General features: G+C 45.4%; 1 protein-coding gene and 2 long non-coding RNA genes across 6 annotated transcripts; 1 reads left to right on the top strand and 2 right to left on the bottom strand.

The window, feature by feature from the left end:
* The first annotated feature begins 69,347 nt into the window (after positions 1-69,347).
* On the top strand, positions 69,348-251,836 carry TBL1XR1 (TBL1X/Y related 1). Of its 4 annotated transcripts, none has more exons than XM_081862565.1 (16): positions 69,348-69,938; positions 156,016-156,080; positions 212,247-212,349; positions 219,329-219,459; positions 222,374-222,593; positions 227,892-228,024; positions 229,524-229,665; positions 231,835-231,898; positions 232,063-232,160; positions 233,695-233,755; positions 235,624-235,745; positions 237,261-237,335; positions 239,871-239,998; positions 241,552-241,717; positions 243,166-243,267; positions 245,300-251,836. In XM_081862565.1, the coding sequence occupies exons 3-16, from the start codon at positions 212,292-212,294 to the stop codon at positions 245,324-245,326; spliced, it is 1,527 nt and encodes a 508-aa protein (XP_081718691.1). In that variant the 5' UTR covers positions 69,348-69,938; positions 156,016-156,080; positions 212,247-212,291; the 3' UTR covers positions 245,327-251,836. The 4 variants fall into 4 exon arrangements, with proteins under 4 accessions (XP_081718691.1, XP_081718688.1, XP_081718689.1 ...); XM_081862562.1 differs by having other exon boundaries at positions 69,350-69,938; positions 219,314-219,459; XM_081862563.1 differs by lacking the exon at positions 69,348-69,938 and adding an exon at positions 70,839-70,949 and having other exon boundaries at positions 219,314-219,459.
* On the bottom strand, positions 139,214-237,159 carry LOC309342458. Its single transcript, XR_014156836.1, has 2 exons — positions 236,945-237,159; positions 139,214-139,267 (listed from the first exon to the last, which is right to left on the bottom strand). It is a non-coding gene; the product is annotated as an uncharacterized lncRNA (long non-coding RNA).
* Positions 193,281-227,283, bottom strand: LOC309342400. Its single transcript, XR_014156775.1, has 3 exons — positions 226,518-227,283; positions 225,782-225,847; positions 193,281-194,924 (listed from the first exon to the last, which is right to left on the bottom strand). It is a non-coding gene; the product is annotated as an uncharacterized lncRNA (long non-coding RNA).
* Positions 251,837-288,358: the final 36,522 nt, after the last annotated feature.

Here is a 288,358-nt window from a genome sequence, read left to right as displayed (position 1 = left end):
GCAAACAGGATCTGTTCCGAAGGCCCGTTCACAACATGAGCAGAACGCAACCCTCGTCTGTGCGGGTCGCAATTTGCCGTTTCTGCGCATGTGCGTAATGTCATTTTGCGCGTCTGCGCATGCGTGAGCGGCGAAACCCGGAAGTAACCCTTTCCAGTACTTCAGGTTGCTGCAGGATGCAACCTTAAAACGTTCAACCTGAAGCAAACATAATATGAGGTATGCCTGTAACCCATTCCGGTACTTCCGGGTTGCCGCGGGACGCAAGACGAAAACACGCAACCTGAAGCGGACACAACATGAGGTATGACTGTAAGAGTCAAGATATTGGCCCATCTAGTCCAACATCTGTTCTCACGGTAGCCAACCAGGTGCCTGTGAGAAACCAGCAGCCAGGATCCGAGCGCAAGAGGACTCTCCTCCTGAAACTTCCAGCAACAAATTTTCATAAGCGTTACCTGCTCTGACTGTGGAGGCATAGCTATTGTTGGTTGCTTATCCTCCATGAATTTGACCTTTCCTGAAGCTACCCAGGTTGGTGGCCATCACTGTCTCCTGTGGGAATGAGTTCCATTAGTTTATGCACTGTGTGGAGAAGTCCTCTCTTTTATATATCTTCCAACCTTCAGGCATTTCAGCCTGCCAAAGTTTCCAAGTTCCAACATTGCCGAGAGGACAAAAGTGGATGATCCCAACATCAGCCTGAGCTGCTCAGAGGGGTAGAGGACTCAGATCATGCCAATGTCAGCAGCTGAATTCATGCCTCTTTATCCAGGGCTTTGGAAGACAGTGATGATATTCAGAAGTTTTTATTGCCTGGGTTCCGTCCCCCGCCCCTTAATCTTTGTTGCTGTTTTGCATTTTCAATGTGGAATTTTATAGCGTTCTCTACTATTTTATTCTTCTTCTTTGATGCTTAATATATGGCGCATCTCTTGCCCTGGGAGGTTTGGGCGAAGGGCAGACTAATAAATAAAGCAAAATAAATAAGATGTGAAACAGACATCCTCCATCTTTGCTTCATTGCATGCTGATGCCAGAATTACTGCAAGACAACTTAAGCCTTGAGGCTGCCCATAGACTAGTTATAAAGCCCATTTATGCCCATGAATGTCACAAAAGTGGGCCTGCTTGCTTCCTCAATATTGACTGATTTGTAAATTATCTGAATGTCTCTTGCTGCCACCCCTGAGGAAGAGAGCTTGACTTGAAATGTCTTAGGGTGGGTACACACTATATATTTAAAGTGTGTGTAAATGACATGACTTTCCCTAAAGAATCCTAGGATCCGTAGCTTGTTAAGGCTGCTGGGAATTGTAGCCCCAAAGAATCCCAGGATTTGGGGGAAGTCCTGTAGGGCTTTAAAAAAAATTTAATTATATATACCATATTTTTCGCTCTATAAGACGCACCAGACCACAAGACGCACCTAGTTTTTGGAGGAGGAAAACAAGAAGAAAAAAATTCTGAATCTCAGAAGAAGAAGAAGAAGAGTTTGGATTTGATATCCCGCCTTTCACTCCCCTTCAGGAGTCTCAAAGCGGCTAACATTCTCCTTTCCCTTCCTCCCCCACAACAAACACTCTGTGAGGTGAGTGGGGCTGAGAGACTTCAAAGAAGTGTGACTGGCCCAAGGTCACCCAGCAGCTCCATGTGAAGGAGCGGGGAAGCGAACCCGGTTCACCGGATTATGAGTCTACTGCTCTTAACCACTACACCACACTGGCTGCGCAGTGAAAGCAGCAATCCCTCTTGCTGTTCTGGCTTCTGGGATACCTGCGCAGCCTGAATTCGCTCCATAAGACGCACACACATTTCCCCTTACTTTTTAGGAGGGAAAAAGTGAGTCTTATAGAGCAAAAAATACGGTAATTCTCAGCACCTTTGGGGTTCACTTCTACTGGTTTTTATTTTGAGAGCTCAGCACAACACATCCACACATCTCCCTTTTCCTCCTTCAATCCCATCTTCCTTTGTTTTTAAGTGAAATCACAGATCCTCCTGCAAACTAATAGGATGTCATCACTTAAATTATAATGATGACCAATTACAACTAATTCCAGAATTACAGGAACTTTGCTTTCTCCAGTATTGCTTTGCCCATATTTACAAGTTCACCCAGATTGATGCACATGTTCATTCAAGACCAGCGCTTGAAAGAGACGGTGGTCAACATTCCCTGCATAGTGAGGCTCCTTCCTTTTTCTCAGCCACCTGGGAAAGAACATCCACCATCTACCCCGATGAAACTGCAGAATTGGATGGTGCAGCAGCCAGCTCATATGCTTTGGAGGAAAATGCCTTCCAATTTCCCTGGTTGCTAAGGGAGTTTCAGCTGTGGGGGGACACCACTGCAGGAAAATCTTCTGTTTCCATTTATTCCCTTCATTAGAATTTAATTTATCTGCAGAAGAAAATATAAGCAGCAGGTGCAGCATTTTATAAATAAGTCCGTGTCCAATATATTTCAAGTGGCTTGCTGTTTTGGTGGCAAGTATGTTGTGCTTATTGCAGGTGCGCTGTTGTGCTTATTAATTTCTCTTGGGGGCAAGAGTGAAAGGTGTACATTATTTTTCTTCTGTGCTTTATTTCTCTCCATATCTCTCTCTCTCTCTCTCTTGCTCTCTGTTTTCCTGCAAGTAAAGGCACACAAGAGTACCTGATAAAGGAGAACAGAAACATCAGTCCATTCTGGTTATATATTTTAGCCTCGTCTTCCTTTTGCTTTGGACATAGGAAGATGTCACACTACCCTGGTCCATCTAGAGACTCACCTCCACGTAATGGATGGAGTCAGGAAGCCAAGGAGGACAGGAGACAGAGGAGAAGATGCCAATATTGCAGGGTTGCCATACATCTGGAATTTCCCGAATATAGTCAGGATTCTGCCATCTGAAACAGTGCCTGGGCTGAAATGTCCAGGAAAATCTGGACATATGGCAGCCCATGTCAGAAGTGTAGCTCAAAAGCCTTGGGGGGGGGCGAAAGCTCAACAACTTTGCCATCATGCAACAACTTTGACCACAGCCATTATAGCTGTGCATGAGGGCACGGGGAGGATTAAATGCCCCCTTGCCCTGTCCCCATTGATGGATTCTCCATAGGGAGTTCCCCCAGCCCTGTGCACATATAGGACACTGGCTTATACTCACCCAGACCACTGTGTAATCTATATCAGTGTTTCCCAACCTTGTGCCTCCAGCTGTTTTTGGACTACAATTCCCATCATCCCTTGCCACTGGTCTTGCTAGTCAGGGATGATGGGAGTTGTAGTCCAAAAACAGCTGGAGGCACAAGGTTGGGAAACACTGATCTATATTGACCAGCAATGGCTCTCTGTGGTTTCAGACAGGGGTATTCCTCAGCCCTTTCTAGACACACAGGGGAACGAGCCTAAGACCTTTTGCATGCAAAATGTTCTCCGCCACCAAGCTATCGTTCTCTCTTGGCAAATGCAGGTCTGGGAAGGCAACATTGACAGAGTAACATGTAGTTCTTCCGGCCCAAAGGCCCGCTGACTTCAACACTTCACAGATCCAGTGTTCCTCCTTCTGTGCAGGAAACTGGGGCGATGAAACAATCCCTCCTGCAGGCGAAAAATAGAACTGGGTGACTATAGCGAAGTCTGCTTTCCCTCTGGCCTCTTGGCTCTCACCCTGTTTGAATTCCTTCCTTGGGAGAGGCTTACCTGATTCTGAACCTTTGAATGATCTAGCTTTTTGCAGTGGCTTTTTCCCAGTTCACATCCCTCCTCTGCTGGAGGAGGGGCTTCCTCCACCCTCCAAGCTGTAACATCTCCAATTACTCGCCAGGTGGACCGGTGAGATATCATGCGAATCTCCGCACCTCTGCTCCAGTGCCACAGGGCAGGGCGTGGAGAAGCTCAGCCCAAAGGCACTGAGCCAGGAATACTGGCAATAGATGTTATAATCGAGATGGGGCGGATTTGCTGCAGGGAAGATTACATGTCTGTGTAATCCTCATGTGATACATTTCTTGCCACAAAGGACAAGGATCACATTACATTTGAAGCGTATTTAAGACACATAGCTTCCCCCTCCAAAAAAAAATAAAAAATCATGGAAACTGTTGTTTGTTAAGGGTGCTGGGAATTGTAGCTCTGAGAGGTAAACTACAGTTCCCAAGATTGGGGGGGGGGAGCTATGTGCCTTAAATATGCTTTACATGTGTGGTGTGGATGTGACCAAGAATAGTTCCCTCCAATGAGCTATCATTGCTTCAAGCAGATGTCTTGGTTCCTAAGAGTTATACTGTCAGCCCGACCATAAGACATAATGAGGCATTCACTGGCGAGGTGCTAAAAGACAAAATCAGTGCCATTTTTCTAGAAAAAGAGGTGCCAGAACTCATCATGAATGCCCTTCTTGTTCTGTTATAATGGAACCCACCTGAGACGTGCCGGAACTGAGTTCCGGTGAGTTCCCGCTGAAAAAAAAGCCCTGGACCAATCTGTTGGTGCTTCACAGCCCTGGACCCACTAAATTAGCCTGCATCCCTCACGTGTGGTGGAGGACTATGTAAGAAGCGGCAGTAAGATTCAGGTTCTGGTCCAGTTGGCTTTCATGCACCATCTTGTCATTTACCTCAGGCAGCAAAATGTTTTGGGTTGCCAACTTAGCTCTTATCAGTTGAGCCAATATGGCAAGTGCTCTCTAGAGCTCCCTCATTCTCTGCTGCAGTACGTGTTTTCAATTGGTGGGCCGAACCTTCCAAATGGGCCACACCCAGATCCAAGGTGGGCTGCATTCAAGGCACAACATCCTCTGCAATTGGCCGGCAACAGAGAGCCTCTAGATTGCCCAGGTCTGTCATCCATACAGTGAGCTATCATCTTCATAATAGCCAGTGTGGTTTAGTGGTTAAGAGCGGTAGACTCGTAATCTGGTGAACCGGGTTCGCGTCCCCGCTCCTCCACATGCAGCTGCTGGGTGACCTTGGGCTAGTCACACTTCTCTGAAGTCTCTCAGCCTCACTCACCTCACAGAGTATTTGTTGTGGGGAAGGAAGGGAAAGGAGAATGTTAGTCGCTTTGAGACTCCTTCGGGTAGTGATAAAGCGAGATATCAAATCCAAACTCCTCCTCCTCCTTCTTTTTCTTCTTCTTCTCTTCTTCTCTTCTTCATCTGCCTGCCAAACTTCATTCTTTGGCTTCTGTGGAAGACTACCTGAGCTGGGAAACATACTCTTTAGGTTTGAAATTCAGGTGTGGCCACTCAAAGCCCTAGGCTGATCCTGCTGATATGGAAGCAAAACATCATTGCAAATCACCACTGTGAAAACTGTGAAAACACCGGAAGAAGTGTTTCAGGGGAGAGTGAACATGTGGCCACAAATTTTTCCTCCTGGAAAAAGCAACAAAGAACAAAATTTCTGGCAGAGATCGCTCACTAATCATCACGTATCAGCAGGAACGTTATAAAAGGAATCGCCTGGAAGGAGGAAGTTGGTCTCTGAACTTCATATCCTCACAGGAAGATAATGTCCCCCTCCTCCTTCCAGGAACTTTGCCATAGATTTTGTCACAGTCTATGTGTAAGCGCTTGGCGGAGGAAAAGGATCTGAGCTTTTTCTATATCTGATCACTGAGAAAATGGAAGAGCAGAACCTTCTGTTTATATTTCCAGAACTTCTCCCAGACACACGTCTGTTTTCCTCTGATTTGGCCTGGATCATGTCACGCACAGGGGCGTACTATCCTAGTGGCGATGGGCAGATGATTCTATTTGTGCCTGGAAGAACAGGAGGAAAGAGCCCTTCTATGTTTTGTGCTTTCATCTGGAGCATCATTTTCTGACCCCGAATCTTCAGTGCTGTTGTTAAAGGCAGCCATGATGTCTGGGGTGTTCTTGCCCCCCACGCAATTGGTAACCTTTTCCCACTGCATAGCAGCAATAGCAAATGTTCACCTTGACGAGTTTGCTAAGAATTCAGTCTTATGTTAGGACTGTGCTAGGGGCTGAAGATTGTCAGGAGCCAAGAAATGGAGTCAGAACTGGAGAAGAAGCCATGAGTAGCGAGGGAGGAGAAATTCAATTTCGTTCTTGTTCAAAAGTAAACCTGCCTGATTCTCACTTTCCAAAACAATAAGAGGTGAAAAATAAACATTGCTCAAAATTTGCTTTTCTCTGAATTTTGTAATACAGTTCTTTGGCCAGGTAACGTGCACAGAAATGCATGTATTAGGGTAAAGTGCCCATAACAAATGCACATATTAGTGAAAATAATATGCATTATGTTAAGGAAAGTTGCTTTGAATATAAAAATGTGCAAGTGAGAAGAAATTTGCAATAAAATGCTGGTGAATTTTCACGAGGACTTTTTAAAGCACAAACTGGTGTGGAAATTGTGAGGAACTGAACTTAAGATTGGGGAAATAAGAAAGGGGGAGAATTCAATACAGTCAGAGTCACCCACCCTTAACTGTTACTCGGGGCAACAGAACAGCCAGGCTCAGAAGGGAAACTAGAGAGCAAGACCAGAGAACATGCCAGGAGTCAGGGCTGAGGAGCAAACCCAGAATTGCAATGCACAATTCAGCTCAACGAGACCTTGTTGCTCAAGCAAAGCTTCCCTGGAAAAGGAAGTTCACCTAAACTCTTTCCTGTCCCAAGGGGTGCCAATGAGTGGGTGGAGCCTGAGTGGGTGGAGTCAGGCCAGATCTGGAAGGCTCTGCCCTGAGAGACGCAGTTACACACCTCACCACATGGAGCCCCCAGAGGGTTACAAAAGAACCAGAAAAACAGGGGCCCTTCCAACTCTAGAATTCTATGATTCTATACTGCACATCTCACAATTATGTATCCTGCCATGGGTTCACTGGCTTGATGAATGGAAGCTTGAAAAGGAAATAAATACTAATATAAAGAAGCGAGGGGGACAGGAACAGGTGGACACTTGATGCATTGCTGGAAAAAACAGATGTGTATCCCCAAAACAGTTGCTGAAAGAGGATATGGATTTGCATAAAATTTGCACAGGCTGATGTACAGGTGCAAATACAGTGGACACTCGGGTTGCGAACGTGATCCGTGCAGGGTGCACGTTTGCAACCCGCAGTGTCTGCAACCCGCAGCAGCATGTCTGCACACACATGGATGGCAATTCAGCACTTCTGCGCATGCACAAAGCACAATTTAGCGCTTCTGCGCACATGCAACCGCCGAAACCCGGAAGTATCCCATTCCGGTACTTCCGGGTTTCGGCAGTCCGCAACCTGAAGCGTCTGTAACCCGAGGTATGACTGTATATATTTTGAAACTTGCTATAGTTTAAATGGAAATTCAACACATCTTGCCTCCGTTGGGAAGACCATGACCTGGTGCCAAGTGTTAACTGCCCAGGAGAAAGCTGTGGGTGGGTATATTCACGGTACCTGCTTGCCCAGGAGGCTCCCAAATGACTGCCAGGCAGGCGGATGGTGGCAAGCTACAGTGTAGTGTTGTTTGTTGTTGTTGTTTAGTCGTTTAGTTGTGTCCGACTCTTCATGACCCCATGGACCAGAGCACGCCAGGCACTCCTGTCTTCCAGTTTGGTCAGATTCATGTTTGTAGCTTCGAGAACACTGTCCAACCATCTTGTCCTCTCTACAGTGTAGTAGGAAGTCATAATTCCATTTGTGGGGCTGCACCCTGTGGTGGACAGGTTCCTGCAAAAAACCTCACCCAGGGAGCTCCTCAAACCTAGCAACCTCTGAAGCAAACAATTGACTTCCAAAGGCCAAATTCTATTTGATCATTTTGGGGGAAATAACAGATTCCCTGCAGCTCTTATGAGTGGCTCATTCTAGAGGCTAAGTTAATCAAAAGAATGCCCAGGCAACCAAATCTCGGTGCGTATGTGTTTGTAAGCTGTACAAGTGAATAAACAAAGCAATGAACACCATTAGCCTACGGCCCGAATGGAATGGCTCGCTGCCATCAATTCTTTTTGAAGGTGGCTTCCACTTCCTGTTGGAACCTCTCCCACTTTGTTACAGCGCCAATCCATTGGGTTGCTTATATTAATTAAGGCGAAAATAATTTAGCTAGTCTGGGAAGGACCGGCTTGCTCAGCGTGGAGTCGGCTTCTGCTAATTTCCTATGAAATCCACGTTACACGTTCTTTGGGCCCAATTGCACCAGATACCACCTAACGTTCAGGCCCAATTCAAGCTGCTGGGGTTGGCCTTCAAAACTAAGTGATCTGGATCCTGAAAACCTTAGAACAAGTGCTGGTGAAAGGTCAATGGGCAGTTCCATTTACTGGTATGCAAGGGCTCTGCGAGTCTCTTTTTCGTACGAATTAAAATCCATGAAACAAATCTGTTAATAGATTGCTAAATGACTAAATCAGGAAGGAGTTTCATTTTTAGCCTGGATGTTTAACAATAGCAACTTCCCCATCCCAAATTACCGACCATCCAAGTGTTCCTATTTTCGAGGGACGTCCCTGATTTAGAGAAGCCATCCCAGTTTCTGATTTGATCCCAGAATATCCCACTGTTCCTTAAGCTGTCCCTATTTTCATTGAGAAATGTTGGAGGGTATGGCAGGATGTCCCTATTTTCATTGAGGAACTTTGGAGGGTACAGAGTTATCTGACCCCCCAAGCCATCTGAAAGCAATCCTGTATATGGAAGTTTTTGAATGTTTAATGTTTTCTTGTGTTTTTGTATATGTTGGAAGCTGGCCCGAGTAGCTGGGGCAACCCAGTAAGATGTGTGGGGTGCAAATAGTCACATTATCATTATGGAATGGGACGTCCCTATTTTCATCGGAGAAAGGTTGAATGGTATGAAATTAACCCTATTCAGGCTTTACTGAAAATGGAAAGTCCACACAGGAACAGAGGAAGCTGCTATATACTGAGTCAATCTAGCTCAATATATACTGAGCTATCAGTATATATTGATATATATCAATATATATATATATATAGCTCAATATTTTCTACAGTCCTTGGCAGCGAATCTGCAAGATTCCAGGCCCTACCCTTGAGATGCCAGGGACTGAACTTTTGCATGCAGAATAGATGCTCTACCAATCAGGAGTGGAAGGATGAGCATGCTAGCTTCACATTTCTACCCCTATTGCCCTCCACAAGTTCAAGGGACAACTGTCTGAAGTGAGGAGCCTGCCTGCTTGTACTGGTGTAGACAGTGGCGGAGGAAGCTGGTTGGGCACCTGGGGCAGCACGCCCAGGGGCAAGGCGAACCATCCATAGGGACAGGGCACACCGCAGAGCCTCCAGAGTCTGCCTGCCTCCTCCCAGTCAGCCACCCTATAGCTGGCAGGGGAGGCAGCGGGTGGACAGTTTGGACAATGTGGAGCCTGCGGTGCCCAAGCCACCGTGTTTCTCCCTGGAGAGAAGCATGGCTCGGGTGCGCTGCAGGCCCCATGGTGAGTGCCGCCCGGCATCTTGTCACCCCTCTCAGTGGTGTCACCCGGGGCAGCCCGCACCCACCGCACACCCTCCGCCCCTGGGTGTAGATTCCTTGCAAAATGCAAAATGCAAAATTCTGATTTTGCAGGGTCGTACATCAAGGGTGGTGCTGTGGGTTAAACCACACAGCCTAGGACTTGCCGATCAGAAGGTCGGCGGTTCAAATCCCCGTGACGAGGTGAGCTCCCGTTGCTCAGTCCCTGCTCCTGCCAACCTAGCAGTTTGAAAGCACGTCCAAGTGCAAGTAGATAAATAGGTACCGCTCCAGCGGGAAGGTAAACAGCGTTTCTGTGCTCTGCTCTGGTTCGCCAGAAGTGGCTTAGTCATGCTGGCCACATGACCCGGAAGCTGTACGCCGGCTCCCTCGGCCAATAAAGTGAGATGAGCGCTGCAACCCCAGAGTTGGCCACGACTGGACGTAATGGTCAGGGGTCACTTTACTTTACCTTTACATCAAGGGGAAGCTTCAAGGATGCAAGAACCAAGAGGTTTCCTTGCTCCAGTCAATCTATGGAGGACGGAGGAGCAGAGTCTAAGGAAAGAGTATGGAGTTGGACTTTTCCCCCTCGTGGTACGAACTCGAGGGAGATCCGGACAGTCGTTTTGTAAGAAGGTTGGCTACAAACATACACTCGCTTCCTAGAAGGTTTGCTACTTTCTGTGTTGATTCCCCCGTGACATTTATTAGATCGAGTCTACTTTGTTCTTTTGCCGTTTGTTCTTTTGTTTTTTTAATTGCAGCTTTTAGAGGTTAGTGGCTTTTTGTTTTTGTTTTTTTAATATGCTCCACGTCGCCTTAGCACTCCTGCTGAGTGGGAACGTGACTCGCCACTGCTGCGGATGAATGGATGGATGGATGGATAAATAAATAACATTTTCTAAGAAATGAGATTGCACTGAAATAACCAAATGAGCCTCAGGCACCACATCTGCAGTATGGGGGATAATATGCTGACCTATCGTACAGGGTTGTCATGTTCTAAGCCGGGGTGTAAACAGCAACAGGATTCCAACAGCCCCGAGAGCCTAAAAGTACTACTACTACTACTACTACTACTACTACTACTAATAATAATAATAATGTTTATTGCCTTCTAAAGTACTATCTCTTCTTTAAAAATAATAATAAATTTTATTTGATTTTTTTAAAAATATAAACTTATAACAAAATCAATTAAAAATCCACATAAGGCAATTACTCTGAATCTCATAACTCCCTCCCATCCATGGGTCCTAATGTCAATATTTACATCTGCATCTCAGTCATTATCCACTTATTCTTTTATCCATCTAAGTTGTCCATAGTCTTTGTTTCCTTACAAGTGAGGTTAAATTCCTGCAAATAAAAATAAAAATAAAATATTTATTTATTTATTTATTTATTTAATCTGCTTACAAAGGTCTCCTAAATAAATTATAATTTTTTTCCTTTTCTTTTTTAAAGTTGTCTTCTTGGTCCCTGAGCTTTCCAGTTAACTAAAGCACCATCTCAAGGCAGTCAGTTTACATATATTGCAGTCGTTAAGAGTCGTCAACAGGCTCATCACAGCTATCTGCCAATCACCCAATCCCACCACCCTTCTGAGTAATACCCCTCCCCACCTTCTCACTATATAGAAGGGTCTGGTGACTTCTGTTTCAGTGTATCTGAAGAAGTGTGCATGCACACGAAAGCTCATACCAAGAACTAACTTAGTTGGTCTTTAAGGTGCTACTGGAAGGAATTTTTTTATTTTGTTTTGACTATGGCAGACCAACACGGCTACCTATCTGTAACAGTTTACATATAAGTTACGGTCAATATGTGCACAACTGCACACACATGCATTCCACCAAATCCAGACGTGACCCAAAATTGTCACAAAAAGAGGCAGCAGAATGGGGTGTTTGCAAGCTTTTTCAATGGTGGTTCAAATATAGTAAAAGTAAAGTAAAGGGACCCCTGACCATTAGGTCCAGTCGTGGCCAAATCTGGGGTTGCGACGCTCATCTCGCTTTATTGGCCGAGGGAGCCGGTGTACAGCTTCCGGGTCATGTGGCCAGCATGACTAAGCCGCTTCTGGTGAACCAGAGCAGCGCACGGAAACACCGTTTACCTTCCCACCAAAGTGGTACCTATTTATCTACTTGCACTTTGAGGTGCTTTTGAACTGCTAGGTTGGCAGGAGCAGGGACCGAGCAATGGGAGCTCACTCCATCGCAGGGATCTGAACTGCCGACCTTCTGATTGGCAAGCCCTAGGCTCTGTGGTTTAACCCACAGCGCCACCCGCGTCCCTTGGTTCAAATATACACAATTTCAAATATACACGTGCCTTGAAACGTACCCCCGCAAAAACAACAATTGCATTTATGACAAATCTAAAACAATGTCTTCACTTCTTTCTAGAAACTGCAGGTTGTGAGTACCTGGATTTGCTAAATAGCATTATTTTCCTTGTCAGGATTCAGCCCTGTTGAGACCTGTAACCAGAGGACTCCTTGTTAGGGGATCGAGCTTCAGATAACGTTTAAAATTATTTTTAGAATGTGTTTTTAATCATTGCCTTACCTGCCAACCTGGGCTCCCTTGGGACGAATGGCAGGTTATAAATCAAAGCAATTAATTAATCACCATCGCCCGCCCTACACCAGCAGCTCCCAGAGCAAGTGACAAAAATTTTAAATATTAAAAATAGCTAAAATGGGTTACAATCACAAGAACAGGATAGGCCTTGAAAACTCACGTCTCAGGTGTTAAAGGCTAGGGTGAAGAGGTGCTTCTTAACAACAACAACAACAACAACAACAACAACAACAACACATGAGGCCTCAGGCCCTGTCAGAAATTGCTCTGCTCAGGCACAGATTTGCCACCTCAGAGGGGGGCCACTAGGGGCGCATTGGAAGATGGCCGACAATACCATCTCTCCGACCCACACGGGGTAATTAAGAGGCTGTTATGGGAGTAGGCAGCCTCTCTTGTTGCCCCAAGGGAATGGGGAACACTGCCCTTGCCTGCTGTGCCCATAAATCACCCCCAAATTTGAAAGAAGGGGGTGAGGGCCCTAGGCAGAATGCCCCTGTGTGGACCTCGGCTCTCCTGGACGCTGTCTCTGATCGCGCACTAGCTGCAGCAATTTGGAATAATTAATTACAAAAGAAGCAAATGCACATATTTCAAGTGAAAAGGGGGAGTGAAGACTGCTAATTTAAGTGACCTCTGCGAAAGAAGACGACGGGTTGGAGCAACAGGAATATTTTATGATGAAGATACACCAAAGGCTGGGTATGTCAGCAACGGGGCTGAATGGGGGGGGAACCTTTTTTACTTTCCTTCTATGTGATTTACCAAGAACCCCTCCTCATTAGAACTGTCGGTTTAACTGACCCAAGCAGAATGATTAAGGTCTGTGTGGAGATAAACTTTAACCAAAAGTATGCTTTATGGAGATCGAGAAGCAATAAGAGCTTTTGGAATGGCGCAGCAATTAATTCAGAGTCGCCATCTTGCCAAAGGATTTATAGCCGGGAGGAGGAACGGACTTGTTTTCAGACTGCATTCCTGGTGAATCTCCTCAGAGGTTTGAGAAAGAAGGCAGATTGGTGAAGATTAATGACGCTAAGACTGTTTTGATGTATGGAAGTGATGTTATACGGAAAACGTCTGGATATGGCTACTGGATAAAAATAATAATATCCACGCAGGATTACAAACTGTTTTAACCAGCTTGTGGAGACTATCAGAGGTCACAAAGAGAAAGGAAAAATATATGAAAATAACAACAAGAGATGTGGAAAAACAACAAGAAAGGACTGGATAGTACTGTGAACATCATATGGTTAGATTTGTGGACATTAAAACAGCAGCAAGAAGCAAGAAGTTGATTGGATCCCCTTCGGAACTTGAAATATGGGTACCCCCAACAAAAATTCAGCTGTGTAATTTGGAATTTATGTAATTTGGTTTGATTTGATGTGATTGGTCAGTTAATAAAAAATTATTCTTAAAAAAAAAAAGATTTGCCACCTCAGAGAGCCGATCTGCCACCTGTGATCAAAATGGGTGTGCAGGTCCTTTGGTTCATCATCCCGTCAAGCGGATCAAAAAGAAAGGGGAAAAGACCTTTATTGAGCACTTCTTGAAAGAGATTGTGAAGTCGCTTATCCAGAGTTGCATAGGTGAATGTGTATGAGATGATGCTTCTTCAGAACATAGGTTTTTTGTAATAATAATAATAATCCTTTGTCCCTGCCACAGTCTCAGTGAGAATCACCATCCTGCACGTCTGCCTCACCAGAACCAGGGCCGTCTTAAGCATATCCGGTGCCGTGGTGCAAAGCTACCTCCAGCATGCCCCCGTTTCCCAGAGTTTTTTAAGGAGGACGGAACTGCTGGCGGGACTGGAGGAAGCGGGCAGAAGAAGAAGAAGAAGAAGAAGAAGAGTTTGGATTTGATATCCCGCTTTATCACTACCCGAAGGAGTCTCAAAGCGGCTAACATTCTCCTTTCCCTTCCTCCCCCACAACAAACACTCTGTGAGGTGAGTGGGGCTGAGAGACTTAAAAGAAGTGTGACTAGCCCATGGTCACCCAGCAGCTGCATGTGGAGGAGCGGGGAATCGAACCCAGTTCACCAGATTACAAGTCTACCACTCTTAACCACTACACCACACTGGCTCTTGGCTGGACACGGATCCTCCTGGCTCAGCTGGCCACTTCGTGCCGTGGTGGCCATGGCAGACGAAGGCTCTGGGCGCAGCGCTGCTTCGGCGGAGGCAGGCAAGGGCGGCGAGCTGATGCCGGGAGGTGCCGCATGCAGCCTCTGCCTCTTCCCTGGCACCCTCCATAACTTGGTGCCCTGGCATCCCACGCCACTAGCCTCTATGGGTAAGACGGCCCTGACCAGAACAGCCCCCCAAGCTCCCCACAGTGCCCCCTCCAACATACCAGACCAGAGTGAGTTCTCTTTAAGTTTCTCTTGTAAGTCCCGGAAATTGGGTCTGGTTTCAACCTTCATCAGGCCAGGTTGGGAAAGGTCTTGAGCTTGATAGTATTTAAATCCCCTTGCTGGCTGAGCCAGCATTTTACAATAGAACGTGCCATTCCCCGAGGCTGCTTCCTTTAGTCCTGATCCCCTTCGCTTCCTTGCTGCTGGCTCAGCATTCAGACCGCAGCAACATCACACACACACATATCTTTGGAAGTGCAAATAGGACGGCCATTTCAAAGCACAACGTACCCCACAGAGCCGGTGGGAGGCAAGAATCGGGGGGAAAGATTCTTTTTTGCACGGCAAAAATATTGAAAGAAATGGTAAATAATATTAATAGCAGAGAGGCAGGTATCACGGGTGTTTCTGCCCACTTTCCGCCATTGGTGCATGGGCACATGCATACGCATGGCCGTGCATGCGTGTAACAGAGAGACTCGTCTTCATAATTCATAGCCTGCTTGTGAAAGGTGGGGGGAGTCATAAGGGCAGAGTGTAATATGTCAAGCATCTATAATTCATAGTCCTGGGATCACACGGCAGCCGTGCAGCTCAGCTTCACGCGGCAGAGTGAAATGTTTGTAATCAATCTACAAAAGAGAGAGAGAGAGCGAGAGCGAGAGAGAGAGAGAGCGCGCGCTTAAGAAAACGCAGCAGCTGGGAGGCAATAAATATGAAACGGAACTGGCGAGGTTTACTCAGGTGAAGGTATTGCCTTGAGCCTCCAAGGAGGCCTGTTGACAGTCACAATCTCTAATCAATAGGATTAGAGTAACCAAAGCAGGGCTCAGCGCAGTGAGAACTGCGACGACCCATTTTGAAAAACAGAGATGGAAGTTCTGTCTAAATCTATACCATAGACCAGGGATGGGGCACAAATGTGCCCCCCCCGAGGCATTTCCCTATGTCCCTCTGAATTCTCTGCAGGCCACAACCCTGTCCAGCCCGGATTTCACACGCCAAGTGTTTTTGCCTGGCTGGAACGTGTCCTTGAACTCTGAACATGCCTCTTGCTTGCCTTAGAGGCAAGATAAGAATAGAAGAAGAAGAAGAAGAAGAAGAAGAAGAAGAAGAGGAGGAGGAGGAGGAGGAGGAGGAGGAGGAGGAGGAGGAGGAGGAGGAGTTTGTATTTGATATCCCGCTTTATCACTACCCAAAGGAGTCTCAAAGCGGCTAACATTCTCCTTTCCCTTCCTCCCCCACAACAAACACTCTGTGAGGTGAGTGGGGCTGAGAGACTTCAAAGAAGTGTGACTGGCCCAAGGTCACCCAGCAGCTGCATGTGGATCAGCGGAGACACGAACCCGGCTCACCAGATTACGAGTCTACCGCTCTTAACCACTACACCACACTGGCTCTCTATTATAGAACAGAACAGAACAGAACAGAACAGAACATAATAGAATAGAACCACAAGGATCATCTAGCACAACTCTGTACAATGCAGGAATCTTTTCCCCAATGTGGGGATCAAACTCACAACCCTGAGATTAAGGGTCTCATGTTCTACCGATTGAGCTTGTGACTTTACATCCCTTGCTGCACCCACTTTTGGCTCTGGTCCCACTCACCCCTGCTATGTGTTCCCCACTGACAACTGCTCCATGACAGTTTGGAGAATGGGATATAGATTTGTGGTGTAAAGAGTGCCCTCTCGCTTGAGTTAGGAAAAAAAGAAAAGAATCATAGCGTTGGAAGAGACCACGAGGGTCATCTAGTCCAAACCCCCCCTGCAATTTTTGCCCAACTTGGGGTTCGAACCCACGACCCTGAGATTAAGAGCCTCATGCTCTACCAACGGAGGTAAGCTGCCCTTCACTTTTCTGCAACAAATAGAATGTTAAGATTATTCCGTGTGCGTGGGATGTTGGAGAGATCATTGAACATTATTCCGCCACCCTCATAAAACCAGAAGCAGCAGGCACACAGAGAAACTGGTTGGCAGAATTTTCAGGACAAAAGACAGAGTAGGACTTTCCCACAAAGCATAGAATCAAGGTAAAAAAGTCACAAAAATGTAACATCATCAATATTAGTAGTAGTAGTAGTAGTATCCCGCCCATCTGTCTGGGTTGCCCCAGCCACTCTGTGCAGCTTCCAATGCATATAAAAACATAATAAAACATTAACACTAAAAAAAACAAAAAAAACACTTCCTTATACAAGGCCCCCTTCAGATGTGTTCTAAAGACATCTTAAGGCAGCCCTGTTCAGGGAAGTTTTTAATCTGTGATATTTTAATGTATTTCTGGTTTTTATGGAAGCCGCCCAGAGTGGCTGGGGAAACCCAGCCAGATGGGCGGGGTACAAATAATAAATTATTATTATTATTATTATTATTATTATTATTATTATTATTATTATTAAAGGTTGTATAGTTACTTATCTTCTAGGCTCAGGGAATCTCATAACTCCATACCTTCCAACGTTTCTCCATTGAAAATTGGAACAACAAAAAAATGCCAATTCTGGAAAACGAGTTGGATTTAGCAACAATTCAGCGCTCATTTATGTTAATTGCGGCGGGGGGAGGGGGATCCATTTGCAACCTCTATTGATTCAGAAATTTGTGCAAGTTCCACATTGAAATTTCATGCGACGAATGTTGAGGCGGTCTTTCGACATACCATTCTTCCCCGCCATTTAAAATGTAGCAACACGTGGTGGTATATCAAAAGCCATCATTCCATAACGCAACAGTGTGGAAGGAATCTGTTTATCTACAAATTTCATAAAATTTAAACACTGCTTGATTGTGAAAACAAACAAACACTCCTTAAATCAAAATGTTAGAATTTGGGACAGTAATGCTAGCATTATAATTAGAAAAACCAACACAATGTTCCCTATGTCTGAAGGCACCCATAGTGCCATTCTGAGTGCATTGCTGGAAAACAAACAAATATGACTGCCATGAAAAGTGTCATTTTCTTACTCCAAACCATATGCAGTAAACAATCCCAAACATGTCCGCTGGGCTATTTGAGGGAGTGCTATGGCAAGAAAGAAAGAAAGAAAGAAAGAAAGAAAGAAAGAAAGAAAGAAAGAAAGAAAGAAAATTTTGTGTGTCAGGGGGTGTCCCCTGTAGCAAACTCTCTGCCCTTCTAAAAACATGTGTTTTTTTCCTGCACCCCTCTGAAAACTGCCCCAATCTCCACCCCACCCTTCTTTCATGGCCTCCAACTGGCCCCTGGAAGTAGGAAATCAAATGTGGCAGGTTGCTAGTTTAGGCCCCACCAAGATCAATCTGAAATTACAACCTTTCTTTTTTAAAAAATAAAAAATCCTAACACACAGCACTTGGCATGGATTTGCAAATGGGTACAGAATTACAACAGGAGTTTCAGGAGATCGAGAGCGAAATGGCTTCCCGCCTCCGCGAACATGGAATAAAGGCCCTTTATTTTCTGCTGCACCAAAGCGAATTTGTTTTTAAGAAGGGTTTGAATAACCAGACGTTTGGATGAGCAGCAGTGCAGTTTACATCCACGTGTGAAACAAACAGAGTGCAAATTAAGTGGCTCACGAGGACTAGATAACAGGAAACAGAAAAAGAAAATAATAAAGAGGCCAAAGGAAAAACGCCCAAACTCCTTTTTTTTTAATGGACATTTTTTAAAAAAATGGGTTTTGTTCTTATTGTTTGAATCCTACCCTTCCTCTCAGAAGCTGAACCAAGGGTAGGACACAAAGGGTTAAGATTTTTTGATGGTTGATGTTGTATTGTGCTTTTAATATTTTGTTGGGAGCCATTCTGAGTGGCTGGGGCAACCCAGTCAGGTGGGGATAATATAATAATAATAATAATAATAATAATAATAATAATAATAATAATAATAATAATAATAATAATAATGTGCATTGAATGTGTGGCCAAATCCCATCCAGGGAACTTGTGGGAGACCGGGAGACCTTGAACCTGCCCTCTGGGATTCTAATCAGTATGCTTGCACTCGGTTTTTAAATCCCTCCCCCCCCCAAAAAAAAAATACCCTTAAAACAACCCTATGATGTGGTGGGGTAACAGAACTTTTCAGAAAACAGGAAACAAAACAGCCACATCAGATCCCAAGCTGTGAGGGGGGTGGGGGGGGAGCATCGCTGTTTTCATATATTAAAAAATTGTCCTTTCCCCGCCATCTGTCTAGAAAAGAAGGATCTTGCGAAACACGCAGTGCTCCTCTCTTAGGCGGCCGTGGGCAGGCGGAGTGCTCCTCTCTTCGAGGACGGTGGGTACTTTTTTGAAAGTAGCCGTGTAATAATACACAAACCACTGATGATGTCAGCTTGTTATTGACTTTCCAAGTCTGAATGACTGAGCAAAGGAGAGGGGGGTGGGGTGGAATCAATCTATTGCAGGCGGAGGAGGCCGGCCGAGCGAAAATGAGCTCTCAAGGTTGCGCCGGGGAGGGTGGAGGATGGGCAGCAAAGCTCTTCTCCCTACAGTTCCCCCTGCTTGCTTGCTGCTGCTGCTGCTGCTGCTGCTGCTGTAGCTGCCGAGAGATTGCCTTTGAAAGGGGCTGTGGGGGAAGGGAGGTGGGCTGAGGGAGGGGGGAATCAATGACAGCCCCAGAATAGGCTGCTGGGGGTGTGGGAGGGGGAAGCCCTCCAGGATTCGGAGAGGCTGACATTTTGTGCAAAGCTCCTCAGATGCAAAATAAAATAAAATACAAGCACATACAGGGAGAGCTTTGTGGCTGGGAGGGAGGCAAGTTGAAGGCCGTGGCCCAGGGAGCAAGGCAGCGGGGAGAAATGGCGGGGGCTTGCTGTGTGGTCCTCGCCACAACCAGGTGTTTTTCCTCCGACAAAGGCCTTAATTCTTTCCGGCGTCTAGGGGGTTTGGTTCCACCACCCCGACTGCCAAAACACACCCTTCTTGCAAAAAAAAGGAAGCAGGGCAATGCTGTTGTTTTGATGGTTGTGTTCGAGCTGGAAAGCAGTTGTTGTTGTTAGGCTACAGTTTAGTTGTTTAGTCGTGTCCGACTCTTCGTGACCCCATGGACCAGAGCACGCCAGGCACTCCTGTCTTCCACTGCCTCCCGCAGTTTGGTCAAACTCATGCTGGTAGCTTCGAGAACATTGTCCAAGCATCTCATCCTTCTCCTTGTGCCCTCAATCTTTCCCAACATCAGGGTCTTTTCCAGGGAGTCTTCTCTTCTCATGAGGTGGCCAAAGTATTGGAGCCTCAGCTTCAGGATCTGTCCTTCCAGTGAGCACTCAAGGCTGATTTCCTTCAGAATGGATAGGTTTGATCTTCTTGCAGTCCATGGGACTCTCAAGAGTCTCCTCCAGCACTATAATTCAAAAGCATCCATTCTTTGGCGATCAGCCTTTTTTATGGTCCAGCTCTCACTTCCATACATCACTACTGGGAAAACGATAGCTTTATAGCACTGGACTTTCCTTTCGCTTCCAGGCATATCCACAACCTTTCGGCTTTGGCCCAGCCGCTTCATCAGCTCTGAATCTACTTGTCCTCTGCTCTTCCTCAGTAGCATGTTGGACGCCTTCCGACCTGAGGGGCTCATCATCCAGCGTCATAACTTTTATATGCCTGTTGTCTTTGTCCATGGAGTTTTCTTGGCAGGGATACTGGAGTGGCTTGCCGGTTCCTGCTCAAGGTGGATCACATTTGGTAAAAACTCTCCACTATGACCTGTCCATCTTGGGTGGCCCTGCACGGCATGGCTCATAGCTTCTCTGAGTTATTCAAGCCCCTTCACCACAGCAAGGCAGTAATCCATGAAGGGGACTGGAAAGCAGGCAAGGGTGCAAAACCAAAGTTTGTGTGCCCTCCTTTCCTTCCTCTCACCTTTTCTGGTCCTGCAAAGCAAGGGTGGGAGACAGAGATCAAGGGAAAGGTCAAGGATTTACCATTCCTGGCGGGTTCCCAGCAGAAAAGGAGCTTCACCAGAGCTTCCTCTCTTTTGGAGAAGGAGAATTAGCTGGATAGCATCCAGGTCTCCAGTGCAGGGTCTGGTCTTGCATGTAACCTGCAAGGTCAAAGGGCACAAGATTTGGGGACGCTTGTGGCTGGATTGCCTGGCCTTTTTAGAAACAGTGTGGTGCAGTGGTTAAAGGGATAGACTAGGGGAGACCTGGGAGACCAGAGTTCAAATCCATGAACCATGAAGCTCACCGGGTGACCTTGGGCCAGTCACTGTCTCTCTGCTCACAATGAATTTACTTATAAAAGTATTTCCTACAGCGCCGTATCGTAAAATACCAGGGCGGCGTGCAACGTTTAAAGGCGAAACACAATTTATTTATAAATGTGGATAACTGGTAAGGTGGCTGGCTGATCAATAATAAAAATTGAATAGTTGCAAAGGCCTGTCATTATAAAAAAGGTCTTCCAGAGTAAAAAAAAAAAAAAAAACAGGAAGAATTGGGGATGCCTGCCAAATCTCTGCTGAAAGGGAGGGTACCATGGCATCAGAGCCACAACGCTAAATGCCCAGTCATCAGGCCTCTGTAACATTGTTGTTGTGGTTGTTGTTTAGTCGTTTAGTCGTGTCCGACTCTTCATGACCCCAGGGACCAGAGCATGCCAGGCACTCCTGTCTTCCACTGCCTCCCACAGTTTGGTCAAACTCATGCTGGTAGATTCGAGAACACTATCCAACCATCTCGTCCTCTGTCGTCCCCTTCTCCTTGTGCCCTCCATCTTTCCCAACATCAGGGTCTTTTCCAAGGAGTCTTCTCTTCTCATGAGGTGGCCAAAGTATTGGAGCCTCAGCTTCATGATCTGTCCTTCCAGTGAGCACTCAGGGCTGATTTCTTGTGCCCTCCATCTTTCCCTTCTCCTTGTGCCCTGCATCTTTCCCAACATCAGGGTCTTTTCCAAGGAGTCTTCTCTTCTCATGAGGTGGCCAAAGTATTGGAGCCTCAGCTTCATGATCTGTCCTTCCAGTGAGCACTCAGGGCTGATTTCCTTCAGAATGGAGAGGTTTAATCTTCTTGCAGTCCATGGGACTCTCAAGAGTCTCCTCCCGCACCAGAATTCAAAAGCATCAATTCTTTGCCGATCAGCCTTCTTTATGCTCCAGCTCTCACTTCCATACATCACTATTGGGAAAACCATAGCTTTAACTATACGGACCTTTGTCGGCAAGGTGATGTCTCTGCTTTTTAAGATGCTGTCTAGGTTTGTCATTGCTTTTCTCCCAAGAAGCAGGCGTCTTTTAATTTTGTGGCTGTTGTCACCATCTGCAGTGATCATGGAGCCCAAGAAAGTAAAATCTCTCACTGCCTCCATTTCTTCCCCTTCTATTTGCCAGGAGGTGATGGGACCAGTGGCCATGATCTTCGTTTTTGTTTTTTTTGTTTTTTGATGTTGAGAATCAGACCATATTTTGCGCTCTCCTCTTTTAGCCTCATTAAGAGGTTCTTTAATTCCCCCTCACTTTCTGCCATCAAGGTTGTGTCATCTGCATATCTGATACAGAGGATAAAATGGGGAGAGGGAGAAGCATTTACACCACCCCAAACTCTTTCACGGAAAGGTGGGGTATCAATGCCTTGACACTGGGGTTGACGGAAACCGAGTGCCCAGCAATGGTTCTGATTCCTGTTTGCTCCTGGCAGAGATGTGCTCTGTGGAGTTGACAAGGTGGGCCCAAGTCTTAGGAACCCCTTTTCTTGCGCCCCTGACATTACTGCACCTCAGCACAGACTTATATAGGATTCCACTGGAGAGGGCCTTCTCTGTGGCAGCCCCTAAGTTGCAGGATTCACTCCCTACAGAGATATATCTGGCTTCTTCGCCCTACAGCTTTCTGCAGATGCTGAAGACATGCCTCTTTACGTGGCCTTTGACATCCGAGATGTGTATTTTCAGGACCCCCCCTTTTCCTGTGACCGAAATCTGTTTATAGCTGTTTTTAATTCTGAATTGGAACAGACTGCATAACTTCAGTTCCCACAAGAACCCTGTGAGGTAGGTTTGGCTGAGCAGTAGGGGGTTTGGGAGCACATTTGGAAACAAAAGAAACTGATGCGAGTGCTACAAAATGCCCATTTCGTGGTAGAAAAACCTCTGGTGTTCTGATCCTCACCCACTCGACAAAAATTCAGGGAAGTCACCTTCCAACCCCCAACCCCCAAAAAACATGAAACAGCCAATCAACTAAACAACCAGGGGGAAAGATCCTGAATTAAAATAAAAATTTGAGAAGGATCTAGGATTTTCGCTGGTTGCAAAGACCTGTCCTATGCTTTGACTTTAACTTGAATGTTACTCGCAGAGAACAAAACATTTCCCAAGAACATTCCAAGGACCTGGAGCATTTGTTACTGCAGACACAACATTGCTTCTTTTCTCTCTGCTCTTGTTACTTCCTCTCAGCAGCAGAGGGGTGGAAGGCATGGAAATCTGCATTGTCACTGAGTATTTCCTTCCTTGCTCCTTTAGAGCAATTTGCAAGAAAAGCGGGCGTTCTGGAGTTCTGCATAAATTCAGATCTGTGGAGATTTGGTGGAATTTGACTGAATGTGGCAGTTTATTTTATTTATTTATTTATTTAGAGCATTTGTACCCTGATGTTCAGCCAAAAAAAGACTCCCAGAGTGACTGATATAAAATCAAAACAAGAAACTCCCTGCCCACAGCCCACAGCCCACAAGCAAAACAAAACAAAACCCACAACACACAAGGGAAAGGGGACAAGAAGGGAAGAGGAAAATCAAAATCGAAACTCGGGTGCCAATTTCTAGACAGCTGAAAAGCAACCATACAAACATAATTAAAAACATCATAAATACAGATTGTATTTATATTTATATACAATATATGCATATATATATATATTTATATTATACACACACACACACATGGAACAAAGATCATTAGATTCGCCAAAACTTTCTAATGTTTCTTTACCAGCAGTTAATGGCCAGATGTCCAAAAGCTGAAACTACATCCATAGTAGGGAACCGACTCTCTAAAACCTGGCATCGTTTGATAATGGAGAAACACTGACTAATTAAATGTTATCATTTAATTAGATTTATTTATTTTTATATTTAATATAAATGTTGATTAATTGAGTTAAAATTATTTATATCCCACTCTTCTGCCTAAGGAGATCAGAGGAGGGTACGTTAAAAACAGTAGTAATAATAATAATAATAATATGAACATAGTTGCAAGAAGTGAAAGCACTCCGTAAACATCACATGTCTGAGCATGCATGCTTAAACATTTTTTTTTAAGCAGCTGGTGAAAACTGTACAGCAAAAGCCTAATATCAGTGGGCAAAGTATACCTGCTGCCACACTGGAGAATAGATTTCTTGCAACTGCAATTAATTTAAATGTTTTTGGAATTTTAAAAAATCAGTGAAACCAGAGGCCTTTCTCCTGGGTATGGTCGGCCAATTGGGGCCAAAGAAGGACAGAACATTTTTTATGTATGCGACAGCAGCAGCAAGAATACTTATTGCAAAGCACTGGAAGACGCAAGATCTACCCACCTTGGAAGAATGGCAGATGCAACTAATAGACTATATGGAACTGGCAGAAATGACCGGCAGAATCCGAGATCAAGGAGAAGAGCAGGTGGAAGAGGACTGGAAGGAGTTTAAAGCGTATTTACAAAAGCATTGTAAAATTTATGAATGCTGAAGGCATTGAAAATGAAAGTGACTAAGATAAGGGGACTAAGGGTTCTAGTGACTAAGATAAATAAGAGTACAAAGGGAGGGATAAAGGATGAAAATGAATAATGCATGAGCTTGCTGAAATAATTTTTAAAGTGGAATACAAGAAAGAAAGGCGGGTGGAAGTAAAGAAAATAAGGTTTTGAAGGTTATTAAATTGAAAAAGAGATTTTTTTTTTGTTTTTTTCCATTTTTATGTTAAATCTTTTTTATGTTTTCTTTTTTATTCCCTGTCTTGTTTGCATTTTTGATGTTTGTTGATTGTTAATTTTCTGTAAAATTTAATAAAATATCATTAAATAAAAAAATCAGTGAAACCATATAAACTTCCTGATAACAAGGATGACAAAAAGAGCAGTGAAGGATTCATCAGTGCGGGGGTAGGGAAGGCACTAAACGGCCTCGGTCCAGTATACCTGAAGGAGCGTCTCCTGAGGTCCAGCTCCGAGGGCCTTCTGGCTGTTCCCTCACTGCAAGAAGTAAGGTTACAGGGAACCAGGCAGAGGGCCTTCTCGGTAGTGGCGCCTGCCCTGTGGAACGCCCTCCCAGCAGATGTCAAGGCAATAAACAACTATTTTACTTTTAAAAGACAACTGAAGGTGGCCCCGTTTAGGGAAGTTTTTAATGTCTATTGCTGTATTGTTTTTAATATTCAGTTGGAAGCCGCCCAGAGTGGCTGGGGAAACCCAGCCAAATGGGCGGGGTATAAATAATAAATTATTATTACATTATTATTATTATTCACACAACGAAAGACTGGGTTGAGCATGCAGGGATGATGTGCCAGGCGCCCACTGGAAGTGACCTCAAACCATTTCACCACTTATATACCCAACTGTTCACAGCACCCTGCAGGAAAGGGCACTCCATGTATGCCAAGAGGAAGTCTGTGATGAAAAGGTCAGAATCGGGCCACCTAACCTTTGGCATTCCCTCTTTGTTACGTAGCAGCAGCTCTCCATCATCTCTTTGGTGCCTATTTAAGACGTTCTATCCATAGCTGTCAACTGTCCCTTATTTGGCGGGAAACTCCCTAATCCCAGCGCTGTGTCCCGCTGCTGTCCCTTATTGATGATGCCCCTTAAATTTCACGGGTTTCAAAGGAAGCAGCTCCTCTCCCTCCCTCCCTGCCGGCCAGGGAGGAAGGAGGCTCCAACTGTGTTGCTTGGCTGTGTTGCTCACCCAATAAGGAGTCTAAGAACGACTGGGGGGGTGGAGCTTGCATGCCTTGTGCCCGGCTGCGTTGCCTGGGGACTCGCCTTTGCTCAGCGCTTCCCAGCGGAGAGGTGACGGTGGTTTTCCTTGCTGCATCCCCTTTGCCGGGTTGCTGCACTGTGGGAACCACCGCTTGAGGCTTCGTTTGGCTGCTGTCTGGGCTTTCTGCCTTTGGCTCAGAGGGGCTCAGAAGTTGTACATACCTGTGCCTGGAAAATCCCTTATTTGGGCAGCTGATTCCTTATTTTCGAGGCTGCTGGTCCCTTATTTTCAAATCTGTAAGTTGACAGCTATGGTTCTATCCCTGACAAGTTGTTTATTTATTTATTCCATATATATGCCGCCTTTTCTTCCAGGGAGCTCAGAGTGGTAAATGCGGATTCTCCTCTCCCCCCATCTCATCCTCACAACGACCCTAAGAGGGAGGTTAGACTGAGCTATTGTAGACTGGCCCGAGGGCACCCAGTGAGCTTCACAGCTGAGGAGGAGATTCATAGAATTGTAGAGTTGGAAGGGACTGCGAGGGTCATCCAGTCCAACCCCCTGCAATGCAGGAATCTTTTTGCCCAACACAGGGCTCAAACTCACAATCCTGAGATTAAGAGTCTCATGCCCTTACTGACTGAGCTATCCTGCTGTCAAACCCTGGTCTCCCTGGGCCAGCACTCTAACCATGACAGTCTCTGTTGGATTTGGAATGGTTGTCGTGTTTTGCATTTCTCTAATTGTTTGTTGTAGTTATAGCTATGGTTTTCCCAGTAGTGATGTATGGAAGTGAGAGCTGGACCATAAAGAAGGCTGATCGCCGAAGAATTGATGCTTTTGAATTATGGTGTTAGAGGAGACTCTTGAGAGTCCCATGGACTGCAAGAAGATCAAACCTATCCATTCTGAAGGAAATCAGCCCTGAGTGCTCACTGGAAGGACAGATCGTGAAGCTGAGGCGCCAATACTTTGGCCACCTCATGAGAAGAGAAGACTCCCTGGAAAAGACCCTGATGTTGGGAAAGATGGAGGGCACAAGGAGAAGGGGATGACAGAGGATGAGATGGTTGGACAGTGTTCTTGAAGCTACCAACATGAGTTTGACCAAACTGTGGGAGGCAGTGGAAGCCAGGAGTACCTGGCATGCTCTGGTCCATGGGGTCACGAAGAGTCGGACATGACTAAACAACAACACCAATTGTTTGTTATGTGTGGAATTGTTCTCCATTATTTTCCATATGTATGGAATTGCCTTTGTTGTTGATTTCATCTCTTTGGGATATTTGGCGGGAATCGATTAGTAAATGGAATCTGTCAAACCAACCAACACACAATCAGGGCGCTGGTTTCCATGCCAGCCTCACAGTCTTTCGGGAAAGGCAAAGCCAGCGAAGTGAACACTGTGGATTCTTCCCACACATGATGCTCCTAGTGTGGTCCTGTTCTTAAAGTATGCTGTACAATACTTTATGATCCTTTTATTGTTTCACTGGCATGGGCTCTGTTTCATTCATTCATCTTTGTAGTCCGTAGATGGGTTTGTAATGGTGATTGAAACCATGTTACCTTGTTTATGGAAATGCAGGGCTATTGTTGAACTGAATTGCTATTTAATTAAGGGATCATGAATTTTGATAGGCACATTGCATTGTGATATTCTTTTTATATTAATTTGTTATAGCTGTTGAGTTATATTTTATTTCCTGCTTGATATATTGTGTAATATGCCTATTATTCTGGCATTGTTATTTTGCAAGTGTTCTGCCGCCACCATTAACCAACTGCTTTGGGTTTCCTTTGGGAAAGAAAAACGGCTAATAAATATGATGTCGGTTCTGCAACGAAATGTTGCAGCATGCAGTGATCTTGTTCCAAGATTCTGGCCAGTCAGCAATACTCCTCAGGATGCTCTAGGAGCCCATCTTCCCCCTTTTCCACTTTTACTTCCACCAGTCAACATTTCGTATCCCCTCCATGCTTAGTCCTGTTTAGAGTCTCCCCACCCCTGATATTTTGTAAAGTGGTGCCCCGCAAGACGAACGCCTCGCAAGACGGAAAACCCGCTAGACGAAAGGGTTTTCCGTTTTGGAGGTGCTTTGCAAAACGAATTTCCTATGGGCTTGCTTCGCAAGACGAAAATGTCTTGCGAGTTCCTGCGGGGGGTTTTTTGCTCCCCCCCCCTTTTTCTAAGCCGCAAAGCCGCTTATCTGCTTATCCGATAAGCCGATAAGCCGCTAATAGCGCTAATAGCGCTAAGCCGCTAAGCCGTCAATGGGCTTGCTTCGCAAGACGAAAAAACCGCTAGACGAGGAGACTCGCAGAACGGATTAATTTCATCTTGCGCAGCACCACTGTACTTTTGCAGATCTGTGGTTGGCTAATACCTCCCTTTCATACACTGATGGTACCATTTGGAGTACAGAAGGCTCCACATTCAACTAATGAGTTTGCTATTCATAGAATCATAGAATTGTAGAGTTGGAAGGGACCCCGAGGGTCATCTAGTCCAGGGGTCAGCAACCTTTTTCAGCCGTGGGCCGTTCCACTGTCCCTCAGACCATGTGGTGGGCCGGACTATATTTTTTGGGGGGGATGAACGAATTCTTATGCCCACAAATAACTCAGAGTCTCTGAGTCAGAGATGCAGTTTTAAAAAAAGCACACATTCTGCTCATGTAAAAACACCAGGCAGGCCCCACAAATAACCCTGAGATGCATTTTAAATAAAAGAACACATTCTACTCATGTAAAAACACATTGATTCCAGGACCATCCGTGGCCCGGATTGAGAAGGCGATGGGGCCACATCTGGCCCACGGGCCTTAGGTTGCCTACCCCTGATCTAGTCCAACCCCCTTCAATGCAGGGATATCAACTAAAGCACCTGTAACAGATGATTACCCAACTCTGCTTAACAACCTCCAAGGAAGGAGAATCTACCACCTTCCGAGGGAATCTGGTCCACTGTCGAACTGCTGTTACTGTCAGAAAGCTCTTCCTGATGTTTAGTCGAAGTCTCCTTCCTTGTAACTTGAATCCATTGATTTGAGTCCTACCCTCCAGACCAGGAGAAAAGAAGCTTGCTCCATCGTCCATGTTAAAGCCCTTGAGATATTTGCAAAATATTTCAGATATGAATATGAAAGGATGACGGAGTGAAATTGAATCGCACTTTTGGATTTGTTTTTGCAAGAAAAGCCACTCTGAAATGCAAGAATATCGATTGAAATGATCCAGAATATGTGATTGACACAGAAGGGGAAAGCCCACAATGCTGGGATAACATTAATCAGCCCAAAATCATGTCCCACACTGGGTGATGTATTATTCTCTGCAAATGGGGGCATGCATGCAGCAAAATGCAAGTCCCCCTGGGATTGGTTCCATCTGGGAACACCTGGGCGGAGCTGATCCCTGCAGAAGGCAGGACTCCCCATTAGCTCTGATCTAGAAATGCTCTGGAATGCTCCTGCCCCCAACTGAACCTTGTTAGGTTCATACCAAGTCCTAGAACGATGAAGGCATCACCCCAGAACAGTAGCATAGCATGGGTTGCCAGAGTCCGGGGCTATGTGGAGTGGAAGGGAGGGAAACAAATGGAGTACACATGCTAATCCAATTGTCTAATGACGTTAGCATCACCCCGGAGATCACAGCCGCCGAGATAAGAAACGGAGAGCTGTTCTATTGTTTGGAGAGCTCACTTCCTGGTTCAACGGAACCCAGTGACAGAAGCACACAGCTGTCCTGAGGGTGATGAAATTTTGCACACCTAACAATTTTGCCCCCGGGCAACTGCCCCTGTGCCCCCCGCTCCCTGCTACACCACTGCCCCAGATCAGTGTGGTAGGTCTGGCTCGGCAGTCTTGTCTTGAAGGAAAGATCCAGCAATGTGGCATTCCAAGGCACATTTTTGTTGTAAGCCACCAAAATAGGTTACTGCCATTTGAATAGCTCCTGCTCTAGCTGAAGACAAAAAGGATGTCAAGTTGGTTTTGTCCAGAGGAGATTTTGGAACAGACACTGAACATGCTGTGCTGGACATGTTTTGTTGTACATTAGCCTTGGCTTGGAGACATTTTGAAAGCTACGACTGTCCCCTCCAGAATAGATGGCAGCGCAAAGTCTTCATTCATTGTCCCCATGCTGCCATCAGACGTTAAGAGCTCCTTTCTTTCTTTCTTTCTTTCTTTCTTTCTTTCTTTCTTTCTTTCTTTCTCATCTCAGCTGCCTAGCAAAATCTATCTTCCTAGGCAAGGGGAAAAAAGCCAAACCTTCAGCTGGTGTCATTAACCAAAAGCTCTGTGAATGTAACTCATCTAATTTCCCGTTAAATCAGTAACATTACCAATCTCAGCCACTCTATTACACTTTGCTTTTTTTTCTTTAAAAAAAAAATTGCTTAAATAGGACTGTGACTGTGGTTGCTAGGAGCTGAGTGTAGACAGGCAAGCGAGAATGTATAATTATTCGCACAAATTAATGATAAACGGAAGGCATCAACATCTGGAGAGATAATAGGTTGGGTGTACAGAGGCCATGTGTGTGATGGAGAGTTTCATCAATGGGCCCCTTAACCAGTGTTCCTCTTTGGGGCGAGGATATGGATGGGTCAGGGATTCAGTCTGATTCACATTTTAATGTAAACCTACCCACTTCACACTTCCTGGAACAATGCGCAAAACGAAATGCAAGTAATCCTTCGAAAACATGTACTTTGAAATCTGTATTCCGTTTCCCGGAAGTTTACCTAACTGTTGATTTCTGCATCAGCTTTCAGACAACATTAAGTCAGTTACAGATACCTAGTGTAGTGGAGATTTCATGTTTATTTCTGTGTTGCTTCTGGGAGGGGTGGGATCCATTCTCAGCTCCGTTAACCCAAGCAAGTTCTTTCCTTCCATTTTCATTGGGGGGGGGTGGTCATGGGAGAAGCAAAAGGACACATGCGAGGGAGTCACAACATTGTGCAATGACATTCACTGGTGTGAATGAAATTTAGCATGATGGTATATCGGTCAAAAACCAACAGTTCCGTAACACAACAGGTACTGCAGTATGGAAGGAACGTTAAGATAACAGGACAGATAACACCCCAAATTTTGTGATCTAGTTCTCATACGAAATACGTGGCAAAGAGCATGTGTTTGGGGAAAGCGTATGTAAACACGCATTCATGAAAATAACACATGGAAACGTATTATTGCTTGCACAAATGCACATGTTAAAAGAAACACCCGCAAAAAAAATGCTGGTCAATTTCGTGAGGACTTTAGAAAAGAAATTGCAAGCTGGTGAGGGAAATTGGAGAACTGCATTTAAGACTGGGGAAATGAGAAATGAAGAGAAGATGAGAATGACAGATTTGTCCTGTCGTACTTAAGAGAGAAACAGCAGGTGCTACGATCCATCTCAGACTCCTTCAGGTTAAGCGAGAACAGGGATGACCATACTACACCCACCACTTATTCCCTATCACCCTAAGACCATAAGGAGAGACTGCAGGATCAGGCCAATGGGCCATCTATTCCCACATCCCAGAGGCCTACTGCTTCTGAGATTCCACTGCTGCTCGATTTGCCTCCTTGAACGGTCCTCTCCATTTCCTGAACCCGCATCCATGTCCAGCCACTGCCAGCAAATTGCCACCCATGCTGAAGCTCAATGGGACCCGAATAGGGGATAGCGGGGCAGGGAGGAAACACACATTTATCTCTTACTAAAATGCAAGTTTGTTTTGGAACAGGCTGGAGTTGTTCCAGTAAGGTTACAGACAGTTCTCTTTAAACACCACTGCTTTTAACCGCTGTCCAAAATGATCCTGTTTTGAGTTGTTCCCTAAAACTCTGGGCAGTGCAGAAGCCTATCTGCCGTCGTGATTTAGCAAGGCAAGAGGACCAGAGGGAAAGGGCAGTGCAATTTTGATTAGCACTTGGCTCACCGTCAACGTCGCTCATTCCCCAAATAAATCAGCAGGGTCTTTAGTGGGGGTGGGGACATCTCCTCTTGCTTGCTACTAAAATAACATTGGCTGCAAACAGAGGGGCAGTGCAAGAGAGGAGTTGTGTGCCACAGCATGCAAAAGGTGTTGCTGGTGTGAATGGCCTAGCGTGCCTGCACAGTGTTTCCTGGTCAACTGCACTCCATATGGCAGCATCCCTAAGGGGGGGCTGATTATGCATCGCCAAAAAATAATAAAAAAAGAGTTGACGGGTCACCCGAAAGCAGACAAGAGATGACACCATGGATGCAAAACTGAGAAATGCGAATGGGAAAATCATTGCACTCTAATTGAAATAGCAACACAATGTATCTTAGCCTTGGAAGGGAAGACTGGGGATTCAGCAATACAGCTGCAAATAAAACATTTTAAATGGGTTGTAAAGGCCAATATGCAAATGTGACACTAGATGGCGATAGCGAGCTATGCAAAACTCAATGTATTTTTCAAAACTTTTTTTTAAAAAAGCATTTCCACAGCGTTTTTAATATGTGTGTAGATTCCATCTGCATTTGCGAGGCAGGTGGATTTTTTCACGAATGCAATTGCTGCTCATAGAGCATGTTGCATGGAATGCTGCACTGTAAGCCCCCAGTTGATAGCATGCATCTGAGGACAGATGCAAAGCACAACCCATATGCATTTAGAGCACACAACTTCCTCCAGATACCTTGGGAACTGCTGTTTCTCCATTACAAAGCTACAGTTCTGCAAAGAAGAGTATGGGACTGTTTGCAAAAGGGGCTTTTAAACAGCCTTGCAATGTTGCATGCAGCCATCACTACCTACAAGCTTTCTTGGCTATTGGTAGCCACTGATAGTCTTATCCTCCATGAATTTATCTACCGTAATCCCTTCTTAAAGCTGAATTGGTGGCTATGAGCTTATCTTGTGGTAGAAATTCCAATAGGTTAACAACAACAACAACAACATTTTTTTTTTGTACTTGATTGACCTAGCCACTCTGGGTGGCTTCCAATAGAATATACAAAAACACAACAGAATGTCACACATTAAAAGCTTCCCAATACAACATTGCACTAAAGAAATGTTTCCTTGTGTCTGTTCCTGAATCGCCAGGAGCTCAGCTTTGCTGGATGATCCTGATTTCTAGTACAGTGGCACCTCAGGTTAAGTACTTAATTCGTTCCGGAGGTCCATTCTTAACCTGAAACTGTTTTTAACCTGAAGCACCACTTTAGCTAATGGGGCCTCCTGCTGCTGCCGCACCGCCAGAGCACAATTTCTGTTCTCATCCTGAAGCAAAGTTCTTAACCCGAGGTACTATTTCTGGGTTAGCGGAGTCTGTAACCTGAAGAGTATGTAACCTGAAGCGTATGTAACCCGAGGTACCACTCTACTATGAGAGAGAGAAACTTTGAAATATACTCGGAATCGAGAGTGGATTTCATGCTCTTTATTCAGCTTATAGTGGTGAGGAGGAAATGGAATATCCCCCAGAATGTCTGCTTTATATACATTATTTATACAATGGGCCCCACGTGATTGGCTAATTCCGGGATTCTCCTGTAGGCCAACCAGGTTGCGGATTCACTTCCACCTGGAGCTGGATTGGGTGGCTCCTGCGGACCAATCAGAGTGCTGCATTCTGGATCATATTGTTCTAGGACCAATCAGACTGCTGCATTTTGGATCCTATTCAACTCAGTACATAACAAACCTCCTTATCCTTTTCTTCCACATAACCACATTATACATATCTTCCATGCTCCAATCATTAATCTACCTAAAGGGAAAAGGGGGGAAAGCCCCAAATGTTGAAAACTTTCCTCATATGTGAGTTGTTCCAACCCCTCAATTTTTTTGGTTGCACTTTCCTATAACTAAGTGTGGGTGTGTTTGGGTGAGGTGGAATTTGAAATCAGGTCTTGTCCAAAGTGTCCAGGCCAAATCGGAGGCATGGACAACCGTGCCCAAGATCTGGACCTGGAAGCTGGTTACTCTGAGGTCTGGTTCTGGTGCAGGAGTGTGGCAAGCAGGAAACCTGGAAGCTCTGTTGACCAGGCAAAGATACAATACCAACTTTCCCATTACTGCATGGTCTCATCTGACATTGGGATTTCGTTCCAAGCATGGCCGGCCCACCCATGAGGCAAGGTGAGGCAACTGCCTCAGGCAGCAGGGTCAACAGATGCAGATCTCCTCCCCTCCCCCCCGTTCCTGATGTAGAGCTTTCCTCACCCCTTTTTCCCTGGCATGGAGGGAGGAGCCATTTTGGCATCCATCTTGGGTGCCAAATTGTGATGGACCAGCCTTGGTTCCAAGGCTTCTTGTGCCAGACCTCCCAACCATAATTTCTCAACCTGAATCTGCCAGTAAGCGATTGAATCCCGCCCCTGAAACAGCAGTGGTCTGGAAGCCTCCCCCGATTGGGAAATTTTGCGAGAAAAAAAAGCCTTTGTAACACCTCCCACCAAAATGAAATAGAGAAGGGACTCTGTGCAATTCTTAAATGTGTGCATTTCGCAAGCCTCTTGTTGTCCTCCTTAAACCCAAGAAGCAATTTCGTTTCCTCTGGAGGGAGTCTCGTCTTAGATTGCATAGAGGGAAGCACTTTAGCATCTCTTCACTTCCTCATCCCACTTCAGCCAGGAAAGATTGCAAAACAAAAGGCAATCTATGCAGCATATTGAAGGTCTTGCACTTGGAACAAAGAGCTCAAAAGGAAAATCGCAACGCAAGGCCCAGTGGCACAAAGGTTGTTGAGCTGGCACAAGCAGCCCTGTGTGTACTTTGTACTAAAGGAAGATGTCTACATCCTTCACCCCAATAAAGTCAGAGGCCATAAAGCAAGAATGAGGACTCACAGCCCTCCACATGTTGTTGAACATGGGTAGGCAAACTAAGGTCCAGGGGCCGGATGCGGCCCAATCACCTTCTAAATCCGGCCTGCGGATGGTCTGGGAATCAGCGTGTTTTTACATGAGTAGAATGTGTGCTTTTATTTAAAATGCATCTCTGGGTTATTTGTGGGGCATAGGAATTCATTCATTTCTTTTTTTCAAAATATAGTCCAGCCCCCCACAAGGTCTGAGGGACAATGGACCGGTCCCCTGCTGCAAAAGTTTGCTGACCCCTGTTGTTAAACTTCGACTCCCACCATCACTGACTGTTGTAGTTCAACCGCTGACTGCACTTAGAGCACATACCTGCATAAATAACCTCTATTCAGAAGGATCAGTGAAAAAGTCCAGATGAGGCAAGCACCTGCGATTCCTGAGCATAGCTGTCGACTTTTCCCTTTTCTTGCGAGGAATCCTATTTGGAATAAGGGAATTTCTATGTTCCTGAGGCCTCCTCTCCATGCGTTCATTGTACATGGTATGTTGTCTCCACTGGGCTCTGAGTGATACACATTTGTACATAAACCAGCTGGGTTTTGATGGCCGACCTTGGAGAGCTTCTACGAGTCAGAGTAGGTAATATTGGGCTAGATGGGCAAACAAGCAGATCTGACATAAGCCTGGTTCGTATCTTTCCTATAAAAGTTCAGTTGTTCATATGGGATAAGTCTACTCTATCAAATGCTTTACATAAAAACATAAAAGTGTGAAAAGTTCATGGGATGGTTGTAATTTAGACCAAAGTCTCGGGTTTTACAACACAGGGAGTGCAGTTCAGAGCAAGGTTATTTATGCAGAATGCACAACTCACCAAGATAAGGACTCCACTAACTGGATTATCTAGGTATTCTAGTTACAAGAAAACCCTTTGAAATCAGGTAAGATGTTTCCCTTTTCCTGGGTTGCCCCACATCCCTCTTGCCCCCTTTAATCTTTTAACTGTGGCAGAAAGTTCACCAGCTGAATTTGGCCATCTGCAGAAAATCCCAGCTGCCATCCTGACTCGTTCTCATTCTCCAAAATTTATTTGTTTACCACCAGGATTTGAGAGGGAGAATGCAATTTGTGTTGAATATTCTGGTTCCAAAACACCTGAATCGTAACCTGAAAACACTGGAGGTCATTCTGAAATTCGCAATGCTTCCAATTAAATCTCTCCTTTTTTAAAGTCAACTTTACATAATTAAGGATTATGTGTTTGCATGATAGTTCAGCCTTTTTGCACTAAACCTTCTGAGTAAAACACACTTGCATGAAAATGATACTTCAGGCAGTTTTTAAGCTGCAAGCCTTATGATGTCGTGAGCCTGCAAAAAATAGTGCTGTAGTAATGTTTGAAGCATGGGACCTCATCATGACAGCCCCCATAGACCCCCCCCCAGGAGAGTGCAAAAATGCAGGTAGCTGTGTTGTGTACCACTTTAAACAGTCATGACTTTGTCCCAAAGAATCCTGGGAAGTGTAGTTTGTTAAGGGCACTGAGAGTTGTTAGGAGACCTTTAATACCCACCCAGAGCTGCTATCATCATCATCATCATCTGAATTTATATACTACCCTATAGGCATAGGTCTCAAGGTGGTTCACCGCATATAGTACAATGTAAAACGTACAAAATACGTGATAAAAATAATTTAAACAGTTAACAATGCTAATGCGTATAAAATAATGAAAAATACATTCCCCAACAAAAGCCCCTAAGCAATACCCCAGCCTACAAATGCAAATAGATACAAAATCCAAATGAACATTTAACATTAAAAAACACTTTTAAACAACCCCCATCCCCAAATGAAACAACACTCACCCAAGCTGAAACCCCATCCCTGCTAAAACATACAATTAACAGAGTGGTTTCACTATCAATCCCTATTTCCAAGGAATTCTGGGAACTGTAGCTTTGTGAGGTGAATGACTACAGCTCCCAGAATTCTTTGGGGGAAGCTGTTTAAAGTAGTATCGTAGTATTTCAAATGTATATTGGGTAGGAGCCAACTCCTAGGGGCCGATGTCCCTTCAGCTCCCCCCAAAACATTTGAGGGGGCCAAGCCCACCAACCCCCCAAAGTTGATGTGCGTTGCCTTTCAAATGGTGTGCATACCTTCTGATCAATTTTGTGGTGTGGGGCTTACCTGCCCGCTAACCCAATATTTTATTCAAGCAGGACCCCTTGGTATGGTGTGAATGAGACCATAGACTCTCATTTCTAGAGCTCATTGCAAGGTCACTCATTCATTAACCATACTTTTCATACCACAGGCTTTCTTCTTTTATTATACAGAGAGTCAGAGCTCAGAAAGATGCTCTCCACGTTAGATGCTCCAGGAAAATTGCACATGAAACTATTCTGATGAGATGCCGGAGGCCGGCTGCATTGTGCGCAACACACAACAATCCCACGTCGCGGGATTTGTGAATGTTCATAATGCAGATTACGGGAGTGGTTGGAAATCATGGCATGAGCAGATGCTGTAGGGAAGAAGGGGGTTGGGCGGAAAACAGGGTAGGGATTACAGATTGTTCTTCTCTATGCATATGATAAGCCTCTTTTGCCTTTCTCCATCCCATCTGAGGATCACTAGTGAAAGACCACAAAATCCATTCATGTTTCATGCAAGACGAAGGTTGAATTATAGAACTGTGGCGTTGGAAGGGACCCCAGGGGTCATTTAGTGCAAACCCTGCTAAGCAAATGGCCCTGATGTGTGCAAACAGGGAATTTTGTGGGATGTTTGGTGGCAAAGGAGGTCTGATGCACACATTTGCATGTGAGTAGGTGCAGTCTATGGGACGTGGGTGGCGCTGTGGGTTAAACCACAGAGCCTAGGACTTGCCGATCAGAAGGTCAGCGGTTCGAATCCCCGCAACAGGGTGAGCTCCCATTGCTTGGTCCCTGCTCCTGCCAACCTAGCAGTTTGAAAGCACGTCAAAGTGCAAGTAGATAAATAGGTACCGCTCCAGCGGGAAGGTAAACGGCATTTCCATGAGCTGCTCTGGTTCACCAGAAGCGGCTTAGTCATGCTGGCCACATGACCCGGAAGCTGTATGCCGGCTCCCTCGGCCAGTAAAGCGAGATGAGCGCCACAACCCCAGAGTCGGTCACAACTGCACCTAATGGTCAGGGGTCCTTTACCTAGGTGCAGTCTATGAGATTCATCCATCCACTGACATCAGTCTGTTTCTTTTCTTTTTACTTTGGATGGACCTAGTGAGTGAGACTCACTTGTATTTTTAGCAAGAAGCATACGTCCTGGTGGAAACAAAAGCCATTGACAGCCCAAACCCTGCCCTAGTCACATGTTACATTGCAAGGACATAGGAAGGGCCCTCCTGAATCTGGTTCTCGTGGTGTCCAACAGATTCTCTCGTGTCAAGGAGCTGTCCAATGAGCCAGGTCCACCACAGGGTAAAGGATCGGAACCACACTGCAGTCTTCTGGTTCATATTAATCTAGCTGAGATGTTGCTGAAACTGACCACTGACCCCACGCTTCCCCCCTCTAGCCCCTCACTCTGGATTCCTCCCAAGCAGATGAAGGCTGTGTCAAGAGGGTGGTCTCCTCCCCTGGGCTTGCCTGGCCCATTGGTCAACAATGTGCAGGACTTTTCTCAGTTGAGGAGTCAGAGGAGCAGGTAGGGTTGTCCTGCTGCTGTGTAGCAGGGTCAACCTCTGGCTCCTCTCTGAGTCTGCACTCACACTGTGGCTCTCAGCCTCTAACCCTGTCCTAGAAGACCCTCATTCTCTTGACCTCCCACCCCTCCTTGATCGCTCAGTCCTCCTGCTTCTAGCACCTCCCAGCTCATCCCTTCTGCCAGCTGCTCTTCAGTGTCCCACCACTAGAACCCGGGATCTAAGTCCACATCTGGGGGGCTCTTGGATGGGTGGCTCCCACCCCTCTTCCTCATTCACCCAGCCCCTAACATTGTGGGGCCTGCATGCAATTGCTCTCTCCCCCACTTGCAATGCACCAAGCTCAACATATGCTCAGTATATGCAAGAACTGCAATGCATAGCATGTACTTTAATTAATTTCTGTTTTGAGAAAGATTATTATTTAATCCTCCCTCTTTTTTTGCAGCTGTTTCTTTCCAAAGCAGGTTTGGCTTGGGGGGGGGGATTCCATTAGAGAATTTAACAGATGTAATTTGCTAAATCAAGAACCTCGTCTTGGCTAAATCAAGAATCTGTTAAAATGGGGAACTCGCTGGAGTCGCAGCCTTTCGCAAGTCTCTACCTACCTTCTGCAACTGCACAGAGCAGAAATTCAACGGGGTGGTGGAGGGGAGGCTTTTCCTGATAATGGTGGTCCCAAATCAGAAAAAAAGCTTCATTCTGGCTTCATTATCTGGGGAAGTGGGCGCAGTCAATCAAATACAACAAGAATCACTGGGATGGTGTCAACTGTACGGACTGGCTGGGATGTGCATGCAATGAGTATGTGTGTTATGTATGTGTGTATGTGAATGAGGTTTTTATATGTGTTAAGATCACAGAATTATATAGATGGAAGGGACCCTGAGGATTATCTTGTCCAAACACCTGCAATGCAGCTGTCCTGCAGGGTGGTCAAACCTGCGACCTTTGTGTTATCAGCACCATGCTCTAACCAAATGAGCTATGTGTGTGCATGTGTGAACAGGTGTGCACGCATGTGCATTTGCCTCCCCGCCGCCACTGGCATGTACCCTGGACCCCTTTTGGTAGTGGGGAAAAGGTCCCCCAGTCCTGGTCTATACAAAGCCAGTGAGGGGGGGGGGAGAAGAAGAAGAAGAAGAAGAAGAATTTGGACTTGATATTTTGCCTTTCGCTTCCCTCAAGGAGTCTCAAAGCGGTTAACATTCTCCTTTCCCTTCCTCCCCCACAACAAACACTCTGTGAGGTGAGTGGGGCTGAGAGACTTCAGAGAAGTGTGACTGGCCCAAGGTCACCCAGCAGCTGCATGTGGAGGAGCAGGGAAGCGAACCCGGTTCACCAGATTACGAGTCCACAGCTCTTAACCACTACACCATGCTGAGGAGGGTCCCAACACACACATACACATACAGAGAAGGCCCTGAAAGGGTTGAGGTATCATTGCAGATCAGGTCAACGTAGCTCTGGACTTGGGGAGGATGCGCTTCATATGCAGAAGGAACCAGGTTCAGCCTCAGCGATCTGCAATCATTGCTGCGGAAGACCCCTGCCTGAACCCCTGGCGAACTGCTGCCAACCAGTGTAAGACAGCATTGAGCTGGATAATAATAATCAGTGCTATTTTTCTAGAAAAAGAGGTGCCAGAACTCACCTTGAACACCTCCCTTGTTCTCTCAGAATGGCAATGGAGCTCACTTGAGAAGTGCCGGAACTGAGTTCCTGCGAGTTCCGGCTTAAAAAAGGCAACAACAACAACAATTTTATTATTTATACTCCACCCAACTGGCTTGGTTGCCCCAGCAACTTTGGGCTAATTATATTACACCTAGTTTCCACCTAGTTCTATATTTACACCATACAGAATATGAAAAAGGTACAGGTGCCTATATATTTGCAGGATCCTGACCTTCTTCTCTCTCTTTTTGCGCTCAGTAAATAAATAAATAAATAAATAACCAAGCCCTTGCGTTCTCTGTAGCCGAACTGTAAATAAAATCATTTCCCAAAAAAGAGCACTAATTTAGAAGAGCGTGATTATTAAATGCATTGCCAAAATCTGGTTTGGTTAATATATTGCTCAGTCCTTGAGCTGAAGTATCTAAAAAACACACACACAAAGAGATGTGAAAGGAAAGGAAATCAACATCTTGCTAAATTGGATGGTTTTTTTAAAAAAAAATCCTATAATTGAGGCTGCTACTTCATTTCCATTTGTAAAACAGATTGAGTTTCCCTTCTATCTACTAATGGATTTGGTTTATCTCATATACTAATTACTGGCATTTGCATGGTTGGTACAGACCATTTGTTAACAGGAGGTTCACTCAGGAGAAGTCAGGCTGACACAGTTAACTCCTGAATGGCCACAGAGGAGACCTAGAAGCATAGCTGTCAACTTGCAGATTTGAAAATAAGGGACCAGCAGCCAAAATAAGGGACCTGCAGCCTCACCTGTTCCAGGTATTCCAGTCTTCCTGTCCTCCTGCAGTCTGGTCAAACCCATCCTGGGTAGCTTCGAGAACACTGTCCAACTAACTTTGTAACCAGAGGTTCAACTGAATAGAATCTGAATCACATGCACCACAAGGCCTATGAAGCCTCAACTTAAGATGGCTCCCTGGCCTGGCTTTGCACTGCAAAGTTTGCAGCAGCACATGCAACAAAATGGCATCCAGCATTCAAAAAACCCCTCAGCTTGCATTAACTAGCATGCAAGCTCCACCCCCCAGTCGTTCTTAGACCTCTTATTGGGTGAGCAACACAGCCAAGCAACACAGTTGGAGCCTTCCTCCTCCCTGGCTGGCAGGGAGGGAGGGAGAGGAGCTGCTTCCTTTGAAATTTAAGGGACATTTAAGGGACATCCATCAATAAGGGACAGCAGCGGGACATGGCACTGGAATAAGGGACTGTCCCTTCAAATAAGGGACACTTGACAGCTATGCCTAGAAGCTTGTATGCAAATAGGCACTTTCCCGCTCACAACTTAAATAGCAGCCTCCCTTGTTCTGCTATTTGCAAAGTATGTATAACTGTTGCTTTTTAGGATATCTCTGCTTTTCTTCCTTTAAACCCATAACTGAGCTATGATATCGGCAGAAATGTTCAAAGCCTTGCTGTGAATATTATAATTTTGCACAGTCCAGATCACAATGCCCCCACTTGCAATTGCTAATTATTCTTGCTAATAGTAATATATTTGTGCACAAAATTCACAATGGAGCATTTGAATGCACACCACATTACATAACAATTCATCTTCCACACAAGGCACATTTTAAAACAAAAACATGAATTTTTAAAACTAATTGCACCAACTTAATAAGTGTGTGTGTGTGTGTGTGTGATATCCTAGATATGCTTCATTTGGTAAAGATAAGTGATTAATACAGAGGAGCAGCATCAAGCCTGCTTGATGCATTTTTTATTTCTTTGGACTCATGCGCTAACTTACAAGTTCACCTGAATGGTGGAAGAAATGGATTCTTCCTATTCACGTTTTCCCCAAATTCACGCATGCATTTCCTGTTGTTTAATGGCGTCATGGTACCAAGATGGGCACTCTGTTTGTAGAATGCGCTTTTCAGGGAGCCTCATCTGACAGCTATGGAGAAGCTACTTCGTATCTGGACATCTCCTAAGACCATCAAGGCCACCTTTTGGGAAGAAAAAGATAGATGCAGAGAGAAAGAAAACGGAGGAGAAAAGACAGTGGAGCAGACAGTGGGGGCACCTGGGTGGCAGCAGGGAAAGGAAGTTGAAGCCCCATTGTATGAGCAGAGGTCCACTTGTGTAGCATTAGATTTTGCCCAGAGGGAGAGAATAGCAGATTTAGACTGATACACCACAGATAGAATTAATGAACTGGACGTGGGTGGCGCTGTGGGTTAAACCACAGAGCCTAGGACTTGCTGATCAGAAGGTTGGCGGTTTGAATCCCTGCGATGGGGTGAGCTCCCGTTGCTCGGTCCCTGCTCCTGCCAATCTAGCAGTTCAAAAGCACGTCAAAGTGCAAGTAGATAAATAGGTACCGCTCTGGCGGGAAGGTAAACGGCGTTTCCGTGCACTGCTCTGGTTCGCCTGAAGTGGCTTAGTCATGACCCGGAAACTGTACGTCGGCTCCCTTGGCCAATAAAGCCAGATGAGCACTGCAACCCCAGAGTCAGTCACAACTGGACCTAATGGTCAGGGGTCCTTTTATTCAATTAGTGAGTCCCACTAGTGCAAGCTGGTCTGCTAGTGCAGTGGAGATTTTTGCCCCTTCTCCTGCCCCCATGTGCTCCCCCCGCCCCCAAATTTGGGTGTGTGAGTCTGGGGAACCCCCAGAACATTGTGCAGGGTGGAGGAGAACGGAGATCGTTTTGTTTGGCAAGCCGCAGAGTTTGCACTGATGAGACCGTCTCCTTAGTGCTACATTGAATTCTTCTCAATATGAAAGACACCCTTTTTAAAAAACAAGCAAAAGCATCTTAGACTGGAAACATTGATGCTGCAAAATGTTTTCAAAGTAGCTTCTGGATCTGAATGGAACAACTGCAGGCGGCTGGTTACGTTAGCCAATGTAGACTCTTTGAGACTGGTGAGTCCAAGTAGGAATCTGAACGCATCGTTTTAGCTGAATCCCCATGTGATACAGCATAGCATGTGTTTTACCTAGCTTCTGCCATGGCGTGCCGCAAACTATGTCAGGAGGTTGGCTCAGTGGCCTCTCGGCTCTGTGCTTGCCTAAGTGTGCTGTATCCCTGGCCAAATATGGATTATTAGACACATCTGAGGAAGGGCTGTGGTTCAGTGGCAGAGACCAGGCTTTGGAGAGAAACCTGCCTGAAACTGCTGCCGGTCCGTGTACAGAATGCTGAGTTGAGTGGACCAGTGACCTGACTTAGTACAAAGCAGTTTCTTATTTCCTAAGATTCCATGGGACAAAACAGACAACAGGTGGAGTGGAGGGCACAGCAAATTCAGTTTCATCAAGTTCTTAGCATATGGCCAATGACAGTTAGCAAACTAATTGATTTTTCACGGATTAATTGCAGACTGGGGATGGGGCCAGTTCAGACAATCACCTAAGTCATGATTCAAGCTCACCAACTCCCCTCTCTCCCTTTTGCAGGGTGTCTGAACTTAAGGAACAGCAGTTTGTGCTCACCCAAGTTGTTTAAATGAGCTTGTGTGTTAATTTTGTAGCCGCAGCTTGAGAATGCCTCATTCATTTCTTTCTCCCTTGACTGTTCATCCTAAGAAGGTTCAGGAATCCCCAGGCCATGCTTCTTCGAAGGAACATTTCAGCCAGTTTAGCAAGTAAACAAACAAAAGCCAGATGACCCTTTCCTTTCATCCAGTTTGACCATTTCAAGGACACCATATGCAATTTCTGTGACAAACTGCATAAGGCATTATCGGTCTGTGGATACATATTTTCTAATGTGCTGGATGGAACCAGAGCAAGCTACAGGAGATATATTTCACACACAGAGGTACCTGTTCTTAGAAAATAACACAGGGCTGTTACAAATTCTAATCTCCTTGACCATAAATTTCAGCCGCACCTGACTGAAGAGCTGTCTCCATAAACGAGGTCTCTGTTGTTAATGATGAAGCGTGTCCCTTAATGTCGCAGCAAGAGAATCATGTAATGAGCATGAAAATAACTGGACGGTAGAAACAACAGGCATAGCAGAAAAGCTGTATTGCTGGCAATTAACAAGGCCCTCTGGTGCCCCAAAAAACATGCAGCAATTATGAGGTTTTTTTTTCCTTAAAGGAAACTTGGGACAGTTCGGAATATCTAATTCCCACAGTGCTTCAGGATTTGGGCCTCTGCCATTGGCCCTTGAACTCTGAGTCATGATTCGCAGCTTGGAAGTTTAGGTAGCCAATCACGTTGGGAGTGGGAGTGGCCCCAGGCTTTCAGGAATGTATATAAGCAGTTGCTTTGCCCCTGTTTCCCAGTTACGTAGTTCAATAAAGGTTCTTGCTGTTATCACTGTGTCTTGCCTCGTGGGATCTACACGTCAGGCCCCGTATGCACCATAAATTTCAAGCAAAATTACACCACTTTAAACAGCCATGTCTTCCCCCCAAGAAGTGTTCAGAAAAGGACAACCAGAATTATTAAGTTTTTTGGATTTTTTTTAGTTTAGGGGAAAAGCGAGTAAGAGGCAACGTGATCGAAGTTTATAACATTATTTATGGCATGGAGAAAGTGGAGAGATGATCTGCCTGTGTCCTATGAGCACCCACAGAGACCTGAATGATAAAGAAATTGAGGAAACGTAGAGAAAAATATAAGGGTCGGGGAAATCCATCAGAGACCATTTGTATTCCAATGTCCCAAGGGGAACACCCTTCTGGCCAGCTTCAGTTCCCACCGGTTTCCAAGGAAAGCAAGCAGATTTTTTTAATTTTTTTTGCAATGTTTTATTATGTGTAAGAAGAAAAGGAGCACTTGCAATTTCAAGAACAAATGAGATGTCGGCCATTAGGCGCTGCGCAATAATGCCACCTCTAGACTTCCCATTCTTTAAGATTAGAATGGATTTGTAACCGTCTCGCCTGGGAAATTTCCTAACATTTTTTCTCTATGAAATAATTATTTCCAGAAAAGAGGGAAGTATCTCTCATGGAGTTTAATGGCGTTATAGCCAGAAGGGCTATATTTTAAGTACAGCAGGCGGGTGAGGGGTGGGGGGGGTGGGAGCCACAAATATACATTAAAAAAAATAATAATCAAGGTTTGAAGTGGCCAGATTCTGTGCAGCTGATTGTTTTCTTTATTGATCACATTTCTACTTCACCTTTTTCTCGAAAGAGCTCAACGCGGTGTACTTTTCCTCATTTAATCTCCACAACAAGCCTGTGAGGTAGGTTAGGCTGAGTGTGAGTGACTGGCCCAAGGTGAGCTTCCTGGCTGAGTGGGGATTCAAACCCTGGGCTCCCAGGTCCTAGTCCAACACTCTAACCACTGCGCCACAATGGCTGCCCCTTTCGGCATCAGAAGTTTAAAGCAGCAAAGTGTGGTGAAGCTAACCAGGTTGGAGGTGGGTTTTGCTTCTCTCCCACTTATTTCCTTTAGGATAAAGAAAGAGTCACCTATTGCTCTTGCATGTTAGCTAAGCAGACCAGCCAGGACACATATAGGGCCGCACTGTAAATAGTTTGGAGGCTACCCAGGGCATAAATAACCAATCCAAAACAGTTGTCAAAAGAAGAGGACAGGCAGGTGCTCAGCATCATTTTAGGGGAATCGGGGTGGGGACCAGATTTTTAAAAAATATATATATACATTTTAATTAATTTTTTAACATATCATTTCCAACTGTCATTTAACATACCTTCTTATTATACAATACTTTAGACTTCCGTCAACAACCTCTGAAGATTTTCCGTTCTTTATCACTTATTCTGCATTTCTTAATTTCTCTATTACTTTTAATTCTCCTTAACTAATACGGTAATTCTCTTCATAGTCTTCCTTGCAGTATTTCATATAATCCTCCTTACAGAACTTCTTGCAGTCCTACTAGCGTAATCTGCTTATTACAATTGCTTTGCAAATAGTTCAGATATTTACTGGGGACCAGATCTTGACCCCGGATCAGGAGAGAGTTACACTGGTGATTCTGGAGCTCTGCCTAGCAAGTAGATAGATCTTCTCTTCCAAATACAGCATACTGGTGCACAGTTCACAGTGCAATGGTGTACTGGTAAACTTTGAAGTGCAAGAAGTTATCATGACAGTCCCCATTGCTATACTTTTAAGGAGAGTCTAAAAATGAACACAGCTGTGCTGGCACCTCTTCCTCCCTCTCTCTTCCTTCTTACACACACCAAACAGCACGCATACGATGCACAATGCTCGATTCATTAGGATCAGCGTGGCTGCAATTGCAGGCATAATTTCCCGAGAGTAAACTCTACAGCCAGCTCAAATGCCACCTTTTGCATTTAGAAAATGAGAAATGCAAACCATCTTGCAAGGAAATGTTATCGTTTAAACTTTCAGTGTGAAGCAGGAACCCCATGAAAGGAAAGGAAAGAAGTAACCAGCCTCTGCTTCACTGGTTCCTCCTTCTCTGTCTTCTTAAGAATACTTGAAAACCTCATTCTTACCTCATTCACGTGCTGGAGCCCATCAGCACGTGCAAATGACACCGCCATCTCTGCCTTATCATTATCCCATTTCCATCATGCCGTTCTTCCAAGGTGCTCATGGCAAAGTACATGGTTTCCCTTTTTTAAAAAATAAGATATTTATTGAAATTTTCCAGAATAATACATTATAAAACAACAAAAAAGAAACAACAAAAATACAAAAAATACATATATATATGTATTTATATATATACACACAACTAAAAAACACATAAAATTTCCCTTTACCTATTTTCTTTTAACTTATTTTCCGGACCTCCTCATACCTCCCTTTCTTATATTCCAATTCAAATTATAAATTCAACAAATCCTCACCATTATTTTTTACTTAATTCAAAACCTTATTTTCCATATCTCTTAAAACATTACAGCTGGAAACCACTTAATTTCTGTCCAACATCATTCTAACATTCATTAATTTTACAATATTTCTGCAAATAGTCTTTAAACTTCTTCCAATCTTCTTCCGCCGACTCTTTTCCCTGGTCTCAGATTCTGCCAGTCATTTCTGCCAATCCCATATAGTCCATCATCTTCATCTGCCATTCTTCCAGAGTGGGTAGATCTTGTGTCTTCCAATATTTTGCGATGAATATTCTTGCTGCTGTTGTCGCATACATAAAAAAAGTTCTATCCTTCTTTGGCACCAATTGGCCAACCATGCCCAGGAGAAAGGTCTCTGGTTTCTTCAAGAAGGTATATTTAAATACCTTTTTCATTTCATTATAAATCATTTCCCAGAAAGCCTTAATCCTTGGGCACGTCCACCAAAGGTGAAAGAATGTACCTTCAGTCTCTTTACACTTCCAACATTTATTATCGGGCAAGTGATAAATTTTTGCAAGCTTGACTGGGGTCATGTACCACCTGTAAATCATTTTCATAATATTCTCTCTTAAGGCATTACATGCCGTAAATTTCATACTGTGGTTTCCCTTTTTTTAACCCTTGCATGAACCCTGTGAGGTAGTTTAGACCAAGAATTGCACATTTGCATCTACCCATATATTAAAATGTCTCTGCATGTGCAAAACCAGCATAGCGGGAGAATTGCTATTTCCCTTTTCCTGAAATGCAATATTTACACGTATAGATGGTTGTTGTTCTGACATATGGGAAGCATTTGGAATGCCTTTCTGCTGTCTGACATGGAGAAGCCCAACCCAAGGCAGTTTGTGCGGATCTGCCGATACCTGAAGGAATGCCCCTCCCCATATAAACTGTCCCGGATTCTGCGTACATCATCTGAGGCCCTTCTTCATGTGCCTCCATGTTAGGTCTGGAGGGTGGCAGCATGAGAATGAGCCTTCTCTGTGGTGGCCCCCCATTTGTGGAATGCTCTCCCTAGGGAGGTCTACCTGGCGTCTTCATTATATATATTTTAGGTGCCAGGCGAAAACATTCCTCTCCAACCAGGCCTTTGGCTGATTAAGATTTTATGGGAAGGTGGGGGGGGGGTTTATTGCTTTGCTGTTTTGTTTCACTTATTTACTTGTTTTTATCCTGTATTTTCTTCCATGAACCACCCTGAAATCTTATGATGAATCAAATGAATGAATGAATCATGTTTTGGCTGTAAGTCCATTATTCCGATAGGAGAATGCAGAAATAAACATAACGGCAGAGGTCATTGATGCAACCACGATCCTTTCATCCTGATCCAGTGAATGGCAAAGGCATCTGCTGTATCCAAATTGCGCCATTCAGTTGATATTAAGATCCTCCTTTGCATTCTCCATGGACTCTGTGGCCAGCATTCTTCTGTGAACTCATCATCTCCAGAGTACGTGTGTCTAGACAGCACAGGGATGATAAGGAGCCGAGCGAACACTATCATCCCTTTTCAGCCACCAACTGCAGCATGTTCTTGAGTGTTTGCTATCATCTCTGTACAAGTGACTCATGCGATGGGATTTCCATGGTTCCTTATGGGAAACTCTTTGCGTTCAAATAATTTAGACAATCTGGAGATTATATATATATATATATGCATAGAGAAGAAAAGAGAGCTAACTTCCAGATTTATTCTATCTTGTTTCAGACCTCATGCGTTACTCATCCCTTCCCCTCCCTCCCTCTAACATCCCTTCTCAAAATGAATGCCGAGGAAAAAAACCTGGTTTATTTGTGTCAACATGTAAGAAGAAGAGGAGGAGTTTGGATTTGATACCCCGCTTTATCACTACCCTAAGGAGTCTCAAAGTGGCTAACAAACACTCTGTGAGGTGAGTGGGGCTGAGAGACTTCAAAGAAGTGTGACTGGCCCAAGGTCACCCAGCAGCTGCATGTGGAGGAGCGGAGATGCGAACCCGGTTCCCCAGATTACGAGACTACCGCTCTTAACCACTACACCACACTGGCTCCTGTGGTGATCCTGCCTAGCTCTCCAAGACTCACATATAACAAAAGCAACAGCAAGCGGGACACACAGCGAGGATGTTACAGTGGTGGAGAGGACAGACAGGTCTAGGGGACTCTTGTCAGTGGATCCCTTTTGGAATGTGGATCCTTGCAAAAGCTAAGCAGATCCTGGTCTGGTCAGTGCCTGGATTGGTGACTTCTTGGGAACCACATGAAGCCTTGGTTTCCATGATGGGAGAAGGGGAGGAGATCAGTGTTAGGAAGTAAATAAATAAACTTTGCATTGGAAGACAGGAGGAGGAAAGTCTGCATGAATGGATACTATTGCAGAATTGGGAGGGCTCCCCACCCCCAGCCAGAACTCACCTGAGCTCAGATCTGGCACCTCTCAGGTGGGCGCCATTGCCATTCTAAGAGAAAGATAGAGGTGTTCATGGCAAGTTCTGGCACCTCTTTTTCTAGGGAAATAGCACTGGGAATCGCAGATCCTCCAAGTGTCCCTACTTTCCAGGGACAGTCCCGGATTTACGGAAGCCATCACGGTTTCTGAATTGATCCCGGAATGTCCTGCTTTTCCTTAGGATGTCCCTATTTTCATAGGAGAAATGTTGGAGGGCATGGAATTGCGCGACCCACTGAGCCAAGGAGATAAGTAACTATACAGAAGACATCTGAAGGGAGCTCTGTATTTTATTTTATTTTTATAATAATTTTTTATTGATTTTCCAACACAAATTATAAGCAAAACAACACACACAGAAAAACATACAAAAACATATAAACATGTATAATTTCAAACCCTCTTTTTCATTAACCTTGCTTCCCGGACTTCCCCTTACCTCCCCTTTTCTGCATCCTGTTTTAAACTTTTTTCCAACAACTCCTCAAATCAATCAAATAATAACATTTTCTTATTTTAATTTCATTCCAATACTTAATCGATTACAGCTGTAATTCTATAATTTCCTTTCCCTTGACATTTTAGCCCTCATTAATTTTGCAGCAGTTCTTAAGATATACTTTAAATTTCCTCCAATCTTCTTCCACCGTCTTTTTCTTGGTCACGGATTCTGCCAGTCATCTCCGCCAGTCCCATATAGTCAATCACCTTCGCTTGCCATTCTTCCAGCGTGGGTAGTTCTTGTGTCTTCCAATACTTTGCTAAGAGAATCCTTGCTGCTGTAGTAGCGTACATAAAAAACGTTCTATCCTTCCTTGACACCAATTGGCCGACCATGCCCAGGAGAAATGCCTCTGGTTTCTTATGAAAAGTACATTTAAGTACCTTCTTAATTTCATTATAAATCATTTCCCAGAAGGGGAGCTCTGTATTTTTAAATGTTTAATGTTTGGATGTATTTTTATATAGAGTGGACGCTCGGGTTGCGAACGTGATCTGTGCGGGAGGCATGTTTGCAACCCATAGCGCCGTGTTTGCGCACGTGCAGGTTGCAATTTGGCATTTCTGCGCATGTGCAAACCATGATTTAGTGCTTCTGCCCATGCACGAGCGCCGAAACCCAGAAGTAACCCATTCCAGTACTTCCGGGTTTCGGCATGTCCGTAACCCAAAAACACACAACCTGAAGCACCTGTAACCTGAGGCATGACTGTATGTTGGAAGCTGCCCAGAATGGCTGGGGCAACCCAGTCAGATGGGTGGGGTGTAAATATTATTACTATTACTATTGAAAAAATGTTGATGGGTATGGAATCGGGGTTCAATCAGAAGGCCCAGAGAGGACCTGGAATGCGAAAGTGAGATGAGATAGCAAATATGAAGCCTGATGCTCTTTCTTGTATGGATGAAGTTCTTTCTGGTGCTATACCTTGCTGACCCCTTTCTGCTGAATGCATTATGTACCATTTTGGAAGAAATAATGTGGAGGGGGTTTAGTATGCAGCCCCAATTGTCAAAGGCATCATGTTATAACTGTCCTTGCCAAGGGCGAGGTACCTACTTTTGTTTTTGGCTTTGGTCTCTGCATCAGATAGAGTTTTTACACGAACACAAGGATAAAACGGGACCACACGCAGACTGGGAAGAGTACACAACACATCAATAACAGCGAAAGCACCTGCGATGTGTTGTAGGGCAAAGCTAATGGGAGGCACGTGACCTCTGGAAAATGCTAACTCCAAAATCCATTGGGGGTGTTTGTTTCTTGTTCTGGGAGTATAGCTCACAAGACATTTGTTTCTTGTTCTGGGAGTATAGCTCACAAGACATTTAAAGCTCTAAATGTAAGTGCTAACACCTTGAAATGATGGTTATGATTGTGGTGACATGACTATGGTTATAACTGTCTTCTGGAGCAACTGCTGAGAGGAATAGTGAGAGCAAAACAACACCTCATGTTTCATGGGGCCATGGGTCTTCCTTCCTTCCTTCATGGAACTGGGAAAAAAAGCATTGGATTCTTCTTCACTCTAAGTAGTATTCAACCCAAAGCTGCTGGCTGACACAGAGGAGGAGGAGAAAACCGCTCCCAGTACCCTTGCTTGATCACTCCTGGTGCAAAGTATGGGCTGTGCCCTTGCCAGAGAGCAAGAAAGGAGAGGAGCATTAGCAAGGAGATGAGAATGCAACATTAGCCTTCGGTGTTTGGTTTCGACTGGGGTGAGGGGAGGAAGGGAAGAAGGAGGCAGTTCCATAGAACCAAAACACACACACACACACACACACACACACACACACACACACACACACACATACACCTCCTCAAATGGTGCTATCCTGCTGGGCCTCTCTGAAAACAGTGCCCCCCCCCTTTGCTCTCTCTCTCTGCCAGATCTCTCACCGCTTCCACAGCATCTAGGTCATCACCCATCTCTTTCCACCCATCCCGTGTCCTCACTTTGCACGGCTGCAAGACACTGAGCTGATGTAATGGGATAAACTGAAGCCAAATGGCCCAGTTTAACACAGCCGAGCCATCGGCACAGATCTCTTTTGGAGCTGCATTGCAATGGTGTGATTTAAAATCTTACTTGCATTTTTAGTTTAGAATAAGGCAGGCACACACACACACACACACACACACACAGAGAGAGAGAGAGAGAGAGGGAGGGAACACCCCCGACCCTCGAAATATTTTTAAATTCATTTTAAAGTTTTATAAATTAATGATGAACAGGAGGATTCCTATCTATCTATCTGTCCATCTGTCTGTCTGTCTATCTATCTATCTATCTATCTATCTATCTATCTATCTATCTATCTATCTATCAACTATCATATATGTATAAAGGTAAAGGTAAAGGGACCCCTGACCATTCGGTCCAGTCATGGCCGACTCTGGGGTTGCGGCGCTCATCTCGCTTTATTGGCCGAGGGAGCCGGCGTACAGCTTCCGGGTCACGTGGCCAGCATGACTAAGCCACTTCTGGCGAACCAGAGCAGTGCACGGAAATGCCGTTTACCTTCCCGCTGGAACGGTACCTATTTATCTACTTGCACTTTGATGTGCTTTCGAACTACTAGGTTGGCAGGAGCTGGGACTGAGCAACGGGAGCTCACCCCGTCGCGGGGATTCGAACTGCTGACCTTCTGATCGGCAAGTCCTAGGCTCTGTGGTTTAACCCACAGCGCCACCCACGTCCCTATCATTCATATATATATATATTCTTGCAGGGTGTGGTGTGAGATGGGCTATCAGCAGAAAATGGGATACATATGCAGTATGATACCACTTTAACAATCATGGCTTCCCCCAAAGAATCCTGGGAACTGAAGGGTGCTGAACGTCCTTTAGCCTCTTCCAAACCCACAGTTCTATGATTCTACGACGACTAACCTCCTCTGATATTCTACAAGAAATCCTCAAGTGCACCACTTCAGCTGGGCCCCTATTCGTTCCCACCCCACGACAATATTGCCTTCCCCAAGCAGCCATTTGCATTCTTTGTGCACTCAGCCAGCCCTGCATGTAACATTAGGAAGCATTGTTCTGTGTGTCCAGGCCAGGGTGCCTTCGGGCCACAGGGACCATTGTTTTTTCTGCTTTGTGCCTAGCCTTGTTTCTGTAGTCTCATGCTGCCTGGCTTGCATCCAAGAATTGGCTGCTGCTTATTCAGAGTGCTGAAGTTCTGCTTTCCCTTCCCCCAAGGCGAAGACAGAAGGCATCTCAGATAGCCTGCACTAGGACTGCTTTCTAACCACCTCCTTCCATCAGTGCAAGTGCTTGTAGAAAAATTGTACTCCCAGACGCCTCTGTGAGGCAGCTATTATGGGCAGTGAGGGATTAGCTCCCAGGATGGGATGATCACAGCATTTTCATTAGGCGTATCAGTTTCCTGTGGGCTCAGAACATACAGACTATCACTGGACCTTGCAGTGCTGAGATTCCTGATTGGCTGGGAAGATCCTACATTTAGATTAGATGCTGATTGGTGGTGCATGGCTCCATTAACCTTTCAACCTTAAAAAATTCCTCTGTAAGTTTTGAGCAGCGGCCACTACTGGTGAAAAACAAACAAAATACAGTGTTACCTCAGGTTAAGTACAGTGGTACCTCGCAAGACGAATGCCTCGCTAGACGAAAAACACGCAAGACGAAAGGGTTTTTCGTTTCTTGAGTTGCTTCGCAAGACGATTTTCCCTATGGGCTTGCTTCGCAAGACAAAAACGTCTTGCGGGTTTGCTTCCTTTTTCTTAAAGCCGTTAATACCCAGGGAATCCGCGCTCCGCAAGACGAAAAAATCGCAAGACGAAGCAACTCGCGGAACGAATTAATTTCGTCTTGCGAGGCACCACTGTACTTAATTCGTTATGGAGGTCTGTACTTAACCTGAAACTGTTCTTAACCTGAAGCACCACTTTAGCTGGAGCACAATTTCTGTTCTCAACCTGAAGCACTATTTCTGGGTTAGCAGAGTCTGTAACCTAAAGCGTATGTAACGTAACCTGAAGCGTAAGTAACCCGAGGTACCACTGTAAAACAAAACATGGTTAGTTGGCTGCACATGCCCCGCATGTTATTCTCCTTGTTCCTCATGGGTACCTCAAAAAAGTAAATAGAACATATACTTAGAGATAAAGAAACACTGGAAGTGTAGGGATTATGATGTTAGACGCGCATGAGGCAAATCTGAGGTGCCTTGGGTGGCCTTAAGCAGCCATTCTCCCTTTCACAGAAATAATCTCCCTGTCCATGGAAAACTAGTATATCAAGGAAAGAAGCACTCTCCTGACATGCTAGCGTTTTGCATGCAGGGAGTGTTTAATTTTTTGAATGTGGAGAAGTATATAAACATGTGAAGTTTGATATAGTACAGACCTAGGAATTCCTGGGTCTGCACTTGTAGATTAGGTCCTGCACAGGAGAACACCCAGTCATTTCTTCTCTGGGGCTGGGTCAAGGACCTGAACGAAGAGTCCTTTACAGATGGTACAATTACATCTATAAACTTGAACGTCTCCCTCCTTGCAGTATTTCCGGCACTGTGTGGTGCCTTTCGATAAGATAACAAGGGGTAGGGCGAAAGCTATTTTCTGATTTTGGAGATACCATAGTTTGACTTCCTTCAAGCATTTTCATGGCCCGCCTTTTTCTTCCTTTGCGTTATGCGACAAACACATTCCACTTTCCCATTAGTAAAACAGCGGCAGAGTGACAGTTACATGTCAAATGTTCGCCACCAAGAGCCAGAACAATGCCAAAACTATAAAGGATTTTGGAGGTGTCAACTGGGCCTGTTAAGCACTTTTTGATGCACAGTGCCTCTGTTTAGATGATATCAATTATGTGTCCGTTCCTAATGACACAGCAGGACTTTAGCTGTGTGCTGTACTTCAGGCAAGAAAATATCTTGGTCCAGCAATGATAAGTCTTCTCCGCAAGCCCATCTCTTGATCCGCCTACTTTCATCCTGTGAGGAATGAGGATGTTGCTTTTCCACTCTGCCTCCTCAGAGCACAATTCCCTGAATTTTCAAGATTCGGACACGAGGAGAGGACCTGGAGTGATCTCTCAGGGGTGGTATGTGCTGACTGAGTGCACCTGAGACTCCAAGCACCCCAAATCACCCTAACCTGCAGGCCGGCAGACCAAAGACTTCACTTATTCCATCTTCCCCCCCACTTTCCCTGTTTCCCTCCCAGCCACCGCAATATGAATCATGCTGTTCCGGAAAGCACGTTTGCGAGCGATGCAAAAGAAGCCAAGGAGCTGCAGAAATAATTGCCTTTGACAGTGGATATGCTTTGGTCTCTTGAAACGCATCGCAGGAGCCTGGAAAACAACCAGCGGCTCCTTAAAAGCTTCCTAAAAAACCCGACTCTGTGTGTCGCTGGCAATAGTGACTCAGAGAACCCAATGGTTGATTCTATCTAGATGATGTAACAAGGGGTTAGAAGGCTTAGGAGGGAATTAAAATACCGCTGCAATTAGAATAAAGCCGTGTGTGTGTGTGTGTGTGTGTGTGTTGGCGCACAAACGCAGAAAGAATGGGGCTTTGCATTTATTAGAGGGCTTTCTTATCAGTTGGTGTTTTTCTTCCCCCTTCCCCCAAATCACAGATGCTATTGAAACCAGAGGATTAAAAGTGTAGCAAGCTCTTCAAAACAGAGCTGATCTCATGATCCGCTGCCTTAGAATAGGTGGCGAGTTCAGTGGTATTCACTGACTGTTGTGGTGGGGAGTGTTTCTATAGCGCTAGAGGCCACTACAGCTTTTCACAGACATAGAAGGGAAACAGAGAGAGAAAGAGAGAGAGACACTGAGGTCCAGCGCTGAGGGCCTTCTGGCGGTTCCCTCCCTGCGAGAAGCCAAGTTACAGGGAACCGGGCCTTCTCGGTAGTGGCACCCACCCTGTGGAAGAACACCCTCCCACCAGATGTCAAGGAGAACAACAACTACCAGACTTTTAGAAGACATCTGAAGGCAGCCCTGTTTAGGGAAGCTTTTAATGTTTGATGCATTACTGTATTGTAATATTTTGTTGGAAGCCACCCAGAGTGGCTGGGGAAGTCCAGCCAGACAGGCGGGGTATAGATTAATAATAATAATAATAATAATAATAATAATAATAATAATAATAATTTTATTATATTACCCTAGAAAGCATCAACACCCTGCACCTGGCTTTGACCACGGCATATGACAGTTTGGATGCCATTGTTGGGGATGTTGTTGTTACAGGCAACGAGAACGTATTCGGACAAACTGCTACTTGAAAAGTTGGTTTGATTACCAGGTACCCACTTAGTGTGGCAAACACTGCAGGGCTAACTAAAGTGCCCTCTGATACCTGCCCCCCAGCAATAGTGATTTGCCTTTTGGCCCCAGTGGGCCCCACTGACCACAGTGCTCTTCCAGTGGCAGCGTGTGGTACTAGTGTCAGGAGTTCGTCCTACACTCGAGTAGGACCCTGGCAGAGACACATGCCCGACTGGCATGTTCTCTCCCTCCTGGTCGATCGTTCGGGAGCTTCATAAGCTTTCTTCAGCCTGAACATCACAGCGATCAATGCCAACTGACACCGCCACACTTAGGGATCCGCAGAATTTGCACAACTTGCGTGACAGACCTCAGCAACTCAGCATTTTGGCTAATCTTCTTCATTTTCATATAAACACACATGGAGCACTGCAACATGGCTCCCTCTCACTCTAGCATCAGACAGCAAAAAAAAAAAGAAAAGAAAAGAAAAGAAAAGAAAAGAAAAGAAAAGAAAAGAACAGAACAGAACAAAGGACAATAGTCCCACTTCATGGAACACAGTAACACAAACATCCTGTTTCCGTCACTTCCCACTCTGTGGAGTCAAAACATATACCGTCATGTGATAGACAAAAATCCCATGACTGCAAATCATGGAGCAGGAATTCTAACAGAAGTGTGTGGTACTAGTGCCATGATCTGTGGTGGCTGGTTGCAACCAAGCCGCCTTCCACTTTGAATTTTCCATGGTTCACTTCTGTTTGAGACAAATCCCCAGGAACACAAATGTTTCTGATCCATTTGCTGATTCTACACACTGCGTGGCTTTTGTTATAAACCAGGCCTGGAGGCCTCATGGCCTGCCAAGCTGACCGCAGACCACCAATCAGAAGGAAAGCAGGTGGGGGCAGGCTGAAGTTGGTGCGGCAGAGCCCCTACGGTCCAGCCTCCGCTGACTGTACCCCAGATCCATGAATCTGCTGCCTCCATTGAAATTAGCATCCCTTCCAAATGCCCTGTTTTAAGTGGGATAGCCACGCTCTTCTTTAAGGTGCCCTGGGCTCTGCCTTCCTCCTGAGGTGCCCCAATTTTGTGCTGCTTGTGGATGGGGTAAGCAGCTCTGGCAGCAGCATGGGGCAGGATTGCTTCCCTGGCTTTGGGGGAAGGCGGGGGGGGGGCTCTTGTGCTCTCTCCTTCTCTAACCTGGGCAGAAAGGCAGAAAGGAGGCACAAAGTGCGTGTTCCAATTGTTATCAGCAAAATGTTGGAGAATGTGAATTACCAAGGGCAGCCCTTATGAAGGAGAAATCAACAGGTGTGAGTGCACGTGCTTGTAAAAAGCTGCAGCAATGGGGTAATAATTTTCTTTTATATTTCTTTATTCAGTGGCCCAGATTCAGTTCCCTTCATCTGCATTTTGTTTCTGGCTGGCTGGGCGATGCGTTCCTTATAGCAACCGTGCCTGATTTCTTCCCACTCACAGCGCCTTTTCGGTAAATCCCCCGAAGTATTTTACGGGCCTCCTCGAAATGCCACATAGCGAAAGCTTACCACAGGTCATGAAATTTGATCTCATCCTGGAAACATTTCCTGGGAACCGGCTGCCTTAATATACCACAGCTCCAGTGAGTCGTTGCTGCCGATTTGCAGCGCGCAATTTTTTGTGTGACCAAATCTGTTCTCCCTTTGCAGGCTCTGTGAGCAATGCCGGGACAGCTGACGGAGCGAAACAGATTAAAAGCGCCGAAGGAAACTGGAGTCGCTCCTGACAAACACATCTGCCGATTTGGCCTACCTGAGGTCCTGTCAGAATACGAACCAGGCTGCGGAAGCACTGCAACCACCTAATGATGTTTAGGAATGACGGCTTGAATACTGAATCAAATTAACATCAGGGTGTGGGGAGAATTGAGAGAGAAGGCATTGTTCCACGGCATGCTTGGAACATGGTGTATACGCTGCTTTGTTACTCAGCGGTAGCTGTAGTCCTGTGGTAGCACAACTGCTTTGCATGCCGAATGTTCCAGGTTCAATCCCCGTCTCCAAGTAAGGAGAACACATGGCTGAAATCCCAGAAAGCAGATGATACTGAGCTCTGGAGGGTAGGACTCAAACCAATGGCTTCAGATTATGAGAAAGGAGATTCTGACAAAACATCAGGTAGAACTTTCTGATGGGAAGAGCTGTTTGACAGTGGAATGGACTCCCTCAGAAGGTGGTTGACTCTCTTTCCTTGGAGGTATTTAAGCAGAGGTTGGATGGCCATCTGTCATGGATGCTGTAGTTGAGATTCCTGCATTGCAGGGGGTTGGACTAGATGGCCCTCGGTGTCCCTTCCAACTCTATGATTCTGTGAGCACAGTGTAAGACAACACTGTGCTGGATGGACCAATGGTTTTGCTTGGCATTAAGGTCGCTTCCCACGTAGTTCTATATTTATACCATATAGAATATGTGAAAGGGCCCTACTGAGGCAGAAGCAGCTCTGGTGACAACGCCATCTCCTTCCACCCCCCCCTTTTTTTGCCCATCACATTGGCTTCCGCTCCTGGCAGCAAAACCAAAGCTAACCTTCGACCATTAATTTAAGTTGCAAAATAAACATTTTATACCTCCGAGCTTGTTTATTTTATAGTAATTGCTATCAAATACCTGGGACTGCACTATGAATCATGACAACATTTAAAATATTGAATTTTCCCGTCGCAAGATCCTGGCTGGCATCCTGAGATAATCTACTTCAGCCTCCCTTCGAAGCCGCTTGGTCCTTGACGGATGAATGAGTGCCACGCTGCAACCTTTGTTGCAATGTTACTGGAATATCAATGCGCACACGGGCTTGGGTTTCTTAAGGGGCTTTGCAACGTTCCTTTCACCTTGCTGCAACTTCTGCAGGGTTGTTTCCTTATTAAGGTTATCAAGCGCTACTACTTCCAATATTGGAGGCGAGATACCCTCAATCCAAGTTCTGCAGGTTACGAGTGGGAAAGTTGCTATTGTACATGTGTCCTGTCTGCAGGCTTCTCATGGGTATCTGCTTGGCCCCTGTGGGAACAGGATGCTGGCCCATAGCTGTCAACTTACAGATTTGAAAATAAGTGACCAGCAGCCTCAAAAATAAGGGATCAGCAGCCAAAATAAGGGATTTTCCAGGCACAGGTATGTTCAACTTCTGAGTCCCTCTGAGCCAAAGGCAGAAAGCCCAGCCAGCAGCCAAACGAAGCCTCAAGCGGTGGTTCCCACAGCGCAGCAACCCGGCAAAGGGGATGCAGCAAGGAAAACCACCGCCACCTCTCTGCTGGGAAGTGCTGAGCAAAGGTGAGTCCACAGGCAATGCGGCCAACTTGATCGGCACAAGGCATGAAAGCTCCACCCCCAAGTCGTTCTCAGACTCCTTATTGGGTGAGCAACGCAGCCAAGCAACACAGTTGGAGCCTCCCTCCTCCCTGGCCAGCAGGGAGGGAGGGAGGGAGGGGAGCTGCTACCTTTGAAACCCAGGAAATTTAAGGGACATCATCAATAAGGGACAGCAGCGGGACACAGCGCTGGGATAAGGGAGTTTCCTGCCAAATAAGGGACGGTTGACAGCTATGTGCTGCCCTAGATAGGCTGTTGGCTCTTCTTACAACAACAACAACAATTTATTATTTGTACCTTGCCCATCTGGTTGGGTTTCCTCTAGCCAGCTCCCAACAGCATATTAAAAACACGATAAAACATCAAACATTAAAAACTTCCCTAAACTGAGTTGCCTTCAGATGTCTTCTAAAAGTCAGATAGTTGTTTATTTCCTTGACATCTGATGGGAGGGCGTTCCATAGGGCAGGTGCCACCACTGAAAAGGCCCTCCCTGTAACCTCACTTCTTGCAGTGAGGGAACCACTAGAACATAGTTGTCAATTTTTCCCTTTTCTTGCGAGGAATCCTATTCAGAATAAGGGAATTTCCCTTTAAAAAAGGGAAACATTGACAGCTATGTACTAGAAGGCCCTTGGCACTGGACCTCAGTATCTCAGGGCTGAACGATGGGGGTGGAGATGCTCCTTCAGGTATACTGGGCCGAGGCTGTTTAGGGCTTTAAAAGTCAGCACCAACACTTTGAATTTTGCTCGGAAACGTACTGGGAGTCAATGTAGTTCTTTCAGGACCGGCGTTATGTGGTCTCGGCGGCTGGTCCCAGTCACCAGTCTTTGGGGGGGGGGAGGAGGCAGAAGGGCTCTCACACTCCATCAGTGCATCGCGCCTAAGCTAACCAAACACTCCCAGGTTTGGGGAAGGAGGCACGAGGCTCTGACAGGTTCCTGGAGCCCTGGTGCCTCCTTAGTAAAGCTAGAATTTTTTTTTAATGTAATTGTTTTTCCTGACCCTGAATAAATTTTGTGCCCAGGGCAACTGCCCAGAGCACCAGCACCAATTTTGTGTGTAAAAACAAAGCACTTTCTGATGCGAATGATGGAGAGGAGCGACAATTTTTCATGACGTCTGAAAGGTCAGGTGCAAGTTGGATAAATGGATCTTTGTTAAGCCTTGCAGGACTCCCCAAACAGACAGGTGTTATCTGGAAGTCAGGAGGGGGGCGGTTTATTTCACTGCTAGCTTACTGTATCATACCATCTTCGCTCTTCAAAGGGCTGGGCTGCCAGCTTCTTTTTTTAACCAGCTCCTCTTGGTGCGAAAGATCCTTATTGTGATTTCATTTGCTTTCATTATTAACGACTCCATTCATTTAAAGAGGAATTCAGTGGACTAATTAATTTGTTCCCCAGCTTCATTTTGAAGGTTGTTTGGAATTGTTAAATTTGCTTTTAGCTTTATGTTAATATTTTGATGGTGTGTTTAATTGGGGAATTTGCCTGTTTTTGTATTGTTCTGCTCATAGTTTGCTTGCTGCTTTGAGTATCCATGAGAAAACTTGGCAGATATAAATTTCATTATTAATTCCTTCACACCTTTTAAATGTTTTATGTTTGATTTTTAAAAACCAGGATACAAATATATACACTAAGAGCAAGGGGAAAAAGAGAAACTATACATTAAGAAAGAGCAAAGGAGGTATAAGGTTGAATATTTCCCAGAAAATCACAACTAATAGATCTTTCAATAGATCTCTTCCTCTGTTGCTCATTACAGAAATGTTTTATAGCAGGTTAGCTTCAATAATAGTTACCGGTATATTCCAGAATTTTGAGATCCATTCGCAAATTGACAAAAGAAGACTTTTCCAAATTGCTCAGAGGGTTGTAGGAAGGTTAACAACCATTTCCAAGTCAGTATCAATAATTAAATCCTTAAGCTAACCCATCAATAGAAACAACTGCATGGCCATTCACTAAATTTTCAGTTGTGTCTGAATCACATTGTTGTGAAATTTATTTATCTCCTGCCACACTCAACGTGGAACTTAATTGATGACATGACCTGGGTATTTACTACAATACTGCCCCTCTTGCCTGGAAATATGAAAACCTCTGTGGTCTTGTCCCCCTCGTGACCTCTGCCATCTCCTCAAATGTTAAAATACATTGGCCATTGGCCACTCTTTCTGTTATGTACTGAGTTGAATAGGATCCCAAATGCAGCAGTCTGATTGGTCCTAGAACAATAGGATCCAGAATGCAGCAGTCTGACTGGTCCACAGGAGCCACCCAATCCAGCTCCAGGTGGAAGTGAATCCACAACCCGATTGGCCTACAGGAGAATCCTGGAATTAGCCAATCACGTGGGGCCCATTGTGTAAATAATGTATATAAAACAGACATTCTGGGGCAACTTTCATTCCTCCTCACCACTATGAGCTGAATAAAGAGCATGAAATCCACTCTCGACTCCGAGTATATTTCACTTTCAATTAGGTTTAAACCAGATAGTTACCAAAGTTATGTACGTCCTACCACGCCCAATGTATATAAACAGCACCCAGTAAAGAAAATGGAGGTGTTGGGTGATAATATGGGACAACCAAATTTTATAACCAAACTTCTACACAAAACTACTGAGCATAAACAGGTATAGTTGTGCTCGTGACATTTGTCGGGTTCTCCTCCTGTTGCCAGTGTTGCACTTTTCAGATCTCTAAGAAGCATTTCCTTCTGCTTCTACTGATTTATCTGGGATGTGCCAATGATTCAGAGACACCACCTTCATTGCATAATTACCATATTTTTCCGTGTATAACATGCCCCCGTGTATAAGACGCCCCCTATTTTGGGGACTCAAAATTAAGAAAATGGGGAGAGATTGCACTTGTGTATAAAGCTACCCCCTTTTTTAACATCATTTTTTAGTAAAAAACAAAACCCTAGTCTTATACATAGAAAAGTACGGTATTTACCCCTGTCTAGGGATGTTGGGACACGGGTGGTGCTGTGGGTTAAACCACAGAGCCTAGGACTTGCCAATCAGAAGGTCGGCAATAAGAATTCCCGTGACGGGGTGAGCTCCCGTTGCTTGGTCCCTGCTCCTGCCAACCTAGCAGTTTGAAAGCACATCAAAGTACAAGTAGATAAATAGGTACCACTTTGGTGGGAAGGTAAACGGCGTTTCCGTGTGCTGCTCAGGTTCGCCAGAAGTGGCTTAGGCATGCTGGCCACATGACCCGGAAGCTGGACGCTGGCTCCCTTGGCCAATAAAGCGAGATGAGTGCCGCAACCCCAGAGTCGGTCACGACTGGACCTAATGGTCAGGGGTCCCTTTACCTTTACCATATATAGACACACACAGCCCAATATGTCGCCGCACACAGTCTCTTTCTTGGTATACACAGACACATCTGCACCTTCTAGGGAGAGTGAGAAAGTCTCCCGGTTGTTGTTTTTGAAGGGTTGGGCGTAAACATGAGGCACATTTGCACAGAGGCAGAGAGAGAGATGCAGAGAAAGATATTCCAGCAGTCCTTTAAATGAGTGAAACCTGCCAGTGATATTATCTGTCATGTCCCGAAGTAAACTGGCTGCCTAATTGCAACAAGACTTTCAAGACATGTTCTTCTCAGTCTTGAATTACTGGATAAGCAGCAATAGATGCTCTTCGTCTTACCAATGACTTACATATTGCCTTGGCATTCCTTTTTATTTATTTATTTTTAAAATCTGAATTTGTAGAGAGGCAGTGTGGTCCTGTGGCTAGGGGTGTGGCTTTGGTTGCAGATGGCAACCTCTACCCTACATCACATTTCAATACTATAATAATATCAGGCTTCATTGAACCGTTCCAAGCATGATTTGAGACCCACAAACCCACGGTAAAAGCTGAATCCTCAACAATCCCGGGAAATGTTCTGGGGTTCCAGCATGATTGATCTTGTGATTTCTCCTTTGATGGAAGAGGAGCTGCAGTCCCATGTGAGCTTGAATCTCTTACATCGCGCTGCTCACATGAGCAGGCTTGTCATCGGAAAAGTTTACATTGCAAGCTGGTTCCAAGCATATTGTCAGACCTGATTGGAAGACAACTTGAGAACAGAGCCCCATTTATCCAAAATACCAAGCATCAGGCTAATGGTAAATTGGGACACATGAGTAATTGGTCAGGGCCATCCATTTGGAAATAGTTTCATGAAGGTCAGATTGGACAAGGATGGCTGCACCATGTTCATCTGATGCAGCAAAATAAATTAAGACTCCCACAATTGCATGCTTTACTTATATCATGCTTTTCTTCCATCATGAACCTCAGTGCAGCAGATGACCGGTTTACTGAGCATCCATCCTCCGCTTTGCTTGGAAGTTTGGTCCCTCTGTCTCCAACTGCTCCCTGTTTTGCATGTGTAATGAATTGCTCCATAATTGTCCTGTAATTACGCATTCCTGCTTCTGGAGGACAGCAGGGCTCAAATGATTCCTCTCTCCTAATTTTCATTCTTTCTTATTGCCAGAGAATTCTATTTCACACTAAAAAATGAAAACACTGTGAGAAGAACCAGTCACTTGGAACAGGAAGCAATGAGATGCAGAAGTTCCAAGCTGGAAGCGTAGCATTGAAGACACAAATCTTGCCTCTGCTGCCTTCCCTATGTTTTAAGCGATTACTGTTTTTATCTGCAATATGCCCAGAGTCATGTCAGGGAAGAAAACGGGGTATATATACTCTGGTTTCACCTCAGATCGTATAAATCTTTCGCCCTTTTGAAAACGGGGTATAAATAAATAAATAAATAAAAAGTAGCTCTGCTGGTGGTGGTGTCATTGTGACAGGGTCTGCAGCTGTGTGGGCAGACTCCATGGACACAGTGTGTATAGTGTGGTCTCTTTTAGAATTTTGGCTGAATGTGTGCACAGGGCAGAGCCAGTAAACATGAGATAGAGATGGAGCAGAAATTTGATTCAGTCCACATTTAAAGGTGGGCTTACCCAATATGCAATTTCCCAAACTTTATGCAAGCTGAAGCCCTCCTTTGATGTTCCGCCTCTCCTGGGTCCTTCCCAAGCAATCTGAGACTATGCCGGTATGGCTGTCTCTGTTTCCCCCTCTTCATACCTCTTCTGGTACTGGGAAACCGGGAGAGGGCAGCTGGTTGCAGCAGGAGAGGGAGACAACCTGGCTTCTTCACCAGCCTGACTCATCTCTGCCTTTTGATCTCCCTCCTCTCCAGCTTCCAATTCTGGACTTCTCTCTGCTAACAGCCTCTTCCGGCTCACTAAACCCTGTTGCCTCTTCAGCTTCCGACACCTCCTCCTCCTGGTCTGCTCCGCCTTCTCTCTCTGACTCCTCATGGTCATCCCACCGCTAACGCCCAGGATCTGAGTCTTCTTCGCTTGGGGGGTTCCCCAGCTGGTGCATCCCACCATTCCTCTGTGTCCAACCAGTCCAGGACAGCATATCAGGCAAAACAGAATACAAAACTGTGTGTATTGGGAGATACTCACACTAAATTGCTGATGAGATTTCACGAGGACTTGTTTTTTCTTTTTTAACGCAAGCAGAGGTGGAAGTGTAGAGAACCAAACTGAAGTTTGGAAAAGAGAGAAACTGAATGGAGTCAAAGTTGACAGATTCACTGGCCCCTACCTTAACAGGGGACGCGGGTGGTGCTGTGGGTTAAACCACAGAGCCTAGGGCTTGCCAATCAGAAGGTTGGCGGTTCAAATCCCTGCGACGGAGTGAGCTCCCTTTGCTCGGTCCTTGCTCCTGCCCACCTAGCAGTTCGAAAGCACGTCAAAGTGCAAGTAGATAAATAGGTAAATGGGAAGGTAAATGGCGTTTCCGTGCGCTGCTCTGGTTTGCCAGAAGCGGCTTAGTCATGCTGGCCACATGACCCGGAAGCTGTACGCCGGCTCCCTCGGCCAATAAAGCAAGATGAGCGCCGCAACCCCAGAGTCGGCCATGACTGAACATAATGGTCAAGGGTCCCTTTACTGACCTTAAGAGGACTCAACTCTGTTCCTGCCTGCCCCTCGCCACTGCCCCAAATGCGTGAACAATATCAAAATGATGATTCTAGTTACAGGAAGGTAGCCGTGTTGGTCTGCTGTAGTCGAAACAAACAAACAAACAAACAAACAAACAAGTATCTGAAGATGTGTGCATGCACAAGAAAGCTCATACCAATAACAAACTTAGTTGGTCTCTAAGGTGCTACTGGAAGGATTTTTTTTTTCTTTGAAATGATGATTGCTCAACTTTCATTGTAGGGGAGAATTCTTCCTGTAGAGAGGGGACTAGAGTTGTTGAAGAGGCAAGGTTTGTTTGCTCTTCTAAACAAGCACATGCACACACAAACACACTAATCCCTAGGGTAGAGAAAAGCCTACCCTCTTCAAAGAAAAACTAGTAATATAAAGACAGAAAAATCTTTTGCAACCATGGCAAAACCCCTAGGGGAAGATGTCCATATACAGCCAAATGGTTTTGAACAATCCCTGAAAAAGAAAGAAAGGATCTTCTTTACGAGCCCTTAATTGTTACAAATGTGTGTCAGGGTTAGGCAGCAAATTCCAGAACAGCAGCTAGAGATAAGAAATGTCGTCCTACCAGATACCTGTGTTTTCCTAGCAGCTATGGGTAACTGCCATCTGAGTTTGAAAGACACAATGCCCCTAGTGTTCAAGAGTAAATAATTGTTCTCCTCCTCCTGAGTGCAGGGCGGGGAAGGAAGAAGAGAGTGGGCTGCAGACCCACTTGCACAAGCAGCCCAGATTTATCAGGGTTCAAGGGGTATTGATTAAGACGTGTGAGAGTTGTGCCTCTTCAGTCTGAGTGGTGCAAAGGATGGAGAGCAAAATGTCTGGGCTGTAGCTCCATGTGTAGAGCATTCCTGGGTTCAGTCCCTGGCACCTCCAGGCAGAGATAATTATTATTATTATTATTATTATTATTATTAATACCCCACCTATCTTGCTGGGCTTCCCCAGCCACTCTGGGTGGCTTCCAACAAAATATTGAAATACAGTAATGCATCAAACATTAAAAGTTTCCCTAAACAGGGCTGCCTTCAGATGTCTTCTAAAAATCTGGTAGTAGTTGTTCTCTTTGACATCTGGTGGGAGGACGTTCCACAGGGCAGGTGCCACTACCGAGAAGGCCCTCTGCCTGGTTCCCTGTAACTTGGCTTCTCGCAGGGAGGGAACCGCCAGAAGGCCCTCAGCGCTGGACCTCAGTGTCTGGGCAGAATGATGGGGGTGGAGACGCTCCTTCAGATATACTGGGAAGAGGCCGTTTAGGGCTTTAAAGGTCAGCACCAACACTTTGAAATGTGCTCGGAAACGTACTGGGAGCCAATGTAGGTCTGTAGGATGGTGGGAGCTGTACCCCAACACATTTGGAGGGCACCACGTTGGGGAATGCTGATGTACATAATACGGAGCTAGTCGTGCCAGCGGCCTGACTTGCTGTAAGGCACCTTCCTAGGTTTAAACAACAACAACAGGAGTCCTGCTTCTAGATCTTTGACTTTCAAAGATGGAACTCACGTTTAGTTCTCTGTCTACATTTGCAGAGGGGAACATTACAGCGGTACCTCGGGTTAAGAACTTAATTCGTTCTGGAGGTCCATTCTTAATATCTGTAACCATTCTTAACCTGAAACTGTTCATAACCTGAAGCACCACTTTATCTAATGGGGCCTCCCACTGCCGCCACTGCGCGATTTCTGTTCTCATCCTGAAGCAAAGTTCTTAACCCGAGGTAATATTTCTGGGTTAGCGGAGTCTGTAACCTGAAGCGTATGTAACCTGAAGCGTCTGTAACCCGAGGTACCACTGTATAGATGTTTGCATCAAAGTTATGCGACCCCCGAGCCAAGGAGCTAAAAAACTATACAACCTTTAGAAGACATCTGAAGACAGCCCTGTATAAGGAAGGTTTTTTTTAATGTTTAATGTTTTATTATGTTTTCATAAATGCAGGAAGCTGCCCAGCAGAGTGGCTGGAGGAACCAAGCCAGATGAGTGGGGAATAATAATAATAATAAAAATAATAGTGGAATAGGACGTCCCTATTTTCATAAGAGAAATGTTGGGGGGTATGCCGCTCCCTAAGTCCATGTGTGTATTCGAAAATTGTCCACAGTGTTCTGAGTGGCTCGTGCGAAACACGACGGAAGCAGCTCTCTTCCCCAAGCTGTGTTTCGTGCCCCCTCCAGTTTGGTTTCCTGTGAGGAGTGGGCAAGGAGGGAGCCCCCACCTTCCCTGTTGTGTCACATTTAGCTGTACAGCCAGATCTTCTGCCCTTGGTTTGTTTCTCAAAGCCGCATTTCGCAGATGGGGCGTGTTTTTCCTGTTAGAACTGCCCCCCTCCCCCCCACCCTCCGTGGTTCTTTATCCTTCCTTGCCCTCCTACACGCTCTGTGGCTGGTTTGCACATTTCATTTCAAATGTGCAGAACACCAAATAATGACTTGATCTGCTTAATGCAATTTCCTGGTTCCCTCTCTCTCCCTCTGACAGTAATGGGAGTTCCCATCCCCCACCCGCTGTTTCCTCCACTCCTGCTGTCTCCCCTTTCTGAACAGCTCCTGCTTTGATTATTTGTATATTTCACTTGAAGGTTTAGAGACAATGCTTCATCCTCTGGACACGTTTTTTTGTTTTTTACTCCCCACCCCCACCCTGCCTTTCTCTTTCTGCATATTTCCCCACATACGCAAGCAAACATTCAGATCCAGAATTAGGCCTCTGTTGAAGCTTGGGAAAGTTTCTGGAGTCTTGCTTTTCCTTCCAGCGCTTAAGAAAGTTTTTACTCTTTTTGATGTCTGCTGTTATCAGTACTGCCAACTCTGGCTGGCAGAGTCCCCCCAAAGCATCAGAGAAGGTCCCCCCCCATCTCCTTCTTCCTGATCTTATTTAAATCGAAGGCACCAAGATTTTTATCTTTCTATTGCATTTCTACCCCACCTTTCCCTTCAAGGTCAGCAAACTTTTTCAGCAGGGGGCCGGTCCACTGTCCCTCAGAGCTTGTGGGGGGCCAGACTACATTTTGAAAAAAAGAAATGAAATAATAACTATGCCCCACAAATAACCCTGAGATGCATTTTAAATAAAAGGACACATTCTACTCTTGTAAACCAGACAGTCCTCACAAATAACCCAGAGATGCATTTTAAATACAGCGGTACCTCTGGTTGCGAACGGGATCCGTTCCGGAGGCCCGTTCGCAACCTGAAAAGAACGCAACCCGCATCTGCGCGGGTCGTGATTCGCCCCTTCTGCGCATGCGCGTGACATCATTTTGCGCGTCTGTGCATGCGCGAGCGGCGAAACCCGGAAGTAACCCTTTCCGGTACTTCCAGGTCACCGCGGGACGCAACCTGAAAACGCTCAACCTGAAGCAAACATAATATGAGGTATGACTGTTAAAGGACGCATTCTACTCATGTAAAAACACGCTGATTCCCGGACCATCCAAGGGCCGGATTTAGAAGGCGATTGGGCCGGATCCGGCCCCTGGGCCTTAGTTTGCCTACCCATTTCCTAGTCCGACACTCTAACCTTGCTGGCTCCCAAAAACTCACTGGGAATTCCTCAATAGTTAACTGGGACTTGGACCATGCCTTCTCCGTTTTCGAGAATGCTGGTTTTTCTACCAGTGCATGTCAGAATGGGCTGTTTTCCCCGCACTGGTATAAAAATAATAACCGTTTTTATTATTATTTACACCCCGCCCATCTGGCTAGGTAACTTTTAATTCCAATTGACAGATAACCCCTTCATAGTTCCTTCCATTTAGAGGGGTTTCCCTTCTGCTTTGGGGATGGCGCTAGAGCATTTGGAAGCAGGAGGGAAATCCCCCTCCCCACACTTTTATCCCTGCTTTGCAACCCCCATTTTACCTACCCCTGTGCAAACTCTTCTTTTCCAGTATTCTGATGGTGGCATATTTTGCGGAGGGGATCTCCTCCACTCCCCACCCCCCTACCCAAAAAATCGCTGTGCTCCATATATGCTTATTCTGCCCCCTCCCCCGCCTTTTAGGGTGGTGTTTGACAGACCTCGCAGAAACAGTGAAACACCCTCAAAAACAGGCCCCTGCCACGCACCTCTTGCAGGTGCTTCCCCTCTCCTCCCCAAAGACTCATGAATTTTATTTCTCATCTTTGCGCCTCCCCCACCTTTTCACAGGGCTGGGAACTTTCCCCCCCTCCCCAAAAAAGACGGAGAAACAAATGCAATTCCATTTCACTCTCTCTTGCTCTGCTTCCTCCTGGTTTTTGGGGTTTTTTTTGCATGCATGCATGCATGCAAACCCCAGGTTTGTTTGTGTGTTGTTGTTTTTTTGCAGGAAGCAAAAGCAACAGAAAACACAGCCAGGCCTCGCCTCGCTCCCTTCCCCCTTTCTCTGTGTATATCTGTGTGTCTGTGCGTGTGTGTGTGTATATATGTGTCTCTCCTCTCCTGCTCATTTCTGTATGGCTGGCCACATTTCTCTTTCTCTTTCTCTCTCCCCCCCCCCCCAAGTGCTGAGTGTCTGAGAGCCGTTGGCTGCTCTGAACCGTTTTGGCTCCTTCCCTTAGTAACAGCTTTAACATTCTGCCTCAATTCCTCTTCCATCTAAATCACACTCACACTCACACACACACACACACAGAGATTGCTTATTATTAATATTAGTAGTATTATTACCTCCTCCTTCCTCCTCCTTCCCTGGGACTGTGATCTGTAATCTCTCCACCCCCCTCCTCCAACAACCACCCCCCCTTTTCTTAAATCCCCACCCCCAATACACACACACACACACACACACACACAGACAGGCTCGGGATATAATTGAACACATTGCATTTTTTGGGTGGCTTTTTGCGGTCTCTATTTTTTTTCTTTTTTTTTTTGGAGGCGGGGAAGAAGGGGGGGGGGCGCCCGGAGCTGCTCCTGCAACTGCAGACCCGTCTTTTTTTTTTTGTTTTGTTCCTACATGCCTTACCTAAATATATATTTGTATTAAAAGCCAAGGGGGGAAACTGCATTTCCACATCTCTCTCTATGTTTTTTTTCCTCTCCCTCTTCTGCCTCCATTGCAAAAGGAGGGGGTGAGAACGAGCTTTAACGGAGAGCCATCAATTTGCAAGGTAAGGAGAGAGTGGTTTTGTTGTGTGTGTTGTGTGTGGTTTTTTTTTTGCGCGTGTGTGTTTTAATCTTTGCTGCTTTAAATGTATACCCTTTGCAAAAGCAGAATATCTGGGGCGGTGCGCCGAGGGGGGGGGGTTGGTTTGGTTGGTTGGTGGAAGGAAAGCCTCGCATAAAGTAAATGCAAAAGCCTTATTATTCCCGGGTGGGGGATTTCAAAGGGGGGGTGTGTTGAGACCAGAGCCTGGGGGGGGGTGGGTTGGGGGGAAGGGCGCCTGTGTTTGTAGAGAGTTGGAGGAGGGAGAGTGGGGGATGGGCAGGAGTGTAACATGCATTTTTCAACTTGGCCCTCTGGCTTCCCTCCCCCCCAACCCTGGGTCTTTTAACTTTAAATATATCTCTCCCCCCCCCTCCCATGGCTGGGGGCGCAAAGTGTTGATTCTCTGCGTTTTGAAAGCACAAGGTTGGGTTGGGTGGGGGTGGGGGCGCAGGAAAAGGACAAAAATAAAATAAAAAAGAACCAGGAAGGGATTTGCACACAAATAAATGCATGCAAGCCAGCAGCCATTATGAAGCAAGCTGGTTTTATAGCCTATTTTTAGACCGATTTTTTTTCCTTTTTTTTTTTTTTTTGCAAAGCAGAAGAGTTGATGATTTCCGTGCATTTCTTTCCTGCTCGATTGAAGACGCACGCCTTTTGTATAATATAAAGATCGGAAGTGTGGTTTTTTATGTTTATTATTACTATTATTAAAATAAAATGCAAATAAGGTCAGTGGGGATTTGGGTTTGCTGGAAAGCGGGCCGGGTCTGGGAGGGAGGTGAAAGTTTTCTTTGGGAAGGTTTTTTTTTGCGCCTGAAATGCCTGTTTGCAAAAGGAGAGGTTGGGGGAAGGGAAGCTGGGCTTGGAGCTGAAGCCCGGCTGAAAGCGGGGGAAGGGACTGGTGTGAAGAGGGCCTTGCCTGGCGCTTTGCTCTGGAGCGGCTTTGCAAGTGATGAAAAACACAAAACAGGTTCTGCCTTTTGCTTTTTGCATTTATTCCTATTGGGGGCGATTCGATGAAGGAGGGTTCTGTTGTTCTCTGCTTCACCTGCTTTGGAAACTGGGGGAGGGGAGGTGTCTTTAAAAACTCCTCCAAAGTTGTTGTGGACAGATTTCCTGGGTTTTAAGTTCTGGGGGAGATCCGTTGCATTAGTATTTTATTTTATTTAGTGGACAAAGCACATGGGTGCATCTGCTTTAATGTTGTCTAAAGCCCCCCCCCCCCGATTTGTGCAGTCCGTATTTTTCACCAGTTGTTTTTGGGGAGGTCCACGTGCAGAAAAGCTGCCTCAGGAAACTGGAAGAAGGCGTGTGTTTCTTTTCTCCTCCTTTTACATCTTTTATTTTCTTGCCTTTGCCCAGCTTAAAAAAAAAAAAAAACACGGGGGGGGGGAGATGTGTTTCCAAGGCTACTTATTATCAGGGTGTGGTTTCGCCTTCTGTCAGCAAAGACAAAATATCCATGTTTATTATTATTATTCCACAGCCATGGGGAGGAATGTATCAGATAAACGTTGGGCAGCGTGGCTTGTCAAATGACTTTGGAGGTTGGGTTAGGGCAAAATACAGAAATAAAGCCAGCGACACACACACACACACACACACGTGTATAAAAGTTTAAGGAAACTCAAAGAAGTTTTGGTCAGTAGATTGGTGCGCAGAAGTTTTTTATTTTGCACGGTGTCCCTGAGTTTTGCCTACTGGGCTTGCTGACTCTCTCGCACGTGCTTTTACTTCCTCAATTTTTTCCACCCCTGCTTGTATAAAGGAAGTTATAGCTGATTTATATAAGGCACCACACAATTCTCATTTTTTAGCAATTTGGGGGCAGGGGAGGGAGCAGGAAGAAAAGGGGACTTAATTACTTTCCCCCCCTTGCGCCTGTGGTCTGCTGCAGTGAATATATGAGGGTACTGTAACTCTAAATTTTATGATTTCTGGTGATTTCTAGTGTCTCCTTGCAGTTTGGAGACAACCTGCACCAACCAAAGTTTAAGAAAAAGTTCAGTTTTCAAATTTAAATTTGTGTTTTCAAGCTAGGCCGCATGTCGGGGCCTTATTGGCAATTTTGGTAGAATTTTTATAAACTTGAAGCTGTGCCCGTGTGAGGCTTCCTGTTGGGTTTGACTGTGACCCTCATCTCCCTAGAGAGTAAACCCCATGGAACTTTGTAGGCCATACTTCTGAGTAAACATGCACAGGAGTGCACATTTTTGGCCAGACGTGTGTAAACAGAGGCGAGTGTGCGTTCTTGGAGATATCCGTGGGGCTGTTGGCGTGAATTTTGCGTTAACTGAGCGGTGGCTTCTGGGTAAAAGTTGGACAGGTTGCTGATTAGTTGGCGGCACTACTCATTTGAATAAAAAACCGTTTGAAGATTATTCATTCTTAAGCATATTGTGGTTTTTATAGTAGTACGGGTTTATCGTTTTATGTTTGCATTCTCTTTTATTTGTACGGTGCCTAGAGAGTTTTATGGGATGTCTCCATAAACAGAACAAATAAGTAAATAGATGTTGACAGCGTTGTCCGCTAAGAAACTTGGGAAATTTTGTTGGAATGCATGTGGTTGTAAACAAGGGACATGTCATTCCTGAATGCTGAACAAGTATCTGGGATGCTATTTGTGTATATAGTTACGAAACGACGGATTTGATTCGACCTGGACATTTTGGTGACGTTTGCGCATCGCATGAGCCACGGTTTACCATCCACAAGTGCCACTCTGATCCTCCCTGCTTACACTGGGAGGAAACCAACCTCAATCCGTGGTTTAGTGTTGCATCCAGACCAGGAAGTGTGGTTTGTTTTGCTGCAAACAAACCAAGGTTTGCCGCTGCCTTACCAGTTAAACCAAACCTAACTCCTGTTTCAGATGTAATGCCAACTTAGGAATCTTGGCTTGTTTTTCTCTCTCCCAACACTCCCGGACTAAAGGGTGTGTGATTTGCTTGTGCTCTGTAAACTATGGTTTGTGGCTTACTGTGGCATGCGAATGAGGCCATTGGCAACTTAGATAGCTATTACTGTTCGCACTCTTTGTAATTGGGTTGTACTGTTACTTGAATTTAAAAGTGTATTTGGGGGACATAACATTCAGTTCATTTTCTTCCAGTGAAAGCATATTTAGGACCACCTTATTCTTCCTTTAAAAGAAAAAGGAAGGGCTCTGGACTAATGAATTTGGTCTTGACCAATGTTTATTTTACCAGTGGGGTGTTCTGTTTGCGGAAGCAGAAGAAGACCACTGCAGGGTGATCCTATGCATCCAGAAAGTGTGTTTTCAATATATTGTGGGTGGGGGTGATGGAGTGGCTTGTTCCCACCCAGTTGACACCTGCCCACACATACATAATTGGCGAATACACGCATCCTGCCCAGAGGCATAAGATCGTACATTCCCCAGGGAATGATTTCAACAAAACTTGGGATGTTAAGAGACAAGGGCTTTGAATAGCATTTTTAAAGAATTGCAGCAATTATTTGAGACGGCCTAATGGCCATGATAACTAAGTAGAACCTCCATGCACAGAGCAGTCTACCTCTGAATGCTCGGATGCTGGGGGCATAAAACCGGTGGTGAGAGGGGAAAGTAAACTTCACATATCATTTGTTTGTGAGCATCCAGAAGGCAAATGGTCAACCACTGTTGGAAACGAAAAGTTTGATGAGAATGACCACGCTCCCATCTTGCTTACTTACAATATTTACAGGCTGCCTTTCAACAGAAGGCAGTTCACAACAGTTAAAATAACAATAAAGCTTCCCCTGGGAAGAATAAAACGTTGGAATACGATTTCTGATTTGGATAAAATGCTGTAATAACTAAATGTGGTGCATATTTCCTCCTCCCCGTCCATTTAGTCTGCCACTGCCCCCCCCCCAATAATATTCAGTTTCAGGTATTGCTCATTGTTTGCCCAAGAATCCTGAGCTATGTGTGCTCTTTCCCCTTCCCTAGTAACTTACGTTAGTTATAGAAGTGCAAGGTTAACGCTGTAAAAATTGAAGGCGTGCGTGTGATTTTGCATCTTGGGTAGGCTCCCAGATGATTATGAAGAACACCTGGAAAGTGTTTAGTATTCTTCCTTTCTGAATGCGTAGGTATAGGAGTAAGGGAAATATTAGCGGGATGTGTTTGGGCCTTAGGTGGCTATTCGGTTCAGAGAGGTACCTTGAGACCTAACACAACATGTGTGTTTGGGAAGTGGGTGCCTTAAATTACGTGGAGGAAACATACGGGGATTCTGCAACAGTTAGGTGCATAAGCTACCCATCCCAGAGTTTTAGGGCAACTTCTCAAAAGGCCAACTGTTTTACAAGGCCGTGGATTCCTCTATGTGGCGGTAATGATGAATGCCTTGTGTAGTTGCTTTGAAGTTCTAAGGTGTTGCTGTAAAACTGTAAGTGCAAAAAGCATTGTAAAACTTTGATTCTGGCTGTGTAGTTATTTCTTCAGCCACCTCAGGTGGTAGCCGGTGGGGCATGTATGGCCGACTCGCAAGAATTGCTTAAAAGTTCAGAACTGTGTGTGTGTTTGTGCGTGCGCTTGTTTGAGCAAGTAAAAATTAAGCATACAGAATGACTTCATTTGGCACAAGGCTGTGAAATTTTGCTCCAACATCTGGAATATGCTGCAGGGAGAAGCTGATAAGCAATGGTAGCATGATACTGTAGATAGCCCTCAAAAAGTCCCAGCGTCTCCATGGTGTAAGTGGGGTTGTGTGAAGTATGTTTTAGAGTGAGACTTGAACTCTGGACCTTGTCACTCACATGAGTCAGCCATGATGCTGCGCCAGCTGTTGTAAATAGTCCTGTGTAGAATACTAGCCTATCTTGCTTTTTACAGTGGTGCCCCGCAAGACGAACGCCTCGCAAGACGGAATACCCGCTAGACGAAAGGGTTTTCCGTTTTGGAGGCGCTTCGCTAAACGAATTTCCCTATGGGGTTGCTTCGCAAGACGAAAAAATCTTGCGAGTTCCCGCAGGTTTTTTCCGCTCCCCCCCCTTTCCTAAGCCGCTAAGCCGCTTATCAGCTGTTCCGCTGATAAGCCGCCTCTCACCTGATCACTAAAAGCCGCTAGACCGCTAATAGCGCTAATCTGCTAAACTGTCGATGGGCTTGCTTCGCAAAACGAAAAAACTGCTAGACGAAGAGAATTGCGGAACGGATTCTTTTCGTCTTGCGAGGCACCACTGTACATGGAAGTAACACGGGTGACGCTGTGGTCTAAACCACTGAGCCTAGGGCTTGTCGATCGGAAGGTTGGTAGTTCAAATCCCTGCGACGGGGTGAGTTCCCATTGCTCGGTCCCAGCTCCTGCCAACTTAGTTTGAAAGCACGTCAAAATGCAAGTAGTTAAATAGGTACCACTCCGGCAGGAAGGTAAACGGCGTTTCCGTGCGCTGCTCTGGTTCGCCAGAAGCGGCTTAGTCATGCTGGCCACATGAACCCGAAAAACTGCGGACAAACGTCAGCTCCCTCGGCCAGTAAAGCAAGATGAGCTCCGCAACCCCAGAGTTGTTCGCGACTGGACTTAACTGCCGGGGTCCTTTACCTTTTTAAAAAGTCATTTGAAACCGGTAGACGTTCTGCATAAACGTGGTGAGGTCTAGATTTACAGAATCGTGGAACTGCAGAGTTGGAAGCCCCCTGCAATACAGGAATATGCAACTGTCTTGTCTTTACTCCCCATCCCCCACTGGGGGTGTTTATTTATAATAAAGTGTCCTTAGTGTCCAGGGGCTAGAGGATTCCTGTGAGATACGTAGATGAACACTCAAAATGCTTTAAAAAGAACAAAAAAACTAAGCATTGTTACTAAGTTGTTTAGGAATAGCAGGCTGGATAGCTCAGTCTGTAGAGCATGCGACTTTTAATCTCAGGGTTGTGGGTTCAAGCCCCGCACTGGGCAAAAGATTCCTGCATAACATGGGGCTGGTTGGAATAAATGACCCTTGTGATCCCTTCCAACTCCTCCAGTTCTTGAAACATGCCCTATCTGTGTTGCTGGAATGCTCAGGAGCACAGTCACACATGGTGGGGAATTTTTTAAAGGGACATAACTGTCCAGGTGAACCTGTTGACAATCTCCAAACCTGCTTTTGAGTCGTAAGGATGTAAAACAAGAGTACAGCTGCTCTATATCAAATGTAGAGAATGGCTATTTTGTGCACAGCAAGAGTGTTATAATAACATGCTTCTCAACGAGCTCTTGAGATCAGTGTATAATACAATCTCCATGGACCAGCTAGTCTCTGTATGTGCAGAATCTTTCCCTGTAGCACTTATAAAATGGGTTAGAAGCTCCAGTTAGTACACATGCCAACTGCCCATTTACTTGCTTATCTGTTCAGCTTCCTATTAGGTGCTGGAGTCAACTGTGTTTTCCTCTTGAAACCCTATTTTTGGCTAATGTGCTTTTTGTGGCGCTCTGAGCGTGGTCTTCTCAGTTGTGGCACCACAGCTATAGGACAGCTTCTCCAAGAACGCCTGCCACACCCCTTCTCTTTCCTCTTCTTGCTCCATTTAAGTGTTGGTCTAAAAACACTGCTTTCCAATGTTGCAGCACCTGAGTATTTGTTGGATTAAGAAAAAATGTAATTGGATTTACAGTTGAAAACGGTTATTGCACATCATTTGTCTGCTTGCAGAAAGATGATTCATAAATGTTACCTAATACTGAAATACATATTTTAATTGCCTGAATGTGAATAAACTTAGTATGTAGTGGCCATAAATGGTCCTCGTGAAGCAGGTGGAAGAATTAGTCTTTAACTTTTACCTCCTCTTCTGAAAGAGCCACATCTTATTTATGTAAAACATTTATATCATACTTTTTTAAAAAAACCACGACCACCCAAAATAAATTCAGAGTGGCTTACATCTATTGACGACCTTACAATAAATAAATGTCATATAACACAGCAAAAAAACAACAACAACAAACCAGTAATGGAGATAAACATCATGAACATTTCAATGCCAAGTGAGCAATAAATTACAAAACTTCCAGAGCAATCATGTCTTTGCTACAGGTTGGCTGTTGCAGAGGAATACAAAAGCATAGGTCAGCTTTCCCTTATTATTCCAGCTATTTTGGACTACAATTCCCATCAGCCATCACTGACCGGACTGGGCTGATGGGTGTTGTAGTCCAAAATGGATGGAGGGCACCAAGTTAAGGAAGACTCAGCAAAGTTTTGAATTGCGTATCTCCTAAAGTAGAAGGCACTTGTGACAGTTTTTCTGCATGGAGCATCTCTTCCCTGTAAAAGAAGAAAATAGAAAACCCAGTGATACCTGTTTAGGGTCATGTGTGAAGTGGTTTTCAGGTAATGATTGAGGAACACTTGTGGAATTTTTTTAATGTTCCTGTGAAGTAGGGGCATCCTTACAATTTGACTACATAACTGTGCGCAGATTAGTGTCTTTCAGAAACAGAAAGCTTTGCCCATATTTATTCCCCCTGCTCCGGGGCTTTGTTGTACTTCAGAACCTGGTACAGTGGTACCTCGGGTTAAGTACTTAATTTGTTCCGGAGGTCCGTTCTTAACCTGAAACTGTTGTTAACCTGAAGCACCACTTTACCTAACGGGGCCCGCTGTGCCGCTGCTGCGCAATTTCTGTTCTATCCTGAAGCAACGTTCTTAACCCGAGGTACTATTTCTGGGTTAGTGGAGTCTGTAACCTGAAGCGTCTGTAACCTGAGGTACCATGGTGTTCCTCCTGAATATTTCTGCTCCTCGGTGTGTTGACTGACGATTCGGATGTGCGGTAAAGCACTGCTTTGATGTTGATTTCGCTCTTAGCAGACCATTTGTCCATCTAGCCTGGCAGTTTCTCTATTTTGATTGGCAGCAGCTCCCCCGAATCTCTGGGAGAGCTGCATTTCACATCACCTGCTCTCTGATCCTCTTAACTGGAGATGCCAGGATCGAACGCGGGAACTTCTGAATATAAAGCATTCCCTCCGTCGCTGAGCTGTGGTCCTTTCCCGTCAAGAAGGGTACAGAGCATCTTGCTGTTTCAGCAGAACTTGGTGTTGAACAAGGTGGTTTGTTTTTACTTAAATGTTAGGGAAATTCCCTGGCGGTCCTCGTTCTACAGTAGAACAGATTGCCTTGCTAAGTCGTGGACTTTAATCTATCTTCTGGGGTTTCTAAACAGAGGCTGGACAGTCAGCTATCGGGGATGCTGTGGTCTGTGAATTCCTGCATTGGCAGGATGTTGTGTTGTGTTGCGTGACCTTCCAACGTTTGGATTATGTGAGATTCATGCTTGGAATACCTGCCACAGAGTGTGGAGATGGCTGCTAGTTTAGATGGCTTTAAATCCAAATTGGAGAAATTTCTCTGTCCATTTTTCTTTCAAAATATGGTATGTCTCTCTGATTGTACAAATCTTGGACTTGAGAGATTTGTTTTGTTGTAATGCTGGCTTGCGACTCGTTTGTGGTGGTGTTGAATTCTAGGCCTAATTAGTCTGTGTCACCTCAAATTCCTCGGCACCAGTATCAGTTTTGTGTTGACCAGTGTCACGTTCTTCAGTGTCATCTATTTATAGCACTGAATAAATATTTCAAATTCCTAAGGCCTGGCATTAAATTTATAGGTTGATGAATGAAAAGGAGGCCTGATTATTTTAGCGGGCATGCAAACCGGGAGGAATACACTTAAAGGAGTAACAGTGTTAATAAGTCCAATAAGCCGACATAATTGTTAGGCGTACTGTTTGGCTAAGTTTTAGTGAGCATAGACCCGTTTGCAGTTCACGAACACGACTAAGTTAAATCCACTAACTTCTTCGGATCTGCTCTGGGTAAATGGTAGCGGAAGACCACGTATGTGAGTTTGAGGGAAAACAAACCTTCTCGCTACTCACTTTCCTAACACCCATCCCCTGCTCTGAACTTCAAATGACGGTTCATATTAACAGCATCTGCTGTTGTAAGAAAGGTTTTGTTTGTTCCCTCTGTTCCTTCCAGAACTTTCTCTTGAGCACCAGCATGTTGGCGGCCACCTCACCCCTTCTGTCATTGTGAGGCATTGATGATGTACTGAGGATAATGTGAGTCCAGTTCTTTTTAAGGATGGTTTGGGGGTTCTCAATGCTTCATTTTTCTTTTTAGGGGTTGTCACTGCATCTAGCTTTGAATGGATGTTTAGGGACTGTCTTTCACTCTGTAATCATAATCTATAATCATAAAGTTCATTGGGGTCTTGTAAGGCAGCGCTAGAAATTTGGATATACAAGCTAGGCACCAAATGGTTCCTTGAACCAGGGTTACAGTCGCCAAAACGGAATCCCTAATTGCCCCTTTTGGGCCAGGCGGCTCGGAAGTCTTATTTTTGAAGTCAACTTTTGGGTTCCTGAAATTTGTTCTGATTGTGCTGATAAAATCTAACGTGTAGAATTCTACAGGACGTGTTGCTAGTGTGTGAAAACAGTCAAGATCCAAGGATCCCCAGGCATGTGCCTCCAGATGGTGGAGACGTCTGGCACCATCTTGGCGCCTGAGCGTCATCACTTGGTTGCAAGTGGCCGATAGCCAGGTGTAAAATGCACCTGGCGAATTCTGAGCGCTGCTTGTTTCCTATAGAAGAAGAAGAAGAGTTTGGATTTGATATCCCACTTTATCACTACCCGAAGGAGTCTCAAAGCGGCTCACATTCTCCTTTCCCTTCCTCCCCCACAACAAACACTCTGTGAGGTGAGTGGGGCTGAGAGACTTCAGAGAAGTGTGACTGGCCCAAGGTCACCCAGCAGTTACATGTGGAGGAGCGGAGACGCGAACCCGGTTCCCCAGATTACGAGACTACCACTCTTAACCACTACACCACACTGGCTCTCTATCCAAGTTCTCAGAGTTGCATACAAAGCCAGAATGTCAGAGCAGCCAACAGTATAGACATCTTCATGCTGAAGGTTCCAGGTTTAGTTCTCTGCATCTCCATGTAGGGCTGGGAAAAACCCCTTCCTGAAGCCCTGGGGAGTCATGGCCTGTGTTCACAGTTGTTTTGGGTGGCATGGTGTGGGTCTATTCTCTTGAAGTTCTACTCTGGCCTCTGAAAGCCAGCTTGCTCCAAAAGGTCTTGGCAGCACATCCAAAAGATGTCCTAGCCATCGTTCTCCAGACGTTCCACAGAGCAGCGAGGCGCCCCAGTCTCCCGGTCTGCCCTTGCTCTCAGAAATGGCGCATGGATGGAATGTTCCAAGAGGATGCTTTGTTGCTCTGAGAGATGATAAAAGCACAAAAGGAGTTTTTTTTCCTTCCTCCCTTTGTCTTGATTTCTATTTTGCAGGCCTGAGGGCAAGGCACGTCTTGTTTTCATTTACGTGGTGCTCACCAGAAACATTGTGTATTCAGTTTTAATTGGTGTGAGACACTTTGGGATACAGATTTTTCCCCCTTTTTTTTAATTGTCAGAAAAGCTGGGTACAAGTACAATAAATACGTCTGACGTCTTGGGCATTTGGCAGTTTAAGGCCTTATTAGTCAAAACGTGTCAGCAAGTTCTGTTGTGCCCAGAAGGCAGGCGGCATGGATACTGCCGCCAGGACTTTTCCTGTCCCTGAGCGGCTTTGCCACACACGGTCCAAGGTGAGCGTCCTTATTATTTGCAATGCTGCATGAGATCCTGAAGTCCAACATTCCGATTTTGCGGACGCCCACTTATTATTTATTTGTTAGATTTATATACTGCTCTTCATCATAAGGCCTCAGGGCGGTTCACAGAATAAAATACAGGATAAAAAGAAGTAAATAAGTAAAACACAGCAGCAAAGCAATAACCTCTCTTTCCCACAGGCACATTTAAAAGGCTGTAGAATCTCAATCAGCCAAAGGCCTGGTTGAACAGGAATGTTTTCGTCTGGCGCCTAAAAATATACAATGAAGGCACCAGGCGAGCCTCCCTGGGGAGAGCATTCCACAGACAGGGAGCCACTGCAGAGAAGGCCCCGTTCTCGTGTTGCCACCCTCCGGACCTCTCGAGGAGGAGGCACACGAAGAAGGGCCTTAGATGGTGAACACAGAGTCCGGGGTTGGTTCATATGGGGAGAGGCAGTCCTTGAGGTATTGTGGTCCTGAGCCATTTAAGGTTTCACAGGTCAAAACCAGCACTTTGAATTGGGCACGGAAACTAATTGGCAACTGGTGCAGTCAGGCCAGTTGGTGTAGTATGCTCAAACCTATGAAATGGTGCTGCTTCCAGCAGCCCCTTGAATTGTCTTGGTTCATGTTTATCTGATGTTCATTCATCCCCCTCCCTGCCTCACTCACCTGTGGGTGTTTTTTTGGCGGGGGGGAGAGGTTGCTTATTTCATTCTGCACCAGCTAAAGCGTTAATTCTAAGGTGGCAATGTTATAAAATCAGATATAGAAGGTAATCGCCAAATGGCACCTTAAACATAGGTTGCAGTTGCCACAACGGAATGTCTAGGCGCCTTTTTTGCAGTGGGCTTTATGATGATGATGATAGCGTTCAAAATTCGCTAGGTGCAGGAGCTAAGGGCCGCTTGCGACCAAGTGAAGATGCCCAGGTGCCAAGATGGAGCCTGACGTCTCCACCACCTGAAGGTGCATGCCTGGGGGATCCTCAGATCTTGATTATTTCCACACACTAGCAACACATCCTATATAATTCTATCCTTTATATTTTATCTGTGCAGTCAGAACGAATTTCAGGGATCAAAACATTGAGTTGAAAAATGCGACTTTCGAACCGCCTGGTCCGAAAATGGCAACTAGGCATTTTTGTTTTGGCGACTGTAAGCCCTGGTTTAAGGAGCCGTTTGGTGCCTAGCTTATATATATTGAGTTTCCACCACTGAAATGAATCACTGGAAATTGTTCTGTTTGACATCGCTGCCGTTCTTTAAGGGAAGCCACCTGTAGTGTGTTCTATAGAAGTCTTGCGTAGAGGTTATGAAAGCGTGAATGACATGGAGTGCATTCCATGAATGACTTGGAAGTACATAGAATCATTATCCCGGTAGGGTTTCCGGTTACCAGTAGCAGCCTTTTTTTTGCTAAATATCACGTGGCATTGGAAGAGTCAGCAACTTCTTCAGAGCACCTTGGTGGAGGCTAGTGCTGTGTCGATAGCATCTAAGGAACGGATTGAGGTGAATTCAGAGAAAAATCTATTTAAGTCCAACCCAGCCTGGAAAATGAAGCAGCTAAAAAAATATTTCATACTAGAAAGAAGCATCCGTCCGACCCATGTATTCTGATTAAGGCACGTTGGGATTTAGCCATTGCTAGCGAAAAGATTGGGAGATGAAAAATTTGTGCAGACGAGGAGGTGATTGACCGCACACAAATAAAAGAGAAGCAGCGTAAATTTCCAAGGCTGGAGGAGAAACTCATTTGGCCCATATTTTAAAGCATGTTGGGCCTAATTCTCTGTCCTTGAGTTATATGAAGATTGGATCACGGCTATACATTGGATTATGCATTTCTCTGATTTTTGCAGGGGTTTTGGTTCAAGTGATATGCAAAAAAAATGCGCATTTTACCGAAAAAAGCATTGAAAAGCATACAGAAATGTATTTGGGGGGATAAACGTGTACAATTGAACCACAGCCTTTTCAGACTTACATAGATCAGCCCCATTTTTATTTTTATTTTGCAGAACAGTTGTATGACTGAGTGCATGCGAAATGGGCACAGAATTAGGAAACAGTCCAATCTGCCCATCTCTTAACTTACACAGATTGTAGGTTCTTTTGAAATTGTAGGTGCATTTTCGAATCCTAAGGCTACAATATCAGCTTATGTTTGTCTGTCTCTTTTGCACTGTTTCACACAGAATGTGACTCTTTTTTAATGTTGAAAGATGGAAGTTGGAGGCATGCAAAGAAAAGGGAAAAAAAGAAGAAACCGACATTATATTTCACCTCATTATTTCTAGGTCCATGCATTCCTTGCTCCCTGAATGATTTTGAGAGTAAGTTTCCAAGTAAGGATGGTGTAGTAGTTTATCCTGCCGAGTTCATGAGAAATACGTGCAGAAGCCTTTGGGGGGAGATTGGTTATGGAAGCGAGAAACGTTAATAAGATGTAAAATATGCAAGGTAGCTAACACTGTCCAGTCATTCTCCATATCTTGTGCTGTTAAATTTAGTCCAGGATTACAGCTTTGGCCTCTGGTTGAGTGCCCAGCTTTGCAGATTTGAGTTCCTGTTGCCCCAGATAGATCTGGCAGCTGTGGTGCAAGAGGATACTGGACTAGATAGACCTTTGAAGCTGCAGGGCTGTTCTTATGGAAATGGCTGGTGAAACTGCTGCTGTCATGCAGATGCCCAGCTTGAGGGGGTATCGAGATCAGAGGACAAGCTTTTCTACAGCTTAAAGAGGAAGCTTCTTTAGACCTTCCTATTGAGGAGAGATGATGTCCAACCTGGGTGGAGTTACTGCCCAGGGCAGCCGTACAGATGTTGATGGACTGTAGTTCCCATCAGGACTGGGCGATATATTGATATATTGGCCAAAGCTGGTTTGAAGTCCATATCATGCTATTGGTTTCATAATTTTTGACCTGGCAATAGATGGTGAATGTGTGTTAGGGCTCACAGAACCAGTGGTCAGGGATGATGGGTGTTGTATTCCAGCAACAGCTGGGGACCTGAGTTTGAGAACCTCCTGAGTTACGGCATCTGTTGAGTGGGGAAACTTAGCTCGACCATTCAGCTGCTTAAGCAATTTTTATTTTTATTCTAATTAAACCCAGCGATTATCCAGTGTTCTTTCCCCCCCTCCCCCACTTTCTTTTTCTTTTTGTTATTTCGGTAAAGCTTGAGAGGTTATTGTAGTAAGCGAGCAGTCGGCATCTGCTCCCTAAATGCTCTTTGATGAACTTTTGTTCAAACTGCAAATCTTTCCAGGAAGTCGTGCTTGCAAAAGAATACCCCACAGCTCTGCGGCTTGACATTTTGCATTTAATCTGTTGTGATTTTCCTCCTCCATTTTGCAGCTGAGCGAACTTGGCTATGATAGATGTCTAGCAGTAAGGTGCGGGCCATACCTTCCTGCTCCTTTCTAAATAAAAATGTACGCATGTGTAAAATCAGGCTGGAGAAAACCCTGCAGCTCCTGTGAGGGGGATGGGGAAGGGGAAGGGGAGAGTGAAACTGCCGGTTACCTTGGAAGATGCATGTTTGCCAGTTGATGGCAATGCTGTAATAGCCCCTTTCTCCAACTGAGTTGGCTTGTAGGGGAAATTGGTTGGCAAGTGAAAGCTTAATCTTCATTCTTTATGTGCAAATACCCTTTGCTGTAGGAATGTTATGAGTAACCCCTTTTTTGTGGCTTGCAACATATGTAGTTCCAGTTTTGGCATTTTACTGCAGGTAGCTGGAGCTGCAGTGCAAAAACTTGATGGTTGTGTTTCTGGAGCTACACATTCGGCCGGGGGTAGGCAACGTGGCACCCTCCAGATGTTGGATTACGACTCCCATCGCCCCTGGCCATTGGCCTTGTTGGCCGGTGGGAGTTGTAGTCCAACAGCATTTGGAGGCCTCCATGTTGGTTTTCTCTGAGTTGGACTTTCTGTATTCCCTCTGCAGCTGCCTTGACTGCGGGTGCTAATGTTGCTTTCAGCATGTCGCTGTGGGTTCCCTTGTGGGTTTTTCCTTTTTTAAATTTCTCACTTTCCTCCCATCTTTTTTAATTTCTCACTTTCCTCCCCACCCTCAAGAAACTCAGGATACCAACAACACAGGCAAAGACCGGGCCAGCTTAGCCTAGCGGTTACTTCGACTCTACATTTGCAGAATCACTAATTGCTTAACGGCAGTTCGATACTCCGCGGGCGCTGTCTGGCTTTATTTAAAACAAAACAAAAACAGGCAAAGACCAAATACTGTATTGGCTCGAATATAAGTTGCACCTGAATATAAGCCACACTTTTAAAATTGGAGGAGGGGGTGGAAATAAAAAAATACCCGAATATAAGCCGTCCCGTTCCTCGCTGCTCCTGGCTGCATACTGGGGGGCAGGGAGCCGCGCTGTGTTGCCGGCGGCCTTTCCCCTTCCTCGCTCTCTCCCTTCCCAGCCTTGGGGGAGGGGATGGGGAACTATGCATGGGGCGGGCCATCGTTCTACCCGGACACTGAGGTCCAGCGCCGAGGGCCTTCTGGTGGTTCCCTCACTGCGAGAAGCCAAGTTACAGGGAACCAGGCAGAGGGCCTTCTCGATGGTGGCAACCCGCCCTGTGGAACGCCCTCCCACCAGATGTTAAAGAGAACAACAACTACCAGACTTTTAGAAGACATCTGAAGGCAGCCCTGTTTAGGGAAGCTTTTAATGTTTGATGTATTACGGTATTTTAATATTTTGTTGGAAGCCGCCCAGAGTGGCTGGGTAAGCCCAGCCAGATGGGCGGGGTATAAATAATAAATATTATTATTATTACTATTATTATTTGCTACTCTCCTGGCGCTGTTTGCCCCGCGCTCCTGGCTGCGTACCATAAGGTTGTGAATATAAGCCACACATGAACTTTTCACAGTTGGAATTTGGGGAAAAGGTGAGGCTTACGGTATATTCAGGCCAATACGGTAATTGAATCAAGGTCACCCAGGGAGCTTTATGCAAAAGTGGGGGTTTGAAGTGGGTCCCCTAGGTCCATCATTCTTATCCCAGCCCTAAATATAGTTTTGACTATAACTCCCATCATCCCTGCCCATTGATCTTTCTGGCTGGGGCTGGTAGGATTTGTATTTTAACAACACGCAGATCTCCAACCAGTTCAACACACCGTTTGGTCTGTTCTTGTTTTTATTTTTATTATATATTTTACGTTTTTATGTTGTGATTTTATCTTGTGAACCATCCTGAGGCCTGCGGGTATAGAGTGGTATACAGATTTAATAAATACAACAACATGAACAACAACATCACACTGTTTCCTCATACTTTCCTTTGGTATAAAACCCTAATATGAAAACTGCTTTGCGTCCGACAGCAGGGAGAGCATAGAAATAAAAATGGATTCTGTTTGTTGACCGTGGCAGACAGCCAGGTAGCAAATGTGCACGGCCAATCCTCGAGCGCTACCTAAACTTCCCAAGCTTGGTGCTATCCAGATGTTGCTGGATTGCATCTTCCATCGCTCTCCTATAGCCTGCCCAGTGGGCAGTGATGATGGGAATTGTAGCTCCAAACATCTGGAGGACATCCGATTCTGGAAGGCTGCTTTCAGGCACATCTCGGCTGGAGAGCAGATAGCACAAGACGCGTGGCCAAAACATAACTGCTCAGTCCTTGTAGTTGAATGTAGCCTGTCTTCCCTGTAATTGCCAGATGTTAGAAAGTTCAGCGGCCTCTTTTGTAGACATGAAGTTATGGTATGTGGGCAGGATTCAGCCAGTAAGTCCCACTAGCAGCAGCTCATGGAAAGACCTCTGCTAGTGCAACCCCCAGAACAGCCACCCAGAGTGTACAGATATAACAACAACAACAACAACAATTAAAACAAGGTGCGGCCGTAGCACTATGTGGATTCCTCCCGAGCTAATGATTGGCTCTTTGATTACATTCAGGTTTTAACTCCAAACTTGGTGGTAGATTCACTTTGTGTGCAAAGAGGAAGAGGTAACAACCAGAAACTCCCTCTTTCAGTTTTAGACAGGCAGTGAACTTGGTGACTGACTACTCACTCACTCCTTCCCTTTGTATTACGTGGTTAGTGTTGTCCTGCCTGTGGGGATAATGCATATGAAATGCGATGAGAACTCAACAGGAAAGCATGATATAAATAGCTAAGCGTTTATTCTTTTCTTCTATTTTGCTTTTATTACTCGTGAGTGGAGGCTTATGGTTTTGGAGCAGACTTCTCCAGGTCTGGAGGAAGGGACCCTACCTTCGCAAAGTTGATCCCTTCTCTTCCAGGAACGCGGTTGCGGTTATGTGTTCTTCTGCTTGCTCAGGCATGAAGATCGCTCAGCCTGTCATGTCCTAGGGGAACAAAACAAAACCTTGGGTCATACTCTGGCCGTGGTGAGCTTGAGCATATTTCAAATTGTTTCTAGCGTGCCAGTGGCCCTTACAATCTGAAGAGTTGGATACTTCTTCTGCCCATGATTTGCGTGTTTCTGAGACCCAGTTCACATGTAATGCTAAGCCACGCCATGGCTTCTTGCATGTATGAGGGTTCCTGAAAAGGAGATCATGTCTGCAGAGCTCCTCTCGGGTTCTCCTGGTGCCACCTTACCCTGGACTAAGACTACTGGCAAGTTTTTAGTTCTTAAGTATTTACTTCCCGAGCAAGCACACATGCTAATTGACTACTATGACAATTAAATCATATCTGTTTGCAATTAAACAATATATATGTCTGGTCATTTTGCAACCCCATCTCCATACTTCCAAACCAATTCCGGAGGGGTAGGGATCCTGTGTCCTTCTGGATGTTGTTGGGCTCCACTTCCCATCAGGTCCAGACAGCGTGGCCCAATGGTCAAGGATGATGGGTGTTGGTGCCCTCCACGTGGCACCAAAACTACAGGTTCCCCATCTCTAAACGGTAGAATTTGTAATTCCTTGAGAACTTGTGGAATTGAGGAATTTTCTTTGCCTCCCTATGCATATGCAAGGTGACACCACAATGTTTGTTCAAGGTTATTTATTTGAACACCAAGTGTCCAGAACTTTCTAGAAGTTAATGGTAGTTATTGGGCAGGACGGTGTTTTGCCCTGATATAGGAAGTATATGCCCGTGCTACATCAAATCTAAGTGATACACATTTGCACAATAATCAATACTCACTATTATCTATATATCTATCATCTATCTATCTATCATCTGCCCCTGATTTATTCCTTTAAATAGGAAAACAGGGTTTATTTTGATGGCTCAGTTTGGGTAATTTTCCAACCATGGTTTAGAGAGTCAGGACTTGTAAACCATGGTTTAGAGAGTCAGGAGTGTTGTATGCTTATATTTTCCCCTCTTAGATGCTGATCCATTCTGGTTTGTTCTAAGCACTCTTCTTTTCTTCCTCTTCTTCTTCTCCTCCTCCAAAAAAAGATTATTTAATCAGCCCAAAGGTACTTATGGAATGAGCAGTAGTAAAAAAATCAGAAGATTACGTGAATGTGCACACATACTGTATTATTAATAATAACAACCTACTTCACAAGAAACCGAAATTTGCATTGCTGGGATATCGGGATTAGAGAAACAGTGGTTAGTTCTAACCTCTAAACTATTGCAAACCTATTTCAAATTTTTGCGTACTCGTGCAGCGGCGCATTCCAAACCCGCCAAACTGTGGTTAGGAGAATCCTAATGTCCTAATGTGATTATTTTGTTTGTTTTTGCGGCACAAGTTTTTGTGTTTTTATATTTTTATATTGTAAACCACCCTGTGATCTTCCGATGAAGAATGGTAGAGCAGTTTAATTAATAAGAAAAGCAAGTTATATTTAAGAGACATGTAGGACAGCCATATATTGAAGAAACGTATTAAGTACAGAAAGTAATAAGTCCAATTAAAAACACACACAACACTTCCTCACCCTGAGTTGACTGCTTTTACTGGCCATACATTGATTTACAGTGAAAATCTAGCCTGTGGACTGTTTGGCGACCCCATAGTAAGAAATACAGGAGTCTCTCTTCAGAGAACGGTGTGACTTCAACATATTTAATTATGTTGCAGAGCCTTTAAGGAAAAGCTAGGCTGTGTTCCAAGCCATCGGGCACGAGAAGGATGGGTTGCTTGAGCACACAAACTGCTGAAAAGTGCTTTGAGTTCTGTTCCAGAGCATTACAAGGGATGCTGCTTTAGTGTCTACCAACCGTGGAAGCAGCAAGAAGCCTATTAATGGCACTTGCAGCCTGACAGGAGCACAGCTAAGTGCATGTTGGTGTGTGTGTGTGGGGGGGCACACACCCACCACCCGAATATGAATATGCAGGTATCTCTCTTGACTGCAAATTTAGACCTCTGAGCAAATGAATATGGTGGGAATCTGGGGTCTTGATGCTCTGTAAGCCAAGTATAATATAATAAGAAAAATTGTACAAAATGGGGAAGGGGCAGGAACCCTAGCGCTTGGACCATCCTCTGAAAATGACCCCTGCGGCTGAATTCTATGCAAGCTTACTCAGAAGTACCATATTTTTCCGTGTATAAGATGCCCCATGTATAAGACGCCCCTGTTTTTGGGGACTCCAAATTAAGAAAACACCCCTCAGCACTACCCGTGTATAAGACCAGCCTCAATTTTAAATCTAAGTTTTTGGTTAAAAAACCTAGTATTATACCCGGAAAAATACGGTAACTGTTCAGTTGGGACCCGCTTTCCAGAAAATCTACATAGAACCACAGCCTCTGGTCACATCCTTACTGTATATCTAAAGCTCATGGCTTTGCCACAAGCAGTTCTGGGAGCTGCAGCCGAGCCTTCACGGAGCTACAATTCCCAGCACCTTTAAACTACAGTTCCCATGATCCTTGAAGGAAGGCCATGTGCTTTGAAAGTATGCTGTGGTTGTGCGGTGATTTGCCCAGCCGTTCTTTACCTTCAACCTGCTGCCATCTGTCAAGTTTTTCTCCAAGCCCGCAAGTAAAAAATAAGAACACTATGCAAAAGCTTTGTTCTGATTTTTAGGTATATTAATGATACGTGTTGGTAGGTACCTTGAGCCTCAGTCCTCTGTGATACTGTGAAATGGCCACTTTTCTTACCTATTTGATCCATTTGTGTGCTGCTTTGGAACGTAAAGGTCTTGGGCCTTTTGTGATAAAAATGAAAAGCAAACAGTTTAAATTCGAAACAGGACATGCCGTTCAAAGCTCCGTAAAATCCAACCAGAGCAAAAGTCGCTGCACCTCTGCAAAGTTCAGAGCCCAAGCGTTGGAAACGGAGAAGCTCAGACGACATAAGTTATTTAAAAGACCTGGGTGAACAGAAAGGTCTTCACCTAGCCAGGTGATAAGGCAGCAGTCCTGAGGCTACACTCGACTAAAAGAGCAAGGGAGAAATGACCAGAGTAGATTCTCTGTGTGGATGGTATATGTTGCTTCGTTCTGCTTTGCCTCAAACAGGGAAGGGGCATTCTTCCCTGTTTGCTTTTTGCTGCGCATTGCTTTTTGAGGGCCCGGCGCAGAAATGCGCCATTTTTATCCTCCGAGTGTCGCGAGTGGTGTGCAACTCCCCTCCACTGTCCTTCAGAAGCTGTTTGCAAGGTGGGAAAATGGGTTGCTGCAAATCCCAAATAAGCGAAGAGTAGACCTGCAGAAATTCACGGACCTAACCCAGTTGTGTTCATTTGCCGCACTGAGCAGAACTTAGCCGAGCTCCAGCCCAAATATCCCCCATTTGCTCCTCCTCAAAATTCTGGATGCTCCCTGCAAAGGTCTGCTCTACCATTGGGCAGAGTGAAGCAGCTGCCTCCAGACAGCAGAGGCTGAGAGGCAGCAGGAAGTCGGAGCTGTGTGCGCCTTGTGGCCTGTCCGGCATCCTCCCCTGCTGCCCTCAGGTCTAGTGCAGGATGCTGAGGTCAGGTTTAGGGAATGGGGAAGGTACCATCGTGTCCATGGGGAGGCAAACTAAGGCCTGGGAGCTGGATCGGGCCCAATCGCCTTCTCAATCCGGCCCGCGGACGGTCTGGGATTCAGCGTATTTTTACATGAGTAGAATGTGTGCTTTTATTTTAAATGCATCTCTGGGTTATTTGTGGGGCCTGCCTGGTGCTTTTACATATGTAGAATGTGTCCTTTTATTTAATAATAATAATAATAATAATAATAAATTTTATTTATATCCCGCCCTCCCCAGCCGAAGCCGGGCTCAGGGCGGCTAACAACACTAAAACAGTGTTGCATCTCTGGGTTATTTGTGGGGCATTGGAATTCGTTTATTATTTTTTTCCAAAATATAGTCCGGCCCCCCACAAGATCTGAGGGACAGTGGACCAGCCCCCTGCTGACAAAGTTTGCTGACCCCTGTCCTTTGCCTCATGGAGCAAAATGTCTTGTACTTGGGCCTGCATATCGCTCACCAGGGGGGAGGGGGCAAGAAAGTTGTATCATAGGGAAATGTTTAAGAGGGACAATGCACAGAAATGTTTAAGAAGCAAGTTATCTTCTAGCTTCTTTTCTTCAAAGGAGGATGCAAAACTTGATTGATTTTGTGAGTGTGTTAAGTACTGAGCTTTGGGTTGTCCCCGTCCCCCAGATCCCAGATTTTGCCAGAGGCTCTGTGCTTGCAAGGCAGCTGAACGCACAGGTCTGTAAAGCCCTGTTTGGAATTGAGTTCTATATCAATCAGTTGCAAAAGTTCTGGGGTGGCATTGAACTAAGTTCTACACAAAGCTATATCCATTGAATTTAATGAACCTGGCTTTATCTGGCTGGGACAACCCAGTCAGATAGGCGGGGTGCAATTATTTTTTATTAATTTTAATATTGGCCATTGATTTTGGTGGGTTTAGTATGAGTAAGAGCCAGTTGAATGCAATGCATTGGCACCTTTTAATGCATTGTGGTATAATATACGATGCAACAGGGAGAGGCAGTCCTAGCAATGATATATTTGAATATGGGCCATTCCTAGTATGCAAGAGGTGAGGCCTATTTTTATGAGGGTGGTTAAAGTTTCCTTTATCCCCCCCACAAACATCTTGTTTCCTGAGCAGAGTAGGATGGTTCAGGAAGCATATCTGACAGGAGCATAAATAAATAGTTTGGTGAATCAGGTCAGAAGACCTTTGCATCATGTGCCACACATTTGTTCCTGTTTGTAATAAGTACAACGCTGTGATAAGACGTGTGGGTTATGCAGAGGGGAGCTTACATGTAACGTGGCCTGCATGCTGCGCTAGAATTTGAGGTCTCTGCTTGTTTATGCACCTGGATGCTTGCATTGCAATTACTTCTGCAACTGCGTCCGCACTTGAACCTGTTAAAAACTGTCTTCTCTCTCTCTCTCTGCGCGCGTGTTTGGTGCAGAACAGACCTTCATCTGTTAGGGTTGTCGGGTGCCTCTGTTGCCACCTGAGCTGTGTGTGTGGCTGTGGGAACTGAATTACGCGGGAGGGGAACAGGCTGGTAACTTTTGGCAACTCCTTTTTTGAGTTAATAAAAATAAACAAGCATGCCTTTGGGCACCGAGTCTTTGCGCCAGCTTGCATTAAAGTCAATGGGACGGCGTAATTGGAGCTGGCTTCGGTTCTGCCAGGAATCTTTTTGTTGGCATCTTATCTGGGGCGGCTTAGTGTTCTCCTCTGAAAGGCATGTGCAGCGCAAAACTCTGTCAGGGCTCCGACTCTGTTCCATTTGGGGGCTGTCTGGGTGGCTCAGTGGTAGAGCCCTTCCCATCCTTACCTGGACAGAAAACCACCTTTAGGTATAACTCTGCGAAAACATTTTTATTTATTTATTTTCGGGCAGCTTTCGTCTCCTGTAAATCTTACTTTCTTCCCTTCAACCCTTTTCCCCCTCCCAGGTTTCCGGAGTTTGGCTGTGTTTTAAGTTGTGGCGCAACAGAGGAAACTTTTCGTAATTACTCATGTTTGCAGCACATATCTAGGTATTGACCAACCGCAGGTTTTCCTCCAGTGGGGTGATCTGCGACTAAGCCACAGACTAGATCCACAGAAAATCATTTGACTTCATTTATTTTAAGTCTCTTGATTTTTCAGCAGATCAGCGCACAGAGAGAGTGCAATGCTTTATACTGTGCATGACTTTTCGGCCAAATTGTCAGTCATGGGGACAAAGCGGTCATGTGGAACTAAAAGAAAGAGGAGAGATTGAGCAAGACGGGAGAACTGAGACCGGCTAGACCGAATGAACCGTCACCGGCTGCGCAAGATCCAATGTCGGCCATTGGTGTGTACAATAATAACATGTGGTCAGCACAACCGCACAACTCCCAACAGGGGGGCGTTCATGAACTATGTTCTTTCATTACGTGAGTGCAGGTCCTAGAGAGCAGGCAAGCCCATAAGGAGTGAGGAGTTGATTTCTAGTCCGTCTTGTGAAATATTGGTTTAAGGGCGTTCAGTGCCAAGCCTTGCTTACATGTCTCTGGGTGGTTGAGAGTTGCTGGGAAATTCCTAACCCGAATCTCACTTTTATTTTGCATGTCTCACTGTGCTTTGTAATTTGGGAGCTGTTTGCAGAACTGAGAATTTTCCGATGCAAATTTATTGAGCATTATGCTGGCGTGAATTGAGGGTGAGGCCTTATGCACACCACAGATGGAGCCTTCATGTTGCCTCGGAACATGCTTTTAAATAGATGGTTTTCACATGTTCAGGTACAGGGCCATAGTTGTTGGTGGAGCATCTGTTTTGCATGCAAAATCCTAGAATTGCAGAGTTGGAAAGGACCACAAAGGCCATCTAATCTAACCCCCTGTAATGCAGGAATCTCTTGCCCAATGTAGGGCTTGAACTCACGACCCAGAGATTAAGAGTCTCATGCTCTACTGACTGAGCTATCCTGAAGTGCCCAGTTTCAGTCCTCTGTATCTCAGGATATAGTGCTGAAGAGAACCCAATTTAGGCAATACTTGGCTAGATTCACCATGCGACAGCTTGCTTTGTTCCTATGGCAATCTTTGAGCACTGAGTGATGCACATGTACTCTAGTTCACCTGTAGAGTACTTGTTCTGAATGCTTGTGGTTCTGTTTATTTACTTGAAAATCTTCATAGGCGCCCTTGAAGGGTAAGAACCATCTCAGGTTAGCTTCTTAATTAAAACCCAGTGTAACTATAGGTACCAACCAGAGTTAGAAACCCGGATATATAATCTAGGCACTAAATGGCTCCTTAAACCAAGGTTACAGTTGCCAAAATGGAATGTCTAGTTGCCATTTTGGGGCAAGATGGCTCTAAAGTCTTATTTTTCAAATGATGGACTGAACTGACTGTGATCGACTCTCAGTTAAACATCTGGCTAGTTCAGATGACAGCCTTGAGTTAGGTTCAGAACTTTGAAACCTTAAAGAAGAAAAGTCATTTGATCCAGGGACTGTCCACATATATCTTGGCCTATTCCAACCTCCTCTTATTAATAGAGGCTGCACAGAATAAGCATTTTGGTTCCAGAAATTCATTCCGATTGTGCAGATAAAATATAACAGATAGAATTCTACAGGATGTGTTGCTGGTGTGTGAAAACAGTCAAGATCCAAGGATCCCCAGGCATGCACCTCCAAGTGGTAGAGATGTCGGGTGCCAACTTGGCAGCCAGGCATCTTCACTTGGTTGCAAGTGTCCAATAGCCAGGTGCAAAATGCACTTGGCGAATTTCGAACCCTCCTCGGGAAGAGAGAGCGTATACGTGTTTGATTGGATTGCGTCTAGCCACCTATCTCAAGAGTTCTGTTTTGAACTCCTGAGCTTTGTACCTGTAACCGGATCTAGAGGTGCACCATGTAGTGGATTTGGGAATACAGCCTTTGGCAACAATTGAGCTGAGGGTCCGAGTAAGACCAGGAGCCAGGACAAAGCGCAAGGGGCTGCGTTTGCATCTGAGGCATGGGCATTATACACCTTTACCTTTTGTTGCAAGTTTGGGCGTTCGTTTAGCACCTAATGAGAGCAGCTGCAAAGGCTTCTGAGATTAATATCTGGAATTATTTTGACAAAAAGCCACCCCATCTCCAAGGGAAAGCTTTGCCTTCTGGTTGAAAATAAACCTGTCTTTGAATTATTGATGTACCTTAGCGAAAAGGAGGCTGCTAGGCAAAATCTGCCAGAGATGTACTGGGCCATTATGCCAATTAGATTACTTGCAAGGCACAAATACGTTGTACTGGTGCACTTCAGGAACAGTGTCTGATTAGGAGAACAATGCTGCATTTTGGATAGATGAAGTTTTAAAAGGGCCAGAGGTAAGCTCCAGGCCAGGTTCTGTAATGGAGAACCCTATGCTGATTTGCATTCACCTCTGGATCAATGTGCTGGGGGAAAACCAGTGCTTTTTCCGGCCGGAGTGCGGTTCCAGCACTTCTCAGGTGGGCACTTAATATATATAGCTGCCCCATAGCAGAAGTACTCTAGGAAGCTAGTGTGGTGTAGTGGTTAGAGTGTTGGACTAGGACCTTGGGAGATCAGGGTTCAAATCCCCACTCCGTCACGAAGCTCGCTGGGTGGCCTTGGAGTCAATCACAGCCTCTTAACCTACTTCACAGGGTTGATTAACTGAGGAAGGGGGTGAGCCATGGACTCCCTGGAGAAAAAGGTGGGCTATAAACACAATAGATAAGCTCTTCTGCTTAAGAAAGCTGGAGGAGCCAGCTAGATGGAGATGGTAGTAACTAAACTGGCAACCAGAGATCTCCACGTGGTCACAATTGGACTTGCAGCAGTTGCAAAATGCACTTAGTTCCTGGGGAATTTCAAACACTGATATATGTGTGGTAAGGTGATCTTGCACATCTTCTTCTTTCTCTGGCCATCACTCGCAACTGAGTAAGATTGTCTTCCATTTTAACAATGAGTCCGTAAGTGACTGTGGAGGCCAATTCTGGATCCACACGTCCTTCCACAGTGGGGACATTGGTTTCTGGGCGGGAGTTGATTATGCTGTGGATTTGCCAAGCGTGCCTTCCTCTTAGCATGGTTCTCCCTTGCGTCCTGAGTTTGAGTGTCTTCAAAGCCTATCACACCTTTGGTAAAGGCTGTTCTCCAATTGGAGCGCTCGCAGGCAAGTGTTTCCCAGTTGTCGGTGTTTATACTACATTTTTTTTTTATTATTTGCCTTGAGTCAGTCTTTAAACCTCTTTTGTTGACCACCAGCATTACGCTTTCCATTTTTAAGTTTGGAATAGAGTAGTTGCTTTGGAAGACGATAATCAGGCATCCGCAAGGCCAGTCCAACGCAGTTGATGTTGAAGAATCATTGCTTTAACCCTGGTGCTCTTTGCTTCTTCCAGTATGCTGATTGCTGATATTAGTTTGCCTGTCTTCCCAAGTGATGTGTAAAATTTTTCGGAGACACTGTTGATGGAATCTTTTGAGGAGTTGGAGATGGCGTTTATAAGTGGTCCATGTTTCAGAAGCAGACAGTAAGGTTGGTAGTACAATAGCTTTGAAAACTTCTCTGAATACTTGTAGACCCTTGGTAGTGCATTGTGTGTGCTTTTAGAGGTTTAATTGGAAAATGAGCGGGAAGAGATCTACCTAGCCATGATCCCATGGCTATATCATGTCATGGCTGTGTTGTGGGATGTAGGTGGGTATCGATAAGAAAAGGCACAATACATCCTCTGCTTTAACCATAGCTGCTTCTCAAAAACTTGCCTGCACGACGTGAAGATGTGAAGACTTAATCTCTGTATCTTGAACACTATCCTTTGAAGTGGCCTTAACAGTTAAATTAGCAACAGACGTGACTAATTGGAGTGCAATTGAAGTCTTCAAAGATAAAAGGAGCAAAACCTTATTTTAAGCTGTTACCGTTCACCGAGTTTTTATGAAGATACCTTGGCAACATGGTCTAGAAGATGAAAGACCATTTTTAGAGCTTCCGCAAACGGTGACAATGAATTTTGACATAATGTATGTATAGTCTTTAATGTTTCTACGTTTTCAACAAAATTTCAAAACAGCTCTCTGAAAGAGCTGCTGATACAGACTTCCTCCTTATCAGGATTCTCGATTAACACAGTTATAAATTAATATATTTCCCCGCCTTCTCCTGCTGGCTGAAACCCTGGAGAGCTTTCGTTTAATACTGAGTGAAGCAGATCACTGATTTGACAGTGGAAGGGAACTTCCTGTGCTCCTATTGTTCAAAACTGTTGCGTCTGCAGTCTTCAGTTGGAGTTCGACGAATTTATATATTTATTTGGGTTTCATTTTTTGTACTTGTACTTTTTTTAAAAAAAATGGTCACATATGTTGGATTTCCAGTCACATTCTTGCAGCCTCTCTGCCTAGAAATGTTTTCATTTTGTTTGCATTGAAATCATCATCATCATCATTACTATTCGTTTCCTTTCTATACTGCTTTGTATTTTAAAGAACAAGTCTCAAAAGCACCTGTAAACACTTGTAAACATCAAATAAAACAATCCAGAATGAAACAAATTGAAGCTTCAAGGACATTTTTTTAAAGAGCCCTCTCTAAGTGACAATTTGCTTTCCCCAGTTGCCAGCATGGTGGCCAGAGATCTCTAGGTAGGTTGCAATTGGGCCCATGCCAGTTGCAAAATGCGCCTGGCGCCTGGCTAATTTCTAACACTAATGTCTAACACTGATGTCAGCCTACTGAAGTTTTACTTCACCCCACAGAAGCATATCATGTACCCTCTGGTCCAGCAGGGAAGTTTAAGGCATCAAAGTTTAGGATACAAAATACTGGGCTGGGGGCGAGACTTGGGATAGGTTCGTGATCCTAGATGCAGCTTTGCAAATGGGTACAACTTGCTTCTGTGCAATAAAGCAGAAACATAGGTATTGGCAAAACTGGGCTGTTGCTCCAGTGTTGGGTGATACAGAAAACCCTGCAGGAGGAGTGGGCGAGTGGGAGGCTATTGCGCAGAAGTTGTGATTGCTTAGAAAGACGCCCCCACCCCAGAAATGTCTTTGCAATTCACTGCCATCCCCTGGTTTTTACTGATGAGATTATTTTGCCAGTTCTTCTGTTAAAAAGAAAGCAGGGAATCTTACGGGTACCGGTAAAGGTAAAAGGACCCCTGACCATTAGGTCCAGTCGTGACCGACTCGGGGGTTGCGGCTCTCATCTCGCTTTATTGGCCGAGGGCGTACAGCTTCCGGGTCATGTGGCCAGCATGACTAAGCCGCTTCTGGCGAACCAGAGCAGCACACGGAAACACCATTTACCTTCCCGCTGGAGTGGTAACTATTTATCTACTTGCACTTTGATGTGCTTTTGAACTGCTAGGTTGGCAGGAGCAGGGACCGAGCAATAGGAGCTCACCCCGTTGCGGGGATTTGAACCGCCGACCTTCTGATCGGCAAGTCCTAGGCTCTGTGGTTTAACTCACAGCGCCACCCGCGTCCCTCTACAGGTACTAGTAGAAGGCCACAAATTGTACTTGGGGATGCATTTTACACAGTGGTTCAAAGAAAGGTCATGCTGTTATTTGTTTATTTGTTTATTTATTTACTTACAAGGTGTTAGCTAGAAGCCAAAGGAAGCAGAGAGCATGTGGGAAAGTGGTGCAGCTTTAGAAGTTGTGAATACAAAAGCAGAGTCCAGTGGGCATGTGTATGTGCTTGTTTCTTGGCAGACACAGCTCTGAATGTACTAGGCGTTAATGTTACCCTAATATACTTGCATTAAGGGCCATCCTTGCTTTCTTGTAGTTTCCTAACTAGGTTAATTCCGCATATGCCTTGTTCTCCTATTTTCTCTTTACATTTACGTCGTATTAGCAGAATGGCGCTTCTTATTGCGCACGTTTGATGACTTGTAAGGAGAGGCACTGCCGATGCAACAGCCAAGACGATCATTCCTGCGTACAAGTATAGAGAGAAAGGACCCATTTTTGAGCTTTGTGTTAAAAGGCTTCCTCGCCTGCATCGACTTGGCAATCCCTTTCCTTTCAAGACAGACCCTGGCAAGCTCACCCGATGCTGCAAAACTTCTCTTTTCGAGTCATTTCCTTCCTTCCTCATCATTCCGCCTCCTTTCCCCCCTCCGATTCCAAAAAGATCGCTTCTGTAAAGGGATCAAAGTTAGAAATTGAAAGGCGCGATGGAAAAGGGTGCATGCGGGCCTCTGTGCATGCAGCGTTGCGCTTGCTGAGGTTGTGCTGCTCAAAAGCCACTTGCAAAGTTTAGCAGAGCTCTGGGGTGGTCTTTAATGCAGCACAAGGGGCTGCAGTCAGAGCTGGAGGTGAGTCTGCATGCATGAAATTAAAATTGTAGACATCCGTGGGGATGTTCCTGCCGAATCCCTAGCTCTTCACCTTTCTGTATTTCTCACGTTTTTGTGTACAGGCAACTCCCAGTTTACACAGGGGCTATGCGTGGCACCATGCGTGTTAAGTGAAATAGCATATATTTGAAACGCCGTTGGAAAAGCCTGCAAATACACATTAGACCAAGGGCCAGCAAACTTTTTCAGCAGGGGGCTGGTCCGCTGTCCCTCAGACCTTGTGGGGGGCCAGACTATTTTTTTTGGGGGGGGGGAATGAATGAATTCCTATGCCCCACAAATAACCCAGAGATGCATTTTATATAAAAGGACACATTCTACTCTTGTAAAAACACCAGGCAATCCCCACAAATAACCAAAAGATGCATTTTAAATAAAAGGACACATTTTACTCATGTAAAAACATGCTGATTCCAGGACTGTCCAAGGGCCGGATTTAGAAGGTGATTGGACCGGATCCAGCCCCCGGGCCTTAGTTTGCCTAACCATGCGTTAGACCTCTGGAAACTGTTGAAAAACCCTTAAAAAACCCCAAACAATTTGAAGCCCTTTCCAGATGGTCATGAATAGTGGGTTTCAGTCTCTTTGCTCCAACTCCCAACTCTCCACAGGCCTCAACAGTCAGTGCAAGGGCTCATGGAATTGCTAGGTGCTGCTTTTGTGTGTTTTTTTGCCCTATCTGGGCTCTTTCAGGGCTGTTTTTAAAGTAACTTCTGGGTTTGGTGCAGTTGCGCGTCGACTGGAGGCGCATCAATTGGTTGTTGATTGTATTTCCTTTGCTGCAGTTCTGATGTTTGCAGAACATTCAAGGGCTGCTGTGCCAGGCCTGCAGAACTTCAGGCCCTAATGTGACCAAACACACACTAAACACACACTTTCTTGAAAGTCGGTGGACTGTGTTTGACGGGTCACAAGCTCTGCAGGCCTGAGTTCATTTCTTCCTGCCCCCCCCCCCCGCAGCGAGGTACCTGTGCCACAACTGTACTCGGGAGTTAGAAAACCGAAAGAAGAGAAAGGGAAACAAGGAGTGTGAAGGGGAGGAAGACCGGAGGTGTTGGGAGAGACTGAGACCGGAGACAAGTAGGAGGTGTGAGACAGTATTGATTGAAATAAAGCCTGCTACAGCGGATCATAATGTAACTCCCCCTCCCTCCCCGCAATATTTGATATTTCCAGTTGTGCTTTTTGACAACTGCTGCACAGGGAAGTGTTTGAAAAATGGCTATGGTGTATCTTTACGGAGTGATAGGTTATAAATTAATAGCTAACATATTAGTAATGCTATTTTTAGTTGCGCCTCCACTGACGTAACACTCTCTTCTCCATATCCTAGTTGCGCAGCGGATCCAAAGTGTGTTTCTCGGCCGTAATTATTTTGCAAGGCTGCAGATTCTTACGTAGCTACTGGCGGGAGATGCAGATTAGGTGGAGAAAATGGGGGTGTGTGTGTGTGTGTTAATCCTGCCGCCCTGTTGCTGGAAATGCACACATATGCACAAAACACGCACCACAGCCGCAACTGTTAGTTCGAAGAGAAGCTTGAGATGGGTGATGTGATTAGGAGCAGTGGTTTGTTGAAGTGTAATCTAGTTAAGTAAGGCATTTGTATGCATTTATATTACAGTTGCCCAGTTCAGACTACACAGATCATTAATGAATGTGTTGAACATTGCCATTTTCATTACAGATACTCAAGGCATCCTGCTGGTTTACCACTTTTCGGAGCTGTGAGGCACAGTAGAGTTTAAATCTGAACACATTATTTGTTTCGGGGGTGGGGGCCTGCTGGGGCCTCCTTGCCTCTCATTCTCCAGTGGCTTTTCACCCCCTCCCTGGAGGGGCCTTTCAAGACCCAGTACAAAGATTCATGTATATATCCATAGTATAGCTGATACCCTGTGAAAGCCCCCCTCTCTCTGTGTGTGCATAGCCCAAAAAAGTATGCAGCACCTAGCATTTTTCTTTCCCCCAGAGCAGATTTGGTGACGCGCTTAACAGTACAGTCCTGTGCGCGTCTACTCTGAAGCACGGCTTGCTTAGTACCATGGTACCTACTCCTATGCAATTGTGTAGCAGAATGCAGCTTTGAAGACCATTATATGGTCACTTTGAAGTTCATTTCGTCCAATGTTTGTGTCACTTTCCTGTCTAGTCATCTTCCATTCCTGACTTTTAAAATGGGGTGGCCATGTGGTGTGGCGATGTGGCATGATGATGTCCCCAGGAGATTTTTGAGAGTTGCAGTGTCATCGGTCCTCACTCTTTGTCCCATCATTAAGGGAGAAAAAATTGTGTTTTCATTGGCGAGCTAGTGGCCTAGTTAGCACATAACATTTGGCCATGGTTTGTTCAACAAACCATGAGTTAACCATGAGTTGACCCATAGGTGCTTAAACTGGTTTATTTTTCCAACTTTTGTTACATTTTCCAGCTGTTCTCGCCTCATGCTTTTGTGGTGCGAGTGTCTGGGATAGAGTGGTCCAACAGTGGTTAAGAAGGATGCTGCATAACACCCAGTCATAATTAAACTAATTTCTGTAAGCTGTCAGTAAACCATGGTTTTAGATCATGCTTTGTTATTAATCAAGCCATAGTTTATGCTTGGTACAGGGTTCATACAAAGCCAAGGCCTCACTATAGTTCATTAAACCATGATTTAGTGCTACAATCAAGCCAATGTGTGTATGTCCAATATTTTTGTAAAAGTTTCGGTGTGCGATTCTGATGGTACAGATCCCGCCTTTAGCTTAAGAAATGAAAATGCAAACGTTATTACTGCAAATTCAAAACTTGTTCTCTCAGGATAAGACCCCCACCCCAGTCCATATGAGTAAAGAATGCAGCATGTATTGGTCCTTCCTTCCTATGTGATTGTGGTCTCTTGTATTATTTCGTTTTGCATGAAGCAAAAAAAAGTCAACAATCCCGTAGCAATGGCAGTAAAGGTTACAGAAACAATTACAGTTTTAGATCATCCTGTAGAATTGTGGAATTCTGCCCACTGTCCACAAACAACTTGATGTTTTGTTTTTTGACATGCAAGGAAGGAGGAGGGCCCATAACCTTTGTAGAATTGCCCTGGCGCATACATAGGCAACGTTGACGGCTGCATAGCAGCCCTCCCACAAGCATTCCATAAGTGAAAATGGGCTTCTTCAGTGGCAAAAGCTGTGCATACATTTCCTGGGCAGATGGGCCAGTTCTCTCAAACAGTCTCTCTTTATGTATAGCTCCCCCTCTGTGCAAAGGAGCATGGTAAGCCTCTTTGTACCAAGTGTGACTATTACCCTGTCAAGCCCAGGTTCCTGCCTTAACTCTGACTGGCTATGGATCTCCAGGTCTCAGGCAGAACTCTTTCCCACCACCTGCTTTTGCGCATGCAGAGCACTGAGCTGTGGCCCCTCACCAAAGATGTGGCTCATCTCTCCCCACCACTGGGCACACTGCTTTGTCAGCTGCCATATGTCAGGGTAAAGGTAAAGGTAAAGGGACCCCTGACTATTAGGTCCAGTCGTGGCTGACTGTGGTTGCGGCGCTCATCTTGCTTTATTGGCTAAGGGAGCCAGTGTACAGCTTCCAGGTCATATGGCCAGCATGACTAAGCCGCTTCTGGCGAACCAGAGCAGCGCACGGAAACGCTGTTTACATTCCCGCCGTTTACCTTCCTGCCTATTTATCTACAGTGGTATCTCAGGTTAAGTACTTAATTCATTCCGGAGGTCCGTACTTAACCTGAAACTGTTCTTAACCTGAAGCACCACTTTAGCTAATGGGGCGTCCTGCTGCTGCCGCGCCGCCAGAGCATGATTTCTGTTCTCATCCTGCAGCAAAGTTCTTAACCCGAGGTAATATTTCTGGGTTAGCGGAGTCTGTAACCTAAAGCGTATGTAACCTGAAGCGTATGTAACCCGAGGTACCACTTTGTACTTGCACTTTGACGTGCTTTAGAACTGCTAGGTTGACTAGCAATGGGAGCTCACCCCGTCATGGGGATTCGAACCGCCAAACTTCTGATCGGCAAGTCCTAGGCTCTGTGGTTTAACCCACAGCGCCACCCGCGTCCCTGTATGTCAAGGAGCAGTCCTTAAATATGGGGAGCCAGCGGGAGTTTAGCTGGCGTAAGTTACCTCTATTCCGAACTCCAAAGAGGAGTACACCTGCCGCCAGCTGAGCCGGCTTAACAAGGTGAAACAAGCCTTTAAAATAGAGTTTGACTTATGCTACACTTTTTGCCAGGGCATGTGACTGAGCTGAACACAGGATCCACTGCAAGTTCTTCCCTCTGCCTGGCCCTGCCCTTGCCACTACCCCCAAATACCCATTTTCCAGGGCTTACACCGGCGTAAGCTCTGCCAGACTGGCTGGGCCCTGGCTAAGCCAGGAGGCGGGGGAGTTAAGCTGACATATCTCCAGCCAGGTTGGGGAGTGTGCTAGGAACCAGCAGACTGAGCTAGAGACCCGCCGCATCCTATCTCATTCATCCCAGCGGGTCTAGGGTTAGGATTGTGCCTTTCGTCTCTGAATAGTTGTGTGAGAACCTGGATCTTTGCACCTCTGCTCCTACTTAGCCACCTGCGTTGGGAAGATGTAAAATGCCTCTTGCCATTGTGCATGAGTAACTGTTTTCGGAAGGAGTTGCTGCAGCCTCGAGCTGAACCCCACCTATTTCCTTCCGTGGTTTCTCAGTTTCTCTACAGCAAATAATGTCGTAGAAATAGCTTGCAACAATCCACAAACCGCCAAAGTCATTCCTCCCCCCCCCCCAGCACCTTTTGTTTTGTGCACATGGCCCTAGCCGGATCCTACCAACGAGAGGCTTTAGTATAGTTAACCTCCTTCTTGTTTGAATCACACCCCCCCCGGCCCCTTTGGCTTTTAAATAGCTTCGCTAGGCTTTACGTCAAAATAATATATTACATTCCCCCCCCCCATCTGAACATCTGCAGTCTTGGATTCTCTTGACACAAAAGCGCAAAAGATAACTAGGCTGCCTGCCTCTGAGGGGGTCCTTCATGATGTAGTTTACTAACAATGAGGAGAACAGCCAGTTCTGATCTTTTAATTGGGTTCTTAGCATGGGGTTTCCTAGGCTTGTGTAAGCCTTTTGCAAGAAGACCAGAACAGCCAGGTGTCCCCACTGGGGCTGAAATAGCTGTGGGCAGCGGGGATGAGACATTGCGGCGGTGCTAGGAAAGCTTCACGTGCCATGGGCACGTGCATCATTTTCACTACTCTCATCGTCCCTGCCCATTAGTCATGCTGGCCCAGGCTGCTGGGGGGATGCAAGACTCTCCTCTGGAGGCCCGTGATGTTCCGTAACCTGCAGAACAGATGTTTGGGTGGAGGTGCAGGGTGGATGGGGCCTGAAACACAGTCCAGGTTCAATACAACAAGTGAAGTCCAATGGTCAGGCCAGGTTCCCACCTCTGCAGGTGATCCAGGATCAGGGAACCAGTAGCTCAGTTGTGTGGAGCTCCTAGGACATGCAAGCCGTGCTCCATCACTTTATTGCTTTATTGATTTTAAGAACTGTGTAACGTAAGTAATCAACAGAAAATAAAAATAAACGAACATTCATTCCATGGTTGGTGCTTGTTGTATGTAACAATTTGTAGTTGGATTCAACATGACCTGTCAGGTCTCCCCATTGTGGTCCCCAGATGACATTCTTTATCCACACACTAAAGTTTGTCTCCTCTAGGTTGTTTGAATTACATTAATTTTGTAAGATTCTCCTATTAGACACAGAACGTCAATCCAGACCTGCCAACGGATTTATCTTTTTGCAATGTTCTTTTAAATAAACTCTGTAGACATCCCACTCTCTATTGAATTTTTCATCCGTTACATCTTGGAACCTGCTGCTGTAGCATACATGAAAATTCTCCTGAATTTCTTTTGAGATTTCATTACTCATTATTCACAGCAGGAAGGCTTCAGGCTTCTTGCGGAAAGAGCATTTAAACATTTTTTAAAGTTCGTTATAGATAATCTCCCAAAATCCTCTGATCTTTTTACAGTTCCACCACATGTGGATCAATGTGCCTTCCGCCTCCCTGCATTTCCGACTTCCATGGGAAGCTGAGCAGACACAGCACTGTATCACTTGCTTCCCTTTTATCCCCCGACTGTTGATTGCAGCATCTGGGCTTACTGAGGTATTTGACCCTCATCTGTCCTGAGCCTAAACTAGCTGAGCAATCGGATACCTCCCAGAGCTAGCAAGCCCTACCTGGCCGGCTGGGCTGTGGGCCCTTGCCTGCTTCAGCCTCCTAGATCAGGGGTCAGCAACCTAAGGCCCATGGGCCACAAGCGGCCCATGGGGGTCATTTAACTGACCCATGGACCCCCACCACTCGCTCGGTCGGCTCCCATGTGCCAAGCAGAGCAGGGACCGCCTTCTGCGATGCTGGCTGGCTTCCCATTGGCTCCAGGAAGCTCCTGCAGCCAATGGGAAGCTGTGCGCGCCTCTTCCACGGCGGAAGGAGCACTGGAAATAGTGTTTGCGCATGCTTGCGCGCGCACTCTGGCCCACCGCAGCGTCTGTGGGACTGGGAACCAGCCCAAGCAACAAAAACTTTGCCGGCACATGTCCTAGATTGTATGTCCTGCTACTTCTTACGTCTCAGAGCCTGCTGTGTTCGAGGGGACAGAGGCCCTTCTGGCTCTGGTGATGAGTCCTGCTCCTCTGGTTCTTCTGCACAGACCCCTATCCTCTCACCATCCTCTGCTGCCCTATGAGTACTTTCCATGCCCCCAACCTCTCCTCCTCCAACCCCAGTTTTTCCTGGTGGGACCCAGTCGTGGCTACACCCCCCTCACTGGTATCCTCTTCCTCCTCTCTGTTGTCCGGCTGGTTCATGACAGGCTGTTGTTTAAACCCCAGCTGATCTAAGTGTCTGAAGTTGGAAAATTAAGCTGGATTTGGATTTTTTTTAAGTTTCCCATTTTTTAAGTTTCCCAGTCGTACCTCATGTTACGTTTGCTTCAGGTTGAACATTTTCAGGTTGCGTCCCGGGGTGACCCAGAAGTACTGGAAAGGGTTACTTCTGGGTTTTGCTGCTCGCGCATGTGCAGACTTGCAAAATGACATCATGCGCAGAAGTGGTGAATTGCAACACGCAGACATAGGTTTCATTCTGCTCATGTTGCGAACAGGCCTCTGGAATGGATCCTGTTCGCAACCAGAGGTACCACTGTATGTCTATTCCCTGAACAAATACACATATAAATAAGTTACAGATAGGTAGCCGTGTTGGTCTGCCATGGTCAAAACAAAATAAAAAAATTCCTTCCAGTAGCACCTTAAAGACCAACTGAGTTAGTTCTAGGTATGAGCTTTCGTGTGCATGCACACTTCTTCAGATACTTCTTCAGTATCTGAAGAAGTGTGCATGCACACGAAAGCTCATACCTAGAACTAACTCAGTTGGTCTTTAAGGTGCTACTGGAAGGAATTTTTTTATTTTGTTTTGACATATAAATAAGGTTTTAATAATTCACAAAAGCCGGTTTGTCTTCAGTTGGCAACTAAGCAGAGCATTTTATACAAGGAGTGTGATTTTAAAGCGGAGCAAGCCACGGTTTACTGTCCTGGATTGCAAGGGAGCGTAAACCATAGTTTGCCAGTTCAGGTGTGATGCCAGCCCTGTCTGCCACATACCAGAGAGGAAGTTACTACAGAGTACCGAAACAGTGTTCTCATAACACCAAATTCATGATTATCAGTGCTTGACCCTGTTTGCCCCTACAAAACACATCTGTATGACTTCTTCTCTTTTTGTAGCTGACATTATTATGTAATACTTGGTAGAGTGGCTGAAGCGGAAGAATCTGCAAATTGTTCTGACACGTCTAACAGGTATTCATTCTTGTCACACAGACTTCAAAGCATCCTTGAGGACTTGGGGGGGGGGAGCAGTAGAGCACCATTAACTTGATTGTAGCAGGTTATGCTATAAGCAAATGTTAGCTTGACTTAAAAATGCCTATTTTTTCAGCCTGCTAATAGCCATATAAAACAACACATAGGTATATATCATTTTGAAGTATTCATTATTTATTTGTTCATTGCTTATGTAGGTGTTTTTGCTTCGCCAAGAAATTTCTGAAATAGTTTCGTGTTGGTATTTAGAAAAAAATAAATCTATTTGGTCCAAAAGAATATCACTTAGAATCACTCCAAAGGTACTTCCAATATAATCTGAGCCAGTCTTTGCCTTAAATCAGTGCATTTTCTCCAGCCTGCAGTGAATATTTTATTTTTCCTGCCCTTCACCAAATTCATAGAAAGACAGAATTGTAGAATTGGAAGGGAATGGGAGGGTCATGTAAGTCCAACCCCCCAGACAAATTCCCAAGGTTGTGCATGCAAAGTTTAAACAATTATTTAACAATATATTTTAAAAAAAGCAAATTCAAGCATCATGATGTCAAAAAGTAGCATAAAAGCAGCTGGCAGAATTGAAAACAGTGTGCAGAGTATTAAAGAGTTTTTGCATGTCTAAAATTACATCAAGGTATGTGCCAGGCAAGCCTTCCTGGGGAGAGCGTTGAATAGTTCTGGTGCCATCACAGAAAAGGCTCCTCTTCATGAACGCAGTCACCTGCTTCAGCTGAAAATTGTGGGGAAACGGTCTACCATGTTTGACAGAGCCATATAAAAAACGTTCTAGAGGTTGTTTGTGGCTGCAGGCTACCAGATTAGCAGCTCGGGGTTTATAGGCCATATTCTGGCTAGGGATGGGTGGACCAACCTATTTCAAAGAATCAGAATCAGAAGAATCTTTATTTGCATCAGCCACTAGCCGTAGCAAGAAAATAAAATAAAATGAACTGAAGATAGAGGCAAAAACTTAACTCTACAAAATACATTCTGTAGGTTTACATCAATAATCAAGTTACAGATAGGTAGCCGTGTTGGTCTGCCGTGTAGGTATACCTAGAACTAATTTAGTTGGTCTTTAAGGTGCTACTGGAAGGATTTTTTTTAATCAATAATCAAATAAGAGATCCTATTCTAATTGCCCCTGCTAAATTTTTTTGCAGCTTTTGCTGTCACCTGATTATCTTGATTTGCTTAGAAGAAAGGACACGGTAGCAATGGTTGAGTGACCTGTTAAGGACAGTAGTAGAAGGTTTTTCAAATGTAATCCATTCTGAAAGACCGCTCAACTTCTGAAATGTTTGAAAACCGAGGCACAAAGGGCAGCCTGAAAATTCAATGGAGAACCTCAGTGGAAGCCGTTCGACTTCCGAGGTGTGTTTGAAAATGGAAGCATTTACTTCCGGGTTTTTGGCGTTTGAAAACCAAAACGTTTGGCTTCCGAAACGTTCAAAACCAAGGTCCCACTGTATATTTAATCCTGCGTAAGTGAAAGCTCACCTGTATTTTGGAATTGTTAAATTTTGCAAATAGGGTGTCAATGCGTCAAAATGACTAGGTGGAAAAGAATCATACCGTGAACAAAATTTCCTTATCGTGGCCAAATTATTCTGTTGCTCGATATCGTATAGGCACTGTCTAATTAAATTATTTGCTTTACTGAAGCCCATTGTTAATAACTGTTGTGGTAATAAACCAGAAAAATAAAGCTATTGGTTGACAATTTTAATCCAAGCCCTTTCACAACAATCTTGCAATACTAAGGGTAGTAGACCAGTGGGGTTTAAATTTAGCCAGATGTCCTACTACACGAAGTCTGTAATTCAAAAGAGGGGAGATTAGCCTCCAAGCACAATGAAGCATTTGGAACACAGGATGGAGTAGAAAAAAAATGCCTTTGGAACTTAGATTGAACAACTTCTGTAGATACAAGGTGAGCGCTTGTCCAAATCTGCGCCCCATATAATAACTGCTGGGGTTTAGCTTTAAACACTTCAAGCGCTGATGGTATGTGATTTCAAAGAGAAGTCTCTTCTTTCTTGTTTTATGCAGATTAAAAAAGAGCACAAAAATTATATTTAAATTGTACTAACTTCCTCTGATATTACATATTGTGTATACACTTGGTCCTTAAAATAGGATTTTTTTTGCATGCACTTCCCCCTAAATTGAAAAACTGCGTTGCAAAATTCAGAGCAGCACAAAATTCAGTTGGAAGCTGAATTCCAGCCTGCGTATAAGTTAGTGGCAAATTAATAATAGGAATAGTAATTATTTGTATACATACAAATACATGCAAAGTTCATACAAAACATGGACCTGTCTGAAGTCAACTTGTCTGAGGAAGAGAAGAAATTAAGAGTTATCTTACTGTAACGTAGACAAGTGCAGTTTACTTTTTTGTTTTTCACACACACAATTCCCCCATTGAATTGGGAAACGGGGCAATCAAAACATCTTCTATTGCCTTTGTTTTCTTTTCTTTACTCCCCACCCCAGTGTATATACTTTTACTGGCATCTTACTTGGAACCCCACTTGCTGTGGCAGATAGGGGAATAGAAGAGGCAGAAAATATCAGTTTTTGGAGGCAAGAGGAAAGATGCCTTGACTTGACTCGTCACTCAGATTTAGCTGGAATTTAAAAGCTCTCCGGGTTTCAGATTGACGAGCCCGATGTGCTGTAGAACTTCACTGCTTTCAGCCCACCGCCTCACCCTCCCCTGCTTTTTAAAGTGTATGATGTAAACTTGGGCTCAGCTTTTTCTCTGCAGCAGAGGGGATTAGAAACACCTTGTATTAACTCAGAACTGGATCTTACAAGTTCCAAACTGAGCTTGTTCAAACAGGCCAGGCAGATTGCCGGATCTTCCTCTTAAATCTTTCTCGCTTCACTTAGGGGAAGCTTATTATGATGACGTTTTTTGCGTTTCATTGGGAACGATGGAGGTACCTCTGAAGCAAATGAGTCTAGTGGCAAGTATAGGATGGGAACTTCAGGTGGGGCAATGCCTTCCAGCCGTGGGACTACAACACCCATCAGCTGGCAGGGGCTGATGGGTGTTGTAGTCCCACCGATGGAGGGCACCAGGTTGGCGAAGCCTGTCGGGCTTTCCTTCCTTTTCCCCAAATGTGTTGCTTCTTGCTTCCTGATGGGGTTGGGTGACAAATGCACTGTCGCCCACCTACCGCCTCCTCTTTCTGACTTGACTTTTTGCAGCCGGCACAGAAGCTTGGCCTCTGGCCACTGCGGTAGGTACAGCCAGATGGCGTACATAGATTGTAGGCCCTACAGAACCATAGTTTTGGACGGTTGTACGCTGCTTTAAGTCTTGCTTCCGTCTCGGCTGAAAGACTGTGGAGGACGGGGGGCAGACGCCTACAGGTCACTTGTAAATCATATTCTAATCTCCAGGCCACACATTGTAGCTGTTGCTTTGGTTCCCACATTACAGATTTAACGAGGCACTTCCTTTCATCCCTAGCAGATAAGAGAAGAAGAGTCCGTTCTTTTTATTCCTTTTATTTATTTATTCCTTTTATTTATTCCTTTTATTCCTTTTCCTTTTTTTATTTAAAAAAAAGCTGTTTCGCAACCTCTTGCAGCATTCTGAGGAACTGCAGCAATGACCTCAAACTTCCTCCCAGCGGCCTGCACACCTTCATAACACCGGCACACATTGCCAAGGATGGATGTGCGGTTGCAGTTCGGGTTTTGCTCTATCCTGCGAGGCGGATGTTGTTGCTTTTTGCACTTTGGTTATCTGTCGCAGACAAAAGGAAGTCCCTCACTGAAGGTGGCTTCTCATGGGGTGCCCGTTGCATTATTTCAGTTTAGGCAGTTCTAATATTTGTGTGTGTGCGCGTGCTTGTGTGTCCGGACACTCTCACATAGATACATCTAGTAAGGCAGCGCCATTGTCAATTGAGATGATGGAAAGCTTTTTTGTGACATAAATAAATACATGCACAATATTCCTTCCCCAAATCTCTTGTTTGAATGCACTTTTGTATTTTTGGAAACCAGGGGAGGTGGAGAAGTAGAATACAGGGATTCGAGGTGTGTACCGTATTTTTCGCCCTATCGGACGCACTTTCCCCCCTCCAAAAATGAAGGGGAAATGTGTGTGCATCCTATAGGGCGAATGCAGGCTTTCGCTGAAGCCTGGAGAGCGAGAAGGGTCGGTACGCACCGACCCCTCTCGCTGTCCAGGCTTCGCGGACCTCTCCGCAAGCAGCGGGAGCGCTCCCGCTGCTTGCGGAGAGTTGCCTGCATGCTGAAGCCTGCCCTCGCTGAGCTCAGCGCGTCCAGGCTTCGCGGACCTCTCAGCAAGCAGCGGGAGCCAGCGCTGGGCTCCCACGGCTTGCAGAGAGCTGCCTGTTTGGGGGCTGGGGTCGGGGGAAGCTCGGGCCTCCCCCGCCCCAGCCCCGCGCCTGGGGGGGGGGAAATAATTTTTTTCCCTTTATTTCCCCCCCAAAAACTAGGTGCGCCTTATGGGACGGTGCGTCCTATAGGGCGAAAAATCCGTTTGGCTAAGCTTTGGACCTCTGAATGGTGTTCGACTCCATCTCTCATCATCTCTGACTATTGAACATGCTGGTTGGGCCTTTTGGGAGTTGGAAGCCCAACGAGAGGTTGTGGGTTACAGATTAACCACTTCTATCTTAAAGGTAAAGGGACCCCTGAACATTAGGTCCAGTTGTGACCGGCTCTGGGGTTGCGGCGCTCATCTTGCTTTATTTATGTGGCCAGCATGACTAAGCTGCTTCTGGTGAACCACAACAGCGCACGGAAACGCCGTTTACCTTCCCACCAGAGGTACCTATTTAGCTACTTGCACTTGACGTGCTTTTGAATTGCTAGGTTGGCAGGAGCAGGGATCGAGCAATGGGAGCTCACCCCGTCACGGGGATTCAAACCGCCGACCTTCTGATCGGCAAGTCCTAGGCTCTGTGGTTTAACCCACAGCGCCACCCTCATCCCTACTACTATCTTAGGCGCGCCAATTATACAGACTTCCTGAGAACTTCGCCGCTCTAGTTAGCATCTTTTGGAGGCTAAACTTCTTTGTCTCTAAATGGTGCAGTGGCACAAGTAGTCTGATTTGCCAGTCTCTCGATGGCACACGAATCCAGCAAATGTTGTGTTGTCTTTGAGTGGCGTTCTTGCTCCATGGTGGTGGGAAGGTGCTTGGATGTAGAACTATTTTTAAAATTCCTAGGTAGCGGAATAAAAGTTCCAGGACCCCATGACTAATTTCCATGTGGCAGCTTACACACGGCTGGAAAACGCGTGTCTGAAAATATTTGGTGGCGGTCGTCATCTAGACCTCTAGGTGATTAGTTTCCCAGCCGTTAATTCTGTGCTTGTTTGAGTGTCAGGCATTTAGAACACATTTCCCTGTGTTATCCTTGACTTCTCCTTATTTGTGCGTTTTGTGGCAGGTGCCTGCAACGTGGGTCTCAATTTTAACTTTGAGCTCCTTCTCCTCCTCTCCCTTTCTTCCCTCTCATTAAGATGCTTGGTTACGGTGATGTTGTCTGTTGCAGCAGTCACCAGGTGAAACCCAGTAGACCGGATGACCTTTTCATCTCCTCTTTTTCTGAATCTTGTTTGCCTTTGCTGAGCAAAATGCTTGCCTGGTGGAGAGCGTTTAAAAATTTGAAGCCTGCCTCTTCAGAGATGCCAAGAAATGCAGAGTAATTTGGAGCAGTCGTAAGATCAATGTGTTTTGCTTTGAAACATAACAGCTTTGCAACAACGCTTGTTTCCTATAAAGGCCTCCCCCCACCCCTTGCTAATCACTCATGTTAGCAACACGAGCTTGTTATTTTGGTTGCAGATAATCTGCATGCATTTGAAATTCCTGCTTGTTTCTGAATTGTGCTTGCAAGCACACTATGTGCATTAGAGCAGATTGGTAGGAGCAAACTAATGAGATCCTACATTAACCCGCACCTCTAGGCAGTGTTAGAAACTCAGATACACATGGCTGAGATGACTGGCAGAATCCAAGACCAAGGAGAAGAGTTGGTGGAAGAAGAGTGGAAGAAATTTAAAGTTTATCTTCAGGAATATTGTAAAATTAAGGAATGTTAGAAAGATGTTGGGGAAAAAAGTTATGTGGTTTTAGCAGAAAGGATATAAAGGATTCAGTAAGAATGAATTTGTGAAAGAGAGAAGGTAAAATTATAATATGTTAAGATAAATTATTAGGATAAAAACAAAGTTGGAAGGATTTGCTGGAATATTTATTTGAATTAGAATACAAAAATGGGAGGTGTGAGGAAGTCAAGGAAATAAGTGAATGTAAGTAAGTGAGTTAAAGGTTTGACTTGTTTTTTATTTCTTTTTTCTTTTTTCTGTTTTTTGATGATATGTATTGTTTTTTTTCTTTTTCTTCCTTGATTGTTTTCTTTTCTTTTTTTCCTGTAACCTTTAAAATCTTAATAAAAACTTATTTTTTTAAAAAAAGAAACTCAGATACACAAACTAGGCATCAAGTGGCTCCTTAAACCTTACAATCTGCCTAGTCCCCATTTTCGGGCCAGGAGGCTCAAAAGTCGTATTTTTCAATACAACATCTTGGTTTCTGAAATTCATTCTGATTGTGCAGATAAAATACAGTGGATAGAATTCTACAGGATGCGTTGCTGGTGTGTGAAATCAGTCAAAATCCAAGGATCCCCATGCATTCATCTCCAGATGGTGAAGACGTCAGCCACTGTCCTGGCTCCTGAGCAAGTGGTTGGTTGCAAGTGGCTGGGAGTAAAATGCTGCTGGCACCTGGCAAATTCCGAACACCTGCCTCTAGGGCAGATACTCATGTAACCTAAAATCCATTAAAGGTTGGAGGTAGCCCAGGAATGGCCCATGATGTCACACCATCACTGTTGCTCAAATACAATAAAATTGGACCTTGCTGTATGTATACATTCTGCCTGCAACTGCCTGCCTTCTGCAAATACCTGATTAGCATTACATCTTGCAGTTCCCAAGGCTGCTTGTGGATTATATGAGACCTTGTGGCAAAGCCATCAAGGGCCATTAAGACCCGTTCATGGGCCCTTCTCCACATGCCAGTCTGGTAATGTAAATTGGCATGCCACTTGCGGTAGGATTCTCTGTGTGGGGAAGAGCCACTGCATGTGAAAATATACAAAGAGAACAGTGAATGTGGCCAACTGCTAAATGGTAGTTGTTGGCGTTCAATAGTATTCAAATAACTGCATTGCTCAGGCTTGCACCCAGGAGCGCTGTTGAAGTCCTGGATTGCACCACGGGCGAGGAAGGGTCAATTCCTCTATATTATTTCACTATGGACACCCACTGTTTTTATTAAAGTGTTCTGTTTGTGTAGTATTTTGGGCTTTCCTCCCTTCCCCTCTTTTTAAATGCTGTTGGCTCAGATTACTGATGTGTTATCACCAGCTTTGGCAGAGGGTAAAATGCATGGAGTATGGTCCAATGTGAGGACTGTTTTTGACAGCCTTTTCCATTATGAAAGCCTTTTTTGCATGCATTGTCTTTGTCCTGGACATACTTTCTTCTTCTTCTTCTTTTAAACAAGGGGCCCTAAAAGCTTCAGTGTGTGATTGCAGTCTTCCATGCTGAAAATGCCCACCGTGATTGCATGTTTACTTGCATTGCGGAAAATTGCAAGTTTTTGCATTGTTTCTTAATTACTTGGGCGACAGGGAATTTTGCTTTCACTGATGAGTAGAATTGAGATTTCATAGTAGATGGAAATATAAATGCTGAGTGAAGGCTGCAAAAAGCTCACTCTGAGAGTTGGTTCTTTTCAACCTTTCTACTGACTTCCTGGAACTCGCCAGGGGACATAATTTTAATCACTTGGAATCCACCGTCAGGTTGCCCACTTCCCCAGTCTTTTTTTGTAAAGAAGCATTAAAAGACAGTGTGAAGATGACCCTTTTTCTTATTAGGGTTTTCTGTGCAGCATGGCGGCTTCGGTATTTTGCTCAGTGCAAAAACCTGCGCTGAAAAAAAACCCTCCACATTAATTATAGCTCTTGATTGCCTGTTGCTAGTTAGCTTTGCTTATTTCCCCCTCTGATCCATTGTTCTTGTAACCGTGTTCAAAACTCTGATATATAATTGCCAAATGGCACCTTAAACCTGGCACCATTTTTAAAAATGGTAGTGGTGGTGCAGAGGAACATTTTCCCATGCGAAGGTTACTGCATGCACCCCACAGGGGGATCCAGTTGCTTCTGGAGTGGTGAGCTGAAGTTTTCTGCATCTCTCTGTGAACAGTTGAAAACACAGGGATGTCAGAGACGTGGTTAAATGCACCTCCTGGCCTGCCCCGCATGCTGCAGAGGGAGCGGTTGCAAGTACATTGCGATTTCAAGATGCCAAGGCATCTCGAGAGACAGTGGAGTGTGCCTCTGGGGGCAAAGTCAAACCTCATTGTTTTCTGCTGCGGTAGCAGCACTGAAATGACCTCTCTGTGGCACAAGACTGGGCAGTGTATGTGGAGGTCCTGGGCCACCTAGATGACAAGACTCCTCACCTCGCCCTTGCTGATGTGGACCGAAGGAAAGGAGAGCAATATGTTTGGCAGCTCGACTGCAGGAGTTGTGTGTCGAGGTCCCCAAGCCACCCCCAAATAAATCGCAACTCACACAGAATTTTTGTTTAAGGTTTTTGGCATAATTTTGGCCACAACTTTATTAAAATACAAAAATGTGGGTGGTTGCTTAGGCACTGGTTCCGACTATCTGTCCCCCCCGCCTGGGGACAGAACTGACTTCTGGATTCCAGCGAAAGCCAGTAAGGGAAAACAATATTGGGGAGAAAATGGAGCTGGGCACCATACCCTCACCTCTCCCCACATGCCCCCAGGGGCTTGCGCGGCCCAAGCCCCACGCCAGAGATTCGGACGAAAGCATGGCGAGCCCCTGGATTCCTTTAACGGAATTCCCTTGCAGCAGCAGCATTTGGAGGGGGAGGCCCAGCCAATCCTTACCCCTCCACCAACCAATTCTTAACCAATGCCCAACTGCAGCTTACAAGTTGTGAGATTTGCTATGCAGTAGGCAAAAACCAAATGGCACCAGCTAATTAGCCAAATGGACAAAATTCCTACCAGGCCCCTGCCCCAAAAAACAGACGACCCCATGACAGGCATAGCAAGGTTGATAGCAAGAGCCCTAAATTAGGGAGGGTGGGCGGGCGATTCGATGCACGCAGCGAAAGAGAACGCTCAGTGCTGCGTTCCTTGCATATAAAACCTTTGGTCCATCCCACAAATTGGCAACATCAAAATTTCCCCCGTAACCAAACAATCCCACCCAGCAACAGAGGGGTGGCCTGTCAGACCCCACTGCAACACGTGCTCTCCGTGAAGGAGAACACACTTTGCCAGAAGGAGGCATAGGACTGTCTTAGGAACTCCACACCAGTTTTGTGAAGGGTTTTCTCTTTAGCCTTTCCTTCTCCCAAAGAGAGCCTGTAAGGCAGTGGAGGTTTGGGATGAGAGTTTTCCTTTTCTTGGATGGGATTACCTTCCCAGGTTACCAAGCCCTCAAGGAAAATTTATCCTAAATGCTCAGTAGCCCTCCTCATAATGACCTTGGAAGATGAATAATATATTGTTTTCTTTTTTGCTGTCCCCATATTCCAAAAACGGGAAGAAGGGTTAAAGGGGCTGGGACCAAGACACCTGCCTTTTTGCTTTTTTAGCTGCGTTGAGATCTGAACTCGGGGCTCGTCACAGCGTGTACTCCCTCTGAGGCTGCACGCTAGAGCCGCTCTTATTGGGCCCTGCGTTTCCCCAGAAGCTGAGGGCACCCCACTTTCCTGTAGGTGCACAATTGTGCACGGTCCTTGAATTCTTTTAAACACAACCCCAGCCATTTGGAAAGCAAAGCATTGTTTGGGTTCTCATTGTTTGGACTGAAAACTTCCAGTCCCTCTGTGGCATACGCGATATTGGAGAGTACAAAGATCTGCGGTTACATAACACTCTTCGGTTAATGCATCTCTTCTCGTCCTTTCCCAGAAGCCTTCTGCTCTTTTGTAGCTGCTGCTCCAGTTCATTTGTGAGCAAGGGTGATTTGTTTTTCCTTGACACAAGGAGGAAGGGAGGGGAGCAGTCTGTAGCCTAATGTACAGCAGCTAGAAATTTCTCTTCCCCACCTGCATAACTCTTTTTTTACTTTATACAGTGGTACCTCGGGTTAAGAATTTAATTCGTTCTGGAGGTCCGTTCTTAACCTGAAACCGTTGTTAACCTGAGTTACCACTTTAGCTAATGGGGCCTCTGGCCTCCACGCGATTTCTGTTCTCATCCTGAAGCAAAGTTCTTAACCCGAGGTACTATTTCTGAGTTAGCGGAGTCTGTAACCTGAAGCGTCTGTAACCTGAAGCATCTGTAACCCGAGGTACCACCGTATTACTCTTTCGTTGAATTTCAGAAATTTTAAACAAATTAACTTCAATTTAAACACATATTTCCCTTAATGTTTGTGAGCTCCCTTACCTCCATGATGTTTTTATTTCCTTTTCCTACTGCATTATATAGCATACGTTCAACGAATATATATTTCCTCCCTTACAGTTAATACCGTTTCCCTTCTGCTGCTCATCCACCTGCAGAACTCTTGCATTTTACTTGCACAGAGTATATTCCCCCCCCACCCCCAATTTTGCTCTGAGTTTTAATAGCATAGGAAGTGTGCTGCCGGAACGGACCAGAGTTGGAGGGGTGTGTGTGTAATGATCCCATCCAGAGCAGGCAGTTGAGTGGCTTACGTAAACGTGGTACCCACCCACCCACCGTCCCTGTCCCCCCCATTTGTGCATGGTTTTTCCTCACCCCCAATCAAATGGGTGGCAAAGAAGGAGGAAAGGAAAATGGCTGTTGTGTTGCTCATGCAATGCTTTTGGTCAGGTCATCGCTCAGCAGTTGGAAGACCAGCGCCTTAAATTCCACAACTTGGATATAATCCGTTTAAATTGACCTAGAGGCCTTATGCCAAAGACTCAGCTGCTGGTTTCAAATCAATATGTAAACACCAGCCTCCTGGCCATGTGTGCTCCTCTTGTCTGCCCAAATCTCTGTTTTCTCTAGATTCTGAGAGTTTTCATCTGTCTTGCTCTGGAAGGTCTTTTATTTCAGCCATCCTTTCCCCAAGTCAACTCGGTCCCCCACCCGACTTTCCTTCGATCCCGGTCCTGCTGCTCTCTTGGATTGGATCAGCTCAGCCAATGGCCATCAGAGATCCACCTGCCCATGTAGCATAACAGAGCTCAGTTAGATGGTACCGGGAATGTCTTTGCCTCCACTGGACCCATTGCGGCATCACGTTTTGTTGGGAAGATGGGAAGAGGGGGAGTGAGCTTGAAATCTTTCTCGGTAGGGTCCCAGTGCCTCTGTAGATTGGATTTCACATTTGCGTTAGGTTTTGCCAGCAAGAAAGCTGAGCTCCATGTGGCTCTCAACAGCAAGGCATCAACATTTATTATATCTGCCACTGTTCAAACTATGGCATTTTCCACATCAGTTCACAACATTCAAACCTGTTATAAAATATAAACAGCACAATCACAATAATAGTAAACATCAAAAACATTTCAAATCAATATATATCGCAGCCAGCCATACCATTATTAAATCTAAAAGCAGAAGCGGCTGCCTTTTAGTTCATTTAGTTTAGTTTTGTTTTGTTAAAAGTATAGTGGTGTCTTGGTTTGCATACATCTTGGTTTGCATACGTTTTGGAGTACAAACACGTCAAACCCGGAAGTGCGTGTCTCGGTTTGCAACCTTTTTTGGATTAACCCCCCCCCCCTTTTTGGGATTACGATCAATTTTTTTTTGAGGCCCCATTGGTGAAAGCTCGCCTTGGGTTACAACCTGTTTTGGTTTACAAATGGACCTCCGGAACGGATTATGGTTGTAAACCAAGGTACCACTGTAATCATGAACTGTCCTAAGCATTACCAAGGAAGGGGCTGATAGTATATCTTGGGAGGAAGCGTCATAGCTGGGGGGAGAGATCTTTCTAGGGTTGCCATATTTTGAAGAGCAAAAAAGAGGGACACCTTTGGTGACTTAAAGAGGACATGCCCTGGAAAAAGACATATGGCAACCCTACTTGGGTGTCTTGATGGCTGGAAGAGTCACAAGCCCATCACCTTGCTGGTCCTAAACTGGAATCACGGAATTGCGGAGTTAGATGGGGCCACGAGGGTCATCTAGTCCAACCCGCTGCAATGCAGGAATCTTTTGCCCAATGTGGGACTCAGAACCCATGACCCTGAGATGAAGAGTTTCATGCTCCACTATTCCACCCAAAGCAGTTTGGGTTTGGCCAATGCCTGGATGGGGGATTGCCTGGGAACCACACATGTACTCTGCTTTGGGTCCCATGGCAGAAGAAAGGCAGTATAAAATTGCAAGAAAAACCAACAGAATAAAAACACCCGCCTGGCCAACATACCTGTAGGGCCTCCGCAACGGATTTGGGATCTCTGGTGGAATTTTATAGGGGCCTAGGTAGTCCTTTTAAGTAATGTGGCCCCAAGTAAGTACCATGTTAGTCAATACAGTGGTGCCCCGCAAGACGAATGCCTCGCAAGACGGAAAACTCGCTAGACGAAAGAGTTTTCCGTTTTGGAGGTGCTTCGCAAAACAAATTTCCTATGGGCTTGCTTCGCAAGACGAAAATGTCTTGCGAGTTCCTGCGGGTTTCCCCCCCCTTTCCCCCCCTTTTTCTAAGGCGCTAAGCCGCTTATCCGCTTATCCGCTAATCCGCTAATCCGCTAAAAGCCGCTAAACCGCTAATAGCACTAATCCGCTAAGCCGTCAATGGGCTTGCTTCGCAAGATGAAAAAACCACTAGACGAAGAGACTCGCGGAACGGATTCTTTTCGTCTTGCGAGGCACCACTGTATACACATGCCAAGAGAACAGTAGTCCTTTTGGTGGCTACCAATTTAGATGGCTTCGAAAGAAGATTAGACAAATGGCTAGTAGCCATGACGGGTCCGCTACAATCAAAGGCGGTACGTTTCTGAATGCCAATTTCTGGCAACCACAGGAGGGAGATGCAGTTTCCTACAGGCACCTGCTTGGCCATTCCTGAGAACAGGATTCTGGATCGTATGGGTCCTTAGACTGATCCATCAGGGCAGCTCATAACATTCTTTTACTAACACTGTAATGCCATAGTAGGCAGCTCAACAAGCAGTTGAATAAATGCAAATGCAATTGGGTAATTACAATAATAAAGGCCCATAGAAATAATTTTAGAAAGGACATTGCAAAAAGTCAACGCAGTACATATCAAGAAACACAGGACCTAAATTCAGGGTTTTGCTCTCTAGGGTAGAAGCTAGTGGCTTCTGGGAGGCAGCAACCCGGAAGTCATGAATGAGAGCGATGATAAGTGCTCACAGCCACCTTGTCGATGGCTGCTGTTTACAGTTTGCAGCTTGAGTCAGCAGGAAAGGCTCTGATCTGCCAGTCTCATCAGAACTGCTCACCAGCAGCAAGTGCTTGATAGAGGACATATTCTCCTCGCCCCTCCCACCTCATTTTTGGTGACACTGCAAACTCGACATCCTTCAGTCCTCCTGCTCTGTCCTCTCTCAGACTCTGCTTCTTTATCTGTGCATTGTAGCATCTTGTTTTTGGAGCTTTAATCTGCATTTGTTTGGAGCGGGCGGTTTCTGCTGAATCGTGCTTTCCGTTACCTGGCGCGAGGCCTGTCTTTGAGAAAAGGGTTTTTCTCCTGGGTGCTCTTAATGAGTTGTTTTACAATGCTCCCCACTTCCTCCCCACTGCAACCTGATGGCGTGGCATTCTTGCAGTCCGCCTAGCAAGCATGCGTGTTGCGATGCGGACATTATCATTGTTTGGCAGATTCCTTCAGCATTTTTAGGAAATTCCCAGGCTTTGAGGAAGTGGACCTGACAGCTTCTTGACTGGGCAGAAGTGGCAATTTAATGCCAGCTCCAGTGGAGTGTTTCAGCCATGTTTTGCTGCAGGGACTGACACAGCAACCTGGCGATGCGCTAACACCCAGAGTTTCTGCTTGGTCTGAAATAATATCATTGGCCCTACGTTGAAGCAGCTGTCTGGAAATACAGTGGACACTCAGGTTGCGAAGGTGATCAGTGCGGGATGTACGTTCGCAACCCGCAGTGGACGCAACCCGCAGCAGCACGTCTGCGCACACACGAGTTGTGATTCGGCGCGTCTGTGCATGCGCAAAGGGCGATTTAGTGTTTCTGTGCATCCGCTGAAACCCGAAAGTAACCCGTTCCGGTACTTCCGGGTTTCGGCGGTCTGCACCCCGAGAAAATGCAACCTGAAGGTAACCCAAGGTATGACTGTACTGAAAAGGTGGCTGCTTTCTGCCTTCCAAAGGCAGCTAGTTATGCCCGTGATCGGGCTGATACGGACTTCAAACCACTTTTGCACGCTGTATTGTGCAGCCCTAGCGCATAATTCAGAGCCACAAATTCTTGGCCTATATCAGGAGTCAGCAACCTTTTTCAGCTGCAGGCCAGTCCACTTTCCCTCCGGCCATGTGGTGGGCCGGACTATATTTTGGAAAAAAAACATGAACAAAGTCCTATGCCCCACAAATAACCCAGAGGTGCATTTTAAATAAAAGGACACATTTTACTCATGTAAAAACACGCTGATTCCCGGACCATCCATGGGCCGGATTGAGAAGGCGAATGGGCCGCATCTGGCCCATGGACTTTAGGTTGCCTACCTCTGGCCTATATATAGTGTGTGATTAAGGAGGAAGGTAACTGAAATTTTGCAACCTGTTTAAATTACACAATTATAGGCAAGCCCCCCCTTTACGTACATTTGATATGTGTGTGACTGCACATATGCGCCTCGCGCTGAACCTGGACCAGAAACGTCACCAGAGGGGGAGGAAGTATTTGCAGTGGTCTTTTCCCATGGTATTTCGAAGATAAATGTGATTTCACTGACGTATGCTGTGCCTCTGAATGTAACTCCTGCGTAAATAGGGAGTTGCCTGTAATGCGGTATTTTACGCCTAATCCCCTCTTGCGTTTCTTTAAAAGCATTTTCCATAATTCTGCGTCTGCTGGGTTGAGGACACTGAACCTCAGTGGTAAACCACTTGCTTTGCAAACCCCAGCACAACCCTGGCGCTGGGTAAGACCCCACTTGGAATCCCCATAGAGCCATTGCCAGGTGGTGTAAACAGTTCGGAGCCCGATGGCCCATTGGAACAACGTGGTGTGTGTGTGTGTGTGTGTATAGAGAGAGAGGTTTTTGCACATGTTTTCCAAACATAACATCCCATCTTATACAATATAACAAACCTTTGGCTATCACACCCTAGGACTTTCGCCAACCTCCACTAATGGTTTTCTAACTTTCTTTCTGATTTTGCATTTTATTTTAATAGTTATTGCTATTAAATCCTAAATCCTAAATAAACTCCTTCTTAGTCCTTTTTCGCAATAATTCATACAGTTCTCCTTACAAAACTTCTTGCAACCCTACAAGCGATGTCAATTGATTACAGTTGTCTTTCAAATATATCATAAATTTCTTCCAATCTTTCAGGAAAGTCTGGTCATGCTGGTTCCAAATTTTCCCAGTTAATTTCACCAACTCGGCATAGTCGGAACAGCATGGTCTAAGTCCACTTCATAGGCTTATAAGTATATCTTTGAGGCTTTACCCTCTGCAAATCTCCAGCACTGCACCATACGTCTGAAATTTAACTGGGCATTACATTGTGTCGTATACTTTTATATCCTGCCTTTCTGCTGTTTCTTGCCAACCAAGGCAGAGGATGTTTCCTTGCACATTTTGCAAAAAAATAAATAAAAATAAATTTAAAAAATGGTTAGAGCTGAATAAGGTTTATAATGAAAGGAAGTTGAGATTTCTGGAGCAGAGCTTTTTTTCTGTGCTCCTGTGGCATCGAGGCATGCACACACCTCATGTCTTCCTTGCAGTCTTCCCATGGCATCTGACTGTGGGAAACTGAACGTTGGATGAGATGTGGTCTGATCCTGCAGGTCTCCCGGCTTAGCAGAAGAGTCCTGTTGGTTCCCAAGGATTCAGAGACGTATTGCTTCTGAGCACGTAGCCACCAGGACTACAGTGGTACCTTGGTTCTCAAATGTCTTGTTACTTAAACAGCTTGGAACCCAACACTGCAAACCCCGGAAGTAAGTGTTCCGGTTTGGGAACTTTTTTTGGAAGCCGAATGTGCTCCGTTTTGAGTGTTAACGTTTCTGTTTTGAGTGCCACGCTTCCATTTTGAGTGTTACGCTGAGGTCTGTCTGTTTTTGCTATTCATTTTGCGTTTTTCTTTTTGAGGCTCTTTTTAAAAAGATTATAAATTTTATAGATAGATAGATAGATAGATAGATAGATAGATAGATAGATAGATAGATAGCTGAACTGGGTTCCACACAGTCACCAAATCATTCTCTCATATATATATATATGAGAATGATTTGGTGACTGTGTGGAACCCAGTTCAGCTACTGATCGATTGATTGCGTGACTGCAGTACGTTGTTTATTGCTTTCATTTTATGGATCAGTGGTCTTGTTATATAGTAAAATTCATGTTAAATTGCTGTTTTAGGGGTTGTTTTTAAAAGCCTGGAATGGATTAATCCATTTTGCATTACTTTCTATGGGAAAGTGCACCTTGGTTTTGAAACGCTTTGGTTTTGGAATAGACTTCCGGACCAGTTTAAGTTTGAGAGCCATGGTACCACTGTAGTAGCCATTAATGGCTCTATTCTACCACTCTGTTTATGTGTGAAGCTCCACTGCTCCATCAGCAGTGATGTTTTTAAATTTTTGGCCTTAAGAACTTTGGTTCAATGCTCAAAACACTGCACCAAGTATAGAAATTTCTGTTTTGGTAGCTGATTGACTCTGAGTTCTAAATAACTTGATTATTAGTGTGTTAGCAGTCATTCTCAGCTTAAGAGGAAGTGGAAAATCGACAAATTTTAGTTCAAAATAAATGGAGAACTTTTGTTGAAAAGTGAAACGTGAAATGTGGTCAAAGTTTAAAGTCAGATGTCCAGAACGAGAGAGAGACTGTGTCTCTGTTTAAATACTAAAAATGCCTTTAAATAAAGAGGACATTTAACTTCAGTTGCTGGGAACATATGCTTTAATTGACTTTAACCCATATTAAATAATGTACATTTTTGGTTAATTTAAGGGTTGGGGCCCAATTTTAATCAGTGATTGAGATTTGAAAGCATGCTTGTTTGTTTTTTTGAGGTTATTCTGGTTTTACTGGAAAAAGAGTGGAAAAAGAAAATAAATGAGTACTGTTAGTAAAATGTTTAGAAAGCAGAATTCCGAGTCTTGATAGAATGCGATTATAAAGAATTGTAGATGTCAGTGTTGCTAGAAGGCAGATTTTACCTGCTATCCTATGGGAAACAGTAGCAAAATTAATTCATGGAAATAGAAGTTTGGAGACCATTCCACCCCCCCCACCCTCTTTTTAAGAGAAGTTTTACCTTCCAAATTACAGCCATAGAAGACAAGGCTTCAGGGATTCAGGGTTCTGTGGTGTAAATCCCAAAATGATTTTTTGGCTCCGTTGATCAGAGAAAACAACGCTTGGTGGTAAAGTTCACTGGTTCTCAGTCCTTGGTAAGGCGACCTTTGCTCCAGCCCATGGCTAATGAAGACTTTGGAGCGACTTCCCAGATTCTTGTGAGCTTTTACATGTGTGCAGATATATAGCTGGTTTCCTTGCTTGGAAGCAGGGTGGATTTGATTTAAATCAAATTGATTTAAATCACGATTTAAATCACTAGTCAGTAAGACTTGATTTAAATCAATTTTTTTTTTACAGAAAGACTCATTCTTGTTGGTGTAATCTTAATATTTACAACCAGATGGAGGTTTCATTTTTGGAACAATAAATTTTCAGAGTAGTCAAAAATTACTGATTTGGTTTTACTATTAGAAATACATTGGCAGATAATTATGAAATTATTGCGAGGTATAATAAGTCAACTGTTTATATTTTGACAACTTTTCTGCTGTACTTCATTGGAAGGCGAAAAAGAATCACTTCCTTAATAACAATTTAAACAATTTATTTAACTAAATAACCTTATAGCATATGTATCCATGTTTGTTAACTGGATCCCGGCTATGTCCGGGAGATTACAGGCGCATGGCAGACCTCTTTAAATGCACTTTTGCCATGTTTGGGTTTATGCAGGAGAGAGTCAGTGCGGGAAGCGACTGCTTTTAACCTTTTAAGTCTTGGCCAGTTCCAACCATGGCCCCTGGCTTTAAAAAGCCGTCGGTGAGTAAGTCTGGGCTGCATCAATAGGATCATCTAGATCAAGGGAAGTAATAGTGCCACTGTATTCTGCTCTGGTCAGACCTCACCTGGAGTACTGTGTCCAGTTCTGGGCACCACAGTTCAAGAAGGACACGGACAAACTGGAACATGTCCAGAGGAGGGCAGCCAAAATGGTCAAAGGCCTGGAAACGATGCCTTATGAAGAACGGCTAAGGGAGCTGGGCATGTTTAGCCTGGAGAAGAGGAGGTTAAGGGGTGATATGATAGCCATGTTCAAATATATAAAAGGATGTCACATAGAGGAGGGAGAAAGGTTGTTTTCTGCTGCTTCAGAGAAGCGGACACGGAGCAATGGTTCCAAACTACAAGAAAAAAGATTCCACCTAAACATTAGGAAGAACTTCCTGACAGTAAGAGCTGTTCGACAGTGGAATTTGCTGCCAAGGAGTGTGGTGGAGTCTCCTTCTTTGGAGGTCTTTAAGCAGAGGCTTGACAACCATATGTCAGGAGTGCTCTGATGGTGTTTCCTGCTTGGCAGGGGGTTGGACTTGATGGCCCTTGTGGTCTCTTCCAACTCTATGATTCTATGATTCTAAGTGTTTTAGGTGAGGGGAAGGCCATACATTACCACAAGATTCGCAATCTAAAGAGGTGGTTTGTTCTTGTGTGTGAAGGCCCCAAATCTGAGTGCAGGTTGACGCTGTTTTGTCAGCGTCAGCTGTACTTAGGAAATAATTGCCTTCGTATATGCAAAAGTTTCAGGCTTGCAGATAAATTGTGTTCTGTGCAGGTTATTTTGCATGGGGAAACGGCAGAAAGCGGTAATTGAAATCTGAATCCATCAATCTTGTTTTTTATTATTTTTATTTTTTGCATAGCTGGGTTACAGCTTCTGATGTGTGCGGAAGCAGTAGTAGAAGTTGCTTAGGGATTTGCGAGCAGAGACAAAGGAATGGCTGCTTAGATTGTCAAAAGCCGAAGATATTTAGGGGGGCTTTTCGGTTCAGTCAGCCGAGTTTAGTGTTTACAAGCAGATGCTTATAACTGAACTCTGGTAGCTCCTTTCGTAAAGGTAAAAGCTCTTCAGCACTATCGTGTCTTGGGCAGCAGTTACGTTCTGGGATGGTGCTTATATACAAAAGCATATATACCTGAACTGACCCCTTGAACCATCTTCTGCAAAACCATCCTCATCTTTCAAGTCACGAGGCTGACTTGAGTTCCCGCGACGACTTTTGAGGACTCCCAGAGCCTTCCAGAGCCCTATAACTAAGGTAGCTGGCTTAGTTAGAAACTCTTTCCGCACAGGGAAAACCTGGCTTGAAATGAGCTTTTAAGCTCCCTGCTTTGCGGGCAGTCAATTTGCGGGATTTCAGTCGGCCAGCTTTCAACCGTGCAAGGTTGGAATTCCACGTTAAGGTGGGATTGTACTGTACTTGTGTCAATGCTGTGCTTTAGAGTAGAGAAGTTGCAGGTGCAAGAAGAGTTAATGACTCATTAAACCCTCCTGATTCTCAGTGCTAAATTGATCCCTGTAGAAAATTCAAACAACTGTTGTCCTAAAGTACGGATGACTCGCCTGAGGCTCCTCCAGATGAGTAGAACACCCCATCAAGCCAAACATGGTTATTGGCCCAGAGTGAATGGAGCTCAGAGTCTTAAAAGCATCTAGATCAGCGGTTCTCAACCTGTGGGTCTAGCAAGGCCAGAGCTTTGCTAGCAAGGCCAGAGCTCAGGGATGATGGGAGTTGTAGTCCAACAACATCTGGGGACCCACAGGTTGAGAACCGCTGATCTGGAAGGTCCAATAAGCCATTTTTGTGATAAGGCTTAGTTATATAGATATGTGTCCAACGTAAATAGTGTGGTGAGTGGAAGCACCGTGTAGTCGTCAAAGTGGGCTAACCGCTGCTTCTCTGCCTAATCTGCCTCACAGGGTTGTTGTGGGGATCAAATGAGGAGCCGGGGAGATGCATGCCACCATAAAGCTCCTTGGGAGAAGCGTTGAGCTAATAAATGCAGAAAATAAATAAGGACACGTCTCCTTTGTTGACTAATAAACATTTTCAGCTGCTGTTTTGGTCCTAAAAAGCCAACAATTAAAAATGCAATAAAACCAGGAGCAGGATAAAACGGGCAAAGCAATAGAACAGCGGGGGAGGGCAGAACTGCAAACAGAAGCGAAAGCTTGGAAAGCCAGAGAAAAAAGTCTTGCCAGGCAGCTGCCCTGTAGCCAACTGAACCTCTTGTGGAAGGGAGTTTTGCAACCTGCGTGCCACATTAGAAAAAGTCCCCGTCCTCTCTTTTGACAATTTGTGCCTCTTGAGGGTGATGAGACGCATTGCAAAGCAGTATTGAGGAATCGGGTTGTTCAGCTGGCCCCATATTTAATACGCAACGCACTGCATTTTATAATTTGTGACTTGGGAATTGCAACTGGGAGCTGGTGCGGTTGAGCACAGATTGGAGTCAAAAAGCAGCAAAAAGTGAGCTCCAAACCCTATTGTACACTTTGCATCTGTTGAGGTTTCTGAACGCTCTTAGAAGACAGCTCCATTTACAGTAGGGGTGGGGGACCTGCGCTCCTCCAACTTTGATGGACCACATCTCCCATCATCCTAGCCATAAGCCCTGCTGGTTGCGGCTCTTGGAATTTGGAGTCGGCATCACCAAAAGCTAAATGCGCCTGCAGAATTCTTTACCCCATACTATCAAGTGCTCAGCATCAAAAAAACTAAGATCATGGCCACTGGGCCTATCACCTCCTGGCAAATAGAAGGGGAAGAAATGGAGGCAGTGAGAGATATTACTTTCTTGGGCTCCATGATCACTGCAGATGGTGACAGCAGTCATGAAATTAAAAGACACCTGCTTCTTGGGAGAAAAGCAACGACAAACCTAGACAGCATCTTAAAAAGCAGAGACATCACCTTGCCAACAAAGGTCCGTATAGTTAAAACTATGGTTTTCCCAGTAGTGATGTATGGAAGTGAGAGCTGGACCATAGAGAAGGCTGATTGCCGAAGAATTGGTGCTTTTGAATTATGGTGCTGGAGGAGACTCTTGAGAGTCCCATGGACTGCAAGAAGATCAAACCATTCTTAAGGAAATCAGCCCTGTGTGCTCACTGGAAGGACAGATCCTGAAGCTGAGGCTCCAATACTTTGGCCACCTCATGAGAAGAGAAGACTCCCTGGAAAAGACCCTGATGTTGGGAAAGATGGAGGGCACAAGGAGAAGGGGACGACAGAGGACGAGATGGTTGGACAGTGTTCTCGAAGCTACCAGCATGAGTTTGACCAAACTGCGGGAGGCAGTGGAAGACAGAAGTGCCTAGCGTGCTCTGGTCCATGGGGTCACGAAGAGTCGGACACGACTAAACGACTAAACAGCAACAGCAACATCAAGTGCTTAAAGTTTGTGCTCACAACCTGACTGCATACGATGGCCTCCTCCCTTTAGCGAGGAGTCGGCGCAGCCAGAAGCTGCCACACGGGAGACAGTTGTGGAAGTTCCACCTTCTGCAAGGAGTTGAGCCCAGGCAGGTCAGTGGGCTGCTATGTCCCTGAGAGAGAGCCCCAGATCTTTTCACTGAGTGGTGGTGTCATTGCCGCTGCTTTTCAGGTGAAGCCACTTGGATCCTGTTTGTGGGTTCCTCATAGGCTTCTGGTTGGCCGCTGCGATGGCAGGATGCTGGGGTAGGAGGGCATCTGATCCAGTCCTGCAGGGCTCTTGTTATGCTCAGCTATTTTCTTACCCTAGTTTTGTACTTGTGCATGTAAGACTTGACAGTGATGCCTTAAAGCAGCGGTTCCCAGTTAGCTAAGTCCTGCAGACCCCTTGTTTTTTCCGAAGCCAAAGCATAGACCCCCCTACATTTGAAAACTGGGATAACTCCATGGCAATAATAATAATAATAATACCACCTTTATCTTTATTGTCAATGTTCAACCTGTGTACAATGAAATTAACCGAGCCTCCCTCCCCACAAACACTCAATCTCATTGCACTCTGTGTGCTTGTCGCACAACACACCAACCCTGAAAGTCAGTTGCACTATATTATTTTCCATTCAGCAGCCTAACAGCTCATGGATAGATACTGTTTTTCATCCTCTTGGTACGACTAATTATGCTTCTGTATCTCCTGCCCGAAGGTAGAAGATTAAAGAGGTGCTGGCCAGGGTATGAATTGTCCCTGAGAATTTTTCTCGCTCTCCTAAGGCAATGATCCCTTGCGATGTCATCTAGCGGGCTCAGGGGACAGCCCATGATATTATGTGCTGTGTTCACCACCCTCTGTAAAGACTTTCTGTCAAGCCAATGTACCACACTGTGATACAATATGAGAGGACACTTTCTATTGTGGACAGGTAGAAGGAAGTCATCAACTGTTGTTTAACATAGTTCTTTTGCAAGACCCTGAGAAAATGGAGTCTCTGTTGGGCCTTCCTAACCACCTGAGTTATATTGTTTTTCCAAGTGAGGTCTTCACTAAGGTAAACTCCCAAGAATTTAAAGAAAAAGACTCTCTCCACACAACCCCCCCCCCGATATACAACGGGGCTAGTTCCCCTCTCTTCCTCCGAAAGTCCAACACCATCTCCTTTGTCTTGCTAATATTTAGGTGCAAGTTATTCTCTAAGCACCATGTAGATACTTTTTGAACCTCCCCCCTGTACGCTGATTCATCAGTTTTCTGTGGTGCCACAGACCCCTTGAGTGGGTTATGCGGAGGCCCCCCCATCAAGTAAAGCAATAGAAATACTTAACTAAATGGCCAATCACATCGGTTCTGCCCCCCTAACAAAAGTCCTGCCCCCCCAAAAAAAATCTTAACCACACAGGCGGACGCCCTGTGGTCCTCAGACCACCAATTGTCAACCACTGCATTAAAGCAAGCCTTTCTCAGTTTCCTCGTACAGGTAGCTAAACAACAACAACAACAACAAAATTAATTTGTTTTGGAAGCAAGGTGTTGATGAGATACCATGTTAGCACAGCTTTCTCCAATCTGGTTCTGTTAAGATGCTTTGGACTACAAGCCCCACCAGTCCTAGCCAGTATGGCCAGTGGTTAGGGATGACGGGAGCCATGTACACAATAACATCTGGAGAGTGAGGAGGGCTTTGCCATGGGCAGGATTAATGCAGTTGACTTTCTGTAGTTTTGATTTGCCTTATTGATTTGCCTTAGAAATGTCGGGTGCTCAGTAACCATGTACAAAGCACACTTTTTATTATTATTTCTCTTGCAGTGTGATACAGTAGTCAGTGCTTTTAATGTTGGAATCTTTGCGCGTAATACAGTGGTACCTCGGGATGAGAACGGGATCCGTTCCGGAGCCCCGTTTGCATCCTGAATCAAACCTAACCTGTGTCTGCACGTGCGCAGGTCACGTTTCGGGGCTTCTGCGCATGCGCGGGACGTCATTTTAATGGGCTGCGCATGCGCATGTGGCGAAACCCGGAATTAATGTGCTCCGTTACTTCCTGGTCACCTCAGAGCGCAACCCGAAAATGCTTAACCCGAAGCATATTCATCCCGAGGTATGACTGTACAGCACACTTCCGAAATGATAGACACAGGATTCAGTAGCAATCTATGCTTCAGGAAGTTTGAATTTATGGACGCATTCACTGCTGGGAGGGTTTTACTGTGTTTATTTGTTGGAGGTACCCGTGAGTGTGTACTTGGAAGCCTGCGGAACAGCAGACACAAAGAATTCGGTGCTGCTAGTGGTTGTGTCCATTGGGGTTGGAGAGGACCTATGAATCTGGTGTGGTGTAGTGGTTAAGAGCGGTAGTCTCCTAATCTGGTGAACCGGGTTCGCGTCTCCGCTCCTCCACATGCAGCTGCTGGGTGACCTTGGGCCAGTCACACTTCTCTGAAGTCTCTCAGCCCCACTCACCTCACAGAGTGTTTGTTGTGAGGGAGGAAGGGAAAGGAGAATGTGAGCCGCTTTGAGACTCCTTAAGGTAGTGATAAAGCGGGATATCAAATACAAACTCTTCTTCTTCTTATATAGTCTGAAAATTAGCAATTTGTGCAGCCATGGCTGTACAGTCATACCTCGGGTTACAGGCACTTCAGGTTGCGGGTTTTTTGGCTTACAGACCTGCCGAAACTTGGAAGTGCCGGTACGGGTTACTTCTGGGTTTCAGCGGTCGCGCATGCGCAGAAGCGCCAAATCACAACATGCGCAGGCGCGGCACTGCAGGTTGTGAATGCTGCGGGTTGCGAACGTGCCTCCTGCGCGGACCACGTTTGCAACCTGAGCGTCCACTGTATCAGTTTATATACTACGACATTATACAGGTGCCCAGTTCCATGTTGTGGGTGGAGGATGCTTTTTTAAAAAATGAAAACATGAAATGCCAATTGCCTTGTTTACACGTTGCATTTTCCCCCGTGGGGAGTTCTCGTCCTGCAGCAAGAATCTCCAAGGATTTTCTTAGCTCTGCTAGTGTTGCACAGATGTTAACTTTCCTTGGCTTGGGCTGGGGAAGCAGGATTCCTAGAATTCAGCCCTCCTCCTTCCTCCCCCTTCCCAGCTGGATTCAACAACGTGGGCCTCGCTCGCCCTTTCTGCAAGCGGGTGATTGCCCAAGTATTCACTACAAAGGCTACTTGGGTGCAGGATGTTCCCTCTGACGCAAGGATTTCTATTTATTTTTTGTTAGATGCCGCATAGAGCTAAGGAAAGCAAAGTTCAGGAACAGTATCAAATGTCTACTGAACTTCCGCCTAAGTTGTCCTTCTGCAAAATTAGAAAAGTTCACTTCCAGATAGCTTTTCTGTCTTATTCTCTCCACCCACCTTAAAGAACACCTGTAACGTTACAAAGATGTGGGCGGAAAATACATAGGGTATAGTTAAAAAAAGCAAAGCAAAGAAGAATGGATCGCGTTATGGACGTGTCTTGCAGTGCAATCCTATTCAGGTCTACTCAGAAGTAGCATTTGGTTCCATGAGACTTTCTCTCAGGTAGTGGGTACAGAATAGAGCCCCTTGTCTTATGGCGGATCTGGGTTCTTGGGCCTCAGTTTTTGATGGTCTGTGACGCACAAGGCAACAAAAGGTGCGAAACCCCCAGAGAAACTTACAATAATAAAAGTTCACGATGCAAATCAGCTTTAAAATGTATTGTTAGGTCCATTTAGTGGAACTGTAGTCAGCTGGCTGGGGTTGCAACGCTGGTTAGTGATTGTGATAATTATTCAAAGCACTGATGATATATGTACTGTATATGAGAGTCTTTTGACAAGCTTTTTTATTTGTTTTTTTAAAAAAAACATTCTTCACAAAGCACTAGGCATCTGTGCTTGGATGTGTACCATATTTTAATTTCTTTGTGACAGAAAATAGCAAAATTTAACTCCAGTCACGAATGCGCCTCTACATAGATGTTAGTAGTGCAGGAATTGTTGCAGAAAGTAGGACATGATTGTATTCATGCACAATATCTGGGGAGAAGGGTGGGTTTCAAATTTGTTGTTATTGTTATTATTACCGTTATTGCTATTATTAAATCTGTATCCCAGTTATTCTGCGGAACGGAACCTTCCATGGGCTGCAACTGGTGTCGTGTTAGGTTAGTGGACAGAGAACGGCCTCATTTAAAGCAGGATCATGACATGGCACTTTAAAACAGTCATGGCTTTCCCCGAAGATGCCTGGAAACTGTAGTTTGTAAGGGTGCAGAGAGTTTTTAGGAACCCCCCCCCAACAGCCAAGTGGTTTAGCTTAGCGCAGACATCGCTAACTTTTTCAGCTCGGGGCCGGTCCACTGTCCCTCAGACCTTGTGGGGGGCCGGACTATATTTTGAAAAATAATAATGAACAGATTCCTATGCCTCACAAATAACCCAGAGATGCGTTTTAAATAAAAGCACACATTCTACTCAGGTACAAACACCAGGCAGGACCCACAAATAACCCAGAGATGCACTTTAAATAGAAGGACACATTCTACTGATGTAAAAACACGCTGTCAGGGAACTGCCATCGGAGAGACAGGTGGTGGACAGGCTACAGGAGAATAGGAGAGAATCTGCAGTAGAAGAGGGAACCAGCAGGGGGAGTGCAGGAGTCACAGCGGAGGGGAGGCTCTGGGATGCTTCCAGTGAGAGTAGTGGAGAGGTAACGGGACCCCCGTTGGGAACGCCCACCCTTCGCCGGAAACTGTCACGCAGAGAGTCTCGAAAGCGCATGTCTGTCAAAGAGCTTTTATGTTGGCGTAAATTCCGTAGACGCCCACTGTCAGATTCTACCAGCGACTGACGGAGTCATGCTTTGGGGGCTCCGTTAGTGCATCGGTTTGGATGACCAGCCAAACCCCAGAGGGATCAAGCTTTTACGCACAAGCAGCTCACTATCCCATCACAGCAATCTGACAGTCTTTGAAAGCAGCTTGTGCAAGCAGAAGGCATCATGAGCGAACCATCCGGAACCGGAGGAGCAGGAGCGGGAGCTGGCGCAGATCCAAGCCTGGAACAAAGGTACAGGGCGTTGGAGGTCCAGCTGGCACTGCAAACGGCGAGGCTCGAGGAGAGGAGGGCTCAAGATGCAGATAAGGGGAAGACCACCCCACTTGCCAGACGGGTGCCTGGACTGGTGCAGAAATTTGGGGGGGATCCCCGGAACTATCAAGCCTTTAGGACAGAGATGCAATATGCTCTCAATCTACTGTTTGATGACTTCCCCGACGAGAACTCTAGAGTGGCGTACGTGATTGGCCATCTAGAGGGAGGGGCGAGGGACTGGGTTCGGCCCCTGATGGCAGCCAATAATGAAATCTTAAAGGACACAATGAAGTTTTTCCGCGCCATGGACTTGATGTTTTCCAGCGAGATCGAGCAGGGAGTGGTGCGCAGGCAGTTAATGGCGTGTAAACAGGGGAGCCGATCTGTACGTGAGTACTGGACTGAGTTCACCATGCTGATTCATAGACTTGGGTGGGACCTTGCTAGTGAACCTATTCAAATGCTGTTTGAAGAAGGTCTCTCTCCGGCAGTGAAAGATGAACTTTCCCGGGCGCCTAGGGCGGAGTCTATGGATCAGCTGACTAAATCAGCGCTGTCCATTGGGGCACGCCAGGAAGCTAGAGCTATGGAAAAGCGGGAAGGAAAGGGGGAACGTTGGAAGGACTTCCGCATTCCAGAGATTCCGGAGCAGCCTTTCCCGCCAGCAGAGCCGATGGAACTTGGAACAGCGCGCGCGCGCGCAGTTTCAAACACCAGTGAAGGGCGGAAGAAGGAGGGAAAGAGCGGCAAGAGATGCTATCTCTGCCAACAGCCAGGTCACTTTGCCAGAGTCTGTCCGCAAAGGAAGGAATGGCAAGGGATGGCGGGAACTGTTGGGGGGAAGGAGGAAGAAGAAATCACGGAGCCAGTAAAAGCCAACGCCTGGTTGCCAACATCAGGGCACAGCAGCCAGGCCAGGGAGTAATGAATGTGCCCACGCCGGAACCTCCAAGACCAGCGCTTGTGATAGAGGTGTTGCTGGAACTGGCAAACGGACACCCACTGAAGATAAAGGCGCTATTGGATTCAGGTAGCTCATGTAATTTCATGAGCAAAGAGTTTGCAGCTGCACACCAAATACAGACTATCCCATTGAGTAAGCCTTTGCAGGTTACCACGATTGATGGGAGGGAGCTGTTGGGAGGAGAAGTGAGCCAACAGACTGTACCAATGATAATGAGGGTGGCACGACACACCGAACTGATAGCGTTTAACGTAGCCACCTTGGGAGGAGCTCCTATTATCTTGGGTATGAGCTGGCTGGCGCTACACGATCCGCTAGTAGGCTGGCATCAGAGAGTGGTTTCCTTTGGATCAGCACATTGCCTAGAACACTGCAAGGAGGGAGAGGCTCAGGCAGGCGCCAGGGGCACTCTAGCAGGGATGGAAGTGATGGACAAAGGGAGGGTGCCACCACAATACGCTGACTTGCTTGACGTATTCAGCGAAAAAGAAGCAGATAAACTGCCCCCGCACAGACCCTTTGATTGTCAAATTACCTTACTCCCAGGAGCACAATTGCCAGTGGGCAAGCTGTATGCAATGTCAGACAGTGAGATGCAGGAGTTAAGGGAGTTCATTGACAAGAATCTCAAGCGAGGTTTCATCAGAGAGTCACGAGCGGTGGGGGGCAGCCCAGTGTTCTTTGTGGACAAAAAAAACACGGGCAAGCCCAGGCTTGTATGTGATTTCAGGGCCCTAAATGCAGTGTCAGAACCAGTGACTTTCCCTATGCCCAGAATTGATGACATTCTAACACGGGTGAGAAAAGGGAAAATTTTTACCAAGCTGGACCTTAGGGGGGCATATAACTTGATACGTGTGAGAAAGGGGGATGAGTGGAAGACCACTATGTTCACCCCCTTGGGGGCCTTTGAGTACACCGTTATGCCTTTCGGATTACAAGGGGGCTCCGCCTGTTTTCAATCATTCATGAATCACGTCCTGGGGCCACTGCTCTACAAGAACTGCGTAGCGTTCTTAGATGACGTTCTGGTGTACTCAGACAATGAGGAGCAGCATGTGCGAGATGTAAGAGAGGTACTGAGCAAGCTGCGAGAAAACCGGCTGTGGGTGAAACTGGAGAAGTGTCAGTTTCATACCAAGGAGGTGGAATTCCTGGGGTACCGGTTGTCTGACAAGGGATTGGCCATGGATCCCAGCAAGGTTCAAGCGGTACTGGAATGGAAAACACCAAAGACCAAGAAGGACGTGCAAAGGTTCCTGGGCTTCGGAAACTTCTATAGGAAGTTCATCAAAAACTTTGCCCATTTAACAGCGCCCATCACGGATTGTCTTAGTAGCAAAAAGAAATTTGTTTGGACGGGAGAAGCGCAACAAGCGTTCGAACGCTTAAAGCAGGCGTTTGCGTCGGAAGAGCAACTCTTGCACGTGGATCTACAACAACCAATGAGAGTGGAGACTGACGCGTCAGACCGAGCGGTGGGGGCCGTTCTTCTCCAGCCGGGAAAAGATACGTCTGAATGGAGACCGTGTGCATTCTTCTCGCGGAAGTTGAACAAATCAGAGAGGAACTACACAGTGTACGACCGAGAACTGCTCGCCATTCATGAAGCATTCCGGAAATGGCGGCACTTGCTGATTGGGGCGCAGCACAAGGTTCAAGTCCGAACTGACCACAAAAATCTGGAATACTGGAGAACAGCCCGAGTGCTGAACCAGAGACAAGTGAGATGGGCCCAGGAGTTCTCCAAATTCCACTTTGAGATTCGTTACGTGCCCGGCTCCGAGAACGTGAGGGCGGACGCTCTTTCCAGGAAACCTGAGTACTTAGAGGGGGAGGGAGCGCCTGAGGCAAGGCATGTAATCCCTGAAGACCGCTGGGTGTGTGGGGCGGCATTGGTGGGGCAGAGGGAACTGATAGAGGGTACGGAGAACGATGAATACGCCCAAGAGAAACTCAGAGAGCTCCGGAGGACAGAGGAGAACACAGGGGGGTTCGAAGAAAAGAACGGGGCGTTGTATTACAAAGGGGCACTGTACATACCCGACGGGGAACTGAGGGGCAGAGTACTCAAGCAGTTGCATGACAGCCCCACAGCGGGACATTTTGGACAGCACAAAACCATGTGGTTGGTTACCAGGGAGTTTTGGTGGCCCAAGGTGAGGGAGGACGTACGGGAATATGTCAGGGGTTGCGACAGGTGCCAGCGAGCGAAAGGAGAGAGGGTGGCGCCAGCGGGGCTATTACAACCCTTACCCACGCCCGAAAGGCCCTGGGAGGCAGTATCCATAGATTTTATGACGGACCTGCCAAAATCCAAAGGCAAAACAGCTGTCATGGTGGTGGTAGATCAATTAACCAAGATGTGTCATTTTATAGCTTGTTCACATGCAGTCACAGCGGAGGAAACCGCCAAGTTGTTTGTAGAACATATTTTTAAGTTGCATGGCGCCCCCTTGAGGGTTTTGAGCGACAGAGGGAAACAATTTACTTCCAGGTTCTGGAGGAAACTTATGAGCTTACTGCACGTAGAACTCAATTTCTCAACTGCCCGGCACCCAGAAACCAATGGGCAAGCGGAAAGGGCAAATGGGGTTTTACAACAATACCTGAGGTGTTATGTAAAAGACAGAGAAAATGATTGGGTGGATAAGTTACCTCTAGCAGAATTTGCCTACAACAACGCGGAGAACGTGTCCACAGGGATGAGTCCCTTCCTGGCAAATTATGGGTGTCACCCCCGGGCATTCCCAGGAGAGGGAGGGGAGAGGTGGAGCGTGCCGGCGGCGGAATATTTTTTTGAAGAGATGGAGGCGATCCACCGTCAGCTTCAACTTAACTTAGAGAAAGCCAAGGAAGAATATAAGAAGCAAGCAGACAGAAATAGGAGGGAAGGTGAAACTATAAGGGTGGGGGACCGGGTGTGGTTGTCCACCCAAGGGCTACCGTTCAAGGGCGGGAGTAAGAAATTGAGGCCCAAAAGATTGGGACCCTTTGAGGTCATACAGCAGGTCAACCCAGTGGCATTCAAACTCAGGCTGCCCAGTCACATGAAATTACACCCAGTATTTCACAGGTCATTACTGTCGCCGTACCGAGAGGGACGCGAGTGGGGGGAGCGTGAGAGAGAGGCCACCCAAACGCCCGTGATAGAAGAGAGAGAGCGCGACATGAACGTGGCAGGAATCATTGATTCCAGGTGGAAGGGGAATCAGGTGGAATATCTGGTAGAATGGGAGGGGGAAGCAGAGTCGGAAAACACTTGGGTACCAGCAGAGGTAGTCAATGACGAGGTTTTAATAGAAACATTTCATCAGCGTTTCCCAAGAAAACCGCAACCCGTGGCTCGATTTAGACGGGAACACTTTGGGACCACCGATGAGGAAGGAGAGTTTGAAGGGTTCCCAGAGTCAGGGGTGGGTGAAGAAGCCGACTCCGACGAAGAAGAGGAAGACGGGGAGAGAGACGGTACGCCGTGGCTGGAAGTGTTAGAATCCTCGGACGACGAGGAGAGTTCCTTCAGGGGCTTTCCGCCCTCACCGCCAGTGGGAGAGGAGGCGGGAGGGGGTGAAGGGGGCCCTGGGGGGGAGGTGGATGTCAGGGAACTGCCATCGGAGAGACAGGTGGTGGACAGGCTACAGGAGAATAGGAGAGAATCTGCAGTAGAAGAGGGAACCAGCAGGGGGAGTGCAGGAGTCACAGCGGAGGGGAGGCTCTGGGATGCTTCCAGTGAGAGTAGTGGAGAGGTAACGGGACCCCCGTTGGGAACGCCCACCCTTCGCCGGAAACTGTCACGCAGAGAGTCTCGAAAGCGCATGTCTGTCAAAGAGCTTTTATGTTGGCGTAAATTCCGTAGACGCCCACTGTCAGATTCTACCAGCGACTGACGGAGTCATGCTTTGGGGGCTCCGTTAGTGCATCGGTTTGGATGACCAGCCAAACCCCAGAGGGATCAAGCTTTTAAGCACAAGCAGCTCACTATCCCATCACACACGCTCATTCCCGGACCGTCCGTTTGCCGGATTTAGAAGGCGATGGGGCCGGATCCGGCCCCTGGGCCTTAGTTTTCCTACCCATGGCTTAGTGTTAAGTGAGAACTGGGCTAACCTGTTAGCTAGAAGTCAGGGATAACATGGAGAATCTTATGGACTCTGTCAATAGCAAAACTTGGTTCCATCTCGTGGCTTTTCTGAAGAAAGCTTAACCGCAAACTCAAAATTGGACACGCTAAGCCCAGCCATGGTTTTAGTGCAGCAGCAGCAAAATGACTGGGGGGGGGGGGGGGAGACGGACGGACCCAAAATATATTTGCTTGTTTGTTTAATGTATTTATATCATGCCTTCCTCCCAAGTTGGCATTCAAGGCGGATTACAGTATTTCGAAAACGTCGTTTTAAAATACCAAGTAACAGAAACAAAATACCGTATTTTTCGCCCTATAGGACACACTTTCCCCCCTCCAAAAATGAAGGGGAAATGTGTGTGCGTCCTATGGGGTGAATGCAGGCTTTCGCTGAAGCCTGGAGAGCGAGAGGGGTCGGTGCGCACCGACCCCTCTCGCTCTCCAGGCTTCAGGAGAGCCCCAGCGCCAGCCCCACAAGCTCCGGGGACAGCAGGGAGGCGCAGCGCGTCTTCCCGCTGTCCCCGGACCTGGTCTGCAGGCGGGCGGCGGTGAGAAGAGCGCTTCTCCCCGCTGCCGGCCCCTCAAGTGCCTGGGGGGAAAAAAATAATCCCCCCCTTTATTTCCCCCCAAAAAGCTTGGTGCGTCCTATGGGCCGGTGCGTCCTATGGGGCGAAAAATACAGTAGTTACAATACAATAAAAACACATTCAGAGCCAGCATTTTTAAATACTGATTGACCTGATAGCAGGCCGCTGTCAACATCATCTGCACCCATTGTTTATTTTGTGTTTATGTTTTAGTACCATCAGCAAACTGAGCAACCTTCCTATTTTTCCTAGGCCCCCACACACCCTGCCTGGGTTGACTTAGTGTGGCAACTGTGTGTCTCTCCCTGCTTCTGGATCCAGGAACTGCAATCCTTTCCCCTCTCACTTTTCTCTGTTTCTTTTCAATTTATTTCTCAATAGTGTATTTTGTTTGTTTGTTTGTTTACATCGAAGAGAACAGTATATAGTGCTAAAAAAAAATTGTACTTTTCCCCTAAGGGGATTGTAAGCATACGAGTAAATTGCTGTACCAGATAACTTTATTTTTGTCTGGGCACTGTGTGTGTGTCGCATAAGTCCATATCCTTGCTCAGGTTGTGTATTTTCCCGTTTTGCTTTTCTAGAACACTTTGGAACGTGACGATCCCAAGGTTGGCTGTGTTATTAATTGCAGGTTAAGTGAGTTTAGAAAAATAGAATGTCCCTCATGGTAGCATCTGGTACACCTTCTACCAATTAGCAGGAGGAACATCCATCACACAGCAAAAAAAAATCAAAAACAAAACAAAAAAGGTTGTGTAATGCTGTTTCCGATGAGCTGCTCTATGGAAACCAGAATAGAAAGCAAGCAAGGTGAGAATGTGAGGGGGATCAGGCTGTCAGGTTACCATGGCGACGATATATGGGATGGAGCATCCGTCACCCAAGCGATGGAACTGCCAATTCCTTTTTCATAGGTGTGAGCCTTTGGAGATGAATATTTACCATATGTGGGCCAATATTTGCTAAACATCCTGTAGAATCTGAGTGGCAGGGTTGTAATTATATTATTGAGCACACATACAAGCATCTGATAGGGTTACCCCCGCCCCCACTCAGGCGCACATCTCAGTGAAAGTGCATTTAAGCTGTGCTCCGTTTTTAAAGGATTTGTTCTGTTACGGTTTCAACCTCTTTTTTGGGGGGGGGGGGAGTGTTCAGATTTCCTACATAATTATCAGGCCCAGTCGCACCCCAGCCCCTTTCTCACGCATCTTAAATATTAGCTTTGTTCAGCCTTTTTTAAAAATAATAATAATGAATATATAATATACAGCTAGGCACACTCGTAGGAAGTAGGGAATTTTCCCTCATGGTGGTGGTAATAATAATAATAATAATAATAATAATAATAATAATAATAATGTCATCTTAAAGCAACAGAATCATAACATGCGCCGGTGGACAAAACCTGCCTGCTTTCAGAGCTCAAAAGGCAGTGGCAATTGTTGGAGCCTGTCTTTCTCGAGAGACAGTGGAGTGTACCTCTGGGGGTGAAGTCAAGTTGCTGCCTTAGCAGCACTGAAGAGACCTCCTGAAGGAGCGTCTCCACCCCCATCGTTCTACCCGGACACTGAGGTCCAGCACCGAGGGCCTTCTGGCGGTTCCCTCACTGCGAGAAGCCAAATTACAGGGAACCAGGCAGAGGGCCTTCTCGGTAGTGGCACCCGCCCTGTGGAACGCCCTCCCACCAGATGTCAAAGAGAACAACAACTACCAGACTTTTAGAAGACATCTGAAGGCAGCCCTGTTTAGGGATGCTTTTAATGTTTGATGTATCATAGTATTTTAATATTCTTTTGGAAAGCCGCCCAGAGTGGCTGGGGAGGCCCAGCCAGATGGGCGGGGTATAAATAATAAATTATTATTATTACTCCTGTTATGTACTGATGTTGGCTATTTGCAGTTTAGTAGCACTGTAGAAAGCTTGCTGGGGAGACCATGCATTAAAAAGAGACTAAAAAATAACTTTAACAAGGTTTTAATAACAAAAACAAAAACTCCTTTTACACTAAAGATAACAACAACAAACATGACCCACCCATCCCCCAGGGCAATGGGAGAGCTAGGTGCTGCTCCTTATATACAGTGGTGCCCCGCAAGACGAACGCCTCGCAAGACGGAAAACCCGCTAGACGAAAGGGTTTTCCGTTTTGGAGGCGCTTCGCTAAACGAATTTCTCTATGGGGTTGCTTCGCAAGACGAAAAAATCTTGCGAGCTCCTGCGGGTTTTTTTTCGCTTTTTTTGCCCTTTTCCTAAGCCGCTAAGCCGCTTATTAGCTGTTCCGCTGATAAGCCGCTTCTCAGCTGATCGCTAAAAGCCGCTAGACCGCTAATAGCGCTAATCCGCTAAGCTGTCAATGGGCTTGCTTCGCAAGACGAAAAAAACCTCTATACGAAGAGAATCGCGGAACGGATTAATTTCGTCTTGCGAGGCACCACTGTACTATACCCAACTGCTGACACAGCTTGATTAACACAACTCAGCAGCACCTGCTATGTTTCACAGCTGTAAGACTGGGTCTCGTTATTTGCCCTGGCCCTTAAAGACATACACAACTTGTGAAACAATAATGAACCTTCACATTTTAAAGTGACCATTCAACAGTTCTCACCCTGGGCCAGCAGGGGGATACTGTAGATAGTTTTCACTCAGGTCCACATAGGCAAATAAGGAATTGAAAGTGACGCTCAGTGATTGGATAGTTACAAAAAGTTGTAACTGTTGCTTTGTAGTTGAGCTCTATATAATCGCTGTGTTGTCTGATACGTTCATCCACAACTTAACACTTCCCTAGGGTGCAAGCTTGGGTATTGTCTGTGGGGGTCCTGGGCTGCCCAGACAACAAGACACATACACACACACCCGGCCTCGCTGATGTGGTCCAGAGGAAAGCAGAGCAACACATTTGTCACCAGCTGGGCTATAGGAGTTGCAGGAAGGAGGCGTACAAGGTACCATCCAACCATCTTGGGGACTCCACTCCAGATTTGTGTCAGGTTTAGCCTTATCTTCTCCTGAAGGTATCCCACAAGGCAGTGGAGATTTAGGATCAGAGTGTTCCTTCTTCTAGATCGTGGGTAGGCAAACTAAGGCCCGGTGTCTGGATCCGGCCCAATCGCCTTCTAAATCTGGCCAGCGGACAGTCCGGAATCAGCGTGTTTTTTACATGAGTAGAATGTGTCCTTTTATTTAAAATGCATCTCCCCCTGTGGATCACTCACATGTTGCTGACGGTCTTGGTGAACCACTGAAATCATTTCCCTGCCTGCCTCTTACAGTGGTTGCAGTGTGCTGTGCTGGGTGCTGTATGGTTTTAAAATGTGCTTTTCTTGCTGCATTTATATATTGCATGTCATTTTATCGCATTAAATTTGAATGCCGTAGAGTTCGCCCAAGAAAATGTAATAGAAGAAATGGAAGCAGAGATAAAAATACAATTGAAAACCTATCTGAATATGTAATGTGGACATGTTGTGGACCACGTGAATGACACTGGTGGTCCACAGATCAGTTTGGGAATCTCTGCGATAAAGAATAAAGAGAAATGGGTATTTTGGGGGTGTATGTGTTTGTGTGTGTCTAGGTAGATAGGTACGTAGGCAGATAGATAGATTCACAATTTCCACCCGTTGCATTAATGTTAAATATGTTCCAAATACTTAGCTTATTTGAAATGTTTTATAGTATACCTTGCGCTCCTGTTGCAAACCCAGGTCTTTAGACAGCTCACAACAGAGCTGAAAACCAAGCAAATAAGCCAAGACAGTGCGAGAATCAGGATTATCAAATCAACAGAGAAGGGCCAAACACATTTGAAACGGAGATTGTTGCAAAGGCTGCTTTAATGCCAATAAACAGGGAGAATGTTGGAGTTTTAATTGGCTTGTACCCCAAATGGATAGCAGGGACACAGCACTGTCTGCTCACCTGGGGGAGTAGCTCCGAAAGCACGGCACACACCGGATCATATTTTAGGAGTGCGGTGTGTGGCAAAATGTTCCTTTATGCCAAGGAAATGCATAATGCACTTTCTGAACTCTTTGGGGAGAAACGGCATGTTTTGAGGTGAATTCAGAGTGTCGTCTTCCTTGGTGAGCACTCGTAGCCGAGTAAGATTGTCTTCCATAAACACGGTTTTAACAATGAGTTGGTAAGTGACTGTGGAGGCCAATTCTGGATCCACGCATCCTTCCACAGTGGGGACATTGGTTTTCCGGGCGGGAGCTGTTCACGGTGTGGATTTGCCAAGTGTGCCTTCCTCTTAGCACATTCCTCCCTTGCGTCCAGAGTTCAAGTGTCTTCAAAGCCCATGGCACCTTTGGTAAAAGCTGTTCTCCAACTGGAGCAGTCGCAGGCCAGTGTTTCCCCGTTGTCGGTCTTTATACTACATATTTAAAGATTTGCCTTGAGACAGTCTTTAAACCTCTTTTGTTGAACACCAGCATTACACTTTCCATTTTTAAGTTCGGAATAGAGTAGTTGCTTTGGAAGACGATTATCAGGCATCCGCACAACATGACCAGTCCAACGAAGTTGATGTTGAAGAATTATTGCTTCAACACTGGTGATCTTTGCTTCTTCCAGTACACTGATATTAGTTTGCCTGTCTTCCCAAGTGATGTGTAAATTTTTTTTGGAGACAGTGTTGATGGAATCTTTTGAGGAGTTGGAGATGGCGTTTATAAGTGGTCCGTGTTTCACAAGCAAACAGTAAAGTTGGTAGTACAATAGCTTTGTAAACAAGCATTTTGGTTCCCCTGCGAATGTCCCAGCCCTCTGCACTTCAGTCGGGAGACAGCCGCACTCGCAGAGCTCAGGCGATACTGGATTTCGGCATTAATGTTGGCTCTTGTGGAAATATATTTGTGGAAGGTGTCGTATTGCAAGCTGGCTCAACTGTAAGCAGGCATATTTGCTTTGTTTCCTCTGGTCTGCTTGTTTGCAGAAACCGATTTCCACTGATGCTCTGCCATACAGTGGTGCCTCGCAAGACGAAAAGAATCCGTTCCGCGATTCTCTTCATCTAGAGCGGTTTTTTCGTCTTGCGAAGCAAGCCCATTGACGGCTTAGCGGCTTAGCGCTATTAGCGGCTTATCGGCTTTTAGCGGTTTATCGGCTTAGCGGATCAGCTGATAAGCGGCTTAGCAGCTTAGAAAAAGGCGGGGGGGGGAACCCCGCAGGAACTCGCAAGACATTTTCGTCTTGCGAAGCAAGCCCATAGGGAAATTCGTTTTGCGAAGCGCCTCCAAAACGGAAAGCCCTATTGTCTAGTGGGTTTTCCGTCTTGCGAGGCATTCGTCTTGCGGAGCACCACTGTATTGGATAGCATCCTTTAGAGCAGTAGAGGTGATATATATTGGGGTATGGAAACTAGACTTCGTAGGCCCAGGAGGAAAGGCAGGAACTTTTGGCTTCTTGAAATGGGCACGTGTTGGAAAGATGGCCTTGGGATTCCTGCTGGGGCAATACTGGGAGGGCGCTGAAGTGGTTTCTCCCCAACTAAGCCTGGTTGTCTTGTCTTTAGTGGTGCATCACAGGACTGTAAGTCTCCTGTTGGCTCAAACACGCCGGTGTGCGTTGGGTTGTGACCTAGGCCATGTTCATACTGTTGAACATGGCTGGCAGTCCTGTGTGCATGTCCGTGGGAGTAACGCTCCATTGACTGAAGTGAGTGGTATTCCTGAGTAAACACGCACAGTAATAAATGCCATCAATCAGCTAATCAGTACCAATGTATAAGATGTATTATAAATGGTGCATTGCATGTTAACACAGTAAGTAAAAAATTGATTATTATTTTCTGTCCAATTTATATTCCACCCTTTCTTCTGAAAGGTAGGGGTGAACTTTGGAAATACGGCATAGTGAGCGAGGACAAAATTTGGCGCCCTCCCTGAATACTTAGTTTCACAATAATTCATTTTGGTACAGTTGCTTTTTAATGGGTTTTCTCTTTAGATATAAGATTATCTATCTACCTCTATTCCCTATCTATCTGTCTATCTCTCTATCTATCTCTCTTATCATCTATATCTGTCTATCGATATCTATCTATCTATCTATCTATCTATCTATCTATCTATCTATCTATCTAATCTCCCTCTTGGCTTAGCACCCTGCACGAGGGAACCACCCGCACCACCCTAAATCTGGCACAGGTGAAGAAGTCTGGGTTTCCATCTGAAAATAAGTATTAAATATATTGAATTCCAACAAACCCACACAACTGTTCATCCTCCTCTCTCTCATTCACACACACACACACACACACACACACACACACACACCACCCCCACTTCACAGGAAAATTCTTTCCCTCCATGGTTTTAAAATTTTAGGAAAAATTTCCCACTCTCACCAGCCCAAAGTTTGCAGAGTTTGTTGACATAATAGGTTTCTTTGGGTAGCTGAAATAGGAAGAGGAAATTGCCCTAGGGTGCCTGAGTTTTTTGTGTTTTTTGGGACTCCGCAGTCCCCAGTGACACCCATCTTGTCTCTGTTCCCCACCCTGCAACCTGCCAGCTTGAAAACATTCCTCTGCAAATCCCTGGTCTGCGGCTGTTACAGCGAGAAAAGTTAAGAACAGTTGCACTTGCCAGCTCCCCAAAATAGAGATTTTAAATAGCTGCGTACAAAAAAATGCTGTCAGCCAGAATGTCTGGGATTTGACAAATTTTTAGATGTGTGTGCATGCATATATTTAAAATGCCATGGTATGTGCTGGAACGCTCCTGTAAATAGCACAATTCAATGTCGTAAGGAAGTGTTACGACTAAAATTGACTCTCTCCATAACACCCATTCTGACTGAATGCTCAGGAGGAGTTGGTGGGTGCCGAAGGAGTCAGCAATTATAAATAGTAAACCAGCCCAGGTTGGTTGAAGGGAACTTGTCGAGCTTGGATGAGAAACTCGCCAGTTCCAAGTGCTGCAGTCCCCGTGTGTGCACTTTTTAGTAAAATCTGTGCTCATGAAATTCTGGCTGTGCATGTACCCCTCCAGTCCTGTGTGCGCATGCTGGATTGAGAGCACACTTATCTGTGCTTGAAAATCTAACTTGGTTTCCCTGCTTGTGATTGCTTATCAGCCCTCTTAACATTTCTCAATCACGTCTGACTGTGGTTACACAGGGAGTAGCTTGCTATCACTTAGACCAGGGTTTCCCAAACTTGGGTCTGTAGCTGTTTTTGTTTTTGTTTTGGACTACAATTCCCATCAGCTCCACCTGGTATGCAGGCTGAGACCCTACCTGCCAGCAGACTGTCTTGCCAGAGTGGTGCATGGTCTAGTTATCTCTCACTTGGGCTACTGCAATGCGCTCTACATGGGGCTACCTTTGAAGGTAACCCGGAAACTACAACTAATCCAGAATGTGGCAGCTAGACTGGTGACTGGGAGAGGCCACCGAGACCACATAACACTGGTCTTGAAAGACCTATATTGGCTCCCAGTATGTTTCCGAGCACAATTCAAAGTGTTGGCTTACCTTTAAAGCCCTAAACGGCATCAGTTCAGTATACCTGAAGGAGCGTCTCCAACCCCATCATTCTGCCCGGACACTGAGATCCAGTGCCGAGGGCCTTCTGGCAGTTCCCTCGTTGCAAGAAGTGAGGTTGCAGGGAACCAGGCAGAGGGCCTTCTCGGTAGTGGCACCCACCATGTGGAACCCCCTCCCGCCAGAGGTCAAAGAGAAAAACAACAACCAGACTTTTAGAAGACACCTGAAGGCAGCCCTGTTTAGGGAAGCTTTTAATGTTTAATAGACTATTGTATTTTAATATTTTGTTGGAAGCCGCCCAGAGTGGCTGGGAAAACCCAGCCAGATGGGCAGAGTATAAATAATAAATTTTGCCCTCCAACTTTAAATGAAGATATTATTGTTATTTATTATTATTGCTATTATTAGTATTGATAGCAGCATGCTCATACCTCCCCATTTTGGCTTCATTTCTTTTGGCACTTAGCCCCCTGAGTTTGCTGTTAGTTGGAATTATTTCTATTTAAGTTTATATACATGTGGCACTCAAGGTGGCTGAAAGGGTCAATAGGCCCACTCAGCTGCTACTGAGTTCAAATCATGTATCACGTCTGGGCAATGCATAGGGTGCATATTGCAGTTGTGTCCTTATGTACAGTGGTACCTCCACCTGTGAACTGGATCCATTCCAGAGCTCTGGTCGCATCCTGAGGAATTCACAACCAGAGGTGCTGTTTCTCTGCATGCACGCAGCACGGTTTAGCACTTCTGCGCATGCATGTGGCACGTAGAGGACTTCTGCGCATGCGCGTGTGGTGAAACCCAGAAAAATACTTCTGGGTTTGCCACGTATGTATCCCGAAGGAGACATAACCAGAGGTGAACGCAAGTAGAGGTACCACTGTATATACTTTTGCAGTGGTTATTGGTTACTCAGCTTGAACTAGAAATGGTTGTAAAAAATAATAGGGGGAAAAATGGAATATGATCTGCTAGGACTTTGGTTTGAGTATTCCCTGTTCTGGCTTTCGGTGCCTTTTGTTTTGCTTTTGAAAGGTTTTTCCCCTTCAATTCAGTTGCTGGCAAACTTTAGCCGACTTGCCAATCTTGGTGTAGCCTGTCTGGCTGTTCAAATGGTATAAGGAGCCTCTTGACAAGTGCCAAAAGGCTAGAATTCTTTGGTTCAAAGTTTGTACGGTTACTATTTGATGGCTCAAATGACTCAGGATTGCAGTATCTCCCCATGTGAACCAATCTGGACCCTCTCTGCAATCATAATCTGAGGCCCTTCTTTGTGTGCCTCCTCCGTAAGAGGGCCTTTTCTGCAGCGGCTCCCTGTTTGTGGAATGCTCTTCCTGGAGAGGGTTGCCTGGTGCCTTCATTATGTATCATTAGGCTCCAGACGAAAACATTTCTCTATAACCAGGCCTTTGGTTATGTCCATTCTGTGGCCTTTAAAATGTGTTTGTGGGAAGTGGGGTTATTTTGTTTGATGTGTTTTGTGTTCTCATTTTTTATTCTTACGTTATGAGCTGCCCTGTGATCTCTGGATGAAGGGTGGTCTACAAATTTTAATAATAACAAGTTGGAAAAAAATACGAATCTGAGACGGCATCTAATCAGCTCCAGCCTACATTTGACACACTGCAAGTGTGAAAACTTGAAGACTTTCTTCCAACCTCTTCCAATTAAGTGTGGAGCAGGAAGGAGGAGATGCAATATTTCAAAGCTGGCAATTATGTCTATCCCTGTCCACTCACGTGTAGATCTTAGTGATGTGCTGAACCTTTCCCCTGTCTTTTTCAGTGATAAAGGAAGAGGGGTTGTTGTTGTTTAGTCATTTAGTCGTGTCCGACTCTTCATGACCCCATGGACCAGAGCACGCCAGGCACTCCTGGCTTCCACTACCTCCAGCAGTTTGGTCAAACTTATGCTGGTAGCTTCGAGAACACTGTCCAACCATCTTGTCCTCTGTCGTCCCCTTCTCCTTGTGCCCTCCATCTTTCCCAACATCAGGGTCTTTTCCAGGGAGTCTTCTCTTCTCATGAGGTGGCCAAAGTATTAGAGCCTCAGCTTCAGGATCTGTCCTTCCAGTGAGCGCTCAGGGCTGATTTCCTTCAGAATGGATAGGTTTGATCTTCTTGCAGTCCATGGGACTCTCAAGAGTCTCCTCCAGCACCATAATTCAAAAGCATCAATTCTTTTGCGATCAGCCTTCTTTATGGTCCAGCTCTCACTTCCATACATCACTACTGGGAAAACCATAGCTTTTACTATACGGATCTTTGTTGGCAAGGTGATGTCTCTACTTTTTAAGATGCTGTCTAGGTTTGCCATTGCTTTTCTCCCAAGAAGCAGGCTTCTTTTAATTTCGTGGCTGCTGTCACCATCAAGGAGAGGGGTAGCAGGAGCAAATGTAAGTTGCCTGCAAAAAAGGCAGGGGGAAGAGAAATTGTCAGAATTCCTGCTGAGGGAGCAAGGCTGTTGCAACTTGCTAAATGTATAAGGTGGCAGAGTGGTCTTTTCTGCATTTTTTGAAAAAAAAACTCCTTCTGCCCACATGCACCGCAGAGCAGGCTCTTCTCAGAAAGGAAACATGCTGGTGGCAAGCAACAATTCACAAGAATGCAAGGACCCTGTATGCTCCTCCTGAAGATACCAACACAATGTGTATATGCCAACTGTAGACTTGCTATTTTGTGGAGCAAATTGTGCCTGTTGCCAGCTTGACGTTCCTCACCTACCCAGATGTTTGTGGTGTCAACATGTTGCAGGGTGAGCGTTTGGCATGCTGAAAATAAGAGCAGATGTACCGTTCGATTTAGGGAGTAAAGGGATTAAAAAATTTCATTGCAAAAAAAATTCATTGCCAAAAAACCAGGGGGTAGGAAGAAACATGCTTTCCTCATGGGGTTCTTTGTGTTAAAAAGGCCATTTGTCAGCTGCTGATGTTGCTTGCATCTGATTCTTCTTTACTTCTTGGGCTAGATTTTGCTGCTGGACTTGTTAGCGTTCCTTTATTGCTTAAATCTGTTGCCTTACTGCGTTTATTTTTCAACATCTGCACACAACTCTTGACACTTCCCCTTTTTGCCGAATAGCAGGACATAAACCTTTTATATTAAAACACAGTACCAAAAGAAACTGTTTGTTCTCTATTTCCGAAACTTAAGTGACTGATTAAGAAGTGCTTGGAAATGATGTACAAGCAGTAAACGAAACTGCAAGAACTACATACAGTGCTACCTCGGGTTACATACGCTTCAGGTTACAGACTCCTCTAACCCAGAAATAGTACCTCGGGTTAAGAACTTTGCTTCAGGATGAGAAGAGAAACAGCGCGGTGGTGGCGCAGTGGCAGCGGGAGGCCCCATTAGCTAAAGTGGTGCTTCAGGTTAAGAACAGTTTCAGGTTAAGAACGGACCTCCGGAATGAATTAAGTACTTAACCCGAGATACCACTGTAATGAGAAGCTGCCTTAGGCCCGGTCAAGACTATGGGCTCGTCTAGGTCACTATTGTCTTTTTAGGATGGCTGTAGCTCTCCACGTTCTGTGGCATCACCTCTGTCCAGACTTTTGAAACTGGAGGTGCCAAGGATCGAACTCTGGGCCCCCCGCAATATAAAACACAAGTACAATCACTTTGCTGTCGTCCTTCTCCGAAGGTGGTGGCAACCATAGCAGATTTAAACAGGGCACGTCGTTCCACCCTTAAAAGAAAAGTTATCTATTTGTAAGATTTCTTACCCTCTTAGGTGGGTTGTAGGAATACAGTGTTAGATTTTAGAGTCTTTTAAAAGTGGGAGGGGACGGTTGGTATGATTTTTTTAAAAAAATGTTTTTATTATGTATAATGCTATGTAAACTATGTTTTTAACGTCGCGCACCACCCTGCAATCTTTGGATAAAAGGTGGTGTAGAAATGGAACGAAAATAATAAAGTCACGGTTAAAAACTTGAGCTTATTGTTTTTGGCGAAGGAGGTGTCTCGCCATTGGACAAGGTAGATGTTCATCCATGGATGTTGGAAATTTATGGAATATTTTGTGGTGAGCTACTGGATGCAGTAATTGGTGCCCCCCTACAATTAAGGTAGTCTTTTAAAAAAAAAATTAAAGCGTGATTCATTAATATGCAGCGGATTACAAATAGTTGCATTTTTAGTTTTCAAGTTCCGATTGCCTCGGGGAAATCACAGACATTAATTTGCAGTCGTAAAGATTAAACAGGTAAAGTCAGCGAGTAATGCTAATGTGTAGCGTAATTTCTTATTGCCTGCCTGCCTTTTGTGTATTGCTTTCGCTGTTCTCGGAAGATTCAGCACCAATGGTTGCATTCTGTAATAAACCAGCGTCAAACGTACGAATTGGATGGGGGAGGAAGACAATAACAAAAGGAGGGGCTAAAGCAGGGGTCAGCAAACTTTTTCAGCAGGGGGCTGGTCCACTGTCCCTCAGACCTTGTGGTGGGCTGGAGTATATTTTGGAAAAAATAAATAAATGAACGAATTCCTATGCCCCACAAATAACCCAGAGAGGCATTTTAAATAAAAAGACACATTCTACTCATGTAAAAACACGCTGATTCCCGACCGTCCTTGGGCCGGATTGAGAAGGCGATTGGGCCCGATCTGGCTCCTGGGCCTTAGTTTGCCTACCCATGGGCTAAGATATAAAGAAAGCACAATCCAAATGGCAGCAATCAGAGTTCCAGATTTCTGTGTAGAACCGTTTGAGTCAAAAGAGTTTGACTCTCCAGCGTTGCGCTATAGGAAACGGATGGGGTGGGGGTCCAAAGAATCTAGCCCAGCAACAGCAGATTAAGGTTGCAATGCTAACTCTTATTTACCCAGGAGCAAACCATGCTGGATTCAATGGACTGACTTCTGAGTAAGCCACAGTAAGGTTTTCATCCCAAGGGAGCGATCTTAGGCATGCGAAGCCAGCATAAGTTCCGCTGTCTTAAGTTAAGCCAAGTGGGACGTGGGTGGCGCTGTGGTTTAAACCACTGAGCCTAGGGCTTGCCGATCGGAAAGTTAGCGGTTCGAATCCCCGCAACAGGGTGAGCTCCCGTTGCTGGGTCCCAGCTCCTGCCAACCTAGCAGTTTGAGAGCACGTCAAAGTGCAAGTAGATAAATAGGTACCACTCCAGTGGGAAGGTAAACGGCGTTTCTGTGCACTGCTCTGGTTCACCAGAAGCGGCTTAGTCATGCTGGCCACATGACCCGGAAAAACTGTCCGCAGACAAACGTCGGCTCCTCGGCCGGTAAAGCGAGATGAGTGCCGCAACCCCAGAGTCGTTCGCGACTGGACTTAACTGTCAGGGGGTCCTTTACCTTTACCTTTTTTAAGTTAAGCCAGCGTAAAGTGTGCCAGATCCAAACTCTGTTCAGGACTGGGGCAATTGCTGGCCAGGCCAGTCTAACCCTGGCAAAAGGGAAAGCAATTTCCTTGGTGGGTCTTTCACTGCAGGCTTTTACTGCCACCCCCCACCTTACTTAACCCATGATTGCAGGGCAGAAGGATATGTTGATGGCAAGAAATGTAGGATGTTGAAGGCTACCTGCAGTAGGTGACTACAGTTTGTTCACTGGGAGGTCACCTTCCCATCCCGGCCCGTCTCCATTTGCAAAAGTGTGAATGTTCCAAAAGTGTGAATGCAATTCTGGGCTGCATCAATAGGAGTATAGCATCTAGATCAAGGGAAGTAATAGTGCCACTGTATTCTGCTCTGGTCAGACCTCACCTGGAGTATTGTGTCCAGTTCTGGGCACCACAGTTCAAGAAGGACACTGACAAACTGGAACGTGTCCAGAGGAGGGCAACCAAAATGGTCAAAGGCCTGGAAATGATGCCTTATGAGGAACGGCTAAGGGAGCTGGGCATGTTTAGCCTGGAGAAGAGGAGGTTAAGGGGTGATATGATAGCCATGTTCAAATATATAAAAGGATGTCACATAGAGGAGGGAGAAAGGTTGTTTTCTGCTGCTCCAGAGAAGCAGACACGGAGCAATGGTTCCAAACTACAAGAAAGAAGATTCCACCTAAACATTAGGAAGAACTTCCTGACAGTAAGAGCTCTTTGACAGTGGAATTTGCTGCCAAGGAGTGTGGTGGAGTCTCCTTCTTTGGAGGTCTTTAAGCAGCGGCTTGACAACCATATGTCAGGAGTGCTCTGATGGTGTTTCCTGCTTGGCAGGGGGTTGGACTTGATGGCCCTTGTGGTCTCTTCCAACTCTATGATTCTATGATTCTATGATTCACTTCACACCAGGGTCATGCTCTTGAGGCCCATGTGTGCGAGGAATTTTGCTTTGAGCTTGGAGAAAGTCCTGGGAAGGTTGGCTTCCGCAACAGCGTGAACCTGCAGAGCAAGGACGAGGGACCTTGTGGCGCTACAGATGTTGATGCTGGCGGTTGCTATATTTATATTTGCTGCCCTTTCTCTCGTGGAGCACAAGGCAGCGCACATAATTCATGTACTGCGTTGACACATAATGCAAGAATGATAATTAAATGCTGTCCGTTATAACAGCTAAGCTAACAGCAAAAGCCAGCAGTGACTCCCTAGGCTAGTAAGGCCCTTCAGTCTACAGCAGGGTTTTGTGGGAATTGTAGTCCCAAAATAGCTGGAGACCCAAGTTTGGGAAACACTGGTCTACATGATGCACAGAAATTCTGGGGGGAATAGGCATGTCTTTAATTGCCACCTAGCTGGGGGGGAAAAACCACCTATTGTTGGGCTTTTACATCCAAAACGACTGATAGGGATGATGGGAGTTGTAGTTCCGCAACCCCTGTCCCTGCTCTAAAGTGTCCCCTCCCAGTCCTTGGGGGTTCTAGGAATTGTTTGTATATACCCACCGTGCTACCCCCTCCCTCCTGCCATTCTTTTTTCTTTTCTTTCCAGTTGTAGGGAGGGGTAGAGATCTCCGTGCTCGTGGTTCCAAACATCTGGGTTACATTTATGCTGGTTTTGAATGTAGGTCAGTCTTCATGTGTCGCAAAGCCTTGAATGCACAGCAAGAAAAATTAGAGGGAGCCTCTTGACTTGCCTCCTTGGCCTGTTCTATGGTGGGAAACAGTCGCTTGGGATTGGAAGCAGGAAGTTTTGTTTTGGTCTGCTCTCGGCACACCTGCGTCGCTGCGGGTCATGGGTGGGCGTGAACAACCTGTATCTTCCTCCATCCCCATGATGGCTTCCATAAATGCTTCATTGCAACTTAACATTGCTGCTTAGGGCCAGGTTCCCAAGGCCCAAGGCGCCCCGTTCAGGGTGCATAGCAGCCTGAAGGACATAAGAACATTGGGAGACCCCTGGGAAGTGTGCACATTTTATGTGGCAGGGGTGTGACCGTTCAGCTGTTGCTGGACTCCCACATCCCAGGAGCCCCATCCATGATAACCGATCCAGAGGGCCAGTGATTCACCCATTCCTACTTTCTGGTTTCCCTAGGCCCCAATCCTGCCTCGTTACCTCCCCACCCACTTCTGATTTTGTGCTGATGGGAGTCACTGGGGTGATATGTAGCCTTTACCTATGTTTTAGGCCACCCATTGGAATTAATGGGCACATTCATTATTTTCAGTGGGTCTACTATGAATATGGGGACGCGGGTGCGCTGTGGGTTAAACCACAGAGCCTAGGACTTGCCGATCAGAAGGTCGGCAATTTGAATCTCTGCGACGGGGTGAGCTCCCGTTGCTCAGTCCCTGCTCCTGCCAACCTAGCAGTTCGAAAGCATGCCAGTGCAAGTAGGTAAATAGGTACCACTCTGGCAGGAAGGTAAATGGCATTTCCGTGTGCTGCTCTGGTTCGCCAGAAGCGGCTTAGTCATGCTGGCCACATGACCCAGAAGCTGTACGCTGGCTCCCTCGGCCAATAAATGAGTGCCACAACCCCAGAGTTGGTCGTGGCTGGACCTAATGGTCAGGGGTCCCTTTACCTTTACTTTACTATGAATGTGGCTAATGTTGGATAATACACAGGGTTTGAGTCTCTTTGTTGTTCCCTTTCCACTCAAACAGAGAAAACATGTAAAATAGAAAATAGCTTATTTTGCAAAATGAGGGGGAAATAAGCCCATTTGCCTTGATTGGCTTAACTAATTTAACTGTTTAGGGAAGTTTAAAATGTTTGATGTATTTATCATGTTTTTAATATTTTATTGGGAGCTGCCCAGAGTGGCTGGGGAAGGATTGCTTTCTTTGTATCAAGCACATGTTTACTAAGCCAACACCCTCTATATTAAATAGTCCTTGCATTTAATGCCTGCCCGCGAATTAAGAGTATCAGTGGAAGCCGTGTTCTGAATATCCCCACAGCCCCCTACTCTTCGGAAGTTAGGTAGGAGCCTCTTCTCTCATGTTGTCTCAGTCCTGGAGCACCTTGCCCAACAGTCTCCTGCTTCTAAAATATCTTCTGGACGCCTGCTGAAAGCTGACCTATTCTCTCAAGATTTTGGCGGGATGCAATTGTGCAACTGTCTGGGTTTCCCCCCTATTGCTAACTTTGATACTGATAGCATTGTGGGTTTCCTGCTTTGTTTCATTTTGCGTTTGCTGCATTTTATATTGGTACGTTAAGCCACCTTGGAAACTCTTGGTGTGAAGTCGTAGCTGCAACAAATGCACGCACATAGCAGGGTTGCAGCCTCGCTTGCGGGAAGTTGTTTTTGGGTAGGTTGCATCCTTCCACGTTGTTCATCTTAATGGTGGTCCCCAGGCACTTGCAGCGACTGCATCAAGCAGCAGGGTTGCTGTTACTAAAAGGGGCATTAGATCTGGCATTTGGAGGTGCATTGTGGGGTTTGCGGGTTCTAATTTAGGGACCCGGTGTGGTGGGTGCCCTTTGCAAAGCAGCGCGAGCCAAGCAGTTTCCTGGACCCAGGGCTTTCCAGGACTGGGGGAGGCAGTGTCACTTAGTTGTGACACTGCTAAATATCCCCCCCTTTGTTGTCCTTCCTCCGCCCCATCCCCCAGTGCAGCAGAGTGTGGGCCAAGTATTGCCACTTTGCTCCTTTTTAGCTCCATCTCTGATCTTGCAATGCATCTATTCTAAATGTGCTAACATATATTAATGTAACTTTTGCCTCCTTGGAAACATGTCAACAGCTCGCCCTCTCTACAAATCCAGCGGTGAGAAATTCCAGGCTTTTCCCCTTTAGAAAATCTCCTGAGCAATCCACTGTCATATTATGATGTGTTAACATCCCTTTTTGTTTTTAATTAGTAAACCTTCCCTCCCCCTTTTCTTTTCCAGTACCATCTTCCTGTGACGGGAGGCTCCTAACAGGACACCTTCCACCCATCAATGCACTGCCAATGGTAAGTTCAGGGAAACCCCTGTTGCAAAAGTTTATTGTGTTGTGATGTGGCCTTTACACAAAACCTTCTGCCTGCAGGAGAAGAGGCAAGCAGACTGGCTCCTAGGCTCAGGAATTCTTTTTTCTATAAAAGCACCCAATTATTTTTGCATACGTGGAGGTCTGTTTCTCCATCTGACAGTAACTGCGTCCGTTTTGACAGCTGCATTTGATGATACCTATGCAATTGGTATCACAAAATTCTTCCCTGGCTAAGCTGGAGCATCACTTCTTCTCATAGTGAACTCAGGTGACAACAGAAACATGGTCTTTGAGAAATGGGAGAGGAAGGTATTGGCATACTCTGGGGATTACCTCCCTAATAATAATAATAATAATATCCCCAAAACTTGAGGATGTGTGTACGGCAGGGACATCTTAGCCACAGAATGCTGTTGGTTGGCCAAGAAAACTGGAGGAAGTGAAGAAAGGGGGGAAGAGTGGGAGAAGAAGAATGGAATGAGCATTGTCCCAGTATAACAGTTTCCATACCTTCGCCAGTGTGATAAACTCATAAATGACTTCCTAGGTGGGTCTTCCTATTGCCCATTAGTGCTGAAATGGGCAGAGTTGACTTTTCCTGTCTTGAGTCTAGAGATTCTGGGATCTATGCTTTTGTGCCAACTTTGTATTTACATGAGTTGGCATGAGAAATCGTCAACAATTCGCCACATGTGAATATTGGAATATTGGGTTTTTAAATCACATTTCATAGGATTTTGCTTACATGAGTAAAAAAAGCACTAAACACATATACACAAAGAAAATTACAGAATTGGGGTGTGGGAGAAGGCCAATGTTGGCAAACTGATGGTACTTCCAAACACATGGGAGACCTGATGTTTTTAATCTTTGGATGAGAGTCCCATCAGTTCCGCAGCTTCTGGAGGGACAAGTTTTGGCCTCTCGCGTTTCCCTATTTAATTACTATGAAATGCACTTCTGATTCAGGGAATTACACAGAATTCAAAGTCCTGTCCTATGTACCTAGGCCAGGCTTCCTCAACCTCAGCCCTCCAGATGTTTTTGGCCTACAACTCCCATGATCCCTAGCTAGCAGGACCAGTGGTCAGGGATGATGGGAACTGTAGTCTCAAAACATCTGGAGGGCCGATGATGAGGAAGCCTGGCCTAGGCTCTTGGATGCAAGTCCCATTCAACTCCCATTGCTTAATTTCAGGCCTGTGCCGAAAAACCTAAATGATGAAAAGGTCATCATCGTCATCTGCCCCCCACTTAAGTGTAGCATAAGTCCCGTGCAGATATTCAAACTGTACTCAAGGAGGCTGACCAAGGTTGCCTTGACCCACCATGCCCATTTCTGCCCCACGCACCATTTGTACATTAGTCTTAACATTTGCCCTGCAGCTGCCATGTCTTGACCCCAGCATGGATGGACCTCGTCCGTGTGATCTGTGTTTCCCCTAATGGAGTGTTGGGTGTAGACCCCATTGCACACATAAATTGTGGGATGGCAAGGATGGTGAGTATGTGTGCCCTGGGGAGGTTGGATTCATATGACCCTGAGCCACATGTGCGGTTCTGAACAGCTGCTTAGAGTTCTGCTTTCCATAACACACAGCTACTGTTCAGAAGAGACCTCTGATTTGGGTTCCCCATTGCAGCAAGGCTAATAGTGTGGGTGGCTGAAAAATTCTCATTCTAAGCAGTGTGTCGGTTTGGACACAAGACTGAGAACTTTCCAGTCCTTCCTTGTAGCATTCTTCTGCTCTTTTTAATTTTTTTAATTGTTTGATTTCTCGCCTGTTGCTTTCTCCAGCAGAATACCACCCCTTCCCTATATTACTTCATGCTTGCGTACTGTGACTTAGCCAAGATTGAAATACTGTTCTGCATTATTGCCTCTCTTAAAAAACATGACTCATTGCATATTAAACTACTCCCAACACTTCATTAATTTTTAAAATACTAGGAAGAGGCTGTTTGAAGTCTTACTGTGTTTTCTCCTAATTTTCCCCCTACAGGTTGTGCCAGAAAATAAGTATTTGTAGAGTCTTGTGGGCCTGTTACTCGGTGTAGTGATAACTGATTCATAATTACTGCTTGGAGCAGGAGGAGAGAGAGGCCTTTTCACTTTTTCAGTCTTTCGGCTGAAAGAGCCTGGCTGTGGGGGGAAAAATATAGTGCATAGGGGTTGTGTGTATTTTGCCATTTGCCCTGCATTAGCGTGGAATTCGATGCTGGATGAAAAAGTCACGGTTGCGAGAACGTCCGCCTCTACCTTATTTATTTATTTATTTATTTTAAATGGAAGTTTATTTCTGTTGTGGCTACAAAAGACAGGCTTGCAGAAGGGCTGTGGCTCAGGAGCAACCAGCCGTCTTCTGGCAAATACAGTGGTGCCCCGCAAGACGAACGCCTCGCAAGACGGAAAACCCGCTAGACGAAAGGGTTTTCCGTTTTGGAGGCGCTTCGCAAAACGAATTTCCCTGTGGGCTTGCTTCGCAAGATGAAAATGTCTTGCGAGTTTTTCCGACTCCCCCCTCTTCCCCCCTTTTTCTAAGCCGCTAAGCCGCTTATCAGCTGATCCGATAAGCCGCTAAAAGCCGCTAAGCCGCTAATAGCGCTAATCCGCTAAGCCGTCAATGGGTATGCTTCGCAAGACGAAAATACCGCTAGACGAAGAGAATCGCGGAACGGATTAATTTCGTCTTGCGAGGCACCACTGTAGAGGCTCAACCTCTGGTGCTAGGACTCTGCAATCTCCTGCCCTTTCGGCGAAGCCTTGAGAGAGCCACATCTAATCTGCGTGTAAGACCAGCTTAATTTTATCCCTTTCTTTGTGGTATTTGGGCGATGCCTGAAGCCACGGTGGGCAACCTGTGGACCCCCGGCTTAATCACATGGCGGCCCTCGGCCTAATTTCACAATCTCCTCAAAAATCGGTTCAGACCTATGGCAGGAACAACCTGTCGCCCTGTGTCTGCGCTGGGCGCTCTGTTGCAGAATGACTCCGTAATCCGACCTGTGTAGCACATTCACCGCCCTGGTGGTGTATCTTGTTTGTCTTAACTCCCTCTTTAAGCTCTCTGCGGTACTGCCCATCGCTAGACCTTGTAGTTGCCTGCTCCATAGGTTTAACCACATGCTGTGTGAAGAAAGTCCTTCCTTTTCGCTTCCTTGGACTTTCTAGGAAGTACCATAGTAAATATAGTTGGTTAGCGACAGTTTCCTGAAGTCAATAATCTCCAAATACGTTGGCCTCGAATTTGGAGGGCCAGAGTCACTGCCATCCAGCAGAAAAAATTTTTTTTTCAGGGCTCACTGTAGCTGCCACTTGGGCTCGCCGGCAACTCTGACGATCAGGGTGTTTCTCTTCCTTAATTTGTAGCTTGTATCTTATAAAGTTTGACACAACCTTTCGTTCGGCAGTGCCTGGCAAGGTGCTCAACCTAGCCCAGCCCAGCTTCTTGCAGCCTCGCAATATGAGGGATAAAACAACGTTAAACAATGTTAAAACAACAAGACACAGCACTAGAGGATGCACTAGAAGTTGTTAAAAAGTAAAACGGAAGAGAGGGATAAAAACAAGTACTGAGGGTTGGTTATCCAGTGGTACCTTGGGTTACATACGCTTCAGGTTACAGACCCCGCTAACCCAGAAATATTACCTCAGGTTAAGAACTTTGCTTCAGGATGAGAACAGAAATCGTGCTCCGGTGGCGCGGCAGCAGTGGGGGGCCCCATTAGCTAAAGTGGTGCTTCAGGTTAAGAACAGTTTCAGGTTAAGTATAGACCTCCGGAACAAATTAAGTACTTAACCCGAGGTACCACTGTAAAGCAAAAACTTGCATTGAAATGAGCCTTAGAGCTGAAGACCCTCCTTCCTCCATTACTGCTCTGGCCCTTTCTGGGAAGTTTTTGACACGAAGGGTGGGACGTCTATGTGCTTAATCTCAGAAAGCACTATATTATTTGTGGACGGAACTTTGTTTTTAACAACAACAACAACAACAACAACAACAACAACAACAACAACAACAACAACAACAACTTTATTATTTATACCCTGCACAACAACAACAACAACAACAACAACAACAACAACAACAACAACTTTATTATTTATACCCTGCCCATCTGGCTGGGTTTCCCCAGCCACTCTGGGCAGCTTACAGCATATATAAAAAATTGTATAACAATTTCCCAATACTGGGCTGCCTTCAGATGTATTCTAAAAGTCAGATAGTTGTTTATTTCCTTGACATCTGATGGGAGGGCGTTCCACAGGGCGGTCAACACTACCGAGAAGGCCCTCTGCTTGGTTCCCTTCTTGCAGTGGGGGAACCGCCAGAAGGCTCTCGGAGCTGGACCTCAGTGTCTGGGGTGAACGATGCAGCCCTTGCCATGTGTTTTGGACTGCTTCCCCATCCCATCAGCCCCTGGTAGCTGGTGGGATTGGCCATCCGAAACACCAGGAGGTCACCAGGTTGTTTCAAGCTCCAATACCGTGAGCATCACCACAATCCCCAGGTAGCTCAGTTGGTCGAGCAAGAGACTCTTAATCTCAGGGTCGTGGGTTTGAGCCCTACCTTGGGCAAAAAGATTCCTTCATTGCAGGGGGTTGGACCAGGTGACATCATGGTCCCTTCCAACTCTACGGATCTATGAATTGGTTTTGTGCTTTTGTGGCTTTTCCTATTTCTTGAAAGGAGGAGGTTTGCAAACAGCATTCCTTTTTTAATGCTGCCTGGTTTTTTACTGTTCTGCTTCTTTATTGGCCTCCCTTGGTTCAAGGTTGAGGGTTTTTTTGTGGGTAGATTTGGGGTGGCTGCTCCTTTATGATTCCACGTATCCTTCCTTATGGAGCATAAACTCCAGCTTAAGCTCCTGTTTACCGAGCCGGTGCCAGAAACGGGGGCCGGGGGCATTGTAAAACCTCCTCTGGCTCCTAAAGAGCCCAGCATTGGCCTCTTGTCTTTAAGTACCCACTTCCCTTCCCCGGATTGGCCCATCAGAAATCTATCATTGCTTTTAGTGGTCCGTTTTTGCTGCTTCCATTGCTATCGACGCAGAGCCCAGAGGGGTCCATTCCTCTGCTCAGTCTCACCGCAGATATTGACATTAGGCATGTGTTGGAAATACCGAGCCTGTTTTGGGGGGTGCGGGAAGATGGAAGAGCACTACAGACGTTAACTGTTAAATGGGGATTAATAAGGAGGCCTGCAGGAAAGTTCTTCATTCTTGCGGTGTTTTTATTTTTGCAAGACAGGCAAACGCGCCTATGGTTGTATTTTGTATATAGTGCTATGAGAATGCTGTTTTGTGTTGCGTCAACAGAAGACCGCCTTCCTAACCTTTTCATGCCGTTCGACTGCTTGCTTAATGACCTCTGGCTGATGGTAGTAATAATGGTAGCAATATTTTTCAGCCCCTTTTGTCCCACGACTCCTTTGAGCTTAGGGCAGTGCACACGGTGTTCGCACTGTGGATTTTTGTCTGTGCAACACCTCTTGAGGCGTAGGTTAGGCTGTAAATGGCCATTGCTGCAGTAGGCAGCTTCATGGCTGAGTGAGGATTTGACGCAGGAGCTCCCTAGTTCCAGGTGGGACACTGTAACCACTAGGCCATGCTGGATTCCTCCAACCTACCGGGGTGGTGGCGTCAGAGAGAACAGCAGCACAAATACAGTGGGTACCTTGGTTTTCGAACGTAATCTGTTCCGGAAGACCATCCGGCTTCTGAAACATTCGAAAACTGAGGCGTACAGGGCGGTCCACAGTTTTGATGGAGAAATTTTTTTTAAAAAAACTCAGCAGAAGCCGTTCGACTTCCGAGGCGTGTTCGAAAATGGAAGCATACATCGCAATGCTGGAAACCAGACATTGCTCAGCCACTGACAGCCACGGCTTCCTGTTAATTTCTCTAAGCGCCTTTTAAAGCCATCCGAGTTGGTGGCCGTCGTTAATGCCTTGTAGCAGATTTGTAGCTTAACTATCCCCTATGTGAATAAACACTTCGTTTTGCCCATCCCAAATCTTCAAATGTTCATCTTGATGGCACAAGACCCTCACCCTCACCCCCACCCAGTTCTAGTATTATGAGAGAAAGAGCAGTGGATGCTGTTCTAAAGGACTCTCAAAGGTTGCGGATCTGATTCCCATGCTAACCCCCCCCCCCCAAACTTTAAAAAGCTGCCCCTCTGAAAGGAAGGATGCATATGTCCTCTCTGTTGATGCCTGCTTTGCCCAACAGCTGAGCCCTTCTCTTGAGTTCCTAGGCTGAATAAAGGTCTGCCACCAATAAATATGGAGGTGACTTGGTTGCAAGGCTTTAGCCTACATAAGCCATCCATATGTACTGCAGAGGGGCTACTTTTCGCCTCCTCACATCTTGCAAAAATCTGTCATGGATGCAATATTCCGGCGCAGCGGTGTGTTTGCGGTTTGCTGTTCCCCCATGAGCAGATGGGGAATCCCCATAAAATCCCCCAACATTTCTCGGTTTGCAGTTTTAGTATTTTAAAGACCACTAAAGCTTTGTACGTACAAGCTGCTGAGAAGAGAAAGAAAGAAAAGATGATGACCTAATGATAGCAGTGCTGGATCAAATGGAAGAATGACAGTCCAGTATTCTGCCGACCAGATGCCGCTGTTTAGACGCAAAACCTTCTGGCTGGTTTTGGCAGTAATGTGCATAAAGCATTGTGTGATATTTAGAAGCATGGTTTCTACCCAAAAACAGCAGCCTTGCATCTCCTATGCCTCTACCCTTCCCTTCCAACAGTCTCAGTTGGTAGAGCATGAGACTCTTATTTTCAGGGCTATGGGTTCGAGCCCCATGGTAGGTATAAGATTCCTGCACTGCCGGGGGTTGAACCAGATGATCCTTGTGGCCCCTAACAACTCCACAATTCTGTGATTCTGTGCAAAAATGTGGTGTCGTTGGCTTGTGACTTTATTGGATGAAGCACAGCGGCGATGCGACATTGCCTGTTGAGTTTGCACCACTAGGTGCTACCAGGGTCAGAAGAGGAGCTGTTGTGAGTCTGCTGTACTTTAGCAGTTGCTGCAAGCCTCATAGCAGCCTTGCCCCTTGTTTACCAATGCCACTGATAAAATTATGTTTCCTTTGTGGTTTTGAAATACAGCTAAGGAAACCAAGCTAAGGTGATTAAGAAATTCCTCCCTCGCTTATGAGTTCTTAATTTCCAGGCCTTTATACTGAAGATGGTTTGGACATAATGCTAAATGATAGTTGAGCATCACAAGGAGGGAGCCTAAGCAAGCCTTGGGCTTGAATCCTCTCCCCACAGTCTCCTCCAAGGCCATGAGAATTAATTCCACACAGTTAAGTGCCCCTGAACCCACGTAAACTGTGGTTAGTCTTAGCTACGGTTTACTGAAACGAGCCAGCTTCCAACAGTTTATGAAGCTGAGTTGTTTCACTAAACCATGGTTAAGATGAGTCTTGGTTTTGGGATTCCTGCAAGAGGGAATGGCTGTGACGGAAAACAGGAACGAGTGATTCCAAACTCTCCTTGCAGCCACACTAGAGAAAGGGAGGGGCAGGTTGGATTCGATGACCCTTAGGAGCCCTTCCAACTCTCCAACTCTATGATTCTATGTGGTAAATGGACTGATTGACTTGCTCCGTTATAACAGCAGCTTTGTGCCTTTGTGCATAAAATTCAAGCATGAAGCTGGTTAATGTAGGTGGCAGAATCATGTGAAAAACAGCAACAGATATTTTGTAATGGAAAGGTCTGGAGCATAAAGGCAATGAGTCATGTGCACCGAAGAATGACTGCGAGAGTGAGGTCGGCGCGCATAGCAATTCAGAGCACGCATATGTGGTTATTGCTGCTCTGAACATAATAGTGTTGAATGGTAAAGTTCAGGAGGGGTAGGCGAAACCAATCAATTCCGTAGGCAGTGGGGCTAGAACATTGGGATCCCACTCACTGGAGCAACTTTATTACGTTTGCCTACAGCAGAAGCTACACGGTGCATAATACGCAGCCTCAAGAATCCTGGTGCAGGATTCTTATTCAGTTATTATTATTTATTCCAGCGTTTGGGCTCTTGTTCGTAAGATGTCAATTCGTATTGCCCATTTGACAGAGATTGTAGACTGGACTCTCTCTCTCTCTCTCTCTAGCAATTCTTAGGGTAGGGTACACAAAAAGGTAGTCTGGAATGTAAAATTAATATTTCATAGAGTACAGTATCAGTATCATTGAAAGAAAAAGAGTTTTGAGGTTTCAACCATGGTGTGGCTAAAAGTTCACAAAATGCACAAAGGGGAAGAGAGCATCATTTAGATTGTGATTGCTTGAAGCTCATCCCTAGAGAAGCAGCCAATGAAATGCAACAGAATTGAGCCATAACTTCTATTTATGCAACTGTATACCGTACAAGAAATGTCATTAAATGGCTGCAGACCGAGATCAATAACATGGGACCGTAGCTCCATAATAGGCAAAGGAGCAAGCTCAAAACACAAGCTGAAAATACGCATTTGGAAGAGAATGTAGAGCTTGCAAAATAACTTCTACAGTTCCTCGTTCGGCTTGATCTTTTTCAAATGTTAAAGATAGAAAAAATTCTTGAGGCTCAAGCAATTAAATGCTTGAGTGCAATTTCCTGAAAAATCGTCGAAATGATTCCAGATGACTTTGGGCATCACTTTTAACTTGTTCCTTGCTCTTTGGGGTAATGTGTGGGAGTCATGCCTGTTTCATTCTCCAGAGCCGGACGGATTTCATGAATCATACCTCCACTGTTTTTTGATCAGCCTGGATCAGTTGGTTAGAGAGTGGCGCTGATAATGCCAAGGTTGCGAGTTCGATCCCTGGATGGGACAGCTGCATATTTCTGCATTGCAGGGGGTTGACTAGATGATCCTTGGGGTCCCTTCCAACTCTACAATTCTACGATTGATGATAGGGCTTTAACTTCCTGTGTTGCCCCTTGCATCTCCCCCAAACCAGCAAGACCAGATTGTATGACATGAGATAGAAAGCTTCACAGACTACCGTATTTTTTGCTCTATAAGACTCACTTTTTCCCTCCTAAAAAGTAAGGGGAAATGCGTGTGCATCTTATGGAGCGAATGCAGGCTGTGCAGCTATCCCAGAAGCCAGACCAGCAAGAGGGATTGCTGCTTTCACTGTGCAGTGATCCCTCTTGCTGTTCTGGCTTCTGAGATTCAGAACATTTTTTTTCTTGTTTTCCTCCTCCAAAAAGGAGGTCTGGTGTGTCTTATAGAAGCAAAAAATACGGTTAATCTTTATCGCAAAGTGAGGGAAATGTATGCAAATTTGCACACCTTATCTGCACAATTTATACAGGTGGTAGAGTTTGGTGCGCCTTAGTGCAGAGTTGGCGTTTGTGAGGAGCGCACATAACCCCGGCTATAAACTGGAATCGCCGTTGGCTGCAGGGCTCCTGGTCACATTTCAAAAGTCCTCCTGCCATTCAGAGGCTGAAGAACCTGCTGCTGACACCCGATGGCTGCCTCAGTCGGGATTCCAGGAGGAAGGGGAATCTGAAGTGCTATAGTGCTTAGTGGCATGCATCTGTAATAAACACTCTGAAATAGACTTTGCTCTGATGTGTTGATTGGATGAAAACAATGGCAAACATGCTGGTGCATCCAGTATGACAGGCAGATACCCTACCTTGCAATCTTTTTCCATCCATCCATTCATCCATCCATCGAATTGTAGAGTTTGAAGGGACCATGAGAATTTTCTAGACCAGTCCCTCTGCAATGCAGATATCCTTTGCCCAGTGTGGTCGGAAATCAGTGTGTTTTTACATGAGTAGAATGTGTCCTTTTATTTAAAATGCATCTCTGGGTTATATGTGGTGCATAGGAATTCTTTCACCCCCCCCCAAAAAAAAAATATAGTCCGGCCCACCACATGGTCTGAGGAACCATGGCTGAAGAAGGTTGCTGACTCCTGCGCGCGCTCTCTCTCTCTCTCTATATATATATATATGGAGAGAGCAAGCATGCACAATATACAGAGATCTTTAAGAATACAGTTGCAAACTACAGTGGTACCTCAGGTTACATACACCTCAGGTTACATACGCTTCAGGTTAAAAACTCTGCTAACCCAGAAATAGTGCTTCAGGTTAAGAACTTTGCTTCAGGATGAGAACAGAAATCGTGCTCCGGCAGCGCGGCAGCAGCAGGAGGCCCCATTAGCTAAAGTGGTGCTTCAAGTTAAGAACAGTTTCAGGTTAAGTACGAACCTCCGGAACGAATTAAGTACTTAACCTGAGGTACCACTGCATGGGTAGGCTCCATCCACAATGTGTTTTTTGACCCATATCTTTTCCGAAATATTTGTAGGGGAAAGTTGCAACTTCCTAACGTGTTCCTTCTCACAAACGCTCTCTTCTCTTAGAAACGAGATGTGGCCAACCTTCTGTGGAAATGCAAAATGTCCCTCCCTTTCTGTCTCTCCCCCCCTCTTTTTGGGGTGTGCGTGCGAAGCAGCCGCACGTTTGACTGGTTGTGAACCACCGGGTTTTTTGAGTACTCGTTAAAATAATAACAATAATGCGGCAATGAAAGAAACGGCAAATAAAAACTGCCCGTGCAGTTTTCTTTCATGGCAAACAACAAGGGACACATTCAGGAGTATCAGGTACATAACAGACAAATTAAAGAAGAAAATAGATGGCCAAAAGGTTAAAAGGGAATGAAAACACAAGCTTTAATAGTCACAAGATCAAATGAGGCATTAGTTAATTTTCCTCCCTTTTTTGGTGCAGTTCATCAGAAGTTCAAGCAATTCAGCTGAGCGATTGAACTGGAGCAGAGCGCTGTGCCAAAACCCCCTGATTACTGATAGCATAAACAGAGAAATAACAAACTGAACCTAACGCTCGATGTCATCTCTCACATAAGAAATGGCTTCTGAGAATGTTGGAATTCTACCCGAGTTGCGAGCGGCGACCCGCACCGCGTGCGAATGCTCACAATGGCCGAGGCCGCAAGCAACAGCTGAGAAATTATTTCTTGCTAATGAGCAATCAAGCCGGATTTAAGACTCAAATGGCTGAGGCAGGGTGTGTTGGGGGCAGCAGCAATTCACAGTTGTGGGAGGGACGGGAAAGGGAAGAGCTTGTTTACTGGAGGTGTAGCTGAAAGTGATGGATCATCAGAATGGGAGAATTGCTACTTCTGGCATATGCAGAGTTCAGAGACGGACAAGGTGTGGGTTGTGTTTAAAGTGGGGGAACACAGTGTCCTGCCTACTGGCTTTTAAAAAATATATGGTCTAAATCTAAATATATGGTCTATATCTAAATAAAATTGATTCCCCATTGAACTAGCCCCTCACCATATAGGTTTTTCAGTATTTATATGCACATAGGTTTGTTGTTGTTTTTTGAAGAGTGTTGTTGTTTAGTCGTGTCCGACTCTTCGTGACCCCATGGATCAGAGCACGCCAGGTACTCCTGTCTTCCACAGCCTCCCGCAGTTTGGTCAAACTCATGCTGGTAGCTTCGAGAACACTGTCCAACCATCTTGTCCTCTGCCGTCCCCTTCTCCTTGTGCCCTCCATCTTTCCCAACATCGGGGTCTTTTCCAGGGAGTCTTCTCTTCTTATGAGGTGGCCAAAGTATTGGAACCTCAGCTTCAGGATCTGTCCTTCCAGTGAGCACTCATGGCTGATTTCCTTCAGAATGGATAGGTTTGATCTTCTTGCAGTCCATGGGACTCTCAAGAGTCTCCTCCAGCACCATAATTCAAAAGCACCAATTCTTAGGCAATCAGTGAATTATAGTCAAATTGTCACAATCTACTATTTCTCCAAAGAAGGAGTTTCAGGCATGCAGTTTGGTCATTTAAATTTTTTATCTGTGAGTTTGCCTTGCAATCTGAACTACTCCAAGGGCACTATGCATGTTGGGACATCTCATCCTTCTTGAATGAAGGACTGGAAGGCGTGTCTGCCTTAGCTGCCATGCCGTCGTTATGAAAAGTGGAGAGGAGAAGAGTGTGGAATGACCAAAAAGCGGTTCAGGACAGGGAACAAGAAAGTGGCCCTGGAATCCCCGAAGACGCTCCCTGCTTGTGTAAACAAGAGTTGAGTCAACAACACTGAGACCATATAACACTGGTCCTGAAAGACCTACATTGGCTCCCAGTACGTTTCCCAACACAATTCAAAGTGTTGGTGTTGACCTTTAAAGCTCTAAACGGCCTTGGCCCAGTATACCAGAAGGAGCATCTCCACCCCCATCGTTCTGCCTGGACACTGAGGTCCAGCGCTGAGGTCCTTCTGGTGGTTCCCTCCCTGTGAGAAGCAAAGCTACAGGGAACCAGGCAGAGGGCCTTCTCGGTAGTGGCGCCCGCCCTGTGGAACGCCCTCCCATCAGATGTCAAAGAGATAAACAACTACCTGACATTTAGAAGACATCTGAAGGCAGCCCTATTTAGGGAAGTTTTTAATGTGTGACATTTTAATGTATTTTTAATCTTTGTTGGAAGCCGCCCAGAGTGACTGGGGAGACCCAGCCAGATGGGCGGGGTACAAATATATTATTATTATTATTATTATTATTATTATTATTATTATTATTATTATTATCATCATCATCATCAGGCCTTTCATCATCTTCCGGCCTTTCCGCCTCTTACTTACATTGTACATTACATTACTTACTTACTCACATTGCAGTATGTTTGCACGGTACAAAGTCTCTGGATTGTCCTCCTGGCAAAGTATTGGAAGACGCAAGAACTACCTACTCTGGAAGAATGGCAGACCAAGGTGACTGAATTTATGGGGTTGGCGGAGATGACCGGCAGAATTCGAGACCAGAGGAGAAAGTCGGTGGAAGAGGACTGGGAAAAATTTAAAATTTATCTTAAGGACGTTTGTAATATTATGGAATGCTAAGATGTCAAGGGATTAGACACAAGGAATTACAGTTGTAAAATTTGAATTTGATAAACTTTAATAAGAAAGATATTTAAGAATTGGATGAAAGAATGCTAAAAAAATTGATAAAATAAGGATGCAGCGAAGGGGAGGTTTGGGGAAGTCAGTTTATATGTTTTTGTTTGTACTTTTGTTTGTCGAAAATTAATAAAAATTATTTTTTTAAAAAAAACAAAGTCTCTGGATTGGTGCCTCTTTCAACACTGAAGGAAGTCTGCAATAACTTATAATGTATGAACAAAGGCTGCCATGCATCGTTAGAGAGAAAAGCTATCACCCGCCATTTCCTTTTCCAAAAACAACCTACAAATTTTAAAAAGGCAAGCTGCCCTTAACATTAAATCCCTCCGATTTAACATGAAAGCAGGGCGACTAAGCAACCGTCCTAAGGGGAAATGTCACAACATTTGGGGGGATTTTTAGATTAGAAAAATAGCACGTAAGGAGGGACGTGGTGTGGGTGTATTAGATTGTGCAGGGGGTAGAGAGCGTGGACAGAGATGCATTTTCTTCTTTCCTCATAATACTAGAAGCCTCCACGGCTATCCAGCGAAGCTGTGTTTTAGAAGATTCAGGACAGTCAAAAGGAAGCTTCAGCTGAGATTCCTGCATTGCAGGGTGGTGGGCAAGACAGCCCTCGCAATCCCTTCCAGCTCTACAGTTCTGTGATTCACGCAGCCTGCAGTTGAACTGTGGAGTTTGCTGTCACAAGACGCAATGGCAGCCACCAGCTTGGACGGCTTTGAAAGAGGATTGGACAGATTCATGGAGGACAAAGCCGTCAGTGGCCACTAGCCATGATGGTTAGGTTACACCTCCACTCTCAGAGGAAAAATGGCTCTATATTCCCATTTTGCTGGGAATCACGAGTGGGGACAGTGGTGTTGCAGTCAGGTCTTGCGGGCGTTGTACAAGTTATCTGGCTAGCCACTGTGAGCAGCATGCTGGTCTTGAGCCTTTGGTCTTGCAAGGGGGTGAGTGTGTGTGCCAGCTCGGACCCCTGTTACCATTCTGATCACCCCCACCCTGATCCAGGGAGGCTCCCTGCATATTTTTGAACACCGATCTCCCCCTCCACGCATGCCATGCCCCCTCCTCCCGTGTTAACACAAATTGAAAACTTTGAGAACGCATCTAACAAAATTGTCTGGCAAAGATGGATTCAGGGCAGACAAAAATTCCTTAAATCGTGGCATAATCGCTTGAAGGAATTTGCTGTGGTAGTTTGGGGTGACGGACAGCAGTTGGGCTCGCATTAAATGGGTATTAGAGAAATTCATGGAGGATGAGGATCCTTGTTAGCTAAATGAATACCTGCTGGTGGTGGGGGCAGAGGGAGAAGAGCGGGGAAAGGCTGTTGCCTCTATGCCCCCCGCTGCGAACTTCCCCAAAGGGTCTGTTTGTCCACTGTGGGAAAATGCATGCGGAACTAGGTGAATATTTGACTCTTCTTCAATGCCCCAACTGGAAGCTTATAATAAAATTTGCCTGTAATGTTTGTTTCCTGCTCTCTCTCCAACAAATATATAAAGTCATTCATTTTGTTATCTTAGCAACAAAGATATAGTTATATTGCACTGATACATAGGGGATATTTTCATTAGAAAAGAGCTTCATTTGTCTATATTTATTATGTATAACCAATTTAATTTAACCACAGAGTTATGTGCTGGAAATGGGGCTCTTGTCTTATTACCAGTCAACTTTTCTCTGCTTCTATTTCATCTGCAGTTGACATTTTGCTAGTAGGAGGCTAATTGCTAATCTAAAAGGAAATAAACCATAGATCATGCACTGGTAACAAATTGGTATTTAAGCATATGTTAGGCACTCGGCTCTTCTGCTCATTTGAGGGGCATTCTGATTTATCTGGTTTTATGTTCTGATTTATCTGGTTTTATTTCCAAAAAAAGGTTTGATTTCCCTCCCCTCCAAATAAACTTTGTCGGTATGTTGCAAATGTGCAAGTATTGGAAACGTATTCCTGTTGTCATGAAACCTGGGGTGCCAAAGGCAAGAAGCAGAATTCTCCGCAGAACCATTTTCTGATGGAAATGCCAAAGATTCAGTTTGGAGGTTTGCACTCTCCTCACTTGGGCCCACAGCAGGTATTGAATGGGCAGCTTCATAGATGCTAGACCGTGGTTCTTCCAGTGTGATCCCCACCCCCCTCATGAGTTTGGGCCAAAACAAATGAACTGTGAGAGATTTGCTGTACAAACAGCCCCAAGGCCACTGAGCAAACCTGGCTTGTGTCGAAAAAAGACTTAGCCATGTTTCCTGCCTTCCATCAGCTGCTTCTGAGTTGGGGTTTCTCACTGAGCAACAGACAGACCTCTTGTTGCTGAATACCAGCCATCTTGTTTCTTCTCTGCCTTGGTATCCATTCTGAGCTGCACAGGAGCTACATACTGTATTTTTCGTTCTATAGGATGCACTTTTCCCCCTCCAAAAATTAAGGGGAAATGTGTGTGCATCCTATGGAGCGAATGCAGGCTCCTTGGCTTCAGCGATAGCAACGCGAAGCCTCCGAAGTGCAGAGGGAGCGCTCCCTCCATGCTCCAGAGGCTTTGCGTTGCTTTCACTGAAGCTTGGAGAGCGAGAGGGGTCGGTGCGCACTGACCCCTCTCGCTCTCCAGGCTTCAGGGATAGCCATCTGAAGCCTTCGGAGCGCAGCGCCAGTTCCCACTGCGCTCCGCAGGCTTCAGGTTCCTTTTGCTGAAGCCGGGAGAGTAAGACTCTCCTGGCTTCAGCAAGAGGAACCTGAAGCCTGCGGAGTGCAGCGAGAACTCGCGCTGCTCTCCAAAGGCTTCAGGGATAGCCGGAGGCTTCAGCTTCCTTTTGCTGAAGCTGGGAGAGCAAGACTCTCCCGGCTTCAGCAGAGAGGGAGAGCTGCGCAGCGCCCCTTCAGCCAAGCGGGAGGAGAAATGGAAGGGGTTCCGTTTGTCCTGCCGCTTTGCTGAAGGGGCACTGAGCAGAGAGGGGGAGATTTTTTTCCTTGTTCTCCCCCTCTAAAACAAGGTGGGTCCTATGGGCGGGTGTGTCCTATAGAGCAAAAATACGGTATGTCACAGGATGCCTTTTGCATTTCGGTGATTTGGAAGTGCTCCCGCATTTTCACTCCCGCACCTGAAATCCTATTAGAAAATTATTCAGTTTGGTTTAATATTTATATGCCACTTTTCTGACAACAACGTTGAGCTCAAAGCGGCCGGCAATAATAACAAAGCCTTTTAAAAAATCAGCAAATGAACGTTTCCAACTCTGTAATCATCACCAAAAGCACATAAGACGGGCAGACACAATGCGCCGAGCAATTAATGATGTTAAATGCAAACTTGCAATAATTTGAACATAATTCAAATACATGGTGCCCAAGCTCAAGATCTCGTTGCGATTGTAGTGGTTAAGGGAAAGAAAAGTGTGGCTGTGAAGTTGCATCCTTCCTAAAACCTGAGAAAGACTTCATCTTCTGAGTTTCACCTGGAACTTCAGTGGTGGACGTAACTATATGGAATCCTTATGGCATTTTCTAAACCTTTTTTTCCATATAACAGCAGAAATTAAGACATACAAGTTAGTTGCATGAGAACTCAGTGTAACTGAGTGGTGGTGTGGGTGGAGCATTTGACTTGGACTAGGAAAACAAGTTTTGACCTCCACTCAACATGAAGCTCATTGGGGTGGCCTTGGGATCAAGCCGCCATCTTTCAGCATAGCTGATCTTGTAGGATTGTCCTTTTGTACACTCCCTTTAGTGGATGGGGAAGAATATAAGAAGAGCATGCTGGATCAGGCCATTCTGTTCTCACTGTGGCTAACCATCACTCCCCGGGGGCAGGTAATATACCAAGATGTACGCCAGCGCAACACATCTTTGCCAAAGCACCCTCGAGGCTCCTTCATCTGCAGCACAGCTGATCTGCACACCCAGCTTTGCAATCCTTGGATGAAGAGCACTGTTTAGCTGTGCCCCTTGTCAGGAACCAGCTAAACACGTGCCGCTTTCAAACAAGAAGGGGGAATACTAAGAAGGAAGCAAGAGCTTTGGACACAGGAGCAATTAGAATCGTAGAATTGTAGATTTAGAAGGGACCACAAAAGTCACCTAGGACAACCCCCTGCAACTTTTGCCCGACGTGGGGCTCAAACCCACGACCCCAAGATTAAGAGTCTCCTGTACTGCTTGAGCCGTGCTGCCGGCCCTCTGGGTTTTGGTAGAAGGCAGGGTTTCTTTTTAACCCAACAATGTCTCCTTCCTCTGTAAGTGGGGCTGGGCAGCGCATCAGTGTTCGAAACTCCTGTTGTCCTAGGCGCATTTTGCGACAGGGAATTTCATTGAGGCAAGCAGTTTGTGAGCTCTGGGCGCTGTACTGCACCTAAGATTTCACATTAAAGCTGCAGAGTGGAAGGAAAAGAGGGCCCTTTTCTGCCTCCCCACTTCTAGCTACTATCCGAAGACTGGAGAAGAAACCCTCTTAAGAATATTAGGGGGTGGGCAGGGGAAGGACTAGCCCAGGGGTCAGCAAACTTTTTCAGCAGGGGGCCGGTCCACTGTCCCTCAGAGCTTGTGGGGGGCCAGACTATATTTAAAATAAAAAAATAAAAATGAACGAATCCCAATGCCCCACAAATAACCCAGAAATGCATTTTAAAGAAAAGCACACATTCTATTCACGTAAAAACACCAGACAAGCCCCACAAATAACCCAGAGATGTATTTTAAATAAAAGGACACATTCTACTCATGTAAAAACACGCTGACCGCCGACCGGATTTAGAAGGCGTTTGGGCCGGATCCGGCCCCCGGGCCTTAGTTTGCCTACCCATGGACTAGACCATGTGAAAAACAAACATAATATTTTAGCTGCAGTTCATTCATTTTTAACACAGTATTCTTGTTAGCCGCCCTGAACCCGGCTTTGGCTGGGGAGGGTGGGGTATAAATAAAAATTATTATTATTATTATTATTATTATTATTATTATTTAAAAAAAGTGTGCCTAGACATTCCGCTGTTGTGCCTGTATCCTAGGTTTAAGGGGCCATTTTGCTCCTAGCTTTCATATCTCAGTTTCTATCACTGCAGCCCATGCACGGCTTCCCAAGCACAGGGAGTGGAGATCTGTGCTGGTGCCTGCGGAGGGTGGTTTGGGCTGCGAGAGTAAAGGAAATCCTTTGGGCTTGAGCGTGCACTTAGGGGATGAGTCACAGAGGAAAGGCTGAATTCCCTTAAAAGAACATTGCAGGTTCAAATGCGCTTCCTGACAGCTATTACAGAGCAGCCTCTCGGAGCTGGCTGTGGTGGCACATTTTCACACGCTATAATTTTTGCTGTAATTAACTGGAGAAAATAACTGCTCCCTTCTTAGAAACGAAGCGCTTTCCCCAGCTGTTCCCGCATGCCACTATGTTTGTCCTTTTGGCACCAGTGTTGCGTTCTTGAGTTGCTCTGCACCCCTCCAGAACTGTTTTGTAGTGGCAGCTCTGTTGACGCAGAAGGGGCTGCCCCCTTTTGGTGCCCGCATGTGGGTGGCCTTGTCCGTTGGGTGTGCCACCTGGGCCATCTTAGACGAATAAGTTTCTCCTGCAGCTGACTTAGGTGTGTGGGGTATTTAAGGCAGACGGATCTTTTTAAAGGACCTTCTCATTTTGCACTCTTGTTTCTTCTTGGTTTTCTGGAAATGATTATACGGATCTGTTTTCCAGTTTGTTGGTTTTTTTGTGTGTGCTTTTTCCAGGTCTAGTCTTGAGAATTCTGTAAAATGGAACACTGAATAATTAAAAGAAAAGAAAAAAATCCTTGTGGGTTCTTTTTGACATTTTCAACAGGGAATGTCAAAAAGTTTTTCCTTTTGTCTTGGAGTGGTTTTGTTCTGGGCCCAGCAGCGCCGCCCATTCCCAGTGTCAGCAAGGCCACAGTCTCGAGAACAGATGACATTGTCCCTCCCTTCCAAATGAAACTGATGGAATGGAGACTTTGGGCTGCTAGGCAAGCGTTGTGTTTCCAGTTCCAGATTTTAGCATGGAACCGTTTTATCTCCTGAGGTTCTGGGGGCTGCTGGCTGTATGTGTGTCCACTTGGGTTTTTGTCTCTGCTAGTATGATGATGATGATGATAAAAGCTCTGGCACGCAGGAATTCTGGGACACCGCTTGGATTTTGGATGGTTGCTGTTTATCAGTTGGAACAGCGTGGAGCTGAAACTTGGTTATAACTAAGGCTTTTTCTTTTTTCTGTTTTTGTTGAGACTGCAGTGAAAGCCAGGAAGTCTGTCACACCTTGAAACGTTCTTCAGGTACATTCAGTGTCAAATCGGGTCCTCTCTTAAAAAGGGCACGTATTGTGGTGAGACCTGGACAACCGACACCCTGTGTTGTGGGTGGGTACAGTTGGTAAGCCGCAACACCCAATTGGTAGGTCCCTTGAAGCTGGCCAATGGGATGCAGTTCAAACAGTTCGAGGGACCTACTTATGCCCATGCACGTGACCCAGAGCTTCCTCTTTTGGCGCGTGCATTCGGAACACCCGCCCACCTCTCCCTACTTTTAGGGCTTTGTGCTTGACCTTGCATGTGTCGTCTGTCATTGGGACAGGGACACGGCAGGAATTTTGCCCACTCGGCTGATTGGCTGTTGCCATTTGGGTTTCGCCTGCCGCATAGCAAATCGTCACAACTTGTAAGGTTGCGGATAGGCTCTGGTTCAGGTGATAGGGATGGGAGAACGCTCTCGCCATCCCTATGTGAAGGGTATTCTGTTAAAGGCATCCAGGGACTTGATGGTTTGGTCAACCCCTGAGAGGGGGTTGTGCCCATGCCTGAGTCCAGGGGGACCTTTGGGTGGCGGAGTTAGCCCGTTCCCGGCTTTCTGCTTATCCAGGTGTTCACCCTTGGCTGATGTATGCTGGTACCCTGGGTCAGCGCTACCTGCATGGCAGGGAGCTAGTCGAACCAGAGCCTATGCAACCAGTCACTTTCTGTAATCAATAAAGTTGTGGCCTAAATTCTGCCAAAAACCAAAGCAAAATTTTGAGTCTTGTGTGAATTCATTTAGGCGGGAGGTTTCTGGGCCTGAACACACAGTTTATATCCACGTAGGCTTCTACTTGCAAGGCTCCCTGTGACATATTTTCCCTTTTTTCTGTTTTTGTTTTTTTGTAGATATTTTTATTGATTTTACAATACAAAAGTATAAAAACATAACACACACTTTCTCACAAATACATTCTTTTTGGACTTTCCTCATCTCTTTTGATAATCCTCCGTTTTGATCATTTCTTACTTATTTCCTAATTTTATATTGCCTTATATTAGTAATCTCTCCTCTCTCCTTTTCCCATTTTTACAATATTTCTAATATTAATTATTCACAGAGCTTCTTGCAAACCAACAAACGTTCAAACAAACAAACATTTTTTGAGTATTTTGCGTCGCATCTGTAATTGCTGTGCCTTCACAAATGCAAACAAATTTTCTCTATTCAAGTTTACCCTGTAGCTATGTCAATCAGGACATGTGTGGCTTCCACTGCCGCTTCTAGTTTTATGGTTGTCTAGAAAGTAGTAGGACAAATTCGTCTCCATTCAGTTTCTTCTAAAGCGTATTTGTGGACAGCCTTCTGTTGCCTCCCAATGTCAGAACTGACTCTTTACCGAACGTAGGAGTGTCGATGGCACAGTTTTCATTTTTCCTTGCACTCGTGGTAGCAGTTGCGTTCCTTTCATTGCGACCTTTGCGGCCTTCCTCTGTTGCCAACCCCAGAGGCATTTTGTTTTGATTCTGGTTCACAGAATTTAATCGGAATTTCATGGCTAAGAAAAGAACAAATTAAGCAGTGGTGGTGTTAAGTTTTTTTTACAAAGTTTTTAAATAAGAATGAAGTGGAGAGAAATATGGGTGGGATAACAAAATATGAGCCTTGTAGCTCTGCTGTGCTCACCTTGACTTTTCTTCATCAAGCTTGAGTGATGGCTTCTTTTTTTGCTGGAATGGCTTAGCAAGTTTTAAAATGCTAGACTGACCCCCTGGCACTTTGGGCTCAAATCTCACCCCTCTTGGGTGATGCTTTGCTTGTTCGGAGACCAGTGTTTGAAACTTGGATATATAAGCTAGGCGCCAAATGACTCCTTAAACCAGGTTTACAGTCGCCAAAACAGACTGTCTAGTTGCTATTTTGGGGGCAGATGGCTGTAAAGTTGTATTTGGTTCCTGAAATTCATTCTGATTATGCAGATAAAATATAACGAATAGAATTCTACAGGGTGTGTTGCTCGCGGCACCCAGGCATCTTCATTTGGTTGCAAGTGGTCAATAGCCATGTGCAAAATGCTCCTGGCTAATTTCTAACACTCCCTGAGACTTAAGGTGACTGTGACTTGTCACAGGGAATGGCTTTCTGAGAGTGATTTTTTTCATAGCATATAGGCTGTTTTCATTACGTTCCTTAAATCATGTGCCCTCTTGTGGGAGGAACCCCTAGAACAGATTTTAAGGTACGGGGCTGGGGGGGGGGGGAGGAATCCCAATGGGATGCTTACTCAGGTTTGTATCCAACACAGTTCTGTGCAATATTCACTCAGTGTGCTGTAGGATACCAGTTTCTTCCAAGTATATGGCTTGGAGTCAGTATGCGGAGGTAATGAGCACTCTCTTTAGAGGTCACAGCACATTGTCAGGTTTGAGGGTTTTCTGATGGATAGGTTTTGGTACTAGTTCAGGATTGGTTCTGCATGTCCGGCTAGACATCCTGCTCTTGTTAGCTGCTGATTCTCTGTACCTGGGCCCTGGAGACCGTTGTTGTTGTTGTTGTTGTTGTTGTTGTTGTTGTTGTTGTTGTTGTTGTTGTTGTTAACCAATGATGATAATGAAGATGATGATGATGATGATGTTGATGTTGCCTGGAGACCGTTGTTGTTGTTGTTGTTCCCTTCACCTATAGATCTCAGGAAGGCTCAGAACATAATAATATAATATAAAAACTACAAAATACATAGTAAAAATAAGAACAACCAACTATAATAATCTCCTCTCCCACAACACCTTTAAGAGGGCACTGGATATCAATCAACCAAAGGCCTGATTGAAAAGGAACATTTTCACCTGGCATCTACTGGCATTCCAGTACGTTTCCGAGCACAATTCAAAGTGTTGGTGCTGACCTTTAAAGCCCTAAATGGCCTCGGTCCAGTATATCTGAAGGAGCGTCTCCTCCCCCATCGTTCTGCCCGGACACTGAGGTCCAGCTCCGAGGGCCTCCTGGCGGTTCCCTCACTGCGAGAGGCCAAGTTGCAGGGAACCAGGCAGAGGGCCTTCTCGGTGGTGGCGCCCGCCCTGTGGAATGCCCTCCCATCGGATGTCAAGGCGATGGACAACTACCTGACATTCAGAAGACATCTGAAGGCAGCCCTGTTCAGGGAAGTTTTTAATATGTGACATTTTAGTGTATTTTTTATCTCTGTTGGAAGCCGCCCAGAGTGGCTGGGGAAACCCAGCCAGATGGGCGGGGTATAAATAATAAATTATTATTATTATTATTATTATCTAAGGCTGTATAATGAAGGCGCTCTTCCTGGGGAGAGCATTCCACAAACAGGGAGCCACTGTGGAAAAGGCCTCTTCTCGTGTTGCAGGCACGTGAAGAAGGGCTTCAGATGTTGATCGCAGAGTGCAATTTGGTTCATATAGGGAGGTGCGGTCCTGAGCCATTTAAGGCTTTATGGTTAATATGTCTAGAAAGATGGGCTACAGCTGATTGATGGACAAATGCCTGTCTATTTTTCTCTTTCTAGCATACTTTGCTCCACAGTCTTGATCACGTCTTCATCCTGCTTTCTGTGCCTTCCTGCCCTACAACTTAGAAGAGGTTGGCTTTTGAGTAACAGTCTTGAAAGTGCACATCATTTTACTGTTCAATTGAGTATTTTCTGAAAGCTTCTGGAAAAAGCCTTGCTTTGTGCTTTCTGGATCTCTTTGTTGATAAACCTCTGTATGTCGCATATTTGTGCCCTTGTGTAAGAACGTCAACAAAGCCAAATTCTTAAATCCCTTTAAAGGGATTTATTGTGAAAAAGGTAAAGGAATTGGAGAAGATTGGCTACCTGGGGGAATCCTTTTGTGTTCAGCCAGAATGCAAACATTTCTATTTTTGCTGATAATTATCACATAGCAGTTCATGCTCAGATATGTGGAGGAGACTTGCTGTTAATGATAATAATGAAAAGCCTCTGACTCATTACAGTTGCAGATGTAAGGATTTCGTAAACACAGTGAGAATACTTGTCTGGAACATTTTTTAATCTTTTAATTTGTTTCATTCTACATGGATTCCATGCTTTGGGCACGAATCAGTGAAAGTCTGTTCCAAGAGAGAGAGAGAGACTGTGTGTGTATGTGTGTGTGTATTTGTTTGTTTGTTTAGCCGTGTCCGACTCTTCGTGACCCCATGGACCAGAGCACGCCAGGCACTCCTGTCTTCCACTGCATCCCGCAGCTTGGTCACACACACACACACACACACACACACACCCCGTGTGTGTGTGTGTGTGTGTGTGTGAGTGTGTGTGAGAGAGAGAGAGAGAGAGAGAGAGAACTCTCCCTGGATCAAGTGACTTTTCTTGATTAAGTTTTCAAAGTTCTTAGCCTAGCTCAAGGTTGTCATCTGAACTAGCCAGATGTTTAACTGATAATCCAGACAGAGGGCCTTCTCGGTAGTGGCGCCCGCCCTGTGGAACGCCCTCCCATCAGATGTCAAAGAGATAAAGAATTACCTGACGTTCAGAAGACATCTTAAGGCAGCCCTGTTCAGGGATGTTTTTAATATGTAATGCTGTATTGTTTTTAATACTGATTGGGAGCCGCCCAGAGTGGCTGGGGAAACTCAGCCAGATGGGCGGGGTATAAATAATAAATTATTATTATTATTATTATTATTATTATTATTATTATTATTATTATTATAATCACAGTCAGTCCATCATTTGAAAAACAGCACTTTTAGAGCCATCTTGCCCAAAATGACAAGTAGGTATTCCATTTTGGCGACTGCAGCCTTGGTTTAAGGAGCCATTTGGGGCCTAGGTTATATATCTGAGTTTCTGACACTGGGAAGGTCCAGGTCGTTCTAAATCTGTGGTGAAAGTCTAGCGGAGAGACACTTACATTCACTTTATATAGGATGCTGTTTTGGATATGGTTTCTGCACCAGGCATCTGTGGCTTTGGAAGTAGAGATTTTCAGATTAGTGCGCTATTTACATCGGCTAATTAAAAATAATTGTGGAGGTTAATAAAGCAACAATTAAACCGTTAACTTAAAACTTTTAACGTGGGGCACTTCTCTGAGAAGAGGAACCCTACTGTAAACAGGAGCTTGCGCTGGAATTACTGGAATGACTCCACAGGATAGGCAAGCAAGTATTTTGGTTTTTAAGTAAGGTTTTATGTCTCCCTGCTTCCGATGATGCACAAGAAAATTGATGGCTTTTCAGAGTAAGGGTGAGCTGTTTTTCATTAGCAAGCACACACTGCAACTTCTTGAGAGGCCTGTTGGCTTTTGTTAGGCACCTGGGGATTCTAGGTTTCATTTAAAAATAAATTCCTAATCATCATGTTTGTTGCAGTGCACAGCGGTGTTGCTTCATGAAATTACGCTGTGAAAAGTCATCAGTGCGAAGCTTCCACCACGAGGAGCATCTGTGCTTGGCACTTAGAGCCAATCTATTATGTTCAGGAAAGGCAAGTGGTAAAGTCCTTCCTGGCACTAGTGACATTTCAGAATGAATGTTTGCATGCTATCTATGGAGTTCCCATCATGCAGGTCACCCTTCTGTATTCTGAAATGGTGCAGCTCCAAAAAGCAAACTTGACTACTTTCCAGGCACACCTGTCTTTGTAGAAAAGGTGGATCACACTATGGTTTGTATCCAACACCTCTTGACCCAATATCAGTTGCAAGATCTTCAGGTGATCATGAAGATGGATAAGAGACACTTAAGAGATTGTCTCTTCAGGTTCAACGCAGAAAGGGATTTAACCACGATCGCCTCTACCAAAAGTTCACCATGGTTCCCACTTATCAGAACGGAGCACATCCAAGCTAGTTATCTTCACGGCCTAGGACCCTCGCACCTACAGGAACGCCTCTCCCGGTATGCCCCACGGAGAGCCTCAAGGTCCATAAATAGCAACACCCGAGTGGTCCCGGGTCCTAAGGAAGTTAGATTAGCTTCAACCAGAACCAGGGCCTTTTCAACTCTGGCCCAGGCCTGGTGGAACGCTCTGCCTCATGAGACCAGGGCCTTGCAGGATCTGATTTCTTTCCACAGGGCCTGTAAGACAGAGTTGTTCCGCCTGGCCTTTGGCTTGGAGCCAATTTGATTCCCTCCCCCTCTTTCTTTTTTCTTTTCCTTTCTCCTCCTGCGATGAGGCTACATTTTAATATTTTAATGCTTCAATATTTTAACGTATTTTAATTTTGTTTTTTAAGTTGTATTCATTCAACTTGTTTTTATTATTGCTTGTTAGCTGCCCTGAGCCCGGCCTTGGCTGGGGAGGGCGGGGTATAAATAAAAATTAATATTATTATTAAAGCTCCCACTTGCCGTACTAAGAATCGCTTTTCCAGAATTACGATTCCAATCGATACTCTTGGCGGTGGTGGATGGTCGGTTACGGCAAAGTACAGCACAAGGAGAGACTCTGTGTGGGCAACCTTGCGTAGAGGCCCTGTACCACTATTTATTGCAATGCCCGCTATATATAGAACCAAGAGACCAATTTTTTAAACCCCTGCTTATGAATGGAACACAATCGAACAGGGCAGAAAAGGTGAAATGGCTGCTGAGTGATACTGAAGACTTTGTAACTTATAAAGTAGCACTATATGCGTTGGCAGCTAAGAAGAGCAGGAGAAAAGAACTAGATAAAGTAGCGGTCAATTGCAAAGGTGATTTGGACATTTAAGCTGGCACATTCTATCTGAGAACCCCCTGCTATTCTATCGTATGCAACGAATAATTTGTAGGAGATGTGACCATGGTTTATTGTATTTGCAGTGCCTGATGTTTTTATGGTTTTTATAGTTATTGTTGTGTTTCTTTTTGTTTCCTTTGTGAATGATGCCATGGCCTTTGGCTAGTGCAATAAAGTTGATGATGACGACTATGGTTTGTGATGCTGGTTAGGACTCGTACTAATTTTTCCCAGTTTGGAGCTGCGCTTTAACAAACAAACAAATCTTCTTTAAAGCTAGGGGTTTGAGGGGAACAGGGAATGCTCAGCGTCACTGCTCATTTGTGATCCAGTGAAGCATTGTTTATTGGACTGGGAATAGGACACCAGAACTGGTTTATTTGGTCCTTTGAGGTCTACCAAATTCTTGGAGGTTTGGGGGTTGGGGATCAAGAATTCAGCCGTATGTTTGGCTGAGCTGACCTTCTGGCTGAATTCATGGGGACAGGGGAAAGGGTTGGTTTATAGTGCGAATTAGGAGGCTTAGAGGGCTAACCTCCTTTTTTTGCACTCCTGGTGTTTCCTCTAAAACTGTTATTCCACCTCGTGTCCTCAGATTAAGCTGGGTCACAGCTACCACAATCCTCAGCTATCTTAGTATATGGCCAGGAATAAGGGCAGCTGTAGTCTAACAACATCTGGAGACCCAAGGTGGAAGAACACTGTCCTAAAAAGCATTAAGCTCTCAAAACTCGCAGTTATCATTTTCCACCATCCCAACTCGCAAACAAGCCATGTAGGGTTTCTCAATTTCTCTTATACCCTCTCCCCCGCTTCTGAAGAAATGTTTTATCAGTAGGGTAAGCAAAACAAAACTCTGAGCAAGGAATAGATGTGAGAAAGTTTAATCCTGCGCAGTGTAACAGTTTAGAAGAAATTGATTTTTTTTTTTAAAGGAATCAAATGCACATGCCCTGTGCAAAGGAATTAAGGCTGGCTTTGCACCCAGAGTACAGAAATGTGGGGGTTCACAAAGCCAGTTTTCTCATCTAAACTACAGCCCCCTTAAGTAAAATAAAAATTAATCTTGTAATAGATTCCCTGCATCTTGTTTAAAAGCAGCTTCTCTCGCTCCCACCCACTGGCTCAAGATAACAACACCACACCTGGGTTGTTAAATGATTCTAGAAACCAAAGCCTGTTGTCCACTGTCGGGTTCCAAGATCTGAAGGGCATACGTCTGTCTACCATGCCTAGCCTGGAAGATATGCTTAGAACAAAGCAGCAGGAAAAAGAAGCAGTCTTTGCTCACTGGGCAGGAAGTTCCAAAGGAGTTCAAAATATGTATCTCCACAAGGAGGGGAGAAAAAAAGAAGTTTTCGCTATCTGCATAGTCCAGGGGTGCCCAAACTTTTTAAAAAGAGGACCAGATTTTTAAAAAATTTTTTTACAAGTTTACCGCAAGGTTGTCGACTGGCAGGCCGGATTAGGCCCCTGAAGCGGACTTTGGACATGCCTGGCGTAGCAATTTTCTTCGGCTTCTTGGAGAAACGGTTTTGAAATGTCCTCCAGGTCAGAAGTAAGAGCTGCTAAGAAGGAATCAGTGGAACTAGCTGTCCTCTTCCAGTTTCAGTGTTGTCCTTGTAGAACTCAGCAGAGAGGAGGATGAGGGACAAAGCCAGATTTTGTCGGCTCTGCCTCTACCTGCCATTGGCCTCCTTGCCTTCTGCTCTGTTGGTCCCAATGGTCTAGCACCAGCCACCACGGGTGGAAAAATAGCTGCTTCTTGGCACAACATGGCAATTAGTTGGTATTCAGGCTCACGGGCAGTTTCAATGCAAGAGCTAGGAATTAGGTAGTTATGTTTTCTCCATCAGCTCTCTTAAAAACAAGCATTGGCAAACAGCATCATCATGTAGTTTGTGTTGCAGGTGCCTAATGCCCAGGGCTATACTGCTGCCACATCAGTTTTGTGGAATTTCAGAGAATGGTCCTAGTGATTATTTTATTGTATTATTTGAAAAGAGATCACTGGAAGTTTTTAGCGTGCAAGTCTGGAGTCTGACCTTTTAAGAGCTATCACAAAAAGGACACGGCACGTTACAGAATAGAAATACGAACTAGATCTTTAAACGGAGATAACCTATTATTGATTGTGGAGCAATTTTAAAAGCTATATAGCCCGGCGTTCTTATCTGTGGATTGAACTAGCCACAATTTATTTTATTTTATCCATGCTTTAACCACAATTTTGCCATTTTCTAAATAGCATGCAGTCGCCATTAGGATTCAGTCTTTCTCATCCATTGTTTTCTTAATGTTCCGAAGTGACTAATGGATATGAATGTGTTTGCAAAGTGAAAATGTAGATTGAAAGAGAGAGAGAGGAAAAACAACAACTCATGGCTTTATACCAAAAAGGTTCCCTCTCCAGGTAGGACTGGGAAACAGTGTTGATGACCATTGCCGGGTTTACGTATAAGCTAAACAAGCTATAGCTTAGGGCCTCACTCTCTTGGGGGCCCCCAAAAAATTTAAAGGGGAAAAAACCTGGATGTACATTTCCAAAATATAAGATAAAAAAACAAATAAAATAAAACCTACATACAGCAACAGTCTTTTGTGTTGTTTATGGACCTATTAGGTCCGTAAATTACCATATAGCATATATTCAACACAAAAAACAGTGACAATTTGTTGTTGACAAAGGACAGCTGGACATATAAAGGGCCCCATTACCTTCAGTAGCTTAGGGCCCCATCAAACCTAAATCATGCTCTGTTGATGACAGTCAAGGTGGGCTGTACTGAGGTAGACAGACCAGTGTTTTGTCCTTGGTGTGGACAAGCAATTTGTCCTTCACATAAGTCCACAAAAAGTATTGGCTCACATACTTCCTAATTAGTGAGCATCCGGACGGGTGACCACCTGAGAAACACGTGCCATAAAGGCCCAAGTGACCTCAACTAGAAATTAGGCATTCTTCACCTCCAGCCTCATGTTGTGGAACATCCTTCCAACAGGGATGCTGCAGGTATCCTCACTTCCAGGTGTCTCTTGAAGATCGTTTTATGCTGACAGGCCTTCACAGCTATTTATTTTATTTATTTTTGATTAGCCAGTCACCTTAACAATTGTATTTTTGATGTTTCTATGATTCTTTGTAGCTTCAACAACGGCGTGCCACCCTTCTGCTTTAGGATAGGGCGCGATAGCTATACTTTAATTAATAAATGTACGCTGACTTGACAACCCCCCCCCCCAAGGGCAGAAGAAAGTGGAATACAAATGTAAATAAATAAAAAACCAAAATCTGGTTGTTTGCTGAGGATGATGGATGAGATAGGCATTTATTTATTTTTGTCTTGATGCATCATCAGGGCTGCTCTCCTGAAGATTGCATAGTGCAGGGGAAAGTACTCAATTTTCTAGCTTTCATTTCAACCGCGAGGGGTTTTGGGAAACTTCCATTTTTTATTATTTTTTATTTAGTTCTGCCCTCTTTATCCTCCGTCCCCACAGAAAATCTCATCCTCTGTTATTTTATGAGAAGCAGCGGGCGAAGTCAGGATGCAAGAGTTCCTCCACAGTCCTGTGACCCTGCTGCATGTCTGCCCAATCATCTTTCTGTTATCTTTGTCATCTCCCAGCTACCTGAAAAGGAACCATTAAGTGAATAGGATTACATCACTTTTAAAATAAAGGTTCTATTACCGTCACCAAAAGCAGTGGCTGTTTCCTTGTGTTAGGAGCACAATTGCGTTCTGATCCTTTTAGCTAGATAAAGGGGGGGATGTTCTTTGTATCTACAGAGGGTTTTAAATGTATACCTGTAACTGATTTATGGCCTTGGAGAGGGAGATTGCTTTCCCAATAACATCAATTTCACATTGTACCAGCTTTTCCCTTCTTCGTTGTTGTTGGGTGAAATAATTTTAGAATGGTCAGGAGCCATGTGAATTGAGGACAGCAAGGCTGTTTTTGTGGTATTGACATTCCCTTCTCCCTTTCTGCAGAGGCACCCCACACTATTGGGGTCACGGAAGCCCCACAGGCATGTAGGAGGGGATTATTATTTTATCAAATTTGTGTACTGCCCTTCATCCGAAGATCTCGGGGCAGTTCACAACATAAAAATGCAAGATAATGTGGCTGGTATTCTCTAGGATGCCATTTTAATGGCTCTTTGGTGCAGCTCCCAGGAACACATCTGCTATGAAACAACCTCTATTGATTGATTGATTGAATTTATATACCACCCTATACTCAGAGGTCTCAGGGCAGTTCAAAGAAAAGATCTCAATAGTCCACACGGCTTTTAAAAAGTTCTTTTTAAAAAATGCACCATGTGTGTATATAACATTTGTCTAAATTTACCAAATTTTCACCTCCCTCCCTTAGAATCATAGCATAGTTGGAAGTTGCCACAAGGATCAACAAGTCCAACCTCCTGCAGTGCAGAAATATTTTGCCCCACATGTGGCTTGAACCCATGACCATGAGATTTAAGAGTCTCATGCTCTACCAACAAAAACTAGTAAGGCATGGGAAATTTTAATTCATACCCGTGATTTTTGACGTGTGAGAGAATCCTGTACAGCAATTTTAATAAAAAACTGAGCTATAGTAGCTAATTTTTTTTAAAAAAATGTGGCGATCTGTCGTGGAACAAACCCGTTGAAGAAAGTAAGAGTGGTTACCCAGACTTTGTTGCTGGTTGCGAAGGGGCCCCCCATGACAGTTCAAGCTTCAGGGCTCCCAAAATGTAGGTCTGCCGGTTGTAGCTCCCCAACCTTTTTTTGGATATTTTCGCCATTGCCTTGTATGGGGTGTGTGCTGCATTTCAAAAAATGGCTGGTGGGGGGGGGGGGCAAAGGAAAGCCTCCCCCACCACCAAAGACTTTTGAGGCAACAGGAGTTGGGGATGAATTGCCCAGTGCCTGGTTCCAGGCTTCTCCATCACTCCATTGAAGAGCAAAGGCAGCAGAAGGTGGCACATTGGGGTTAAACTGAAAACGGGCCCAGCCTCACACCCTCGCTTACGGCTGCCAGTCGAAGAGGCAACATTATTTAGTGAGCAGGAAGAGGCTGTGGCAGAGAGGAGTCCAGAATCAGAAGCTGGAACAGGAGAGGAGGAGAGGCCAAGAGGCAGAGGTGAGTCAGGTTGGTGAAGAAGCCAGGGCGTCTTCCTCTCCAGCTGCGACAAACTCCCCTATTAGCCTGCCAGGAACAGGAGAGGCATGAAGCGGGAGGAGCAAAGGCAGACATTCAGGCACAGTCTCAGATTGCTTGAGAAGGACTCGGTCGGGAGAGGAGGAGACTTAAGTAGCTGCAGGAGGGTGGGGACCTTCAGCCTCCATGACTGCAAGACCCTACCAAGAAACTCCCCATGAGCTGGTTTCTGCTAATAAAGATTTAACACCCTGTGATTTATTATTGGCTGGCTCCCTGACACATAGACACATACCCTCCAGATAGATAGATAGATAGATAGATAGATAGATAGATAGATAGAATGCAGCTTACATAATAACATGTAAAGCACCCAAGCGAAGCGAGTTACATTTTCTCATTTGTGGAACTGTGCTGTGAACGGCCGCAGCAAGCTTAGCTTACGCAGTGGCGGATGGCAACTATATTTGAAAAGTTGTCTCATGTCATTTGTCTTGTTCATATATATATATATATGATGCCTTAAGACTGAACTGAAAGAGGTAGTTACAGTCATTACCTCATCCCCTGGAAATCTACAGTGGAGGTCATTTGAGGGGCAGTTTGGAGAAATTCTTCCAGCAGCTGCTATGTCTCTGCTTGCCTGCGGACAGAGAATGCCTCCTGGCTGCATTGCTTCTCTGGCTAAGAACATAAGAGGGGTTTGCCTGGATCAGGCCAAAGGTCCATCTCGTCCGGCTTCCTCTTCTCACGGTGGCCGACCAGATGTCTCTGTGAAGCCCTCAAAGAGGACACGAGTACAACGGCAGTCTCTCTCCCTGCCGCCACTGCTTTTTCTCCGCACAACAGCGAAATCTTCTGTTATGCAGCAATGTACAGACACCCCCCCACCCACACACATTAGCCTGTCACTTTAGTTTTATCGATCTCATGCAAAATCTCAAGGTTCTGGGGCCCAGATGGTCACGGGTGGGCAATAAACCAAGAAGTTTGCCGGCAGTTGCTGTAGTCATCCAATAATGTCCCAGGCAGGAAACGGGGCCCTGTAAACAATTCCCCTTTTCTGCGATGCGTCCCAGAACGTCTGTACCAAAGTTTCATTGTTTTAACTTTCCGTTTTGGTGGAGAGAGCATGCTTGGTAGATAAACACAGACACTCCTGTCCGTTCCAGCTACACAGTGTTCCTTTTCGGATGCCCAACTGACACCTGTGGCACGGGCACACCTTTTACTAGCAATTCGGCTTGTGCGCCAACCATGGCCCCAGTGCCCCCGGTTATGCTTGCCCTTCTCCAGACTTCCTTACTGCAAAACCTTGCATGTGGGAGTGCTCTGGAAAAATTTGTCTAGAAGCTTGCTGTTTCTGAATGCAAAGGCTCTTGACAGGAACTGCTGCCGGTTCTGAATACAGTGGTACCTCTGGTTGCGAATGGGATCCGTTCCGGAGGCCCGTTTGCAACATGAAAAGCCCGCAACCTGAAGTGCCGTATCTGCGCAGGTGCGCGGTGCGATTTGGCGCTTGTGCCATGCGTGAGCGATGAAACCCGGAAGTAACCCTTTCCGGTACTTCCGGGTCGCCGCGGGATGCAGCCTGAAAAAACGTAACATGAAGCAAACGTAATATGAGGTATGACTGTACACTACTGGCTGCTTGGAATACACCTCTTCAGCAAATTTAATAAATATTAGTAATAATAATGCTGATTTCACCAGTTCTAGTTCCATTCCTAGGTAGACTTCAGGTTACGGTTGAGCAAAATAAATAAATAAAATGACTCTCTGCGACTCTGGCCCAGAGTATCTATACTGGCTAGACCTTTGTAATATCTGTGTTGTAGGTTCTGATTTCTGGGTGCTGGAGGTATAACATGCAGTGGCAAGAGGTAGGTCGGGGGGGGGGGGCTTCACTGCCCTAGTTCCAGAAGGTTCTTTCCCGAAACACATGCTTGGTGTGTACTTTGCTAGTTTTTCTTTTCCAGGTCAAGATAATTTTATTATTCTCCACATTTACTGCAGGGTTTCTTTTATTCTAGCTCCTTCTCTGCTGTTACTGCTTTTTAGAACAACAATAATAAATCATGTTATAATTGTTTCAATGTTTCACTGTTTTAATTGTTAAAATGTAATTTTTTATTAGTTGCCTGGAAGCTCTTGCCAAAAATCCTTTAAATAAATATTATCCTGGGACAGAGTGTTCTGCAAGTTGACTAAGGATGGCTTCAACAGGGTTGCGAGATGTGAAGCGAATTTAATGAGGTGCGATTCCGCCATGTGCCAGTTGAATGGTTTTGATGTTCTTGCGTGTCTATCGTGTTTGTCTGGTATCTATTATGAAGTAAACAATGATGATGGATCCGTGCTTTTTAGTTGGGGGGGGGTAAAAAATGAGGTGCTGCTTCTGGGATCTTGATAACAAGTGTTGTGGGTGCCAGCACAAAATGGCTGCTGTGGGTAGTAAGAAAAAAATATGGCAGAACTCAGTACTAGTACAGTCATATCTCTGGTTACAGATGCTTCAGGTTGCGATTTTTTTGGGGGGGGGGTTACGGACCCGCCGAAACCCAGAAGTACCGGAACGGGTTACTTCCGGGTTTAGGGGGGCTGCGCATGCGCAGAAGCACTAAATCGTGCTTTGCGCATGTGCAGAAGCGCCGAATCGCAACCCCCACATGGGCAGACACACCACTGCGGGTTGCGAACGTGCATCCCTGACGGATCACGTTTGCTACCCGAGGGTCCACTGTACTGTTGAGTACTGTGACATAAAAATACACTGATGATGGCAATAACTGCCCGTTCAGCAAGCCTAAAGATGTGGCGATGGCGTTGAGCTACGTGCACCAAATGGGCATCAAAGCTTTGTTGTTGTTGTTGTTGTTTAGCCGTTTAGTCGTGTCCGACTCTTCGTGACCCCATGGACCAGAGCACGCCAGGCACTTCTGTCTTCCACTGTCTCCCGCAGTTTGGTCAGACATCGAAGCTTAAGTAAAAAAAAATACTAACGGTTATTGTGTGATGCAAAATTTTGTAATACAGTGGAACCTTGGTTTTTTAGCATCTTGGAAGCTGAAGTTTTCGGAACCCGAATGCCAAAACCCCAGAAGTAATCGCTTCCGTTTTTGTACGCGCCTCAGAAGTCAAACGGCTTCCGCTTGCGTGTTTTTCAATTTTCACCATTGAAATCGCCAACAGCCCTTTCTGGCTCGGTGGTCGAACGTTTTGGACGTCTGAACAGTCTTCTGGAATGGATTACGTTCAACAACCGAGGTTCCACTGTGTTACTTGGAATAATTAGGCAATGTAGGAGCAGCAAGCAGTGGGAGAAACCAAAGAGGAATCCGTTCAGGGAAATAAAGTTTTGACAATGAGATGCGCTTCCTCTTCTTAGCAGCACATGTACACGGCAAGGAACTTCAGTAGGGTCTGAACCGACTTGGAAAATAAATATGTCTTTTGTCTACTCCGTTGCCTTTTGCTCTTTCTTCCTGTTCTCTTTGGGGGTTCCCGTTTCTCTTGTGTGTTATCAGGGCGGCAGATGAAAGGCCCGACGTGAGCTTGCTCTTAGGTTAGCCTTGAGTGAGCAGCAGTCTAGGCAGAGTCGCACTCTACTGGGGCCTCCTTGATTCAGGACCCGCATCTTAAGACAGCAAAGAGCCTTTAGTGACTGAATTCTGCCGATGGGAGGAAGAATCTGGAGATGCTTCCTGCCAGCTGCCGTGATTGGACATCAGCCTCCAGCAGGTTCTCTTACGCTTTTTGTCCTGCGGTGTTTTATCGACTCATCGTAGAGCATCAAGAGATAACTGAAGCAGCAGCGTACTTTGCGTCGAATTCTGCTGCCAGGTCCCCAAGGAATAGAATTCGGAATACACAAACACACGCACAAACATACATGTTTTTAAAAAGGTTAATTATGGCACCATGCCCATTTCCTTGTTTTGCTTTTATTTGTTTACTGCACTTCATGTCAACTTCAAAAATACATTCACATCCTTATAGAGGAGCACACACAGCAAAAACAAGACGCAGCAAAACTGCAGCCTCCCCAAAAGCGCAGTGACGATAAACGCAGCAGCTGCTCAGCCGGCCTGTAGGCGCAGGGAACTTGTAGTCCCAAAGGAGTCTTGAGCACCACAGTTTCCCTACCTGCCTTTCTGTGGTTCCTTCTGTACGGATGTCCACCTGAGAAGAAACATGCTATCAAAAACACAAAACCCCAAAGCCATTCCTGCAACGCAACCATCCAGTGTGCTTGTTCCTTTGCAGAACTTTCAGAAAAGTGCCGAGACTGCTTTATGTTTACGTGCGAGGCGGAAGGCTGTAACACCAAGGGGGGCGGGCGAGGGCCACATTGCCTTCTGGGAAGCCTCCCAAGGGCCGCATGCGAGCGGTGGCCAGTGCAGAGAAAGATGCATTTTTTTATTTTATTTCATCTGGTTACTGACTGGCAGCAGCTCTATGGGGTTGTCAGGCAACGGTCTCTCCCAGCCCTACCTGCAGATATACCAGGCATTGCACCTTGACACATACAGTCATACCTCGGGTTGAAGTAGCTTCAGGTTAAGTATTTTTTGATTGCGCTCCGCGGTGACCCGGAAGTAACAGAGCATGTTAGTTCTGGGTTTCGCCACATGCGCAGACGCTCAAAATGACATCATGCGCATGCGTGGAAGCAGCTAAACGCGACCCGCGCACGCACAGACGCGCAGCCGCGTGTTACGTTTACTTCAGGATGCGAACGGGGCTCCGGAACGGATCCCGTTCATATCCAGAGGTACCACTGTACTGCACTACTGAGCCATTATTATTATTATTATTATTATTATTATTATTATTATTATTATTATTATTACAGACCTACAGCTGTCTGGACTCATGAAGGGGATGGGTTTTCCAACTTTTTAAGAGGATTTTCCGGGGTTAAAAAGTTAAAAAGATTTAGGCAGCAGTGGGCAGCGGGCTCCGCTCTGCACTGGGAGGAAGCCGCCCAGCGAAGCCCGCCACCCACTGCCGCTGCCCAGTGAAGCTGCCGCGTATAAGACTGGGCGTATAAGTCGACCCCCCCAAATTGGCAGCTGCCAATTTGGGGGGTCGTCTTATACGCCCAGTCGCCTAATACACCGGAATCTACGGTAGCTTTTGTGCGTACAGGCTTGTTGCAGCTATATGACTTAGCCGTGCCTATATGCTTGCATCCTCTCAGTTTCTTTGCAATCGCGTGGATATATGATTGCAACTCCCCTCCCTTTTAATGACATTTTAGCTTGGGAACACTGGAGCTGTGAATTTTAATTCTCTGTTCCCGTTACTGTTGCTAAATAATCTTGAAAGCCCCCGGGGGGAAGCTTGTCTGACAGATAAAGTTAAATTTATTTTGGGTCTTCTGATTTTTATATCCTGTCGTCGTCTTCTTCTTCTTCTTCTTCTTCTTCACTGAGCTTTGAATGGCAAATGTTATATGTTTTGGGTCATGTGGTTTAATCTCATCATAGCTGCATTCCCCAAGTGCTTCAGACATTAATATCAGGGCTATTCTTACCTCCCCCCCACCCCCCCTTAAAGCCTAAATGACATTCTATTTCTAGTGCTAATATTAGCAAGCAATAAACGGCTTGTTTGACATCAGCCCAGGAGCTGAACTGAATGTAATACGGACTCCAGCGCACACATAAGCACTGCTTTCCATATCCCCAAGACCACTGGACTGATCTTTGCCGTCCGGGTGTCATTGGATATTCTGTGGCACAGTGACACAGCTGAGGGGTTTTTAATTTCATGTGGGCTGCTCAGGGACCTCCGGTTCCAGATTCGAAAGACGTCGAAAAGACTTCTAAGGATTCAGCTGACCCGGGCCAGCATGTTCCTGACAAGAGAGCAGTTGGTGGCAGCCAACAAAGCCAGGACTTGGGGACCTCTGTTGACATCAGGGCTCGACCATCCAGCAAGAGAGGAGAAAAGAGGGATTGGGGAATCTTTGGACAAAAGCCCCCCCAAAAGTATAGAGGCAAATTCAGATGTACTGGACCCCTTCCTGACAGTCACAGTTGTAAGATTATGCAACCTTCTAAAGATTATACAACAATTCTATAACCATACAATTATAATAATTGCGGATCTTCATGCGCCTGCTTTCAGCCCTACCTACTGTTTTCTGCGCACGCACACAGGCAAATGACTTGGAGTGCTCCAATATCTTCTTTTGGTTTTCCATGAAGTTGCATTGTACATAACAGAACTTGCACGCGCCGTTCTCTTGAAACTGAAGCACACCTTGCAACTGAGCGTTCAGAGGCTAAAAAGCTGCCCTTTCAGGCTGATTGCTTGGCTCTCGGATGCTCTCGGAGACAGGGACCCTGCCAGGGACTGGGCTGCAGAAATAGTAAAAAAAAAACAGGTTTTTGACCCCATCAACATGGCTTACGCTTCTTCCATTGTCATGTCCAGACAGGGATGCAGGGAAGAGGCGTGTGTATCTCCCCTTCCGCGAAAATGAATTTTCTTTGTGCGGACAAAACACTTGCTTTTCTACAAGAGACCTGTGCCTATCACTGTCCACCCCTTTCCCCAAATTCATCACACTTCACTTATCAACGTTTCAAGCGGATGTCTGAAGCTGCCCGGAGAGAGAAAGAGGTGTGCTTCGTTTTTAAAATTAAAATAAAAATGCTGCTTTTGATGGTTGTTCTTGTTTTGGGTGGCATTTTCCCATTTTATTTGTAAATGTCCTGGAAACAAGGACACCATAGAATTTCTATAGTGTTTTGCAAAACATATGGCTCACCTCATCCAGTTGTGAACCCTCCTCTCCTGCTGGGAGAAACTCCAAATGCTTACTGGAATCCTTGGTCATCAAACACAGGTTGGAGAAAATCTATTTCTCTATATCTGTATTGTACCTCCGCCTCCCTGGATTCAGGGGGATTTAGTGGAGTTGGCACCAGTTTGCTATTGCTGGTCACCAACTTGAGTCCCACATTCTCTTTGCTGGCATGATTTGCTGGGGGAGTAAAAGCCTCGTGTGCTTTTGCCACAAGGCTCAACATGTTTTGCTGCCTGAGGCAGAACAAGGAAGGTCCTCCTCCAGCCAAAGCCTTTCAGGGTCACGTGATTGCGGTCTCCGGCGAGTCACAAGGTCTTGCTGGAAGTTGTCGCTGGGGGCAGGAGGGGAACCCGCTGGGGCGCTGTCCCAAGGGATTCACACACACACACACACACACACACACACACACACCAATGTGGCATCTTCAGTGCCTCATATGTGGGCCAGCTCCGTTCGCCATTGAACTCAGCAAGGGAGAGTAAATATCAGTGTTAGAAACATGGCGCTGAAGCAAAATGTCTAGTCACATTAAAAATAAATCCAGCAACATTTTAAATCTTTTTTTAAAAAGCATGAATTAAAGATGCACTTTTTGTGGTGCTGCGTGAGCCAGGTGATCTGCAGGGCACCGGCACTAAAAGATGCCCATCTTTGGGTGCTGCGCTGTCCCACAGATCAGCTGACCGGCATGGCATTGCAGCCGCAGCAGCTAGCCAGATGCAGACGTTAGGTGCCAAACCTGGCAACAGCCAGGCATCTCTGCTTCCTCGCAAGAGGCCGGTCGTGCATTGCAAAACGCGCCTTGTGCCCGGCTAATTTCGAAAGCTGGTAAATTTGTACAGCGGGACAGAAACTGATGAAAGGAGGAGGGTTTTTAAGAGGAAACAGGTGGGAGGTGGAGGAGTTTGGAAGTCGGGTGGATATTTTGAGATGAGCCTGCAGGGTGGAAAGATAAACAGGAAAAGATTGGGGTAGTCAATAGAGTTCAGGTCTGTGAGTGAAGAGAGGGATTGAGGGAGAGAAACCCCCTTTATATATTATATTTCGGATGGTGTTGCAATAGATTGGCCTCTGCCATGCAAGGCAGCTGTGGTTCCTTAGCCCCTATCCCACCTTCAGGGCAAAGCATGTAGGCTTTCCACTGCAGGCATCCCAACCAAATGCAAGGATATTGGAGATGGAGCTGAAGAGCTACACCCCTTTTCTCAGGGAGCTCTGGGAATTGTAGCTTCCTGGAAGGAATTAGGGTTTTCTAGCAACTCTCCGCCCCCTTAAGAAACTACAGTTCTCAGCCTACAATTCGATGCTTATTTAAATGCATATTGCAGATGGAGCCTAAGCGTGGGGGGGGGGGGGACCACATCCATTGGTGTGCCCCGCCTCATCATGCAAAAAAAGTGAGGACTCTTTATGAGATGAGGGGAAATGGAAGGGTTGGTAGCAGAAAATGAAGAAATCACAAACAACGTGCTAAAAATCAAAACACTGAGTTAAAAATCCAGTCAGATAGATTTCTGCATTTAGAGTAGCAATGTCTCAAATTCTGAAAATTGTAGAATGACAGCCCCCCTTCCAATTGTGATTTTGAGTTGTAACCCGCTCCCCAATCCAACTGTTTATCCTAGCAACATATATAGTGGTACCTCGGGTTAAGAACTTAATTTGTTCTGGAGGTCTGTTCTTAACCTGAAACTGTTCTTAACCTGAAGCACCACTTTAGCTAATGGGGCCTCCTGCTGCCGCTGCGCCACCACTGCATGATTTCTGTTCTCATCCTGAAGTAAAGTTCTTAACCCGAGGTACTATTTCTGGGTTAGCGGAGTCTGTAACCTGAAGCGTCTGTAACCTGAAGCATATGTAACCCGAGGTACCACTGTATTGGGGAGAAGCAGCAAGGTTCCGGAGTCCCGTTCGCATCCTGAAGCAAACACAACTCATGTCTGCGCATGCGCGGGTTGCGATTTTCCACTTCCGCACATGCACGTGACGTCATTTTGAGCATCTGCGCATGCGTGAGCAGCAAAACCCGGAAGCAACATGCTCCATTACTTCTGGGTTGCCATGGCGCGTAACCTGAAAACGCTCAACCTGAAGCTCATTTAACCCGTGGTATGACTGTACACGGCTGGTTCTCGGAGCTCAAATGATAGCAGGCAAGCAAGTTTGCAGTTTTTAAGTGCGGTTTAAACTGGGCCTACATCACCTCCCCCAGTTCTGTTTCATTTCAATTTTCAGAGTGCAGAAGACCAACACATTTGCGGCAGAGCGATCTGCCCCCCCCCCCCCCGCGGAGTTGCTGTGTTGTTTCCATTACGGTGTTTTCTTGCGGAGCTTTTCCATTTCAGCCTTCCTTCTTTCAGAGACGGTAGTTAGTATTCAACAGAACACCTGCCTTGGGAAACATTTGGCAGCTTCCGTGCACTCGGCAGAGAAAATCAGAAAAGCAGGGTTGGAGAGGGAAACCGATTTCTTATTTGCAACCTAGAAACTGCCTGGGCTGGTAAAATCCAAAGCCCTTGGGAATAACAGTTGTAGGAAGAAATCAAGCTTAATAACATGGAAGTATGCCAGCTTTATTTGCGTTTAGAATAGTTCAGTCCCTTCCCCCACCTATTCTGCAAATGGAGACACACAGTTCCTGCCTGCGTCTCCTCCCATGACATAGCTGTCTGTTTCCATTCCTGCTTTCTGAGGCTGCCAGCGCTGCCTCGCCGAACATGCATCTATTGCACACCCCCAGGAATCTCGACAGGGATATAAGATGAGGGCTGCCACCCAGTGATCTCTGTATTTATGCATTTACTTTATTTATAAATAAGGCCACCCAGTAAAATTACATGTCCTAGGCAGGGCAGGGCAAAAACTCGGTTTAAGAATGTGGTATCATAAAGTTGTCGATAGCGCAAGTATTCACGTAGAAAGCTGTTCTCATGGACGTATCTTGGAGATATTTGAGCCGTTTGGGCTTTGAGATATTGAATTGCACATACCATTATTATTTTGGCATTGTGTAGAGCTGCCATACGTCTGGAATGTCCCAGACATAGATGGGACTCGCCCGTCAAAAATGGCGTCCTGGTGGAGTTTGCGAAAATCGGCTAAAACGCCTGGGCATATGGCAGCCCATATCGGAGGTTTGGGCGGTATTTTTGGCAATTTCCCCCATAAACTTAATTTTTATTGGAGATTTTGCAAAGAAAAAAAGCTCAACAACTTTGCCTCCCCTCCAAAAAATCCTTGCAGTGTACAGTGGTGCCCCGCAAGACGAACGCCTCGCAAGACAGAAAACCCGCTAGACGAAAGGGTTTTCCGTTTTGGAGGCGCTTCGCAAAACGAATTTCCCTATGGGCTTGCTTTGCAAGACGAAAATGTCTTGCGAGTTCCTGCGGGGTTTTTTCCCTTTTTTCCCCCTTTTCCTAAGCCCTAAGCCGCTTATCAGCTGATCTGCTGATAAGCCGCTTATCAGCTGATCCGCTAAAAGCCGCTAATAGCACTAATCCGCTAATCTGTCAATGGGCTTGCTTCGCAAGACGAAAAAACCGCTATACGAAGAGCCTCACGGAACGGATTAATTTCGTCTTGCGAGGCACCACTGTATCTATAATTAAGATGCCATGTGTTGAAGTGCCGTACAGTCACGTGACCAGTCACAAATTAAGGGGGCAGAAAGGGTGGTGACCAGCTCAGCCCAGCACTAAGCCCCACTTGCGACTGGAGTGGAGTCTGGAACTGGCATGTTTCATGCCGACTTAATTTAAGTTGGCACAATGTACATTGGCTTTGGATTGCTCCTTAAATATTGGCATCGTTGAGGACGCGTGAAGGCAGCTGAAATAACTCGGTAATGTGAATCAACAGGCAAATGCCTTTGCAAAGAATGCTGAAAAGAATAAGTGGAGGGAAGGAATTATTCATTGTTGGTTTTTGCGTCCCCCAAAATGTTGGCGGTGGGAAGTAATTTGTTTCTGGATCTGCCCTAACTCCTATTGCAACTTCACAAGGAATTTGCACTCCAGAACAGTGCTTAATATTCCAGAGGCGTACTCCACAACAAGATAGTTGCACATAATGCATATCTCTTTATAACTTTTAACGCTAACTGCACAGCCTTATGGGAGTCCACTGATTGAATATAGAGCAGTATCTTATTAACCTCTGGCTCAGATAAACCATTTAAATAAATACCTTCATATAAAGTCATTAAAAAGATATTTTTAGCTCAGCAGCCTTTAGCCATTAAAGAACTTGAATGCGGATTGTATTTACTGTGTTTTCCTTATTTCAAAGGGCACAAGAAAAGACAGGGCCAAATGGCAATGTATGCCTTTTCATGGAAAAATATGTTATTTGCATGCTATAAGGAATTGCATTGTTTTCAGAATCACTGGTGGGCAGGTGCTGGGTGAAGCAGTAATTGGGGAAAACACAAGTGGCATCTAAAAATTTGGTACTGGAAGTTGGAAATGTCAAATGTTTCTTAAAGTTGGTGCAGGACCGGCTTGAAATGTGGTGTTGATTGTAAACAGTTAAAATCATAAGTAGGATTGGAATAACACTTGTAGTTTAATGGTGAGTTTTGGATATAATAGAGATGTAAAAGATTTGGATCATCGTAAAAGATGCAGGAGGAAATGATTAATAATAGGACCCACAAAGGGGAGGAGGGAAGTCCAGGAGATTCTTTAGAATCTTGTTTTTATGATGTATGTTGGATATTGTCAGGGCTGCCTCTAGGTCCCAGCTCACAGAGGACCAACGCCCGGTTGATATAATGTACAAGAGTCTTTATTGAAGTTTAGTTTCCATTTCAAACCCCAGAGCGTGCAGCCCTACGTCTTGGCCCTAGACCGGCGAAGTCCCCTCTGAGTCACTACCCCTTCCGCACCAGTTTAAGATCCTAGCCCGGCTCCACCTCCTGCGCTGTTCCTTCCTCCTCTGGGTCCTTCTGCCCCCTGGGGTTTCCTCCCTCCTGGACTCTTCTGACGCTGACCCCCCTGAGTCTTGCCCTTCCTTCCGGCGGGCTTTAGGACCTGGCTCCCTATCCGGGCTACCTGCTGTGCCGCTCGCCTGTACATTTGAACTTGGCGCGCGCGCCCAGCCGGTGACTTTCCTCTTGACCGTTTCCCCGCTCTCCGATGGAGGCGTGGCCAATCCTGACTCATCTCCTCCCTCTGGTGGTGGGAAGACTGGTCCCGATGCCTGGGACTCCTCCCCCCCACTACGCTCTGGTGGGGACGCTGGTCCTGATTTCCAACTGCTGCTCAGGGAGTCCCCGCTGGCCCCTTCCTTCTGGGGTTTCCCCCTTGGCACCCCCCTTGCCCTGGCCATCGGCGCTCCTCTCTGTGAATCTTCCGATTCGCTGGAGAGACTCGTGGAATCTCTCTGACCACTGTCACTGCCTACACCCCCCTCGGATTCCTCCTCCTCACTCTCCATTTGCTCCTTCTCCTGTGTCTCTGCTCCTGAACCCCTGACAGATATGCAAAAATTTTAATTTTAATTTGGTGTTGATGCTAGGGCTGGGCGATGTCACCTTTTCAACATCGCAGTGCATTGCGAGCCAAACACTACAGTTTGGCAATATACAGTCATACCTCGGGATGAATACGCTTCAGGTTCAGCATTTTCAGGTTGTGCTCTGCAGCGACCTGGAAGTAACAGAACACATTACCTCCGGGTTTCGCCGCTCGCACAGACGCTCAAAATGATGTCACGCACATGCTTGGAAGCGGCGATATGCGCAGACATGTGTTACGTTCGCGTCAGGATGCGAACAGGGCTCCAGAACGGATCCCGTTCGCATCCTGAGGTACCACTGTACCATGATTTTGGGAAAAAAACAAGCTGCTTGGGCCTCTGCCCGTGAAGGACCTGGTGAAACTTGCCCCAGCTCTTACTTCGGGAACTGAGGTGGCTTCACCCAGGCGCTCACAGGCTGGGACAACGCAGCTTGTTTGAGCAGCTCAGCTGGGGATCAGAAAGGTTCCCCCTCCTCAGCTGAGATAGCCCTGGCGCTCCTGCCACTCACGGGCAAGCGGGCAGCGCATAGGGTCTCATTTAACAGCTCGCTGCAGGGAGCGCCAACCGCGTTTGCTCTCAGCTGAGCAGTTTCATGGAGTGCCTCCGCCACCAGCTCATGGGAGCCAGCGCCGGACTCAGGGCTCCTTTAACTGTTCATCTGAGGTAAGGGCAGTTCCACTCCTCAGTGGAACAGTTTATAGATGGGAGGAACAAGCTGTATCGGCGCCTGTTTCTCCCTCTGCATCGTATGAGAGGAGAGTACGATGGCGGTTTCACTCAGCGATATATCGCCGGTGAAACTGCCACTGTTTCTGAGTCCCTCCACTAGCAGCGCCGCTGGAGGAAAGAACTCTAGGGGACGCTGCTAGCCGAGGGACTTGGGAGCGGTGGCGGTTTCACCAGTGATACACCCGTGAGTGAAGCCGATATTGCGGTCAGCTCCTCATACAGGTCCTGGGTGATACAGTCGTACCTTGGTTGTCAAACACAATCCGTTCCGGAAGTTTGTACGACTTCCGAAAACGTTTGACAACCAAGGCATGGCTTCCGATCGGCTGCAGGAAGCTCCAATCGGAAGTTGCGTTGGACGTTTGGGTTCCAAAGAACCTTCACAAATCGGAACACTCACTTCCGGGTTTGTGGCTTTCAGAAGCCATGACGTTTGAGTCGCAAGGCGTTCGGGATCCGAGGTTCAACTGTATATCGATATATCGCCCAAGCCTATTTGATGCCTAGGAGTTGGATATGTTTTTCATTCTGTGCTATAGACACATTATAGGAGCACATGTATGCTTGGTGGTTGAATTTTTTCCCTTTCCCCCCTAAATCTTAACACAGAAATCCATTTAAATTACTATTGGATTACTAATACTAAACAATACCACGCTGATAGTTCCGGTTGTCAACCCCAGTTCTCCCCGCTTGCCCTCTCTGTGGAACCCTTCCCATTTCACCTCAATTTCGGCATGCTCAGAACTTATGCATTTTCATTTCAATATCATTCATAAGTGGGAGGGGCTGTGGTTTAATGGTATAGCAGATGCATGGCCTGCATAAGGTTGTGGGCTCAATCCTTGGCATTACTAGTTGGCAAAATAAAAAATAGACGAAATGGCGGGGAGTCAGTTGGTAGATAGTGTGGAAGAACTCGGCTTATGACGTGTGTGTGTGAGAGAGAGACCAAATTAATCCTCCTGATGTATATTGTACTCTTGGAGGCTTAGTTTGGTCAGAATCGAGTACACACTTCCAGAGTTAACACCAAATACAATACTTATGGAAAATGAGGCACCATAGCTGCCCGAGGGCCATGAAAATTTGTGACCCGAGCCTTTTAGACTTTGCTATTCATGTACTATCTGAAACCAGATGTGAAATATATAGGTGTTATTTTCATCCTTCTACCTCACTGTTTTGAAAACTGTAAATCGTAAGCAGCTGAAATTTCGGGACCCTTTTATTACTATGCTGGTGACAATGTCCTAGAATGGGCTACATTGTCTCCGTAAATTGGATGGCACCTTTTTAGTGGTACAGTCAAACCTTGGTTCCCGAACGCCTCCGTTTTGGAACGTTTTGGCTCCCAAACGCTGGAAACCTAGAAGTAAATGTTCCGGTTTTCGAATGTTTTTCGGAACTTGAACAGTCTTCCGGAATGAATAACGTTTGAAAACCGAAGTTCCACTGTACCAATATGATAAGTAAAGGTAAAGGTCTAGTTGTGGACGAATCTGGGGTTGTGGCGCTCATCTCGCTTTACTGGCCGAGGGAGCCGGCATACAGCTTCCGGGTCATGTGGCCAGCATGACTAAGCCGCTTCTGGCAAACCAGAGCAGCGCACGGAAACGCCGTTTACCTTCCCGCCACAGTGGTATCTATTTATCTACTTGCACTTTGATGTGCTTTTGAACTGCTAGGTTGGCAGGAGCTGGGACTGAGCAACAGGAGCTCACCCCGTCATGGGGATTTGAACCGCCAACCTTCTGATCGGCAAGCCCTAGGCTCTGTGGTTTAACCCACAGCGCCACCTGCGTCCCAATATAAATAATAAATACTTTTGCACAAAATACCTTCTTTTGCATATCCTTTCCAGAGAGCTTGCACATCCCCTTTACAGACAAGAGGCTAGTGTTTTAATAACCTGACATCTCATTCCCTTGCGCTTTTCCTTGGTCGCCAGAATTTTATTCTCTCGCAAAACGTCAGCAGGCTGCTACGAAAAAAGATTCCAATCCAGTTCTGAACGGGAAGGTGGTTCAATTTTCCGTCTAGATAACATGGGCACGGAATTCTCCTATTTCACTTGTATTTCCCTTGTTCCTGAGGTTGGGGGTGGTGGGTAGAGCCTTGTCCAGTAGCCAGAATAATGCTTTGCTCCAGGCATATTTGAAAGGTAGACCTTATCTGCATTTTCACCTGTTACGCTAGAAATTCAAGAGTGATGTGACCTGCTTATGGGAACATTGTGCCCAGCATTGCAGGCCAGCCAGTAAGGATGTGGTTATCATTTTTAGCATTTGGTTTCCCTTAAACTAAGCTCTCCCCCCATCCCAGCTCTTCCAAAAATAAACAAGCAAAAACAAAACAAAACAAAAAACCACCCTGTCATTTTCTTTCTTTAGAAAATTCCAAACTGGCTGTGTCATATCACTTGCTTCCTCTGTTCAGATTGGGCCAGAGAGCTAGAGCTGGCTGCCTTAAATTAGGTCACAGAAGCTTAAGAGTATGATCAGAGCTCTATGTGAGCGCATGCAAACACACACACACACACACACACACACACCCCTTGCAGCAAAATATATGCACTTCAGCAGCGTATGAAAATAAGTCCATCTGCTTGCTTTGCACAATTTCTCACATGCTTTCTGGGTTCAGGTTTTCAAGACACTGTGTGTATTTTCTAGCAAGGCACCTGGTGCAGAGTATATATATTGGGAATAATGCAGGTTTGTAGGGGAAAGGGACTGCTGGGTCAGTGGAGTGCCTATAGGATTGCAGCTTTAGCTCACTGACCTTCCAAATAAGCACCCATAGGGCTACGCAGACAGTTTCACAGCTCAAGCTAAACAGGGATAAGAGAATGCCTGGGGTAAAACAACAGCAGCATGCTGCTGCTAGGAGTAAAAAAATAATGGGTGGGGGGGGGGGCGACAAAGAAAGTGGAAGCGAGAGAACTGGGCTGGCCGGAACAGAGATTTTTTAAAAATGGCACCTTATTGATTTGAATATCAAACTATTAGAGCAAATGACGTTAACAAAGCAACTCATGCTTCGTTTGCCTGCCCAAAATGAGAATGAAGGTGAATCATGCCCAATTATAAAAGACCTTGGAGCATACATTCATTTTTTTTACATTCCTTTGCTTTTGTGAGTGCCTAAATAACAAGGGCAATCTAAATCAAATCCCTTATGAATACGCAGTGGAAGTGAGGAACAGGTTTAAGGATTTAGATTTGCTGGACAGAGTGCCTGAAGAACTATGGATGGAGGCTCGCAACATTATACAGGAGGCAGCAACGAAAACCATCCCAATGAAAAGGAAATGCAAGAAAGCAAAGTGGCTGTCCAACGAGGCCTTACAAATAGCGGGGGAGAGAAGGCAAGCAAAATGCGAGGGAGATAGAGAAAGATACAGGAAATTGAATGCAGATTTCCAAAAAATAGCAAGGAGAGATAAGAAGGCCTTCTTAAATGAGCAATGCAAAGAAATAGAGAAAAACAACAGAATGGGAAGAACCAGAGATCTGTTCAAGAAAATTGGAGATATGAAAGGAACATTTCGTTCGAAGATTACCATAATAAAGGACAAAAGTGGTAAGGACCTAACAGAAGCAGAAGACATCAAGAAGAGGTGGCAAGAATACACAGAGGAATTATACCAGAAAGATATGGATGTCTCGTACACCCCAGGTAATGGGGTTGCTGACCTTGAGCCAGACATCCTGGAGAGTGAAGTCAAATGGGCCTTAGAAAGCACTGCAAATAACAAGGCCAGTGGAAGTGATGGTATTCCAGCTGAACTATTTAAAATTTTAAAAGATGGTGCTGTTAAGGTGCTACACTCAATATGCCAGCAAGTTTGGAAAACTCAGCAGTGGCCAGAGGATTGGAGAAGATCAGTCTACTTCCCAATCCCAAAGAAGGGCAGTGCCAAAGAATGCTCCAACTACCGCACAATTTCACTCATTTCACATGCTAGCAAGGTTATGCTTAAAATTCTACAAGGAAGGCTCAAGCAGTATGTGGACCGAGAACTCCCAGAAGTGCAAGCTGGATTTAGAAGAGGCAGAGGAACCAGAGACTAAATTGCAAACATGCGCTAGATTATGGAGAAAGCTAGAGAGTTCCAGAAAGACATCTACTTCTGCTTCATTGACTATGCAAAAGCCTTTGACTGTGTCGACCACAGCAAACTATGGCAAGCTCTTAAAGAAATGGGAGTGCCTGATCACCTCATCTGTCTCCTGAGAAATCTCTATGTGGGACAAGAAGCTACAGTTAGAACTGGATATGGAACAACTGATTGGTTCAAAATTGGGAAAGGAGTACGACAAGGCTGTATATTGTCTCCCTGCTTATTTAACTTATATGCAGAATTCATCATGCGAAAGGCTGGGCTGGATGAATCCGAAGCCGGAATTAAGATTGCCGGAAGAAATATCAACAACCTCAGATATGCAGATGACACAACATTGATGGCAGAAAGTGAGGAGGAATTAAAGAACCTATTATTGAGGGTGAAAGAGGAGAGCACAAAATATGGTCTGAAGCTCAACATCAAAAAAACGAAGATCATGGCCACTGGGCCCATCACCTCCTGGCAAATAGAAGGAGAAGAAATGGAGGCAGTGAGAGATTTTACTTTCTTGGGCTCCATGATCACTGCAGATGGTGACAGCAGCCACGAAATTAAGAGACGCCTGCTTCTTGGGAGGAAAGCAATGACAAACCTAGACAGCATCTTAAAAAGTAGAGACATCACCTTGCCAACAAAGGTCCGTATAGTAAAAGCTATGGTTTTCCCAGTAGTGATGTATGGAAGTGAGAGCTGGACCATAAAGAAGGCAGATCGCCGAAGAATTGATGCTTTTGAATTATGGTGCTGGAGGAGACTCTTGAGAGTCCCATGGACTGCAAGAAGAACAAACCGATCCATTCTGAAGGAAATTAGCCCTGAGTGCTCACTGGAAGGACAGATCCTGAAGCTGAGGCTCCAATACTTTGGCCACCTCATGAGAAGAGAAGACTCCCTGGAAAAGACCCTGATGTTGGGAAAGATGGAGGGCACAAGGAGAAGGGGATGACAGAGGACGAGATGGTTGGATAGTGTTCTCGAAGCTACAAACATGAGTTTGACCAAACTGCGGGAGGCAGTGGAAGACAGAAGTGCCTGGTGTGCTCTGGTCCATGGGGTCACGAAGAGTCGGACACGACTAAACGACTAAACAACAACAGCAAATAACAACGGCTAACATTCACATGTGCATTACTTTCTGGAAGGTGTAATACTACTACTACTACTACTACTACTACTAATTTATTTATACCCCACCCCTCCGACTTGGTTTCCCCAGCCACTCTGGGTAGCTTCCAACAAAATATTAAAATACAATAGTCCTTCAGATATTAAAAGCTTCCCTAAACAGGGCTGCCTTGAGATGTCTTCTGGTAGTTGTTTTTTCCTTTGACATTTGGTGGGAGGGTGTTTTGCAGGGCGGGCGCCACTACCGAGAAGGCCCTCTGCCTAGTTCCCTGTAACTTGGCTTCTCGCAGTGAGGGAACCACCAGAAGGCCCTTGGCGCTGGACCTCAGTGTCTGGGCAGAACGATGGGGGTGGAGACGTTCCTTCAGGTATATTGGACCGAAGGCTTTCTGTTTAATTTGTTGAAAAGGCATTGGCTAAGGCAGAGATGGGGAACCGATGGCCACCAGGAAGTTGATGGACAGCAAGTCCCATCATCCCTGACTGTTGACCGTGTTGGTGGGGGCTGATGGGTTTTGGAGTCCAGGCACATCTGGAGGGACATAGATTCCCCGAGATCCTAGAATGAGAAGCTAGAAGAAATGGTGACGACTGAGGCAGTCCAGCTCAACCAAGACTGAGCTACAGCTTTTGCTTTAGATTGTTCCTAATCTACAGAATTTGTGAAAACACATCTTGGTTAAAAAGGCATTCCCGGACAGAATTTTAAGTATCGCGGTGCACCAGGGCTATAAATACCCTCTCCTTAGAAATCAAAAGTGCAAGCTTTCCGCTAGCAGCTTCTCTCAAAGCTTAGAAAAGCACCTCACAAAGCTCATTTGTTCCACACCCACGAAATATTTGAAAGCCCGAATGCAACACTTTGGAGGAGTCGATCAATAACATCTAGCAGGAGGCAATATTTAAGAACTTAGGAGGAAGTGGGGGGGTTGATGTCAGTCCTAATTCAAATTGATACCTAATAAATACATCCCGATAAAAGATGTAATGCATTTAAAATGTATGAAGCACCTATTCATTATACAAATTTGCTTCCTTAATGACTTTTAGATGGATGATTCCACCCAGCTTCATTTCTCCTTTGAGTTACGCTAGGGCAGTTTATTGAAACTTAAGGGGAGGCTCATTGGAAGTTATCCTTCTGCATAAACTTGGCGTAATTTATAATAATGCTTCGTGGATAAATCAGAAAAAGGCCTTGATCCTGTCACCGAATAAATTGCTGTTGAAACGTCCGTGGTGTGATGGGAGCGTGCATGGGGAATTTGGCCATCGTCTGTAGCTGAAGAGGTAGATGAGTGCCAGATTAGCCATTTCCAGCTGGCTTTGGCTCACCTTTCTAGCAGTCTCTGATTCCCCACCCTCCAAAAAGTCTCTTTTTTTGGGGGGGGGAATAATTAATTAATTAATTAATTAATCAATTAATTAAATCCGTATACTGCCCTTCATCCAAAGATCCCAGGGCAGTTCACAGCAGAAAAATACAAAATGAGAATACGAAATGCATACAGTCATACCTTGGGTTACAGATGCTTCAGGAAGTAACGGAATGGGTTATCTCCCTCTTTCAGTGGCCGTGCATGAGCAGAAGTGCTAAATCACGCTTTGCGCGTGTGCACAAGCGCCGAATCACAACTCGCGCGTGCGCAGATGCGCTGCTGCGGCTTGCGAACGTGCATCCCGCACGGATCACGTTCGCAACCCGAGCGTCCACTGTAATAAAAACATAACAATAACACACACACCCTCCCACAAGCACATCAAAAAGCCAGTGTTAATCAGCCGAATGCCACGTCGAAGAGAAACATTTTTGTCTGCCACCTAAAGATACGTAATGAAGGGCTCCCTGGGGAAAGCATCCCACAAACGCGGAGCCACTGCGGAAAAGGCCCTTTCTTTTTCTGCCACCCTCCGGACCTCTTGTGGAGAGGGCCACGAAGAAGGGTCTCAGATGATGATCGCAGGGTCCAGGTTGGTTCATATGATCAGAGGCGGTCCTTGAGGTATTGCGGTCCTGGGGCATTTAAGGCTTTATAGGTCAAAACCAGAACTTTGAATTGGGACTGGAAGCTAATTGACAGCCAGTGGGCAAGGATTGTTGTCACCTGCTTATTGAACAGGGTGGCCGCTGAATTCTGTACCACCTGCAGTTTCTGAACCATCTTCAAAGGCAGCACCATGTACACTGCATTGCAGAAATCTAACCTAAAGGCAAAGCAATTTGGAAGAGGTAAGGCAGGCACACGGAAGAATTGATTTTTGAACCCAGAAGACCAGCACCTGTCTCAATTTTCCTTCCTTCCTTCCTTCCTTCCTTCCTTCCTTCCTTCCTTCCTTCCTTCCTTCCTTCCTTTTTATCTCAATGGGATAAAATAAGCTTAAAGATACAGCTTGCCTCTCCTAGAAAGCTTCAGCATGCGTTTCGAACTTGGGCCTCCCACAGTTAAATCTGAATACCCCTCCCCTTGAGAAAACATGCACACACTGAGTAACATACTACGCAACGTTGCCACGACATCTGTAGTTGCAGCTTTAAAATAGAGCCTATTTCACATGGCAATGGGGGGGAAGATTCTCCACCACTAACCCCTTGCACGTTTTTGCTCTGAGCGGATCATTTTTTTGAAGGGAAAAAAGCTGACGCCTCTCACAAAATCCAGCTCTGTGATGTGTTGCAAAAGACTTCCCAGCCATAACTTTCTCGTCCTTAAGATGTGAAGAAGGTCATTGTCAACACTTGATGCAGTTCACAGTCGCTGTGATGCATTATGTCAGCATTTTGGGGGGTTACGTTCCACTGTTGGGTATTAGATATTTATAATTTGGCCATAAAAGCTACGCAGGACTTGAAACTTGGCACCAGGGATGGAAATCTGAAGTAACTGTTTATCATTCTGGAGCAATTTGGCTCGCCCAGCCAGAGCTGCTGCTGTGTGGCCCTCACCCATCGACAGCCAGGATGGGCGTATAAGCGATAGACTTGGACCATTCCCCACTCAGCCACATGATGCTTAATGGATGATTTACTAGTCAATCACTATCTCCCAGCCTAAATTCCACCCCTACTCCAGGTTGTTATGAAGGGAAAATCGGAGAATGAAACGTGTAGAAACACTCTTCGTGATTGGGTTGTTCCTTGCTGTAATTCCAAGGCAACGCTGTATTGTATTGAACATACAAAGTGCAGTCGGCCAGTCTTCATACAGCAACTGGTCCCAAAACTTGAGCATCACCCAGCCAAGCCCAAGCTTCCCTTTCTGCCAGGGGTCAGGAACCTGTGGCCCCTTCATATGATACCGTATTCCAATAATCTCCAGCCCCTTGGCTGTGCTGATTGGGGCTGATGGGAGTTGGAGTCCAATAACATCTGGAGGGCCGCAGGTTCAGCCTGACGTCAACAGAACCTGAGTTGTACCAACGAAATCTTGAAGGGTGTGGGGAAGAGAGGAGCGTTTCCAGCCAAAATTAGGCCCCACAGCCATTAAGTACAAGTAGATGGTAAAATCGGTGCCCCATTCATTAGGAGAAGAGGGGTTCTTTGCTGTAGCTCATCCTCCACCAACATGGTTTCCTGCAGATGTTTTGGATGACAGTTCCCATCAGCATGTGCTGGCTGAGGCTAATGGAGGGTAAACAAAGGCTGGAGAGGCCTGAGAAGGGTGCATTTTCCAAACAAATAATCTTTTCTTTCCTCATCATCCAAACCACAGCTCACTTCACTTCTGCACCTCTGGGAAATTCACTGTCTAATAAGCTATGACCCGCAACTTCCTGAGAACATTGTCAAAATTATATCGTGCTACTTTTGCTTTGCTTTCTAAGAGATGAGCTGTATCACGATGGCTTTTAATGGAACGGGAGTTGTAATAATTTGCCACAGATGCTTTTCAGTTTGTGCAGGTCAAGTTTTAGGGTTGTTAATGCAGGTCCAGAATGAATTAAGGGCCAACCCCCCCCCAAAGGGGGAAATATCTACTGAATGTGCTTAGAAACCTCTCTGCAGGCAAGAACCAAGGCTTATCGGGCTAACCAACTATGAGGGGAACTCCTTTTCAGACCTTATCACACAAAGATGTGTTCCAACTACACCGGCTGCCAATTCATTTCCGGGCCCAATTCGAAGTACTGGTTTGGACCTATAAAGCCTTAAACAGCCCAGGACCGCAACAGGGGAGATTTATGTTTTGTTCTTATTTTTATTATGTAGTTTGTGGTTTTTTATATATTTTAATTTTATGTTGTGAACCACCCTGAGATCTATGGATGTAGGGCACTACACAAATTCAATAGGTACTAGTAGTACAGTGTTACCTCGGGTTAAGAACTTAATCCGTTCTGGAGGTCCATTCTTAACCTGAAACTGTTCTTAACCTGCTTCTGCCGCGCGGTTTCTGTTCTTCTGTTCTGTTTCTGAAGCAAAGTTCATAACCTGAGGCACTATTTCTGGGTTAGCAGAGTCTGTAACCTGAAGCATCTGTAACCCGAAGCGTCTGTAACCCGAGGTACCACTGTAGTAGTAATAGTAGTAATATTGGAACTATAGTCTGCAGGCAGCTATGGTTTTTTTTCCATTTTATGAAACTGCGCTCCAGATCATGTGAAGAGCGTACATTGCTGCAAAAGTCCAGAATGTGTGGATTGTGTGAGGGTGGGGGACGCCGACAAAGGAGCAGAGCTTAAGAGTGATTGCATTGATGTAACCTTTTCTCATTTGAAAATTACACATCATGTGTACACACCAAAGCCCCTATTATAATAGTTTGATGGGCTTTCACTTGTGTGTGTTCTTCATCCTATTGACCTCCGCGTGTTGCTGCTTAGGATATTTGCAGCACCTTAAAACTGGCAAGTGTATGTTGTCTACTCATGAGTAAATTTAGCCAGGCCATGTGTTTGTTGTACTTTGAAGATTGGGAGAGAATGTGTTCATTGCAATAGCCGCCCAGACACCGTGGAAAATATTATATAAAAAGTTAGTATCTCTTTTAAGAGATAATGGCTTTTTCCATAGCACCCACCCAAAAGAGAAGGCCTGGCCTCTGAAGAGAGATGTAAAATATACTTTGAGCTGCTTCTCTTGTTCTTTGGGAAGACCGGAGTCCCAGCCTCTTGCAACAGCGTAGAGAAAAACATCTCTCTAAAGTTGTACCGCAGGCTGGAGGGTGTGCTGGGGAGAGGACCTTGTGCTAAGCGGTTGGGTTTATATCTAAACTTATCACTTCCCTTATTTAAAAGACAAAAGGATCACCTTGGAGAGAAGGCGGAATATTTATTTTGGAAGCCCACTGAAACATTCTAAATCTGCACACATAGATTAGGCAGGTATAAGCAGTTTGCACTGTGATGTCCTCCTTGGGAAAATTGCCCATTCATTTCACAGCCTTCCCTTTTTAAAAATCCTCCATTCACCATTAATTATTTTCATTTTTTATGTTACACTGCCACCTTTTGTCCATTGGATAGGAAACCTCTCGTCAGCTTGGATGCCTGCCAGGTTTTTTATTATTATTATTATTCTCCCCTGTTTTCCTTGATCGGTATTGGAAGAGAACATTTTGATCCAACCGTTGCAATATATATAGGTGAACGATAATGCCATTTTAAAAAAATATTGTGACAACAGCCTGAGTGGCAAATCACTCAAATTCTAGTAATGTGCAGTGCAAGTGAAAATATCTTTGATGCTCCCTAAATATCGTCCTTTACCCGTGTGGTGTAGAAACTGCTTCCATGGGCCTTAGGTAAAGGTAAAGGTACCCCTGACCATTAGGTCCAGTTGTGGACGACTCTGGGATTGCGGCGCTCATCTCACTCTATAGGCTGAGGGAGCCGGCATTTGTCCACAGAAAGCTTCCGGGTCATGTGGCCAGCATGACTAAGCCGCTTCTGGCGAACCAGAGCAGCGCACAGAAACGCCGTTTACCTTCCCGCCGGAGCGGTACCTATTTATCTACTTGCATTGGTATGCTTTCAAACTGCTAGGTTGTCAGGAGCAGGGACCGAGCAACGGGAGCTCACCCCGTCGCGGGGATTCGAACCACCAACCTTCTGATCGGCAAGCCCTAGGCTCTGTGGTTTAGACTACAGCGTCACCCACATCCATGGGCCTTACCTCGAACATTTATACTTGTAGTATCTGGATGGAAGAATCAGACGGGGAGCATAGATGGCATAATTTCTCCATGTATAAATGCTGCCCTGGCTTTTTCCTATCTGCTGCCTTGCCTTACCCAGAAGACATTAGTTGCAGTTACACCTTTAAGTCGCTTTTGCAACGGCAGGCTATGCATTTATTTCTTTATTTAGAACCTTTATAAACCGCTTGTTCGGATGGAAAATTCTCCAAGCACTGTACAAGTCGATAATGATATATAAAAAAGTGACTGAAGTCTGCAGACCCATTTTAAAAACGCATAAAATCGTCATTAAAAACAAAGGGATAAATCAATATAACATTTGAAGGAAATATAACAAATCCATGTGTCTGGATAGGCTTCCTGGGAGGGAAACGTTTTCAGCTGGTGTCTAAAAGAATAGGTGGCTGCCTAATTTCAAGAGGCAGGGAGTTCCGCAGTACAGGAGCTGCCACACTAAAGGAGAGACTTCTTGTAAAGGCAGAATGAACATTGTGTGGCACCTGTAAAAGTGCAAGCTAACGTGCCATTAAGTTATTATTTATGTATATGTTTTTTAGAGGCAAAGAGCAGTAATGTTCACCTTCAGATTCTTAACCTGCTGTGTTTTGCTTTGTCCAGGGTTATATCCTTCGTTGTGACCTCATGGTTTAAGCGGGCATAAAGATGAGTATAAGCAGTGATGAGGTTAACTTCCTCGTATATAGATACTTGCAAGAGTCCGGTGAGTATTTGGCTATTAATTCTTTGAGGGATCCATTTTGGGGGCAGCGTTTAACAAATAATCAGACATCCTTCAGGATCTGTATTGTGTTACATGCGTAGTGGCTGAAAGACTAGAGTATGACTCACCAAGGCAATTTCTCTTACCCAAACTCCCATCTGCTTTCAAATTTCTGGCATGGGGAGGCCTACTTTAACATGGTCACATATAAGGATTATTACAAGTCCATATTATCCCAATTTTTGCCAACTTATGCCTTAAGATCTGCAAGGGAAGCTCTGCCGGTGGTCCTGTCGACGACAGCTATTTATTTGGCGAGGGTGTAGAGCAGAGCCTTCTCTGCAGTGACACCCTGGTTGTAGAAATAACTCTTGGGGGAGATACAAATGTCAGTTGGAGACATTTTTTGTTACTCCAGTCCAGTGTTTCCCAAACTTTGATCTGCAGCTTTTTTGAGACTACAGTTCCCATCATCCCTGATCACTGGTCCCGCTAGGCAGGGATGATGGGAATTGTAGTCCATAAACAGCTGGTGACCCAAGTTTGGGAAACACTGCTCTAGGCAATGGAGGTGTTGTGTTTCCTATTGAATGACTTGCTGATATATGTCTAGCGATGGTTTTGGGACACGTTTTAATACTTTTAATGTTTTATGACTTTTAATGTTTTATGGTGAAACATTGCATTTCATTTTAGATGTTGCAGGCAACCCTTTGAGTTGAAGGGTGCTTTAAATATATAATAAATATCTATAGGTAAAGCATTTTTGCTATTCCAGACTGCTATATGGATGCTAAATATTGTTCTTCCCTGCTTTGTGTACAGTGGTACCATAATCCGTTCCGGAGGTACATAATCCGTTTGTAAACCACAACAGGTTGTAACCCAAGGCGCGCTTTCACCAATGGGGCCTCCAAAAAAAATTTGTTTGTAATCCAAAAAAATGGATTGTAATCCAAAAAAAGGTCCTCTGCCTGGTTCCCTATAACCACACTTCTTGCAGTGAGGGAACCACCAGAAGGCCCTTGGAACTGGACCTCAGTGTCCGGGCAGAACCATCGGGGTGGAGACGCTCCTTCAAGGTATACTGGGCCGAGGCCTCCAAGGAAGGTCTTAATGGACAGGCAGGTTCATGTCTGCCCCACTCTTTTCCGGATCCAAAAGGACCTGCATGTTGGTGATCGCACGTCAGTTGAACACACCTAAAATGGTTGCTACTCGTACTGGGGTTTTCAGCTCGAGATGCTGTCCCCACAGGCTGTGAGCTGGAGATCACATCTCCTGGTCCAATTTGAGGTACCAGCCCCTCAGAGTCCTAACAGAGACTCTGGTGACTTCTAAGCTTTCCCTTCGTGTGGATGAATTCCTCAGAAGGATGCAATGTTTATCTTCGAAAAATCCCATTCTTGAGTTTTTCCCGCAGTAGCGGTAGCATTCTGCTTAATTCAGCCCCAACTGGAAAATGTATTCATTCCCTCTATTGTTTGCACGTTAGCCCAAAGCGGGAGTAAATTAAGTTCCCAAAAAAAGCTCGCTCCAAAGCCTTCCTCGTCTGATTGGACCGCCTTCAAGAGAGGGTTGCCTTCACGGGGGAAGTGTTTGGAAAGGGAAGCGGTTTTTTTCAGAGAGCTGCGACCCTGGCTCTGCGACCATGAAAATCCTGCGTGGGGTGTCTCCATGATAAATCACAGCAGTGCCAGCTCAACAGTGGCTCATTAGTGCTAGCGAGTGCGGCGTCCAGGAATGAGATGAATACACACATTATTTCCAGGGATGGCAGAAAGCCGGCGCCTGGCAGCTGAACTCAGTGGTGTGTGATTTTTAAAGCCTAGCTACCCACAAAACCTTTAGTAATGTTTAGGTCCTGCTTATAATACCTGTTTTAGTTACTCAGAGCGTGCCAAGGCAACTGAAAGCAGTGTACCTGTGGCAGACAATCTGCACCCCTTCTCTCCTTTACACTGTCCTGCCTTGCTCCCTTGTAGTCTTGTTTAATTTTGAGAAAGTTGTCTTTTTGATGAGCCTTAACAAGTCGTTCCTTTCAGGCCCAGATGTTTTTTAAAACAAAAACAACCATGATCCGTAAAATTGATGCTCGCTGCATTGACGATAATTATTGTAATTGTTAAGAGCGGAATTCTGTTTAATTATTATTATTTGCTGCTGTTTTGAGAGTTAATTTTATCATGTGCTGTTCCATTCTATTAGATTATTGAATATTATTTTATTTGATATAAGTCAATCCATTTTAAGCGGGACACGGGTGGCGCTGTGGGTTAAACCACAGAGCCTAGGACTTGCCGATCAGAAGGTCGGTGGTTTGAATCCCTGCAACGGGGTGAGCTCCCGTTGCTTGGTCCTTGCCCCTGCCAGCCTAGCAGTTCGAAAGCACGTCGAAGTGCAAGTAGATAAATAGGTACCACTCCAGTGGGAAGGTAAACGGTGTTTCCGTGCGCTGCTCTGGTTCGTCAGAAGCGGCTTAGTCATGCTGGCCACATGACCTGGAAGCTCTATACCGGCTCCCTTGGCCAATAAAGCGAGATGAGCGCCGCAACCCCAGAGTCGGTCACAACTGGTCCTAATGGTCAGAGGTCCCTTTACCTTTACCTTTAATCCATTTAAAAGTTACATTTCATTTGTGGCTTTTTGTGTTGGGATCAGATTATTGTAAGGTGTTTTTCTTTTCTTGTCTATTTTGTAAACCGCCTTGTGTAGAATAATAAACGAAGGTGGTACACAAATTAAAAGTGAAATGATAAGTTTCACATACAAATGCTATAGGCTTCTTTGCCCATTGTCTTACTTGGGGGACAGACCTAGATATGTCCATGGTACTCACATGCACCAAATTTTGGAATTCTGGAAACTTTGAGCTTCAGAATGCTGACATTTTGTAGCACCTACATATGAAAATGTGCAAGGAAATTTACATTTTCCACATTGATTTTTTTAGGAAGTTCTAGGTGGGACAGATCATTGGACCTAACAGAACTAGCTTGATGATGCTGGGTTTCCCCACACTCATGCTCATACTCCTGAACCCCAGCTCACTTTCTTTTCTGGATTCTTTTGTTTATTCCCTCCCAAATTTAATTCATTAAAATACGTATAGATTGCTTTTCCCCAGTTGTTCAAAGTGGCTTTCAACCCGTAACTTTAAAACAACAGCAACAAATGAAACGAAAGCTCTGGGACAGCTCAACCAGTAGAGCATGAGGGTTGTGGGTTCAAGCCCCACATTGTGTAAAAGATTCCAGCATTGCGGGGGGCGGGGGTGGACTAGATGATGCTAATGGTCCCTTGCAACTCTACAATTCTATGAAAAGTTGCAGCAACAACATCTCTTGGAGCAAAGGAAGAGCCTGCTGGACCCAGAAGCCCATCTGGTCCTCAGTCCTGTTCTTGCAATGGCCAACCAGATTCCTATGGGAAGCCTGAAAACTGGACATCAGCAACTGATGTGTAGTCATACTGCTTCCAGCAATGGAGTAGAACATAACCGCAGTGACCACTAACCAAGGGCAGTCCTGTCCTCCACGAATTTCATTCCCAGTGCACAATTTTATTTTTTCCATCTTGCCTGTGCAGAATCTCCCAGTGTTTGGCTTCATCGGAACACATTGACAGGAGAGCAGGAGGAAAACTTCACTCTTATCCACTTTAATAATCCAAGGTGTGTAGCCTGGGAGTCATTCTGGACTCACAGCTCTCCATGGAGGCACAGGTCAATTCTGTGTTCAGGGCAGCTGTTTATCAGCTTCATCTGGTACGCAGGCTGAGACCTTACCTGCCCACAGACTGTCTTGCCAGAGTGGTGCATGCTCTAGTTATCTCTCTCACTTGGACTACAGCAATACGCTCTATGTGGGGCTACCTTTGAAGGTGACCCGGAAACTACAACTAATCCAGAATGTGGCAGCTAGACTGGTGACTGGGAGCTGTTGCCGGGACCATATAACACTGGACTTGAAAAACCTACACTGGCTCCCAGTACGTTTCCGAGCACAATTCAAAGTGTTGGTGCTTACCTTTAAAGCCCTAAACGGCCTCAGTCCAGTATACCTTAAGGAGCGTCTCCACCTCCATCGTTCTGCCCGGACACTGAGGTCCAGCGCCGAGGGCCTTTTGGCGGTTCCCTCGCTGTGAGAAGCCAAGTTACAGGGAACCAGGCAGAGGGCCTTCTCGGTAGTGGCACCCGTCCTGTGGAATACCCTCCTATCAGATGTCAAAGAGAAAAATAACTACCAAACTTTTAGAAGACATCTGAAGGCAGCCCTGTTTAGACAAGCTTTTAATGTTTAATAGGTTATTGTATATTAGTGTTTTTTGGAAGCCGCCCAGAGTGGCTGGGGAAACCCAGCCAGAGGGCCAGGTATAATAAATGGTTGTTATTATTATTACAGTGGTGGCCCGCAAGACGAACGCCTCGCAAGACGGAAAACCCGCTAGACGAAAGGCTTTTCCGTTTTTGGAGGCGCTTCGCTAAACGAATTTCTCTATGGGGTTGCTTCGCAAGACGAAATGTCTTGCGAGTTCCTGCGGGTTTTTTCCCCTCCTCCCCTTTTCCTAATCCGCTAAGCTGTCAATGGGCTTGCTTCGCAAGACGAAAAAACCGCTAGACGAAGAGAATCGTGGAACGGATTAATTTCGTCTTGCGAGGCACCACTGTATTATCAAACCGAAGGACTTCTATCGAAAGCCACCCATGGCAGGGCAGATAAGGGGGGGGGAACACTCTTGAACCCCTATGAAAAGAAAACCACTGAGTTGCTGCCCTGGCATCTTCTGGAGGGTCTATAGCTTTGAAACAACCAGTGGGCCAGACAGGGCTGGCAGCCTATGCAATGCCATGACATTCAAATTTAGCCTTCACACACAAAATCCAGATCGTATGACCAATGAACCAGATTTTTGTCCAGGGAAATGGTTGTTTGCATATAGCCCAGATCTGTTCTTATAGCCTCACATGAACATCCAAAGCGGGGCAGGTGAGCCTCGGCACTCTCATTAACTAGCTGATCTGACCAATATCAAAACTGGAATGTCTAGTTGCCATTTGGGGGGCCAAGATGGCTCGAAAGTCGTATTTTCCAGAACGACTTTGTGGTTCCTGAAATTTGTTCAGATGAAGAAGAAGATGATGATTAGAATTTGTGTACAGTGGTGCCCCGCAAGACGGAAAACCCGCTAGACGAAAGGGTTTTCCGTTTTGGAGGCGCTTTGCAAAACGAATTTCCCTATGGGCTTGCTTCGCAAGACAAAATGTCTTGCGAGTTCCTGCGGGTTTTTTCCCCTCCTCCCCTTTTCCTAAGCCGCTTCTCAGCTGATCCGCTAAAAGCCGCTAAACCGCTAATAGCGCTAATCCGCTAAGCTGTCAATGGGCTTGCTTCGCAAGACAAAAAAACCGCTATACGAAGAGCCTCACGGAACGGATTAATTTAGTCTTGCGAGGCACCACTGTACTGCCCTTCATCTGTCGATCTCGTGCAGATAAAATACAATGGATAGAATTCTACAGATTGTGTTGTTAGTGTGTGAAAACAGGCAAGACCCAAGGATCCCCCGAGATGGTGGAGACGCCAGGCTCCATCTTGGCACCCAGGCGTCTTCAACTTGGTCCCAAGTGGCCAATAGCCGGGTGGAAAATGCGGCTGGCAATTTCAAACGCTGGTCCGAGATGGAAAGCAGGTTTTGGCCTAGCAAATTGTAATTTTTTCTCCCCCTTCCCCTCAACAGAGTAAACTTTTTTCATGGGGGAACACTTTTCCTATTTGCATAGCCCCATTCTGCCTCCTGGGTCTTTATCTTGTTATCGTTACTGCTGCAATACCTGTGAAATCACTCTCTCTCTGTTCTCCGGTATCTGTGCAAAATTTTGGATCCCAACGGCTATAAAGCAACTGTTTATAACGTCCCAAAAGGGAAGCTTTCTGAGGTTCTAATTACCTACGAGTGGAAAACCGTAACAGCTTAAGATGAATCACTTCCTCACAATGGATTTACCTTTTCAGGGCAAGCAAATAAATAACACTGTTAGCATCCAGTAATCCTAATTTTCCTATTTGCAAAACGATAATTATGCTGCCCTTGAAACGGCACGCAGAAGAAACGCACGCCTGGCGCTGGTGTGCTCATGCAATTAAAATGCTTTGTCGTGAAGTTAATCCTCCCTTCTGTAGGCATATATTCTCCCTTGTCCTGTGCAATTTAGGAATAAATGGAAATGTGGCCCGGGGGGGGGGTGAGAGAAAGGGAAATAAACAAATGAATTTCAGTGCCTCACCAGAGCTTTGGGGGTTGATAGACTTGACCAAGGTTTATAAAGGAAACAATTGATTCACTGGGTAACAGCAAAGCAGCATAACTAGCATGACTAGGTAAGAAGAAGAAGAAGAAGAAGAAGAGTTTGGATTTGATATCCCACTTTATCACTACCCGAAGGAGTCTCAAAGTGGCTAACAATCTCCTTTTCCCTTCCTCCCCCACAACAAACACTCTGTGAGGTGAGTGGGGCTGAGAGACTTCAGAGAAGTGTGACTGGCCCAAGGTCACCCAGCAGCTGCATGTGGAGGAGCAGGGAATCGAACCCGGTTCACCAGATTACGAGTCCACCGCTCTTAACCACTACACCACACTGGCTCTCTGCTGTGGTCTTTGGTAGATAAACCTTGAGAACGAATCCTACCATTCAGGAAAAGTTGATTTGTGCTCTTTTCCCCCAGTGTGTGACACTCCAGGCCAGACCTGCTGGTCGCAGCCTGACAACCTAAGACAGTGATGGCCAAACTTGGCCCTCCAGCTGTTTTCGAACTACAGTTCCCATCATCCCTGACTACTGGTCCTGTTAGGTAGGGATGATGGGAGTTGTAGTCCCAAAAGAGCTGGAGGGTAGTGTTTGGCCATCACTGGCCTAAGGCTTCTTGTGTGTATGAACACATCCTTATAACCTCCCCCTTGTCTTTAGGGTTCTCTCATTCAGCATTTACCTTTGGTATCGAGAGCCATATCAGCCAGTCTAACATCAACGGTGCCCTGGTACCCCCTGCTGCTTTGATTTCCATCATCCAGAAAGGCTTGCAGTATGTAGAGGCGGAAGTCAGTATTAATGAGGTAAGGCAAGTCTCTTTGTCGGCTATAGACGGTGACAAGTGCTTTCATATATCTGCAGAGGGTTTCATTACCCTGGGGAAGTGGGTTGCTCTAGCCTCTTCGACTGTCCTGCTTAGATGGTTTGCTGTCACGCTGGATCCTCTGTAGGTCCTGCTCACCAGACCTTTTCTTGTCGAAGAAGGTTGGAATAATACAAAGTTCTATGGAGGCCTCAATCAGGGCAGTCATTCATTGCCATGTTGGGTGTGGGTGTGTGTTCGTGTGTTCTTTTATCAGACTGCTGGTCCTCCAGAGATCAGATATTAAAGTTCCTTCAATGTGAACAGGTCGCATGTGACCAGATTCTGGGCAAGCCTAAGGAATCCAGAGAGCGTGCAGAAAGAAGCACCCTCACCTGTGAAAGCATGGCATGCAGTTGCCAAAAGCTCGGAACTACCTGTCGCAGTGCACACATGGCGAAAGCGTTGATGTCTCTTCATTTAGGAGGTCATGCACAAGCGCCACCAGCTGTGGTCATTCAAACAACACCAATAAGGCAGTGGATCAAATTGGGGAGGGAACCCAGTTGATTGTGTTGTCTTTTTAAGGACACTGTGGTTTCAATTCGCTCTCATTTGGCCTAATGATTTTGCCCACTCTTTTGCAAAGATGTTTCTGTTTTGGAGATACACACACTGCATTATTCCATAGACAGGTGTGGAGAACCTCAGGCCTGGGGCTGAAGGCAGCTCTAGAGACACTCCCCAGGCCACAGCCCCCATCAGCCTGTCCCACACCCTCCTTGAGGGCTTTTGCGTGACTGGAATTTGCCCTTAATGTCTCTTAATGTCCTTGGCTTTCCTAGTCTAATGGAAATCGACGCACCTCACCATTTTCCTCACTGACCCTTCCATACAAAAATAAAACTTTTTTTAAAGAAGTCCCCACTCAGATTATCTCCTCTCTGCTCCCTCCTTCAAAATGCGAAAGTTTCTACTTTTGAGACCTTGAAGTTGTGTGCGTCAGCCATTTCCCCCTCCTTACCAAGCAGGTGCTTTACCAGAGCCCCTTATTTCTGCCTAGTAACTCAGGTGGTCCCTTGGCCTTGTGCAAGAGAGCCTTTTCAACGCTTCGGTTGAGGCCCAGCGGCCATTTCCACCTTCCTTTGATATCCCTCTCCTTTCCTTTTGAATTGGAGAACAGAGAGAGCATTCACCACTCTCACGGTGAAAAGAAATCTCTGGGAAGGACACGAGTCCAAGGGAAGAACGGAGAATAAATGAGGGAAACAGACCGCCACAAGGAGTTGCCCCGTCCTCCCAGCTTCTAAAAACAAGCCAAAGGACATGTCTATGGAGGCAGTTTTTGAGGAAATACTTTCAAGTTCAGTTTGGTGTGTCCCCTGCCTTCCAGCAGTACTTAACAAAAGCAAATGTATACGTTATTATATTGCCCTTAAACATATGTTTGGGTATTTTTTTGTGAAAATACATTAGTCCCTGCGCTGAGAAGCCAGGCAAATTGAGCTGGGCCAATTCTGGCCTTCCCCGTCCTTCCACCCAGTTCTCAGATCAAGTTAGCCCCCCTCATCCACGATCAAATAGTGGGTGCAAATGCACCAACCCAGTGTTCACTAACAGCAGCACTAGGCTGGAAGTCTGACTGACATGACAACCCAATTCCCAATGATAGCGATTCTGCCTGAAAAAGCTCTCCAGTCTTGTGGTCGGAATAGTTTCGATTCCCCTAAGACCTAGAATTCCAGGGCCATCCACTGGGCATGGGCTCATATTATTGTTTGTATACAGTGGTACCTCGGGTTAAGAACTTAATTCGTTCTGGAGGTCCGTACTTAACCTGAAACTGTTCTTAACCTGATGCACCACTTTAGCTAACTAATGGGGCCTCCTGCTGCCGCCACGCTGCCGCAGCCCGATTTCTGTTCTTATCCTGAAGCAAAGATCTCAACCTGAGGTAATATTTCTGGGTTAGTGGAGTGTGTAACCTGAAGCATATGTAACCTGAAGCGTATGTAACCCGAGGTACCACTGTATAGGGGGCTCGTCAACCTGGAAAGGTAGCTCATCTAGGAGAAGATATCCGCCTTGAGAAGAAAAGGCTAAAGAGTAAACCCTGCACAGATCCAGTTCCTAAGACAGTTGACTGGTGCTATGTACATCTCCGTCCAGCAACTTCTGCAGCCCAGCTGGTGCTAGACGTATCGCTCCACTTTCCTTTGGGCCACGAGGCCACGATTGGGGTCTTGACATCTGGGCAGCCCAGGACCTCCATACACGCTGCCCCTGCTTGCGCTCCAGGTTTCCGCTAACAGAGCAGTTTGGCTTCATCCCCAGAGATGACAGACGGGTGCCAACAACCAAAGGGTGCCAACTTGAATAAAATATTGGGGGTGGGGGCATAGTCACCCCACACAGTCAATTACAAGATTTGATCCATGCACACCATCTGAATGGCAGTGTGCATCAACTTTAGGGGGCAGCCTGGGTGAAATGAAAGTAGCGGGGGGGGGGATTTGCCTCCAACTCTGCTATTGGGCAACCCCAAGGTCAAGGGCGGGGTCTCCCCTAAGACGTTGGAGGCAGAGCAGTGGACTGACTCTTTGCAAGGCATCTTCATTTGTTTACAGACAGATACTATTCAGTAACTTCACAGGACAATTGGCCCCGCATACCCATTCTGTCCTCGCCCTGCGACGCCTTTTTAAAAAAACCACTGATCCTGAGTTTGCTCTTGCTTTAAAAACACATTGCAAAGTACTCTGTGCAGTGGTCAAAATTCATCATCGTCAGGACAGGTTTGTTTACGCTCCTGCCCTGAGATTATTGTTGCAAAACTTGACCTGTCATTTAATCTCTCTCTCTCTCTCTCTCTCTCTCTCTCTCTCTCTCTCTCTCATCCTCAACCTGCAAATCAGGATGGTACTTTGTTCGATGGTAGGCCGATAGAGTCCCTCTCGCTGATAGACGCCGTGATGCCCGATGTGGTGCAGACGAGACAGCAGGCCTACAGGGACAAACTCGCCCAGCAACAGGCGGCGGCTGCGGCGGCGGCGGCTCCGACAAACCAGCAGGGGTCTGCGAAGAATGGCGAAAACACTGCGAACGGCGAGGAAAATGGAGCCCACACTCTAGCAAGTAAGTAAGCCGGCATGCAAGAAGGATTAGGTGGCTGTGCTCTTGCCGTTAAGTTCTGAATTTCACGCAGTGCCGTCTGCATGAAGCATCTCCATATCCCCGGTATTTGAGCGAACAAATTTGGCTGGGTGATCGGGACGCGGCTGCACCAAATGTTTGTAAACATTTGAAAAGGGGGGGCTTGGGGGGGTTGGACAGTGTTGCTCAAAGCACCATGTTTCCAGCGCATGCACACTTTTATCTGCAACGTTTCCCAGCTGTTGCAATTTGTTGGGAAATGCCCAGGAATGCCTGCTAACCCCCACAACTCCAATCATCCTCCGGTATGCGCAGCGCTGGAAAAGGCATCTCCCCTCTCATCCAGTGCACTCAGCGACATAAACCACCTTGATTTATGCACACTAATCATCTAGCATAACACAGCAAGAAGCGTGCAACATCGTAGTCTAATCTACTATTTATTTACACACTATGTACAGACTACAGCATAATGGCAACCGTTCTCTTCTGCTCCGAGAGAACAAACAGAACAAAGTACAGTGGTACCTCTGGTTACGTACTTAATTCGTTCCAGAGGTCCGTTCTTAACCTGAATCTGTTCCTAACCTGAAGCACCACTTTAGGTAATGGGGCCTCTTGCTGCCGCCGCACTGCCGCCACACAATTTCTGTTCTCATCCTGAAGCAAAGTTCTTAACCCGAGGTACTATTTCTGGGTTAGTGGAGTCTGTAACCTGAAGCGTATGTACCGTATTTTTCCCTCTATAACACGCAGATTTTTTCTCCTAAAAAGGAAGGGGAAATGTCTGTGCGTGTTATAGAGCGAATGTGTGGTCCCTGGAGCCGAAAAATCAGGCAAAAATCAAATCGCGGCGCTGCACGCTGCACGGAGAAGCGAAACCTGAAAAGAGGAAGCGGCTGCTTTCCTGCATTCTGCCTCAGGGTCTTACTGCCCACCCCCTCTGTTTCGTTGCTGTGTTTGCTGAAACGGAACAAAGAGCAGGGAAAGCCCCTCCCCTCCAGGCAAGCAGAGGGGAATTCCTCTCTGTGCTGCTGGGGGAGAGGTAGAGAGAGGGGGGAAGGGGGAGAGAGAGAGAGAGAGAGAGAGAGAGAGAGAGAGGGGGAGGGAGGGAGGGAGGGAGAGAGAGAGAGAGAGAGAGAGAGAGAGAGAGAGATGGATGACTGGCTTGGGTGGGGGAAAACTTTTGCCTTTCTTTCCTCCCTCCCGTTAAATCCCTCTCCTGCATTCCTAGCCAGCTGCTTCTCTGCACACCCCTCTCATGTCCCTTCTTTGTTTTTCCTTCGCTCCCCACTTAAAATGTGGTTACAAAGCATAGATCCACATGGATCCTCAGGATCTTTGCATTGGGTCACCCCAAATTCACCATCAGATCACATAGCATGTCCATGGCTACAGCCTGCCCCCCCAAAATCACGCACCCACTGTTGCCTGGGGCTGCAATGGTGCAAAAATGTGGTTACAAAGCATGGATCCACAGGGATTCTCAGGATCTTTGCATTGGGTCACCCCAAATTCACCATCAGATCACATAGCATGTCCATGGCTACAGCCTGCACCCAAAAAATCACGCACCCACTGTTGCCTGGGGCTGCAGTGGTGCAAAAACGTGGTTACAAAGCATGGATCCACAGGGATTCTCAGGATCTTTGCATTGGGTCACCCCAAATTCACCATCAGATCACATAGCATGTCCATGGCTACAGCCTGCACCAAAAAAATCATGCACCCACTGTTGCCTGGGGCTGCAATGGTGCAAAAACGTGGTTACAAAGCATGGATCCACAGGAATTCTCAGGATTTTTGCATTGGGTCACCCCAAAATCACCATCAGATCACATGTCTGTGGCCACAGCATGAAGCCCAAAAATGATACATCCACTGTTTCATTCAGAATGTTTTTTCCCTTGTTTTCCTCCTCTAAAAACGATGTGCGTGTTATGGTCAGGTGCGTGTTATAGAGCGAAAAATACGGTAACCCGAGGTACCACTGTAAAAGCAAAAGTACATTACAAAGTACTTACAGTGGAAGAGAGATAAGGCTGTCTTCCGTTCCCACAGTCTTCTCAGATAGGCATGTGAATTATACCAATCACAAAATGCAGCATCGGAAGAGTGAAATTACTGTTGCAATTCCTAAGATTGTGGAACATTTTTCAGCCGGCAGAGTTGCATCTGGGCAAGTGTGCCTGCATTGAAGGTCTCAGACACAAAGCACATTCTTCACGAAACACAGTCAAAATCCTAAATTCAGGCTTAGCAGAGACCCACCTTGTGTGGCCTGCTTCTTATTTACTACTGTGCCCACAGTCTATTGATTTATTTTAAACCTGCAAAGCAAAACCACATGCTTGGCTCTCAACAGTTGAAGCAAAACTGTTGACTGATCCTGAGTTCACTCTTGCTTTAAAAAACAAACAAGAGCGCCTTGCAGGATCAGACCAGCGTTGTTTGCAAGGGTCCCAGCAGCAAGCTGGCCTCTGCTGGCAGTGGAAGGTTAACTGTGAGCCCAAGCTCTCCCCTAAAGTATGCTTCCAACACATGGCTATTTTTTGCATTGGTAAACCTGCAGAAATGCACGTTCTCTTTCAAACTAATGTCTCAATTCCTTTCCATGTTTGGATTTAGAAGCCAGGGTGATTGTTGGTGCTCCCCCCCCCCCTCTTTTTTTGCTTGTTAGCTGCGAGTTGCCGCTTATGCTAGAAATCCAGACTACTGGTCTAAAGATAATGTGATTTACCAGCCACCCCTACTGGCTGGAAACGCAAATGATACCTGCTCTCTGTCTGCCTTTACAGAAAGAAGGATTTATGTAGCTTCTGTATCCAGTGTGAGGAATACTGAGATGACTTGGGAAAAATGCTGCCCCTCTGCCCTCTATCTTGCATGTGTGCTTTTTGCAGACAGGTCACTCTTAAATTAGTCACCAGACTTGCAAATGTTGTGCATAGGTCTCCAAAATAGGAAGTGGATTGCATTTGCTAACCATAACTTTCTGTCCTTGGCTCCCTTGACTTAATCTGATTTCACCTTTTGGAGGTCCAGTATCCTTTTGAAATACTAGAAAAACGTTGCCACCAGCTTAGACTCAAAACTGTTGACTTTTGCTTGTTTAAACCGACAGGCCAATGTGAATTTCATGCCAAACTAAATAAAGAAACTTACTGTACCTTGTCATGATTAGCCACTGGTTTGCCACACACCTCCGTGGAGTTAGTTGAATATGGCAAAATGATCTGTATGGGGGTAGGAGAGTTTTCCATTACAGCGTATGTTTAAATCAGAGTTAAGGTGGTCTTGTCTTGCCCTCAGCCCTGCATCACCCTAGAAACCACCTCTTTAGCGTAATAAAAGTACACGGAACAATGAAGATAAAAAATGCATGCGGTGACAAATACATAATTTGTATGCACACAAGAAATATTTTGGCTTTGCTCTTAAGGCACTTACAGTGGTGCCTCGCAAGACGAAATTAATTCGTTCCATGAGTCTCTTCGTCTTGCGAAGCACGGCCATTAGCGGCTTAGCACTATTAGCGGCTTAGCGGCTATTAGCGGCTTAGAAAAAGGGGGGCGGGAGGAAAAAAACTCGCAAGAACTCGCAAGACATTTTCGTCTTGCGAAGCAAGCCCATAGGGAAATTTGTCTTGCGAAGCACCTCAGAAACGGAAAACTCTTTCGTCTAGCGAGTTTTTCATCTTGCGAGGCATTCGTCTTGCGGGGCACCACTGTATTATTCACTGTTACTAAAACCTCCAAAGATCTTGAGATAGCATACATGCTTTATTGGGGCATATACAGAGTGCCCATTCAACACGCTAGCAGAGTGTTCCAATGAAACAGAAAAACACCAGACAGTCCCTTTATGGGTAATATAAAGCAGATCCACAGCTTAGCAGTTACATACAGTTGTAGTACACGGTCTTTCCAGCAGCATACCTTCTTGCAGTGTTCCAACACAGACTAGGCTCTGGCCTAGGGCAGGAGCCAAGAGCAAACTTGCTTCAAACACAAGGGTATTTATACTTTAGATTGTGCTGAGTCACTCTCACATGCCTGCTGACTCACTCTCACATGGTTAACCAGTTGCAGGTGCATGCCCAAAATTAACCAGCACACCTAAATACCCCTTTCTTGTCCTTTTTTCTCTGCATCCTTATACATTAACATGGTTCCCCTAACTTGTATAATCAAAACAGTCCTCTGAGGTCAATTAAACAGGGAGGTTGTGACTGGTTACTCTGACCTTCATGGCCAGATAGGAGATAGAAATCCCCATCACTGCTAAGTCCAGCATTCTGTCCACTACACCACTCTGGATCTCCACTCCCAGGACCCCGTTTGGTGGATTGAATGCAGTTCAGTTGCACCAACCTATAGAAAGGGCACATTGCTTCTGATGCTTAGATGTAGGAGGGTGTGCCAGAAGGCCCAGTGATCTAGGGAAGCAGAGAAGAGCCCAACAGAGCATGTGCTCAGAGTCAATGGTTAGAGTGTGAAAACCTGCTGAAAACCTGTAGTGGTTGGTGGGATGGAGCAGCAATATTTTCCTTTTCCCTGGTGTCGCTGTGCTTACAAGGAAGGGAGAGGCATCAGGGAGGTTGGTGCAGTGCAAGTGCACCAGCATGAGTGGCGGATTGGTTCTGCCGGTGTGTTTGCACTGTGCTGAAATTTCATTTCATTTCACTATTAAATAGTATATTACTATGCACAAGATGGCTTTGTAAGCTGAAGAAACAACAAAGCAGACTGCAGAGATCTCACACCCCTAATAATCTGATCCAATGAAGAAGTCGTAATAAAAACCTAACCTTAAAATAAGCAACATATGAAATAAAGCAATGTTAAATAATCCATTCGGATAGCGTTAAATTTATCAGCAAACACTAGTTACACAGCTCATACTTAACCATTACATCAAATAATTACTAAACTGCAATCAATTAAAATTATCGGCCAGTAGCAGTGCATAAAATACCATGAAACATTCAAAACCATGAGAAAGGATCAAACTGAGAAGCAAGTCTGCCCGCTCTCTAAGTAGTGGTGCCGGAGAGAGGTTAGAGGAGCACTGCCACCTTCCCTGCTGACTGCTGCTGCTTGAAACAGTTCCCTCTGGTCCATCAGCGCTATATGTAAGATGGTAGTGGGGTCGGGGCAAAGATGTACCAAGCAACCAAGGTGTGCTGTCCGTGGTCCTGCAGGCCAAAAGGCAGGATTCAAGGAAGGAGTGGGTCCATAGTAACATACCTCCCCCCTGTTGTTGTCCTCTGTTCTGCAGATAATCACACGGATATGATGGAAGTAGATGGCGACGTCGAAATCCCTTCTAACAAAGCAGTGGTGCTGCGTGGCCACGAATCAGAAGTATTCATCTGTGCGTGGAACCCTGTTTGCGACCTCCTGGCCTCTGGGTATGTTTCCCCTAAAGAAATTTACAGAGGCAGTTCTTTACTCCGGTTGCACGGCCTTTTCTTTAAGCACGAGAAGGCGGGGAGGCCGTCGACAGCACATCTGGCATCTGTTTGTTTTGTACGAAGAAGTTGAGTCTTTTTAGTTTTTAACTTCTTATCCGTGCAGAAAGTTTTTTTTTAAGAAAACAAAAGGCAAAGAGAGGGAGAGAGGAAGAACTTACCTTAAAAACAAAATCAGTAAGCATGCTGTTCTGAGGCACTTGGTAGCCAACTTCCACAGCTTCCAGAGCCAGTGTGGTGTAGTGGTTAAGAGCGGTGGACTTGTAATCTAGTGAACCAGGTTCGCATCTCTGCTCCTCCACATGCAGCTGCTGGGTGACCTTGGGCCAGTCACACTTCTCTGAAGTCTCTCAGCCCCACTCACCTCACAGAGTGTTTGTTGTGGGGGAGGAAGGGAAAGGAGAATGTTAGCCGCTTTGAGACTCCTTCGGGTAGTGATAAAGCGGGGTATCAAATCCAAACTCTTCTCTTCTTCAAAATCCCATGGGTGTTGTTGTTTTTTTCATATCAAGAAGCATGCTGGATAAATGCTTAAAGGAAAGTCTAACACCCAGAAGCACCTCACTGTTATAAAATATAAGCTCAGCCTAACACCCACCAAAATTCTGAAGCAATTTGGTTGGGTGGGGGGGACTCCCTGAGAATGAAGGAGTCACTTGCAGGGGAATAAATCTTTTGAAAAATTGGAGGCCAGCTTGTGGCACACTGCTAGTTTATTTGCTAGTTGTCCCCATATATTTTGCACACTGCGACAGGTGGTTTGGTATCCTCCAGCTGTGGATACTTTAATTAGCGGTCCAGCTCTTCTCTGAAGACCCTGGGAATAGGACTGCTTGAATCGCACAATGGTGTCGACAAAGTGGCATGTTTTAAAAAGGGGGATTTTTGTGTTCATTTTGGCATAATTAACCATAGCTTCTTGGCTCTTTGCAGTGGTGAAAGTGGTAAGCACGTTACAGTGGTGCCCCGCAAGACGAATGCCTCGCAAGACGAAAAACTCGCTAGACAAAAGGGTTTTCCATTTTTCGAGGTGCTTCGCAAGACGAATTTCCCTATGGGCTTGCTTTGCAAGACGAAAACGTCTTGCGAGTTTGCTTCCTTTTTCGTAAAACTGTTAATACCCGGGGAATCTGCGCTCCGCAAGACGAAAAAATCGCAAGACGAAGCGACTCACGGAACGAATTATTTTCGTCTTGCGAGGCACCACTGTATTTTGGGCAACATAAAAGCATTCCCATTCAAAACAGCAGAATGAGGTCCGTGTAACGTTACTGCACATAGAGGAGAAATGCGAAAGACTGATTGGAACGTTTGTAGCAAAAGAGCCTATAATTCTGGGAATGGTTGTGACCAGGCACTGTTATCCACACCTTTTGCTCTTGCAAGGTGGTGGTAAATTATTGGCTCAAAGAAGCCAATGATCCCTGTTTATTTTGCAGATCGGGAGATTCAACGGCAAGAATATGGAACCTTAGTGAAAACAGTACCAGTGGATCCACACAGCTGGTCCTTCGGCACTGTATACGAGAAGGGGGCCAAGATGTACCGAGCAACAAAGACGTGACTTCCCTAGATTGGAATGTAAGCAGAAACTCCCCGGTGCTCCAAACGTACTTTGCAAAACCCATATTTTCAGCTTCCAAGTTACAGTGGGGATCCACAGGGGGGATGAGGGAGTTCTTTTCTGAACTTTCCGCATAGAATTGTGAGTTGACCGTGTCCCTTTCGCCGCTGCTTTTAATGCCACCAATGCCCATGGTAACCAGTAAAACGCATACCTGCTGAAAGGTCAACATTTGGCGTAGCTGGGATATTATCTGGAAGGCTGAACTTTGCAACCCCATAAGGGTTCAGGAAGCACATCCGCTCCCTGTTCTGCCCAGAAGAGAACTTTCAAGACTCAGTGGGCTTTCAGAAGTGTTTTATTGTGTACCGGAGTTGTACACAGTAGGCATGCACAAGCCCTTGAGCACACTCAAATCAGCTGTCTGGGCAAAGAAACTAAAGCCAGGAAGACAGGAAATGCAAAAGAGCAAGTAAAGTTACAAGTGAGCTTTATAATAGTCCCAGATCAGCATCAGAGAAGCATAACAAAGAAAAAAACCAAAAGGTGTAGGTCAGCGGGTTGGGAACTCATAACTCTCATGGCCAACAGTCAGGGATGATGGGATTGCAGTTTAACAATATCTGGTGGGAGTCAGGTTCCCCAGACCTGGAAAAAGTGGAAGAGGGTTATCTTGGTGAAGAGACCTTAAACAGATTCCGCACCGCACCACCCCCATCGGTGCAATAAAGACTCACCCTGGAATAGTATTGGAACAGGCTTTAAGAAAACCTGTTGGTAGTTCTCAAGCACTGAAAAGGCTATTAGAGGGGGGGGGGAGAGAGAGATAGGGAGCAATTGGTGCAAGTTCCATTAAGGAGATGGAGGATTCCACCCCATGAAGGTTGACGACCAAAAGCAGCTGGCTGTTGCTTACCAGGAGGAAGAAGTGGAGTTGGGAAGTCAGTGTGGTGCAAACTCGACGTTTCAGGCCTTCTGGGTCTCCTGACATTGCACCTGCAGTGCTGTGACCTCCCCGCTGTGTTCCCTGCCACAGTCTTCCCAGTAAGCCACAGCAACCCACCTGCTGGGAACTCCAAATTCCTCAGTGTAGATTTAGACATCAGAAGAAGATTCCTAGCTATATGGATTCTATGACTAGCAATATCCACCCCCACCACCAAAAGATGAAATTTCAAGGTGTGCTTTGAAGGGCCCGGCTCTGGGGGAAACGCCCAATAAATTACAAGGGAAGCCCAATTAAAGATTTTTGTGAGACTAGGAACATTTCTCAGGGGAGTTCCACAGGCCCCCGAGCTGGGCAGTATCAAGAGGGGCTGCATTTCTTCAAGAAGTGCTGTTTTCATTTGGGAGAGGCAGGGTTGCAAAATGTGCAGGCCTGAACAAACAAGCACACAGGAAGTAGTCTGCAGGGGGGACAAGAAAACCGTGACTCAAGTTTTGGAAGGTTGGACCCAGATGGCATGCAGCTTCATGGCACACATCACCATCTGAAGTGTGTTGTCTAGGAAGGAAGTCCCAATGGAGCTCACGCCCAAGTTAGTGTGTATCGCATTGCCCTCAGTTTATATTCATCCCAAAGACAGCAAGCTCCGTGAGGATGTTGGCTACCTTAGCTGTGTTCTGTAACACGAAATAGCATAGCATAACACTCTTAACTCTTTCCAGTGTGGTGTAGTGCAGGGGTCAGCAAACTTTTTCAGCAGGGGGCCGGTCCACTGTCCCTCAGACCTTGTGGGGGCCCAGACTGTATGGGGGGGGGGAGAACGAATTCCTATGCCCCACAAATAACCCAGAGATGCATTTTAAATAAAAGGACACATTCTACTCATGTAAAAACACGCTGATTCCCAGACCGTCCGTGGGCCTGATTTAGAAGGCGATTGGGCTGGATCCAGACCCCAGGCCTTAGTTTGCCTACCCATGGTGTAGTGGTTAAGAGCAGTGGACTCATAATCTGGTGACCTGGGTTCGTGTCCCCACTCCTCCACATGCAGCTGCTGGGTGATGACCTTGGGCTAGTCACACTTCTCTGAAGTCTCTCAGCCCCACTCACCTCACAGAGTGTTTGTTGTGGGGGAGGAAGGGAAAAGAGATTGTTAGCCGCTTTGAGACTCCTTAGGGTAGTGATAAAGCAGGATATCAAATCCAAACTCTTCTTCTCTTCTTCTTCTTTTGCCCCACAGAGCGAAGGTACGCTTCTAGCAACAGGGTCATACGATGGATTTGCAAGGATATGGACTAAAGATGGTGAGCACACGGCTTTTCAGTCGTCTTCTTTTTTCTTTCTTTTGTAATTTTGTGTAATTTTGTTCCTGTGCCCTTTTTTCCTTCTCTTGTGCATAGCATAATTTGTTTCGATTTTTCGTTTTTCCCATTTTAGAATTGTAATAAATGCTCTCTTTATTGTCCAGGTAATCTCGCCAGCACGTTAGGGCAACATAAAGGTCCCATATTCGCATTAAAATGGAACAAAAAGGGCAACTTCATATTGAGCGCAGGCGTGGACAAGGTGAGACGGCATCTGGCTTATTCAATAATCCCATTTCGGCGAGATCAAATTATGGGGCGCACCAAACAGGTTTAGATTTGAAAACCCAACAGAAAAAAGACAGTAAGGCCATGTGAGAGCCTGTCTGGGTTTGGAAACAACAATCTTCACTATGCCTTAATATAGCAGGTGACTTATGAGCATTCTTGACAACAAGTGTGGTCTCTTAATACTAGTGGAAATTGCAGTTCGCTCAAGTATGGTGGGGGCGAACTGTCAAATGGCGAACTTGTGATATCAAGTGAACATTCCCAAGGCTGGAGCAGCTTAAGATGAGAGCAGACAAATATATGGAGAACCATAGAGAAAATTTCCTGCAGTTTACACATGACGTCCCCTTGGATTTCCCTTTTCTTGCTTACGGGCTCCTTTATGCATTTTTGCAGCAGGAAGCCCAAATTTGCTATGCTGTGTGCACTCGACAGGGAGCTACCACTGATCTCCCTGACCCAAGAGGACAAATGTATGTTTCACATCCACAGGAAGTTTTAAGCAGATGCTTGAAGCATTTAGTCTTATCAGTTGGTTTGAATCACTTAAAAAGCTTTTGACCAGTTGAAAAGGTGCCCTCAATTAACTGGGCAGCAGGATGATGATAATATTAATAATAAGAAGAAGTTATTATCACTTACAGCAAAAATAATATTAAATACATTAACTTGGAAAATCCACATCACAAGGCCATTATGGGAAATGCTACCTAGGTAAGCCAGTCTGATGTAACTTTGCCAAATAAATGCACTCATGGGATCTCTCTGAAAAGGGCAATCGGGATAGTACTTTTAAATAAATTAAGGGATCCCTGTGTCGTTTTCTCAGCACAGGATGGAAAGGGAGCACATGAGCCTAAAGCTTGTGGATTCCAATTTTGCCCTGGGTAAAATCACTCTGTGTGTGTGTGTGTGTGTGTGTGAGAGAGAGAGAGATAGAGGGAGAGGGAGAGAGAGAGAGAGAGAGATTTATCAAACGGCCAGAAGTCATCCTCTTTGCAGGAGCTCTTAATCTTAAGAACATGAAGGTTTTCTAGTCATTATCTGTCACAGTGAAGGCAAACAAGTTTTGAACCTTGCACAAAGGAAAGGGAGCTTGTGTTAGATTTAGAGTGGATAAGCAGCTGGTGGAGAAAGGGTTTAGCATGCTCTTCACATCACCCACCCCTGAAGCCGCTTTTGGGGCAGGAGGGAGCTGTTGATGTGCAAATAATGTGTCGGGCACTAAGTGGTTAGCTGAAGGCAGACGCTGCAGCCTGCAAATATTTGAAGGGAGATGAGCTAATTAGGAGATTACAGACGAGTAATATGGATATTAGGAACTGCTTTCTAATAATTCAAACTTGTAAGCTGCACCTGTCTGGTAGATAAACTTTTGCTTGGGGCATTTTTAAATAGCAAACCTACAATCTGAATAATGCCGGTTTGGCAGACTTTAGCAACGAGTGAGATCAACAAAAGCAATTTTATGGTCTTTTGCTGTTTGTTTGTTTGTTTTAATTCAGACCACAATTATTTGGGATGCACATACTGGAGAAGCCAAACAGCAGTTTCCTTTCCATTCTGGTACGTATTTCTTTTCAAAGAAGCAATTAGTTTTGAAAACTAGGGGAGGGACAATTAACAGTGGAAGACACTTCCTTTTAAGGCTCAGTTGGTCCTGATTAAAATCAAGATTATCCATACCTCTTTTTTAAAAAAAGCACGACTGTGCACAAAATCTCTTTGCTACATTATCAAAAGAAGATATATTTAGTACACAATCCATTGCACCTTGCATTTGAGTTGGTATGGCTTTTGAAAACCTGCAGATGGAACCACCTTGTTAAATCCCGAGTCTCCGGCATGTCAATTCAGATCTCATCTTCCTCTGGCCTTGCCCTCTTCCAAAGAGCCATCTGGGCTAATTTTTGTATTCCTCCTCGGTTAAATCTGCATTGTTTACGGATGACACAGTCTCGTCTTGACCCTCGGATCTCAGGATCTATTATTTGAGAGTAATGATTTTAAGTTTCTGCTTGATGCAGAACATCTTAATCTTGGGGTCGTGGGTTCAAGCCCTATGTTGGGTGAAAGATTCCTGCATTGCAGCTGGTTGGACTGTAGAAGACCTTCGTGGTCCCTTCCAACTCCGTGATTTTATGGTTTTCCAACCTAAAATATCACCAGCCCTGAGCAGTAGGTTAGGCTGGGCAATCTCCCTAAATATATTTTTCCATTGAGCTTTATGGCTGAGCAGCAGTTTGATCCTGGATTTCCCATATCCACACTGCTTCCTTGTTCCACCAAGTGCCTTGTCCAGGTGAAATGGGGGCCAAGGAGACAGTCCCTTCTGCACTAGCTTTGCATCATCCAAGGCTTGTGGCGTTGGGGAGAGGGGCTGTGACGACACACATCCTTATAAACATCAAAGGCTTCCAGGGTGTGCAAAGAGACCTCTATCCCGTGTCCATTTCATTTCACTTTTAATTTGTTTACCGCCTTTGTATATTACAAGGCCGTTTACAAACTGAAGAAAGAACAAAATGTACAACAAACATCACACATCTTGTAGCAATCCGTTCCCATGCAAAATAAGTCATAATAAAAATATGACTTTAAATAAACAACTTACATCAAATAATGTACAAACAAAACGCCTTGCGAGTCGAACGTTTTGGCTCCCGAACGCCGCAAACCCGCAAGTGAGTGCTCCGGTTTGCGAACGTTCTTTGGAACCCGAACACCCGACGCGGCTTCCGGTTGGCTGCAGACGCTTCCTGCAACCAATTGAAAGCCGCGCCTTGGTTCCCAAACGTTTTGGAAGTCGAACGGACTTCCGGAACAGATTCTGTTCGACTTCCAAGGTAACACTGTGTAGCATGCAGTAATTTGTTAGAATATAACAGCAGACTTTAAAATGAACTTGCAGAATATCAGCAAATAATAATTAAGCAGAAATTCACTCTCGACAATTGCAATGAATCGTTACTTAAATTACCATCAGTAAAAATAACTGCAAAATTGCAATACATAAAAATACCACAGTACAGTGGTACCTCCGGTTACGAACTTAATCCGTTCCAGAGGTCCGCTCTTAACCCGAAACTGTTCTTAACATGAGGCACGCTTTCACTAATGGGGCCTCCCACTGCCGCCGTGCCAAAGGCACACAACTTCTGCTCACATCCCAGGGCAAAGTTTGCAACCAGGAGCATCTACTTCCAGTTTAGTGGAGCTTGTTACCCGAAGCGTTCGTAAGGAGGACGGTACATCCCGAGGATCCACTGTATATAAGAACCATATAGAAAGATGAAATTGAGCGACAAGGGCAAACTCCTCTGAATTTTACATTCTGCTCTGCTCTAGGCTGATGCCTTGATACCGTTTGCCCATGAATACAGGGGGGTGGTTATGTTCCTGCTTAACGTTTTGTCTGTCTTGTCTGTCAATAGCACCAGCGTTAGATGTTGACTGGCAGAGCAACAACACATTCGCCTCCTGTAGCACAGATATGTGTATTCACGTCTGTAAACTAGGCCAAGATAAGCCCATCAAAACCTTCCAGGGCCACACCGTAAGTATAGTTCTGTTCTGTTTTTAAAGCAATGTTCCACTTGTTTAGTATAAGCTGCACATATGGAGCAAAGTTAAGAGATGTGATCCTGTTGCCGGATGGCTCAGAGCTTTCCTGCTGCCGTGTCACCTCAACCTAGCACCATATGTTACTTCCATGAAGGACCTGCACCCCCAAGCTGCAGTTCCCATAAGATCACAGCGTTTCCTGTCAGTTCATGAGAGATCTGTTCCAGATTCCAGGCATGGATTCTTGGATTGTTTTGAAAGTTGTCAATACTTTACAGATTCTTACGTTAGCTCAGCCGGTTGTAAGGGGAGGCATAGCCTGTGTGTGCCCCATACAGCTTTTGTATTGACTGTACAATTTGGACAGGCAAAGATGGTGCCATGGTGCTGTTACTAAGCTAAGCATCTTTCCTCCAAAGGAGGCCCCATTGAATGAGCAAAACTTTTCGTAAGTGTGCTTCGGATGCAATCTGAGTGGTATTGGGCCAAGCCCAATAGAGCCTGCTGTATCCATTGTCCATCTCTGAATAATTTCAAGCCAGACATGTTCCATCAAATTTCAGCACTGTTCCTTTTGGATTACCGTATTTTTTGCCCCATAGGACGCACTTTTCCCCCTCCAAAAATGAAGGGGAAATGTGTGTGCGTCCTATGGGGCGAATGCAGGCTTTCGCTGAAGCCTGGAGAGCGAGAGGCATCGGTGCGCACCAACCCCTCTCACTCTCCAGGCTTCAGGAAGCTATCCTCAAGCCTTGCAAGCCCACAAGCCTTGCGCGCCCGGCGGGAGGTACTGCCGAGCACGCAAGGCTTGGGGCAGCAGCCTGCCGCCCGAAGCACGGTGAGCCCTCCGGAGGGCTCCCCTTGCTTCGGGCGAGCGTCCGCAAGCCTTGCGCGCCCGGTGGGAGGTCCTGTCGGGCACGCGAGGCTTGGGGCGGCAGCCTGCTGCCCAAAGCACGCGGAGCCCTCCGGAGGGCTCCCCGTGCTTCGGGCGAGCGTCCGCAAGCCTTGCGCGCCTGGCGGGAGGTCCCGCCGGGCACGCGAGGCTTGGGGCGGCAGCCTGCCGCCCGAAGCACGGGGAGCCCTCCGGAGGGTGCCCCGTGCTTCGGGCAGGTGTGCGCAAGGCTTGGGGCGGCAGCCGCGGCTGGGGGGGGGAATATTTTTTTTTTATTCATTCCCCCCCCAAAAAAAAACGCAAGCTCCGGGGACAGCTGGGAGGCACAGCGCGTCTTCCCGCTGTCCCCGGACCTGGTCTGAAGGCGGGCGGCGGGGAGAAGAGCACTTCTCCCCACTGCCGGCCCCACAAGCGCCGGGGGGGGGGGAATAAATTTTTTTTCCTTTATTTCCCCCCCAAAAAACTTGGTGCGTCCTATGGGCCGGTGCGTCCTATGGGGCGAAAAATACGGTAATGCTGCTGCCGTGTTGTTACTGAATTGGAAGAGCCTTGCCTTTTATTTCCCCATCCTCTTATGTGGGAGACATCAACTTCCCTCTTGCTCTTAAATTTCAGAATGAAGTTAACGCAATCAAATGGGATCCCACTGGTAATCTTCTGGCATCTTGTTCCGATGACATGACTTTAAAGGTAAAATGTACAACACCGGGTGATCTGGGTTTATAATAAACTACTTGTGCTATACTTTTTCAGTCACTTTCTTAGGTGGAGTTTATCGCTATGTATCCAAGAAGGCTTTAGCCTTCTTTTGCCTGGCAATGTTGTTAGTCGTCTTTGGCAAAATGGGACCTGGAGTCTTATAACGCCATCAGAAACATCTTGCTGGATGCCCCCATTCTCTTGCTTGTGACAGGAATCGGCCTAAAATCCTAGGCGCTCCATGTCCTGATGAATAGCAGAGTTGCAGAAACGTATATTTGGAGTGAATACGTCTTGGAAGTAATAAAACATGCAGAATCAAAGGTTCATCAGTAAAAAACACACGGAAGGCAAAACACACACACACACACACACACACACACACACACACACACACACACAACTTCAGAGAAATCTGCAAACGTTCAAGGTCAAAAATGAAAGTAAGAAAGAATTACCAGTTCGCTGAGCGCACAAATTTATCTATCTCAGCATGACCTTGAGATAGCCAAAACATAAAACAACATTTCCAACTCTTATCAGTAAAAAAAAGAAAATAACCTTGTAGAATGAACTAGTATCTTCCAGCATGTTCCAGTTTCTGCCCTCAAAGACCTTAGTCATGACAGCTTGCTCCCCAGTATTGAGTATTGGATGATACTTGGTGAATAACCATTGATTAGTATGTCCTCATGAATTTGCTCCTAAAGCCACCTTTGCTAATCCCAATCCCAGCATGTTGAGGCTTTGTTACGTGTTCAGTGACTAGATTTAGTGTTGCTGGAAGACCTTCCTTTTCCTTGCGCTACCTCAACTTGTCAGTCAATTTAATTTACTTGCTTCATCTTCCTGACTTTAAAAAGCACTTGGTGTGGCTATCAGCTCATATTAGCCCCTTGTTTCGCTTGTTGGCATCCAACTAAATTTTACTGGGAGTGCACTCAGTGAAATTGATGGACCTAACTTGTTGACGTTCATTAATTGCAGTGGATCTATTCTGAGTAAAACTTAGTTAAATACCACCCTGGTGTCTTTGTTGAGCGGCTGCCTTTTAGAACACAGGACAGGAATTGCCGCTGTTCCAGAGGATTATAGTCTACAACAAAAGGAACAGGAAGCTGAGTCTATAGAGTCAGACCATTGGTTCATTTAGTTCAGTATTGTCCAGAACTTGCCAGTACGGTTCCCTTTACATAAACCCAGCAGCAGTTCCGCAGGTTTTTAGAGAGGGATACCCTGCAGCGTTTTTAACCACACACTGGAATTTGTTTGTTTGTTTGTTTTGGTTTCCGTCCTATGAAAGCACATTCTCAGCCCATACGCATGTGAAGTTCAGCAATTTTATGATTCTATGTTGAGATTCCTGCATCGCAGGGGGTTGGACGAGATCACCCTCAGAGTCCTTTCTAAATCCACACTTCTATAGAGAACATCTGAGTTCACTGCAAATGGGAGGCCGCCTCCGTGAAGCAGCTCTCCACACATTTTTTTGCATTTTAGGCTGGCCTCAACCAGAGCCAGGGCTTTTTCGGCTGTGGCTCCGATCTGGTGGAACGCTCTGTCACAAGAGGTTAGGGCCCTGCGGGACTTGACATCTTTCCGCAGGGCCTGCAAGACAGAGCTGTTCCACCAGGCCTTTGGCTGAGGCACAGCCTGACCCCCTCCTTTGGCAATCCTCACAGAACTCTAGTCCAATGGTTGCCATTAATTTGAATAGAATTAATTTTATAATGAAATGATTTTAGAATGTTTTATCATTCTACTGTTGTTAGCTGCTCTGAGCCTGGCTTCGGCTGGGGAGGGCGGGATATAAATAAAATCCCCACCACAACCATGTGAGGTAGGTTAGGCTCTAACCACTACACTACATCATTTACTGCTATTAAGATAGTGGGCACTTGTCCTCAGCTGAAAGCTGCGTGACAACATTCAGCTTTCTAGAGTTCCCCTTTTGAAGCCTGGGAGATTGCACAGGTTACATCAGCGATTTCCAGGCTCATGTGTCCATTGCTCACATCAACAGACAAGTCCCATAAGTGAGGGAAGCAGCTTGGAGTTAAGTCTGCATTTTTATTTCTTAGTTGTTCAAGGGTTTGACTCACCAGCAGGAATTCACATGTTCAGATAGGCACTATAATTCAGATTTCATACGGGATTTTCAGTGGGGATATAGTCCTAACCTTGCAGGCTTCGTGATTCACCCCAGGGTAGCTGGGGCAACCCAGTCAGAAAGGTAGGGTATCTATTGTTGTTGTTGTTTTCATCCAATGCTTTGCGACGAGCCTCCTTTGGCGTTGGATGCTGTGGAAATTGACACATCTGTGCACAGAACGGATTGCAGAACGGTGACTGGGCACCTGCAAATGCAGTGCCGAGTTCACATGAGAATTGGGCTCGAAAACCCCCGGAGCCAAGTGTCTTCATTTGCACCGTGTGTTTCTTTGCTTTGGCGGAAGGAAGAGGGTTGCGATATTTGCCGGGAAACCCTTTGCACAGAAAGTTGATACGCTCTTTCTCCTCTCTTAGATCTGGAGTATGAAACAAGATAGTTGTGTCCACGATCTACAAGCACACAACAAAGAAATTTATACTATCAAATGGAGTCCTACGGGGCCAGGAACAAACAACCCAAATGCCAATCTTATGTTAGCAAGGTAATATTGTCAGGGGGAGACAGCAGCTTTGCTAAGGCATCAGAATTCATCCTCGGCACATGAAGGATTAAACTGTGGGGACTCCCCCAAGGCGAGGGGGGATAATTGGGGTCCACAGATTGATGGGCCTCCCTCTCACAGGGAGGTCTCAAACCATGCTCAATTGAACACCTTAAAATACACACACTTCTTCAGATCTTCCCACCAATTGCAGAAAGATCTGAAGAGCTGCCCAGGTAGTTTTGGACGGGGCTTGTATGTGCACCTCTCCTTGTCCGCATTTCAACCCTTTGCATGTGCTAAGAAGCCTGCTACTATGCTCATTTGTGTATTTGAGCATGTGCTTCTTGCTCTCCTTCGGAGGGCAGACAGAGCCAGTTACAAGTGCCTCATCCTATTTCGAAGGTCACTTCTGCACCAAACATTTAAAGCCCATGACTTCCTCTCACCCCAAAGAATCATGAGAACTGTAGCTTATCCCTCGTAGAGCTGCAGTACAGTACAGGCTGAGCACAACACATTGTTCCATTTGCTGCAGTTCCTGGCTTCCGTAACCAAACAAGGTTCCCAGGATTCTTTGGGTGAAGCCATGCACTTTAAACGTATGTTGGGGATGTGACCGAATTCAGGAGTGCTCCAGGGTGATAATGTCCTAGGCCTTTTCTTGGAATACTGCTTGTTTTGCAGAACGCTGCAGTACTCGCAACCTAGCATAGATTCCGGTGTATGAGATGACTTTTTAAGCCTGGAAAATCCTCTTTAAAAGTCGGGGGTCGTCTTATACACCGGGTATGGGTTCGCTGGGCAGCGGCAGTGGGAGGCGGGCTCCACGCCAGGAGGAAGTCGCCCGGTGAAGCTGCCCAGCAGTGCTAAGCCAGCTTCGCTGGGCAGCTTCCTCCCGGCGTGGAGCCCACGCCCACTGCCGCTGCCCAGCAAAGTTGCCGCGTATAAGACTGGGCACATAAGTTGACCCACCCAAATTGGCAGCTGCCAATTTGGGGGGGTCGTCCAATTTGGGGGGGTCGTGCAGGCTTCTGCATGCAGGCAACTCTCCGCAAGCAGCGGGAGCGATCCTGCTGCTTGCGGAGAGGTCCGCGAAGCCTGCAGAGCAAGAGGGGTCGGTGCGCACCGACCCCTCTCACTCTCCAGGCTTCAGCGAAAGCCTGCATTTGCCCCATAGGACGTACACACATTTCCCCTTCATTTTTGGAGGGGAAAAAGTGCGTCCTATAGGGCGAAAAATACGGTAATCATAATGAAACAGGTTGTTATAATAATGAAGCTAAAGTCTATATATAGTTATGATTGTAGGGTCCAAGGGGGTTGTTACAGGGGCAGGCGCTTACACAGCCCTGATTATGAAAGATCACCCCTTTTAATGCACGTTTTCTGCTGCACTCCCCTCATTCTTTTGCTTTTCTTCCTCCACCCTTAATTCCCCCCAGTGCATGGTTTTGTTTTTTAAAGAAAGAAAGCGTAGGTAAATACATTCTAAAGCCAGTATTGAAATGACAGCAATTGCTTCCCCCTCCCGTTCTTTCCCTTCTCGGCAGTGCATCTTTCGATTCTACAGTTCGGTTATGGGATGTAGACAGAGGGATCTGCATCCACACCTTGACGAAACACCAAGAACCTGTGTACAGTGTAGCTTTCAGTCCTGACGGCAGGTACCTGGCCAGTGGCTCTTTCGACAAATGTGTACACATCTGGAATACACAGGTGCGTCTACTTGGGCGGTTGTTTGTGTTTAGCTATTTTATTTAAATTCCTTTCTTTCGTAGGGTTCTTGCCCCACACTCCTCAATCGGATTTGCCAGGGCAGCTTTTAATATCGGGGGCTAAGTGATGATGATGATGATGATGCCTTTCAGGATGTTTGGGGTCTTTTCTTTGCTTCTACAATGGCAACACTTGGTGATAGGGAACGTGGCCCTTTATTGCTGTTGAACCTCCCGGCAGTAGTCCTCACCATTCATGCCCAGCATGCCTCGTGAATGCCAGGGGAACCTTGAGCATTTTGTTTTCTTTCTCCCAGCCATTCGTCTCCTTTGCACCAAGGATTTCCCCAATGTTTATGAGAGAGAGAGAGAGAGAGAGAGCGCATGTTGCCAAGCACAGGGCTCCCATTAAAATGCAATACGCAGTTGTGATTTCTGCCCTAAGAGGGTCTGAACAAACAGGGTTATCTAAGAAGGAGGGGGACATCAAATGGAAGAGTTGGTTGTTCCACAAGCTGTATCGTTGGCATAGAAATGGCTTTTTAAGATGAACTGATAGGTTTGTAAAATGGGCTCCTGCGTGCCAGTCAGACCCTCCCTGTTCACAAATACAGTCTCAGAAGTCTAGTTACCATGTAACTTTTCTCTTGCTTTTAAAAGTCTCTATTAGCACAGTGTTATTTCAGAAGCGACCCTGCGAAAGAGGCGTTTTTAAAAGGAACCAGAAGGGTTTGCATTGTGCATATGCTCCCCCCCCCCCCGGGTCTATGCGTATTGATAATCTGCTAGCTGGACTATAATAGTGACTGGTGGCCCCTGAAAAACATTTTAGAAGTCCTGTTTAAGCATAAATTCTATGGCTTGTTAAGAGAGGGCTTATAAAATCTTTGCGCTCAACTGCACCAGTTTCCAATTTGCTCCTGGGCTAAGTTCAGAAGCACTAAACAGGCTAAGCACAACACATGGTTCCATTTGTTTGTCCCCTTCCTTGTGATCAGCAGTGACTTCCTGCTCTAGAACATGGCACTTGCAAATTGAAGGGACCTTGTAGAGCAGGCATAGGCAAACTCTGCCCTCCAGATGTTTTGGGACTACAATTCCCATCATCCCTGACCACTGGTCCTGTTAGCTAGGGAGTATGGGAGTTGTAGTCCCCAAACATCTGGAGGGCAGAGTTTGCCTTTGCCGGTCGTAGAGTTCCGCCTTGCTCTCTGTCTCCCCCACAGGCACAGAAAGGCACTGCAGAGAATAGTCCATGTGTTCATGTCTCTGTTGTCACCCATCCTCTATTACTGGAGATCTGTATCCCACACAGGAAAAGAAGGTGTTTAGAATGTAGGTGGTTTCGAATGCATGCATACTTACAGAAAATCAAGTGGTATGTGTTTATATTAACAAGGATGATAATGTATTCTAATTGCTTTCTATCCCCCTCCCTTTCTTTTTCAGACGGGTGCTCTAGTGCATAGTTATCGGGGAACAGGAGGCATTTTTGAGGTTTGCTGGAATGCAGGAGGAGACAAAGTTGGAGCGAGTGCTTCAGATGGTTCAGTAAGTACACAGGTTCTTGCAATTTGTCACTCCTGGAATATCCGAGTGAGCTTGGAAATGTAGAAGCTTCTTAAAACAAGCCAGAAGACCCATTGCTGTGTGACAAGCTAGGTGGGACTACAACTTAATGCAACGTTACATGAAACCAGTAAATGAAAAAGTAAGCATTCATTGGAGCGTCTCCTTAGGTTGTCAATGAAGTGTTGCCAGGCTTAGACCAACTCCACCCATCCATGTTGGCTGTTGGACCCTCCCAAACAGGAAAGACCATTAGTGGCTTCCTGTTTGAGTGGAGACAGTGACGGGTCTTCTGCTTGCCCTCTTGTTTCCTGTGATCCTGTTTTCTGACAGCCCCCAAATACAGTCCAGTTACTCTGCCCCCACCTCACCCTGCTTCTTACAGGGACAAGCAAATTGCCACGCCTATTCAGATTTGACACAGAGAGTTCAAATGTTATTGTTTCCAACCAAGGTGCTACCGCAAAACAAGAATTTCCAATCATTCTTTTGAAATTCTCATGACTGCATGCAAATGTGGGGAAGAAGCGGGTAAAATTGAGTAAAACGGGCTACAGAAGAAATTATTCCTCCATAAATAATAATAAATTGTTATTTTGAGAACACCCTGGCTCTGGTTGAGGCTAATCTAACTTCTTTAGGGCCCGGGACCTCTAGGGTGTTGCTATATATGGACCTTAAGGGGCATACCAGGAGAGGCGGTCCCGTAGGTATGAGGAACATGGAACAAGAGAAGACTTTTTCTGTTTTGTTTTTTTAAAAAGGCAAAACGCTCAGGTTCACTGCCAACATCCATTCAACTCAGCAGTGTGCACAGCAAGGAGGACCGGCAACAAAATCCTGCAGCGCTCAAGCTCAGGGTGCCAGCCATGCCCTTTTGTAAGGCACACCATCCCATTCCCCCTCCAAGCTTTCCTTTTTCCTACCAAAAGACACCTAGTGTTCTGTGGGCATTGAGCATGCTCAGTCCTCTTCGGGGCTCAGGTTTTTTGCGGTGCCCCTTTTTTGCCCCCCTCCCAAAGGCCTTTTAGTACTTCTGGAAACTTTGGGGCTCTTGTAGGAATCCTGCTTGCCACCATCTTGGGCTACACCTGGAGCTCCCTGTCTGCTAGTTCAAGGACTCTTGTGCCAGCAGACGGGCAACTTTTTGATGTTGTGCAGCAGAGGATGTGAATGCAACCGTTTTGCGTGAAGCTCACCATGCAATGGGTCGTGCATACAGCATTATTACTAGCAAGCTACTTCTGTGTTCCCTTGTGCAGCATCATTCTGCAGGCAGATAACGTTTAGCCATAAGAATGAAAGAATACTGCTGAGTGACTTTAATCTAGTGCTACATTAGAGGCAACGGGACGCGGGTGGCACTGTGGGTTAAACCACAGAGCCTAGGACTTTTCGATCAGAAGGTCGGCGATTTGAATCCCTGTGACGGGGCGAGCTTCCGTTGCTCAGTCCCTGCTCCTGCCAAGCTAGCAATTTGAAAGCACACCAGTGCAAGTAGATAAATAGGTACCACTCCGGCAGGAAGGTAAACGGCGTTTCCGTGTGCTGCTCTGGTTCGCCAGAAGCAGCTTAGTCATGCTGGCCACATGACCCGGAAGCTGTCTGCGGACAAACGCCGGCTCCCTCGGTCAATAAAGCAAGATGAGCGCCACAACCCCAGAGTCGGTCACGACTGGACCTAATGGTCAGGGATCCCTTTACCTTTATCTTTACATTAGAGGCAGCCCTTTGTTTCTCAGCTGTCAACGCTCAGTATCCGTGCTTGCTAATAGCGGGAGGAAGTACACATAGGCCCAGGGGCAAAAACACAAATTGTTCACCCCCTCTTGCAACTCCCTAGCACCCATGAGTCAGAGATATCCTATCTGTGGAAGGTGACAATAGGCCTCTTCTCTGTTGTATGCAACTGATGCTTTTAAGAAGTAATGTGTATTCTTGTGGATTAATCTGTTGTTTCATAGACTTCTAAACGCCCCACTTTCCCCCACCCCTTCTCTCCTCCCCCTTGCAGGTTTGTGTACTAGACCTACGGAAATAGCGCTATTAGTTGGAAGCCATGGACCGACTATGAATGTGTACATAGCCAAAATGACTGTCCCCTTGACCCATGTACTGCTATAGTCCCAATTGAACCATGGCCAGTTCCACTACAGCCAAACCTGAGAAAGAATTATATACATATACTGTGTATTAAAAAAAAAGCGAAAACAGACAAGACACACGGCAAACGATTAACACCCTGAAGAAGACGACAAGAGGTTGTTGGGGTTTTTTTGTTTTTTTGTTTTTTCACAGCTTGTGAAGCCTGTTCACCAAGTGCTGGAATCTGCTGTGCCCCCACCCCACCCCACCCAAAATAACATGTGAGCATCTTTGAAAATGGGAAAACAAAAAACTAAACTAAACAGGAAGAGAAAGAGAGAGAGAGAGATCTAACCGTAGAGGAGCAGCTCATTGTGTGTACCAAACTGGGGGAAGTTGCAGGTGGCTGCTTCCCTCCTTCGCTTGCCCCCCACCCTTTCTGCATCCCCTCCCTTCTTCAAGGTTTTTAAAAATGGAATTTCCCTATTGTCTCCCCTCCATCCCTCCTTTCTTCTTTGGCTTCCTTTCTTCGTAGCGGACAAGCAGTTTTTGTGTACATTGCTTTTTAACACCCCCTACCCCCTTATTTTTGCTCAGAATTGGGGAGGGTGTGTGTGTGTGTGTGTAACGTTTTGCAGCTGTCCTTTCTGAATGCGTTATTTTAAAGGTGTAGGGACATCTTGAAGGCGTTGTGGTTCCCTGTCCACAGCTTAGGCAGGGAGGCAAGGAAGCGCAAAGGAGAACCTCTCGGAACATTGTAAGTTTGACATTCCTTTACACCGACGTAAGATCCATTACTCATGGGCTCACAGGCCAGGGGGCTGGGTTGGCTCGGCCTTTAGATATAAATATATCTATAAAAGTGTGTTCCAAAAAGCAGTCGTTTCTTACTTGAGACATTTCAGGCAAACATCAAAGGGTACATTATTTTATTTTTGTGTGTTTTAATTAAGAAAGTGCAGGGGTGTGTTTATACACACACATAGACACTCTGGTGTTTGGAACACATGCCCGCAATGGAGGGATCAGGGTTGTGCCATTTGCTCCCACCTGAAGTTTGTGTGTTACGTTTTATATTTGCATAGGGACCTGCACACACAGACACAGCCGTGGTGTATCTGCAAGGAGTGGCTCTGGACTGCACCAGTCCTGGTTCCACCAAGGCATGGACATTCCAAAACATCAGCACAGGACTAATTCAACTTTTGCTTTAGCTGTAGCTTCACAGTTTCTTTGAATCCTTTGCTATAGTCTTAGAGCCCTAACTGCGCAACTGCTGCGAAGAAGGAAAGAAACGTGAGGGGAAACGGATCGTTCGGTTTGCGCTCAAATTCACCTGGGCGAGGTTTTTTTCCTGCTACAACATCCGGGCGACTCTTCACCCGTTCCTTCTCAGATGTCTAGTGTCACCAAAGTCCAAATTAATTAAAAGTATTTTTGAATTTGGGGTGGGTGAGTAGGTGCCCGACACGAGACACATGCACACACTTTTTTATTTTTAAATTTTTATTATTATTATTTAAAAAAATACAGAAATGTATTTGCCACCTCATTGCTAATACTGGGACGAAGTAAGCAGTTTGCTCGCTTACAGAAGTGTCCTACTGGAGATGTTTTATCCATACAAAATGTGTCAGAGAGCAGTTTTTATGCCTGTGCCGAACCAGTCTTGGCACTGGCAAAAATTCCAAAACATATCGTGGCCCCTTTTTAGATCTGAAAGGAAACCGGGGGGGGGGGGGGGGGGGAGGAAGGGGATGGAATCTGAGAATTGTTTCATGATTTATTTCAAGATGAAGCAATTCAACTTCCATCAGAGGCATGGATCTCGCCCTGCTGCTCCCATTCCATAATTTCCATATGGGCTTGCGACATCCCCCCCACAAAACCCCCTCAAAATCCAGCACAAAAATACGACCACTACCAATAGCGGGTTTTTTATCTCAAGCATTGCTTTTCCTTTCCTTGCAGCAAGAGGTGGCCGTGGCAGAACTGCTCTCTGCTCACATATTTGAGTAAAGCAAAAAAACCTAGTAGCAGCTAGGCCCCTGCTTTGTGAAAAGAGTGGCGTGAAAGCAGATTTTCCACCAATACTGCTGATGTGCAGTGTTTTCATGCAATTCCCCACCCCTTTTCAAAGCGAATTTCTCCCTCCTCTCTCTGGAGTCCGCTTCAACCGGCCCAATCTCTCTGCTGCTTGCCCCTCGATAACAAAGCCCTAGACAGTAACCTGCAGATCTGGACTACAGCTCCCATCATCCATAACCATTAGCCGTGCTTGCTGGGGGCTGATGGGAGTTGGAGTCCCAGCAGCATCCGGACAGCCACAAGTTCCCCCACTTTTGCTTTCTATAGCTCGTTGCAGATTGATCCTAATGCAGAGAAGGCAGCTTTTGGTCTCTTCTTTTCAGCCGATGACGTTTTGGGCTTTTTAGCATTGATTTCTGTGCGCACGAAACCATGTTTTGAGGCAGTTGGGAGTCCAGCTCAGCCTTACACGGCATGGCAACCATTTTAGCCTACTTTTAATACACACAAACACATCAGTTATTACTAATGGGGGAGTTGCTACCTTGGCACAAAACAAGCAAAAGGAAGATTTATACCCACAAGGGCAGCCAGTCATCTGATAAGGCTCTCTACCAGCTGTTTGTATGGTTTGGGAATAGGCTCAAGATGTTCAGAACAATTTCCCTGTGAATTTTGATATGTAAGAAACTCTTAACCTGTTGAATATCTGGCACTTGAAACAATTTTTTTTGTGCTTTTTATTGCTGGAGGTCCAGGACTGTTGCTGACCTCTGTCATTATTAAAATAATTTTTTAAAAAAAGTTTTAAAAAATGTAAAATGAAATAAAATAAAAAATCTGTGCAATAATTTTAAACTGTGCTCCCAGAAATAGACACAAATGTGTTTGGGGATTTTTGTTTTGAATATATTTAAACGGCTCCCCCCCCTTTCCCTCCCCCCTTTAGCAACGCAAATGTCAATTGCACTGAACTTAAATCTAAAAAAAAAAAAAAGTCAGAGGTGATTCTTGATAGTACTTTTGTATTTTGATATGGACAGTCTGTTCATTTTTCATACAAGCTGTTGAATGGATATTTCAGCGGACTTTAAAAAACTGTATAAAAACATTGATGGTGTTGAAACTCTTTTGACACAGCTGCAAGATTCCTCAGCAACGTCCACATTTCTGGTTTTGCAACTGTTTAGCTGCTTTTCTTTCCATTTCGGTTTTTTTCCTGTTTGTTTTGTGATTTGATTCTAGCCACCTACGTACGAGATAGCATGCAGACATTACCGAGGCTTCATTATCACCAAATTTTGGGCTGATTCCCCCTTCTCCCACCCCCCACCCCGCTTTTGCTTCTAACACAATTCAAGGTCGTCGTTTAGTTGTGTGTGTGTATACATGTGCGGGGGCCAGAAGATGCTCAGCCGCTCTCTCTCTCTCTCGAGATCACGTGGGCCGGATCCCAAACTCCAAAGCCACGCGCCACTCAAGAGGGGAGCGTTATTGTCGTGGGCCGAAACACCCGAGCTGCAAACTTTTGCCCCAGGTGTTATGCACCTATTCCCACTGAAGTTGTGACGGTCAAGAGTACGCAGTAAGTTTTGCAAGATTGTAGCCCCCCTGGCTGCGCTTCCGAGAATAAAATTTCAGATAGGTTTGCACCACGAGCCTTCCCCCCAAAAACCTCTCTCACTACCACCTTTCTTGAGACTGCAGCCTTTTCATCTCACTAAATCCCCCAGTGCAAGCTGCTTTTGAAAAACAGCTAACGGCACTGGTTTCTTTTGCGATAAGAGCATGAGGGCAGGGAAAACGGCCCTTGTCACCTGGTTGCGGTCTCTCGCAGGCATGGGCTGCTCGAACCTCAGCCCTGAAGTTGCCCGTGGTTTTGCTGCTGTCCTCTTTTATCGATGTGCCACAGTGCTGCTCCAGTTCTGAACCAGCTTCTCGTCTTCAGCATGAGATGAGCTTGTAAAAGATGGCATTTGACGGGGGACGACAGGTCGACATGTTTAGAAGGAACTTCTCAAGTGCCAATCGTTCTATACAGGAATTCCAGGGAGGAGGATCTACACCATCTGGACCTCTTGAGGTCAGCCCCCAGATATTGGGGCCTTCACCCCTGTCTTTCACTCGTAACGGTGATGTGCTTTTACAGGGGAGATGCATTTGCCATGACTATACTCTTTCCCTGAAATGGACTTTTAGGGCATCTCTTGCAGGAACATCTATAGAGGGGCATCATGATCATGGAAAGTCATTTTTAGAAATAAGCTTCCCAAGTTAATGCAATAATAATAATAATTTTAAAAAAACAACTTTTATTTATACCCCGGCCGAAGTCAGGCTCAGGGCGGCTAGCATCAGATATATAACACTGGTATAAAATCAAACAATAATTAAATTACCTCCTAAAAGCAGGTCAGAATCAAATTAAAGTCTAATTAGATGGCTTTCCGCAGGGTTAGGGTGGGGAACAGTAAGTGCTCTGGCATCTGACTGGCATTTTCTACCACATGTTAAGAGGGGAAAGTTGGAGCATGGTTTTGATAAGCATTGTGTGGATGACGGAATGCCTGTCAAGTTTCAGCCAAACCATCATAACAATGGTGAAAAATTGGATGGGGCTATGCTGCAGTCTCAGTCCCGACAGCAAGCCTTGGTGAAACTAAGATGTAGGTATACGTCAGTGAGGCTTCGGCTAAAAACATCCATCTTTGCTGGGTTGCATCATGAAAGTGTCCTGGCAGAGAATATGACGGGGGCTTAAATTGGTCTCAGCGTATTCTAAGAGCAATGATAATTGTGTTGGCCAATGAGAAAAATAAATAATCCCAAGTACACACCAGATCAGTACTACTATTTTGGTCGGCTTTAATGTATGCATTGCCCTAGTATTCTAAATTTGCTCACAAAGGTCTTCAGCTCTAGATGTGTTTCTGAAATTGGGCGGTATGGTTTTTCCCTTTCCTTTTTTCTGACTACTGCAACTGAGACGTGAACTCGTCTAAACCCTTTCTGCGAGGGAGGGGGGCAAGAAGCATTGCAAAATAGAGAGGATCCGCTCCGCAGTCTCTCGTGATTAGAAATGCTACTGATCTCCAAAGGGAAAACGCCCCCCGCCGACTGTAGGTGAGAACAAACTTGCTGCAAAGGTTGACTTTCAGAAGCAGCGAGCCGAAAATCTCACAAGCTGAGCAAGGGGATCTGGAAATGGCCGCGTGCCATAGTCATTTGGCTTAATTTAGCAATTCCAGAATTGGTAGGAAGGGGGCAGCATTATGGCATATGGATACCAAGCCAGCGAGAGAGAATATCCATACTTTGGATCTAAAAGGAGGTGGATGTGCATTCAGTGCACAGACAGTCCCCACCTCCATCTCTCCAATTTGTCAAAACCTATGTGGCTCCTTTCCATGCTGAGTTTTGTTTTTATAATAAAATAAAATAAAAACCCTTTAATAGGTACCTTCTTAGCTGGCTTCCTGCCTTTTGGGATTCATGCACATGAGCCAAACTGGAGTCATTTTCTGGATAAGCCTCTCGGTTTGGTGGACAGCAGCAAAGGTTTGATATTGGGAGCCTTCAGTCTTCTTGAGGAAGAAGACTCTTGAAGCTACGACAGGGTTATCCTGTAAAGTGAACTGGCGTCTCTTTAATTGCCAGCCCCATAAGACACAGGATCTTCAAAACAGCTGGGTTTGACGATGCAAGGTTGGTCAGTCCCAGAATTGTGGCCAAGCCTGAATGTGCTCCTATAGTTTTAATTTGGGTTTGTTTCTTGCATTTGTGGATGAATTCAGGAAGTCAAACTCTTGTTTCGTGGTTGCTTCTCCTGTGTGCTTAGCGATATCGTTTCTCTCGACAGGCCGCGGGAAGTCAGTCAGTCACCTATAATACAAAAGTAAACTCTTCTTTTCCTTCTACTACTCTCCTGACTTTGACATTGTAGTTGTAAAAAAAAGACAAAACAAAAAAAAAAAGGTTCCGATTTGGAGTTGCTAATATTTTGGGTCTACTTCTGTGAGCCTACCTATAGCACTGGATAAAAAAAAAAAAAATGTCTTCATCACTTCTTCAGTTATATATCCAGTTAAATTTACAAATGTTGTACAAGTGTAAAACCAGCCCATGTGACAGGTTTTTTCTTTTCTTTTTTACTTGTTCAGAAAGACTTTTTATTGTTCAGTTTTCATGATTTATTGTCTAAAGAAGACTGATATAGATGTTCTATACTGTCCTGGACCCATGTTAATTACACCTTTTATGATGTATTTTGGTTCCACATCACAATGATTTTGTCTTCTCAAAAGCCCTTTTCTTAAACTGTTTCTAGGCACATTTTTTTTTTCTGTTGCAGTTCCCCCCCTTTGCATTGTATTGCTCTGACAAGTGTAATTTGAATCAGATCTGAAAGAGGTCCAGAATAAAATATATTTTGATACGATGCTGGCTATATGGTCTCTTCACCTTCAGTTTCACTTTTAGTTTGTAGAAATTTATTCAAACCATCCAACACAAATGCCCTCTGGGCAGCTCGCCCATCAAAGAAAGCAAAGCAGTAAATGGCAATTCCAAAATAGAATTGTAATAATACAACACACAAACAACCACTCAATAACTTTAAACAGGGATATGATAACCTTAAACCAAGCCTACACTGCAGATGAACTCATGGGTTCGTTAAGTGAAAGTTGCAACTTGCAATCACTTTGAAAGCTGATCTAGTTTTCACCCAAAAGCTGGAACTTAACTTGGCTTATCCTTACACTTAGCTTACGTGCTGCGTTGTATAACCTAAAACTGAATCCTACTCTGAGCTTGAGCCAGTGCTATGACTTTGTGACCTGAAACTGACTTTACCACTGGTTATCCTTGTGGGATGTCTTCAGGAGAAGAAAAGACTAAGGAGTAAAACAGGCGGAGAGACCCTAAGATAATTGGATGGTGCCTTGTTCGCCTCGTTTCTGGCAACTTGGTTGCAAAGCACATTGCTCTGCCTTCCTTTGAAATGCATCAGCAAGGCTGAGAGGGAGGGTTTTGTGGTTTGGGTGGACCAGGACCTCCATACACACTGCCCAGGCTTGTACTCCAGGGAGACCATTTCGATGCAGCTAGCTAGCTTCTTTGGCGCTCACTTGTAGCTGAGTGAGATTGTCTTCCATGAACAGTTTTAACAGTGAGTCCGTAAGTGATTGTGGAGGCCAATTCTGGATCCACAAATCCTTCCACAGTGGGGACATAGGTTTCCGGGCAGCAGTTGATCAGGGTGAAGGTTTGCCAAGCACGTTTCTCCCTTTCGTCCTGAGTTTGAGTGTCTTCAAAGCCCATGACACCTTTGGTAAAGGCTATTCTCCAGTTGGAGTACTCGCAGCCAGTGTTTCCCAGTTGTCGGTGTTTAGACTACATTTTTTTAGATTTCCCTTAAGAGTCTCTAAACCTCTTTTGTTGACCACCAGCATTACACTTTCCATTTTTATGTTTGGAGATGCTGTTAGTACAGCACTTTTGACTTCAACCCTGGAGGCGCACTCCATTTTCTCTCGAGACAGACGGAAGCCTACAACAACCACTGTAAAACTATTTATTTGTAGACTATACATTACCCTGTCTCTAAAAAGGGAGGGGGGTTAATCTAGGTTTCTGGTTGCTGTTTACTGTGCCCCCTCCACGGCTACCCTATTAGGGTAGAACTGAAGCCTTAAGTTTCCACAGGACTTATACCACTAGAATTGTGCTCCAGGCATACGGTGCTTTTCTGTGCCCCTGTGGCAGTTTAGCTGGCGCTTTAGTAAATTAAGTCAATGGGTGGATTTTAACTCCAGTTACCTAACTCACTTGTTACCTTGATGTTTTTGGCTCAGGAGCAAAGATGCTTCATCAAGTGGAGCTCCTCTTTTGCTCATGAAGATCAGACAGGAACTAAATCTAGCACAGGAGCAGCTAATTTAACCCAGTTTAATAGCACCCAAGGATGTCCCCCCCCCTCCAATTTTCCGCTTTAAAAGCACAAATCAAGTTTCTTGTAAGCCGCTTAAAAGATCATCGCCATATGTGTACACATTCTTTGGCTTCTCTCTTAGTTAGAAGGTGGCAAAGGCCGTACCACCTTTCAAATCATGCTTAAAATTTCATCTTGCCACAATTCATCTCAATTCAGGTCTCCAGAGATGATTAGTGGACTCTTCTTCTAAAGCTGCTGATGTGATTCATCTGAAATGTTGCTTCCGCTCATCTTTTTAACGATCCGACGTTTATATTTTGGCAAAGGTGGGTTTTTGGATCTCACTTAGGCATGTAATAATCACTTGTGCTTCATTACTTTGCAAGTTGATGCAGTTTTACTTTCAAAGCTTTTCAAAAGGCTAAAGACTACAATTTCCAGATTGGTATGATAATGAAATCTGAATTCTAGTTCTTGTGAAGGGAAGAGGGACTCCTCACAACTCTCAGTATCCTTACCAAACTAGATTTCCCGGGAGTCTTTGTGGAAGCCGTGGCTGTTTAAAGTGATATCAAAATGCCTCAAATGCACAGTGCAGACGTAGCAATGCAGGAAATCCATTGCACAGCAACCTCGATAAGCAGCCACCAAATGTCTGCTTGAAAACCTCTAATGGAGGAGAGTCCATCTTCTGAGGCAGTCTGTCCCACTGCTGAACATATTGTATCATCAGGAGGCTCTTCCTACTGTTTAGCTAAAGTACCACTTTCTTTTAATTTGAACTGGATCCTCTGGAGTAACAACACAAATGCCACCCACTTCCATTATTCCAGTCCAGGGACAGTCCCAGATTTGCAGAAGCCATCCCGGTTTCTGATTCGATCCTGGAAGGTCCCACTTTTCCTTAGGACACCCATATTTTCATTGGAGAAATGTCAGAGGGTATGGGAGGAAGTTCCTATTTCCATCGCAGGGTAGAAAGTTATGTGACCTGCAGGCCAAGGAGATAAGTAAGTTAGAACCTTTGGAAGATATCTGAAGGCTGTCCTGTATAGGGAAGTTTTTAAAAAATGTTTTATATATCATTATGTTTTAATATACAGTGGTACCTCAGGTTACATACGCTTCAGGTTACAGACGCTTCAAGTTACAGACTCCGCTAACCCAGAAACAGTACCTCAGGTTAAGAACTTTGCTTCAAGATGAGAACAGAAATCATGCTCTGGCGGCGCGGCGGCAGCAGGAGGCCCCATTAGCTAAAATGGTGCTTCAGCTTAAGAACAGTTTCAGGTTAAGTACAGACCTCCGGAACGAATTAAGTACTTAACCCGAGGTACCACTGTATATTGGAAGCCACCTAGAGTGGCTGGGGCTACCCAATCAAATGGGTGGGGTATAAAAAATAAAATGGTTGTTATTGTTAAATGGGGCATCCCTATTTTCATTGGAGAAATGTTGGCGGTTATGTTATTCTGTCTTAACCAGGCATCCCCAAACTCCAGCTGTTATGGGACTACAATTCCCATCACCCCTGACCACTGGTCCTGTTAGCTAGGGATGATGGGAGTTGTAGTCCCAAAATAGCTGAAGGGCCGAGTTTGGGGATGCCTGGTCTTAACTGATTAAAAAGTGATGTTGAGAGACACGATTGTGAGGAAGCACAGCATGGAAAGGGCATGGCTATTCCATGTGTATCCCCTCCTTAAATCTCTCCCTGTACCCCTCTGCTCACTTTGCATGTGACCGGCCTGCATTTAAAGAGAGTGGCCAGCTACTGCCACATATGTGAGAGAGACACATCTCCCACAAATGGGCAGGAATGTGTTTTAATGTAACCTAAGCACGTTTGCTGTTCTGGTTTTCAACACCAGCACTGCCAGCTTTCAAGTGAATCACGACTTGGATGAACACAATTGTGAGTCTCATACTAGTGGAAACAAAAAACAAAAACAAAAAAAAACACCTGTTGATGACAAACACCCTTCTTGTCATGGAAACTGAAGACAGTGACGTGGATCTAGGTTGGACAGTGGTGTTCAGAGACTTGTGGGGGAGAGAAATAAATTGTTGCTGAGGATAAATGAGGCAGCCAGGATCTGATACAGCCATGGATATATATATAGAGAGAGAGAGAGAGAGAGAGAGAGACTAAACTTATGCTGAGTTCTTAATAACCATAACTGGGTATGTTTAGAGAAGGCTGTGAGGTGACCTGATAGCCATCTTCAAATATCTGCATGAAATATGGAGCAAGTTTGTTTTCTACTGCTCCAGAGGGTAGAACCTGAACCCATGATCGAAATTCTGAGAGAGGAGATTCCGACTAAACCAGGGGTCAGCAAACTTAGTGTGCCTCAGGCTGGTGTCTCCAGTGCTGATTGTGCGGTGGGCCGGAGGGCAGGGGAGTGCGTGCCCATATGCGTGCGCACATGCTATTTCCGGCGCACTTCCGGGTTGGAGGAGCACCGGAAATAGCTTGTGAGCATGTGCATGGGCCTCCTCCGACCCGGATGTGCACTAGAAATAACGCTAGTGCATGCACAAATAATGCTTGCGCATGCGCACAAGCTATTTCTGGTGCTCCTCTGACCCGGAAGTGGACAGCCGCGCAGCGCAGTGCCAGTAAGAGTGGGCGGCGGGGGTTGCTGCGGGCCGGATAAATTATTCCCTCAGGCCTTATCCGGCCCACGGGCCTTAGTTTGGGGGCCCCTGGACCAAACATTAGAAAGAATTTTCTGACAATAAGAGCTGTTCAGCAATGGCGCGGATTCCCTCAGAAGGTGGCGGGCTTTCCTCCATTGGAAGTTTTATAACACAGGCTAGATCACCATCCATCAGAGATTATTTTAGCTGTGATGAATGTGTTACAGGAGTTTGGACTCGATGACCCTTGCGGTCCCTTCCAACTCTACAATTTGTTGGATTCTAGGATATTGTAGAACGGGCAGGAAACTTCAAAAAGGGGAGGTGGGGCTTATCCAGACTGCCAGGGCTTCCAGATTGTCCTTGGGATCCTCCTAGGTCACACCCCATCTTCTCAGGACACACCGCTCACTGGTCCCACGATGTATCCTTGAGTGCTTTGACCTGGAAGGAACATATCCTTGAACTGTGATAATGTCTCTTGCATTCTGGGATGGAGGATAAAGAGATGGTGTGGGGAGTGTCTGTGTGTAGAAACACCTGAAATTTGCATGGCTGGAATGTACCCTACTGTACAACGGTAACAACAGTTTGATGGCTCAGACCAACCAACCACCAAAATTAATAATAATAATAATAATAATAATAATAATAATAATAATAATAATAATTTATTTGTACCCCTCCCATTTGGCTGGGTTTCCCCAGCCACTCTGGCTGGCTTCCAACAAAGATTAAAAAAACATTAAAATGTCACACATTAAAAATGTCCCTGAACGGGGCTGCCTTCAAATGTCTTTTCAATGTCAGGTAGTTGTTTATCTCTTGGACATCTGATGGGAGGGCGTTTTGCAGGGCGGGCGCCACTACCGTGAAGGCCCTCTGCCTGGTTGCCTGTAGCTTTGCTTCTCACAATGAGGGAACTGCCAGAAGGCCCTTGGTGCTGGACCTCAGTGTCCAGGCAGAACGATGGGGGTGGAGACGCTCCTTCAGGTATACTGGGCCGAGGCCGTTTAGGGCTTTAAAGGTCAACACCAACACTTTGAATTGTGTTTGGAAACGTCAGCATCCAGTTCTCACAGGGTGCCTATGGGAAGTCTGCAAGCAGGGCATGACTGCAATCACATTGAGATGCAAATCAGATGTTCTGTCACTGAGTGATGGCCCTCTCCAGTCTAAGGCAGCCCACCTCTCTGGGGACCCTAGACATCAGTGATGCAACTAGTTAGGGTGGGAAACACAAGGCAAACAAGTCTGGGGACAAAACAGGAGGTTTCCAATAGCCTCTCTTTGGAGGAGTTGCTGGGAGGATGAATCCAGTTACACTCAGGAGACCTCAAGTGAGTTTGTGTTCCAAGGTAAGGTGTAGCTCCAGAGGAGCGATTCACACCAGGGCAAAAGGCGGCAAAAGTTTTTTCTCAAGAACTCGAACGTGGCCCAACAGTGGGAGGGAGAATAAATCTTTGCACCTTAAGACCCCGGGAGGTCAGTTTGCTGCCGTCTTTCCATTATGCACATAATTTAATTTCTTATGCTTACATGCCAACCAATATCGTATGGCAATAAAAAGGGCAAGACATATGCTAATCGACAGCTCTGATAATTACAGAATCTTCAAATTAATTAACAAGCCAATGGCAGCCAAACATTAGCATTTAGAAAGAGCTTTGCTGCATTAACCGCTAATGAGTTCGTTTTAAATCTATCGCGCAGCCCATTTTGGAAAGCGTGGGCCATATTTAATCATATTCAATCAGATTTAATAATGAAAATCCTTAACATCAGGCATTGTTGAGTGCGAAATTGCCATGGGATTTTTAATTGTTAAAATGTGAGGCTGCATTTTTTAATGGCTACTCTTTAATTGAATAGGAAGTTCCAGTGGAAATTGGGTCATACACGTATGTATGTGAATGGGCGCAGACCCTCCAAGTGTCCCTATTTTCCATGGACAGTCCCGGATTTACAGAAGCCGTCCCAGTTTCTGACCTGTCTTGCTTTTCCTTAGGAGTCTCTATTTTCATTGGAGAAATGTTGGAGGGTGTGGAGTTATTCAACCCCCAAGCCATCTGAAGGCAATCCTGTATAGGGAAGTTGTTTTTTTAACAAAATGTTTAATGTTTTATTATGTTTTTACATTTGTTGGAAGACGACCCGAGTGACTGGGGCAACCCAGTGAGATGGGCAGAGTATAAATAATAAAACTGTTATTTATATTATTATTATGGAATAGGCTCTCCCTATCTTTATCAGAGAAATGATGGAGGGGTGGATCTATACACAGGGGAAAAACGCTAAAAATAAGTCTGAAATGAAATCATCATAACCAAAGAAAAAAACTATGGGAAACTGCAAAAAAATTATCCACCATCTGGTGTTGCATGTTTATAACACATCGAAAACATTGTTTTTTTGACTAATTGGGCTTGCCGATCGGAAGGTCGGTCGTTTGAATCCCTGCAACAGAGTGAACTCCCGTTGCTCAGTCCCAGCTCCTGCCAACCTAACAGTTCGAAAGCACGCCAGTGCAAATAGATAAATAGGGTTCTGGCCTCTCGCTGCCCACCTGCTGGTGACTGGGTATACCCAGCGGTGTAGAGTGGGTTGTCAGCACCCAGGGCAAGGCAAGTAATTTGTGCCCCCTAACCCGGGGCAAGGCAAGTAATTTGCGCCCCTAACCTGCCGCCGCTGCCAGCTTCTTGCTGCTGCCTGGGCTGGGGTATTTACAGTAAGGTAGCCACGGCGGCAGCGGCAGGTCCGTGTCAGGTGATCTGAGGCGAGTTGCCGCTGGCGCTGCCACCCAAACGACGCCGCTTGCCCGGAGGAGGGCAGAGAGGCGAGGAAACTGCAACATGGCCCAGCAGCTGCAGCAGCAGCGGCGGCGGGACTGTGAGGAGGGGCTGCCTGGCGCGCCCTCCGCGGTGAGTGCTGAGAGCCACTGCCTGCCGGACGCCTTCAGCCCGGACGCGTGCACAGCTCGTCAGTTCCGCGAGACATGGGGCTCTGCTACAGCCTGCGCCCGAGGCTCTTCGGCGACTCCGGAGGCGGCAAGCGCACCCCCCCAGATGTTGCGCCCGGTGCGGCCGGCCCCCCCTGCACCCCCCACGCTACGCCACTGGGTATACCACCTCTAAACCTAAACATACAGTCATACTGACTTATAGCTTTTGGTTGACCTTCTAAAGCATGGGTAGGGAAACTTAAGGTCTGGGGGCCGGATCGCGGACGGTCCAGGAATCAGTGTGTTTTTACATGAGTAGAATGTGTGCTTTTATTTAAAATGCATCTCTGGGTTATTTCTGGGGCATAGGAATTCGTTCTTTTTTTCTTTCCCCCCCCAAAATATAGTCCGCCCCTCCACAAGGTGTGAGGGACAGTGGACTGGCTCCCTGCTGAAAAAGTTTGCTGACCCCTGCTCTAAAGCACTAGTGGATCTTGGGATTATTGCCACCCGGTGTGACACCTCTCACCTACCATTCTTCCTAACAGTTGTGGCTCTCCTGAGAATGTGCCCCCAGTGTGACCAAACCGGTTGCACTCCCCTAAATCCGCCTCTGTCTAAAGCAACAGCCTGCAGATGTGGTTGGCCAAGCACAGTCTAAAGAGCCCAGTAGGGATGGGCCTCCCCGATTGGCTTGTGAGGCTGCTTTGGCCATGCCCACCTGCCGTGACTGCAGTAGAGTGTGGAACAAGAGGCATGCCTCCCCAGATTGGTGAGGATTTAATTCGGGCCCCATAATCTAAAGCTGTATCATACCACTTTAAACAGTCATAGTTTCCCCCCAAAGAATCATTGGATTTGAAGTTTGCTAAGGGTGCTGAGAATTGGTAGGAGAGTCCACTGGAGCTATAATTTTCAGAGTGGTTTTAACAGTCGATCCCTCTTCCCAGGGAAATCTGGGAATCGCAGCATTAGCATCAATGAATGGGTGCTAATTGTGAGTAAAAATCCATCAAGCATGGCCATTTCCAAGTCTTTAGCTTTGCTGGCTAAACACAAGCGAAATGGACATGTTGGATCCGATAAATTCAAGAGCTTTTTTTTAAAAAAAAACCATTCTTGAAACAGGCTAAAAATATCTGATGCAAATTACCCTATGCAAGCCACATGGATCTCTAAACATTTCCAATTAAAAAACTTTCAGAAAATGCACAGCAATGGCAGGCAAAAATAATTTTGGGTTTCCTGATGGCTGCCATTGTTGGGATTCTGGCAAGAATGGGGCAGAAGACCAACCCTGGTGTCTCTCTGCAGGTGATGGCTGAGGTGAGGCCAGTAGGGCTAGAGTACAGACATCTTGATGATAGAATGGGCACAAGATATAGGCCATACTATACAATTTGAAGACTGGACAAAACTGTGGAAAGTAAATTTGAAATTTATGGATTGTATATTGCGGAGAGAGAATTCATATTGAAGATGATGTATAGATGGTATATATCACCGGTCAAATTAGAAAAGATGTATAAAAATGAAAAGAAGGAATGTTGGAGGTGTGAGGCTGAAGGTACTTTTTCTCATATGTGGTGGGATTGTAAAAATATACTGGGAAATGATATGCAATGAATTGAAGAAAATGTTAGGTATTTTAGGTCAAGATCTGCCAAAAGAGAAGAAGACATTATTTATGTATGCTACTACGGCGGCGAGAATTCTGATAGCACAAAACTGGAAGACTGGAGAAATTCCAACAAAAGAACAATGGCAAGAGAAATTGATGAATTACGCAGAACTGGCAAAACTGATGGATAGATGATGAGAAAAGGACAACAGTGACTTTGAAAAAGAGTGGGAACCTTTTATAATATATTTGCAGAAACAAAGAAAGAACATCGACTTGATGGCAGGATTTAAATAAACTCTCACATCTTCATTAACAGAGAACATTCAAATAATGAAGAAATGATATAGTGAATTTTAAGAAACAGCAGTATTTAATAAGGGGGTAACAAACCAGAAATGGAAGCTGAGGGAAACATGGGAGGGAAGGGGTGAAGAGGTGAAATCTGTATGTTATTGATATGAGGTGTATGTAATGACAGAAAAGAAAGTGAATAAAATTTTATTTTTTTAAAAAAGGGTACGGACATCTCTGTGCAATACAAGTACAAAGGGAGGGGGGCCCGCCTCCCCCTGCCCTGCATTGCTGCCCCCCCCCCAAATAACCAGAAATTTGAAACCCAGATCTGGAGTTTTGCCACTCCGGCGCTCTGGTGTAAATTAAATGAGAGCTCCTATATCGTTTGTGAGGATCTGTGTCATAAATATCTCCATTAAGTAGCAATTAAGATGCTGGGATTTAGGCTCTGTGCTGTTCTAGGAGGTAATTATAAAAGAATTGGATTAATTAGCCACTGAATTATTTATGTAGACATAAATATTGCACACGCGATTAGTGCTAAATAGGATACTGCTGCCCCAAAAAGGCGAGGTAAAGATAAATTGATTTTCATGTTGCTGCTTCAGTTCCCTGCCCACCAAATCTACAGCTGGACGTATTGAGATTCCTCTTCCAAAGCAAGCCATTTATTCTGGCAGAGTTTGTGTCTCAAATGGCTACCATTATATGTGTGTGAGTGCTTCTTTCTCGCTTGCTTTTTGGTGTAACCTTTTCCTTCTCTGCTTTTAAGTGGTATCTTGCCCTTCCTCACAAGGAGCCAAGGTACGCTGCCCTTTTCAGACCAAACCTTATGTTAGGCCCTGTCTGCACTATACGTTCAATAATAATAATAATAATAATAATAATAATAATAATAATAATAATTTATTTAAACCCTGCCCATCTGGCTGGGCTTCTCCAGCCACTCTGGGCGGCTTCCAACAAAACATTAAAGTACAGTAATCCATCAAACATTAAAAGCTTCCCTAAACAGGGCTGCCTTCAGATAACTTCTAAAATTCTGGTAGTTGTTTTTTCCTTTGACATTTGGTGGGAAGGTGTTTCTCAGGGCGGGTGCCACTACCGAGAAGGCCCTCTGCCTGGTTCCCTGTGACCTCACTTCTTGCAGTGAGGGAACCGCCAGAAGGCCCTCGGCAGTGGACCTCAGTGTCCGGGCAGAACGATGGAGGTGGAGATGCTCCTTCAGGTATACTGGACCGAGGCTAGTTTAAACTAGCACCATACCACTTTAAATAGTTGTGGCTTCCCTCAAAGAATCCTGGGAGGTGTAGTTTGTTAAGGGTGAGAAGAGTTGTCCGGCGGCCTCACCCTATGTCCCTCAGAGTGGCGCCTTCCCTTGGAATTCTGGGAATTGTAGTTCTGTGAAGGGAATTGGGGGGGGGTCCTCCTAACAACTCTCAGTGCCCTTACCAATTACACTTCCTATGATTTTTCGGGAGAAGACTACAGTTTTACTGACACCTGCAAAAAAATTGTTGAGTTTTTTGGGGTTTTCCCTGACATTTATTTTGCCAATTCCCCCCAGACACCATTTTAACACCCCAAAACAGGACATAGCGTAGATGGGGCCTTGGAGGGAAGCAGTGGGTGGGCCCATAGGTAAAATTGGGTGAAGAAACAAGTGTACAGTGGTGCCCCGCAAAACGAACGCCTCGCAAGACGGAAAACCCGCTAGACGAAAGGGTTTTCCGTTTTGGAGGCGCTTCGCTAAACGAATTTCTCTATGGGGTTGCTTCGCAAGACGAAAAAATCTTGCGAGTTCCCGTGGGTTTTTTCCCGCTCCCCCCCTTTCCTAAGCCGCTAAGCCGCTTATCAGCTGTTTCGCTGATAAGCCGCCTCTCAGCTGATCGCTAAAAGCCGCTAGACCGCTAATAGCGCTAATTCGCTAAGCTGTCAATGGGCTTGCTTCGCAAGATGAAAAAACCGCTAGACGAAGAGAATCGCGGAATGGATTCTTTTCGTCTTGCGAGGCACCACTGTATAACGCCTAACTTTGAAGAGTAAGTTACACCCCAGCCATGTAAAAGTCGGAGATTTCTATGTACAGGTGTGTAACCCACTGGTAGGGTTGCAACACATCTGGGAATTCCTGGACATGCCCTCTTTTGGGGGGGTCTGACATGCCCAGCTGGGGGGAAATTTACATTTTAAAGCAAATGCCCTGGATATTGGGGCTTTGCTTGTTTTTATGTGTGTGTGTGGGGAGGGTGTGTGTGTTCAGGTTTGGGCTCAGCAGCAGAGGTGGTGATTGCCCTAAAAAAGCTCAGCAACTTTTTGTGTCTGGATTTTTACCTCTTGAAATACGGCAACCCTATGCACTGGTGTATATTTCTTTAATGCAGGTGTTGCTAACCTCTGACTAGTTGGCACAATTCAATTTTGAGAGAGTGCTGAGGGGCACCAGTCATAAAATGGCTGCCCTGGAGGGGACAGGGCATACCACAGAATGAGAGGGACAGCCACCTTTGATGATGATGGTGATAATAATAATAACAATTTATTATTTCTATCCCACCCAACTGGCTTGGTTTCCCCAGCCACTCTGGGCGGCTTCCAACAAAAGATTAAAAATACATTAAAACACACTGATGATGTTGCTGTCTAATAACAACAGAGACCCCCCCCAAAAAAACTTGCACCACTCTCATTTTACAAAAATCACTTAGAAGGTACCTGCACATTTTGCCCCATAACAACGCTTTTAGCTGTTGACTGGTTCAATGAAGTTCCCTGACCTCCCCCAAGGATAATAACAGAGCCATAACAAACGAAGGAGAAAAATGTATCCACCAATTCGTAGTTGAAAAGGAAATTGTGCCTAAGCCACTAAAACAGCCAATTATATTCTAGTGTGCCAAAGCCCACAGAGCATTTGGTGAGGTCCACTTGCAGTATCTTTGCTTCTGAAGAAATCGGAATATAGATATTTTTCGCTCCCCTTCGGCTGTGTGAATGGGTAATTAAAAAGAGGTGGCTTATTACACAGCAAGGACCTTATAAATCAGGCAGCAAATAGGAGGACGAGGGGACCATTAGCACCTGTGTGCTAATGGTTATCCTTCTGTACTCGCTATTATGGAAAGAAATTTCAGACCACATTTATTATCCCATCGACTGGCTGTCACTGACACATCACGTTCCTGATCATGCGAGGGGCAAATTTATTCCTTAATGGCAGCCATGGGTTTGATAGCGAAGATGGATACTGTTTTAGGCTGTTCTCCTGTACCTCCTTACTTGGGAGTAAATGACGTTGCACTCGATGGGACAAATGTCTACCTCTGTGTTGGCATGTGCAGGATTGCACTGTCATGATCAGCCTTTCCACAAAGCATTATGAGGCACTTGCTTCAGGCAGGCAAATTCCAGAAGGGGCTGACATTTATGTCTGTGTATCACACGTGGGTGGCGCTGTGGGTTAAACCACAGAGCCTAGGACTTGCCGATCAGAAGGTCGGCGGTTTGAATCCCTGCGACGGGGTGAGCTCCCATTGCTCGGTCCCAGCTCCTGCCAACCTAGCAGTTCGAAAGCATGTCAAAGTGCAAGTAGATAAATAGGTACCGCTCGGGTGAGAAGGTCAACAGCATTTTCATGCACTGCTCTGGTTCGCCAGAAGCGGCTTAGTCATGCTGGCCACATGACCTGGAAGCTGTACGCCAGCTCTCTTGGCCAATAAAGCGAGATGAGCGCCGCAACCCCAGAGTCGGCCGCAACTGAACCTAATGGTCAGGGGTCCCTTTACCTTTACCTTTATCACACTACAAGAATGGTGCTGTGGAGAAGGTGCTAGACTACAGAGACCTGAGTAATAATAATAATAATAATAATAATAATTTGCCCCAGCCCATCTGACTTGGTCGCCTCAGCCACTCTGGGTTGTTTCCAGCAAAATAAGAAACCACAATAAAGCACCAAACATTAAAAACGTCCCTATGCAGGGCTGCCTTCAGATGTCTTCTAAAAGTTTGTTTCCTTGACTTCTGCTGGAGGGCATTCCACAGGGCAGGCACCACTACCAAGAAGGCCCTCTGCCTAGTTCTTTGTAACTTTACTTCTTGCAGTGAGGGAACCACAAAAAGACCCTGGGATCCAGCAGGCTGTCTTGATCTTATTGCAATAATCTGAGCAATATTGCTGGCCACTCCTCGAGTTCTTGCAAGCAGGATTAAGACAATACAGGCAGTGGGCATTCATATAATCTTTCTGCAATGCTGAGGCTTCTCTGCACTACTTTCCCAAGTGCTTCTTAAGCATCTTTGAGTGTGCAATTTGGAAAACATGGGAAAACACCTTAATGCTTTTTGCAGTGAATTGGAAGGGCGCTTTTCTAGACCCAAGCAATCTTTCACTTGAAAAGGAATTAGAACATGAGATTATTCACCTGAATGCAAAACTGTGTATCATTTTGTTTCAGCAACAGCCCTTCATGGTTAGGTTGTGTTTTAGTCTGAAACTCTGGCAAACTAGACCTGTTCCTTCTATGAAGCTTTCCTCACTGCCAGGCTGTACTTCTTTCTTTCAACCACTAGGTGGCACTCATGCTCTATAAACCTCCCCCAAAATCGAACGCCACTCGGGGAGCCCTTCTGACTGCGGCTTCATTCTATTTTTGAATTCCGTATTTATTTTATAATATCAGGGCTTTTTATAATATACCTAATTATCTCTGCTAAATGGGCAGGGTCTCCAAAAGACTTAATCAGTGCAATTTTGAAGCAAAGATATAATATGGCTGTATAATTTTCCCGCCACAATCGGCACAATTTCGTTTTATTTTAGTGTGAGGCCTCTGGGCACACTATTTTGAGAAGAGGGTTCTGGGTTTTATTTATACGCATGGGGAGCAATCAAGGGACGCGTAAAATGGCTTTATGGAAGCGCAGGGTGCCGCTAAATCACACACTGAGTGCAAATTTTCCATTGTTTTTCCTCTGGGGGTTGGTGGGACGGTGGGAATGTAGGCTGGGTGTGTAGCTTGTCCCCTATTCACGAAACAGTTGAAAAAGAACATGCAGATTTCTGTCTGCAGAGTTTTAGCCCCGATACTTGAAGTGGGCAGATCTTAGCTCAGGTTTGAAGGGATTAGGTCAGGCATCAGCAACTTGTGGCCCATGGGCTGGAAGTGGTCTGTGGAGGCTGTTATGTCAGAACCTGCGATTGGCCAAGCTGATAAAGCTCATCCTCTTCCAGCTGAGTCCTTTGGAATTGCCTCCGACTTGATTAACAACCTGAGCCTTTGAGGAGGTGTCAGGCACATTCTCATTCAGCAGAGAATCAAAGCAAATGGCTGCCCTGGAGGGGACAGGACATAGCACAGAATGAGAGGGACAGCCACCTCTGATGATGATGATGATGATGATGATGATAATAATAATAATAATTTATACCCCGCCCATCTGGCTGAGTTTTCCCAGCCACTCTGGGCGGCTCCCAATCGAGTGTTAAAAACAATACAGCATTAAGTATTAAAAACTTCCCTGAACAGGGCTGCCTTCAGATGTCTTTTAAAGATAGGATAGCTGCTTATTTCCTTCACATCTGAAGGGAGGGCGTTCCACAGGGCGGGCGCCGCTACCGAGAAAGCCCTCTGTCTGGTTTCCTGTAACCTCACTTCTCGCAATGAGGCAACCGCCAGAAGGCCCTTGGCGCTGGACCTCAGTGTCGGGCAGAACGATGGGGGTGGAGACGCTCCTTCAGATATACAGAAGTATTAATATAATTGTTGTTGTTATTGTTGTTGTTGTTGTTGTTGTTATAGCAGCAGGGCAATTGTACCAAGGGGGCATTTTCCCATCCAACCGCCTTAACTTTTTGCAATTAATCACTGCCTTTACATTCATTCAGAAGGCCACTCTAAAGGTGTCAACATCTCCAAATATATTATCAGGCCTACCTCCTCACCTTGCCCCTAGGATGTTTTAAACCCCCCCCCCTCTAAAAAAGCACCTCTCCTCTGGGAGTGATCATGTTTGAAAGGTGAAATCAAACACGTAAATATTTACCGGAGGAAACCAATTTCATGTCGTTCCAAACTAAATTGCTTTTTAGAGGTGGGATGGATGGGAGGCAGAGAAGGAGGGAGGAGAGGGTGTTTTGTGGAAGGGGGGGGGAGAGAAATGCTTCAACAGGAGCTGTTAAGTCCAGAATCCATCAGAGCTGCTAGGTGGGTGGATTTTTTTTTTTTTTAAGCCTGATATATTCCTGCTGACAATGCTAAGGTTGTCTGAAAGTGCAGCCATTACCGGTCATGCAAAGAGCCAACACTTGATCCCTCCACTTGTTAATATACTGCCCAACTACGTTGGCGTTGGAATGGTATTTGTGTCCCTGCCAGGATAGCTGTCAGCGTGGCAGAGTGGGATTTGGCTAGGAGCTGTTAACCCCCCCTTTTTTATTCTTGACTTTTAAGAAGAAATAAAGATTGTTTTGATGTAGACCAAAGGACACTGGCAGACTAACTGGCAATTTGACCTATGTGCCAGTAGGCATCCGGGAAGCTGTTGGAAAATTGGTATGCATGGGAGGGGGAGAGAGAAAGACTCATCTTATGCAGGTTTACAGGGAAGTAAACTCCAATGGACTTTTTAAAAAATGCTTTTTAAAAATACAGTGGTACCTCGGGATACAGATGCTTCAGGTTACAGATGCTTCAGGTTACAGACTCCGCTAACCCAGAAATAGTACCTCGGGTTAAGAACTTTGCTTTAGGATGAGAACAGAAATCGGGAGTTGGCGGCGCGGCAGCAGCAGGAGGCCCCATTAGCTAAAGTGGTGCTTCAGGTTAAGAACAGTTTCAGGTTAAGAACGGACCTCCGGAATGAATTAAGTTCTTAACCCGAGGTACTACTGTAATGTTTTTCTATTAAATAAAACATTTATTTAAATAAAACACTTTACTAGGGTTGCCATATCCTAAGCAAAAGAGAGAACAGCAACCTCCCCAACGCTCCCAACCCGCCCCTCAAATGAAAACAAAAAACCTGGACATTTCCTTTAAAATGTAAAAATTTGCCCAGATGGGCATGTTGTCCCCACAAAAGAGGACATGTCCGGGTTTTCCCAGACATATGGCAACCCTAACCTAACCTTAATGACTGCTTTTTTTAAGGAAGGGGGGGGGGCAAACACTTTAAAATAAAGAGGAAATGAACAAGATGGAAGGCATGCTGATAGGATGGGTCAGTGGGTCAGCTTCAGGAGCTCTTGGGGGCCACATGAAGTGAGGCTGGGGGCCGCCTGCCATTGCTGCCCTGTGCTATAAAGCCTCCTGGCTTGCTCCCACCCGTATGTTTATATTGCACTGAGTTGAAGGACACTTTTTATCACATTAAAGAGAAATCTTTTACAGTATCATATATAAAAAAAGGAGGAACCTGGCTCTGTTTTTCCAAAGCCACCAAGAATAAGTGCTATGCCTCACTGCCTCTAAATTAGATCACAAATATTCTGGCTGATGGCAGCATCCTTGCATTCTCCCTGAAGGCAAAGATCTGAGCAAATCACGTTTTAATATCGCAGGTTCATTTGTCCAGGCTGAAATTAAATGGAAGCAAGGGGGTTTTTTTTGGGGGGGGGTAGGCAGGTGCGAATTAAGACATACACTCAGAAAGAAGAAATGTCATTGATAAAAACTGAGGTTGCATCCACCTCCATACATTTATATTTTTTTTTATAAATATTTATTAACAATTTTTAAATACAATACAAAAGAAGAAACAATATAACATGTATCTTAACATAATTTCTTAACTTCTTTGGACTTCCTCACATCTCCCGCTCCTGCGTTCCTCACACAAAAAATTTTTTTTCCAGCAATTGTTTCCAATCTTATTATCTAATTTTCCCATGTTTTTTCTCTAATTTTAGATATCCTTTGTTCAAATCCTAAGAATTTAAATGTAATCTAATAATTATCCAAAAATTTATCTTTTCTTAAATCTCACTTATCTTCATAACACCATCTAACTTAGTGGTGCCAGATTATTTATGATCTAGCATCCTTCTTAACATTCATACAATGTACAATATTTTTGTAAGTAAATCCCGAATTTCTTCCAATCTTCCTCAACCATCTCTTCTCCCAGGTCTCGGATTCTGCCGGTCATCTCGGCCAGTTCCATATAGTCTATCAGTTGCATCTGCCATTCTTCCAGTATGGGTAAATCTTGGGTTTTCGAGTGCTTAGCGACGAGTATCCTTGCTGCCGTTGTTGCATACAAAAAAAATGTTCGGTCCTTCTTTAGCACCTTCTGGCCAACAATACCCAGGAGGAAGGCCTCTGGTTTCTTAGGGAAAGTATACTTAAATACCTTTTTCAGCTCATTATATATCATTTCCCAGAAAGCCTTCACTCTAGGGCAGGTCCACCAGAGGTGAAAGAAAGTTCCTTCACTTACTTTACATTTCCAACATTTATTATTGGACAAATGGTATATTTTTGCAAGTTTGACTGGGGTCATGTACCATCTGTATATCATTTTCATAACATTTTCTTTCAAAGCATTACATGCAGTGAAGTTCAGCCCAGTGGTCCACAACCTTTCCCAGTCCTCAAACATGATATTGTACCCAATGTCCTGTGCCCACTTTATCATAACCGATTTTACCGTTTCATCTTGTGTGTTCCATTTTAACAGCAAGTTATACATTCTTGAAAGTACCTTAGTCTTAGGTTCTAACAATTCCATTTCCAGCTTCAATTTTTCCACCTGGAACCCTAACTTTTTGTCACGTTTAAAACTTCCTTAATCTGAGCATAGTGTAACCAATCTCGCACTTTATCTTTCATTTTCTCCATACTCTGCAATTTCCAATTATCTCCGTCTTTTTCTAGTATTTCCCAATACTTTGGCCAATTGGCCTCCATATTAAGTCTTTTTCGGGCCTTAGCTTCCAATGGTGAAAGCCACCTTGGAGTTTTATTTTCCAGTAAGTCTTTATATTTTGTCCAGACGTTAAACACTGCTTTTCTGACAATATGGTTCTTGAAAACCTTGTTAATCTTAACCTTGTCATACCATAGATATGCATGCCAACCAAAAGTATTGTTAAAACCTTCTAAATCCAGTACATCAGTGTCTTCAAGAAGTAGCCAGTCTTTTAGCCAGCAGAAAGCTGCTGATTCATAATACAACCTTAAGTCTGGCAGGGCAAAGCCCCCTCTTTCTTTCGCATCAGTTAATATCTTAAACTTAATTCTGGGCTTTTTGCCCTGCCAGACAAATTTGGAAATATCTCTCTGCCACTTCCGAAAGCACTCTGTTTTGTCCACAATCTGTAATGTTTGAAACAAAAACAGTATTTTTGGCAGTACATTCATCTTAATAGCAGCAATTCGGCCTAACAAGGAAAGTTTCAATCTTGTCCAACTATCTAAATCTCTCTTAATTTCTGACCAACATTTCTCATAGTTGTCCTTAAATAGACTCAAGTTTATTGCTGTTATGTTTACCCCTAGGTATTTTACTTTTTTAACCACATTTAACTCTGTCTCTCTCTGAAACCGTTCTGACTCTGTGACTGTCAAATTTTTTTCTAATACCTTGGTTTTCTGCTTATTTAATTTAAATCCCGCCACCTGACCAAACTCTTGAATCAGTTGTAATACTCTTTTCGTACTAGGTTCTGGCTCCTGTAAGGTCAAAACTAGGTCATCTGCAAAAGCTTTAAGTTTGTACTGTTTCGCTCCGACCTGAATTCCTTCAACCAACCGGTCCCCCCTAATCATATTCAAGAGCACCTCCAGGACTGAGATGAATAACAGTGGGGAAATAGGGCATCCTTGTCGTGTTCCTTTTTCAATTTTGAACTCTTCTGTAACCACATTGTTAACTATCAATTTAGCTTTTTGTTCTGAATAGATTGCATCTATCCCATTTTCAAACCCCCATCCCACTCCCATCCCTTCCAAATTTTTCTTCATGAATTTCCAAGAAATATTATCAAAGGCCTTCTCTGCATCTATAAAAATTAACACAGCTTTTGTATTAATATTTGTTTGCAGTAGTTCCAAAATATCAATAATGTTCCTTGTGTTAGCAAATAAATGTCTATCTGGGAGAAAGCCTGCTTGGTCCTTGTGAATTACTTCATTTAAAACTTTTTTAAAATCTGCTTGCTAAAATGACTGCAAAAATTTTGTAACCCACATTTAAAAGGGAGATGGGACGGTAGTTCTTAAGTTGTGTCTTTTCAGTTTCCAATTTAGGTATCAATGTGATTGATAAAAGCTTCTTTCCACGATTCCGGTGCCTTCTTCCCCTCCATAATTTCATTGCCCACCTCCATCAATGGTTGTATCAGATAGTCTTTCAATGTCTTATAGTACTTGGAGGTGAGCCCATCTGGCCCTGGAGACTTAAAGCACTCTTATATGACTTTAGTACTCATGGCTCCACAGAAACCTGGGAACTGTAGTTTAAGGCTGAGGACCACACAGTGCTACAATTCCCAGCACCCTTCTTAAACAGCAGATCCCAGACTCCGTGGCTGTTGAAGTGGCATATTAGTGCTTGCAATGAAGCTGGTTGAGAACTGCGAATGGATGAAACTTCAGTACTTTGGCTTCTTCTATACAGACCTGGGACCAGCACCGTCACTGCCATGACTACTAGTGGCTCAGAATTAACTTTGATGGATTCAAACAAGAAGGCTGGCTTGCTACACAGCAGGGACCTTTAAAACGGGGAAATATTCCAGAACATGACCACCCTCCTGCTGAAGTGGTATGGTCCAGAATTCTACTTTTTTTCTTTTTTTAATTGTGTGCCACTTAGAGATTTGTGAAATATTCAGTGAAATATTCAAATGTTTCCAGGTTAGAGTGAGATATCTCATTATTTGCCTGGAAAATGGAAAACCAGAAATAAAAATAAACAAATAAATGCTTTTAAATAAATATAACAAATGAAAACAATTGCAGAACCAACACTGTTGCAGACAAAGATCTCCATTTAAAAGGCTTGTTGAAAAAGGGAAGCCTTCACAAGTGCTGAAAAGACCATAGAGACAGCATCTGTCTGGCATGGAACAGAAGGGACTTTCAAAGAGTGGGTGCCACCACAAAAAAGGCCCAATGCCTATGCTGTACACCAAGCCAAGATTCACACCCAGTTTTTTAGAATTAGTTTTTGTTAAAAAAATGTGTTACAAAACAAGCAAGCAAGCAAGCAAGCAAGCAAGCAAGCAAGCAAGCAAACAAACAAACAAACAAACAAACAAACAAACAGGGAAAGGTACACCTATCGTGTCCATTTTCAGTTCATAGAGTCTTTTTCACAGTTGGTTTACATTTAGCAAGAGATACTTTTGTCATAGACATTTTGCGACTGGGGGGAAAGAGATTGGGGACAGAGATGGTGGGTATTGTTTTTTCATTCCGTTGCCCTATTAAATATCTTCCAGGACAACAATAACAATAACACACATGCACATGAGTAAGGAACTCTCATGTCACTTACCCTCAGCAGCTAGAAATATTGTAACTAGACACAGGAAGGACCTATCCAGAGTGAACATAGACCACTTATCAGAGACCATGCTGAGGAAGTCTGCACTGAGGAGAAATGGTGGTAGCCACCCCCTTCCCATGAACCTGAATCTTCCCAGGAGCAGGAAGACAGTATAGATTTGGAACAGTGGTTTGCAGAGGGGCATAGTTCGGAAGGCAGAAGCTGGGTAATATTGGATGGGGAACAGCTAGCAGAAGAAACACTGGAAGAGATTCACAGTCTCTGGACAGCATTCACACCCCCCCCTTTTCCAAATACACAGAGAGCTCAGAAAGTGTTAGAACAGAAAGCGCTGAGGTTACAAACTCAGATTACAAGACATAGGAGTGACGTAGATTAATAGGGACGGAAGTGGGGGGAAACCTTCAGTTGGGAGCACCACCATTTCTAGGAGATGTGTTCTTTGTTCTCTCACTGTGATTATTAAAGATTATAACTGGCAAGGCATTCCTTTAATAATAATAATAATAATAATAATAATAATAATAATAATAATAATAATAATTTAATTTATATCCCGCCCTCCCTAGCTGAAGCCAGGCTCAGAGCGTTACAATAAAAGTAACACAGCATTCTAAAACCAATTCATTCTAAAATCAATTCAAAATCAAATTAATGGCAACCATTGGGCTAGAGTTCTGTGAGGATAACCAAAGGAGGGAGTCAAATTGTGCCTTGGCCAAAGGCCTGGTGGAACAGCTCTGTCTTGCAGGCCCTGCGGAAAGATGTCAAGTCCCACAGGGTCCTGGTCTCTTGTGACAGAGCGTTCCACCAGATTGGGGCCACAGCCAAAAAAGCCCTGGCTCTGGTTGAGGCCAGCCTAACCTCCCTGTGGCCTGGGATCTCCAAGATGTTTTTGTTTGAAGACCGTAAGATCCTCTGTGGGACATACCAGGAGAGGTGGTCCTGTAGGTATGAGGGTCCTAAGCCATATAGGGCTTTAAAGGGCTTTTGTTTGATCTTCTTATCTGCTGCCACAGTGGGAGGAAGTCAATTCCCCGAAACCTGACACCACAGGTACCATAATGCATGGGAAACCCCCTACTAGAGAAGTTAGCCAACAAACTTAAACTAGCACGGCAACGAAAAAGGATGCCTTCACCCTGATAGGGTTCATAGAATCATAGAGTTGGAAGAGACCACAAGGGCCATCGAGTCCAACCCCCTGCCAAGCAGGAAACACCATCAGAGCACTCCTGACATATGGTTGTCAAGCCTCTGCTTAAAGACCTCCAAAGAAGGAGACTCCACCACACTCCTTGGCAGCAAATTCCACTGTCGAACAGCTCTTACTGTCAGGAAGTTCTTCCTAATGTTTAGGTGGAATCTTCTTTCTTGTAGTTTGGATCCATTGCTCCGTGTCCGCTTCTCTGGAGCAGCAGAAAGCAACCTTTCTCCCTCCTCTATGTGACATCCTTTTATATATTTGAACATGGCTATCATATCACCCCTTAACCTCCTCTTCTCCAGCCTAAACATGCCCAGCTCCCTTAGCCGTTCCTCATAAGACATCGTTCCCCTTTATCACATACGCAGCACAACAGGACGATGACCTATCTCCTCCAACAGCACATAAACGAGTCCCAGTTCGTTGACCCTCACCCAGCCCACCTCCGAGTCGCTGCCGTTCAGATCTTCTTTCTCCAGGCTGCAGGCTTTAATTGATACATTTCTCAAAGATGACAGCGAAACTTCAGCAAGTGGCTACTGCTGATTTTTAAAATGAAAAGTGCTTGGTCTCTTGAGGCATTGCAAACTGGGATGCTCCTTCCTTAGAAGATATTAATGTCAAAAAGCTGCAATGATAGCAGAAGGAGAGATGCTGGCAAATGTCTGCAAAGCTGGGCTTTGAAAAGCCAAAAGTTTATTTGGCTGGAAGGCATTCATTTGTCAGTGTGTGTTTGGAGTGGAGGCGACAACGGCCCTCCTTGTCTTCCCTTGACTTCGATGGGATTATTTTCACGTAAGATGCGTCATCACTAGGATGCTGATACAGTGGACGCTCAGGTTGCGAAGGTGATCCATGTGGGATGCACGTTCGCAACCCGCAGCATTCGCAACCCGCGTATGCGCACTTGCAGGTTGTGATTTGGTCTTCTGCGCATGCGCAAAGCGTGATTTAGCGCTTCTGCGCATGCGCGATCGCCGAAACCCAGAAGTAACCTGTTCAGGTACTTCTGGGTTTCGGCGGTCCGTAACCTGAAAAAACGCAACCTGAAGCGGCTGTAACCCGAGGTATACTTTTTTGAAAAAAATAATTTTTATTAATTTTCCAATTTTAAAACGATACAACATACACACATCATCAAACAAAAACAAACACACACATATAGTTTCATAACCTCATTTTCATAAGCCTTCTTTCTCGGACTTCCCCATACCTCACCCTTTTTGCATCCTTATTTTACAATTTTTCAGCAACCCTTTACTCCAATTAATTAAAGCTTATTATCTTTCTCAATTTCATCTTAATTCCACAAACAATTTCAGCTGCAATTCTGTATCTTCCTTTCCCTTGACATTTTAGCACTCATCAATATTGTAACAGTTCTTAAGATAAGCTTTGAACTTCTTCCAATCTTCCTCCACCGTCTCTTTCTCTTGGTCACGGATTCTGCCAGTCATTTCTGCCAATCCCATAAAGTCAATCACTTTCGTCTGCCATTCTTCCAGTGTGGGAAGTTCTTGTGTCTTCCAATACCTTGCTGCTGTAGTGGCGTACATAAAAAAAGTCCTATCCTTCCTTGACACCAATTGGCCGACCATGCCCAAAAGAAATGCCTCTGGTTTCTTGTGGAAGGTACATTTAAGTACCTTCTTAATTTCATTATAGATCATTTCCCAAAAGGCTTTAATCTTTGGGCAGGTCCACCAAAGGTGAAAGAAGGTACCTTCAGTCTCATTACATTTCCAGCATTTATTATTGGGCAGATGGTAAATCTTCGCAAGCTTGACTGGGGTCATGTACCACCTATAGATCATTTTCATAATATTTTCTCTTAAGGCATTACATGCCGTAAATTTAATACCGGTGGTCCATAACTGTTCCCAGTCAGCAAACATAATGTCATGACCAATGTCCTGTGCCCATTTAATCATGGCTGATTTAACTGTCTCGTCTATTGTATTCCACTTCAGCAACAGATTATACATTCTTGATACATTCCTAGTATTGGGTTCTAACAATTCTGTTTCCAATTTCGATTTCTCCACCTGGAAGCCAATTTTCCTGTCTTGTTTAAAGGTTTCCATTATTTGATAGTAATGGAGCCAATCTCGTACCTTGGACTTTATTTTCTCAAAACTCTGTAGTTTAAATTCACCACTTTCTTGTTCTAAAATTTCAGAGTATTTTGGCCATTTGGATTCTATGTTAAGTTTCTTCACCTCCTTAGCCTCCATAGGTGATAACCACCTAGGAGTTTTATTTTCCAACAAATCCTTGTATCGAATCCAGACATTATATAGTGCTTTCCTAACAATATGGTTTTTAAAACCCTTGTGAACTTTAACCTTGTCATACCATAAATATGCATGCCAGCCAAACCTGTTATCAAATCCTTCCAGGTCCAGAATGTCTGCATTCTCAAGAAGTAGCCAATCTTTCAACCAGCAGAAAGCTGCCGATTCATAGTACAGTCTTAAATCCGGCAGGGCAAACCCCCCTCTTTCTTTTGCATCAGTAAGTATCTTAAATTTTATTCTGGGCTTTTTGCCCTGCCAGATAAATTTAGATATATCTTTCTGCCACTTCTTGAAACAATCTAGTTTATCCACAATTTGTAATGTCTGAAACAAAAATAACATTCTAGGCAATACATTCATTTTGATCACTGCGATTCGGCCTAACAAGGAAAGCTTCAAGTTCGACCATATTTCTAGATCTTTCTTTACCTCTGTCCAGCATTTGTCATAATTGTCTTTAAATAAATTCACATTTTTGGATGTCATGTTAATCCCCAAATATTTTACTTTCTTTGCCACCATTAACCCAGTTTCATTTTGGAATCTCTCTCTTTCAACATTTGTTAATTTTTTTTCCCAAAACTAGTTTTTTGTTTGTTCAACTTAAATCCTGCCTGGAGAAAAGTTTTTTTGACAAAGAAACTTTCAGTCTTCTAATTGCAACAATATTATTTTTGTAGAGTCCCAAAAATTGTATCCATTTGAGCTCTGCGCTTTGCAGCAGGTTCTGTCAGACAGTTCCTGTCAAAGCGCTTCACCCAGGCAGTCTGTTCCCAGAGTCAGAGACAGCAGAAATTAATCACTTAAATTTCCTCTCATGCAGGTTAAGCCAAATTCCCTTTTCTTCCCCCCCTGCTCCTGCTTGCTGGGGGGGGGGGTAGTTAGAGTTCAATGCCAAAGTTAAATAATTCAAAAGTTCAGAGTTACTTTTCCTTCAATTGCAGCTTTCCAATTCCGTTGCTTTAAAAGCCATGCAGTCCGGGGGAGGCAGACTTCCTTTATTTACCATCCCCGTTTTCAGCCAAATTTCAAATGTTTTTTTTTATAATCCCAGTAGGTTTCCCAATCCTACTTACGGGTATTTCAATTTCAGTCCAAATTTCAGGAAGGAATCAGCGCTCTCCGCCTATGGCGACGCGGCTTCACTTCACGGGCTGGGTAGCGACTCTCAGCACCGCACGATCCCCCGATGCTCCTCCGGAGCCTTTAAAAAGGCTCTTTTGCAGTAAAGGGGGGCGCAAATGGTGCCCACCGAGTCTCCTTGTTCACAGGCTTCTGCGCCTGTGATTTTAGGGGTCCCCGCTTCGCCGTAGCGGTCAGACCCGAACTCGTGAAGCAGCCCTCTCTCCGGAGATCGGGGAGAGAGCGGCCATTAAGCGCTGGCGCCGACCGGAAGACCAACCCGAGGTATACTTAGCTAGCTAAGAGCAGGTAGTTGCAAATATAAAGGGAACTTTTCCCAAAGGGGACCTTTCTCTTACATCTACATGAAATGGACTTTGAATGTATTTATGGCTTGAGTGAGGAAAGTGCTGTATTTTTCTGTGTATAAGACACCCCCATGTATAAAACGATTCCTATTTCTTTTAACCCAAAATTAAGAAATTAAGTTTTTTAGCTTTTTTGGGGTGTGTGGGGGTCACTTCCGCCAATCGCTCACCCACCTGCCCGCCACTGCCAATCGCTTGCCATAGCCACTGCTGATCACACACCTTGCTGCAGCTGCCAATTGTCTGCCCGCTCGCCACCACCACCAGCCCACCCACCCACTTGCCACAGCAGCCAATCGTCTGCCCAGTTGCTGCAGCCAATCTCTTGTTTGCTGCTGCCATTAATCGCACATCCCCCCTCTGCATTCACTATCTGTGTATAAGACGACACCCAATTTTTGACGATTTTTTTTCCAGCAAAAAGCATCGTCCTATACACAGAAAAATACTGTATAAAGAAAATCCCCGCTAAAAATTGACTTGCTTTGTGACACTTTGTCGTAACTGGTGCATCAGATAAGTCAATGCAAAATGGAAAATTTGGCTGTTTTTTTTTTTAAAAAAAAAATACAATGGCATTCCTCTACTTCATCCTACAAAAAAAGCCTTGTTGATTCTATTCCTGAAATATACTCGGAGTTGAGAGTGGATTTCATGCTCTTTATTCAGCTCATAATGGTGAGGAGGAATGGAAGTTCCCCCAGAATGTCTGCCTTATATACATTATTTACACAATAGGCCCCACGTGATTGGCTAATTCTGGGATTCTCCTGTAGGCCAATCAGGTTGCGGATTCCCTTCGACCTGGAGCTGGATTGGGTGGCTCCTGTGGACCAATCAGACTGCTGCATTCTGAATCCTATTGTTCTAGGACCAATCAGACTGCTGCCTTTTGGATCCTATTCAACTCAGTACATAACAATTCCCATGTTTATAAACACCAAAAATAAAACACATGCACAACGGAAATAATATGCAGCCTACAGCCCAAAGACTGACTGGCTGGTTCAAATCTATATATGGAATTTAGTACATGCTGTTTGCTGGGGAAATGTCGCAGCATTTCAGCCTTTAGGATTTAGAGGAAGGCAGGTAAGAACTATATGAGATTCTGGATATCATGGAAAAAGTGGTTAGAGAAAGGTTTCTTCTTCTCGTGGGCATCCAATGAAGGAGCAAGTTGGAAATTCCAGGACAGATTTAAAAAGAACTTGCAGAGCATCGTTTAACTATGGAACTCACTCTACAGAAGGCAGCGATGGCAACCAATTGCTTGGCTTTAAAACAGGATTAGACAAGTTCAAGGCTAAGAGCAGACACAAGGCATGATGGCTATGTTCTACTTCCAGAGGCAGCATGACTCTGAATAGCAGTTTCAGGAATCGCAGGAGAAGAGACTATTGTTGTGCTCATGACTCTCTTGCAAGCTTCCCACAGGCAGTGCCTTCCCCTGGGTGTACTTAAGGGTTACCCAGTACCGACACCTCTTTCTTCTAGAAGAAAAGCACTGGTTAAAACTGTGGCACTTACTGTACCAACTTCATGGTGAGTACTGGCACCTTCTTTTCCAGAAGAAAAGCACTGACCACAGGCATGTGGTTGGCCAATGTGAGAATGAGATCCTGGACTAGTTGGGCCCTTGGCCTGATCCAGTCTTATGTTCTTAGGATCCCACCCACCCACTGGCGATACATTCAATTGTGCACGCCCTCCAACATGTTGAGACCTGAAACCGGGACATGCGTCTTCCCGCCCATGCTCTCGCATGAGTCACATGGCCGGCGCGAGATCGTGGAGCCCAAAATATGCACTTTTGGGGAACCGTGCTTTCACAGAGTCTCAAAACATGCGATTGTGAGCCTGAAAAAAAGCTTTTTTGAGGTCAAGATCGCTCAAAATGGCCGTGAGAAAAACCCCAGGATTTTCTGTTTTTTCCAGGACACTTGCAGGGTATGGATCATCATAATCATCATCAATTTTATTTGTATCCCACCCTCCCCTGCCGGAACTGGGATCAGAGCAGCTAACATCATATAAAACACAATATACATAAAAACAAACAAACAATTGATTAAAATGCACCCCAAAATTAATTCAAATAAATTAAAATTAAAATTAGACTGGACAAATGGCCATCTTCAAGTTAAAATTGAAAGTGGTTAATACTTGCCAGGACCAACTATTTCCACTGATATTATAAGGTCCTGTGAGTGGGCTGGCAAACTTCCTTCGTACTTGTTCATACAAAGAGAAAATGAGTCAGACTGAACCCTGGCCAAAGGCCTGGTGGAACAGTTCTGTCTTGCAGGCCCTGCGAAAATATGTCAAATCTCACAAGGCCCTGGTCTCTTGTGAGAGAGCGTTCCACGAAGCTGGGGCTGCGACCAAAAAGGCCCTGGCTCTGGTCGAGGCCAGTCTAATCTCCCCGGGGCTCAGGATCTTCAGGGTGTTGTTATTTGCAGACTGTAAGGTCTGGGGCATACCAGGAGAGGCGGTCCCGTAGGTACGAGGGTCCTAGGCCGTATAGGGCTTTAAAGGTTAAAACCAGCACCTTAAACCTGACCCTGTACTCCACCAGGAGCCAGTGCAGCTGGTATAGCACTGGGTGAATGTGATCCCGCGGCGAAGACCCCGTAAGGAGCCTCGCCGTGGCATTCTGCACCTGCTGGAGTTTCTGGGTCAATTTCAAGGGCATGTGAGCTTTCCACTTGCAATTAGTAATGGTATGGCCCAGACTTAGGATTTACCATCTCTGTTGAATGTACCCCATAAGCGCACTCTGAAAGCACTTACCATATTTTTTGCCCTATAGGACGCACTTTCCCCCCTCCAAAAATGAAGCCCGGAGAGCGAGAGGGGTCGGTGCGCACCACCCCTCTCGCTCTCCAGGCTTCATGCAGCTCTCCACAAACCATGGGAGCCCGCGCCGGGCTCCCACGGCTTGCAGAGAGTTGCCTGCATGCTGAAGCCTGGGCGTGCTGAGCTCAGCGCACCCAGGCTTCATGCAGCTCTCCTCAAGGCGCGGGAGCCCGGCGCTGGGCTCCCATGGCTTGCGGAGAGTTGCCTGTTCTGGGGGCTGGGGTCGGGGGAAGCTCGGGCTTCCCCCGCCCCAGCCCCACACCTGGGGGGAAAAATAATTTTTTCCCCTTTATTCCCCCCCCCCAAAAAAACTAGGTGCACCTTATGGGAAGGTGCGTCCTATATGGCGAAAAATACGGTATGTAGCTGTGGGAACAACTCCTCCCAAACATCCTTGCTTGGCCCCTAAAATCCTCAAGGGAGACTGGTGCTTTGCCTCAATAAGGCCACCCAGGATGTGCATCAGGGTGGTCTTTTAACAGCAGTGCCCACACAAATCCTTTTGCCTTTTTGTCATCAACTGAAAACATGTTTGTGGTTGTTGTTTGTGTTTTCAAAAGCATTCTCCGGTGCTCGACTTGCAGCTTGAGGTGGAGGCAGTTTTAATATCAAATCCGGCAGCTCATGACTCTGATGACTGCCCCACTCCAATGTTTTATATGAGGGCTGCTTTGTTTGTTTACCTTGAGTGTTTGGCTTCCAGGAGTTTCACTGCGATTTTAAATTGTTTTTTTGTATGTGAGGTGGTGAGATGCAGAGATTTCAGCTAAGGCGTTCGAGAAGTCTAAACAAACAGATGAACCGCACGATCGGTGTACTGCATGCAAACATTTGCAAGTGTCTGATTCTTGCAGTCCTTCAACTTCCATGAATTTAAACCAAAAAATAAAGGAAGGAGAAAAGATGTGATTGTGTAAAAATTGTGGGAGTCAGTTGTCTGCATGGACATGTTCAGTTGTACACAGATATATGTACCTGTGACCATTTGTATAAGCCCTTAGTTGTAGCTAGGTAAAGGTAAAGGGACCCCTGACCATTAGGTCCAGTTGTGACCGACTCTGGGGTTGCGTCGCTCATCTCGCTTTATTGGCCGAACCAGAGCAGCACACGGAAACACCGTTTACCTTCCCGCCGAAGCGGTACCTATTTATCTACTTGCACTTTGAGGTGCTTTCGAACTGTTAGGTTGGCAGGAGCTGGGACCGAGCAACGGGAGCTCACCCCGTCGTGGAGATTCAAACCGCCGACCTTCTGATCGGCAAGTCCTAGGCTCTGTGGTTTAACCCACAGCTCCACCCACGTAGTTGTAGCTAGTCAGTAATAAAATAATATTTTTTAGTAATGATATGTAATGATATGTATAAAGGGTAAGGACCATGTCATAGAGGACCATGTTGCACAGACAATGGCCCTAGTTCAATCTATGAGATCTCCAGGCAGGACTGAGGAAAACCTGCCTCAAATCCAAGGCACTGACCAGGATACAGCAGGGATCTCACTCAGAAAAAGGCAGCCTCTTGAATTCCTTGATGTCACGCTATTGGAACATCACAAAGATTGGTAATTTGATACGAATGAGCAGAGTGGTGTTCTTCTGAGAGAAATGTTTTGAGAATGTTCACATTTGGTTTGCCCCATTCAGTGCCTTCAATGCAGAATCTGGGCTCAGCCACTGTGGGGACATCCTGTCATGCACCTAATATCAAGATTTCTACCAGCGAGACCATGCGATTTGTCTCTGCATCTACGATACGATGATCTTTATTGTCATTGTCCCATACAGAACAACGAAATGGAAAAAAATCTACATCAGACATTCAAAAACCAACAAGCCTGCTACCCAGCTATCCCAGCCTGGTTGACCCCCTTAAAACTCTGATACTCCATAATTAAATACAATATACTCCCACAGAGACTACCTTACACTGCTTTTAAAACCAAAATTGCATTTGGATAGAAACTGTTTCTTAAGCTGCTAGTCCTAGTCTTTATAACCCTGTACCTTCTTCCAGAAGGCAGAAGCTGAAAGAGATCATTTCCAGGGTGAGCACTATCCTGCACTATTTCTGCAGGTTTCTTATGACACCAGGAAGCATAGATTTGATCCAAGGTGGGTCTGGCGGCACCCTTCCAATAAAAACCTACCCTTAAGCTCACCTGAGATACGGCAGGTGGACTCACAGTGTAAGGCCTTCTTGGTGGTGGCACCCAGAGTTCAGAATTCTTTGGCACAGGACCCTCAGATGCTTCTCTCCCTCCTTGCCTTTCAGTACCAGGTCAAGATATGATTGTTTAGACCAGAGGTTACTAAACTTCTTTTCCCTTTTCAGAAAAATATTACTCAGTGCCCCCTGGCCTCACCCCGATCCCACCCCCTTGCCATTGGCCAAATAGGCAGGTAAGCTGCAACCCACTTTCTGGGCCTGGATGAAGCCAAAAAGGGTTAACCTCCAGCACAACCCCTGGATCCAGGGGTTTTTATTCAAAGCCCACCAATTGCATCCAAGGCTAGCAACACCCCCCCCCCCCGATTAGTCCAGAGCCCCCCTGGGGTCAGTATCCCCCAGTTTGGGAAATACTGGTTTAGACTACTGGTGAGGAACCAAATGCAGCCCTTATCTCACTCTCCCAAGCTGTGCCCCAGCTGTTTTTGCCTGGCTGGAATGGGCCCTTGAACTGCTGCTTCCCAAGATGGAAGCTAGAGAGTGGGGTGCTTTGTTGTTTAGTCGTTTAGTCGTGTCTGACTCTCCGTGACCCCATGGACCAGAGCACGCCAGGCACTTCTGTCTTCCACTGCCTCCCACAGTTTGGTCAAACTCATGTTTGTAGCTTCGAGAACACTATCCAACCATCTCATCCTCTGTCGTCCCCTTCTCCTTGTACCCTTCATCTTTCCCAACATCAGGGTCTTTTCCAGGGAGTCTTCTCTTCTCATGAGGTGGCCAAAGTACTGGAGCCTCAGCTTCAGGATCTGTCCTTCCAGTGAGCACTCAGGGCTGATTTCCTTCAGAATGGATACGTTTGATCTTCTTTCAGTCCATGGGACTATCAAGAGTCTCCTCCAGCACTATAATTCAAAAGCATCAATTCTTCGGCGATCAGCCTTCTTGATGGTCCAGCTCTCACTTCCATACATCACTATTGGGAAAACCGTAGCTTTAACTATATGAACCTTTGTTGGCAAGGTGATGTCTCTGTTTTTTAAGATGCTGTCTAGGTTTGTCATTGCTTTTCTCCCAAGAAGCAGGCGTCTTTTAATTTCGTGGCTGCTGTCACCATCTGCAGTGATCATGGAGCCCAAGAAAGTAAAATCTCTCACTGCCTCCATTTCTTCCCCTTCTATTTGCCCGAGTGGGATGCAAGTGCCTGTAATAACTAGTCTACTGTTTCCCCAAACCTGGTTCAATCCAGTCGGCCCAACCTCAGCTCTTTTATTTACCTTCACTGATTCATGTTGCTGATGCTTTTCTTCTTCCTGCTTTCATCCAGTTTGGTGGCTGTTTAGTCATAATATGTTTTCATGCTCTGTGGTGCTCGCTGCTTTGAAGATGAAAAGGTGGGATGCAAAAAGGCCTTTCTCCCTCAGTACAGAACTGAGTAAGATTACATTGCCTGTAATCTGCCCCTCCACCCATCCATCCATCTGCACTGCGCTGACAAGTGGTTTTCAGAGCCAAAGCCACTTGTTCCCGAGTCGCGGCTTTTGAGCATGAAAGTAGCACTTAATTAATTCCTCTGTGGTTCGGCCTCTCTTGTGCTGTGCAGCGAGTTGTCATAACTGCGCACCTGCTTTATTTAGCTTTGCCTTTATTAAGAGATTTAGTCAGCAGAGAGGACCATATCAGCTTGCTATATGTTCGGCATTTTCATTACTTCTTCATTACTTTGGGCACTATTGTCGAAGTCCTGCGGGAGCCTGGAAATAATGATATGGAAACACTGGGCTTATCCACCTTTCCTCCATTCTTTCTTTCGCTCCGTGTCCAAGCACCCTTTCTTTTTTTCTTTCTCTTGCTCTGAGCTTTTCCTCATGGAAACTGCTCCTTAAAATGCATTTGGAGCAGAGATGTTAATCCACAGAAAACCTGAATTTATGTTCTGATTCTGCTATGAAGAGCTGGTTTTTGTGAAGAAAGCTTGGGGCAAAACGACAGCAACAACAGCAACAGCAACAACAACAACAACACTCAGACACAGAGTGTTAATGCGCTGCCTTCTGCCTGGAAAGAGCAATGTAAGTGTGGATAAATGAAATGTAGGTGCGTTCCCACAGGGCAAGACACAGTGATAACAGCAAGAACCTTTACTGAACAAACAGAACTGGACAACAGGGGCAAAGCAACTGCTTATATACATTTCTGGAGGCCTGGGCCACTCCCAATGTGATTGGCTGTCTAAAGTTCCAAGCTGCGAATCATAAGTCAGAGTTTAAGGTCCAATGGCAGAGGCCCAAATCCTGAAATGTTCTGTGATTGGATATAATGTATCGAATCAGAACGCAGGGGCTCAAATTCCTTAGCCCAGACTCAAGCTATGCAGGAAGAGCACCAAGGAGTTATTCTGTATGCTGTAGAGCTAAGAATTTAGGAACACTAAAAACACAAGTTGTGCAAGTTCTGTTACATACAGTGGAAAGCAAATCTTAAGTATTCATCTCCAAAATCTCCAGTGAACTGTGCAGGGTACATCTGGTATTGGGGTGTGTGTGTGTGTGTGTGTGTGTGTGTGTGTGTGAGAGAGAGAGAGAGAGAGAGAGAGAGAGAGAGAAGCTGTATTCTCAGGTTTTCTCCTTCTCAGAAACCAGTGCATCATGGGCAGCCAGGACCCCAGAGTTCTCCGCCAAGATCATTACCAAATGCCTCTTTTGAAAAACTGCACAAAGAAATATTTGTCATAGAAGAGGAGCAACTCGATATTGGATTTTCTCTGTGTGTCAAAGAATCTTTGCTGGTTTTAGATTCCTTGTGTTAAAAATCAATATTAAGTGCCCTGTGTTTTGTTTCAGTTTTTGTTTCCAAGTGGGATATACAGGCACACTTAAATTTTAAGGAAATAGAAAATGTGCTGTTTTCTCCCTCTCTTACGTTTGGATATATATTTTGTTCCTTTTCTGGGAGTAGAAGTTAATAGAACGACAGATTCCTTTTGCTGGGGCAGATACAGCACTTCCTGCTTTCTTTTTAGTGCCTTTAGCATCAAAGAAAAGGTTTATAAACCTACTACTGCAAGTATAACAGTCATGGGAAATTTGTAATAAGTTAAGGTGTTATATAAGTTGAACAATGCTCCTTCCTTTGGGGTGCCCTTTGTGGGTAGTGAAATGTGCACACAGACCTCTCTTGTTTGTTATTATTTCTTGAAATGAGTCCTTTATTTTTAAAATTTCAGGCCAATCACATTTCACTGTCAAACTGGTGGTGAGAAAAGCTCTCCTTAACACGGATCCTTCTGGCAAGTGATGCAGTTGTTGCAAAGTTTTAAAACAATCCTTTAGGATGGGGGGTGGCTATCCATTCTTTTGGTCAGAGGGCAACATTCACCTCTTCCCAACCCCCCCAGGGATGGGTGCAGCCAACTCACACACTTGCATGCTCATATGAAGATTAGGTAAGAATGGGAGATTGTCACTCCAATTTTGCTTCTTAAATGATTCATCTGGGGTTCACCAAACATTTTAACCAGATCAGACCCAGTCAACAGAAAATTGGTGCTCAGTAAAGTTATTTTATTCATTAGCAGAAAATAGACAAATAGACAGCCGCACCCTTTTCACACAGCAAAACTTAAGATCTACAAGATCTTGAAGCAACGTAGACAGAAGAAGAACCAATTCTTTGTCAGCGATGGATCACGGACCGCATCCTGCTCATAGGTAAAGGTAAAGGACCTCTGGATGGTTAAGTCCAGTCAGAGGCGACCATGGAGTGTGTCACTCATCTCCACTTTATCTATTTATTTACTTATTTATCCTATTTATCTACTTGCATGTGTGCTTTCGAACTGCTAGGTTGGCAGTGTTATTCTAAAGCAGCAATGCTGTAGCAAGCAAAGGCTCTAGCAGCTCAGTCAGCTGCTTGTGGCTGCAAAGCCAAACTGGATATTTGTGACTGTTGCCATGGAAACAAAGGGGCAGTCCGTTCTCCTTATTGAGCACAGGATGTGAGCTCAGTGTGTGTCATATGACCTGTACAGGATGTACATGGGTGGAGTTTGGAGTTTGGAGTTTGGAGTTTCTCTCTGTTTGTTGAAGAGAGCAGACATCTTTTACTGTATGGCTGCTAAAGACAGGAATAAAAGCATGTAGTTACATTTCTGTCTGTGTCTGATTCCCCTCCCTGGGGATATGCAGGGAGGAGGAGAAGGAGGAGAAGCAGTTGGTGTGTTTTTCTCACAGCCTGAGGAAAATCGCCGGAACGGACCTCGTGTGTTTTTCCTGCCGGGAGTCGCCGGAGGGAGGTCAAAGGAATTCAGCCGGTGCCTGAACAGATAGGCACACACCTCTGACCGAGGCAGAATTCCAACAGGCAGGAACTGGGACAGAGCAACAGGAGCTCACTCTGTTGTAGGGATATGAACCGCCGACCTTCCAATCGGCAAGCCCAAGAGGCTCAGTGGTTTAGACCACAGTGCCACCCGCATCCCTTTATCGTGCTCACATCACAGCAACACAGAGTTTGCCTCAGGTCCCCAGTGAATGGTGCTAAACAATGGCTGTGTTCTGCTTTTATATCTTCTTAGCTTATGACTATTACTTTCTATGCTAAGTCTGCTCAGCTCATTGGCTAAAGACCTCAGTACACCTCTCTAATTCCAGTAAGCAGCACACTAGGCCAACCCCTTCTTTCCAGTAAATGACCTAGATCGTTTGTTACCCAAGTATTCCCAGAAGTCCCTAACCGTCCAACCTTTGGTATCTCTTATTTTGACCACATATCCAGGAGTTCCCTCTTTTCAACATCTAACTGCTTTAACCACAAAATGGTCTTGTAGCTGTTGACACTCTATATCCAGGAACTGACAGTTAGGCCTAAATGGGTGTAAGAAGCCAGAACCAAACCTTTAAGATCTACTTGTGCTTTCCTATACCTATTTGCAACTAAATGCTGAAATAAACCATGCAGCACAATTAATGTGCATAGAATACAAGAATACAAAAATGTATATACATCTTTCAACACACACTTCATAAAATCCCACACTCCAATGCCTATAAAAGGAGGATGTGATTTGCATCCCTATCAGTACTCTGGACTCCATCAATCCTGGCTCTGTCTACTTACATTGTTGCATCAGGTTTCCAAAATGGGGGTTAGCCTTCCTGCCTTTTTTAAAAAAAAATAATTTTTATTAACCGGCCAATCAAATCAAATCGCATCACATAAATTCCGAATTACAAAGCCGAATTTTAAATTTTGTTGAGGGGACCCATATTTCAAGATCCGAAGGGGGATTCTGATCATCTTCTTGCTACTGCGTTAATGTCCAAATCAGTCCAAACAAAGTTCATAATTCTATCCAGTTTTATCTTGCTGTTTCCACATCACCTCTTGTTCATATATTTTCTCTTTTCTCTTTATGATCTCTTCTGATAGTCTCCTTAAGCCGATAAACACCAATAATAATCCTGTGTGAATTTTTCCGTTCTTCCAATCCTCGAATCGAGATGGTTTCCATATACAGTAGTGCCCCGCAAGACGAATGCCTCGCAAGACAAAAAACTCGCTAGACGAAAGGTTTTTTCGCCCGCGATTTGCCTCGCAAGACGAATTCCCCTATGGGCTTGCTTCGCAAAACGAAAACGTCTCGCGACTTTGTTTCCTTTGTGTAAAAACCGTTAAAACCAAGGGTGCTTAGCTTGAGCAGCTGCAGTTGCGACTTGACTTCGAGGAGCAACTGTTAGCACGTGGTTTGGTAGCCTTTTCTCAGACTTTGCTCACTTTTGAAGATTTTCCAAAACTTTTCCAGAACTTTTCCAGAACTTCTCTTTCATCCATTTGGTAAGTTAAACTTTTAAAACTTTTTTGGGGGGTTTTGGATTTTGGGTTGGGGTGTTTGGGATTCAAGGACTTGGTGTTGGGAAGGGGTTTGCGATAATCTGGGGGCTTGTGGGCCTTTTTTGGGAATTTTTATGATTTTCTGTGACCACTGGGCCAGGT

This window comes from Podarcis erhardii, assembly GCF_964252035.2.
Source record: "Podarcis erhardii genome assembly, chromosome: 5".
Lineage (NCBI taxonomy): Eukaryota > Metazoa > Chordata > Lepidosauria > Squamata > Lacertidae > Podarcis > Podarcis erhardii.
This window is presented reverse-complemented; position numbering and strand designations above follow the sequence as displayed.

Bases quoted from the DNA above. Each gene is read 5' to 3' on its own strand.
- TBL1XR1 (XM_081862562.1), top strand. From the start codon at position 212,292: ATGAGTATAAGCAGTGATGAGGTTAACTTCCTCGTATATAGATACTTG. The intron at 229,666-231,834 runs GTAAGCAGAAAC...TTTGCCCCACAG, and splicing joins TGACTTCCCTAGATTGGAAT to AGCGAAGGTACGCTTCTAGC. The intron at 241,718-243,165 runs GTGCGTCTACTT...TTTCTTTTTCAG, and splicing joins TACACATCTGGAATACACAG to ACGGGTGCTCTAGTGCATAG.